Raw genomic sequence first — 205,178 nt, forward strand, 5'->3', positions numbered from 1 at the left:
AACAGATGGTGGAGGTAGAAGAGAGATTACACAGTCTGATGTTGTTGAACTGAATAAAATGAAACATACAGAGAGCTGCCTGAATCAACTGGAATTAGTCAATAGAGGTAAGTGAATGTCATACCCCTAGACCAACGAGCCCCGGGAACGTAACAGAAGCACGCTGTTATTGCCATCGAAAGTCGATCTAACATCTGCGGAAAATACTGGAACAACTCAGCGAGTCAGGCGGGATTTGTCGACAGGACAACAAAGCTCGTCTTTCACCATCACCTTTCATTAAAACCGGGGAAGGTTAGAAATGTCGGACGTTTTAACCAAGCCAAATCCTGGTGGGAGCAAACAGAACAACAGGAAAGCGGTCTGACAGGGTGCAAGTCAGGAGAGATTAAATGAGAAAAGGCCTAGGGTTCCCTGGCCACAGAGTGAGGTGAGCATCGAATGAGAGAATAATTACACCACAGTATGAGGCCATTCTAGCCGCTGTGTCTGTGCCAGCTCTCAACAACTACCGCCCGGATACAAAGAAGAAGTGGAAACAAGATTCAAACCAAATCTGCGATGGAAGTACACACAGAATGGGGGCAGCATTTACAGTGTGAGACTGTTGCACACACTATGAGTGTGCAAGCTGTATTGAGCCCAGTGGAAAGATGCGCTGCTGTTCCTCGAGTGTTTGTTGAGCTTCTTTGGAACATTTCAGGAGGCCGATGTCCGGGAGGTCAGCGTTAAGATGCAGCTCTCCAGTCAGTTCAATTCTCCACTTTGGCTCTGTGGATTAGATGGGTCACGTCCCTGTGAAGTTAACGCAGATCATGTTAAGTTCGATCTAATTTCTACATCTTGTGGTTTTATATGTTGAAACATCTGCTTTTGAAAGAAACAGCAGTCGTCTTGTAATAAGTGGCCTGGCCTCTCAGCCTCACCATGCGAATCTGCAGCAACACAGTGAGGTTGCACATTGTACACGTCCGTTGATTTCCAGCTGTTTCTATAGTGTAGTGGTTATCACATTCGCCTAACACGCGAAAAGTTCGAAACCGAGCAGAAACTTCTCGTACTTCCAGTTTAGTCTGTTGCTGACTATTGCCGCAATCTCGTAACTGGTCTTCATCAACGAGGAATAGCAAAATGCATGCACCCGTATGGTTGTGGTTATTTTCGAAAGCCCTGCCTTCTCAATTTAACTTCCACTTCAAGCATAACTTATCTTCAGGTCTGTAAAGTTCGATTCCTGATTGTTTTATAAGTTGAGACATCGGTTTTAAAGAAACGGCTGTCTTCTTGTAATAAGTGACATGGCCTCTCAGACGAACCATGAGAATCTGCAGCAACACAGTGAGGTTGAACACTGCACAAGTCCATTGATTACTGCACCGCCAGCGGTTTCTGTAGTGTAGTGCTGAGCACATTCCCCTAACATGCGAAAGGTCCCCGAGGCCATACCGGGTAGAAACATCAAGTGCTTCTCATGTTGTGTGAGGAATGTTTGCACAAAGTACTTTTGTTCCCCCATCTCGTATGTTCGAGGATTATGAGGTTTAGTCTCTCATGAGCCACTAAAATAAATTCCACATTAAGTCACAAGCACTGAATTTTCGACAGGCAATGAGAAGAAAAGGACCTTCTTATTTTGGATATTCGGAGCTAGTTCATCCACAACAGAATTTCATGCATTTACAAATGCAGATAAACATACTTATTCACCATCTCAAACATGTCTAAATGAACGACAAATGCAACTTACTGCGGATGCTTCATTCTGAAACAAAAACAGAACATACTGGACAATCTCAGCAGGACTGACAGCCTCTGTGGAGCGAGATGGCAGCGGTCGTTCCGGGCCTGGGTGACTCTTTGTCAAAGCTGGAGAACTGGAAATGGGGTCAGATTCAGACTAATGTGGATGGGGCGGGGTTGGCGTGCCCGATTGGGCCTCGATAGAGTGGTCAGCAATAGGTGGAAAATGACGAAAATGTCTCGGACAGAAAGAAAAAGGGAATGTAAATGAGGCTAATCAAGGCTAACAAAGGTGCTGATAGTGGCGCCTCAAGAGATCAGAATGTGTTAATAGCAGAACAAAGTAAGCAGTGTGTCAGCGAACAATTGGCCACAGGGATCAGATTGCTCAAGTAGGATGGTATGGGCTGGGGGGAGGGGGGCAATGCTGAGGGTAAAACATACCAATGGAAGGAATGAAAATAACTTGATGGAAATAAACAGATGATGGAGGGAGAAGAGAGATTACACAGTCTGATGTTGTTGAACTGAATAAAATGAAACATACAGAGAGCTGCCTGAATCTACTGGAATAAGTCAATAGAGGTAAGTGAATGTCCACACATAGACAAGCTTTTAGACAATGTCGCGATTGTCACGCGAACCTATTGGTTCCCTGCTGTGTGAGCTCAGCTTCTCAAAGCAAACCCAATGTGAATGAATCCCGCCGAATGAGCCGCATAGAAATGAAGAAAACATATCGCCTGACCAACAGAAAACGTTATCAAAGGGCTCGTCCGGGATTTGATCCCGGGACCTCCCGCAAGTTTCGCAATTGAGACACCCAAAGCGAGAATCATACTCCTAGACCAACGAGCCGCGAAACTGGCACAGAAGCACGCTGTTATAGCCATCGAAAGTTGATCCAACATCTGCGGAAGATACTGGAACAACTCAGCGAGTCAGGCGGGATTTGTCGACAGGACAACAAAGCTCGTCTTTCACCATCACCTTTCATTAAAACCGGGACGGGTTAGAAATGTCGGACGTTTTAACCAAGTCAAATCCCGGTGGGAGCAAACAGAACAACAGGAAAGCGCTCTGACAGGGTGCAAGTCAGGAGAGATTAAATGAGAAAAGGCAGTCGTCTTGTAATAAGTGGCCTAGCCTCTCAGCCTCACCATGCGAATCTGCAGCAGCACAGTGAGGTTGCACATTGTACACGTCCGTGGATTGCCAGCTGTTTCTGTAGTGTAGTGGTTATCACATTCGCCTCACACGCGAAAAGTCCCCGGTTCGAAACCGGGCAGAAACATCTCGTACTACCAGGTTAGTCTGTTGCTGACTATTGCCGCAATCTCATAACTGGTCTTCATCACCGAGGAATAGCAAAATGCATGCACCTGTATGGTTGTGGTTATTTTCGAAAGCCCTGCCTTCTCAATTTAACTTCCACTTCAAGCAAAACATAACTTATCTTCAGGTCTGTAAATTTCGATTCCTGATTGTTTTATAAGTTGAGACATCGGTTTTAAAGAAACGGCTGTCTTCTTGTCATAAGTGACATGGCCTCTCAGACGAACCATGAGAAGCTGCAGCAACACAGTGAGGTTGAACATTGCATAAGTCCATTGATTACTGCACCGCCAGCGGTTTCTGTAGTGTAGTGGTTAGCACATTCCCCTAACATGCGAAAGGTCCCCGGGGCCATACCGGGTAGAAACATCAAGTGCTTCTCATGTTGTGTGAGGAATGTTTGCACAAAGTACTTTTGTTCCCCCATCTCGTATGTTCGAGGATTATGAGGTTTAGTCTCTCATGAGCCACTAAAATAAATTCCACATTAAGTCACAAGCACTGAATTTTCGACAGGCAATGAGAAGCAAAGGACCTTCCTATTTTGGATATTCGGAGCTAGTTCATCCACAACAGAATTTCATGCATTTACAAATGCAGATAAACATACTTATTCACCATCTCAAACATGTCTAAATAAACGACAAATGCAACTTACTGCGGATGCGTCATTCTGAAACAAAAACAGAACATACTGGACAATCTCAGCAGGACTGACAGCCTCTGTGGAGCGAGATGGCAGCGGTCGTTCCGGGCCTGGGTGACTCTTTGTCAAAGCTGGAGAACTGGAAATGGGGTCAGATTCAGACTAATGTGGATGGGGCGGGGTTGGCGTGCCCTATTGGGCCTCGATAGAGTGGTCAGCAATAGGTGGAAAATGACGAAAATGTCTCGGACAGAAAGAAAAAGGGAATGTAAATGAGGCTAATCAAGGCTAACAAAGGTGCTGATAGTGGCGCCTCAAGAGATCAGAATGTGTTAATAGCAGAACAAAGTAAGCAGTGTGTCAGCGAACAATTGGCCACAGGGATCAGATTGCTCAAGTAGGATGGTATGGGCTGGGGGGAGGGGGGCAATGCTGAGGGTAAAACATACCAATGGAAGGAATGAAAATAACTTGATGGAAATAAACAGATGGTGGAGGGAGAAGAGAGATTACACAGTCTGATGTTGTTGAACTGAATAAAATGAAACATACAGAGAGCTGCCTGAATCTACTGGAATAAGTCAATAGAGGTAAGTGAATGTCCACACATAGACAAGCTTTTAGACAATGTCGCGATTGTCTCGCGAACCTATTGGTTCCCTGCTGTGTGAGCTCAGCTTCTCAAAGCAAACCCAATGTGAATGAATCTCGCCGAATGAGCCGCATAGAAATGAAGAAAACATATCGCCTGACCAACAGAAAACGTTATCAAAGGGCTCGTCCGGGATTTGAACCCGGGACCTCCCGCAAGTTTCGCAATCGAGACACCCAAAGCGAGAATCATACTCCTAGACCAACGAGCCGCGGAACTGGCACAGAAGCACGCTGTTATAGCCATCGAAAGATGATCCAACATCTGCGGAAGATACTGGAACAACTCAGCGAGTCAGGCGGGATTTGTCGACAGGACAACAAAGCTCGTCTTTCACCATCACCTTTCATTAAAACCGGGACGGGTTAGAAATGTCGGACGTTTTAACCAAGTCAAATCCCGGTGGGAGCAAACAGAACAACAGGAAAGCGCTCTGACAGGGTGCAACTCAGGAGTGATTAAATGAGAAAAGGCAGTCGTCTTGTAATAAGTGGCCTAGCCTCTCAGCCTCACCATGCGAATCTGCAGCAGCACAGTGAGGTTGCACATTGTACACGTCCGTGGATTGCCAGCTGTTTCTGTAGTGTAGTGGTTATCACATTCGCCTCACACGCGAAAGGTCCCCGGTTCGAAACCGGGCAGAAACATCACGGGCTACCAGGTTGTTCTGTTGCTGACTTTTGCCGCAATCTCATAACTGGTCTTCATCACCGAAAAATAGCAAAATGCATGCACCCGTATGGTTGTGGTTATTTTCGAAAGCCCTGCCTTCTCAATTTAACTTCCACTTCAAGCAAAACATAACTTATCTTCAGGTCTGTAAATTTCGATTCCTGATTGTTTTCTAAGTTGAGACATCGGTTTTAAAGAAACGGCTGTCTTCTTGTCATAAGTGACATGGCCTCTCAGACGAACCATGAGAAGCTGCAGCAACACAGTGAGGTTGAACATTGCATAAGTCCATTGATTACTGCACCGCCAGCGGTTTCTGTAGTGTAGTGGTTAGCACATTCCCCTAACATGCGAAAGGTCCCCGGGGCCATACCGGGTAGAAACATCAAGTGCTTCTCATGTTGTGTGAGGAATGTTTGCACAAAGTACTTTTGTTCCCCCATCTCGTATGTTCGAGGATTATGAGGTTTAGTCTCTCATGAGCCACTAAAATAAATTCCACATTAAGCCACAAGCACTGAATTTTCGACAGGCAATGAGAAGAAAAGGACCTTACTATTTTGGATATTCGGAGCTAGTTCATCCACAACAGAATTTCATGCATTTACAAATGCAGATAAACATACTTATTCACCATCTCAAACATGTCTAAATAAACGACAAATGCAACTTACTGCGGATGCTTCATTCTGAAACAAAAACAGAACATACTGGACAATCTCAGCAGGACTGACAGCCTCTGTGGAGCGAGATGGCAGCGGTCGTTCCGGGCCTGGGTGACTCTTTGTCAAAGCTGGAGAACTGGAAATGGGGTCAGATTCAGACTAATGTGGATGGGGCGGGGTTGGCGTGCCCTATTGGGCCTCGATAGAGTGGTCAGCAATAGGTGGAAAATGACGAAAATGTCTCGGACAGAAAGAAAAAGGGAATGTAAATGAGGCTAATCAAGGCTAACAAAGGTGCTGATAGTGGCGCCTCAAGAGATCAGAATGTGTTAATAGCAGAACAAAGTAAGCAGTGTGTCAGCGAACAATTGGCGACAGGGTTGCTCAAGTAGGATGGTATGGGCTGGGGGGAGGGGGGCAATGCTGAGGGTAAAACATACCAATGGAAGGAATGAAAATAACTTGATGGAAATAAACAGATGGTGGAGGTAGAAGAGAGATTACACAGTCTGATGTTGTTGAACTGAATAAAATGAAACATACAGAGAGCTGCCTGAATCAACTGGAATTAGTCAATAGAGGTAAGTGAATGTCATACCCCTAGACCAACGAGCCCCGGGAACGTAACAGAAGCACGCTGTTATTGCCATCGAAAGTCGATCTAACATCTGCGGAAAATACTGGAACAACTCAGCGAGTCAGGCGGGATTTGTCGACAGGACAACAAAGCTCGTCTTTCACCATCACCTTTCATTAAAACCGGGGAAGGTTAGAAATGTCGGACGTTTTAACCAAGCCAAATCCTGGTGGGAGCAAACAGAACAACAGGAAAGCGCTCTGACAGGGTGCAAGTCAGGAGAGATTAAATGAGAAAAGGCCTAGGGTTCCCTGGCCACAGAGTGAGGTGAGCATCGAATGAGAGAATAATTACACCACAGTATGAGGCCATTCTAGCCGCTGTGTCTGTGCCAGCTCTCAACAACTACCGCCCGGATACAAAGAAGAAGTGGAAACAAGATTCAAACCCAAATCTGCGATGGAAGTACACACAGAATGGGGGCTGCATTTACAGTGTGAGACTGTTGCACACACTATGAGTGTGCAAGCTGTATTGAGCCCAGTGGAAAGATGCGCTGCTGTTCCTCGAGTGTTTGTTGAGCTTCTTTGGAACATTTCAGGAGGCCGAGGTCCGGGAGGTCAGCGTTAAGATGCAGCTCTCCAGTCAGTTCAATTCTCCACTTTGGCTCTGTGGATTAGATGGGTCACGTCCCTGTGAAGTTAACGCAGATCATGTTAAGTTCGATCTAATTTCTACATCTTGTGGTTTTATATGTTGAAACATCTGCTTTGAAAGAAACAGCAGTCGTCTTGTAATAAGTGGCCTGGCCTCTCAGCCTCACCATGCGAATCTGCAGCAACACAGTGAGGTTGCACATTGTACACGTCCGTTGATTTCCATCTGTTTCTATAGTGTAGTGGTTATCACATTCGCCTAACACGCGAAAAGTTCGAAACCGAGCAGAAAGTTCTCTTACTTCCAGTTTAGTCTGTTGCTGACTATTGCCGCAATCTCGTAACTGGTCTTCATCAACGAGGAATAGCAAAATGCATGCACCCGTATGGTTGTGGTTATTTTCGAAAGCCCTGCCTTCTCAATTTAACTTCCACTTCAAGCATAACTTATCTTCAGGTCTGTAAAGTTCGATTCCTGATTGTTTTATAAGTTGAGACATCGGTTTTAAAGAAACGGCTGTCTTCTTGTCATAAGTGACATGGCCTCTCAGACGAACCATGAGAATCTGCAGCAACACAGTGAGGTTGAACATTGCACAAGTCCATTGATTACTGCACCGCCAGCGGTTTCTGTAGTGTAGTGGTTAGCACATTCCCCTAACATGGGAAAGGTCCCCGAGGCCATACCGGGTAGAAACATCAAGTGCTTCTCAGTTGTGTGAGGAATGTTTGCACAAAGTACTTTTGTTCCCCCATCTCGTATGTTCGAGGATTATGAGGTTTAGTCTCTTATGAGCCACTAAAATAAATTCCACATTAAGTCACAAGCACTGAATTATCGACAGGCAATGAGAAGAAAAGGACCTTCTTATTTTGGACATTCGGAGCTAGTTCATCCACAACAGAATTTCATGCATTTACAAATGCAGATTAACATACTTATTCACCATCTCAAACATGTCTAAATAAACGACAAATGCAACTTACTGCGGATGCTTCATTCTGAAACAAAAACAGAACATACTGGACAATCTCAGCAGGACTGACAGCCTCTGTGGAGCGAGATGGCAGCGGTCGTTCCGGGCCTGGGTGACTCTTTGTCAAAGCTGGAGAACTGGAAATGGGGTCAGATTCAGACTAATGTGGATGGGGCGGGGTTGGCGTGCCCTATTGGGCCTCGATAGAGTGGTCAGCAATAGGTGGAAAATGACGAAAATGTCTCGGACAGAAAGAAAAAGGGAATGTAAATGAGGCTAATCAAGGCTAACAAAGGTGCTGATAGTGGCGCCTCAAGAGATCAGAATGTGTTAATAGCAGAACAAAGTAAGCAGTGTGTCAGCGAACAATTGGCGACAGGGTTGCTCAAGTAGGATGGTATGGGCTGGGGGGCAATGCTGAGGGTAAAACATACCAATGAAAGGAATGAAAATAACTTGATGGAAATAAACAGATGGTGGAGGTAGAAGAGAGATTACACAGTCTGATGTTGTTGAACTGAATAAAATGAAACATACAGAGAGCTGCCTGAATCAACAGGAATTAGTCAATAGAGGTAAGTGAATGTCATATCCCTAGACCAACGAGCCCCGGGAACGTAACAGAAGCACGCTGTTATTGCCATCGAAAGTCGATCTAACATCTGCGGAAAATACTGGAACAACTCAGCGAGTCAGGCGGGATTTGTCGACAGGACAACAAAGCTCGTCTTTCACCATCACCTTTCATTTAAACCGGGGCGGGTTAGAAATGTCGGACGTTTTAACCAAGTCAAATCCTCGTGGGAGCAAACAGAACAACAGGAAAGCGCTCTGACAGGGTGCAAGTCAGGAGAGATTAAATGAGAAAAGGCCTAGGGTTCCCTGGCCACAGAGTGAGGTGAGCATCGAATGAGAGAATAATTACACCACAGTATGAGGCCATTCCAGCCGCTGTGTCTGTGCCAGCTCTCAACAACTACCGCCCGGATACAAAGAAGAAGTGGAAACAAGATTCAAACCCAAATCTGCGATGGAAGTACACACAGAGTGGGGCAGCATTTACAGTGTCAGACTGTTGCACACACTATGAGTGTGCAAGCTGTATTGAGCCCAGTGGAAAGATGCGCTGCTGTTCCTCGAGTGTTTGTTGAGCTTCTTTGGAACATTTCAGGAGGCCGAGGTCCGGGAGGTCAGCGTTAAGATGCAGCTCTCCAGTCAGTTCAATTCTCCACTTTGGCTCTGTGGATTAGATGGGTCACGTCCCTGTGAAGTTAACGCAGATCATGTTAAGTTCGATCTAATTTCTACATCTTGTGGTTTTATATGTTGAAACATCTGTTTTTGAAAGAAACAGCAGTCGTCTTGTAATAAGTGGCCTGGCCTCTCAGCCTCACCATGCGAATCTGCAGCAACACAGAGAGGTTGCACATTGTACACGTCCGTTGATTGCCAGCTGTTTCTGTAGTGTAGTGGTTATCACATTCGCCTAACACGCGCAAAGTTCGAAACCGAGCAGAAACTTCTCGTACTTCCAGTTTAGTCTGTTGCTGACTATTGCCGCAATCTCGTAACTGGTCTTCATCAACGAGGAATAGCAAAATGCATGCACCCGTATGGTTGTGGTTATTTTCGAAAGCCCTGCCTTCTCAATTTAACTTCCACTTCAAGCATAACCTATCTTCAGGTCTGTAAAGTTCGATTCCTGATTGTTTTATAAGTTGAGACATCGGTTTTAAAGAAACGGCTGTCTTCTTGTAATAAGTGACATGGCCTCTCAGACGAACCATGAGAATCTGCAGCAACACAGTGAGGTTGAACACTGCACAAGTCCATTGATTACTGCACCGCCAGCGGTTTCTGTAGTGTAGTGGTTAGCACATTCCCCTAACATGCGAAAGGTCCCCGAGGCCATACCGGGTAGAAACATCAAGTGCTTCTCATGTTGTGTGAGGAATGTTTGCACAAAGTACTTTTGTTCCCCCATCTCGTATGTTCGAGGATTATGAGGTTTAGTCTCTCATGAGCCACTAAAATAAATTCCACATTAAGTCACAAGCACTGAATTTTCGACAGGCAATGAGAAGAAAAGGACCTTCTTATTTTGGATATTCGGAGCTAGTTCATCCACAACAGAATTTCATGCATTTACAAATGCAGATAAACATACTTATTCACCATCTCAAACATGTCTAAATGAACGACAAATGCAACTTACTGCGGATGCTTCATTCTGAAACAAAAACAGAACATACTGGACAATCTCAGCAGGACTGACAGCCTCTGTGGAGCGAGATGGCAGCGGTCGTTCCGGGCCTGGGTGACTCTTTGTCAAAGCTGGAGAACTGGAAATGGGGTCAGATTCAGACTAATGTGGATGGGGCGGGGTTGGCGTGCCCGATTGGGCCTCGATAGAGTGGTCAGCAATAGGTGGAAAATGACGAAAATGTCTCGGACAGAAAGAAAAAGGGAATGTAAATGAGGCTAATCAAGGCTAACAAAGGTGCTGATAGTGGCGCCTCAAGAGATCAGAATGTGTTAATAGCAGAACAAAGTAAGCAGTGTGTCAGCGAACAATTGGCCACAGGGATCAGATTGCTCAAGTAGGATGGTATGGGCTGGGGGGAGGGGGGCAATGCTGAGGGTAAAACATACCAATGGAAGGAATGCAAATAACTTGATGGAAATAAACAGATGGTGGAGGGAGAAGAGAGATTACACAGTCTGATGTTGTTGAACTGAATAAAATGAAACATACAGAGAGCTGCCTGAATCTACTGGAATAAGTCAATAGAGGTAAGTGAATGTCCACACATAGACAAGCTTTTAGACAATGTCGCGATTGTCTCGCGAACCTATTGGTTCCCTGCTGTGTGAGCTCAGCTTCTCAAAGCAAACCCAATGTGAATGAATCCCGCCGAATGAGCCGCATAGAAATGAAGAAAACATATCGCCTGACCAACAGAAAACGTTATCAAAGGGCTCGTCCGGGATTTGAACCCGGGACCTCCCGCAAGTTTCGCAATCGAGACACCCAAAGCGAGAATCATACTCCTAGACCAACGAGCCGCGGAACTGGCACAGAAGCACGCTGTTATAGCCATCGAAAGTTGATCCAACATCTGCGGAAGATACTGGAACAACTCAGCGAGTCAGGCGGGATTTGTCGACAGGACAACAAAGCTCGTCTTTCACCATCACCTTTCATGAAAACCGGGACGGGTTAGAAATGTCGGACGTTTTAACCAAGTCAAATCCCGGTGGGAGCAAACAGAACAACAGGAAAGCGCTCTGACAGGGTGCAAGTCAGGAGAGATTAAATGAGAAAAGGCAGTCGTCTTGTAATAAGTGGCCTAGCCTCTCAGCCTCACCATGCGAATCTGCAGCAGCACAGTGAGGTTGCACATTGTACACGTCCGTGGCTTGCCAGCTGTTTCTGTAGTGTAGTGGTTATCACATTCGCCTCACACGCGAAAGGTCCCCGGTTCGAAACCGGGCAGAAACATCTCGTACTACCAGGTTAGTCTGTTGCTGACTACAGCCGCAATCTCATAACTGGTCTTCATCACCGAGGAATAGCAAAATGCATGCACCCGTATGGTTGTGGTTATTTTCGAAAGCCCTGCATTCTCAATTTAACTTCCACTTCAAGCAAAACATAACTTATCTTCAGGTCTGTAAATTTCGATTCCTGATTGTTTTCTAAGTTGAGACATCGGTTTTAAAGAAACGGCTGTCTTCTTGTCATAAGTGACATGGCCTCTCAGACGAACCATGAGAAGCTGCAGCAACACAGTGAGGTTGAACATTGCATAAGTCCACTGATTACTGCACCGCCAGCGGTTTCTGTAGTGTAGTGGTTAGCACATTCCCGTAACATGCGAAAGGTCCCCGGGGCCATACCGGGTAGAAACATCAAGTGCTTCTCATGTTGTGTGAGGAATGTTTGCACAAAGTACTTTTGTTCCCCCATCTCGTATGTTCGAGGATTATGAGGTTTAGTCTCTCATGAGCCACTAAAATAAATTCCACATTAAGTCACAAGCACTGAATTTTCGACAGGCAATGAGAAGCAAAGGACCTTCCTATTTTGGATATTCGGAGCTAGTTCATCCACAACAGAATTTCATGCATTTACAAATGCAGATAAACATACTTATTCACCATCTCAAACATGTCTAAATAAACGACAAATGCAACTTACTGCGGATGCTTCATTCTGAAACAAAAACAGAACATACTGGACAATCTCAGCAGGACTGACAGCCTCTGTGGAGCGAGATGGCAGCGGTCGTTCCGGGCCTGGGTGACTCTTTGTCAAAGCTGGAGAACTGGAAATGGGGTCAGATTCAGACTAATGTGGATGGGGCGGGGTTGGCGTGCCCTATTGGGCCTCGATAGAGTGGTCAGCAATAGGTGGAAAATGACGAAAATGTCTCGGACAGAAAGAAAAAGGGAATGTAAATGAGGCTAATCAAGGCTAACAAAGGTGCTGATAGTGGCGCCTCAAGAGATCAGAATGTGTTAATAGCAGAACAAAGTAAGCAGTGTGTCAGCGAACAATTGGCGACAGGGTTGCTCAAGTAGGATGGTATGGGCTGGGGGGAGGGGGGCAATGCTGAGGGTAAAACATACCAATGAAAGGAATGAAAATAACTTGATGGAAATAAACAGATGGTGGAGGGAGAAGAGAGATTACACAGTCTGATGTTGTTGAACTGAATAAAATGAAACATACAGAGAGCTGCCTGAATCAACTGGAATTAGTCAATAGAGGTAAGTGAATGTCATACCCCTAGACCAACGAGCCCCGGGAACGTAACAGAAGCACGCTGTTATTGCCATCGAAAGTCGATCTAACATCTGCGGAAAATACTGGAACAACTCAGCGAGTCAGGCGGGATTTGTCGACAGGACAACAAAGCTCGTCTTTCACCATCACCTTTCATTTAAACCGGGGCGGGTTAGAAATGTCGGACGTTTTAACCAAGTCAAATCCTGGTGGGAGCAAACAGAACAACAGGAAAGCGGTCTGACAGGGTGCAAGTCAGGAGAGATTAAATGAGAAAAGGCCTAGGGTTCCCTGGCCACAGAGTGAGGTGAGCATCGAATGAGAGGATAATTACACCACAGTATGAGGCCATTCTAGCCGCTGTGTCTGTGCCAGCTCTCAACAACTACCGCCCGGATACAAAGAAGAAGTGGAAACAAGATTCAAACCCAAATCTGCGATGGAAGTACACACAGAATGGGGGCAGCATTTGCAGTGTGAGACTGTTGCACACACTATGAGTGTGCAAGCTGTATTGAGCCCAGTGGAAAGATGCGCTGCTGTTCCTCGAGTGTTTGTTGAGCTTCTTTGGAACATTTCAGGAGGCCGAGGTCCGGGAGGTCAGCGTTAAGATGCAGCTCTCCAGTCAGTTCAATTCTCCACTTTGGCTCTGTGGATTAGATGGGTCACGTCCCTGTGAAGTTAACGCAGATCATGTTAAGTTCGATCTAATTTCTACATCTTGTGGTTTTATATGTTGAAACATCTGCTTTTGAAAGAAACAGCAGTCGTCTTGTAATAAGTGGCCTGGCCTCTCAGCCTCACCATGCGAATCTGCAGCAACACAGTGAGGTTGCACATTGTACACGTCCGTTGATTTCCATCTGTTTCTATAGTGTAGTGGTTATCACATTCGCCTAACACGCGAAAAGTTCGAAACCGAGCAGAAACTTCTCGTACTTCCAGTTTAGTCTGTTGCTGACTATTGCCGCAATCTCGTAACTGGTCTTCATCAACGAGGAATAGCAAAATGCATGCACCCGTATGGTTGTGGTTATTTTCGAAAGCCCTGCCTTCTCAATTTAACTTCCACTTCAAGCATAACTTATCTTCAGGTCTGTAAAGTTCGATTCCTGATTGTTTTATAAGTTGAGACATCGGTTTTAAAGAAACGGCTGTCTTCTTGTAATAAGTGACATGGCCTCTCAGACGAACCATGAGAATCTGCAGCAACACAGTGAGGTTGAACACTGCACAAGTCCATTGATTACTGCACCGCCAGCGGTTTCTGTAGTGTAGTGCTGAGCACATTCCCCTAACATGCGAAAGGTCCCCGAGGCCATACCGGGTAGAAACATCAAGTGCTTCTCATGTTGTGTGAGGAATGTTTGCACAAAGTACTTTGTTCCCCCATCTCGTATGTTCGAGGATTATGAGGTTTAGTCTCTCATGAGCCACTAAAATAAATTCCACATTAAGTCACAAGCACTGAATTTTCGACAGGCAATGAGAAGAAAAGGACCTTCTTATTTTGGATATTCGGAGCTAGTTCATCCACAACAGAATTTCATGCATTTACAAATGCAGATAAACATACTTATTCACCATCTCAAACATGTCTAAATGAACGACAAATGCAACTTACTGCGGATGCTTCATTCTGAAACAAAAACAGAACATACTGGACAATCTCAGCAGGACTGACAGCCTCTGTGGAGCGAGATGGCAGCGGTCGTTCCGGGCCTGGGTGACTCTTTGTCAAAGCTGGAGAACTGGAAATGGGGTCAGATTCAGACTAATGTGGATGGGGCGGTGTTGGCGTGCCCGATTGGGCCTCGATAGAGTGGTCAGCAATAGGTGGAAAATGACGAAAATGTCTCGGACAGAAAGAAAAAGGGAATGTAAATGAGGCTAATCAAGGCTAACAAAGGTGCTGATAGTGGCGCCTCAAGAGATCAGAATGTGTTAATAGCAGAACAAAGTAAGCAGTGTGTCAGCGAACAATTGGCCACAGGGATCAGATTGCTCAAGTAGGATGGTATGGGCTGGGGGCAGGGGGGCAATGCTGAGGGTAAAACATACCAATGGAAGGAATGAAAATAACTTGATGGAAATAAACAGATGGTGGAGGGAGAAGAGAGATTACACAGTCTGATGTTGTTGAACTGAATAAAATGAAACATACAGAGAGCTGCCTGAATCTACTGGAATAAGTCAATAGAGGTAAGTGAATGTCCACACATAGACAAGCTTTTAGACAATGTCGCGATTGTCACGCGAACCTATTGGTTCCCTGCTGTGTGAGCTCAGCTTCTCAAAGCAAACCCAATGTGAATGAATCCCGCCGAATGAGCCGCATAGAAATGAAGAAAACATATCGCCTGACCAACAGAAAACGTTATCAAAGGGCTCGTCCGGGATTTGAACCCGGGACCTCCCGCAAGTTTCGCAATTGAGACACCCAAAGAGAGAATCATACTCCTAGACCAACGAGCCGCGAAACTGGCACAGAAGCACGCTGTTATAGCCATCGAAAGTTGATCCAACATCTGCGGAAGATACTGGAACAACTCAGCGAGTCAGGCGGGATTTGTCGACAGGACAACAAAGCTCGTCTTTCACCATCACCTTTCATTAAAACCGGGACGGGTTAGAAATGTCGGACGTTTTAACCAAGTCAAATCCCGGTGGGAGCAAACAGAACAACAGGAAAGCGCTCTGACAGGGTGCAAGTCAGGAGAGATTAAATGAGAAAAGGCAGTCGTCTTGTAATAAGTGGCCTAGCCTCTCAGCCTCACCATGCGAATCTGCAGCAGCACAGTGAGGTTGCACATTGTACACGTCCGTGGATTGCCAGCTGTTTCTGTAGTGTAGTGGTTATCACATTCGCCTCACACGCGAAAAGTCCCCGGTTCGAAACCGGGCAGAAACATCTCGTACTACCAGGTTAGTCTGTTGCTGACTTTGCCGCAATCTCATAACTGGTCTTCATCACCGAGGAATAGCAAAATGCATGCACCTGTATGGTTGTGGTTATTTTCGAAAGCCCTGCCTTCTCAATTTAACTTCCACTTCAAGCAAAACATAACTTATCTTCAGGTCTGTAAATTTCGATTCCTGATTGTTTTATAAGTTGAGACATCGGTTTTAAAGAAACGGCTGTCTTCTTGTCATAAGTGACATGGCCTCTCAGACGAACCATGAGAAGCTGCAGCAACACAGTGAGGTTGAACATTGCATAAGTCCATTGATTACTGCACCGCCAGCGGTTTCTGTAGTGTAGTGGTTAGCACATTCCCCTAACATGCGAAAGGTCCCCGGGGCCATACCGGGTAGAAACATCAAGTGCTTCTCATGTTGTGTGAGGAATGTTTGCACAAAGTACTTTTGTTCCCCCATCTCGTATGTTCGAGGATTATGAGGTTTAGTCTCTCATGAGCCACTAAAATAAATTCCACATTAAGTCACAAGCACTGAATTTTCGACAGGCAATGAGAAGAAAAGGACCTTCCTGTTTTGGATATTCGGAGCTAGTTCATCCACAACAGAATTTCATGCATTTACAAATGCAGATAAACATACTTATTCACCATCTCAAACATGTCTAAATGAACGACAAATGCAACTTACTGCGGATGCTTCATTCTGAAACAAAAACAGAACATACTGGACAATCTCAGCAGGACTGACAGCCTCTGTGGAGCGAGATGGCAGCGGTCGTTCCGGGCCTGGGTGACTCTTTGTCAAAGCTGGAGAACTGGAAATGGGGTCAGATTCAGACTAATGTGGATGGGGCGGGGTTGGCGTGCCCTATTGGGCCTCGATAGAGTGGTCAGCAATAGGTGGAAAATGACGAAAATGTCTCGGACAGAAAGAAAAAGGGAATGTAAATGAGGCTAATCAAGGCTAACAAAGGTGCTGATAGTGGCGCCTCAAGAGATCAGAATGTGTTAATAGCAGAACAAAGTAAGCAGTGTGTCAGCGAACAATTGGCCACAGGGATCAGATTGCTCAAGTAGGATGGTATGGGCTGGGGGGAGGGGGGCAATGCTGAGGGTAAAACATACCAATGGAAGGAATGAAAATAACTTGATGGAAATAAACAGATGGTGGAGGGAGAAGAGAGATTACACAGTCTGATGTTGTTGAACTGAATAAAATGAAACATACAGAGAGCTGCCTGAATCTACTGGAATAAGTCAATAGAGGTAAGTGAATGTCCACACATAGACAAGCTTTTAGACAATGTCGCGATTGTCTCGCGAACCTATTGGTTCCCTGCTGTGTGAGCTCAGCTTCTCAAAGCAAACCCAATGTGAATGAATCTCGCCGAATGAGCCGCATAGAAATGAAGAAAACATATCGCCTGACCAACAGAAAACGTTATCAAAGGGCTCGTCCGGGATTTGAACCCGGGACCTCCCGCAAGTTTCGCAATCGAGACACCCAAAGCGAGAATCATACTCCTAGACCAACGAGCCGCGGAACTGGCACAGAAGCACGCTGTTATAGCCATCGAAAGTTGATCCAACATCTGCGGAAGATACTGGAACAACTCAGCGAGTCAGGCGGGATTTGTCGACAGGACAACAAAGCTCGTCTTTCACCATCACCTTTCATTAAAACCGGGACGGGTTAGAAATGTCGGACGTTTTAACCAAGTCAAATCCCGGTGGGAGCAAACAGAACAACAGGAAAGCGCTCTGACAGGGTGCAAGTCAGGAGTGATTAAATGAGAAAAGGCAGTCGTCTTGTAATAAGTGGCCTAGCCTCTCAGCCTCACCATGCGAATCTGCAGCAGCACAGTGAGGTTGCACATTGTACACGTCCGTGGATTGCCAGCTGTTTCTGTAGTGTAGTGGTTATCACATTCGCCTCACACGCGAAAGGTCCCCGGTTCGAAACCGGGCAGAAACATCTCGGGCTACCAGGTTGTTCTGTTGCTGACTTTTGCCGCAATCTCATAACTGGTCTTCATCACCGAAAAATAGCAAAATGCATGCACCCGTATGGTTGTGGTTATTTTCGAAAGCCCTGCCTTCTCAATTTAACTTCCACTTCAAGCAAAACATAACTTATCTTCAGGTCTGTAAATTTCGATTCCTGATTGTTTTCTAAGTTGAGACATCGGTTTTAAAGAAACGGCTGTCTTCTTGTCATAAGTGACATGGCCTCTCAGACGAACCATGAGAAGCTGCAGCAACACAGTGAGGTTGAACATTGCATAAGTCCATTGATTACTGCACCGCCAGCGGTTTCTGTAGTGTAGTGGTTAGCACATTCCCCTAACATGCGAAAGGTCCCCGGGGCCATACCGGGTAGAAACATCAAGTGCTTCTCATGTTGTGTGAGGAATGTTTGCACAAAGTACTTTTGTTCCCCCATCTCGTATGTTCGAGGATTATGAGGTTTAGTCTCTCATGAGCCACTAAAATAAATTCCACATTAAGTCACAAGCACTGAATTATCGACAGGCAAAGAGAAGGAAAGGACCTTCCTATTTTGGATATTCGGAGCTAGTTCATCCACAACAGAATTTCATGCATTTACAAATGCAGATAAACATACTTATTCACCATCTCAAACATGTCTAAATAAACGACAAAAGTAACTTACTGCGGATGCTTCATTCTGAAACAAAAACAGAACATACTGGACAATCTCAGCAGGACTGACAGCCTCTGTGGAGCGAGATGGCAGCGGTCGTTCCGGGCCTGGGTGACTCTTTGTCAAAGCTGGAGAACTGGAAATGGGGTCAGATTCAGACTAATGTGGATGGGGCGGGGTTGGCGTGCCCTATTGGGCCTCGATAGAGTGGTCAGCAATAGGTGGAAAATGACGAAAATGTCTCGGACAGAAAGAAAAAGGGAATGTAAATGAGGCTAATCAAGGCTAACAAAGGTGCTGATAGTGGCGCCTCAAGAGATCAGAATGTGTTAATAGCAGAACAAAGTAAGCAGTGTGTCAGCGAACAATTGGCCACAGGGATCAGATTGCTCAAGTAGGATGGTATGGGCTGGGGGGAGGGGGGCAATGCTGAGGGTAAAACATACCAATGGAAGGAATGAAAATAACTTGATGGAAATAAACAGATGGTGGAGGGAGAAGAGAGATTACACAGTCTGATGTTGTTGAACTGAATAAAATGAAACATACAGAGAGCTGCCTGAATCTACTGGAATAAGTCAATAGAGGTAAGTGAATGTCCACACATAGACAAGCTTTTAGACAATGTCGCGATTGTCTCGCGAACCTATTGGTTCCCTGCTGTATGAGCTCAGCTTCTCAAAGCAAACCCAATGTGAATGAATCCCGCCGAATGAGCCGCATAGAAATGAAGTAAACATATCGCCTGACCAACAGAAAACGTTATCAAAGGGCTCGCCCGGGATTTGAACCCGGGACCTCCCGCAAGTTTCGCAATCGAGACACCCAAAGCGAGAATCATACTCCTAGACCAACGAGCCGCGGAATTGGCACAGAAGCACGCTGTTATAGCCATCGAAAGTTGATCCAACATCTGCGGAAGATACTGGAACAACTCAGCGAGTCAGGCGGGATTTGTCGACAGGACAACAAAGCTCGTCTTTCACCATCACCTTTCATTAAAACCGGGACGGGTTAGAAATGTCGGACGTTTTAACCAAGTCAAATCCCGGTGGGAGCAAACAGAACAACAGGAAAGCGCTCTGACAGGGTGCAAGTCAGGAGAGATTAAATGAGAAAAGGCAGTCGTCTTGTAATAAGTGGCCTAGCCTCTCAGCCTCACCATGCGAATCTGCAGCAGCACAGTGAGGTTGCACATTGTACACGTCCGTGGATTGCCAGCTGTTTCTGTAGTGTAGTGGTTATCACATTCGCCTCACACGCGAAAGGTCCCCGGTTCGAAACCGGGCAGAAACATCTCGTAGTACCAGGTTAGTCTGTTGCTGACTACAGCCGCAATCTCATAACTGGTCTTCATCACCGAGGAATAGCAAAATGCATGCACCCGTATGGTTGTGGTTATTTGCGAAAGCCCTGCCTTCTCAATTTAACTTCCACTTCAAGCAAAACATAACTTATCTTCAGGTCTGTAAATTTCGATTCCTGATTGTTTTCTAAGTTGAGACATCGGTTTTAAAGAAACGGCTGTCTTCTTGTCATAAGTGACATGGCCTCTCAGACGAACCATGAGAAGCTGCAGCAACACAGTGAGGTTGAACATTGCATAAGTCCATTGATTACTGCACCGCCAGCGGTTTCTGTAGTGTAGTGGTTAGCACATTCCCCTAACATGCGAAAGGTCCCCGGGGCCATACCGGGTAGAAACATCAAGTGCTTCTCATGTTGTGTGAGGAATGTTTGCACAAAGTACTTTTGTTCCCCCATCTCGTATGTTCGAGGATTATGAGGTTTAGTCTCTCATGAGCCACTAAAATAAATTCCACATTAAGCCACAAGCACTGAATTTTCGACAGGCAATGAGAAGAAAAGGACCTTACTATTTTGGATATTCGGAGCTAGTTCATCCACAACAGAATTTCATGCATTTACAAATGCAGATAAACATACTTATTCACCATCTCAAACATGTCTAAATAAACGACAAATGCAACTTACTGCGGATGCTTCATTCTGAAACAAAAACAGAACATACTGGACAATCTCAGCAGGACTGACAGCCTCTGTGGAGCGAGATGGCAGCGGTCGTTCCGGGCCTGGGTGACTCTTTGTCAAAGCTGGAGAACTGGAAATGGGGTCAGATTCAGACTAATGTGGATGGGGCGGGGTTGGCGTGCCCTATTGGGCCTCGATAGAGTGGTCAGCAATAGGTGGAAAATGACGAAAATGTCTCGGACAGAAAGAAAAAGGGAATGTAAATGAGGCTAATCAAGGCTAACAAAGGTGCTGATAGTGGCGCCTCAAGAGATCAGAATGTGTTAATAGCAGAACAAAGTAAGCAGTGTGTCAGCGAACAATTGGCGACAGGGTTGCTCAAGTAGGATGGTATGGGCTGGGGGGAGGGGGGCAATGCTGAGGGTAAAACATACCAATGGAAGGAATGAAAATAACTTGATGGAAATAAACAGATGGTGGAGGTAGAAGAGAGATTTCACAGTCTGATGTTGTTGAACTGAATAAAATGAAACATACAGAGAGCTGCCTGAATCAACTGGAATTAGTCAATAGAGGTAAGTGAATGTCATACCCCTAGACCAACGAGCCCCGGGAACGTAACAGAAGCACGCTGTTATTGCCATCGAAAGTCGATCTAACATCTGCGGAAAATACTGGAACAACTCAGCGAGTCAGGCGGGATTTGTCGACAGGACAACAAAGCTCGTCTTTCACCATCACCTTTCATTAAAACCGGGGAAGGTTAGAAATGTCGGACGTTTTAACCAAGCCAAATCCTGGTGGGAGCAAACAGAACAACAGGAAAGCGCTCTGACAGGGTGCAAGTCAGGAGAGATTAAATGAGAAAAGGCCTAGGGTTCCCTGGCCACAGAGTGAGGTGAGCATCGAATGAGAGAATAATTACACCACAGTATGAGGCCATTCTAGCCGCTGTGTCTGTGCCAGCTCTCAACAACTACCGCCCGGATACAAAGAAGAAGTGGAAACAAGATTCAAACCCAAATCTGCGATGGAAGTACACACAGAATGGGGGCAGCATTTACAGTGTGAGACTGTTGCACACACTATGAGTGTGCAAGCTGTATTGAGCCCAGTGGAAAGATGCGCTGCTGTTCCTCGAGTGTTTGTTGAGCTTCTTTGGAACATTTCAGGAGGCCGAGGTCCGGGAGGTCAGCGTTAAGATGCAGCTCTCCAGTCAGTTCAATTCTCCACTTTGGCTCTGTGCATTAGATGGGTCACGTCCCTGTGAAGTTAACGCAGATCATGTTAAGTTCGATCTAATTTCTACATCTTGTGGTTTTATATGTTGAAACATCTGCTTTGAAAGAAACAGCAGTCGTCTTGTAATAAGTGGCCTGGCCTCTCAGCCTCACCATGCGAATCTGCAGCAACACAGTGAGGTTGCACATTGTACACGTCCGTTGATTTCCATCTGTTTCTATAGTGTAGTGGTTATCACATTCGCCTAACACGCGAAAAGTTCGAAACCGAGCAGAAAGTTCTCTTACTTCCAGTTTAGTCTGTTGCTGACTATTGCCGCAATCTCGTAACTGGTCTTCATCAACGAGGAATAGCAAAATGCATGCACCCGTATCGTTGTGGTTATTTTCGAAAGCCCTGCCTTCTCAATTTAACTTCCACTTCAAGCATAACTTATCTTCAGGTCTGTAAAGTTCGATTCCTGATTGTTTTATAAGTTGAGACATCGGTTTTAAAGAAACGGCTGTCTTCTTGTCATAAGTGACATGGCCTCTCAGACGAACCATGAGAATCTGCAGCAACACAGTGAGGTTGAACATTGCACAAGTCCATTGATTACTGCACCGCCAGCGGTTTCTGTAGTGTAGTGGTTAGCACATTCCCCTAACATGGGAAAGGTCCCCGAGGCCATACCGGGTAGAAACATCAAGTGCTTCTCATGTTGTGTGAGGAATGTTTGCACAAAGTACTTTTGTTCCCCCATCTCGTATGTTCGAGGATTATGAGGTTTAGTCTCTCATGAGCCACTAAAATAAATTCCACATTAAGTCACAAGCACTGAATTATCGACAGGCAATGAGAAGAAAAGGACCTTCTTATTTTGGACATTCGGAGCTAGTTCATCCACAACAGAATTGCATGCATTTACAAATGCAGATTAACATACTTATTCACCATCTCAAACATGTCTAAATAAACGACAAATGCAACTTACTGCGGATGCTTCATTCTGAAACAAAAACAGAACATACTGGACAATCTCAGCAGGACTGACAGCCTCTGTGGAGCGAGATGGCAGCGGTCGTTCCGGGCCTGGGTGACTCTTTGTCAAAGCTGGAGAACTGGAAATGGGGTCAGATTCAGACTAATGTGGATGGGGCGGGGTTGGCGTGCCCTATTGGGCCTCGATAGAGTGGTCAGCAATAGGTGGAAAATGACGAAAATGTCTCGGACAGAAAGAAAAAGGGAATGTAAATGAGGCTAATCAAGGCTAACAAAGGTGCTGATAGTGGCGCCTCAAGAGATCAGAATGTGTTAATAGCAGAACAAAGTAAGCAGTGTGTCAGCGAACAATTGGCGACAGGGTTGCTCAAGTAGGATGGTATGGGCTGGGGGGCAATGCTGAGGGTAAAACATACCAATGAAAGGAATGAAAATAACTTGATGGAAATAAACAGATGGTGGAGGTAGAAGAGAGATTACACAGTCTGATGTTGTTGAACTGAATAAAATGAAACATACAGAGAGCTGCCTGAATCAACTGGAATTAGTCAATAGAGGTAAGTGAATGTCATATCCCTAGACCAACGAGCCCCGGGAACGTAACAGAAGCACGCTGTTATTGCCATCGAAAGTCGATCTAACATCTGCGGAAAATACTGGAACAACTCAGCGAGTCAGGCGGGATTTGTCGACAGGACAACAAAGCTCGTCTTTCACCATCACCTTTCATTTAAACCGGGGCGGGTTAGAAATGTCGGACGTTTTAACCAAGTCAAATCCTGGTGGGAGCAAACAGAACAACAGGAAAGCGCTCTGACAGGGTGCAAGTCAGGAGAGATTAAATGAGAAAAGGCCTAGGGTTCCCTGGCCACAGAGTGAGGTGAGCATCGAATGAGAGAATAATTACACCACAGTATGAGGCCATTCCAGCCGCTGTGTCTGTGCCAGCTCTCAACAACTACCGCCCGGATACAAAGAAGAAGTGGAAACAAGATTCAAACCCAAATCTGCGATGGAAGTACACACAGAGTGGGGCAGCATTTACAGTGTCAGACTGTTGCACACACTATGAGTGTGCAAGCTGTATTGAGCCCAGTGGAAAGATGCGCTGCTGTTCCTCGAGTGTTTGTTGAGCTTCTTTGGAACATTTCAGGAGGCCGAGGTCCGGGAGGTCAGCGTTAAGATGCAGCTCACCAGTCAGTTCAATTCTCCACTTTTGCTCTGTGGATTAGATGGGTCACGTCCCTGTGAAGTTAACGCAGATCATGTTAAGTTCGATCTAATTTCTACATCTTGTGGTTTTATATGTTGAAACATCTGTTTTTGAAAGAAACAGCAGTCGTCTTGTAATAAGTGGCCTGGCCTCTCAGCCTCACCATGCGAATCTGCAGCAACACAGTGAGGTTGCACATTGTACACGTCCGTTGATTTCCATCTGTTTCTATAGTGTAGTGGTTATCACATTCGCCTAACACGCGAAAAGTTCGAAACCGAGCAGAAAGTTCTCGTACTTCCAGTTTAGTCTGTTGCTGACTATTGCCGCAATCTCGTAACTGGTCTTCATCAACGAGGAATAGCAAAATGCATGCACCCGTATGGTTGTGGTTATTTTCGAAAGCCCTGCCTTCTCAATTTAACTTCCACTTCAAGCAAAACATAACTTATCTTCAGGTCTGTAAATTTCGATTCCTGATTGTTTTCTAAGTTGAGACATCGGTTTTAAAGAAACGGATGTCTTCTTGTCATAAGTGACATGGCCTCTCAGACGAACCATGAGACGCTGCAGCAACACAGTGAGGTTGAACATTGCATAAGTCCATTGATTACTGCACCGCCAGCGGTTTCTGTAGTGTAGTGGTTAGCACATTCCCCTAACATGCGAAAGGTCCCCGGGGCCATACCGGGTAGAAACATCAAGTGCTTCTCATGTTGTGTGAGGAATGTTTGCACAAAGTACTTTTGTTCCCCCATCTCGTATGTTCGAGGATTATGAGGTTTAGTCTCTCATGAGCCACTAAAATAAATTCCACATTGAGTCACAAGCACTGAATTATCGACAGGCAAAGAGAAGGAAAGGACCTTCCTATTTTGGATATTCGGAGCTAGTTCATCCACAACAGAATTTCATGCATTTACAAATGCAGATAAACATACTTATTCACCATCTCAAACATGTCTAAATAAACGACAAATGCAACTTACTGCGGATGCTTCATTCTGAAACAAAAACAGAACATACTGGACAATCTCAGCAGGACTGACAGCCTCTGTGGAGCGAGATGGCAGCGGTCGTTCCGGGCCTGGGTGACTCTTTGTCAAAGCTGGAGAACTGGAAATGGGGTCAGATTCAGACTAATGTGGATGGGGCGGGGTTGGCGTGCCCTATTGGGCCTCGATAGAGTGGTCAGCAATAGGTGGAAAATGACGAAAATGTCTCGGACAGAAAGAAAAAGGGAATGTAAATGAGGCTAATCAAGGCTAACAAAGGTGCTGATAGTGGCGCCTCAAGAGATCAGAATGTGTTAATAGCAGAACAAAGTAAGCAGTGTGTCAGCGAACAATTGGCGACAGGGTTGCTCAAGTAGGATGGTATGGGCTGGGGGGCAATGCTGAGGGTAAAACATACCAATGAAAGGAATGAAAATAACTTGATGGAAATAAACAAATGGTGGAGGTAGAAGAGAGATTACACAGTCTGATGTTGTTGAACTGAATAAAATGAAACATACAGAGAGCTGCCTGAATCAACTGGAATTAGTCAATAGAGGTAAGTGAATGTCATATCCCTAGACCAACGAGCCCCGGGAACGTAACAGAAGCACGCTGTTATTGCCATCGAAAGTCGATCTAACATCTGCGGAAAATACTGGAACAACTCAGCGAGTCAGGCGGGATTTGTCGACAGGACAACAAAGCTCGTCTTTCACCATCACCTTTCATTTAAACCGGGGCGGGTTAGAAATGTCGGACGTTTTAACCAAGTCAAATCCTGGTGGGAGCAAACAGAACAACAGGAAAGCGCTCTGACAGGGTGCAAGTCAGGAGAGATTAAATGAGAAAAGGCCTAGGGTTCCCTGGCCACAGAGTGAGGTGAGCATCGAATGAGAGAATAATTACACCACAGTATGAGGCCATTCCAGCCGCTGTGTCTGTGCCAGCTCTCAACAACTACCGCCCGGATACAAAGAAGAAGTGGAAACAAGATTCAAACCCAAATCTGCGATGGAAGTACACACAGAGTGGGGCAGCATTTACAGTGTCAGACTGTTGCACACACTATGAGTGTGCAAGCTGTATTGAGCCCAGTGGAAAGATGCGCTGCTGTTCCTCGAGTGTTTGTTGAGCTTCTTTGGAACATTTCAGGAGGCCGAGGTCCGGGAGGTCAGCGTTAAGATGCAGCTCTCCAGTCAGTTCAATTCTCCACTTTGGCTCTGTGGATTAGATGGGTCACGTCCCTGTGAAGTTAACGCAGATCATGTTAAGTTCGATCTAATTTCTACATCTTGTGGTTTTATATGTTGAAACATCTGTTTTTGAAAGAAACAGCAGTCGTCTTGTAATAAGTGGCCTGGCCTCTCAGCCTCACCATGCGAATCTGCAGCAACACAGAGAGGTTGCACATTGTACACGTCCGTTGATTGCCAGCTGTTTCTGTAGTGTAGTGGTTATCACATTCGCCTAACACGCGCAAAGTTCGAAACCGAGCAGAAACTTCTCGTACTTCCAGTTTAGTCTGTTGCTGACTATTGCCGCAATCTCGTAACTGGTCTTCATCAACGAGGAATAGCAAAATGCATGCACCCGTATGGTTGTGGTTATTTTCGAAAGCCCTGCCTTCTCAATTTAACTTCCACTTCAAGCATAACCTATCTTCAGGTCTGTAAAGTTCGATTCCTGATTGTTTTATAAGTTGAGACATCGGTTTTAAAGAAACGGCTGTCTTCTTGTAATAAGTGACATGGCCTCTCAGACGAACCATGAGAATCTGCAGCAACACAGTGAGGTTGAACACTGCACAAGTCCATTGATTACTGCACCGCCAGCGGTTTCTGTAGTGTAGTGGTTAGCACATTCCCCTAACATGCGAAAGGTCCCCGAGGCCATACCGGGTAGAAACATCAAGTGCTTCTCATGTTGTGTGAGGAATGTTTGCACAAAGTACTTTTGTTCCCCCATCTCGTATGTTCGAGGATTATGAGGTTTAGTCTCTCATGAGCCACTAAAATAAATTCCACATTAAGTCACAAGCACTGAATTTTCGACAGGCAATGAGAAGAAAAGGACCTTCTTATTTTGGATATTCGGAGCTAGTTCATCCACAACAGAATTTCATGCATTTACAAATGCAGATAAACATACTTATTCACCATCTCAAACATGTCTAAATGAACGACAAATGCAACTTACTGCGGATGCCTCATTCTGAAACAAAAACAGAACATACTGGACAATCTCAGCAGGACTGACAGCCTCTGTGGAGCGAGATGGCAGCGGTCGTTCCGGGCCTGGGTGACTCTTTGTCAAAGCTGGAGAACTGGAAATGGGGTCAGATTCAGACTAATGTGGATGGGGCGGGGTTGGCGTGCCCGATTGGGCCTCGATAGAGTGGTCAGCAATAGGTGGAAAATGACGAAAATGTCTCGGACAGAAAGAAAAAGGGAATGTAAATGAGGCTAATCAAGGCTAACAAAGGTGCTGATAGTGGCGCCTCAAGAGATCAGAATGTGTTAATAGCAGAACAAAGTAAGCAGTGTGTCAGCGAACAATTGGCCACAGGGATCAGATTGCTCAAGTAGGATGGTATGGGCTGGGGGGAGGGGGGCAATGCTGAGGGTAAAACATACCAATGGAAGGAATGCAAATAACTTGATGGAAATAAACAGATGGTGGAGGGAGAAGAGAGATTACACAGTCTGATGTTGTTGAACTGAATAAAATGAAACATACAGAGAGCTGCCTGAATCTACTGGAATAAGTCAATAGAGGTAAGTGAATGTCCACACATAGACAAGCTTTTAGACAATGTCGCGATTGTCTCGCGAACCTATTGGTTCCCTGCTGTGTGAGCTCAGCTTCTCAAAGCAAACCCAATGTGAATGAATCCCGCCGAATGAGCCGCATAGAAATGAAGAAAACATATCGCCTGACCAACAGAAAACGTTATCAAAGGGCTCGTCCGGGATTTGAACCCGGGACCTCCCGCAAGTTTCGCAATCGAGACACCCAAAGCGAGAATCATACTTCTAGACCAACGAGCCGCGGAACTGGCACAGAAGCACGCTGTTATAGCCATCGAAAGTTGATCCAACATCTGCGGAAGATACTGGAACAACTCAGCGAGTCAGGCGGGATTTGTCGACAGGACAACAAAGCTCGTCTTTCACCATCACCTTTCATTAAAACCGGGACGGGTTAGAAATGTCGGACGTTTTAACCAAGTCAAATCCCGGTGGGAGCAAACAGAACAACAGGAAAGCGCTCTGACAGGGTGCAAGTCAGGAGAGATTAAATGAGAAAAGGCAGTCGTCTTGTAATAAGTGGCCTAGCCTCTCAGCCTCACCATGCGAATCTGCAGCAGCACAGTGAGGTTGCACATTGTACACGTCCGTGGATGGCCAGCTGTTTCTGTAGTGTAGTGGTTATCACATTCGCCTCACACGCGAAAGGTCCCCGGTTCGAAACCGGGCAGAAACATCTCGTACTACCAGGTTAGTCTGTTGCTGACTACAGCCGCAATCTCATAACTGGTCTTCATCACCGAGGAATAGCAAAATGCATGCACCCGTATGGTTGTGGTTATTTTCGAAAGCCCTGCCTTCTCAATTTAACTTCCACTTCAAGCAAAACATAACTTATCTTCAGGTCTGTAAATTTCGATTCCTGATTGTTTTCTAAGTTGAGACATCGGTTTTAAAGAAACGGCTGTCTTCTTGTCATAAGTGACATGGCCTCTCAGACGAACCATGAGAAGCTGCAGCAACACAGTGAGGTTGAACATTGCATAAGTCCATTGATTACTGCACCGCCAGCGGTTTCTGTAGTGTAGTGGTTAGCACATTCCCGTAACATGCGAAAGGTCCCCGGGGCCATACCGGGTAGAAACATCAAGTGCTTCTCATGTTGTGTGAGGAATGTTTGCACAAAGTACTTTTGTTCCCCCATCTCGTATGTTCGAGGATTATGAGGTTTAGTCTCTCATGAGCCACTAAAATAAATTCCACATTAAGTCACAAGCACTGAATTTTCGACAGGCAATGAGAAGAAAAGGACCTTCCTATTTTGGATATTCGGAGCTAGTTCATCCACAACAGAATTTCATGCATTTACAAATGCAGATAAACATACTTATTCACCATCTCAAACATGTCTAAATAAACGACAAATGCAACTTACTGCGGATGCTTCATTCTGAAACAAAAACAGAACATACTGGACAATCTCAGCAGGACTGACAGCCTCTGTGGAGCGAGATGGCAGCGGTCGTTCCGGGCCTGGGTGACTCTTTGTCAAAGCTGGAGAACTGGAAATGGGGTCAGATTCAGACTAATGTGGATGGGGCGGGGTTGGCGTGCCCTATTGGGCCTCGATAGAGTGGTCAGCAATAGGTGGAAAATGACGAAAATGTCTCGGACAGAAAGAAAAAGGGAATGTAAATGAGGCTAATCAAGGCTAACAAAGGTGCTGATAGTGGCGCCTCAAGAGATCAGAATGTGTTAATAGCAGAACAAAGTAAGCAGTGTGTCAGCGAACAATTGGCGACAGGGTTGCTCAAGTAGGATGGTATGGGCTGGGGGGAGGGGGGCAATGCTGAGGGTAAAACATACCAATGGAAGGAATGAAAATAACTTGATGGAAATAAAGAGATGGTGGAGGTAGAAGAGAGATTACACAGTCTTATGTTGTTGAACTGAATAAAATGAAACATACAGAGAGCTGCCTGAATCAACTGGAATTAGTCAATAGAGGTAAGTGAATGTCATACCCCTAGACCAACGAGCCCCGGGAACGTAACAGAAGCACGCTGTTATTGCCATCGAAAGTCGATCTAACATCTGCGGAAAATACTGGAACAACTCAGCGAGTCAGGCGGGATTTGTCGACAGGACAACAAAGCTCGTCTTTCACCATCACCTTTCATTAAAACCGGGGAAGGTTAGAAATGTCGGACGTTTTAACCAAGCCAAATCCTGGTGGGAGCAAACAGAACAACAGGAAAGCGGTCTGACAGGGTGCAAGTCAGGAGAGATTAAATGAGAAAAGGCCTAGGGTTCCCTGGCCACAGAGTGAGGTGAGCATCGAATGAGAGAATAATTACACCACAGTATGAGGCCATTCTAGCCGCTGTGTCTGTGCCAGCTCTCAACAACTACCGCCCGGATACAAAGAAGAAGTGGAAACAAGATTCAAACCCAAATCTGCGATGGAAGTACACACAGAATGGGGGCAGCATTTACAGTGTGAGACTGTTGCACACACTATGAGTGTGCAAGCTGTATTGAGCCCAGTGGAAAGATGCGCTGCTGTTCCTCGAGTGTTTGTTGAGCTTCTTTGGAACATTTCAGGAGGCCGAGGTCCGGGAGGTCAGCGTTAAGATGCAGCTCTCCAGTCAGTTCAATTCTCCACTTTGGCTCTGTGGATTAGATGGGTCACGTCCCTGTGAAGTTAACGCAGATCATGTTAAGTTCGATCTAATTTCTACATCTTGTGGTTTTATATGTTGAAACATCTGCTTTGAAAGAAACAGCAGTCGTCTTGTAATAAGTGGCCTGGCCTCTCAGCCTCACCATGCGAATCTGCAGCAACACAGTGAGGTTGCACATTGTACACGTCCGTTGATTTCCATCTGTTTCTATAGTGTAGTGGTTATCACATTCGCCTAACACGCGAAAAGTTCGAAACCGAGCAGAAAATTCTCGTACTTCCAGTTTAGTCTGTTGCTGACTATTGCCGCAATCTCGTAACTGGTCTTCATCAACGAGGAATAGCAAAATGCATGCACCCGTATGGTTGTGGTTATTTTCGAAAGCCCTGCCTTCTCAATTTAACTTCCACTTCAAGCAAAACATAACTTATCTTCAGGTCTGTAAATTTCGATTCCTGATTGTTTTCTAAGTTGAGACATCGGTTTTAAAGAAACGGATGTCTTCTTGTCATAAGTGACATGGCCTCTCAGACGAACCATGAGACGCTGCAGCAACACAGTGAGGTTGAACATTGCATAAGTCCATTGATTACTGCACCGCCAGCGGTTTCTGCAGTGTAGTGGTTAGCACATTCCCCTAACATGCGAAAGGTCCCCGGGGCCATACCGGGTAGAAACATCAAGTGCTTCTCATGTTGTGTGAGGAATGTTTGCACAAAGTACTTTTGTTCCCCCATCTCGTATGTTCGAGGATTATGAGGTTTAGTCTCTCATGAGCCACTAAAATAAATTCCACATTAAGTCACAAGCACTGAATTATCGACAGGCAAAGAGAAGGAAAGGACCTTCCTATTTTGGATATTCGGAGCTAGTTCATCCACAACAGAATTTCATGCATTTACAAATGCAGATAAACATACTTATTCACCATCTCAAACATGTCTAAATAAACGACAAATGCAACTTACTGCGGATGCTTCATTCTGAAACAAAAACAGAACATACTGGACAATCTCAGCAGGACTGACAGCCTCTGTGGAGCGAGATGGCAGCGGTCGTTCCGGGCCTGGGTGACTCTTTGTCAAAGCTGGAGAACTGGAAATGGGGTCAGATTCAGACTAATGTGGATGGGGCGGGGTTGGCGTGCCCTATTGGGCCTCGATAGAGTGGTCAGCAATAGGTGGAAAATGACGAAAATGTCTCGGACAGAAAGAAAAAGGGAATGTAAATGAGGCTAATCAAGGCTAACAAAGGTGCTGATAGTGGCGCCTCAAGAGATCAGAATGTGTTAATAGCAGAACAAAGTAAGCAGTGTGTCAGCGAACAATTGGCGACAGGGTTGCTCAAGTAGGATGGTATGGGCTGGGGGGAGGGGGGCAATGCTGAGGGTAAAACATACCAATGAAAGGAATGAAAATAACTTGATGGAAATAAACAGATGGTGGAGGGAGAAGAGAGATTACACAGTCTGATGTTGTTGAACTGAATAAAATGAAACATACAGAGAGCTGCCTGAATCAACTGGAATTAGTCAATAGAGGTAAGTGAATGTCATACCCCTAGACCAACGAGCCCCGGGAACGTAACAGAAGCACGCTGTTATTGCCATCGAAAGTCGATCTAACATCTGCGGAAAATACTGGAACAACTCAGCGAGTCAGGCGGGATTTGTCGACAGGACAACAAAGCTCGTCTTTCACCATCACCTTTCATTTAAACCGGGGCGGGTTAGAAATGTCGGACGTTTTAACCAAGTCAAATCCTGGTGGGAGCAAACAGAACAACAGGAAAGCGGTCTGACAGGGTGCAAGTCAGGAGAGATTAAATGAGAAAAGGCCTATGGTTCCCTGGCCACAGAGTGAGGTGAGCATCGAATGAGAGGATAATTACACCACAGTATGAGGCCATTCTAGCCGCTGTGTCTGTGCCAGCTCTCAACAACTACCGCCCGGATACAAAGAAGAAGTGGAAACAAGATTCAAACCCAAATCTGCGATGGAAGTACACACAGAATGGGGGCAGCATTTGCAGTGTGAGACTGTTGCACACACTATGAGTGTGCAAGCTGTATTGAGCCCAGTGGAAAGATGCGCTGCTGGTCCTCGAGTGTTTGTTGAGCTTCTTTGGAACATTTCAGGAGGCCGAGGTCCGGGAGGTCAGCGTTAAGATGCAGCTCTCCAGTCAGTTCAATTCTCCACTTTGGCTCTGTGGATTAGATGGGTCACGTCCCTGTGAAGTTAACGCAGATCATGTTAAGTTCGATCTAATTTCTACATCATGTGGTTTTATATGTTGAAACATCTGTTTTTGAAAGAAACAGCAGTCGTCTTGTAATAAGTGGCCTGGCCTCTCAGCCTCACCATGCGAATCTGCAGCAACACAGAGAGGTTGCACATTGTACACGTCCGTTGATTGCCAGCTGTTTCTGTAGTGTAGTGGTTATCACATTCGCCTAACACGCGAAAAGTTCGAAACCGAGCAGAAACTTCTCGTACTTCCAGTTTAGTCTGTTGCTGACTATTGCCGCAATCTCGTAACTGGTCTTCATCAACGAGGAATAGCAAAATGCATGCACCCGTATGGTTGTGGTTATTTTCGAAAGCCCTGCCTTCTCAATTTAACTTCCACTTCAAGCATAACTTATCTTCAGGCCTGTAAAGTTCGATTCCTGATTGTTTTATAAGTTGAGACATCGGTTTTAAAGAAACGGCTGTCTTCTTGTAATAAGTGACATGGCCTCTCAGACGAACCATGAGAATCTGCAGCAACACAGTGAGGTTGAACACTGCACAAGTCCATTGATTACTGCACCGCCAGCGGTTTCTGTAGTGTAGTGCTTAGCACATTCCCCTAACATGCGAAAGGTCCCCGAGGCCATACCGGGTAGAAACATCAAGTGCTTCTCATGTTGTGTGAGGAATGTTTGCACAAAGTACTTTTGTTCCCCCATCTCGTATGTTCGAGGATTATGAGGTTTAGTCTCTCATGAGCCACTAAAATAAATTCCACATTAAGTCACAAGCACTGAATTTTCGACAGGCAATGAGAAGAAAAGGACCTTCTTATTTTGGATATTCGGAGCTAGTTCATCCACAACAGAATTTCATGCATTTACAAATGCAGATAAACATACTTATTCACCATCTCAAACATGTCTAAATGAACGACAAATGCAACTTACTGCGGATGCTTCATTCTGAAACAAAAACAGAACATACTGGACAATCTCAGCAGGACTGACAGCCTCTGTGGAGCGAGATGGCAGCGGTCGTTCCGGGCCTGGGTGACTCTTTGTCAAAGCTGGAGAACTGGAAATGGGGTCAGATTCAGACTAATGTGGATGGGGCGGGGTTGGCGTGCCCGATTGGGCCTCGATAGAGTGGTCAGCAATAGGTGGAAAATGACGAAAATGTCTCGGACAGAAAGAAAAAGGGAATGTAAATGAGGCTAATCAAGGCTAACAAAGGTGCTGATAGTGGCGCCTCAAGAGATCAGAATGTGTTAATAGCAGAACAAAGTAAGCAGTGTGTCAGCGAACAATTGGCCACAGGGATCAGATTGCTCAAGTAGGATGGTATGGGCTGGGGGGAGGGGGGCAATGCTGAGGGTAAAACATACCAATGGAAGGAATGAAAATAACTTGATGGAAATAAACAGATGGTGGATGGAGAAGAGAGATTACACAGTCTGATGTTGTTGAACTGAATAAATTGAAACATACAGAGAGCTGCCTGAATCTACTGGAATAAGTCAATAGAGGTAAGTGAATGTCCACACATAGACAAGCTTTTAGACAATGTCGCGATTGTCTCGCGAACCTATTGGTTCCCTGCTGTGTGAGCTCAGCTTCTCAAAGCAAACTCAATGTGAATGAATCCCGCCGAATGAGCCGCATAGAAATGAAGAAAACATATCGCCTGACCAACAGAAAACGTTATCAAAGGGCTCGTCCGGGATTTGAACCCGGGACCTCCCGCAAGTTTCGCAATCGAGACACCCAAAGCGAGAATCATACTCCTAGACCAACGAGCCGCGGAACTGGCACAGAAGCACGCTGTTATAGCCATCGAAAGTTGATCCAACATCTGCGGAAGATACTGGAACAACTCAGCGAGTCAGGCGGGATTTGTCGACAGGACAACAAAGCTCGTCTTTCACCATCACCTTTCATTAAAACCGGGACGGGTTAGAAATGTCGGACGTTTTAACCAAGTCAAATCCCGGTGGGAGCAAACAGAACAACAGGAAAGCGCTCTGACAGGGTGCAAGTCAGGAGAGATTAAATGAGAAAAGGCAGTCGTCTTGTAATAAGTGGCCTAGCCTCTCAGCCTCACCATGCGAATCTGCAGCAGCACAGTGAGGTTGCACATTGTACACGTCTGTGGATTGCCAGCTGTTTCTGTAGTGTAGTGGTTATCACATTCGCCTCACACGCGAAAGGTCCCCGGTTCGAAACCGGGCAGAAACATCTCGTACTACCAGGTTATTCTGTTGCTGACTATTGCCGCAATCTCATAACTGGTCTTCATAACCGAGAAATAGCAAAATGCATGCACCTGTATGGTTGTGGTTATTTTCGAAAGCCCTCCCTTCTCAATTTAACTTCCACTTCAAGCAAAACATAACTTATCTTCAGGTCTGTAAATTTCGATTCCTGATTGTTTTCTAAGTTGAGACATCGGTTTTAAAGAAACGGCTGTCTTCTTGTCATAAGTGACATGGCCTCTCAGACGAACCATGAGAAGCTGCAGCAACACAGTGAGGTTGAACATTGCATAAGTCCATTGATTACTGCACCGCCAGCGGTTTCTGTAGTGTAGTGGTTAGCACATTCCCGTAACATGCGAAAGGTCCCCGGGGCCATACCGGGTAGAAACATCAAGTGCTTCTCATGTTGTGTGAGGAATGTTTGCGCGAAGTACTTTTGTTCCCCCATCTCGTATGTTCGAGGATTATGAGGTTTAGTCTCTCATGAGCCACTAAAATAAATTCCACATTAAGTCACAAGCACTGAATTTTCGACAGGCAATGAGAAGAAAAGGACCTTCCTATTTTGGATATTCGGAGCTAGTTCATCCACAACAGAATTTCATGCATTTACAAATGCAGATAAACATACTTATTCACCATCTCAAACATGTCTAAATAAACGACAAATGCAACTTACTGCGGATGCTTCATTCTGAAACAAAAACAGAACATACTGGACAATCTCAGCAGGACTGACAGCCTCTGTGGAGCGAGATGGCAGCGGTCGTTCCGGGCCTGGGTGACTCTTTGTCAAAGCTGGAGAACTGGAAATGGGGTCAGATTCAGACTAATGTGGATGGGGCGGGGTTGGCGTGCCCGATTGGGCCTCGATAGAGTGGTCAGCAATAGGTGGAAAATGACGAAAATGTCTCGGACAGAAAGAAAAAGGGAATGTAAATGAGGCTAATCAAGGCTAACAAAGGTGCTGATAGTGGCGCCTCAAGAGATCAGAATGTGTTAATAGCAGAACAAAGTAAGCAGTGTGTCAGCGAACAATTGGCGACAGGGTTGCTCAAGTAGGATGGTATGGGCTGGGGGGAGGGGGGCAATGCTGAGGGTAAAACATACCAATGGAAGGAATGAAAATAACTTGATGGAAATAAACAGATGGTGGAGGTAGAAGAGAGATTACACAGTCTGATGTTGTTGAACTGAATAAAATGAAACATACAGAGAGCTGCCTGAATCAACTGGAATTAGTCAATAGAGGTAAGTGAATGTCATACCCCTAGACCAACGAGCCCCGGGAACGTAACAGAAGCACGCTGTTATTGCCATCGAAAGTCGATCTAACATCTGCGGAAAATACTGGAACAACTCAGCGAGTCAGGCGGGATTTGTCGACAGGACAACAAAGCTCGTCTTTCACCATCACCTTTCATTAAAACCGGGGAAGGTTAGAAATGTCGGACGTTTTAACCAAGCCAAATCCTGGTGGGAGCAAACAGAACAACAGGAAAGCGCTCTGACAGGGTGCAAGTCAGGAGAGATTAAATGAGAAAAGGCCTAGGGTTCCCTGGCCACAGAGTGAGGTGAGCATCGAATGAGAGAATAATTACACCACAGTATGAGGCCATTCTAGCCGCTGTGTCTGTGCCAGCTCTCAACAACTACCGCCCGGATACAAAGAAGAAGTGGAAACAAGATTCAAACCCAAATCTGCGATGGAAGTACACACAGAATGGGGGCAGCATTAACAGTGTGAGACTGTTGCACACACTATGAGTGTGAAAGCTGTATTGAGCCCAGTGGAAAGATGCGCTGCTGTTCCTCGAGTGTTTGTTGAGCTTCTTTGGAACATTTCAGGAGGCCGAGGTCCGGGAAGTCAGCGTTAAGATGCAACTCTCCAGTCAGTTCAATTCTCCACTTTGGCTCTGTGGATTAGATGGGTCACGTCCCTGTGAAGTTAACGCAGATCATGTTAAGTTCGATCTAATTTCTACATCTTGTGGTTTTATATGTTGAAACATCTGCTTTGAAAGAAACAGCAGTCGTCTTGTAATAAGTGGCCTGGCCTCTCAGCCTCACCATGCGAATCTGCAGCAACACAGTGAGGTTGCACATTGTACACGTCCGTTGATTTCCAGCTGTTTCTATAGTGTAGTGGTTATCACATTCGCCTAACACGCGAAAAGTTCGAAACCGAGCAGAAACTTCTCGTACTTCCAGTTTAGTCTGTTGCTGACTATTGCCGCAATCTCGTAACTGGTCTTCATCAACGAGGAATAGCAAAATGCATGCACCCGTATGGTTGTGGTTATTTTCGAAAGCCCTGCCTTCTCAATTTAACTTCCACTTCAAGCATAACTTATCTTCAGGTCTGTAAAGTTCGATTCCTGATTGTTTTATAAGTTGAGACATCGGTTTTAAAGAAACGGCTGTCTTCTTGTCATAAGTGACATGGCCTCTCAGACGAACCATGAGAATCTGCAGCAACACAGTGAGGTTGAACATTGCACAAGTCCATTGATTACTGCACCGCCAGCGGTTTCTGTAGTGTAGTGGTTAGCACATTCCCCTAACATGGGAAAGGTCCCCGAGGCCATACCGGGTAGAAACATCAAGTGCTTCTCATGTTGTGTGAGGAATGTTTGCACAAAGTACTTTTGTTCCCCCATCTCGTATGTTCGAGGATTATGAGGTTTAGTCTCTCATGAGCCACTAAAATAAATTCCACATTAAGTCACAAGCACTGAATTATCGACAGGCAATGAGAAGAAAAGGACCTTCTTATTTTGGACATTCGGAGCTAGTTCATCCACAACAGAATTTCATGCATTTACAAATGCAGATTAACATACTTATTCACCATCTCAAACATGTCTAAATGAACGACAAATGCAACTTACTGCGGATGCTTCATTCTGAAACAAAAACAGAACATACTGGACAATCTCAGCAGGACTGACAGCCTCTGTGGAGCGAGATGGCAGCGGTCGTTCCGGGCCTGGGTGACTCTTTGTCAAAGCTGGAGAACTGGAAATGGGGTCAGATTCAGACTAATGTGGATGGGGCGGGGTTGGCGTGCCCTATTGGGCCTCGATAGAGTGGTCAGCAATAGGTGGAAAATGACGAAAATGTCTCGGACAGAAAGAAAAAGGGAATGTAAATGAGGCTAATCAAGGCTAACAAAGGTGCTGATAGTGGCGCCTCAAGAGATCAGAATGTGTTAATAGCAGAACAAAGTAAGCAGTGTGTCAGCGAACAATTGGCCACAGGGATCAGATTGCTCAAGTAGGATGGTATGGGCTGGGGGGAGGGGGGCAATGCTGAGGGTAAAACATACCAATGCAGGGAATGAAAATAACTTGATGGAAATAAACAGATGGTGGAGGGAGAAGAGAGATTACATAGTCTGATGTTGTTGAACTGAATAAAATGAAACATACAGAGAGCTGCCTGAATCTACTGGAATAAGTCAATAGAGGTAAGTGAATGTCCACACATAGACAAGCTTTTAGACAATGTCGCGATTGTCTCGCGAACCTATTGGTTCCCTGCTGTGTGAGCTCAGCTTCTCAAAGCAAACCCAATGTGAATAAATCCCGCCGAATGAGCCGCATAGAAATGAAGAAAACATATCGCCTGACCAACAGAAAACGTTATCAAAGGGCTCGTCCGGGATTTGAACCCGGGACCTCCCGCAAGTTTCGCAATCGAGACACCCAAAGCGAGAATCATACTCCTAGACCAACGAGCCGCGGAACTGGCACAGAAGCACGCTGTTATAGCCATCGAAAGTTGATCCAACATCTGCGGAAGATACTGGAACAACTCAGCGAGTCAGGCGGGATTTGTCGACAGGACAACAAAGCTCGTCTTTCACCATCACCTTTCATTAAAACCGGGACGGGTTAGAAATGTCGGACGTTTTAACCAAGTCAAATCCCGGTGGGAGCAAACAGAACAACAGGAAAGCGCTCTGACAGGGTGCAAGTCAGGAGAGATTAAATGAGAAAAGGCAGTCGTCTTGTAATAAGTGGCCTAGCCTCTCAGCCTCACCATGCGAATCTGCAGCAGCACAGTGAGGTTGCACATTGTACACGTCTGTGGATGGCCAGCTGTTTCTGTAGTGTAGTGGTTATCACATTCGCCTCACACGCGAAAGGTCCCCGGTTCGAAACCGGGCAGAAACATCTCGGGCTACCAGGTTGTTCGATTGCTGACTTTTGCCGCAATCTCATAACTGGTCTTCATCACCGAAAAATAGCAAACTGCATGCACCCGTATGGTTGTGGTTATTTTCGAAAGCCCTGCCTTCTCAATTTAACTTCCACTTCAAGCAAAACATAACTTATCTTCAGGTCTGTAAATTTCGATTCCTGATTGTTTTCTAAGTTGAGACATCGGTTTTAAAGAAACGGCTGTCTTCTTGTCATAAGTGACATGGCCTCTCAGACGAACCATGAGACGCTGCAGCAACACAGTGAGGTTGAACATTGCATAAGTCCATTGATTACTGCACCGCCAGCGGTTTCTGTAGCGTAGTGGTTAGCACATTCCCCTAACATGCGAAAGGTCCCCGGGGCCATACCGGGTAGAAACATCAAGTGCTTCTCATGTTGTGTGAGGAATGTTTGCACAAAGTACTTTTGTTCCCCCATCTCGTATGTTCGAGGATTATGAGGTTTAGTCTCTCATGAGCCACTAAAATAAATTCCACATTAAGTCACAAGCACTGAATTTTCGACAGGCAATGAGAAGAAAAGGACCTTCCTATTTTGGATATTCGGAGCGAATTCATCCACAACAGAATTTCATGCATTTACAAATGCAGATCAACATACTTATTCACCATCTCAAACATGTCTAAATAAACGACAAATGCAACTTACTGCGGATGCTTCATTCTGAAACAAAAACAGAACATACTGGACAATCTCAGCAGGACTGACAGCCTCTGTGGAGCGAGATGGCAGCGGTCGTTCCGGGCCTGGGTGACTCTTTGTCAAAGCTGGAGAACTGGAAATGGGGTCAGATTCAGACTAATGTGGATGGGGCGGGGTTGGCGTGCCCTATTGGACCTCGATAGAGTGGTCAGCAATAGGTGGAAAATGACGAAAATGTCTCGGACAGAAAGAAAAAGGGAATGTAAATGAGGCTAATCAAGGCTAACAAAGGTGCTGATAGTGGCGCCTCAAGAGATCAGAATGTGTTAATAGCAGAACAAAGTAAGCAGTGTGTCAGCGAACAATTGGCGACAGGGTTGCTCAAGTAGGATGGTATGGGCTGGGGGGAGGGGGGCAATGCTGAGGGTAAAACATACCAATGGAAGGAATGAAAATAACTTGATGGAAATAAACAGATGGTGGAGGTAGAAGAGAGATTACACAGTCTGATGTTGTTGAACTGAATAAAATGAAACATACAGAGAGCTGCCTGAATCAACTGGAATTCGTCAATAGAGGTAAGTGAATGTCATACCCCTAGACCAACGAGTCCCGGGAACGTAACAGAAGCACGCTGTTATTGCCATCGAATGTCGATCTAACATCTGCGGAAAATACTGGAACAACTCAGCGAGTCAGGCGGGATTTGTCGACAGGACAATAAAGCTCGTCTTTCACCATCACCTTTCATTAAAACCGTGGAAGGTTAGAAATGTCGGACGTTTTAACCAAGCCAAATCCTGGTGGGAGCAAACAGAACAACAGGAAAGCGGTCTGACAGGGTGCAAGTCAGGAGAGATTAAATGAGAAAAGGCCTAGGGTTCCCTGGCCACAGAGTGAGGTGAGCATCGAATGAGAGAATAATTACACCACAGTATGAGGCCATTCTAGCCGCTGTGTCTGTGCCAGCTCTCAACAACTACCGCCCGGATACAAAGAAGAAGTGGAAACAAGATTCAAACCCAAATCTGCGATGGAAGTACACACAGAATGGGGGCAGCATTTACAGTGTGAGACTGTTGCACACACTATGTGTGTGCAAGCTGTATTGAGCCCAGTGGAAAGATGCGCTGCTGTTCCTCGAGTGTTTGTTGAGCTTCTTTGGAACATTTCAGGAGGCCGAGGTCCGGGAGGTCAGCGTTAAGATGCAGCTCTCCAGTCAGTTCAATTCTCCACTTTGGCTCTGTGGATTAGATGGGTCACGTCCCTGTGAAGTTAACGCAGATCATGTTAAGTTCGATCTAATTTCTACATCTTGTGGTTTTATATGTTGAAACATCTGCTTTTGAAAGAAACAGCAGTCGTCTTGTAATAAGTGGCCTGGCCTCTCAGCCTCACCATGCGAATCTGCAGCAACACAGTGAGGTTGCACATTGTACACGTCCGTTGATTTCCAGCTGTTTCTATAGTGTAATGGTTATCACATTCGCCTAACACGCGAAAAGTTCGAAACCGAGCAGAAACTTCTCGTACTTCCAGTTTAGTCTGTTGCTGACTATTGCCGCAATCTCGTAACTGGTCTTCATCAACGAGGAATAGCAAAATGCATGCACCCGTATGGTTGTGGTTATTTTCGAAAGCCCTGCCTTCTCAATTTAACTTCCACTTCAAGCATAACTTATCTTCAGGTCTGTAAAGTTCGATTCCTGATTGTTTTATAAGTTGAGACATCGGTTTTAAAGAAACGGCTGTCTTCTTGTAATAAGTGACATGGCCTCTCAGACGAACCATGAGAATCTGCAGCAACACAGTGAGGTTGAACACTGCACAAGTCCATTGATTACTGCACCGCCAGCGGTTTCTGTAGTGTAGTGGTTAGCACATTCCCCTAACATGCGAAAGGTCCCCGAGGCCATACCGGGTAGAAACATCAAGTGCTTCTCATGTTGTGTGAGGAATGTTTGCACAAAGTACTTTTGTTCCCCCATCTCGTATGTTCGAGGATTATGAGGTTTAGTCTCTCATGAGCCACTAAAATAAATTCCACATTAAGTCACAAGCACTGAATTTTCGACAGGCAATGAGAAGAAAAGGACCTTCTTATTTTGGATATTCGGAGCTAGTTCATCCACAACAGAATTTCATGCATTTACAAATGCAGATAAACATACTTATTCACCATCTCAAACATGTCTAAATGAACGACAAATGCAACTTACTGCGGATGCTTCATTCTGAAACAAAAACAGAACATACTGGACAATCTCAGCAGGACTGACAGCCTCTGTGGAGCGAGATGGCAGCGGTCGTTCCGGGCCTGGGTGACTCTTTGTCAAAGCTGGAGAACTGGAAATGGGGTCAGATTCAGACTAATGTGGATGGGGCGGGGTTGGCGTGCCCGATTGGGCCTCGATAGAGTGGTCAGCAATAGGTGGAAAATGACGAAAATGTCTCGGACAGAAAGAAAAAGGGAATGTAAATGAGGCTAATCAAGGCTAACAAAGGTGCTGATAGTGGCGCCTCAAGAGATCAGAATGTGTTAATAGCAGAACAAAGTAAGCAGTGTGTCAGCGAACAATTGGCCACAGGGATCAGATTGCTCAAGTAGGATGGTATGGGCTGGGGGGAGGGGGGCAATGCTGAGGGTAAAACATACCAATGGAAGGAATGAAAATAACTTGATGGAAATAAACAGATGGTGGAGGGAGAAGAGAGATTACACAGTCTGATGTTGTTGAACTGAATAAAATGAAACATACAGAGAGCTGCCTGAATCTACTGGAATAAGTCAATAGAGGTAAGTGAATGTCCACACATAGACAAGCTTTTAGACAATGTCGCGATTGTCTCGCGAACCTATTGGTTCCCTGCTGTATGAGCTCAGCTTCTCAAAGCAAACCCAATGTGAATGAATCCCGCCGAATGAGCCGCATAGAAATGAAGTAAACATATCGCCTGACCTACAGAAAACGTTATCAAAGGGCTCGCCCAGGATTTGAACCCGGGACCTCCCGCAAGTTTCGCAATCGAGACACCCAAAGCGAGAATCATACTCCTAGACCAACGAGCCGCGGAATTGGCACAGAAGCACGCTGTTATAGCCATCGAAAGTTGATCCAACATCTGCGGAAGATACTGGAACAACTCAGCGAGTCAGGCGGGATTTGTCGACAGGACAACAAAGCTCGTCTTTCACCATCACCTTTCATTAAAACCGGGACGGGTTAGAAATGTCGGACGTTTTAACAAAGTCAAATCCCGGTGGGAGCAAACAGAACAACAGGAAAGCGCTCTGACAGGGTGCAAGTCAGGAGAGATTAAATGAGAAAAGGCAGTCGCCTTGTAATAAGTGGCCTAGCCTCTCAGCCTCACCATGCGAATCTGCAGCAGCACAGTGAGGTTGCACATTGTACACGTCCGTGGATTGCCAGCTGTTTCTGTAGTGTAGTGGTTATCACATTCGCCTCACACGCGAAAGGTCCCCGGTTCGAAACCGGGCAGAAACATCTCGTACTACCAGGTTAGTCTGTTGCTGACTACAGCCGCAATCTCATAACTGGTCTTCATCACCGAGGAATAGCAAAATGCATGCACCCGTATGGTTGTGGTTATTTTCGAAAGCCCTGCCTTCTCAATTTAACTTCCACTTCAAGCAAAACATAACTTATCTTCAGGTCTGTAAATTTCGATTCCTGATTGTTTTCTAAGTTGAGACATCGGTTTTAAAGAAACGGCTGTCTTCTTGTCATAAGTGACATGGCCTCTCAGACGAACCATGAGAAGCTGCAGCAACACAGTGAGGTTGAACATTGCACAAGTCCATTGATTACTGCACCGCCAGCGGTTTCTGTAGTGTAGTGGTTAGCACATTCCCCTAACATGCGAAAGGTCCCCGGGGCCATACCGGGTAGAAACATCAAGTGCTTCTCATGTTGTGTGAGGAATGTTTGCACAAAGTACTTTTGTTCCCCCATCTCGTATGTTCGAGGATTATGAGGTTTAGTCTCTCATGAGCCACTAAAATAAATTCCACATTAAGTCACAAGCACTGAATTTTCGACAGGCAATGAGAAGAAAAGGACCTTCCTATTTTGGATATTCGGAGCTAGTTCATCCACAACAGAATTTCATGCATTTACAAATGCAGATAAACATACTTATTCACCATCTCAAACATGTCTAAATAAACGACAAATGCAACTTACTGCGGATGCTTCATTCTGAAACAAAAACAGAACATACTGGACAATCTCAGCAGGACTGACAGCCTCTGTGGAGCGAGATGGCAGCGGTCGTTCCGGGCCTGGGTGACTCTTTGTCAAAGCTGGAGAACTGGAAATGGGGTCAGATTCAGACTAATGTGGATGGGGCGGGGTTGGCGTGCCCTATTGGGCCTCGATAGAGTGGTCAGCAATAGGTGGAAAATGACGAAAATGTCTCGGACAGAAAGAAAAAGGGAATGTAAATGAGGCTAATCAAGGCTAACAAAGGTGCTGATAGTGGCGCCTCAAGAGATCAGAATGTGTTAATAGCAGAACAAAGTAAGCAGTGTGTCAGCGAACAATTGGCGACAGGGTTGCTCAAGTAGGATGGTATGGGCTGGGGGGAGGGGGGCAATGCTGAGGGTAAAACATACCAATGGAAGGAATGAAAATAACTTGATGGAAATAAACAGATGGTGGAGGTAGAAGAGAGATTACACAGTCTGATGTTGTTGAACTGAATAAAATGAAACATACAGAGAGCTGCCTGAATCAACTGGAATTAGTCAATAGAGGTAAGTGAATGTCATACCCCTAGACCAACGAGCCCCGGGAACGTAACAGAAGCACGCTGTTATTGCCATCGAAAATCGATCTAACATCTGCGGAAAATACTGGAACAACTCAGCGAGTCAGGCGGGATTTGTCGACAGGACAACAAAGCTCGTCTTTCACCATCACCTTTCATTAAAACCGGGGAAGGTTAGAAATGTCGGACGTTTTAACCAAGCCAAATCCTGGTGGGAGCAAACAGAACAACAGGAAAGCGCTCTGACAGGGTTCAAGTCAGGAGAGATTAAATGAGAAAAGGCCTAGGGTTCCCTGGCCACAGAGTGAGGTGAGCATCGAATGAGAGAATAATTACACCACAGTATGAGGCCATTCTAGCCGCTGTGTCTGTGCCAGCTCTCAACAACTACCGCCCGGATACAAAGAAGAAGTGGAAACAAGATTCAAACCCAAATCTGCGATGGAAGTACACACAGAATGGGGGCAGCATTTACAGTGTGAGACTGTTGCACACACTATGAGTGTGCAAGCTGTATTGAGCCCAGTGGAAAGATGCGCTGCTGTTCCTCGAGTGTTTGTTGAGCTTCTTTGGAACATTTCAGGAGGCCGAGGTCCGGGAGGTCAGCGTTAAGATGCAGCTCTCCAGTCAGTTCAATTCTCCACTTTGGCTCTGTGGATTAGATGGGTCACGTCCCTGTGAAGTTAACGCAGATCATGTTAAGTTCGATCTAATTTCTACATCTTGTGGTTTTATATGTTGAAACATCTGCTTTGAAAGAAACAGCAGTCGTCTTGTAATAAGTGGCCTGGCCTCTCAGCCTCACCATGCGAATCTGCAGCAACACAGTGAGGTTGCACATTGTACACGTCCGTTGATTTCCATCTGTTTCTATAGTGTAGTGGTTATCACATTCGCCTAACACGCGAAAAGTTCGAAACCGAGCAGAAAGTTCTCTTACTTCCAGTTTAGTCTGTTGCTGACTATTGCCGCAATCTCGTAACTGGTCTTCATCAACGAGGAATAGCAAAATGCATGCACCCGTATGGTTGTGGTTATTTTCGAAAGCCCTGCCTTCTCAATTTAACTTCCACTTCAAGCATAACTTATCTTCAGGTCTGTAAAGTTCGATTCCTGATTGTTTTATAAGTTGAGACATCGGTTTTAAAGAAACGGCTGTCTTCTTGTCATAAGTGACATGGCCTCTCAGACGAACCATGAGAATCTGCAGCAACACAGTGAGGTTGAACATTGCACAAGTCCATTGATTACTGCACCGCCAGCGGTTTCTGTAGTGTAGTGGTTAGCACATTCCCCTAACATGGGAAAGGTCCCCGAGGCCATACCGGGTAGAAACATCAAGTGCTTCTAATGTTGTGTGAGGAATGTTTGCACAAAGTACTTTTGTTCCCCCATCTCGTATGTTCGAGGATTATGAGGTTTAGTCTCTCATGAGCCACTAAAATAAATTCCACATTAAGTCACAAGCACTGAATTTTCGACAGGCAATGAGAAGAAAAGGACCTTCTTATTTTGGATATTCGGAGCTAGTTCATCCACAACAGAATTTCATGCATTTACAAATGCAGATAAACATACTTATTCACCATCTCAAACATGTCTAAATGAACGACAAATGCAACTTACTGCGGATGCTTCATTCTGAAACAAAAACAGAACATACTGGACAATCTCAGCAGGACTGACAGCCTCTGTGGAGCGAGATGGCAGCGGTCGTTCCGGGCCTGGGTGACTCTTTGTCAAAGCTGGAGAACTGGAAATGGGGTCAGATTCAGACTAATGTGGATGGGGCGGGGTTGGCGTGCCCGATTGGGCCTCGATAGAGTGGTCAGCAATAGGTGGAAAATGACGAAAATGTCTCGGACAGAAAGAAAAAGGGAATGTAAATGAGGCTAATCAAGGCTAACAAAGGTGCTGATAGTGGCGCCTCAAGAGATCAGAATGTGTTAATAGCAGAACAAAGTAAGCAGTGTGTCAGCGAAGAATTGGCCACAGGGATCAGATTGCTCAAGTAGGATGGTATGGGCTGGGGGGAGGGGGGCAATGCTGAGGGTAAAACATACCAATGGAAGGAATGAAAATAACTTGATGGAAATAAACAGATGGTGGAGGGAGAAGAGAGATTACACAGTCTGATGTTGTTGAACTGAATAAAATGAAACATACAGAGAGCTGCCTGAACCTACTGGAATAAGTCAATAGAGGTAAGTGAATGTCCACACATAGACAAGCTTTTAGACAATGTCGCGATTGTCTCGCGAACCTATTGGTTCCCTGCTGTATGAGCTCAGCTTCTCAAAGCAAATCCAATGTGAATGAATCCCGCCCAATGAGCCGCATAGAAATGAAGTAAACATATCGCCTGACCAACAGAAAACGTTATCAAAGGGCTCGCCCGGGATTTGAACCCGGGACCTCCCGCAAGTTTCGCAATCGAGACACCCAAAGCGAGAATCACACTCCTAGACCAACGAGCCGCGGAATTGGTACAGAAGCACGCTGTTATAGCCATCGAAAGTTGATCCAACATCTGCGGAAGATACTGGAACAACTCAGCGAGTCAGGCGGGATTTGTCGACAGGACAACAAAGCTCGTCTTTCACCATCACCTTTCATTAAAACCTGGACGGGTTAGAAATGTCGGACGTTTTAACAAAGTCAAATCCCGGTGGGAGCAAACAGAACAACAGGAAAGCGCTCTGACAGGGTGCAAGTCAGGAGAGATTAAATGAGAAAAGGCAGTCGTCTTGTAATAAGTGGCCTAGCCTCTCAGCCTCACCATGCGAATCTGCAGCAGCACAGTGAGGTTGCACATTGTACACGTCCGTGGATTGCCAGCTGTTTCTGTAGTGTAGTGGTTATCACATTCGCCTCACACGCGAAAGGTCCCCGGTTCGAAACCGGGCAGAAACATCTCGTACTACCAGGTTGGTCTGTTGCTGACTACAGCCGCAATCTCATAACTGGTCTTCATCACCGAGGAATAGCAAAATGCATGCACCCGTATGGTTGTGGTTATTTTCGAAAGCCCTGCCTTCTCAATTTAACTTCCACTTCAAGCAAAACATAACTTATCTTCAGGTCTGTAAATTTCGATTCCTGATTGTTTTCTAAGTTGAGACATCGGTTTTAAAGAAACGGCTGTCTTCTTGTCATAAGTGACATGGCCTCTCAGACGAACCATGAGAAGCTGCAGCAACACAGTGAGGTTGAACATTGCATAAGTCCATTGATTACTGCACCGCCAGCGGTTTCTGTAGTGTAGTGGTTAGCACATTCCCCTAACATGCGAAAGGTCCCCGGGGCCATACCGGGTAGAAACATCAAGTGCTTCTCATGTTGTGTGAGGAATGTTTGCACAAAGTACTTTTGTTCCCCCATCTCGTATGTTCGAGGATTATGAGGTTTAGTCTCTCATGAGCCACTAAAATAAATTCCACATTAAGTCACAAGCACTGAATTTTCGACAGGCAATGAGAAGAAAAGGACCTTCCTATTTTGGATATTCGGAGCTAGTTCATCCACAACAGAATTTCATGCATTTGCAAATGCAGATAAACATACTTATTCACCATCTCAAACATGTCTAAATAAACGACAAATGCAACTTACTGCGGATGCTTCATTCTGAAACAAAAACAGAACATACTGGACAATCTCAGCAGGACTGACAGCCTCTGTGGAGCGAGATGGCAGCGGTCGTTCCGGGCCTGGGTGACTCTTTGACAAAGCTGGAGAACTGGAAATGGGGTCAGATTCAGACTAATGTGGATGGGGCGGGGTTGGCGTGCCCTATTGGGCCTCGATAGAGTGGTCAGCAATAGGTGGAAAATGACGAAAATGTCTCGGACAGAAAGAAAAAGGGAATGTAAATGAGGCTAATCAAGGCTAACAAAGGTGCTGATAGTGGCGCCTCAAGAGATCAGAATGTGTTAATAGCAGAACAAAGTAAGCAGTGTGTCAGCGAACAATTGGCGACAGGGTTGCTCAAGTAGGATGGTATGGGCTGGGGGGAGGGGGGCAATGCTGAGGGTAAAACATACCAATGGAAGGAATGAAAATAACTTGATGGAAATAAACAGATGGTGGAGGTAGAAGAGAGATTACACAGTCTGATGTTGTTGAACTGAATAAAATGAAACATACAGAGAGCTGCCTGAATCAACTGGAATTAGTCAATAGAGGTAAGTGAATGTCATACCCCTAGACCAACGAGCCCCGGGAACGTAACAGAAGCACGCTGTTATTGCCATCGAAAGTCGATCTAACATCTGCGGAAAATACTGGAACAACTCAGCGAGTCAGGCGGGATTTGTCGACAGGACAACAAAGCTCGTCTTTCACCATCACCTTTCATTAAAACCGGGGAAGGTTAGAAATGTCGGACGTTTTAACCAAGCCAAATCCTGGTGGGAGCAAACAGAACAACAGGAAAGCGCTCTGACAGGGTGCAAGTCAGGAGAGATTAAATGAGAAAAGGCCTAGGGTTCCCTGGCCACAGAGTGAGGTGAGCATCGAATGAGAGAATAATTACACCACAGTATGAGGCCATTCTAGCCGCTGTGTCTGTGCCAGCTCTCAACAACTACCGCCCGGATACAAAGAAGAAGTGGAAACAAGATTCAAACCCAAATCTGCGATGGAAGTACACACAGAATGGGGGCAGCATTTACAGTGTGAGACTGTTGCACACACTATGAGTGTGCAAGCTGTATTGAGCCCAGTGGAAAGATGCGCTGCTGTTCCTCGAGTGTTTGTTGAGCTTCTTTGGAACATTTCAGGAGGCCGAGGTCCGGGAGGTCAGCGTTAAGATGCAGCTCTCCAGTCAGTTCAATTCTCCACTTTGGCTCTGTGGATTAGATGGGTCACGTCCCTGTGAAGTTAACGCAGATCATGTTAAGTTCGATCTAATTTCTACATCTTGTGGTTTTATATGTTGAAACATCTGCTTTGAAAGAAACAGCAGTCGTCTTGTAATAAGTGGCCTGGCCTCTCAGCCTCACCATGCGAATCTGCAGCAACACAGTGAGGTTGCACATTGTACACGTCCGTTGATTTCCATCTGTTTCTATAGTGTAGTGGTTATCACATTCGCCTAACACGCGAAAAGTTCGAAACCGAGCAGAAAGTTCTCTTACTTCCAGTTTAGTCTGTTGCTGACTATTGCCGCAATCTCGTAACTGGTCTTCATCAACGAGGAATAGCAAAATGCATGCACCCGTATGGTTGTGGTTATTTTCGAAAGCCCTGCCTTCTCAATTTAACTTCCACTTCAAGCATAACTTATCTTCAGGTCTGTAAAGTTCGATTCCTGATTGTTTTATAAGTTGAGACATCGGTTTTAAAGAAACGGCTGTCTTCTTGTCATAAGTGACATGGCCTCTCAGACGAACCATGAGAATCTGCAGCAACACAGTGAGGTTGAACATTGCACAAGTCCATTGATTACTGCACCGCCAGCGGTTTCTGTAGTGTAGTGGTTAGCACATTCCCCTAACATGGGAAAGGTCCCCGAGGCCATACCGGGTAGAAACATCAAGTGCTTCTCATGTTGTGTGAGGAATGTTTGCACAAAGTACTTTTGTTCCCCCATCTCGTATGTTCGAGGATTATGAGGTTTAGTCTCTCATGAGCCACTAAAATAAATTCCACATTAAGTCACAAGCACTGAATTATCGACAGGCAATGAGAAGAAAAGGACCTTCTTATTTTGGACATTCGGAGCTAGTTCATCCACAACAGAATTTCATGCATTTACAAATGCAGATAAACATACTTATTCACCATCTCAAACATGTCTAAATAAACGACAAATGCAACTTACTGCGGATGCTTCATTCTGAAACAAAAACAGAACATACTGGACAATCTCAGCAGGACTGACAGCCTCTGTGGAGCGAGATGGCAGCGGTCGTTCCGGGCCTGGGTGACTCTTTGTCAAAGCTGGAGAACTGGAAATGGGGTCAGATTCAGACTAATGTGGATGGGGCGGGGATGGCGTGCCCTATTGGGCCTCGATAGAGTGGTCAGCAATAGGTGGAAAATGACGAAAATGTCTCGGACAGAAAGAAAAAGGGAATGTAAATGAGGCTAATCAAGGCTAACAAAGGTGCTGATAGTGGCGCCTCAAGAGATCAGAATGTGTTAATAGCAGAACAAAGTAAGCAGTGTGTCAGCGAACAATTGGCGACAGGGTTGCTCAAGTAGGATGGTATGGGCTGGGGGGCAATGCTGAGGGTAAAACATACCAATGAAAGGAATGAAAATAACTTGATGGAAATAAACAGATGGTGGAGGTAGAAGAGAGATTACACAGTCTGATGTTGTTGAACTGAATAAAATGAAACATACAGAGAGCTGCCTGAATCAACTGGAATTAGTCAATAGAGGTAAGTGAATGTCATACCCCTAGACCAACGAGCCCCGGGAACGTAACAGAAGCACGCTGTTATTGCCATCGAAAGTCGATCTAACATCTGCGGAAAATACTGGAACAACTCAGCGAGTCAGGCGGGATTTGTCGACAGGACAACAAAGCTCGTCTTTCACCATCACCTTTCATTTAAACCGGGGCGGGTTAGAAATGTCGGACGTTTTAACCAAGTCAAATCCTGGTGGGAGCAAACAGAACAACACGAAAGCGCTCTGACAGGGTGCAAGTCAGGAGAGATTAAATGAGAAAAGGCCTAGGGTTCCCTGGCCACAGAGTGAGGTGAGCATCGAATGAGAGAATAATTACACCACATTATGAGGCCATTCCAGCCGCTGTGTCTGTGCCAGCTCTCAACAACTACCGCCCGGATACAAAGAAGAAGTGGAAACAAGATTCAAACCCAAATCTGCGATGGAAGTACACACAGAGTGGGGCAGCATTTACAGTGTCAGACTGTTGCACACACTATGAGTGTGCAAGCTGTATTGAGCCCAGTGGAAAGATGCGCTGCTGTTCCTCGAGTGTTTGTTGAGCTTCTTTGGAACATTTCAGGAGGCCGAGGTCCGGGAGGTCAGCGTTAAGATGCAGCTCTCCAGTCAGTTCAATTCTCCACTTTGGCTCTGTGGATTAGATGGGTCACGTCCCTGTGAAGTTAACGCAGATCATGTTAAGTTCGATCTAATTTCTACATCTTGTGGTTTTATATGTTGAAACATCTGTTTTTGAAAGAAACAGCAGTCGTCTTGTAATAAGTGGCCTGGCCTCTCAGCCTCACCATGCGAATCTGCAGCAACACAGAGAGGTTGCACATTGTACACGTCCGTTGATTGCCAGCTGTTTCTGTAGTGTAGTGGTTATCACATTCGCCTAACACGCGAAAAGTTCGAAACCGAGCAGAAACTTCTCGTACTTCCAGTTTAGTCTGTTGCTGACTATTGCCGCAATCTCGTAACTGGTCTTCATCAACGAGGAATAGCAAAATGCATGCACCCGTATGGTTGTGGTTATTTTCGAAAGCCCTGCCTTCTCAATTTAACTTCCACTTCAAGCATAACCTATCTTCAGGTCTGTAAAGTTCGATTCCTGATTGTTTTATAAGTTGAGACATCGGTTTTAAAGAAACGGCTGTCTTCTTGTAATAAGTGACATGGCCTCTCAGACGAACCATGAGAATCTGCAGCAACACAGTGAGGTTGAACACTGCACAAGTCCATTGATTACTGCACCGCCAGCGGTTTCTGTAGTGTAGTGGTTAGCACATTCCCCTAACATGCGAAAGGTCCCCGAGGCCATACCGGGTAGAAACATCAAGTGCTTCTCATGTTGTGTGAGGAATGTTTGCACAAAGTACTTTTGTTCCCCCATCTCGTATGTTCGAGGATTATGAGGTTTAGTCTCTCATGAGCCACTAAAATAAATTCCACATTAAGTCACAAGCACTGAATTTTCGACAGGCAATGAGAAGAAAAGGACCTTCTTATTTTGGATATTCGGAGCTAGTTCATCCACAACAGAATTTCATGCATTTACAAATGCAGATAAACATACTTATTCACCATCTCAAACATGTCTAAATGAACGACAAATGCAACTTACTGCGGATGCTTCATTCTGAAACAAAAACAGAACATACTGGACAATCTTAGCAGGACTGACAGCCTCTGTGGAGCGAGATGGCAGCGGTCGTTCCGGGCCTGGGTGACTCTTTGTCAAAGCTGGAGAACTGGAAATGAGGTCAGATTCAGACTAATGTGGATGGGGCGGGGTTGGCGTGCCCGATTGGGCCTCGATAGAGTGGTCAGCAATAGGTGGAAAATGACGAAAATGTCTCGGACAGAAAGAAAAAGGGAATGTAAATGAGGCTAATCAAGGCTAACAAAGGTGCTGATAGTGGCGCCTCAAGAGATCAGAATGTGTTAATAGCAGAACAAAGTAAGCAGTGTGTCAGCGAACAATTGGCCACAGGGATCAGATTGCTCAAGTAGGATGGTATGGGCTGGGGGGAGGGGGGCAATGCTGAGGGTAAAACATACCAATGGAAGGAATGCAAATAACTTGATGGAAATAAACAGATGGTGGAGGGAGAAGAGAGATTACACAGTCTGATGTTGTTGAACTGAATAAAATGAAACATACAGAGAGCTGCCTGAATCTACTGGAATAAGTCAATAGAGGTAAGTGAATGTCCACACATAGACAAGCTTTTAGACAATGTCGCGATTGTCTCGCGAACCTATTGGTTCCCTGCTGTGTGAGCTCAGCTTCTCAAAGCAAACCCAATGTGAATGAATCCGGCCGAATGAGCCGCATAGAAATGAAGAAAACATATCGCCTGACCAACAGAAAACGTTATCAAAGGGCTCGTCCGGGATTTGAACCCGGGACCTCCCGCAAGTTTCGCAATCGAGACACCCAAAGCGAGAATCATACTCCTAGACCAACGTGCCGCGGAACTGGCACAGAAGCACGCTGTTATAGCCATCGAAAGTTGATCCAACATCTGCGGAAGATACTGGAACAACTCAGCGAGTCAGGCGGGATTTGTCGACAGGACAACAAAGCTCGTCTTTCACCATCACCTTTCATTAAAACCGGGACGGGTTAGAAATGTCGGACGTTTTAACCAAGTCAAATCCCGGTGGGAGCAAACAGAACAACAGGAAAGCGCTCTGACAGGGTGCAAGTCAGGAGAGATTAAATGAGAAAAGGCAGTCGTCTTGTAATAAGTGGCCTAGCCTCTCAGCCTCACCATGCGAATCTGCAGCAGCACAGTGAGGTTGCACATTGTACACGTCCCTGGATTGCCAGCTGTTTCTGTAGTGTAGTGGTTATCACATTCGCCTCACACGCGAAAGGTCCCCGGTTCGAAACCGGGCAGAAACATCTCGTACTACCAGGTTAGTCTGTTGCTGACTACAGCCGCAATCTCATAACTGGTCTTCATCACCGAGGAATAGCAAAATGCATGCACCCGTATGGTTGTGGTTATTTTCGAAAGCCCTGCCTTCTCAATTTAACTTCCACTTCAAGCAAAACATAACTTATCTTCAGGTCTGTAAATTTCGATTCCTGATTGTTTTCTAAGTTGAGACATCGGTTTTAAAGAAACGGCTGTCTTCTTGTCATAAGTGACATGGCCTCTCAGACGAACCTTGAGAAGCTGCAGCAACACAGTGAGGTTGAACATTGCATAAGTCCATTGATTACTGCACCGCCAGCGGTTTCTGTAGTGTAGTGGTTAGCACATTCCCGTAACATGCGAAAGGTCCCCGGGGCCATACCGGGTAGAAACATCAAGTGCTTCTCATGTTGTGTGAGGAATGTTTGCACAAAGTACTTTTGTTCCCCCATCTCGTATGTTCGAGGATTATGAGGTTTAGTCTCTCATGAGCCACTAAAATAAATTCCACATTAAGTCACAAGCACTGAATTTTCGACAGGCAATGAGAAGAAAAGGACCTTCCTATTTTGGATATTCGGAGCTAGTTCATCCACAACAGAATTTCATGCATTTACAAATGCAGATAAACATACTTATTCACCATCTCAAACATGTCTAAATAAACGACAAATGCAACTTACTGCGGATGCTTCATTCTGAAACAAAAACAGAACATACTGGACAATCTCAGCAGGACTGACAGCCTCTGTGGAGCGAGATGGCAGCGGTCGTTCCGGGCCTGGGTGACTCTTTGTCAAAGCTGGAGAACTGGAAATGGGGTCAGATTCAGACTAATGTGGATGGGGCGGGGTTGGCGTGCCCTATTGGGCCTCGATAGAGTGGTCAGCAATAGGTGGAAAATGACGAAAATGTCTCGGACAGAAAGAAAAAGGGAATGTAAATGAGGCTAATCAAGGCTAACAAAAGTGCTGATAGTGGCGCCTCAAGAGATCAGAATGTGTTAATAGCAGAACAAAGTAAGCAGTGTGTCAGCGAACAATTGGCGACAGGGTTGCTCAAGTAGGATGGTATGGGCTGGGGGGAGGGGGGCAATGCTGAGGGTAAAACATACCAATGGAAGGAATGAAAATAACTTGATGGAAATAAAGAGATGGTGGAGGTAGAAGAGAGATTACACAGTCTGATGTTGTTGAACTGAATAAAATGAAACATACAGAGAGCTGCCTGAATCAACTGGAATTAGTCAATAGAGGTAAGTGAATGTCATACCCCTAGACCAACGAGCCCCGGGAACGTAACAGAAGCACGCTGTTATTGCCATCGAAAGTCGATCTAACATCTGCGGAAAATACTGGAACAACTCAGCGAGTCAGGCGGGATTCGTCGACAGGACAACAAAGCTCGTCTTTCACCATCACCTTTCATTAAAACCGGGGAAGGTTAGAAATGTCGGACGTTTTAACCAAGCCAAATCCTGGTGGGAGCAAACAGAACAACAGGAAAGCGGTCTGACAGGGTGCAAGTCAGGAGAGATTAAATGAGAAAAGGCCTCGGGTTCCCTGGCCACAGAGTGAGGTGAGCATCGAATGAGAGAATGATTACACCACAGTATGAGGCCATTCCAGCCGCTGTGTCTGTGCCAGCTCTCAACAACTACCGCCCGGATACAAAGAAGAAGTGGAAACAAGATTCAAACCCAAATCTGCGATGGAAGGACACACAGAATGGGGGCAGCATTTACAGTGTGAGACTGTTGCACACACTATGAGTGTGAAAGCTGTATTGAGCCCAGTGGAAAGATGCGCTGCTGTTCCTCGAGTGTTTGTTGAGCTTCTTTGGAACATTTCAGGAGGGCGAGGTCCGGGAGGTCAGCGTTAAGATGCAGCTCTCCAGTCAGTTCAATTCTCCACTTTGGCTCTGTGGATTAGATGGGTCACGTCCCTGTGAAGTTAACGCAGATCATGTTAAGTTCGATCTAATTTCTACATCTCGTGGTTTTATATGTTGAAACATCTGTTTTTGAAAGAAACAGCAGTCGTCTTGTAATAAGTGGCCTGGCCTCTCAGCCTCACCATGCGAATCTGCAGCAACACAGTGAGGTTGCACATTGTACACGTCCGTTGATTGCCAGCTGTTTCTGTAGTGTAGTGGTTATCACATTCGCCTAACACGCGAAAAGTTCGAAACCGGGCAGAAACATCTCGTACTTCCAGTTTAGTCTGTTGCTGACTATTGCCGCAATCTCGTAACTGGTCTTCATCAACGAGGAATAGCAAAATGCATGCACCCGTATGGTTGTGGTTATTTTCGAAAGCCCTGCCTTCTCAATTTAACTTCCACTTCAAGCATAACTTATCTTCAGGTCTGTAAAGTTCGATTCCTGATTGTTTTATAAGTTGAGACATCGGTTTTAAAGAAACGGCTGTCTTCTTGTAATAAGTGACATGGCCTCTCAGACGAACCATGAGAATCTGCAGCAACACAGTGAGGTTGAACATTGCACAAGTCCACTGATTACTGCACCGCCAGCGGTTTCTGTCGTGTAGTGGTTAGCACATTCCCCTAACATGCGAAAGGTCCCCGGGGCCATACCGGGTAGAAACATCAAGTGCTTCTCATGTTGTGTGAGGAATGTTTGCACAAAGTACTTGTGTTACCCATCTCGTATGTTCTAGGATTATGAGGATTAGTCTCTCATGAGCCACTAAAATAAATTCCACATTAAGTCACAAGCACTGAATTTTCGACAGGCAATGAGAAGAAAAGGACCTTCTTATTTTGGATATGCGGAGCTAGTTCATCCACAACAGAATTTCATGCATTTACTAATGCAGATAAACCTACTTATTCACCATCTCAAACATGTCTAAATGAACGACAAATGCAACTTACTGCGGATGCTTCATTCTGAAACAAAAACAGAACATACTGGACAATCTCAGCAGGACTGACGGCCTCTGTGGAGCGAGATGGCAGCGGTCGTTCCGGGCCTGGGTGACTCTTTGTCAAAGCTGGAGAACTGGAAATGGGGTCAGATTCAGACAAATGTGGATGGGGCGGGGTTGGCGTGCCCTATTGGGCCTCGATAGAGTGGTCAGCAATAGGTGGAAAATGACGAAAATGTCTCGGACAGAAAGAAAAAGGGAATGTAAATGAGGCTAATCAAGGCTAACAAAGTTGCTGATAGTGGCGCCTCAAGAGATCAGAATGTGTTAATAGCAGAACAAAGTAAGCAGTGTGTCAGCGAACAATTGGCGACAGGGTTGCTCAAGTAGTATTGTTTAGGCTGGGGGGAGGGGGGCAATGCTGAGGGTAAAACATACCAATGGAAGGAATGAAAATAACTTGATGGAAATAAACAGATGGTGGAGGGAGAAGAGAGATTACACAGTCTGATGCTGTTGAACTGAATAAAATGAAACATACAGAGGGCTGCCTGAATCAACTGGAATTAGTCAATAGAGGTCAGTGAATGTCATACCCCTAGACCAACGAGCCCCGGGAAAGTAACAGAAGCACGCTGTTATTGCCATCGAAAGTCGATCTAACATCTGCGGAAAATACTGGAACAACTCAGCGAGTCAGGCGGAATTTGTCGACAGGACAACAAAGCTTGTCTTTCACCATCACCTTTCATTAAAACCGGGACGGGTTAGAAATGTCGGACGTTTTAACCAAGTCAAATCCTGGTGGGAGCAAACAGAACAACAGGAAAGCGCTCTGACAGGGTGCAAGTCAGGAGAGATTAAATGAGAAAAGGCCTAGGGTTCCCTGGCCACAGAGTGAGGTGAGCATCGAATGAGAGAATAATTACACCACAGTATGAGGCCATTCCAGCCGCTGTGTCTGTGCCAGCTCTCAACAACTACCGCCCGGATACAAAGAAGAAGTGGAAACAAGATTCAAACCCAAATCTGCGATGGAAGGACACACAGAATGGGGGCAGCATTTACAGTGTGAGACTGTTGCACACACTATGAGTGTGAAAGCTGTATTGAGCCCAGTGGAAAGATGCGCTGCTGTTCCTCGAGTGTTTGTTGAGCTTCTTTGGAACATTTCAGGAGGGCGAGGTCCGGGAGGTCAGCGTTAAGATGCAGCTCTCCAGTCAGTTCAATTCTCCACTTTGGCTCTGTGGATTAGATGGGTCACGTCCCTGTGAAGTTAACGCAGATCATGTTAAGTTCGATCTAATTTCTACATCTCGTGGTTTTATATGTTGAAACATCTGTTTTTGAAAGAAACAGCAGTCGTCTTGTAATAAGTGGCCTGGCCTCTCAGCCTCACCATGCGAATCTGCAGCAACACAGTGAGGTTGCACATTGTACACGTCCGTTGATTGCCAGCTGTTTCTGTAGTGTAGTGGTTATCACATTCGCCTAACACGCGAAAAGTTCGAAACCGGGCAGAAACATCTCGTACTTCCAGTTTAGTCTGTTGCTGACTATTGCCGCAATCTCGTAACTGGTCTTCATCAACGAGGAATAGCAAAATGCATGCACCCGTATGGTGGTGGTTATTTTCGAAAGCCCTGCCTTCTCAATTTAACTTCCACTTCAAGCATAACTTATCTTCAGGTCTGTAAAGTTCGATTCCTGATTGTTTTATAAGTTGAGACATCGGTTTTAAAGAAACGGCTGTCTTCTTGTAATAAGTGACATGGCCTCTCAGACGAACCATGAGAATCTGCAGCAACACAGTGAGGTTGAACATTGCACAAGTCCATTGATTACTGCACCGCCAGCGGTTTCTGTCGTGTAGTGGTTAGCACATTCCCCTAACATGCGAAAGGTCCCCGAGGCCATACCGGGTAGATACATCAAGTGTTTCTCATGTTGTGTGAGTAATGTTTGCACAAAGTACTTTTGTTCCCCCATCTCGTATGTTCGAGGATCATGAGGATTAGTCTCTCATGAGCCACTAAAATAAATTCCACATTAAGTCACAAGCACTGAATTTTCGACAGGCAATGAGAAGAAAAGGACCTTCTTATTTTGGATATTCGGAGCTAGTTCATCCACAACAGAATTTCATGCATTTACAAATGCAGATAAACATACTTATTCACCATCTCAAACATGTCTAAATGAACGACAAATGCAACTTACTGCGGATGCTTCATTCTGAAACAAAAACAGAACATACTGGACAATCTCAGCAGGACTGACAGCCTCTGTGGAGCGAGATGGCAGCGGTCGTTCCGGGCCTGGGTGACTCTTTGTCAAAGCTGGAGAACTGGAAATGGGGTCAGATTCAGACTAATGTGGATGGGGCGGGGTTGGCGTGCCCTATTGGGCCTCGATAGAGTGGTCAGCAATAGGTGGAAAATGACGAAAATGTCTCGGACAGAAAGAAAAAGGGAATGTAAATGAGGCTAATCAAGGTGCTGATAGTGGCGCCTCAAGAGATCAGAATGTGTTAATCGCAGAAAGTAAGCAGTGTGTCAGCGAACAATTGGCGACAGGGATCAGATTGCTCAAGTAGGATGGTATGGGCTGGGGGAGGGGGGCAATGCTGAGGGTAAAACATATCAATGCAAGGAATTAAAATAAGATGATGGATACAGATGGTGGAGGGGGAAGAAGCAGATGGTGGAGGGGGAAGAGAGGTTACGCAGTCTGATGTTGTTGAACTGAATAAAATGAAACATACAGAGAGCTGCCTGAATCTACTGGAATAAGTCAATATAAGTAAGTGAATATCCACACATAGACAAGCTTTTAGAAAATGTCTTGATTGTCTCGGGAACGTATTGGTTCCCTGCTGTGTGAGCTCAGCTTCTCAAAGGAAACCCAATGTGAATGAATCCCGCCGAATGCGCCACAGAGGCTCAACAAGGAATAGCAAAATGCATGTACCCGGCTGGGCCAGTGGCGCAATGGATAACGCGTCTGACTACGAATCAGGAGATTCCAGATTCGACTCCTGGCTGGCTCGGAATTCGAACTTTTGGCGTGCGCTTTAACTCACTGGGTGGGACAGCTGATTCTTGATGCAGAGCAAAGTGAGCAGAACGTCTTCAATTCTCGTATCGAAAGTTGATCCGACATCTGCGGAAGATACTGGAACAACTCAGCGAGTCAGGCGGGATTTGTCGACAGGACAACACAGCTCGTCTTTCACCATCACTTTTCATTAAAACCGGGACGGGTTAGAAATGTCGGACGTTTTAACCAAGTCAAATCCCGGTGGGAGCAAACAGAATAACCGGAAAGCGCTCTGACAGGGTGCAAGTCAGGAGAGATTAAATGAGAAAAGGCCTAGGGTTCCCTGGCCACAGAGTGAGGTGAGCATCGAATGAGAGAATGATTACACCACAGTATGAGGCCATTCCAGCCGCTGTGTCTGTGCCAGCTCTCAGCAACTACCGCCCGGATACAAAGACGAAGTGGAAACAAGATTCAAACCCAAATCTGCGATGGTAGTACACACAGAATGGGGGCAGCATTTACAGTGTGAGACGGTTGCACACACTATGAGTGTGAAAGCTGTATTGAGCCCAGTGGAAAGATGCGCTGCTGTTCCTCGAGTGTTTGTTGAGCTTCTTTGGAACATTTCAGGAGGCCGAGGTCCGGGAGGTCAGCGTTAAGATGCAGCTCTCCAGTCAGTTCAATTCTCCACTTTGGCTCTGTGGATTAGATGGGTCACGTCCCTGTGAAGTTAACGCAGATCATGTTAAGTTCGATCTAATTTCTACATCTCGTGGTTTTATATGTTGAAACATCTGTTTTTGAAAGAAACAGCAGTCGTCTTGTAATAAGTGGCCTGGCCTCTCAGCCTCACCATGCGAATCTGCAGCAACACAGTGAGGTTGCACATTGTACACGTCCGTTGATTGCCAGCTGTTTCTGTAGTGTAGTGGTTATCACATTCGCTTTACACGCGAAAGGTCACCGGTTCGAAACCGGGCAGAAACATCTCGTACTTCCAGTTGAGTCTGTTGCTGACTATTGCCGCAATATCGTAACTGGTCTTCATCACCGAGGAATAGCAAAATGCATGCACCCGTATGGTTGTTGTTATTTTCGAAAGCCCTGCCTTCTCAATTTAACTTCCCCTTGAAGCAAAACATAACTTTTCTTCAGGTCTGTAAAGTTCGATTCCTGATTGTTTTATAAGTTGAGACATCGGTTTTAAAGAAACGGCTGTCTTCTTGTAATAAGTGACATGGCCTCTCAGACGAACCATGAGAATCTGCAGCAACACAGTGAGGTTTAACATTGCACAAGTCCATTGATTACTGCACCGCCAGCGGTTTCTGTCGTGTAGTGGTTAGCAAATTCCCCTAACATGCGAAAGGTCCCCGAGGCCATGCCGGGTAGAAACATCAAGTGCTTCTCATGTTGTGTGAGTAATGTTTGCACAAAGTACTTTTGTTCCCCCATCTCGTATGTTCGAGGATTATGAGGATAAGTCTCTCATGAGCCACTAAAATAAATTCCACATTAAGTCACAAGCACTGAATTTTCGACAGGCAATGAGAAGAAAATGACCTTCTTATTTTGGATATTCGGAGCTAGTTCATCCACAACAGAATTTCATGCATTTACAAATGCAGATAAACATACTTATTCACCATCTCAAACATGTCTAAATGAACGACAAATGCAACTTACTGCGGATGCTTCATTCTGAAACAAAAACAGAACATACTGGACAATCTCAGCAGGACTGACAGCCTCTGTGGAGCGAGATGGCAGCGGTCGTTCCGGGCCTGGGTGATTCTTTGTCAAAGCTGGAGAACTGGAAATGGGGTCAGATTCAGACTAATGTGGATGGGGCGGGGTTGGCGTGCCCTATTGGGCCTCGATAGAGTGGTCAGCAATAGGTGGGAAATGACGGAAATGTCTCGGACAGAAAGAAAAAGGGAATGTAAATGAGGCTAATCAAGGTGCTGATAGTGGCGCCTCAAGAGATCAGAATGTGTTAATCGCAGAAAGTAAGCAGTGTGTCAGCGAACAATTGGCGACAGGGATCGGATTGCTCAAGTAGGATGGTATGGGCTGGGGGAGGGGGGCAATGCTGAGGGTAAAACATATCAATGCAAGGAATTAAAATAAGATGATGGACACAGATGGTGGAGGGGGAAGAAGCAGATGGTGGAGGGGGAAGACAGGTTACACAGTCTGATGTTGTTGAACTGTATAAAATGAAACATACAGAGAGCTGCCTGAATCTACTGGAATAAGTCAATAGAAGTAAGTGAATATCCACACATAGACAAGCTTTTAGAAAATGTCTTGATTGTCTCGGGAACGTATTGGTTCCCTGCTGTGTGAGCTCAGCTTCTCAAAGGAAACCCAATGTGAATGAATCCCGCCGAATGCGCCACAGAGGCTCAACAAGGAATAGCAAAATGCATGCACCCAGCTGTGGCAGTGGCGCAATGGATAACGCGTCTGACTACGAATCAGGAGATTTCAGGTTCGACTCCTGGCTGGCTCGGAATTCGAACTTTTGGCGTGCGCTTTAACTCACTGGGTGGGACAGCTGATTCTTGATGCAGAGCAAAGTGAGCAGAACGTCTTCAATTCTCGTATCGAAAGTTGATCCGACATCTGCGGAAAATACTGGAACAACTCAGCGAGTCAGGCGGAATTTGTCGACAGGACAACAAAGCTTGTGTTTCACCATCACCTTTCATTAAAACCGGGACGGGTTAGAAATGTCGGACGTTTTAACCAAGTCAAATCCTGGTGGGAGCAAACAGAACAACAGGAAAGCGCTCTGACAGGGTGCAAGTCAGGAGAGATTAAATGAGAAAAGGCCTAGGGTTCCCTGGCCACAGAGTGAGGTGAGCATCGAATGAGAGAATAATTACACCACAGTATGAGGCCATTCCAGCCGCTGTGTCTGTGCCAGCTCTCAACAACTACCGCCCGGATACAAAGAAGAAGTGGAAACAAGATTCAAACCCAAATCTGCGATGGAAGGACACACAGAATGGGGGCAGCATTTACAGTGTGAGACTGTTGCACACACTATGAGTGTGAAAGCTGTATTGAGCCCAGTGGAAAGATGCGCTGCTGTTCCTCGAGTGTTTGTTGAGCTTCTTTGGAACATTTCAGGAGGGCGAGGTCCGGGAGGTCAGCGTTAAGATGCAGCTCTCCAGTCAGTTCAATTCTCCACTTTGGCTCTGTGGATTAGATGGGTCACGTCCCTGTGAAGTTAACGCAGATCATGTTAAGTTCGATCTAATTTCTACATCTCGTGGTTTTATATGTTGAGACATCTGTTTTTGAAAGAAACAGCAGTCGTCTTGTAATAAGTGGCCTGGCCTCTCAGCTTCACCATGCGAATCTGCAGCAACACAGTGAGGTTGCACATTGTACACGTCTGTTGATTGCCAGCTGTTTCTGTAGTGTAGTGGGTATCACATTCGCCTAACACGCGAAAAGTTCGAAACCGGGCAGAAACATCTCGTACTTCCAGTTTAGTCTGTTGCTGACTATTGCCGCAATCTCGTAACTGGTCTTCATCAACGAGGAATAGCAAAATGCATGCACCCGTCTGGTTGTGGTTATTTACGAAAGCCCTGCTTTCTCAATTTAACTTCCACTTCAAGCAATACATAACTTATCTTCAGGTCTGTAAAGTTCGATTCCTGATTGTTTTATAAGTTGAGACATCGGTTTTAAAGAAACGGCTGTCTTCTTGTAATAAGTGACATGGCCTCTCAGACGAACCATGAGAATCTGCAGCAACACAGTGAGGTTGAACATTGCACAAGTCCATTGATTACTGCACCGCCAGCGGTTTCTGTCGTGTAGTGGTTAGCACATTCCCCTAACATGCGAAAGGTCCCCGAGGCCATACCGGGTAGATACATCAAGTGTTTCTCATGTTGTGTGAGTAATGTTTGCACAAAGTACTTTTGTTCCCCCATCTCGTATGTTCGAGGATCATGAGGATTAGTCTCTCATGAGCCACTAAAATAAATTCCACATTAAGTCACAAGCACTGAATTTTCGACAGGCAATGAGAAGAAAAGGACCTTCTTATTTTGGATATTCGGAGCTAGTTCATCCACAACAGAATTTCATGCATTTACAAATGCAGATCAACATACTTATTCACCATCTCAAACATGTCTAAATGAACGACAAATGCAACTTACTGCGGATGCTTCATTCTGAAACAAAAACAGAACATACTGGACAATCTCAGCAGGACTGACAGCCTCTGTGGAGCGAGATGGCAGCGGTCGTTCCGGGCCTGGGTGACTCTTTGTCAAAGCTGGAGAACTGGAAATGGGGTCAGATTCAGACTAATGTGGATGGGGCGGGGTTGGCGTGCCCTATTGGGCCTCGATAGAGTGGTCAGCAATAGGTGGAAAATGACGAAAATGTCTCGGACAGAAAGAAAAAGGGAATGTAAATGAGGCTAATCAAGGTGCTGATAGTGGCGCCTCAAGAGATCAGAATGTGTTAATCGCAGAAAGTAAGCAGTGTGTCAGCGAACAATTGGCGACAGGGATCAGATTGCTCAAGTAGGATGGTATGGGCTGGGGGAGGGGGGCAATGCTGAGGGTAAAACATATCAATGCAAGGAATTAAAATAAGATGATGGATACAGATGGTGGAGGGGGAAGAAGCAGATGGTGGAGGGGGAAGAGAGGTTACGCAGTCTGATGTTGTTGAACTGAATAAAATGAAACATACAGAGAGCTGCCTGTATCTACTGGAATAAGTCAATATAAGTAAGTGAATATCCACACATAGACAAGCTTTTAGAAAATGTCTTGATTGTCTCGGGAACGTATTGGTTCCCTGCTGTGTGAGCTCAGCTTCTCAAAGGAAACCCAATGTGAATGAATCCCGCCGAATGCGCCACAGAGGCTCAACAAGGAATAGCAAAATGCATGTACCCGGCTGGGCTAGTGGCGCAATGGATAACGCGTCTGACTACGAATCAGGAGATTCCAGGTTCGACTCCTGGCTGGCTCGGAATTCGAACTTTTGGCGTGCGCTTTAACTCACTGGGTGGGACAGCTGATTCTTGATGCAGAGCAAAGTGAGCAGAACGTCTTCAATTCTCGTATCGAAAGTTGATCCGACATCTGCGGAAGATACTGGAACAACTCAGCGAGTCAGGCGGGATTTGTCGACAGGACAACACAGCTCGTCTTTCACCATCACTTTTCATTAAAACCGGGACGGGTTAGAAATGTCGGACGTTTTAACCAAGTCAAATCCCAGTGGGAGCAAACAGAATAACAGGAAAGCGCTCTGACAGGGTGCAAGTCAGGAGAGATGAAATGAGAAAAGGCCTAGGGTTCCCTGGCCACAGAGTGAGGTGAGCATCGAATGAGAGAATGATTACACCACAGTATGAGGCCATTCCAGCCGCTGTGTCTGTGCCAGCTCTCAGCAACTACCGCCCGGATACAAAGACGAAGTGGAAACAAGATTCAAACCCAAATCTGCGATGGTAGTACACACAGAATGGGGGCAGCATTTACAGTGTGAGACGGTTGCACACACTATGAGTGTGAAAGCTGTATTGAGCCCAGTGGAAAGATGCGCTGCTGTTCCTCGAGTGTTTGTTGAGCTTCTTTGGAACATTTCAGGAGGCCGAGGTCCGGGAGGTCAGCGTTAAGATGCAGCTCTCCAGTCAGTTCAATTCTCCACTTTGTCTCTGTGGATTAGATGGGTCACGTCCCTGTGAAGTTAACGCAGATCATGTTAAGTTCGATCTAATTTCTACATCTCGTGGTTTTATATGTTGAAACATCTGTTTTTGAAAGAAACAGCAGTCGTCTTGTAATAAGTGGCCTGGCCTCTCAGCCTCACCAGGCGAATCTGCAGCAACACAGTGAGGTTGCACATTGTACACGTCAGTTGATTGCCAGCTGTTTCTGTAGTGTAGTGGTTATCACATTCGCTTTACACGCGAAAGGTCACCGGTTCGAAACCGGGCAGAAACATCTCGTACTTCCAGTTTAGTCTGTTGCTGACTATTGCCGCAATCTCGTAACTGGTCTTCATCACCGAGGAATAGCAAAATGCATGCACCCGTATGGTTTTGGTTATTTACCAAAGCCCTGCATTCTCAATTTAACTTCCACTTCAAGCAAAACATAACTTATCTTCAGGTCTGTAAAGTTCGATTCCTGATTGCTTTATAAGTTGAGACATCGGTTTTAAAGAAACGGCTGTCTTCTTGTAATAAGTGACATGGCCTCTCAGACGAACCATGAGAATCTGCAGCAACACAGTGAGGTTGAACATTGCACAAGTCCATTGCTTACTGCACCGCCAGCGGTTTCTGTAGTGTAGTGGTTAGCGCATTCCCCTAACATGCGAAAGGTCCCCGGGGCCATACCGGGTAGAAACATCAAGTGCTTCTCATGTTGTGTGAGGAATGTTTGCACAAAGTACTTTTGTTCCCCCGTCTCGTATGTTCGAGGATTATGAGGATTAGTTTCTCATGAGCCACTAAAATAAATTCCACATTAAGTCACAAGCAATGAATTTTCGACAGGCAATGAGAAGAAAAGGACCTTCTTATTTTGGATATGCGGAGCTAGTTCATCCACAACAGAATTTCATGCATTTACTAATGCAGATAAACCTACTTATTCACCATGTCAAACATGTCTAAATGATCGACAAATGCAACTTACTGCGGATGCTTCATTCTGAAACAAAAACAGAACATACTGGACAATCTCAGCAGGACTGACGGCCTCTGTGGAGCGAGATGGCAGCGGTCGTTCCGGGCCTGGGTGACTCTTTGTCAAAGCTGGAGAACTGGAAATGGGGTCAGATTCAGACAAATGTGGATGGGGCGGGGTTGGCGTGCCCTATTGGGCCTCGATAGAGTGGTCAGCAATAGGTGGAAAATGACGAAAATGTCTCGGACAGAAAGAAAAAGGGAATGTAAATGAGGCTAATCAAGGCTAACAAAGTTGCTGATAGTGGCGCCTCAAGAGATCAGAATGTGTTAATAGCAGAACAAAGTAAGCAGTGTGTCAGCGAACAATTGGCGACAGGGTTGCTCAAGTAGGATGGTATGGGCTGGGTGGAGGGGCGCAATGCTGAGGGTAAAACATACCAATGGAAGGAATGAAAATAACTTGATGGAAATAAACAGATGGTGGAGGGAGAAGAGAGATTACACAGTCTGATGCTGTTGAACTGAATAAAATGAAACATACAGAGGGCTGCCTGAATCAACTGGAATTAGTCAATAGAGGTAAGTGAATGTCATACCCCTCGACCAACGAGCCCCGGGAAAGTAACAGAAGCACGCTGTTATTGCCATCGAAAGTCGATCTAACATCTGCGGAAAATACTGGAACAACTCAGCGAGTCAGGCGGAATTTGTCGACAGGACAACAAAGCTTGTCTTTCACCATCACCTTTCATTAAAACCGGGACGGGTTAGAAATGTCGGACGTTTTAACCAAGTCAAATCCTGGTGGGAGCAAACAGAACAACAGGAAAGCGCTCTGACAGGGTGCAAGTCAGGAGAGATTAAATGAGAAAAGGCCTAGGGTTCCCTGGCCACAGAGTGAGGTGAGCATCGAATCAGAGAATAATTACACCACAGTATGAGGCCATTCCAGCCGCTGTGTCTGTGCCAGCTCTCAACAACTACCGCCCGGATACAAAGAAGAAGTGGAAACAAGATTCAAACCCAAATCTGCGATGGAAGGACACACAGAATGGGGGCAGCATTTACAGTGTGAGACTGTTGCACACACTATGAGTGTGAAAGCTGTATTGAGCCCAGTGGAAAGATGCGCTGCTGTTCCTCGAGTGTTTGTTGAGCTTCTTTGGAACATTTCAGGAGGGCGAGGTCCGGGAGGTCAGCGTTAAGATGCAGCTCTCCAGTCAGTTCAATTCTCCACTTTGGCTCTGTGGATTAGATGGGTCACGTCCCTGTGAAGTTAACGCAGATCATGTTAAGTTCGATCTAATTTCTACATCTCGTGGTTTTATATGTTGAAACATCTGTTTTTGAAAGAAACAGCAGTCGTCTTGTAATAAGTGGCCTGGCCTCTCAGCCTCACCATGCGAATCTGCAGCAACACAGTGAGGTTGCACATTGTACACGTCCGTTGATTGCCAGCTGTTTCTGTAGTGTAGTGGTTATCACATTCGCCTAACACGCGAAAAGTTCGAAACCGGGCAGAAACATCTCGTACTTCCAGTTTAGTCTGTTGCTGACTATTGCCGCAATCTCGTAACTGGTCTTCATCAACGAGGAATAGCAAAATGCATGTACCCGTATGGTTGTGGTTATTTTCGAAAGCCCTGCCTTCTCAATTGAACTTCCACTTCAAGCATAACTTATCTTCAGGTCTGTAAAGTTCGATTCCTGATTGTTTTATAAGTTGAGACATCGGTTTTAAAGAAACGGCTGTCTTCTTGTAATAAGTGACATGGCCTCTCAGACGAACCATGACAATCTGCAGCCACACAGTGAGGTTGAACATTGCACAAGTCCATTGATTACTGCACCGCCAGCGGTTTCTGTCGTGTAGTGGTTAGCACATTCCCCTAACATGCGAAAGGTCCCCGAGGCCATACCGGGTAGAAACATCAAGTGCTTCTCATGTTGTGTGAGTAATGTTTGCACAAAGTACTTTTGTTCCCCCATCTCGTATGTTCGAGGATTATGAGGATTAGTCTCTCATGAGCCACTAAAATAAATTCCACATTAAGTCATAAGCACTGAATTTTCGACAGGCAATGAGAAGAAAATGACCTTCTTATTTTGGATATTCGGAGCTAGTTCATCCACAACAGAATTTCATGCATTTACAAATGCAGATAAACATACTTATTCACCATCTCAAACATGTCTAAATGAACGACAAATGCAACTTACTGCGGATGCTTCATTCTGAAACAAAACCAGAACATACTGGACAATCTCAGCAGGACTGACAGCCTCTGTGGAGCGAGATGGCAGCGGTCGTTCCGGGCCTGGGTGACTCTTTGTCAAAGCTGGAGAACTGGAAATGGGGTCAGGTTCAGACTAATGTGGATGGGGCGGGGTTGGCGTGCCCTATTGGGCCTCGATAGAGTGGTCAGCAATAGGTGGAAAATGACGAAAATGTCTCGGACAGAAAGAAAAAGGGAATGTAAATGAGGCTAATCAAGGTGCTGATAGTGGCGCCTCAAGAGATCAGAATGTGTTAATCGCAGAAAGTAAGCAGTGTGTCAGCGAACAATTGGCGACAGGGATCGGATTGCTCAAGTAGGATGGTATGGGCTGGGGGAGGGGGGCAATGCTGAGGGTAAAACATATCAATGCAAGGAATTAAAATAAGATGATGGATACAGATGGTGGAGGGGGAAGAAGCAGATGGTGGAGGGGGAAGAGAGGTTACACAGTCTGATGTTGTTGAACTGAATAAAATGAAACATACAGAGAGCTGCCTGAATCTACTGGAATAAGTCAATAGAAGTAAGTGAATATCCACACATAGACAAGCTTTTAGAAAATGTCTTGATTGTCTCGGGAACGTATTGGTTCCCTGCTGTGTGAGCTCAGCTTCTCAAAGGAAACCCAATGTGAATGAATCCCGCCGAATGCGCCACAGAGGCTCAACAAGGAATAGCAAAATGCATGCACCCGGCTGGGCCAGTGGCGCAATGGATAACGCGTCTGACTACGAATCAGGAGATTCCAGGTTCGATTCCTGGCTGGCTCGGAATTCGAACTTTTGGCGTGCGCTTTAACTCACTGGGTGGGACAGCTGATTCTTGATGCAGAGCAAAGTGAGCAGAACGTCTTCAATTCTCGTATCGAAAGTTGATCCGACATCTGCGGAACATACTGGAACAACTCAGCGAGTCAGGCGGGATTTGTCGACAGGACAACAAAGCTCGTCTTTCACCATCACTTTTCATTAAAACCGGGACGGGTTAGAAATGTCGGACGTTTTAACCAAGTCAAATCCCGGTGGGAGCAAACAGAATAACAGGAAAGCGCTCTGACAGGGTGCAAGTCAGGAGAGATGAAATGAGAAAAGGCCTAGGGTTCCCTGGCCACAGAGTGAGGTGAGCATCGAATGAGAGAATAATTACACCACAGTATGAGGCCATTCCAGCCGCTGTGTCTGTACCAGCTCTCAGCAACTACCGCCCGGATACAAAGACGAAGTGGAAACAAGATTCAAACCCAAATCTGCGATGGTAGTACACAGAATGGGGGCAGCATTTACAGTGTGAGACGGTTGCACACACTATGAGTGTGAAAGCTGTATTGAGCCCAGTGGAAAGATGCGCTGCTGTTCCTCGAGTGTTTGTTGAGCTTCTTTGGAACATTTCAGGAGGCCGAGGTCCGGAAGGTCAGCGTTAAGATGCAGCTCTCCAGTCAGTTCAAATCTCCACTTTGGCTCTGTGGATTAGATGGGTCACGTCCCTGTGAAGTTAACGCAGATCATGTTAAGTTCGATCTAATTTCTACATCTCGTGGTTTTATATGTTGAAACATCTGTTTTTGAAAGAAACAGCAGTCGTCTTGTAATAAGTGGCCTAGCCTCTCAGCCTCACCATGCGAATCTGCAGCAACACAGTGAGGTTGCACATTGTACACGTCCGTTGATTGCCAGCTGTTTCTGTAGTGTAGTGGTTATCACATTCGCCTAACACGCGAAAGGTCCCCGGTTCGAAACCTGGCAGAAACATCTCGTATTTCCAGTTTAGTCTGTTGCTGACTATTGCCGCAATCTCGTAACTGGTCTTCATCAACGAGGAATAGCAAAATGCATGCACCCGTCTGGTTGTGGTTATTTACGAAAGCCCTGCATTCTCATTTTAACTTCCACTTCAAGCAAAACATAACTTATCTTCAGGTCTGTAAAGTTCGATTCCTGATTGTTTTATAAGTTGAGACATCGGTTTTAAAGAAACGGCTGTCTTCTTGTAATAAGTGACATGGCCTCTCAGACGAACCATGAGAATCTGCAGCAACACAGTGAGGTTGAACATTGCACAAGTCCATTGATTACTGCACCGCCAGCGGTTTCTGTAGTGTAGTGGTGAGCACATTCCCCTAACATGCGAAAGGTCCCCGGGGCCATACCGGGTAGAAACATCAAGTGCTTCTCATGTTGTGTGAGGAATGTTTGCACAAAGTACTTGTGTTCCCCATCTCGTATGTTCGAGGATTATGAGGATTAGTCTCTCATGAGCCACTAAAATAAATTCCACATTAAGTCACAAGCACTGAATTTTCGACAGGCAATGAGAAGAAAAGGACCTTCTTATTTTGGATATGCGGAGCTAGTTCATCCACAACAGAATTTCATGCATTTACTAATGCAGATAAACCTACTTATTCACCATCTCAAACATGTCTAAATGAACGACAAATGCAACTTACTGCGGATGCTTCATTCTGAAACAAAAACAGAACATACTGGACAATCTCAGCAGGACTGACGGCCTCTGTGGAGCGAGATGGCAGCGGTCGTTCCGGGCCTGGGTGACTCTTTGTCAAAGCTGGAGAACTGGAAATGGGGTCAGATTCAGACAAATGTGGATGGGGCGGGGTTGGCGTGCCCTATTGGGCCTCGATAGAGTGGTCAGCAATAGGTGGAAAATGACGAAAATGTCTCGGACAGAAAGAAAAAGGGAATGTAAATGAGGCTAATCAAGGCTACCAAAGTTGCTGATAGTGGCGCCTCAAGAGATCAGAATGTGTTAATAGCAGAACAAAGTAAGCAGTGTGTCAGCGAACAATTGGCGACAGGGTTGCTCAAGTAGGATGGTATGGCTGGGGGGAGGGGGGCAATGCTGAGGGTAAAACATACCAATGGAAGGAATGAAAATAAGTTGATGGAAATAAACAGATGGTGGAGGGAGAAGAGAGATTACACAGTCTGATGTTGTTGAACTGAATAAAATGAAACATACAGAGGGCTGCCTGAATCAACTGGAATTAGTCAATAGAGGTAAGTGAATGTCATACCCCTAGACCAACGAGCCCCGGGAAAGTAACAGAAGCACGCTGTTATTGCCATCGAAAGTCGATCTAACATCTGCGGAAAATACTGGAACAACTCAGCGAGTCAGGCGGAATTTGTCGACAGGACAACAAAGCTTGTCTTTCACCATCACCTTTCATTAAAACCGGGACGGGTTAGAAATGTCGGACGTTTTAACCAAGTCAAATCCTGGTGGGAGCAAACAGAACAACAGGAAAGCGCTCTGACAGGGTGCAAGTCAGGAGAGATTAAATGAGACAAGGCCTAGGGTTCCCTGGCCACAGAGTGAGGTGAGCATCGAATGAGAGAATAATTACACCACAGTATGAGGCCATTCCAGCCGCTGTGTCTGTGCCAGCTCTCAACAACTACCGCCCGGATACAAAGAAGAAGTGGAAACAAGATTCAAACCCAAATCTGCGATGGAAGGACACACAGAATGGGGGCAGCATTTACAGTGTGAGACTGTTGCACACACTATGAGTGTGAAAGCTGTATTGAGCCCAGTGGAAAGATGCGCTGCTGTCCCTCGAGTGTTTGTTGAGCTTCTTTGGAACATTTCAGGAGGGCGAGGTCCGGGAGGTCAGCGTTAAGATGCAGCTCTCCAGTCAGTTCAATTCTCCACTTTGGCTCTGTGGATTAGATGGGTCACGTCCCTGTGAAGTTAACGCAGATCATGTTAAGTTCGATCTAATTTCTACATCTCGTGGTTTTATATGTTGAAACATCTGTTTTTGAAAGAAACAGCAGTCGTCTTGTAATAAGTGGCCTGGCCTCTCAGCCTCACCATGCGAATCTGCAGCAACACAGTGAGGTTGCACATTGTACACGTCCGTTGATTGCCAGCTGTTTCTGTAGTGTAGTGGTTATCACATTCGCCTAACACGCGAAAAGTTCGAAACCGGGCAGAAACATCTCGTACTTCCAGTTTAGTCTGTTGTTGACTATTGCCGCAATCTCGTAGCTGGTCTTCATCAACGAGGAATAGCAAAATGCATGCACCCGTATGGTTGTGGTTATTTTCGAAAGCCCTGCCTTCTCAATTTAACTTCCACTTCAAGCATAACTTATCTTCAGGTCTGTAAAGTTCGATTCCTGATTGTTTTATAAGTTGAGACATCGGTTTTAAAGAAACGGCTGTCTTCTTGTAATAAGTGACATGGCCTCTCAGACGAACCATGAGAATCTGCAGCAACACAGTGAGGTTGAACATTGCACAAGTCCATTGATTACTGCACCGCCAGCGGTTTCTGTAGTGTAGTGGTTAGCACATTCCCCTAACATGCGAAAGGTCCCCGGGGCCATACCGGGTAGAAACATCAAGTGCTTCTCATGTTGTGTGAGGAATGTTTGCACAAAGTACTTGTGTTCCCCATCTCGTATGTTCTAGGATTATGAGGATTAGTCTCTCATGAGCCACTAAAATAAATTCCACATTAAGTCACAAGCACTGAATTTTCGACAGGCAATGAGAAGAAAAGGACCTTCTTATTTTGGATATGCGGAGCTAGTTCATCCACAACAGAATTTCATGCATTTACTAATGCTGATAAACCTACTTATTCACCATGTCAAACATGTCTAAATGAACGACAAATGCAACTTACTGCGGATGCTTCATTCTGAAACAAAAACAGAACATACTTGACAATCTCAGCAGGACTGACGGCCTCTGTGGAGCGAGATGGCAGCGGTCGTTCCGGGCCTGGGTGACTCTTTGTCAAAGCTGGAGAACTGGAAATGGGGTCAGATTCAGACAAATGTGGATGGGGCGGGGTTGGCGTGCCCTATTGGGCCTCGATAGAGTGGTCAGCAATAGGTGGAAAATGACGAAAAAGTCTCGGACAGAAAGAAAAAGGGAATGTAAATGAGGCTAATCAAGGCTAACAACGTTGCTGATAGTGGCGCCTCAAGAGATCAGAATGTGTTAATAGCAGAACAAAGTAAGCAGTGTGTCAGCGAACAATTGGCGACAGGGTTGCTCAAGTAGGATGGTATGGGCTGGGGGGAGGGGCGCAATGCTGAGGGTAAAACATACCAATGGAAGGAATGAAAATAACTTGATGGAAATAAACAGATGGTGGAGGGAGAAGAGAGATTACACAGTCTGATGCTGTTGAACTGAATAAAATGAAACATACAGAGGGCTGCCTGAATCAACTGGAATTAGTTAATAGAGGTAAGTGAATGTCATACCCCTAGACCAACGAGCCCCGGGAAAGTAACAGAAGCACGCTGTTATTGCCATCGAAAGTCGATCTAACATCTGCGGAAAACACTGGAACAACTCAGCGAGTCAGGCGGAATTTGTCGACAGGACAACAAAGCTTGTCTTTCACCATCACCTTTCATTAAAACCGGGACGGGTTAGAAATGTCGGACGTTTTAACCAAGTCAAATCCTGGTGGGAGCAAACAGAACAACAGGAAAGCTCTCTGACAGGGTGCAAGTCAGGAGAGATTAAATGAGAAAAGGCCTAGGGTTCCCTGGCCACAGAGTAAGGTGAGCATCGAATGAGAGAATAATTACACCACAGTATGAGGCCATTCCAGCCGCTGTGTCTGTGCCAGCTCACAACAACTACCGCCTGGATACAAAGAAGAAGTGGAAACAAGATTCAAACCCAAATCTGCGATGGAAGGACACACAGAATGGGGGCAGCATTTACAGTGTGAGACTGTTGCACACACTATGAGTGTGAAAGCTGTATTGAGCCCAGTGGAAAGATGCGCTGCTGTTCCTCGAGTGTTTGTTGAGCTTCTTTGGAACATTTCAGGAGGGCGAGGTCCGGGAGGTCAGCGTTAAGATGCAGCTCTCCAGTCAGTTCAATTCTCCACTTTGGCTCTGTGGATTAGATGGGTCACGTCCCTGTGAAGTTAACGCAGATCATGTTAAGTTCGATCTAATTTCTACATCTCGTGGTTTTATATGTTGAAACATCTGTTTTTGAAAGAAACAGCAGTCGTCTTGTAATAAGTGGCCTAGCCTCTCAGCCTCACCATGCGAATCTGCAGCAACACAGTGAGGTTGCACATTGTACACGTCCGTTGATTGCCAGCTGTTTCTGTAGTGTAGTGGGTATCACATTCGCCTAACACGCGAAAAGTTCGAAACCGGGCAGAAACATCTCGTACTTCCAGTTTACTCTGTTGCTGACTATTGCCGCAATCTCGTAACTGGTCTTCTTCAACGAGGAATAGCAAAATGCATGCACCCGTATGGTTGTGGTTATTTTCGAAAGCCCTGCCTTCTCAATTTAACTTCCACTTCAAGCATAACTTATCTTCAGGTCTGTAAAGTTCGATTCCTGATTGTTTTATAAGTTGAGACATCGGTTTTAAAGAAACGGCTGTCTTCTTGTAATAAGTGACATGGCCTCTCAGACGAACCATGAGAATCTGCAGCAACACAGTGAGGTTGAACATTGCACAAGTGCATTGTTTACTGCACCGCCAGCGGTTTCTGTCGTGTAGTGGTTAGCACATTCCCCTAACATGCGAAAGGTCCCCGAGGCCATACCGGGTAGAAACATCAAGTGCTTCTCATGTTGTGTGAGTAATGTTTGCACAAAGTACTTTTGTTCCCCCATCTCGTATGTTCGAGGATTATGAGGATTAGTCTCTCATGAGCCACTAAAATAAATTCCACATTAAGTCACAAGCACTGAACTTTCGACAGGCAATGAGAAGAAAATGACCTTCTTATTTTGGATATTCGGAGCTAGTTCATCCACAACAGAATTTCATGCATTTACAAATGCAGATAAACATACTTATTCACCATCTCAAACATGTCTAAATGAACGACAAACGCAACTTACTGCGGATGCTTCATTCTGAAACAAAAAAAGAACATACTGGACAATCTCAGCAGGACTGACAGCCTCTGTGGAGCGAGATGGCAGCGGTCGTTCCGGGCCTGGGTGACTCTTTGTCAAAGCTGGAGAACTGGAAATGGGGTCAGATTCAGACTAATGTGGATGGGGCGGGGTTGGCGTGCCCTATTGGGCCTCGATAGAGTGGTCAGCAATAGGTGGAAAATGACGAAAATGTCTCGGACAGAAAGAAAAAGGGAATGTAAATGAGGCTAATCAAGGTGCTGATAGTGGCGCCTCAAGAGATCAGAATGTGTTAATCGCAGAAAGTAAGCAGTGTGTCAGCGAACAATTGGCGACAGGGATCAGATTGCTCAAGTAGGATGGTATGGGCTGGGGGTAAAACATATCAATGCAAGGAATTAAAATAAGATGATGGATACAGATGGTGGAGGGGGAAGAAGCAGATGGTGGAGGGGGAAGAGAGGTTACACAGTCTGATGTTGTTGAACTGAATAAAATGAAACATACAGAGAGCTGCCTGAATCTACTGGAATAAGTCAATAGAAGTAAGTGAATATCCACACATAGACAAGCTTTTAGAAAATGTCTTGATTGTCTCGGGAACGTATTGGTTCCCTGCTGTGTGAGCTCAGCTTCTCAAAGGAAACCCAATGTGAATGAATCCCGCCGAATGCGCCACAGAGGCTCAATAAGGAATAGCAAAATGCATGCACCCGGCTGGGCCAGTGGCGCAATGGATAACGCGTCTGACTACGAATCAGGAGATTCCAGGTTCGACTCCTGGCTGGCTCGGAATTCGAACTTTTGGCGTGCGCTTTAACTCACTGGGTGGGACAGCTGATTCTTGATGCAGAGCAAAGTGAGCAGAACGTCTTCAATTCTCGTATCGAAAGTTGATCCGACATCTGCGGAAGATACTGGAACAACTCAGCGAGTCAGGCGGGATTTGTCGACAGGACAACACAGCTCGTCTTTCACCATCACTTTTCATTAAAACCGGGACGGGTTAGAAATGTCGGACGTTTTAACCAAGTCAAATCCCGGTGGGAGCAAACAGAATAACAGGAAAGCGCTCTGAAAGGGTGCAAGTCAGGAGAGATGAAATGAGAAAAGGCCGAGGGTTCCCTGGCCACAGAGTGAGGTGAGCATCGAATGAGAGAATAATTACACCACAGTATGAGGCCATTCCAGCCGCTGTGTCTGTGCCAGCTCTCAGCAACTACCGCCCGGATACAAAGACGAAGTGGAAACAAGATTCATACCCAAATCTGCGATGGCAGTACACACAGAATGGGGGCAGCATTTACAGTGTGAGACGGTTGCACACACTATGAGTGTGAAAGCTGTATTGAGCCCAGTGGAAAGATGCGCTGCTGTTCCTCGAGTGTTTGTTGAGCTTCTTTGGAACATTTCAGGAGGCCGAGGTCCGGAAGGTCAGCGTTAAGATGCAGCTCTCCAGTCAGTTCAATTCTCCACTTTGGCTCTGTGGATTAGATGGGTCACGTCCCTGTGAAGTTAACGCAGATCATGTTAAGTTCGATCTAATTTCTACATCTCGTGGTTTTATATGTTGAAACATCTGTTTTTGAAAGAAACAGCAGTCGTCTTGTAATAAGTGGCCTAGCCTCTCAGCCTCACCATGCGAATCTGCAGCAACACAGTGAGGTTGCACATTGTACACGTCCGTTGATTGCCAGCTGTTTCTGTAGTGTAGTGGTTATCACATTCGCCTAACACGCGAAAGGTCCCCGGTTCGAAAACGGGCAGAAACATCTCGTATTTCCAGTTTAGTCTGTTGCTGACTATTGCCGCAATCTCGTAACTGGTCTTCATCAACGAGGAATAGCAAAATGCATGCACCCGTCTGGTTGTGGTTATTTACGAAAGCCCTGCATTCTCAATTTAACTTCCACTTCAAGCAAAACATAACTTATCTTCAGGTCTGTAAAGTTCGATTCCTGATTGTTTTATAAGTTGAGACATCGGTTTTAAAGAAACGGCTGTCTTCTTGTAATAAGTGACATGGCCTCTCAGACGAACCATGAGAATCTGCAGCAACACAGTGAGGTTGAACATTGCACAAGTCCATTGATTACTGCACCGCCAGCGGTTTCTGTAGTGTAGTGGTTAGCACATTCCCCTAACATGCGAAAGGTCCCCGGGGCCATACCGGGTAGAAACATCAAGTGCTTCTCATGTTGTGTGAGGAATGTTTGCACAAAGTACTTGTGTTCCCCATCTCGTATGTTCTAGGATTATGAGGATTAGTCTCTCATGAGCCACTAAAATAAATTCCACATTAAGTCACAAGCACTGAATTTTCGACAGGCAATGAGAAGAAAAGGACCTTCTTATTTTGGATATGCGGAGCTAGTTCATCCACAACAGAATTTCATGCATTTACTAATGCAGATAAACCTACTTATTCACCATGTCAAACATGTCTAAATGAACGACAAATGCAACTTACTGCGGATGCTTCATTCTGAAACAAAAACAGAACATACTGGACAATCTCAGCAGGACTGACGGCCTCTGTGGAGCGAGATGGCAGCGGTCGTTCCGGGCCTGGGTGACTCTTTGTCAAAGCTGGAGAACTGGAAATGGGGTCAGATTCAGACAAATGTGGATGGGGCGGGGTTGGCGTGCCCTATTGGGCCTCGATAGAGTGGTCAGCAATAGGTGGAAAATGACGAAAAAGTCTCGGACAGAAAGAAAAAGGGAATGTAAATGAAGCTAATCAAGGCTAACAAAGTTGCTGATAGTGGCGCCTCAAGAGATCAGAATGTGTTAATAGCAGAACAAAGTAAGCAGTGTGTCAGCGAACAATTGGCGACAGGGTTGCTCAAGTAGGATGGTATGGGCTGGGGGGAGGGGCGCAATGCTGAGGGTAAAACATACCAATGGAAGGAATGAAAATAACTTGATGGAAATAAACAGATGGTGGAGGGAGAAGAGAGATTACACAGTCTGATGCTGTTGAACTGAATAAAATGAAACATACAGAGGGCTGCCTGAATCAACTGGAATTAGTCAATAGAGGTAAGTGAATGTCATACCCCTGGACCAACGAGCCCCGGGAAAGTAACAGAAGCACGCTGTTATTGCCATCGAAAGTCGATCTAACATCTGCGGAAAACACTGGAACAACTCAGCGAGTCAGGCGGAATTTGTCGACAGGACAACAAAGCTTGTCTTTCACCATCACCTTTCATTAAAACCGGGACGGGTTAGAAATGGCGGACGTTTTAACCAAGTCAAATCCTGGTGGGAGCAAACAGAACAACAGGAAAGCGCTCTGACAGGGTGCAAGTCAGGAGAGATTAAATGAGAAAAGGCCTAGGGTTCCCTGGCCACAGAGTGAGGTGAGCATCGAATGAGAGAATAATTACACCACAGTATGAGGCCATTCCAGCCGCTGTGTCTGTGCCAGCTCTCAACAACTACCGCCCGGATACAAAGAAGAAGTGGAAACAAGATTCAAACCCAAATCTGCGATGGAAGGACACACAGAATGGGGGCAGCATTTACAGTGTGAGACTGTTGCACACACTATGAGTGTGAAAGCTGTATTGAGCCCAGTGGAAAGATGCGCTGCTGTTCCTCGAGTGTTTGTTGAGCTTCTTTGGAACATTTCAGGAGGGCGAGGTCCGGGAGGTCAGCGTTAAGATGCAGCTCTCCAGTCAGTTCAATTCTCCACTTTGGCTCTGTGGATTAGATGGGTCACGTCCCTGTGAAGTTAACGCAGATCATGTTAAGTTCGATCTAATTTCTACATCTCGTGGTTTTATATGTTGAAACATCTGTTTTTGAAAGAAACAGCAGTCGTCTTGTAATAAGTGGCCTAGCCTCTCAGCCTCACCATGCGAATCTGCAGCAACACAGTGAGGTTGCACATTGTACACGTCCGTTGATTGCCAGCTGTTTCTGTAGTGTAGTGGGTATCACATTCGCCTAACACGCGAAAAGTTCGAAACCGGGCAGAAACATCTCGTACTTCCAGTTTACTCTGTTGCTGACTATTGCCGCAATCTCGTAACTGGTCTTCATCAACGAGGAATAGCAAAATGCATGCACCCGTATGGTTGTGGTTATTTTCGAAAGCCCTGCCTTCTCAATTTAACTTCCACTTCAAGCATAACTTATCTTCAGGTCTGTAAAGTTCGATTCCTGATTGTTTTATAAGTTGAGACATCGGTTTTAAAGAAACGGCTGTCTTCTTGTAATAAGTGACATGGCCTCTCAGACGAACCATGAGAATCTGCAGCAACACAGTGAGGTTGAACATTGCACAAGTGCATTTATTACTGCACCGCCAGCGGTTTCTGTCATGTAGTGGTTAGCACATTCCCCTAACATGCGAAAGGTCCCCGAGGCCATACCGGGTAGAAACATCAAGTGCTTCTCATGTTGTGTGAGTAATGTTTGCAGAAAGTACTTTTGTTCCCCCATCTCGTATGTTCGAGGATTATGAGGATTAGTCTCTCATGAGCCACTAAAATAAATTCCACATTAAGTCACAAGCACTGAACTTTCGACAGGCAATGAGAAGAAAATGACCTTCTTATTTTGGATATTCGGAGCTAGTTCATCCACAACAGAATTTCATGCATTTACAAATGCAGATAAACATAGTTATTCACCATCTCAAACATGTCTAAATGAACGACAAACGCAACTTACTGCGGATGCTTCATTCTGAAACAAAAACAGAACATACTGGACAATCTCAGCAGGACTGACAGCCTCTGTGGAGCGAGATGGCAGCGGTCGTTCGGGCCTGGGTGACTCTTTGTCAAAGCTGGAGAACTGGAAATGGGGTCAGATTCAGACTAATGTGGATGGGGCGGGGTTGGCGTGCCCTATTGGGCCTCGATAGAGTGGTCAGCAATAGGTGGAAAATGACGAAAATGTCTCGGACAGAAAGAAAAAGGGAATGTAAATGAGGCTAATCAAGGTGCTGATAGTGGCGCCTCAAGAGATCAGAATGTGTTAATCGCAGAAAGTAAGCAGTGTGTCAGCGAACAATTGGCGACAGGGATCAGATTGCTCAAGTAGGATGGTATGGGCTGGGGGAGGGGGGCAATGCTGAGGGTAAAACATATCAATGCAAGGAATTAAAATAAGATGATGGATACAGATGGTGGAGGGGGAAGAAGCAGATGGTGGAGGGGGAAGAGAGGTTACACAGTCTGATGTTGTTGAACTGAATAAAATGAAACATACAGAGAGCTGCCTGAATCTACTGGAATAAGTCAATAGAAGTAAGTGAATATCCACACATAGACAAGCTTTTAGAAAATGTCTTGATTGTCTCGGGAACGTATTGGTTCCCTGCTGTGTGAGCTCAGCTTCTCAAAGGAAACCCAATGTGAATGAATCCCGCCGAATGCGCCACAGAGGCTCAATAAGGAATAGCAAAATGCATGCACCCGGCTGGGCCAGTGGCGCAATGGATAACGCGTCTGACTACGAATCAGGAGATTCCAGGTTCGACTACTGGCTGGCTCGGAATTCGAACTTTTGGCGTGCGCTTTAACTCACTGGGTGGGACAGCTGATTCTTGATGCAGAGCAAAGTGAGCAGAACGTCTTCAATTCTCGTATCGAAAGTTGATCCGACATCTGCGGAAGATACTGGAACAACTCAGCGAGTCAGGCGGCATTTGTCGACAGGACAACACAGCTCGTCTTTCACCATCACTTTTCATTAAAACCGGGACGGGTTAGAAATGTCGGACGTTTTAACCAAGTCAAATCCCGGTGGGAGCAAACAGAATAACAGGAAAGCGCTCTGACAGGGTGCAAGTCAGGAGAGATGAAATGAGAAAAGGCCTAGGGTTCCCTGGCCACAGAGTGAGGTGAGCATCGAATGAGAGAATAATTACACCACAGTATGAGGCCATTCCAGCCGCTGTGTCTGTGCCAGCTCTCAGCAACTACCGCCCGGATACAAAGACGAAGTGGAAACAAGATTCAAACCCAAATCTGCGATGGTAGTACACACAGAATGGGGGCAGCATTTACAGTGTGAGACGGTTGCACACACTATGAGTCTGAAAGCTGTATTGAGCCCAGTGGAAAGATGCGCTGCTGTTCCTCGAGTGTTTGTTGAGCTTCTTTGGAACATTTCAGGAGGCCGAGGTCCGGAAGGTCAGCGTTAAGATGCAGCTCTCCAGTCAGTTCAATTCTCCATTTTGGCTCTGTGGATTAGATGGGTCACGTCCCTGTGAAGTTAACGCAGATCATGTTAAGTTCGATCTAATTTCTACATCTCGTGGTTTTATATGTTGAAACATCTGTTTTTGAAAGAAACAGCAGTCGTCTTGTAATAAGTGGCTTAGCCTCTCAGCCTCACCATGCGAATCTGCAGCAACACAGTGAGGTTGCACATTGTACACGTCCGTTGATTGCCAGCTGTTTCTGTAGTGTAGTGGTTATCACATTCGCCTAACATGCGAAAGGTCCCCCGGTTCGAAACCGGGCAGAAACATCTCGTATTTCCAGTTTAGTCTGTTGCTGACTATTGCCGCAATCTCGTAACTGGTCTTCATCAACGAGGAATAGCAAAATGCATGCACCCGTTTGGTTGTGGTTATTTACGAAAGCCCTGCATTCTCAATTTAACTTCCACTTCAAGCAAAACATAACTTATCTTCAGGTCTGTTATGTTCGATTCCTGATTGTTTTATAAGTTGAGACATCGGTTTTAAAGAAACGGCTGTCTTCTTGTAATAAGTGACATGGCCTCTCAGACGAACCATGAGAATTTGCAGAAACACAGTGAGGTTGAACATTGCACAAGTCCATTGATTACTGCACCGCCAGCGGTTTCTGTAGTGTAGTGGTTAGCACATTCCCCTAACATGCGAAAGGTCCCCGGGGCCATACCGGGTAGAAACATCAAGTGCTTCTCATGTTGTGTGAGGAATGTTTGCACAAAGTACTTGTGTTCCCCATCTCGTATGTTCTAGGATTATGAGGATTAGTCTCTCATGAGCCACTAAAATAAATTCCACATTCAGTCACAAGCACTGAATTTTCGACAGGCAATGTGAAGAAAATGACCTTCTTATTTTGGATATGCGGAGCTAGTTCATCCACAACAGAATTTCATGCATTTACTAATGCAGATAAACCTACTTATTCACCATGTCAAACATGTCTAAATGAACGACAAATGCAACTTACTGCGGATGCTTCATTCTGAAACAAAAACAGAACATACTGGACAATCTCAGCAGGACTGACGGCCTCTGTGGAGCGAGATGGCAGCGGTCGTTCCGGGCCTGGGTGACTCTTTGTCAAAGCTGGAGAACTGGAAATGGGGTCAGATTCAGACAAATGTGGATGGGGCGGGGTTGGCGTGCCCTATTGGGCCTCGATAGAGTGGTCAGCAATAGGTGGAAAATGACGAAAAAGTCTCGGACAGAAAGAAAAAGGGAATGTAAATGAGGCTAATCAAGGCTAACAAAGTTGCTGATAGTGGCGCCTCAAGAGATCAGAATGTGTTAATAGCAGAACAAAGTAAGCAGTGTGTCAGCGAACAATTGGCGACAGGGTTGCTCAAGTAGGATGGTATGGGCTGGGGGGAGGGGCGCAATGCTGAGGGTAAAACATACCAATGGAAGGAATGAAAATAACTTGATGGAAATAAACAGATGGTGGAGGGAGAAGGGAGATTACACAGTCTGATGCTGTTGAACTGAATAAAATGAAACATACAGAGGGCTGCCTGAATCAACTGGAATTAGTCAATAGAGGTAAGTGAATGTCATACCCCTAGACCAACGAGCCCCGGGAAAGTAACAGAAGCACGCTGTTATTGCCATCGAAAGTCGATCTAACATCTGCGGAAAACACTGGAACAACTCAGCGAGTCAGGCGGAATTTGTCGACAGGACAACAAAGCTTGTCTTTCACCATCACCTTTCATTAAAACCGGGACGGGTTAGAAATGTCGGACGTTTTAACCAAGTCAAATCCTGGTGGGAGCAAACAGAACAACAGGAAAGCGCTCTGACAGGGTGCAAGTCAGGAGAGATTAAATGAGAAAAGGCCTAGGGTTCCCTGGCCACAGAGTGAGGTGAGCATCGAATGAGAGAATAATTACACCACAGTATGAGGCCATTCCAGCCGCTGTGTCTGTGCCAGCTCTCAACAACTACCGCCCGGATACAAAGAAGAAGTGGAAACAAGATTCAAACCCAAATCTGCGACGGAAGGACACACAGAATGAGGGCAGCATTTACAGTGTGAGACTGTTGCACACACTATGAATGTGACAGCTGTATTGAGCCCAGTGGAAAGATGCGCTGCTGTTCCTCGAGTGTTTGTTGAGCTTCTTTGGAACATTTCAGGAGGGCGAGGTCCGGGAGGTCAGCGTTAAGATGCAGCTCTCCAGTCAGTTCAATTCTCCACTTTGGCTTTGTGGATTAGATGGGTCACGTCCCTGTGAAGTTAACGCAGATCATGTTAAGTTCCATCTAATTTCTACATCTCGTGGTTTTATATGTTGAAACATCTGTTTTTGAAAGAAACAGCAGTCGTCTTGTAATAAGTGGCCTAGCCTCTCAGCCTCACCATGCGAATCTGCAGCAACACAGTGAGGTTGCACATTGTACACGTCCGTTGATTGCCAGCTGTTTCTGTAGTGTAGTGGGTATCACATTCGCCTAACACGCGAAAAGTTCGAAACCGGGCAGAAACATCTCGTACTTCCAGTTTAGTCTGTTGCTGACTATTGCCGCAATCTCGTAACTGGTCTTCATCAACGAGGAATAGCAAAATGCATGCACCCGTATGGTTGTGGTTATTTTCGAAAGCCCTGCCTTCTCAATTTCACTTCCACTTCAAGCATAACTTATCTTCAGGTCTGTAAAGTTCGATTCCTGATTGTTTTATAAGTTGAGACATCGGTTTTAAAGAAACGGCTGTCTTCTTGTAATAAGTGACATGGCCTCTCAGACGAACCATGAGAATCTGCAGCAACACAGTGAGGTTGAACATTGCACAAGTGCATTGATTACTGCATCGCCAGCGGTTTCTGTCGTGTAGTGGTTAGCACATTCCCCTAACATGCGAAAGGTCCCCGAGGCCATACCGGGTAGAAACATCAAGTGCTTCTCATGTTGTGTGAGTAATGTTTGCACAAAGTACTTTTGTTCCCCCATCTCGTATGTTCGAGGATTATGAGGATTAGTCTCTCATGAGCCACTAAAATAAATTCCACATTAAGTCACAAGCACTGAACTTTCGACAGGCAATGAGAAGAAAATGACCTTCTTATTTTGGATATTCGGAGCTAGTTCATCCACAACAGAATTTCATGCATTTACAAATGCAGATAAACATACTTATTCACCATCTCAAACATGTCTAAATGAACGACAAACGCAACTTACTGCGATGCTTCATTCTGAAACAAAAACAGAACATACTGGACAATCTCAGCAGGACTGACAGCCTCTGTGGAGCGAGATGGCAGCGGTCGTTCCGGGCCTGGGTGACTCCTTGTCAAAGCTGGAGAACTGGAAATGGGGTCAGATTCAGACTAATGTGGATGGGGCGGGGTTGGCGTGCCCTATTGGGCCTCGATAGAGTGGTCAGCAATAGGTGGAAAATGACGAAAATGTCTCGGACAGAAAGAAAAAGGGAATGTAAATGAGGCTAATCAAGGTGCTGATAGTGGCGCCTCAAGAGATCAGAATGTGTTAATCGCAGAAAGTAAGCAGTGTGTCAGCGAACAATTGGCGACAGGGATCAGATTGCTCAAGTAGGATGGTATGGGCTGGGGGAGGGGGGCAATGCTGAGGGTAAAACATATCAATGCAAGGAATTAAAATAAGATGATGGATACAGATGGTGGAGGGGGAAGAAGCAGATGGTGGAGGGGGAAGAGAGGTTACACAGTCTGATGTTGTTGAACTGAATAAAATGAAACATACAGAGAGCTGCCTGAATCTACTGGAATAATTCAATAGAAGTAAGTGAATATCCACACATAGACAAGCTTTTAGAAAATGTCTTGATTGTCTCGGGAACGTATTGGTTCCCTGCTGTGTGAGCTCAGCTTCTCAAAGGAAACCCAATGTGAATGAATCCCGCCGAATGCGCCACAGAGGCTCAATAAGGAATAGCAAAATGCATGCACCCGGCTGGGCCAGTGGCGCAATGGATAACGCGTCTGACTACGAATCAGGAGATTCCAGGTTCGACTCCTGGCTGGCTCGGAATTCGAACTTTTGGCGTGCGCTTTAACTTACTGTGTGGGACAGCTGATTCTTGCTGCAGAGCAAAGTGAGCAGAACGTCTTCAATTCTCGTATCGAAAGTTGATCCGACATCTGCGGAAGATACTGGAACAACTCAGCGAGTCAGGCGGGATTTGTCGACAGGACAACACAGCTCGTCTTTCACCATCACTTTTCATTAAAACCGGGACGGGTTAGAAATGTCGGACGTTTTAACCAAGTCAAATCCCGGTGGGAGCAAACAGAATAACAGGAAAGCGCTCTGACAGGGTGCAAGTCAGGAGAGATGAAATGAGAAAAGGCCTAGGGTTCCCTGGCCACAGAGTGAGGTGAGCATCGAATGAGAGAATAATTACACCACAGTATGAGGCCATTCCAGCCGCTGTGTCTGTGCCAGCTCTCAGCAACTACCGCCCGGATACAAAGACGAAGTGGAAACAAGATTCAAACCCAAATCTGCGATGGTACTACACACAGAATGGGGGCAGCATTTACAGTGTGAGACGGTTGCACACACTATGAGTGTGAAAGCTGTATTGAGCCAAGTGGAAAGATGCGCTGCTGTTCCTCGAGTGTTTGTTGAGCTTCTTTGGAACATTTCAGGAGGCCGAGGTCCGGAAGGTCAGCGTTAAGATGCAGCTCTCCAGTCAGTTCAATTCTCCACTTTGGCTCTGTGGATTAGATGGGTCACGTCCCTGTGAAGTTAACGCAGATCATGTTAAGTTCGATCTAATTTCTACATCTCGTGGTTTTATATGTTGAAACATCTGTTTTTGAAAGAAACAGCAGTCGTCTTGTAATAAGTGGCCTAGCCTCTCAGCCTCACCATGCGAATCTGCAGCAACACAGTGAGGTTGCACATTGTACACGTCCGTTGATTGCCAGCTGTTTCTGTAGTGTAGTGGTTATCACATTCGCCTAACGCGCGAAAAGTCCCCGGTTCGAAACCGGTCAGAAACATCTCGTATTTCCAGTTTAGTCTGTTGCTGACTATTGCCGCAATCTCGTAACTGGTCTTCATCAACGAGGAATAGCAAAATCCATGCACCCGTCTGGTTGTGGTTATTTACGAAAGCCCTGCGTTCTCAATTTAACTTCCACTTCAAGCAAAACATAACTTATCTTCAGGTCTGTAAAGTTCGATTCCTGATTGTTTTATAAGTTGAGACATCGGTTTTAAAGAAACGGCTGTCTTCTTGTAATAAGTGACATGGCCTCTCAGACGAACCATGAGAATCTGCAGCAACACAGTGAGGTTGAACATTGCACAAGTCCATTGATTACTGCACCGCCAGCGGTTTCTGTCGTGTAGTGGTTAGCACATTCCCCTAACATGCGAAAGGTCCCCGGGGCCATACCGGGTAGAAACATCAAGTGCTTCTCATGTTGTGTGAGGAATGTTTGCACAAAGTACTTGTGTTCCCCATCTCGTATGTTCTAGGATTATGAGGATTAGTCTCTCATGAGCCACTAAAATAAATTCCACATTAAGTCACAAGCACTGAATTTTCGACAGGCAATGAGAAGAAAAGGACCTTCTTATTTTGGATATGCGGAGCTAGTTCATCCACAACAGAATTTCATGCATTTACTAATGCAGATAAACCTACTTATTCACCATGTCAAACATGTCTAAATGAACGACAAATGCAACTTACTGCGGATGCTTCATTCTGAAACAAAAACAGAACATACTGGACAATCTCAGCAGGACTGACGGCCTCTGTGGAGCGAGATGGCAGCGGTCGTTCCGGGCCTGGGTGACTCTTTGTCAAAGCTGGAGAACTGGAAATGGGGTCAGATTCAGACAAATGTGGATGGGGCGGGGTTGGCGTGCCCTATTGGGCCTCGATAGAGTGGTCAGCAATAGGTGGAAAATGACGAAAAAGTCTCGGACAGAAAGAAAAAGGGAATGTAAATGAGGCTAATCAAGGCTAACAAAGTTGCTGATAGTGGCGCCTCAAGAGATCAGAATGTGTTAATAGCAGAACAAAGTAAGCAGTGTGTCAGCGAACAATTGGCGACAGGGTTGCTCAAGTAGGATGGTATGGGCTGGGGGGAGGGGCGCAATGCTGAGGGTAAAACATACCAATGGAAGGAATGAAAATAACTTGATGGAAATAAACAGATGGTGGAGGGAGAAGAGAGATTACACAGTCTGATGCTGTTGAACTGAATAAAATGAAACATACAGAGGGCTGCCTGAATCAACTGGAATTAGTCAATAGAGGTAAGTGAATGTCATACCCCTAGACCAACGAGCCCCGGGAAAGTAACAGAAGCACGCTGTTATTGCCATCGAAAGTCGATCTAACATCTGCGGAAAACACTGGAACAACTCAGCGAGTCAGGCGGAATTTGTCGACAGGACAACAAAGCTTGTCTTTCACCATCACCTTTCATTAAAACCGGGACGGGTTAGAAATGTCGGACGTTTTAACCAAGTCAAATCCTGGTGGGAGCAAACAGAACAACAGGAAAGCGCTCTGACAGGGTGCAAGTCAGGAGAGATTAAATGAGAAAAGGCCTAGGGTTCCCTGGCCACAGAGTGAGGTGAGCATCGAATGAGAGAATAATTACACCACAGTATGAGGCCATTCCAGCCGCTGTGTCTGTGCCAGCTCTCAACAACTACCGCCCGGATACAAAGAAGAAGTGGAAACAAGATTCAAACCCAAATCTGCGATGGAAGGACACACAGAATGGGGGCAGCATTTACAGTGTGAGACTGTTGCACACACTATGAGTGTGAAAGCTGTATTGAGCCCAGTGGAAAGATGCGCTGCTGTTCCTCGAGTGTTTGTTGAGCTTCTTTGGAACATTTCAGGAGGGCGAGGTCCGGGAGGTCAGCGTTATGATGGAGCTCTCCAGTCAGTTCAATTCTCCACTTTGGCTCTGTGGATTAGATGGGTCACGTCCCTGTGAAGTTAACGCAGATCATGTTAAGTTCGATCTAATTTCTACATCTCGTGGTTTTATATGTTGAAACATCTGTTTTTGAAAGAAACAGCAGTCGTCTTGTAATAAGTGGCCTGGCCTCTCAGCCTCACCATGCGAATCTGCAGCAACACAGTGAGGTTGCACATTGTACACGTCCGTTGATTGCCAGCTGTTTCTGTAGTGTAGTGGTTATCACATTCGCCTAACACGCGAAAAGTTCGAAACCGAGCAGAAACATCTCGTACTTCCAGTTTAGTCTGTTGCTGACTATTGCCGCAATCTCGTAACTGGTCTTCATCAACGAGGAATAGCAAAAATGCATGCACCCGTATGGTTGTGGTTATTTTCGAAAGCCCTGCCTTCTCAATTTAACTTCCACTTCAAGCATAACTTATCTTCAGGTCTGTAAAGTTCGATTCCTGATTGTTTTATAAGTTGAGACATCGGTTTTAAAGAAACGGCTGTCTTCTTGTAATAAGTGACATGGCCTCTCAGACGAACCATGAGAATCTGCAGCAACACAGTGAGGTTGAACATTGCACAAGTCCATTGATTACTGCACCGCCAGCGGTTTCTGTCGTGTAGTGGTTAGCACATTCCCCTAACATACGAAAGGTCCCCGAGGCCATACCGGGTAGAAACATCAAGTGCTTCTCATGTTGTGTGAGTAATGTTTGCACAAAGTACTTTTGTTCCCCCATCTCGTATGTTCGAGGATTATGAGGATTAGTCTCTCATGAGCCACTAAAATAAATTCCACATTAAGTCACAAGCACTGAACTTTCGACAGGCAATGAGAAGAAAATGACCTTCTTATTTTGGATATTCGGAGCTAGTTCATCCACAACAGAATTTCATGCATTTACAAATGCAGATAAACATACTTATTCACCATCTCAAACATGTCTAAATGAACGACAAACGCAACTTACTGCGGATGCTTCATTCTGAAACAAAAACAGAACATACTGGACAATCTCAGCAGGCCTGACAGCCTCTGTGGAGCGAGATGGCAGCGGTCGTTCCGGGCCTGGGTGACTCTTTGTCAAAGCTGGAGAACTGGAAATGGGGTCAGATTCAGACTAATGTGGATGGGGCGGGGTTGGCGTGCCCTATTGGGCCTCGATAGAGTGGTCAGCAATAGGTGGAAAATGACGAAAATGTCTCGGACAGAAAGAAAAAGGGAATGTAAATGAGGCTAATCAAGGTGCTGATAGTGGCGCCTCAAGAGATCAGAATGTGTTAATCGCAGAAAGTAAGCAGTGTGTCAGCGAACAATTGGCGACAGGGATCAGATTGCTCAAGTAGGATGGTATGGGCTGGGGGAGGGGGGCAATGCTGAGGGTAAAACATATCAATGCAAGGAATTAAAATAAGATGATGGATACAGATGATGGAGGGGGAAGAAGCAGATGGTGGAGGGGGAAGAGAGGTTACACAGTCTGATGTTGTTGAACTGAATAAAATGAAACATACAGAGAGCTGCCTGAATCTACTGGAATAAGTCAATAGAAGTAAGTGAATATCCACACATAGACAAGCTTTTAGAAAATGTCTTGATTGTCTCGGGAACGTATTGGTTCCCTGCTGTGTGAGCTCAGCTTCTCAAAGGAAACCCAATGTGAATGAATCCCGCCGAATGCGCCACAGAGGCTCAATAAGGAATAGCAAAATGCATGCACCCGGCTGGGCCAGTGGCGCAATGGATGACGCGTCTGACTACGAATCAGGAGATTCCAGGTTCGACTCCTGGCTGGCTCGGAATTCGAATTTTTGGCGTGCGCTTTAACTCACTGGGTGGGACGGCTGATTCTTGATGCAGAGCAAAGTGAGCAGAACGTCTTCAATTCTCGTATCGAAAGTTGATCCGACATCTGCGGAAGATACTGGAACAACTCAGCGAGTCAGGCGGGATTTGTCGACAGGACAACACAGCTCGTCTTTCACCATCGCTTTTCATTAAAACCGGGACGGGTTAGAAATGTCGGACGTTTTAACCAAGTCAAATCCCGGTGGGAGCAAACAGAATAACAGGAAAGCGCGCTGACAGGGTGCAAGTCAGGAGAGATGAAATGAGAAAAGGCCTTGGGTTCCCTGGCCACAGAGTGAGGTGAGCATCGAATGAGAGAATAATTACACCACAGAATGAAGCCATTCCAGCCGCTGTGTCTGTGCCAGCTCTCAGCAACTACCGCCCGGATACAAAGACGAAGTGGAAACAAGATTCAAACCCAAATCTGCGATGGTACTACACACAGAATGGGGGCAGCATTTACAGTGTGAGACGGTTGCACACACTATGAGTGTGAAAGCTGTATTGAGCCCAGTGGAAAGATGCGCTGCTGTTCCTCGAGTGTTTGTTGAGCTTCTTTGGAACATTTCAGGAGGCCGAGGTCCGGAAGGTCAGCGTTAAGATGCAGCTCTCCAGTCAGTTCAATTCTCCACTTTGGCTCTGTGGATTAGATGGGTCACGTTCCTGTGAAGTTAACGCAGATCATGTTAAGTTCGATCTAATTTCTACATCTCGTGGTTTTATATGTTGAAACATCTGTTTTTGAAAGAAACAGCAGTCGTCTTGTAATAAGTGGCCGAGCCTCTCAGCCTCACCATGCGAATCTGCAGCAACACAGTGAGGTTGCACATTGTACACGTCCGTTGATTGCCAGCTGTTTCTGTAGTGTAGTGGTTATCACATTCGCCTAACACGCGAAAGGTCCCCGGTTCGAAACCGGGCAGAAACATCTCGTATTTCCAGTTTAGTCTGTTGCTGACTATTGCCGCAATCTCGTAACTGGTCTTCATCAACGAGGAATAGCAAAATGCATGCACCCGTATGGTTGTGGTTATTTACGAAAGCCCTGCATTCTCAATTTAACTTCCACTTCAAGCAAAACATAACTTATCTTCAGGTCTGTAAAGTTCGATTCCTGATTGTTTTATAAGTTGAGACATCGGTTTTAAAGAAACGGCTGTCTTCTTGTAATAAGTGACATGGCCTCTCAGACGAACCATGAGAATCTGCAGCAACACAGTGAGGTTGAACATTGCACAAGTCCATTGATTACTGCACCGCCAGCGGTTTCTGTAGTGTAGTGGTTAGCACATTCCCCTAACATGCGAAAGGTCCCCGGGGCCATACCGGGTAGAAACATCAAGTGCTTCTCATGTTGTGTGAGGAATGTTTGCACAAAGTACTTGTGTTCCCCATCTCGTATGTTCTAGGATTATGAGGATTAGTCTCTCATGAGCCACTAAAATAAATTCCACATTAAGTCACAAGCACTGAATTTTCGACAGGCAATGAGAAGAAAAGGACCTTCTTATTTTGGATATGCGGAGCTAGTTCATCCACAACAGAATTTCATGCATTTACTAATGCAGATAAACCTACTTATTCACCATCTCAAACATGTCTAAATGAACGACAAATGCAACTTACTGCGGATGCTTCATTCTGAAACAAAAACAGAACATACTGGACAATCTCAGCAGGACTGACGGCCTCTGTGGAGCGAGATGGCAGCGGTCGTTCCGGGCCTGGGTGACTCTTTGTCAAAGCTGGAGAACTGGAAATGGGGTCAGATTCAGACAAATGTGGATGGGGCGGGGTTGGCGTGCCCTATTGGGCCTCGATAGACTGGTCAGCAATAGGTGGAAAATGACGAAAAAGTCTCGGACAGAAAGAAAAAGGGAATGTAAATGAGGCTAATCAAGGCGAACAAAGGTGCTGATAGTGGCGCCGCAATAGATCAGAATGTGTTAATAGCAGAACAAAGTAAGCAGTGTGTCAGCGAACAATTGGCGACAGGGTTGCTCAAGTAGGATGGTATGGGCTGGGGGAGGGGCGCAATGCTGAGGGTAAAACATACCAATGGAAGGAATGAAAATAACTTGATGGAAATAAACAGATGGTGGAGGGAGAAGAGAGATTACACAGTCTGATGCTGTTGAACTGAATAAAATGAAACATACAGAGGGCTGCCTGAATCAACTGGAATTAGTCAATAGAGGTAAGTGAATGTCATACCCCTAGACCAACGAGCCCCGGGAAAGTAACAGAAGCACGCTGTTATTGCCATCGAAAGTCGATCTAACATCTGCGGAAAACACTGGAACAACTCAGCGAGTCAGGCGGAATTTGTCGACAGGACAACAAAGCTTGTCTTTCACCATCACCTTTCATTAAAACCGGGACGGGTTAGAAATGTCGGACGTTTTAACCAAGTCAAATCCTGGTGGGAGCAAACAGAACAACAGGAAAGCTCTCTGACAGGGTGCAAGTCAGGAGAGATTAAATGAGAAAAGGCCTAGGGTTCCCTGGCCACAGAGTGAGGTGAGCATCGAATGAGAGAATAATTACACCACAGTATGAGGCCATTCCAGCCGCTGTGTCTGTGCCAGCTCTCAACAACTACCGCCCGGATACAAAGAAGAAGTGGAAACAAGATTCAAACCCAAATCTGCGATGGAAGGACACACAGAATGGGGGCAGCATTTACAGTGTGAGACTGTTGCACACACTATGAGTGTGAAAGCTGTATTGAGCCCAGTGGAAAGATGCGCTGCTGTTCCTCGAGTGTTTGTTGAGCTTCTTTGGAACATTTCAGGAGGGCGAGGTCCGGGAGGTCAGCGTTAAGATGCAGCTCTCCAGTCAGTTCAATTCTCCACTTTGTTCTGTGGATTAGATGGGTCACGTCCCTATGAAGTTAACGCAGATCATGTTAAGTTCGATCTAATTTCTACATCTCGTGGTTTTATATGTTGAAACATCTGTTTTTGAAAGAAACAGCAGTCGTCTTGTAATAAGTGGCCTAGCCTCTCAGCCTCACCATGCGAATCTGCAGCAACACAGTGAGGTTGCACATTGTACACGTCCGTTGATTGCCAGCTGTTTCTGTCGTGTAGTGGGTATCACATTCGCCTAACACGCGAAAAGTTCGAAACCGGGCAGAAACATCTCGTACTTCCAGTTTAGTCTGTTGCTGACTATTGCCGCAATCTCGTAACTGGTCTTCATCAACGAGGAATAGCAAAATGCATGCACCCGTATGGTTGTGGTTATTTTCGAAAGCCCTGCCTTCTCAATTTAACTTCCACTTCAAGCATAACTTATCTTCCGGTCTGTAAAGTTCGATTCCTGATTGTTTTATAAGTTGAGACATCGGTTTTAAAGAAACGGCTGTCTTCTTGTAATAAGTGACATGGCCTCTCAGACGAACCATGAGAATCTGCAGCAACACAGTGAGGTTGAACATTGCACAAGTGCATTGATTACTGCACCGCCAGCGGTTTCTGTCGTGTAGTGGTTAGCACATTCCCCTAACATGCGAAAGGTCCCCGAGGCCATACCGGGTAGAAACATCAAGTGCTTCTCATGTTGTGTGAGTAATGTTTGCACAAAGTACTTTTGTTCCCCCATCTCGTATGTTCGAGGATTATGAGGATTAGTCTCCCATGAGCCACTAAAATAAATTCCACATTAAGTCACAAGCACTGAACTTTCGACAGGCAATGAGAAGAAAATGACCTTCTTATTTTGGATATTCGGAGCTAGTTCATCCACAACAGAATTTCATGCATTTACAAATGCAGATAAACATACTTATTCACCATCTCAAACATGTCTAAATGAACGACAAACGCAACTTACTGCGGATGCTTCATTCTGAAACAAAAACAGAACATACTGGACAATCTCAGCAGGACTGACAGCCTCTGTGGAGCGAGATGGCAGCGGTCGTTCCGGGCCTGGGTGACTCTTTGTCAAAGCTGGAGAACTGGAAATGGGGTCAGATTCAGACTAATGTGGATGGGGCGGGGTTGGCGTGCCCTATTGGGCCTCGATAGAGTGGTCAGCAATAGGTGGAAAATGACGAAAATGTCTCGGACAGAAAGAAAAAGGGAATGAAAATGAGGCTAATCAAGGTGCTGATAGTGGCGCCTCAAGAGATCAGAATGTGTTAATCGCAGAAAGTAAGCAGTGTGTCAGCGAACAATTGGCGACAGGGATCAGATTGCTCAAGTAGGATGGTATGGGCTGGGGGAGGGGGGCAATGCTGAGGGTAAAACATATCAATGCAAGGAATTAAAATAAGATGATGGATACAGATGGTGGAGGGGGAAGAAGCAGATGGTGGAGGGGGAAGAGAGGTTACACAGTCTGATGTTGTTGAACTGAATAAAATGAAACATACAGAGAGCTGCCTGAATCTACTGGAATAAGTCAATAGAAGTAAGTGAATATCCACACATAGACAAGCTTTTAGAAAATGTCTTGATTGTCTCGGGAACGTATTGGTTCCCTGCTGTGTGAGCTCAGCTTCTCAAAGGAAACCCAATGTGAATGAATCCCGCCGAATGCGCCACAGAGGCTCAATAAGGAATAGCAAAATGCATCCACCCGGCTGGGCCAGTGGCGCAATGGATAACGCGTCTGACTACGAATCAGGAGATTCCAGGTTCGACTCCTGGCTGGCTCGGAATTCGAACTTTTGGCGTGCACTTTAACTCACTGGGTGGGACAGCTGATTCTTGATGCAGAGCAAAGTGAGCAGAACGTCTTCAATTCTCGTATCGAAAGTTGATCCGACATCTGCGGAAGATACTGGAACAACTCAGCGAGTCAGGCGGGATTTGTCGACAGGACAACACAGCTCGTCTTTCACCATCACTTTTCGTTAAAACCGGGACGGGTTAGAAATGTCGGACGTTTTAACCAAGTCAAATCCCGGTGGGAGCAAACAGAATAACAGGAAAGCGCTCTGACAGGGTGCAAGTCAGGAGAGATGAAATGAGAAAAGGCCTAGGGTTCCCTGGCCACAGAGTGAGGTGAGCATCGAATGAGAGAATAATTACACCACAGTATGAGGCCATTCCAGCCGCTGTGTCTGTGCCAGCTCTCAGCAACTACCGCCCGGATACAAAGACGAAGTGGAAACAAGATTCAAACCCAAATCTGCGATGGCAGTACACACAGAATGGGGGCAGCATTTACAGTGTGAGACGGTTGCACACACTATGAGTGTGAAAGCTGTATTGAGCCCAGTGGAAAGATACGCTGCTGTTCCTCGAGTGTTTGTTGAGCTTCTTTGGAACATTTCAGGAGGCCGAGGTCCGGAAGGTCAGCGTTAAGATGCAGCTCTCCAGTCAGTTCAATTCTCCACTTTGGCTCTGTGGATTAGATGGGTCACGTCCCTGTGAAGTTAACGCAGATCATGTTAAGTTCGATCTAATTTCTACATCTCGTGGTTTTATATGTTGAAACATCTGTTTTTGAAAGAAACAGCAGTCGTCTTGTAATAAGTGGCCTAGCCTCTCAGCCTCACCATGCGAATCTGCAGCAACACAGTGAGGTTGCACATTGTACACGTCCGTTGATTGCTAGCTGTTTCTGTAGTGTAGTGGTTATCACATTCGCCTAACACGCGAAAGGTCCCCGGTTCGAAACCGGGCAGAAACGTCTCGTATTTCCAGTTTAGTCTGTTGCTGACTATTGCCGCAATCTCGTAACTAGTCTTCATCAACGAGGAATAGCAAAATGCATGCACCCGTCTGGTTGTGGTTATTTACGAAAGCCCTGCATTCTCAATTTAACTTCCACTTCAAGCAAAACATAACTTATCTTCAGGTCTGTAAAGTTCGATTCCTGATTGTTTTATAAGTTGAGACATCGGGTTTAAAGAAACGGCTGTCTTCTTGTAATAAGTGACATGGCCTCTCAGACGAACCATGAGAATCTGCAGCAACACAGTGAGGTTGAACATTGCACAAGTCCATTGATTACTGCACCGCCAGCGGTTTCTGTAGTGTAGTGGTTAGCACATTCCCCTAACATGCGAAAGGTCCCCGGGGCCATACCGGGTAGAAACATCAAGTGCTTCTCATGTTGTGTGAGGAATGTTTGCACAAAGTACTTGTGTTCCCCATCTCGTATGTTCTAGGATTATGAGGATTAGTCTCTCATGAGCCACTAAAATAAATTCCACATTAAGTCACAAGCACTGAATTTTCGACAGGCAATGAGAAGAAAAGGACCTTCTTATTTTGGATATGCGGAGCTAGTTCATCCACAACAGAATTTCATGCATTTACTAATGCAGATACACCTACTTATTCACCATGTCAAACATGTCTAAATGAACGACAAATGCAACTTACTGCGGATGCTTCATTCTGAAACAAAAACAGAACATACTGGACAATCTCAGCAGGACTGACGGCCTCTGTGGAGCGAGATGGCAGCGGTCGTTCCGGGCCTGGGTGACTCTTTGTCAAAGCTGGAGAACTGGAAATGGGGTCAGATTCAGACAAATGTGGATGGGGCGGGGTTGGCGTGCCCTATTGGGCCTCGATAGAGTGGTCAGCAATAGGTGGAAAATGACGAAAAAGTCTCGGACAGAAAGAAAAAGGGAATGTAAATGAGGCTAATCAAGGCTAACAAAGTTGCTGATAGTGGCGCCTCAAGAGATCAGAATGTGTTAATAGCAGAACAAAGTAAGCAGTGTGTCAGCGAACAATTGGCGACAGGGTTGCTCAAGTAGGATGGTATGGGCTGGGGGGAGGGGCGCAATGCTGAGGGTAAAACATACCAATGGAAGGAATGAAAATAACTTGATGGAAATAAACAGATGGTGGAGGGAGAAGAGAGATTACACAGTCTGATGCTGTTGAACTGAATAAAATGAAACATACAGAGGGCTGCCTGAATCAACTGGAATTAGTCAATAGAGGTAAGTGAATATCATACCCCTAGACCAACGAGCCCCGGGAAAGTAACAGAAGCACGCTGTTATTGCCATCGAAAGTCGATCTAACATCTGCGGAAAACACTGGAACAACTCAGCGAGTCAGGCGGAATTTGTCGACAGGACAACAAAGCTTGTCTTTCACCATCACCTTTCATTAAAACCGGGACGGGTTAGAAATGTCGGACGTTTTAACCAAGTCAAATCCTGGTGGGAGCAAACAGAACAACAGGAAAGCGCTCTGACAGGGTGCAAGTCAGGAGAGATTAAATGAGAAAAGGCCTAGGGTTCCCTGGCCACAGAGTAAGGTGAGCATCGAATGAGAGAATAATTACACCACAGTATGAGGCCATTCCAGCCGCTGTGTCTGTGCCAGCTCTCAACAACTACCGCCCGGATACAAAGAAGAAGTGGAAACAAGATTCAAACCCAAATCTGCGATGGAAGGACACACAGAATGGGGGCAGCATTTACAGTGTGAGACTGTTGCACACACTATGAGTGTGAAAGCTGTATTGAGCCCAGTGGAAAGATGCGCTGCTGTTCCTCGAGTGTTTGTTGAGCTTCTTTGGAACATTTCAGGAGGGCGAGGTCCGGGAGGTCAGCGTTAAGATGCAGCTCTCCAGTCAGTTCAATTCTCCACTTTGGCTCTGTGGATTAGATGGGTCACGTCCCTGTGAAGTTAACGCAGATCATGTTAAGTTCGATCTAATTTCTACATCTCGTGGTTTTATATGTTGAAACATCTGTTTTTGAAAGAAACAGCAGTCGTCTTGTAATAAGTGGCCTAGCCTCTCAGCCTCACCATGCGAATCTGCAGCAACACAGTGAGGTTGCACATTGTACACGTCCGTTGATTGCCAGCTGTTTCTGTAGTGTAGTGGTTATCACATTCGCCTAACACGCGAAAAGTTCGAAACCGGGCAGAAACATCTCGTACTTCCAGTTTAGTCTGTTGCTGACTATTGCCGCAATCTCGTAACTGGTCTTCATCAACGAGGAATAGCAAAATGCATGCACCCGTATGGTTGTGGTTATTTTCGAAAGCCCTGCCTTCTCAATTTAACTTCCACTTCAAGCATAACTTATCTTCAGGTCTGTAAAGTTCGATTCCTGATTGTTTTATAAGTTGAGACATCGGTTTTAAAGAAACGGCTGTCTTCTTGTAATAAGTGACATGGCCTCTCAGACGAACCATGAGAATCTGCAGCAACACAGTGAGGTTGAACATTGCACAAGTGCATTGTTTACTGCACCGCCAGCGGTTTCTGTCGTGTAGTGGTTAGCACATTCCCCTAACATGCGAAAGGTCCCCGAGGCCATACCGGGTAGAAACATCAAGTGCTTCTCATGTTGTGTGAGTAATGTTTGCACAAAGTACTTTTGTTCCCCCATCTCGTATGTTCGAGGATTATGAGGATTCGTCTCTCATGAGCCACTAAAATAAATTCCACATTAAGTCACAAGCACTGAACTTTCGACAGGCAATGAGAAGAAAATGACCTTCTTATTTTGGATATTCGGAGCTAGTTCATCCACAACAGAATTTCATGCATTTACAAATGCAGATAAACATACTTATTCACCATCTCAAACATGTCTAAATGAACGACAAACGCAACTTACTGCGGATGCTTCATTCTGAAACAAAAACAGAACATACTGGACAATCTCAGCAGGACTGACAGCCTCTGTGGAGCGAGATGGCAGCGGTCGTTCCGGGCCTGGGTGACTCTTTGTCAAAGCTGGAGAACTGGAAATGGGGTCAGATTCAGACTAATGTGGATGGGGCGGGGTTGGCGTGCCCTATTGGGCCTCGATAGAGTGGTCAGCAATAGGTGGAAAATGACGAAAATGTCTCGGACAGAAAGAAAAAGGGAATGTAAATGAGGCTAATCAAGGTGCTGATAGTGGCGCCTCAAGAGATCAGAATGTGTTAATCGCAGAAAGTAAGCAGTGTGTCAGCGAACAATTGGCGACAGGGATCAGATTGCTCAAGTAGGATGGTATGGGCTGGGGGAGGGGGGCAATGCTGAGGGTAAAACATATCAATGCAAGGAATTAAAATAAGATGATGGATACAGATGGTGGAGGGGGAAGAAGCAGATGGTGGAGGGGGAAGAGAGGTTACACAGTCTGATGTTGTTGAACTGAATAAAATGAAACATACAGAGAGATGCCTGAATCTACTGGAATAAGTCAATAGAAGTAAGTGAATATCCACACATAGACAAGCTTTTAGAAAATGTCTTGATTGTCTCGGGAACGTATTGGTTCCCTGCTGTGTGAGCTCAGCTTCTCAAAGGAAACCCAATGTGAATGAATCCCGCCGAATGCGCCACAGAGGCTCAATAAGGAATAGCAAAATGCATGCACCCGGCTGGGCCAGTGGCGCAATGGATAACGCGTCTGACTACGAATCAGGAGATTCCAGGTTCGACTCCTGGCTGGCTCGGAATTCGAACTTTTGGCGTGCGCTTTAACTCACTGGGTGGGACAGCTGATTCTTGATGCAGAGCAAAGTGAGCAGAACGTCTTCAATTCTCGTATCGAAAGTTGATCCGACATCTGTGGAAGATACTGGAACAACTCAGCGAGTCAGGCGGGATTTGTCGACAGGACAACACAGCTCGTCTTTCACCATCACTTTTCATTAAAACCGGGACGGGTTAAAAATGTCGGACGTTTTAACCAAGTCAAATCCCGGTGGGAGCAAACAGAATAACAGGAAAGCGCTCTGACAGGGTGCAAGTCAGGAGAGATGAAATGAGAAAAGGCCGAGGGTTCCCTGGCCACAGAGTGAGGTGAGCATCGAATGAGAGAATAATTACACCACAGTATGAGGCCATTCCAGCCGCTGTGTCTGTGCCAGCTCTCAGCAACTACCGCCCGGATACAAAGACGAAGTGGAAACAAGATTCAAACCCAAATCTGCGATGGCAGTACACACAGAATGGGGGCAGCATTTACAGTGTGAGACGGTTGCACACACTATGAGTGTGAAAGCTGTATTGAGCCCAGTGGAAAGATGCGCTGCTGTTCCTCGAGTGTTTGTTGAGCTTCTTTGGAACATTTCAGGAGGCCGAGGTCCGGAAGGTCAGCGTTAAGATGCAGCTCTCCAGTCAGTTCAATTCTCCACTTTGGCTCTGTGGATTAGATGGGTCACGTCCCTGTGAAGTTAACGCAGATCATGTTAAGTTCGATCTAATTTCTACATCTCGTGGTTTTATATGTTGAAACATCTGTTTTTGAAAGAAACAGCAGTCGTCTTGTAATAAGTGGCCTAGCCTCTCAGCCTCACCATGCGAATCTGCAGCAACACAGTGAGGTTGCACATTGTACACGCCCGTTGATTGCCAGCTGTTTCTGTAGTGTAGTGGTTATCACATTCGCCTAACACGCGAAAGGTCCCCGGTTCGAAACCGGGCAGAAACATCTCGTATTTCCAGTTTAGTCTGTTGCTGACTATTGCCGCAATCTCGTAACTGGTCTTCATCAACGAGGAATAGCAAAATGCATGCACCCGTCTGGTTGTGGTTATTTACGAAAGCCCTGCATTCTCAATTTAACTTCCACTTCAAGCAAAACATAACTTATCTTCAGGTCTGTAAAGTTCGATTCCTGATTGTTTTATAAGTTGAGACATCGGGTTTAAAGAAACGGCTGTCTTCTTGTAATAAGTGACATGGCCTCTCAGACGAACCATGAGAATCTGCAGCAACACAGTGAGGTTGAACATTGCACAAGTCCATTGATTACTGCACCGCCAGCGGTTTCTGTAGTGTAGTGGTTAGCACATTCCCCTAACATGCGAAAGGTCCCCGGGGCCATACCGGGTAGAAACATCAAGTGCTTCTCATGTTGTGTGAGGAATGTTTGCACAAAGTACTTGTGTTCCCCATCTCGTATGTTCTAGGATTATGAGGATTAGTCTCTCATTAGCCACTAAAATAAATTCCACATTAAGTCACAAGCACTGAATTTTCGACAGGCAATGAGAAGAAAAGGACCTTCTTATTTTGGATATGCGGAGCTAGTTCATCCACAACAGAATTTCATGCATTTACTAATGCAGATAAACCTACTTATTCACCATGTCAAACATGTCTAAATGAACGACAAATGCAACTTACTGCGGATGCTTCATTCTGAAACAAAAACAGAACATACTGGACAATCTCAGCAGGACTGACGGCCTCTGTGGAGCGAGATGGCAGCGGTCGTTCCGGGCCTGGGTGACTCTTTGTCAAAGCTGGAGAACTGGAAATGGGGTCAGATTCAGACAAATGTGGATGGGGCGGGGTTGGCGTGCCCTATTGGGCCTCGATAGAGTGGTCAGCAATAGGTGGAAAATGACGAAAAAGTCTCGGACAGAAAGAAAAAGGGAATGTAAATGAGGCTAATCAAGGCTAACAAAGTTGCTGAGAGTGGCGCCTCAAGAGATCAGAATGTGTTAATAGCAGAACAAAGTAAGCAGTGTGTCAGCGAACAATTGGCGACAGGGTTGCTCAAGTAGGATGGTATGGGCTGGGGGGAGGGGCGCAATGCTGAGGGTAAAACATACCAATGGAAGGAATGAAAATAACTTGATGGAAATAAACAGATGGTGGAGGGAGAAGAGAGATTACACAGTCTGATGCTGTTGAACTGAATAAAATGAAACATACAGAGGGCTGCCTGAATCAACTGGAATTAGTCAATAGAGGTAAGTGAATGTCATACCCCTAGACCAACGAGCCCCGGGAAAGTAACAGAAGCACGCTGTTATTGCCATCGAAAGTCGATCTAACATCTGCGGAAAACACTGGAACAACTCAGCGAGTCAGGCGGAATTTGTCGACAGGACAACAAAGCTTGTCTTTCACCATCACCTTTCATTAAAACCGGGACGGGTTAGAAATGGCGGACGTTTTAACCAAGTCAAATCCTGGTGGGAGCAAACAGAACAACAGGAAAGCGCTCTGACAGGGTGCAAGTCAGGAGAGATTAAATGAGAAAAGGCCTAGGGTTCCCTGGCCACAGAGTGAGGTGAGCATCGAATGAGAGAATAATTACACCACAGTATGAGGCCATTCCAGCCGCTGTGTCTGTGCCAGCTCTCAACAACTACCGCCCGGATACAAAGAAGAAGTGGAAACAAGATTCAAACCCAAATCTGCGATGGAAGGACACACAGAATGGGGGCAGCATTTACAGTGTGAGACTGTTGCACACACTATGAGTGTGAAAGCTGTATTGAGCCCAGTGGAAAGATGCGCTGCTGTTCCTCGAGTGTTTGTTGAGCTTCTTTGGAACATTTCAGGAGGGCGAGGTCCGGGAGGTCAGCGTTAAGATGCAGCTCTCCAGTCAGTTCAATTCTCCACTTTGGCTCTGTGGATTAGATGGGTCACGTCCCTGTGAAGTTAACGCAGATCATGTTAAGTTCGATCTAATTTCTACATCTCGTGGTTTTATATGTTGAAACATCTGTTTTTGAAAGAAACAGCAGTCGTCTTGTAATAAGTGGCCTAGCCTCTCAGCCTCACCATGCGAATCTGCAGCAACACAGTGAGGTTGCACATTGTACACGTCCGTTGATTGCCAGCTGTTTCTGTAGTGTAGTGGGTATCACATTCGCCTAACACGCGAAAAGTTCGAAACCGGGCAGAAACATCTCGTACTTCCAGTTTAGTCTGTTGCTGACTATTGCCGCAATCTCGTAACTGGTCTTCATCAACGAGGAATAGCAAAATGCATGCACCCGTATGGTTGTGGTTATTTTCGAAAGCCCTGCCTTCTCAATTTAACTTCCACTTCAAGCATAACTTATCTTCAGGTCTGTAAAGTTCGATTCCTGATTGTTTTATAAGTTGAGACATCGGTTTTAAAGAAACGGCTGTCTTCTTGTAATAAGTGACATGGCCTCTCAGACGAACCATGAGAATCTGCAGCAACACAGTGAGGTTGCACATTGTACACGTCCGTTGATTGCCAGCTGTTTCTGTAGTGTAGTGGGTATCACATTCGCCTAACACACGAAAAGTCCCCGGTTCGAAACCGGGCAGAAACATCTCGTATTTCCAGTTTAGTCTGTTGCTGACTATTGCCGCAATCTCAAAGAACAAAGAACAACAAAGAAATGTACAGCACAGGAACAGGCCCTTCGGCCCTCCAAGCCCGCGCCGACCATACTGCCCGACTAAACTACAATCTTCTACACTTCCTGGGTCCGTATCCTTCTATTCCCATCCTATTCATATATTTGTCAAGATGCCCCTTAAATGTCCCTATCGTCCCTGCCTCCACTACCTCCTCCGGTAGTGAGTTCCAGGCACCCACTACCCTCTGCGTAAAAAACTTGCCTCGTACATCTACTCTAAACTTTGCCCCTCTCACCTTAAACCTATGCCCCCTAGTAATTGACCCCTCTACCCTGGGGAAAAGCCTCTGACTATCCACTCTGTCTATGCCCCTCATAATTTTGTATACCTCTATCAGGTCGCCCCTCAACCTCCTTCGTTCCAGTGAGAACAAACCGAGTTTATTCAATCGCTCCTCATAGCTTATGCCCTCCATACCAGGCAACATTCTGGTAAATCTCTTCTGCACCCTCTCTAAAGCCTCCACATCCTTCTGGTAGTGTGGCGACCAGAATTGAACACTATACTCCAAGTGTGGCCTAACTAAGGTTCTATACAGCTGCAACATGACTTGCCAATTCTTATACTCAATGCCCCGGCCAATGAAGGCAAGCATGCCGTATGCCTTCTTGACTACCTTCTCCACCTGTGTAGCCCCTTTCAGTGATCTGTGGACCTGTACTCCTAGATCTCTTTGACTTTCAATACTCTTGAGGGTTCTACCATTCACCGTATATTCCCTACCTGCATTAGCCCTTCCAAAATGCATTACCTCACATTTGTCCAGGTTAAACTCCATCTGCCATCTCTCCGCCCAAGTCTCCAGACAATCTAAATCCTGCTGTATCCTCAGACAGTCCTCATCGCTATCCGCAATTCCACCAACCTTTGTGTCGTCTGCAAACTTACTAATCAGACCAGTTACATTTTCCTCCAAATCATTTATATATACTACAAAGAGCAAAGGTCCCAGCACTGATCCCTGTGGAACACCACTGGTCACAGCCCTCCAATTAGAAAAGCATCCCTCCATTGCTACCCTCTACCTTCTATGGCCTAGCCAGTTCTGTATCCACCTTGCCAGTTCACCCCTGATCCCGTGTGACTCCACCTTTTGTACTAGTCTACCATGAGGGACCTTGTCAAAGGCCTTACTGAAGTCCATATAGACAACATCTACTGCCCTACCTGCATCAATCATCTTAGTGACCTCCTCGAAAAACTCTATCAAGTTAGTGAGACACGACCTCCCCTTCACAAAACCGTGCTGCCTCTCACTAATACGTCCATTTGCTTCCAAATGGGAGTAGATCCTGTCTCGAAGAATTCTCTCCAGTAATTTCCCTACCACTGAAGTAAGGCTCACCGGCCTGTAGTTCCCGGGATTATCCCTGCCACCCTTCTTAAACAGAGGAACAACATTGGCTATTCTCCAGTCCTCCGGGACATCCCCTGAAGACAGCGAGGATCCAAAGATTTCTGTCAAGGCCTCAGCAATTTCCTCTCCAGCCTCCTTCAGTATTCTGGGGTAGATCCCATCCGACCTTGGGGACTTATCTACCTTAATATTTTTTAAGACACCCAACACCTCGTCTTTTTGGATCACAATGTGACCCAGGCTATCTACACCCCCTTCTCCAGACTCAACATCTACCAATTCCTTCTCTTTGGTGAATACTGATGCAAAGTATTCATTTAGTACCTCGCCCATTTCCTCTGGCTCCACACATAGATTCCCTTGCCTATCCTTCAGTGGGCCAACCCTTTCCCTGGCTACCCTCTTGCTTTTTATGTAAGTGTAAAAAGCCTTGGGATTTTCCTTAACCCTATTTGCCAATGACTTTTCATGACCCCTTCTAGCCCTCCTGAGTCCCTGCTTAAGTTCCTTCCTACTTTCCTTATATGCCACACAGGCTTCGTCTGTTCCCAGCCTTTTAGCCCTGACAAATGCCTCCTTTTTCTTTTTGACGAGGCCTACAATATCATTCGTCATCCAAGGTTCCCGAAAATTGCCGTATTTGTCTTTCTTCCTCACAGGAACATGCCTGTCCTGTATTCCTATCAACTGACACTTGAAAGCCTCCCACATGTCAGATGTTGATTTGCCCTCAAACATCCGCCCCCAATCTATGCTCTTCAGTTCCCGCCTAATATTGTTATAATTAGCCTTCCCCCAATTTAGCACATTCATCCTCGGACCACTCTTATCCTTGTCCACTAGTACTTTAAAACTTACTGAATTGTGGTCACTGTTACCGAAATGCTCCCCTACTGAAACATCTACCACCTGGCCGGGCTCATTCCCCAATACCAGGTCCAGTACCGCCTCTTCCCTAGTTGCACTGTTTACATATTGTTTTAAGAAGCCCTCCTGGATGCTCCTTACAAACTCTGCCCCGTCTAAGCCCCTGGCACTAAGTGAGTCCCAGTCAATATTGGGGAAGTTGAAGTCTCCCATCACCACAACCCTGTTGTTTTTACTCTTTTCCAAAATCTGTCTACCTATCTGCTCCTCTATCTCCCGCTGGCTGTTGGGAGGCCTGTAGTATACCCCCAACATTGTGACTGCACCCTTCTTATTCCTGATCTCTACCCATATAGCCTCACTGCCCTCTGAGGTGTCCTCTCGCTGTATAGCTGTGATACTCTCCTGAACAAGTAGCGCAACTCCGCCTCCCCTTTTACATCCCCCTCTATCCCGCCTGAAACATCTAAAACCTGGAACGTTTAGCTGCCAATCCTGCCCTTCCCTCAACCAGGTCTCTGTAATGGCAACAACATCATAGTTCCAAGTAGTAATCCAAGCTCTAAGTTCATCTGCCTTACCCGTAATGCTCCTTGCATTAAAACATATGCACTTCAGGCCACCAGACCCGCTGTGTTCAGCAACTTCTCCCCGTCTGCTCTGCCTCAGAGCCACACTGTCCATATTCCCTAGTTCTCCCTCAACGCTCTCACCTTCTGACCTATTGCTCCCGTGCCCACCCCCCTGCCATACTAGTTTAAACCCTCCCGTGTGACACTAGCAAATCTCGTAACTGGTCTTCATCAACGAGGAATAGCAAAATGCATGCACCCATCTGGTTGTGGTTATTTACGAAAGCCCTGCATTCTCAATTTAAATTCCACTTCAAGCAAAACATAACTTATCTTCAGGTCTGTAAAGTTCGATTCCTGATTGTTTTATAAGTTGAGACATCGGTTTTAAAGAAACGGCTGTCTTCTTGTAATAAGTGACATGGCCTCTCAGACGAACCATGAGAATCTGCAGCAACACAGTGAGGTTGAACATTGCACAAGTCCATTGATTACTGCACCGCCAGCGGTTTCTGTAGTGTAGTGGTTAGCACATTCCCCTAACATGCGAAAGGTCCCCGGGGCCATACCGGGTAGAAACATCAAGTGCTTCTCATGTTGTGTGAGGAATGTTTGCACAAAGTACTTGTGTTCCCCATCTCGTATGTTCTAGGATTATGAGGATTAGTCTCTCATGAGCCACTAAAATAAATTCCACATTAAGTCACAAGCACTGAATTTTCGACAGGCAATGAGAAGAAAAGGACCTTCTTATTTTGGATATGCGGAGCTAGTTCATCCACAACAGAATTTCATGCATTTACTAATGCAGATAAACCTACTTATTCACCATGTCAAACATGTCTAAATGAACGACAAATGCAACTTACTGCGGATGCTTCATTCTGAAACAAAAACAGAACATACTGGACAATCTCAGCAGGACTGACGGCCTCTGTGGAGCGAGATGGCAGCGGTCGTTCCGGGCCTGGGTGACTCTTTGTCAAAGCTGGAGAACTGGAAATGGGGTCAGATTCAGACAAATGTGGATGGGGCGGGGTTGGAGTGCCCTATTGGGCCTCGATAGAGTGGTCAGCAATAGGTGGAAAATGACGAAAAAGTCTCGGACAGAAAGAAAAAGGGAATGTAAATGAGGCTAATCAAGGCTAACAAAGTTGCTGATAGTGGCGCCTCAAGAGATCAGAATGTGTTAATAGCAGAACAAAGTAAGCGGTGTGTCAGCGAACAATTGGCGACAGGGTTGCTCAAGTAGGATGGTATGGGCTGGGGGGAGGGGCGCAATGCTGAGGGTAAAACATACCAATGGAAGGAATGAAAATAACTTGATGGAAATAAACAGATGGTGGAGGGAGAAGAGAGATTACACAGTCTGATGCTGTTGAACTGAATAAAATGAAACATACAGAGGGCTGCCTGAATCAACTGGAATTAGTCAATAGAGGTAAGTGAATGTCATACCCCTAGACCAACGAGCCCCGGGAAAGTAACAGAAGCACGCTGTTATTGCCATCGAAAGTCGATCTAACATCTGCGGAAAACACTGGAACAACTCAGCGAGTCAGGCGGAATTTGTCGACAGGACAACAAAGCTTGTCTTTCACCATCACCTTTCATTAAAACCGGGACGGGTTAGAAATGTCGGACGTTTTAACCAAGTCAAATCCTGGTGGGAGCAAACAGAACAACAGGAAAGCGCTCTGACAGGGTGCAAGTCAGGAGAGATTAAATGAGAAAAGGCCTAGGGTTCCCTGGCCACAGAGTAAGGTGAGCATCGAATGAGAGAATAATTACACCACAGTATGAGGCCATTCCAGCCGCTGTGTCTGTGCCAGCTCTCAACAACTACCGCCCGGATACAAAGAAGAAGTGGAAACAAGATTCAAACCCAAATCTGCGATGGAAGGACACTCAGAATGGGGGCAGCATTTACAGTGTGAGACTGTTGCACACACTATGAGTGTGAAAGCTGTATTGAGCCCAGTGGAAAGATGCGCTGCTGTTCCTCGAGTGTTTGTTGAGCTTCTTTGGAACATTTCAGGAGGGCGAGGTCCGGGAGGTCAGCGTTAAGATGCAGCTCTCCAGTCAGTTCAATTCTCCACTTTGGCTCTGTGGATTAGATGGGTCACGTCCCTGTGAAGTTAACGCAGATCATGTTAAGTTCGATCTAATTTCTACATCTCGTGGTTTTATATGTTGAAACATCTGTTTTTGAAAGAAACAGCAGTCGTCTTGTAATAAGTGGCCTAGCCTCTCAGCCTCACCATGCGAATCTGCAGCAACACAGTGAGGTTGCACATTGTACACGTCCGTTGATTGCCAGCTGTTTCTGTAGTGTAGTGGGTATCACATTCGCCTAACACGCGAAAAGTTCGAAACCGGGCAGAAACATCTCGTACTTCCAGTTTAGTCTGTTGCTGACTATTGCCGCAATCTCGCAACTGGTCTTCATCAACGAGGAATAGCAAAATGCATGCACCCGTATGGTTGTGGTTATTTTCGAAAGCCCTGCCTTCTCAATTTAACTTCCACTTCAAGCATAACTTATCTTCAGGTCTGTAAAGTTCGATTCCTGATTGTTTTATAAGTTGAGACATCGGTTTTAAAGAAACGGCTGTCTTCTTGTAATAAGTGACATGGCCTCTCAGACGAACCATGAGAATCTGCAGCAACACAGTGAGGTTGAACATTGCACAAGTGCATTGTTTACTGCACCGCCAGCGGTTTCTGTCGTGTAGTGGTTAGCACATTCCCCTAACATGCGAAAGGTCCCCGAGGCCATACCGGGTAGAAACATCAAGTGCTTCTCATGTTGTGTGAGTAATGTTTGCACAAAGTACTTTTGTTCCCCCATCTCGTATGTTCGAGGATTATGAGGATTAGTCTCTCATGAGCCACTAAAATAAATTCCACATTAAGTCACAAGCACTGAACTTTCGACAGGCAATGAGAAGAAAATGACCTTCTTATTTTGGATATTCGGAGCTAGTTCATCCACAACAGAATTTCATGCATTTACAAATGCAGATAAACATACTTATTCACCATCTCAAACATGTCTAAATGAACGACAAACGCAACTTACTGCGGATGCTTCATTCTGAAACAAAAACAGAACATACTGGACAATCTCAGCAGGACTGACAGCCTCTGTGGAGCGAGATGGCAGCGGTCGTTCCGGGCCTGGGTGACTCTTTGTCAAAGCTGGAGAACTGGAAATGGGGTCAGATTCAGACTAATGTGGATGGGGCGGGGTTGGCGTGCCCTATTGGGCCTCGATAGAGTGGTCAGCAATAGGTGGAAAATGACGAAAATGTCTCGGACAGAAAGAAAAAGGGAATGTAAATGAGGCTAATCAAGGTGCTGATAGTGGCGCCTCAAGAGATCAGAATGTGTTAATCGCAGAAAGTAAGCAGTGTGTCAGCGAACAATTGGCGACAGGGATCAGATTGCTCAAGTAGGATGGTATGGGCTGGGGGAGGGGGGCAATGCTGAGGGTAAAACATATCAATGCAAGGAATTAAAATAAGATGATGGATACAGATGGTGGAGGGGGAAGAAGCAGATGGTCGAGGGGGAAGAGAGGTTACACAGTCTGATGTTGTTGAACTGAATAAAATGAAACATACAGAGAGCTGCCTGAATCTACTGGAATAAGTCAATAGAAGTAAGTGAATATCCACACATAGACAAGCTTTTAGAAAATGTCTTGATTGTCTCGGGAACGTATTGCTTCCCTGCTGTGTGAGCTCAGCTTCTCAAAGGAAACCCAATGTGAATGAATCCCGCCGAATGCGCCACAGAGGCTCAATAAGGAATAGCAAAATGCATGCACCCGGCTGGGCCAGTGGCGCAATGGATAACGCGTCTGACTACGAATCAGGAGATTCCAGGTTCGACTCCTGGCTGGCTCGGAATTCCAAATTTTGGCGTGCGCTTTAATTCACTGGGTGGGACAGCTGATTCTTGATGCAGAGCAAAGTGAGCAGAACGTCTTCAATTCTCGTATCGAAAGTTGATCCGACATCTGCGGAAGATACTGGAACAACTCAGCGAGTCAGGCGGGATTTGTCGACAGGACAACACAGCTCGTCTTTCACCATCACTTTTCGTTAAAACCGGGACGGGTTAGAAATGTCGGACGTTTTAACCAAGTCAAATCCCGGTGGGAGCAAACAGAATAACAGGAAAGCGCTCTGACAGTGCAAGTCAGGAGAGATGAAATGAGAAAAGGCCTAGGGTTCCCTGGCCACAGAGTGAGGTGAGCATCGAATGAGAGAATAATTACACCACAGTATGAGGCCACTCCAGCCGCTGTGTCTGTGCCAGCTCTCAGCAACTACCGCCCGGATACAAAGACGAAGTGGAAACAAGATTCAAACCCAAATCTGCGATGGCAGTACACACAGAATGGGGGCAGCATTTACAGTGTGAGACGGTTGCACACACTATGAGTGTGAAAGCTGTATTGAGCCCAGTGGAAAGATACGCTGCTGTTCCTCGAGTGTTTGTTGAGCTTCTTTGGAACATTTCAGGAGGCCGAGGTCCGGAAGGTCAGCGTTAAGATGCAGCTCTCCAGTCAGTTCAATTCTCCACTTTGGCTCTGTGGATTAGATGGGTCACGTCCCTGTGAAGTTAACGCAGATCATGTTAAGTTCGATCTAATTTCTACATCTCGTGGTTTTATATGTTGAAACATCTGTTTTTGAAAGAAACAGCAGTCGTCTTGTAATAAGTGGCCTAGCCTCTCAGCCTCACCATGCGAATCTGCAGCAACACAGTGAGGTTGCACATTGTACACGTCCGTTGATTGCCAGCTGTTTCTGTAGTGTAGTGGTTATCACATTCGCCTAACACACGAAAGGTCCCCGGTTCGAAACCGGGCAGAAACGTCTCGTATTTCCAGTTTAGTCTGTTGCTGACTATTGCCGCAATCTCGTAACTAGTCTTCATCAACGAGGAATAGCAAAATGCATGCACCCGTCTGGTTGTGGTTATTTACGAAAGCCCTGCATTCTCAATTTAACTTCCACTTCAAGCAAAACATAACTTATCTTCAGGTCTGTAAAGTTCGATTCCTGATTGTTTTATAAGTTGAGACATCGGGTTTAAAGAAACGGCTGTCTTCTTGTAATAAGTGACATGGCCTCTCAGACGAACCATGAGAATCTGCAGCAACACAGTGAGGTTGAACATTGCACAAGTCCATTGATTACTGCACCGCCAGCGGTTTCTGTAGTGTAGTGGTTAGCACATTCCCCTAACATGCGAAAGGTCCCCGGGGCCATACCGGGTAGAAACATCAAGTGCTTCTCATGTTGTGTGAGGAATGTTTGCACAAAGTACTTGTGTTCCCCATCTCGTATGTTCTAGGATTATGAGGATTAGTCTCTCATGAGCCACTAAAATAAATTCCACATTAAGTCACAAGCACTGAATTTTCGACAGGCAATGAGAAGAAAAGGACCTTCTTATTTTGGATATGCGGAGCTAGTTCATCCACAACAGAATTTCATGCATTTACTAATGCAGATAAACCTACTTATTCACCATGTCAAACATGTCTAAATGAACGACAAATGCAACTTACTGCGGATGCTTCATTCTGAAACAAAAACAGAACATACTGGACAATCTCAGCAGGACTGACGGCCTCTGTGGAGCGAGATGGCAGCGGTCGTTCCGGGCCTGGGTGACTCTTTGTCAAAGCTGGAGAACTGGAAATGGGGTCAGTTTCAGACAAATGTGGATGGGGCGGGGTTGGCGTGCCCTATTGGGCCTCGATAGAGTGGTCAGCAATAGGTGGAAAATGACGAAAAAGTCTCGGACAGAAAGAAAAAGGGAATGTAAATGAGGCTAATCAAGGCTAACAAAGTTGCTGATAGTGGCGCCTCAAGAGATCAGAATGTGTTAATAGCAGAACAAAGTAAGCAGTGTGTCAGCGAACAATTGGCGACAGGGTTGCTCAAGTAGGATGGTATGGGCTGGGGGGAGGGGCGCAATGCTGAGGGTAAAACATACCAATGGAAGGAATGAAAATAACTTGATGGAAATAAACAGATGGTGGAGGGAGAAGAGAGATTACACAGTCTGATGCTGTTGAACTGAATAAAATGAAACATACAGAGGGCTGCCTGAATCAACTGGAATTAGTCAATAGAGGTAAGTGAATGTCATACCCCTAGACCAACGAGCCCCGGGAAAGTAACAGAAGCACGCTGTTATTGCCATCGAAAGTCGATCTAACATCTGCGGAAAACACTGGAACAACTCAGCGAGTCAGGCGGAATTTGTCGACAGGACAACAAAGCTTGTCTTTCACCATCACCTTTCATTAAAACCGGGACGGGTTAGAAATGTCGGACGTTTTAACCAAGTCAAATCCTGGTGGGAGCAAACAGAACAACAGGAAAGCGCTCTGACAGGGTGCAAGTCAGGAGAGATTAAATGAGAAAAGGCCTAGGGTTCCCTGGCCACAGAGTAAGGTGAGCATCGAATGAGAGAATAATTACACCACAGTATGAGGCCATTCCAGCCGCTGTGTCTGTGCCAGCTCTCAACAACTACCGCCCGGATACAAAGAAGAAGTGGAAACAAGATTCAAACCCAAATCTGCGATGGAAGGACACACAGAATGGGGGCAGCATTTACAGTGTGAGACTGTTGCACACACTATGAGTGTGAAAGCTGTATTGAGCCCAGTGGAAAGATGCGCTGCTGTTCCTCGAGTGTTTGTTGAGCTTCTTTGGAACATTTCAGGAGGGCGAGGTCCGGGAGGTCAGCGTTAAGATGCAGCTCTCCAGTCAGTTCAATTCTCCACTTTGGCTCTGTGGATTAGATGGGTCACGTCCCTGTGAAGTTAACGCAGATCATGTTAAGTTCGATCTAATTTCTACATCTCGTGGTTTTATATGTTGAAACATCTGTTTTTGAAAGAAACAGCAGTCGTCTTGTAATAAGTGGCCTAGCCTCTCAGCCTCACCATGCGAATCTGCAGCAACACAGTGAGGTTGCACATTGTACACGTCCGTTGATTGCCAGCTGTTTCTGTAGTGTAGTGGTTATCACATTCGCCTAACACGCGAAAAGTTCGAAACCGGGCAGAAACATCTCGTACTTCCAGTTTAGTCTGTTGCTGACTATTGCCGCAATCTCGTAACTGGTCTTCATCAACGAGGAATAGCAAAATGCATGCACCCGTATGGTTGTGGTTATTTTCGAAAGCCCTGCCTTCTCAATTTAACTTCCACTTCAAGCATAACTTATCTTCAGGTCTGTAAAGTTCGATTCCTGATTGTTTTATAAGTTGAGACATCGGTTTTAAAGAAACGGCTGTCTTCTTGTAATAAGTGACATGGCCTCTCAGACGAACCATGAGAATCTGCAGCAACACAGTGAGGTTGAACATTGCACAAGTGCATTGTTTACTGCACCGCCAGCGGTTTCTGTCGTGTAGTGGTTAGCACATTCCCCTAACATGCGAAAGGTCCCCGAGGCCATACCGGGTAGAAACATCAAGTGCTTCTCATGTTGTGTGAGTAATGTTTGCACAAAGTACTTTTGTTCCCCCATCTCGTATGTTCGAGGATTATGAGGATTAGTCTCTCATGAGCCACTAAAATAAATTCCACATTAAGTCACAAGCACTGAACTTTCGACAGGCAATGAGAAGAAAATGACCTTCTTATTTTGGATATTCGGAGCTAGTTCATCCACAACAGAATTTCATGCATTTACAAATGCAGATAAACATACTTATTCACCATCTCAAACATGTCTAAATGAACGACAAACGCAACTTACTGCGGATGCTTCATTCTGAAACAAAAACAGAACATACTGGACAATCTCAGCAGGACTGACAGCCTCTGTGGAGCGAGATGGCAGCGGTCGTTCCGGGCCTGGGTGACTCTTTGTCAAAGCTGGAGAACTGGAAATGGGGTCAGATTCAGACTAATGTGGATGGGGCGGGGTTGGCGTGCCCTATTGGGCCTCGATAGAGTGGTCAGCAATAGGTGGAAAATGACGAAAATGTCTCGGACAGAAAGAAAAAGGGAATGTAAATGAGGCTAATCAAGGTGCTGATAGTGGCGCCTCAAGAGATCAGAATGTGTTAATCGCAGAAAGTAAGCAGTGTGTCAGCGAACAATTGGCGACAGGGATCAGATTGCTCAAGTAGGATGGTATGGGCTGGGGGAGGGGGGCAATGCTGAGGGTAAAACATATCAATGCAAGGAATTAAAATAAGATGATGGATACAGATGGTGGAGGGGGAAGAAGCAGATGGTGGAGGGGGAAGAGAGGTTACACAGTCTGATGTTGTTGAACTGAATAAAATGAAACATACAGAGAGCTGCCTGAATCTACTGGAATAAGTCAATAGAAGTAAGTGAATAACCACACATAGACAAGCTTTTAGAAAATGTCTTGATTGTCTCAGGAACGTATTGCTTCCCTGCTGTGTGAGCTCAGCTTCTCAAAGGAAACCCAATGTGAATGAATCCCGCCGAATGCGCCACAGAGGCTCAATAAGGAATAGCAAAATGCATGCACCCGGCTGGGCCAGTGGCGCAATGGATAACGCGTCTGACTACGAATCAGGAGATTCCAGGTTCGACTCCTGGCTGGCTCGGAATTCGAACTTTTGGCGTGCGCTTTAACTCACTGGGTGGGACAGCTGATTCTTGATGCAGAGCAAAGTGAGCAGAACGTCTTCAATTCTCGTATCGAAAGTTGATCCGACATCTGCGGAAGATACTGGAACAACTCAGCGAGTCAGGCGGGATTTGTCGACAGGACAACACAGCTCGTCTTTCACCATCACTTTTCATTAAAACCGGGACGGGTTAGAAATGTCGGACGTTTTAACCAAGTCAAATCCCGGTGGGAGCAAACAGAATAACAGGAAAGCGCTCTGACAGGGTGCAAGTCAGGAGAGATGAAATGAGAAAAGGCCGAGGGTTCCCTGGCCACAGAGTGAGGTGAGCATCGAATGAGAGAATAATTACACCACAGTATGAGGCCATTCCAGCCGCTGTGTCTGTGCCAGCTCTCAGCAACTACCGCCCGGATACAAAGACGAAGTGGAAACAAGATTCAAACCCAAATCTGCGATGGCAGTACACACAGAATGGGGGCAGCATTTACAGTGTGAGACGGTTGCACACACTATGAGTGTGAAAGCTGTATTGAGCCCAGTGGAAAGATGCGCTGCTGTTCCTCGAGTGTTTGTTGAGCTTCTTTGGAACATTTCAGGAGGCCGAGGTCCGGAAGGTCAGCGTTAAGATGCAGCTCTCCAGTCAGTTCAATTCTCCACTTTGGCTCTGTGGATTAGATGGGTCACGTCCCTGTGAAGTTAACGCAGATCATGTTAAGTTCGATCTAATTTCTACATCTCGTGGTTTTATATGTTGAAACATCTGTTTTTGAAAGAAACAGCAGTCGTCTTGTAATAAGTGGCTTAGCCTCTCAGCCTCACCATGCGAATCTGCAGCAACACAGTGAGGTTGCACATTGTACACGTCCGTTGATTGCCAGCTGTTTCTGTAGTGTAGTGGTTATCACATTCGCCTAACATGCGAAAAGTCCCCGGTTCGAAACCGGGCAGAAACATCTCGTATTTCCAGTTTAGTCTGTTGCTGTCTATTGCCGCAATCTCGTAACTGGTCTTCATCAACGAGGAATAGCAAAATCCATGCACCCGTCTGGTTGTGGTTATTTACGAAAGCCCTGCATTCTCAATTTAACTTCCACTTCAAGCAAAACATAACTTATCTTCAGGTCTGTAAAGTTCGATTCCTGATTGTTTTATAAGTTGAGACATCGGTTTTAAAGAAACGGCTGTCTTCTTGTAATAAGTGACATGGCCTCTCAGACGAACCATGAGAATTTGCAGCAACACAGTGAGGTTGAACATTGCACAAGTCCATTGATTACTGCACCGCCAGCGGTTTCTGTAGTGTAGTGGTTAGCACATTCCCCTAACATGCGAAAGGTCCCCGGGGCCATACCGGGTAGAAACATCAAGTGCTTCTCATGTTGTGTGAGGAATGTTTGCACAAAGTACTTGTGTTCCCCATCTCGTATGTTCTAGGATTATGAGGATTAGTCTCTCATGAGCCACTAAAATAAATTCCACATTAAGTCACAAGCACTGAATTTTCGACAGGCAATGAGAAGAAAAGGACCTTCTTATTTTGGATATGCGGAGCTAGTTCATCCACAACAGAATTTCATGCATTTACTAATGCAGATAAACCTACTTATTCACCATGTCAAACATGTCTAAATGAACGACAAATGCAACTTACTGCGGATGCTTCATTCTGAAACAAAAACAGAACATACTGGACAATCTCAGCAGGACTGACGGCCTCTGTGGAGCGAGATGGCAGCGGTCGTTCCGGGCCTGGGTGACTCTTTGTCAAAGCTGGAGAACTGGAAATGGGGTCAGATTCAGACTAATGTGGATGGGGCGGGGTTGGCGTGCCCTATTGGGCCTCGATAGAGTGGTCAGCAATAGGTGGAAAATGACGAAAAAGTCTCGGACAGAAAGAAAAAGGGAATGTAAATGAGGCTAATCAAGGTGCTGATAGTGGCGCCTCAAGAGATCAGAATGTGTTAATCGCAGAAAGTAAGCAGTGTGTCAGCGAACAATTGGCGACAGGGATCAGATTGCTCAAGTAGGATGGTATGGGCTGGGGGAGGGGGGCAATGCTGAGGGTAAAACATATCAATGCAAGGAATTAAAATAAGATGATGGATACAGATGGTGGAGGGGGAAGAAGCAGATGGTCGAGGGGGAAGAGAGGTTACACAGTCTGATGTTGTTGAACTGAATAAAATGAAACTTACAGAGAGCTGCCTGAATCTACTGGAATAAGTCAATAGAAGTAAGTGAATATCCACACATAGACAAGCTTTTAGAAAATGTCTTGATTGTCTCGGGAACGTATTGCTTCCCTGCTGTGTGAGCTCAGCTTCTCAAAGGAAACCCAATGTGAATGAATCCCGCCGAATGCGCCACAGAGGCTCAATAAGGAATAGCAAAATGCATGCACCCGGCTGGGCCAGTGGCGCAATGGATAACGCGTCTGACTACGAATCAGGAGATTCCAGGTTCGACTCCTGGCTGGCTCGGAATTCCAAATTTTGGCGTGCGCTTTAATTCACTGGGTGGGACAGCTGATTCTTGATGCAGAGCAAAGTGAGCAGAACGTCTTCAATTCTCGTATCGAAAGTTGATCCGACATCTGCGGAAGATACTGGAACAACTCAGCGAGTCAGGCGGGATTTGTCGACAGGACAACACAGCTCGTCTTTCACCATCACTTTTCGTTAAAACCGGGACGGGTTAGAAATGTCGGACGTTTTAACCAAGTCAAATCCCGGTGGGAGCAAACAGAATAACAGGAAAGCGCTCTGACAGTGCAAGTCAGGAGAGATGAAATGAGAAAAGGCCTAGGGTTCCCTGGCCACAGAGTGAGGTGAGCATCGAATGAGAGAATAATTACACCACAGTATGAGGCCACTCCAGCCGCTGTGTCTGTGCCAGCTCTCAGCAACTACCGCCCGGATACAAAGACGAAGTGGAAACAAGATTCAAACCCAAATCTGCGATGGCAGTACACACAGAATGGGGGCAGCATTTACAGTGTGAGACGGTTGCACACACTATGAGTGTGAAAGCTGTATTGAGCCCAGTGGAAAGATACGCTGCTGTTCCTCGAGTGTTTGTTGAGCTTCTTTGGAACATTTCAGGAGGCCGAGGTCCGGAAGGTCAGCGTTAAGATGCAGCTCTCCAGTCAGTTCAATTCTCCACTTTGGCTCTGTGGATTAGATGGGTCACGTCCCTGTGAAGTTAACGCAGATCATGTTAAGTTCGATCTAATTTCTACATCTCGTGGTTTTATATGTTGAAACATCTGTTTTTGAAAGAAACAGCAGTCGTCTTGTAATAAGTGGCCTAGCCTCTCAGCCTCACCATGCGAATCTGCAGCAACACAGTGAGGTTGCACATTGTACACGTCCGTTGATTGCCAGCTGTTTCTGTAGTGTAGTGCTTATCACATTCGCCTAACACACGAAAGGTCCCCGGTTCGAAACCGGGCAGAAACGTCTCGTATTTCCAGTTTAGTCTGTTGCTGACTATTGCCGCAATCTCGTAACTAGTCTTCATCAACGAGGAATAGCAAAATGCATGCACCCGTCTGGTTGTGGTTATTTACGAAAGCCCTGCATTCTCAATTTAACTTCCACTTCAAGCAAAACATAACTTATCTTCAGGTCTGTAAAGTTCGATTCCTGATTGTTTTATAAGTTGAGACATCGGGTTTAAAGAAACGGCTGTCTTCTTGTAATAAGTGACATGGCCTCTCAGACGAACCATGAGAATCTGCAGCAACACAGTGAGGTTGAACATTGCACAAGTCCATTGATTACTGCACCGCCAGCGGTTTCTGTAGTGTAGTGGTTAGCACATTCCCCTAACATGCGAAAGGTCCCCGGGGCCATACCGGGTAGAAACATCAAGTGCTTCTCATGTTGTGTGAGGAATGTTTGCACAAAGTACTTGTGTTCCCCATCTCGTATGTTCTAGGATTATGAGGATTAGTCTCTCATGAGCCACTAAAATAAATTCCACATTAAGTCACAAGCACTGAATTTTCGACAGGCAATGAGAAGAAAAGGACCTTCTTATTTTGGATATGCGGAGCTAGTTCATCCACAACAGAATTTCATGCATTTACTAATGCAGATAAACCTACTTATTCACCATGTCAAACATGTCTAAATGAACGACAAATGCAACTTACTGCGGATGCTTCATTCTGAAACAAAAACAGAACATACTGGACAATCTCAGCAGGACTGACGGCCTCTGTGGAGCGAGATGGCAGCGGTCGTTCCGGGCCTGGGTGACTCTTTGTCAAAGCTGGAGAACTGGAAATGGGGTCAGTTTCAGACAAATGTGGATGGGGCGGGGTTGGCGTGCCCTATTGGGCCTCGATAGAGTGGTCAGCAATAGGTGGAAAATGACGAAAAAGTCTCGGACAGAAAGAAAAAGGGAATGTAAATGAGGCTAATCAAGGCTAACAAAGTTGCTGATAGTGGCGCCTCAAGAGATCAGAATGTGTTAATAGCAGAACAAAGTAAGCAGTGTGTCAGCGAACAATTGGCGACAGGGTTGCTCAAGTAGGATGGTATGGGCTGGGGGGAGGGGCGCAATGCTGAGGGTAAAACATACCAATGGAAGGAATGAAAATAACTTGATGGAAATAAACAGATGGTGGAGGGAGAAGAGAGATTACACAGTCTGATGCTGTTGAACTGAATAAAATGAAACATACAGAGGGCTGCCTGAATCAACTGGAATTAGTCAATAGAGGTAAGTGAATGTCATACCCCTAGACCAACGAGCCCCGGGAAAGTAACAGAAGCACGCTGTTATTGCCATCGAAAGTCGATCTAACATCTGCGGAAAACACTGGAACAACTCAGCGAGTCAGGCGGAATTTGTCGACAGGACAACAAAGCTTGTCTTTCACCATCACCTTTCATTAAAACCGGGACGGGTTAGAAATGTCGGACGTTTTAACCAAGTCAAATCCTGGTGGGAGCAAACAGAACAACAGGAAAGCGCTCTGACAGGGTGCAAGTCAGGAGAGATTAAATGAGAAAAGGCCTAGGGTTCCCTGGCCACAGAGTAAGGTGAGCATCGAATGAGAGAATAATTACACCACAGTATGAGGCCATTCCAGCCGCTGTGTCTGTGCCAGCTCTCAACAACTACCGCCCGGATACAAAGAAGAAGTGGAAACAAGATTCAAACCCAAATCTGCGATGGAAGGACACACAGAATGGGGGCAGCATTTACAGTGTGAGACTGTTGCACACACTATGAGTGTGAAAGCTGTATTGAGCCCAGTGGAAAGATGCGCTGCTGTTCCTCGAGTGTTTGTTGAGCTTCTTTGGAACATTTCAGGAGGGCGAGGTCCGGGAGGTCAGCGTTAAGATGCAGCTCTCCAGTCAGTTCAATTCTCCACTTTGGCTCTGTGGATTAGATGGGTCACGTCCCTGTGAAGTTAACGCAGATCATGTTAAGTTCGATCTAATTTCTACATCTCGTGGTTTTATATGTTGAAACATCTGTTTTTGAAAGAAACAGCAGTCGTCTTGTAATAAGTGGCCTAGCCTCTCAGCCTCACCATGCGAATCTGCAGCAACACAGTGAGGTTGCACATTGTACACGTCCGTTGATTGCCAGCTGTTTCTGTAGTGTAGTGGTTATCACATTCGCCTAACACGCGAAAAGTTCGAAACCGGGCAGAAACATCTCGTACTTCCAGTTTAGTCTGTTGCTGACTATTGCCGCAATCTCGTAACTGGTCTTCATCAACGAGGAATAGCAAAATGCATGCACCCGTATGGTTGTGGTTATTTTCGAAAGCCCTGCCTTCTCAATTTAACTTCCACTTCAAGCATAACTTATCTTCAGGTCTGTAAAGTTCGATTCCTGATTGTTTTATAAGTTGAGACATCGGTTTTAAAGAAACGGCTGTCTTCTTGTAATAAGTGACATGGCCTCTCAGACGAACCATGAGAATCTGCAGCAACACAGTGAGGTTGAACATTGCACAAGTGCATTGTTTACTGCACCGCCAGCGGTTTCTGTCGTGTAGTGGTTAGCACATTCCCCTAACATGCGAAAGGTCCCCGAGGCCATACCGGGTAGAAACATCAAGTGCTTCTCATGTTGTGTGAGTAATGTTTGCACAAAGTACTTTTGTTCCCCCATCTCGTATGTTCGAGGATTATGAGGATTAGTCTCTCATGAGCCACTAAAATAAATTCCACATTAAGTCACAAGCACTGAACTTTCGACAGGCAATGAGAAGAAAATGACCTTCTTATTTTGGATATTCGGAGCTAGTTCATCCACAACAGAATTTCATGCATTTACAAATGCAGATAAACATACTTATTCACCATCTCAAACATGTCTAAATGAACGACAAACGCAACTTACTGCGGATGCTTCATTCTGAAACAAAAACAGAACATACTGGACAATCTCAGCAGGACTGACAGCCTCTGTGGAGCGAGATGGCAGCGGTCGTTCCGGGCCTGGGTGACTCTTTGTCAAAGCTGGAGAACTGGAAATGGGGTCAGATTCAGACTAATGTGGATGGGGCGGGGTTGGCGTGCCCTATTGGGCCTCGATAGAGTGGTCAGCAATAGGTGGAAAATGACGAAAATGTCTCGGACAGAAAGAAAAAGGGAATGTAAATGAGGCTAATCAAGGTGCTGATAGTGGCGCCTCAAGAGATCAGAATGTGTTAATCGCAGAAAGTAAGCAGTGTGTCAGCGAACAATTGGCGACAGGGATCAGATTGCTCAAGTAGGATGGTATGGGCTGGGGGAGGGGGGCAATGCTGAGGGTAAAACATATCAATGCAAGGAATTAAAATAAGATGATGGATACAGATGGTGGAGGGGGAAGAAGCAGATGGTGGAGGGGGAAGAGAGGTTACACAGTCTGATGTTATTGAACTGAATAAAATGAAACATACAGAGAGCTGCCTGAATCTACTGGAATAAGTCAATAGAAGTAAGTGAATAACCACACATAGACAAGCTTTTAGAAAATGTCTTGATTGTCTCAGGAACGTATTGCTTCCCTGCTGTGTGAGCTCAGCTTCTCAAAGGAAACCCAATGTGAATGAATCCCGCCGAATGCGCCACAGAGGCTCAATAAGGAATAGCAAAATGCATGCACCCGGCTGGGCCAGTGGCGCAATGGATAACGCGTCTGACTACGAATCAGGAGATTCCAGGTTCGACTCCTGGCTGGCTCGGAATTCGAACTTTTGGCGTGCGCTTTAACTCACTGGGTGGGACAGCTGATTCTTGATGCAGAGCAAAGTGAGCAGAACGTCTTCAATTCTCGTATCGAAAGTTGATCCGACATCTGCGGAAGATACTGGAACAACTCAGCGAGTCAGGCGGGATTTGTCGACAGGACAACACAGCTCGTCTTTCACCATCACTTTTCATTAAAACCGGGACGGGTTAGAAATGTCGGACGTTTTAACCAAGTCAAATCCCGGTGGGAGCAAACAGAATAACAGGAAAGCGCTCTGACAGGGTGCAAGTCAGGAGAGATGAAATGAGAAAAGGCCGAGGGTTCCCTGGCCACAGAGTGAGGTGAGCATCGAATGAGAGAATAATTACACCACAGTATGAGGCCATTCCAGCCGCTGTGTCTGTGCCAGCTCTCAGCAACTACCGCCCGGATACAAAGACGAAGTGGAAACAAGATTCAAACCCAAATCTGCGATGGCAGTACACACAGAATGGGGGCAGCATTTACAGTGTGAGACGGTTGCACACACTATGAGTGTGAAAGCTGTATTGAGCCCAGTGGAAAGATGCGCTGCTGTTCCTCGAGTGTTTGTTGAGCTTCTTTGGAACATTTCAGGAGGCCGAGGTCCGGAAGGTCAGCGTTAAGATGCAGCTCTCCAGTCAGTTCAATTCTCCACTTTGGCTCTGTGGATTAGATGGGTCACGTCCCTGTGAAGTTAACGCAGATCATGTTAAGTTCGATCTAATTTCTACATCTCGTGGTTTTATATGTTGAAACATCTGTTTTTGAAAGAAACAGCAGTCGTCTTGTAATAAGTGGCTTAGCCTCTCAGCCTCACCATGCGAATCTGCAGCAACACAGTGAGGTTGCACATTGTACACGTCCGTTGATTGCCAGCTGTTTCTGTAGTGTAGTGGTTATCACATTCGCCTAACATGCGAAAAGTCCCCGGTTCGAAACCGGGCAGAAACATCTCGTATTTCCAGTTTAGTCTGTTGCTGTCGATTGCCGCAATCTCGTAACTGGTCTTCATCAACGAGGAATAGCAAAATCCATGCACCCGTCTGGTTGTGGTTATTTACGAAAGCCCTGCATTCTCAATTTAACTTCCACTTCAAGCAAAACATAACTTATCTTCAGGTCTGTAAAGTTCGATTCCTGATTGTTTTATAAGTTGAGACATCGGTTTTAAAGAAACGGCTGTCTTCTTGTAATAAGTGACATGGCCTCTCAGACGAACCATGAGAATTTGCAGCAACACAGTGAGGTTGAACATTGCACAAGTCCATTGATTACTGCACCGCCAGCGGTTTCTGTAGTGTAGTGGTTAGCACATTCCCCTAACATGCGAAAGGTCCCCGGGGCCATACCGGGTAGAAACATCAAGTGCTTCTCATGTTGTGTGAGGAATGTTTGCACAAAGTACTTGTGTTCCCCATCTCGTATGTTCTAGGATTATGAGGATTAGTCTCTCATGAGCCACTAAAATAAATTCCACATTAAGTCACAAGCACTGAATTTTCGACAGGCAATGAGAAGAAAAGGACCTTCTTATTTTGGATATGCGGAGCTAGTTCATCCACAACAGAATTTCATGCATTTACTAATGCAGATAAACCTACTTATTCACCATGTCAAACATGTCTAAATGAACGACAAATGCAACTTACTGCGGATGCTTCATTCTGAAACAAAAACAGAACATACTGGACAATCTCAGCAGGACTGACGGCCTCTGTGGAGCGAGATGGCAGCGGTCGTTCCGGGCCTGGGTGACTCTTTGTCAAAGCTGGAGAACTGGAAATGGGGTCAGATTCAGACTAATGTGGATGGGGCGGGGTTGGCGTGCCCTATTGGGCCTCGATAGAGTGGTCAGCAATAGGTGGAAAATGACGAAAAAGTCTCGGACAGAAAGAAAAAGGGAATGTAAATGAGGCTAATCAAGGCTAACAAAGTTGCTGATAGTGGCGCCTCAAGAGATCAGAATGTGTTAATAGCAGAACAAAGTAAGCAGTGTGTCAGCGAACAATTGGCGACAGGGTTGCTCAAGTAGGATGGTATGGGCTGGGGGGAGGGGCGCAATGCTGAGGGTAAAACATACCAATGGAAGGAATGAAAATAACTTGATGGAAATAAACAGATGGTGGAGGGAGAAGAGAGATTACACAGTCTGATGCTGTTGAACTGAATAAAATGAAACATACAGAGGGCTGCCTGAATCAACTGGAATTAGTCAATAGAGGTAAGTGAATGTCATACCCCTAGACCAACGAGCTCCGGGAAAGTAACAGAAGCACGCTGTTATTGCCATCGAAAGTCGATCTAACATCTGCGGAAAACACTGGAACAACTCAGCGAGTCAGGCGGAATTTGTCGACAGGACAACAAAGCTTGTCTTTCACCATCACCTTTCATTAAAACCGGGACGGGTTAGAAATGTCGGACGTTTTAACCAAGTCAAATCCTGGTGGGAGCAAACAGAACAACAGGAAAGCGCTCTGACAGGGTGCAAGTCAGGAGAGATTAAATGAGAAAAGGCCTAGGGTTCCCTGGCCACAGAGTGAGGTGAGCATCGAATGAGAGAATAATTACACCACAGTATGAGGCCATTCCAGCCGCTGTGTCTGTGCCAGCTCTCAACAACTACCGCCCGGATACAAAGAAGAAGTGGAAACAAGATTCAAACCCAAATCTGCGATGGAAGGACACACAGAATGAGGGCAGCATTTACAGTGTGAGACTGTTGCACACACTATGAATGTGAAAGCTGTATTGAGCCCAGTGGAAAGATGCGCTGCTGTTCCTCGAGTGTTTGTTGAGCTTCTTAGGAACATTTCAGGAGGGCGAGGCCCGGGAGGTCAGCGTTAAGATGCAGCTCTCCAGTCAGTTCAATTCTCCACTTTGGCTCTGTGGATTAGATGGGTCACGTCCCTGTGAAGTTAACGCAGATCATGTTAAGTTCGATCTAATTTCTACATCTCGTGGTTTTATATGTTGAAACATCTGTTTTTGAAAGAAACAGCAGTCGTCTTGTAATAAGTGGCCGTGCCTCTCAGCCTCACCATGCGAATCTGCAGCAACACAGTGAGGTTGCACATTGTACACGTCCGTTGATTGCCAGCTGTTTCTGTAGTGTAGTGGGTATCACATTCGCCTAACACGCGAAAAGTTCGAAACCGGGCAGAAACATCTCGTACTTCCAGTTTAGTCTGTTGCTGACTATTGCCGCAATCTCGTAACTGGTCTTCATCAACGAGGAATAGCAAAATGCATGCACCCGTATGGTTGTGGTTATTTTCGAAAGCCCTGCCTTCTCAATTTAACTTCCACTTCAAGCATAACTTATCTTCAGGTCTGTAAAGTTCGATTCCTGATTGTTTTATAAGTTGAGACATCGGTTTTAAAGAAACGGCTGTCTTCTTGTAATAAGTGACATGGCCTCTCAGACGAACCATGAGAATCTGCAGCAACACAGTGAGGTTGAACATTGCACAAGTGCATTGATTACTGCACCGCCAGCGGTTTCTGTCGTGTAGTGGTTAGCACATTCCCCTAACATGCGAAAGGTCCCCGAGGCCATACCGGGTAGAAACATCAAGTGCTTCTCATGTTGTGTGAGTAATGTTTGCACAAAGTACTTTTGTTCCCCCATCTCGTATGTTCGAGGATTATGAGGATTAGTCTCTCATGAGCCACTAAAATAAATTCCACATTAAGTCACAAGCACTGAACTTTCGACAGGCAATGAGAAGAAAATGACCTTCTTATTTTGGATATTCGGAGCTAGTTCATCCACAACAGAATTTCATGCATTTACAAATGCAGATAAACATACTTATTCACCATCTCAAACATGTCTAAATGAACGACAAACGCAACTTACTGCGGATGCTTCATTCTGAAACAAAAACAGAACATACTGGACAATCTCAGCAGGACTGACAGCCTCTGTGGAGCGAGATGGCAGCGGTCGTTCCGGGCCTGGGTGACTCTTTGTCAAAGCTGGAGAACTGGAAATGGGGTCAGATTCAGACTAATGTGGATGGGGCGGGGTTGGCGTGCCCTATTGGGCCTCGATAGAGTGGTCAGCAATAGGTGGAAAATGACGAAAATGTCTCGGACAGAAAGAAAAAGGGAATGTAAATGAGGCTAATCAAGGTGCTGATAGTGGCGCCTCAAGAGATCAGAATGTGTTAATCGCAGAAAGTAAGCAGTGTGTCAGCGAACAATTGGCGACAGGGATCAGATTGCTCAAGTAGGATGGTATGGGCTGGGGGAGGGGGGCAATGCTGAGGGTAAAACATATCAATGCAAGGAATTAAAATAAGATGATGGATACAGATGGTGGAGGGGGAAGAAGCAGATGGTGGAGGGGGAAGAGAGGTTACACAGTCTGATGTTGTTGAACTGAATAAAATGAAACATACAGAGAGCTGCCTGAATCTACTGGAATAAGTCAATAGAAGTAAGTGAATATCCACACATAGACAAGCTTTTAGAAAATGTCTTGATTGTCTCGGGAACGTATTGGTTCCCTGCTGTGTGAGCTCAGCTTCTCAAAGGAAACCCAATGTGAATGAATCCCGCCGAATGCGCCACAGAGGCTCAATAATGAATAGCAAAATGCATGCACCCGGCTGGGCCAGTGGCGCAATGGATAACGCGTCTGACTACGAATCAGGAGATTCCAGGTTCGACTCCTGGCTGGCTCGGAATTCGAACTTTTGGCGTGCGCTTTAACTCACTGGGTGGGACAGCTGATTCTTGATGCAGAGCAAAGTGAGCAGAACGTCTTCAATTCTCGTATCGAAAGTTGATCCGACATCTGCGGAAGATACTGGAACAACTCAGCGAGTCAGGCGGGATTTGTCGACAGGACAACACAGCTCGTCTTTCACCATCACTTTTCATTAAAACCGGGACGGGTTAGAAATGTCGGACGTTTTAACCAAGTCAAATCCCGGTGGGAGCAAACAGAATAACAGGAAAGCGCTCTGACAGGGTGCAAGTCAGGAGAGATGAAATGAGAAAAGGCCTAGGGTTCACTGGCCACAGAGTGAGGTGAGCATCGAATGAGAGAATAATTACACCACAGTATGAGGCCATTCCAGCCGCTGTGTCTGTGCCAGCTCTCAGCAACTACCGCCCGGATACAAAGACGAAGTGGAAACAAGATTCAAACCCAAATCTGCGATGGTACTACACACAGAATGGGGGCAGCATTTACAGTGTGAGACGGTTGCACACACTATGAGTGTGAAAGCTGTATTGAGCCCAGTGGAAAGATGCGCTGCTGTTCCTCGAGTGTTTGTTGAGCTTCTTTGGAACATTTCAGGAGGCCGAGGTCCGGAAGGTCAGCGTTAAGATGCAGCTCTCCAGTCAGTTCAATTCTCCACTTTGGCTCTGTGGATTAGATGGGTCACGTCCCTGTGAAGTTAACGTAGATCATGTTAAGTTCGATCTAATTTCTACATCTCGTGGTTTTATATGTTGAAACATCTGTTTTTGAAAGAAACAGCAGTCGTCTTGTAATAAGTGGCCTAGCCTCTCAGCCTCACCATGCGAATCTGCAGCAACACAGTGAGGTTGCACATTGTACACGTCCGTTGATTGCCAGCTGTTTCTGTAGTGTAGTGGTTATCACATTCGCCTAACGCGCGAAAAGTCCCCGGTTCGAAACCGGTCAGAAACATCTCGTATTTCCAGTTTAGTCTGTTGCAGACTATTGCAGCAATCTCGTAACTGGTCTTCATCAACGAGGAATAGCAAAATCCATGGACCCGTCTGGTTGTGGTTATTTACGAAAGCCCTGCGTTCTCAATTTAACTTCCACTTCAAGCAAAACATAACTTATCTTCAGGTCTGTAAATTTCGATTCTTGATTGTTTTATAAGTTGAGACATCGGTTTTAAAGAAACGGCTGTCTTCTTGTAATAAGTGACATGGCCTCTCAGACGAACCATGAGAATCTGCAGCAACACAGTGAGGTTGAACATTGCACAAGTCCATTGATTACTGCACCGCCAGCGGTTTCTGTAGTGTAGTGGTTAGCACATTCCCCTAACATGCGAAAGGTCCCCGGGGCCATACCGGGTAGAAACATCAAGTGCTTCTCATGTTGTGTGAGGGATGTTTGCACAAAGTACTTGTGTTCCCCATCTCGTATGTTCTAGGATTATGAGGATTAGTCTCTCATGAGCCACTAAAATAAATTCCACATTAAGTCACAAGCACTGAATTTTCGACAGGCAATGAGAAGAAAAGGACCTTCTTATTTTGGATATGCGGAGCTAGTTCATCCACAACAGAATTTCATGCATTTACTAATGCAGATAAACCTACTTATTCACCATGTCAAACATGTCTAAATGAACGACAAATGCAACTTACTGCGGATGCTTCATTCTGAAACAAAAACAGAACATACTGGACAATCTCAGCAGGACTGACGGCCTCTGTGGAGCGAGATGGCAGCGGTCGTTCCGGGCCTGGGTGACTCTTTGTCAAAGCTGCAGAACTGGAAATGGGGTCAGATTCAGACAAATGTGGATGGGGCGGGGTTGGCGTGCCCTATTGGGCCTCGATAGAGTGGTCAGCAATAGGTGGAAAATGACGAAAAAGTCTCGGACAGAAAGAAAAAGGGAATGTAAATGAGGCTAATCAAGGCTAACAAAGTTGCTGATAGTGGCGCCTCAAGAGATCAGAATGTGTTAATAGCAGAACAAAGTAAGCAGTGTGTCAGCGAACAATTGGCGACAGGGTTGCTCAAGTAGGATGGTATGGGCTGGGGGGAGGGGCGCAATGCTGAGGGTAAAACATACCAATGGAAGGAATGAAAATAACTTGATGGAAATAAACAGATGGTGGAGGGAGAAGAGAGATTACACAGTCTGATGCTGTTGAACTGAATAAAATGAAACATACAGAGGGCTGCCTGAATCAACTGGAATTAGTCAATAGAGGTAAGTGAATGTCATACCCCGAGACCAACGAGCCCCGGGAAAGTAACAGAAGCACGCTGTTATTGCCATCGAAAGTCGATCTAACATCTGCGGAAAACACTGGAACAACTCAGCGAGTCAGGCGGAATTTGTCGACAGGACAACAAAGCTTGTCTTTCACCATCACCTTTCATTAAAACCGGGACGGGTTAGAAATGTCGGACGTTTTAACCAAGTCAAATCCTGGTGGGAGCAAACAGAACAACAGGAAAGCGCTCTGACAGGGTGCAAGTCAGGAGAGATTAAATGAGAAAAGGCCTAGGGTTCCCTGGCCACAGAGTGAGGTGAGCATCGAATGAGAGAATAATTACACCACAGTATGAGGCCATTCCAGCCGCTGTGTCTGTGCCAGCTCTCAACAACTACCGCCCGGATACAAAGAAGAAGTGGAAACAAGATTCAAACCCAAATCTGCGATGGAAGGACACACAGAATGGGGGCAGCATTTACAGTGTGAGACTGTTGCACACACTATGAGTGTGAAAGCTGTATTGAGCCCAGTGGAAAGATGCGCTGCTGTTCCTCGAGTGTTTGTTGAGCTTCTTTGGAACATTTCAGGAGGGCGAGGTCCGGGAGGTCAGCGTTAAGATGCAGCTCTCCAGTCAGTTCAATTCTCCACTTTGGCTCTGTGGATTAGATGGGTCACGTCCCAGTGAAGTTAACGCAGATCATGTTAAGTTCGATCTAATTTCTACATCTCGTGGTTTTATATGTTGAAACATCTGTTTTTGAAAGAAACAGCAGTCGTCTTGTAATAAGTGGCCTAGCCTCTCAGCCTCACCATGCGAATCTGCAGCAACACAGTGAGGTTGCACATTGTACACGTCCGTTGATTGCCAGCTGTTTCTGTAGTGTAGTGGTTATCACATTCGCCTAACACGCGAAAAGTTCGAAACCGGGCAGAAACATCTCGTACTTCCAGTTTAGTCTGTTGCTGACTATTGCCGCAATCTCGTAACTGGTCTTCATCAACGAGGAATAGCAAAAATGCATGCACCCGTATGGTTGTGGTTATTTTCGAAAGCCCTGCCTTCTCAATTTAACTTCCACTTCAAGCATAACTTATCTTCAGGTCTGTAAAGTTCGATTCCTGATTGTTTTATAAGTTGAGACATCGGTTTTAAAGAAACGGCTGTCTTCTTGTAATAAGTGACATGGCCTCTCAGACGAACCATGAGAATCTGCAGCAACACAGTGAGGTTGAACATTGCACAAGTGCATTGATTACTGCACCGCCAGCGGTTTCTGTCGTGTAGTGGTTAGCACATTCCCCTAACATGCGAAAGGTCCCCGAGGCCATACCGGGTAGAAACATCAAGTGCTTCTCATGTTGTGTGAGTAATGTTTGCACAAAGTACTTTTGTTCCCCCATCTCGTATGTTCGAGGATTATGAGGATTAGTCTCTCATGAGCCACTAAAATAAATTCCACATTAAGTCACAAGCACTGAACTTTCGACAGGCAATGAGAAGAAAATGACCTTCTTATTTTGGATATTCGGAGCTAGTTCATCCACAACAGAATTTCATGCATTTTGAAATGCAGATAAACATACTTATTCACCATCTCAAACATGTCTAAATGAACGACAAACGCAACTTACTGCGGATGCTTCATTCTGAAACAAAAACAGAACATACTGGACAATCTCAGCAGGCCTGACAGCCTCTGTGGAGCGAGATGGCAGCGGTCGTTCCGGGCCTGGGTGACTCTTTGTCAAAGCTGGAGAACTGGAAATGGGGTCAGATTCAGACTAATGTGGATGGGGCGGGGTTGGCGTGCCCTATTGGGCCTCGATAGAGTGGTCAGCAATAGGTGGAAAGTGACGAAAATGTCTCGGACAGAAAGAAAAAGGGAATGTAAATGAGGCTAATCAAGGTGCTGATAGTGGCGCCTCAAGAGATCAGAATGTGTTAATCGCAGAAAGTAAGCAGTGTGTCAGCGAACAATTGGCGACAGGGATCAGATTGCTCAAGTAGGATGGTATGGGCTGGGGGAGGGGGGCAATGCTGAGGGTAAAACATATCAATGCAAGGAATTAAAATAAGATGATGGATACAGATGATGGAGGGGGAAGAAGCAGATGGTGGAGGGGGAAGAGAGGTTACACAGTCTGATGTTGTTGAACTGAATAAAATGAAACATACAGAGAGCTGCCTGAATCTACTGGAATAAGTCAATAGAAGTAAGTGAATATCCACACATAGACAAGCTTTTAGAAAATGTCTTGATTGTCTCGGGAACGTATTGCTTCCCTGCTGTGTGAGCTCAGCTTCTCAAAGGAAACCCAATGTGAATGAATCCCGCCGAATGCGCCACAGAGGCTCAATAAGGAATAGCAAAATGCATGCACCCGGCTTGGCCAGTGGCGCAATGGATAACGCGTCTGACTACGAATCAGGAGATTCCAGGTTCGACTCCTGGCTGGCTCGGAATTCGAATTTTTGGCGTGCGCTTTAACTCACTGGGTGGGACGGCTGATTCTTGATGCAGCGCAAAGTGAGCAGAACGTCTTCAATTCTCGTATCGAAAGTTGATCCGACATCTGCGGAAGATACTGGAACAACTCAGCGAGTCAGGCGGGATTTGTCGACAGGACAACACAGCTCGTCTTTCACCATCGCTTTTCATTAAAACCGGGACGGGTTAGAAATGTCGGACGTTTTAACCAAGTCAAATCCCGGTGGGAGCAAACAGAATAACAGGAAAGCGCTCTGACAGGGTGCAAGTCAGGAGAGATTAAATGAGAAAAGGCCTAGGGTTCCCTGGCCACAGAGTGAGGTGAGCATCGAATGAGAGAATAATTACACCACAGAATGAGGCCATTCCAGCCGCTGTGTCTGTGCCAGCTCTCAGCAACTACCGCCCGGATACAAAGACGAAGTGGAAACAAGATTCAAACCCAAATCTGCGATGGTACTACACACAGAATGGGGGCAGCATTTACAGTGTGAGACGGTTGCACACACTATGAGTGTGAAAGCTGTATTGAGCCCAGTGGAAAGATGCGCTGCTGTTCCTCGAGTGTTTGTTGAGCTTCTTTGGAACATTTCAGGAGGCCGAGGTCCGGAAGGTCAGCGTTAAGATGCAGCTCTCCAGTCAGTTCAATTCTCCACTTTGGCTCTGTGGATTAGATGGGTCACGTCCCTGTGAAGTTAACGCAGATCATGTTAAGTTCGATCTAATTTCTACATCTCGTGGTTTTATATGTTGAAACATCTGTTTTTGAAAGAAACAGCAGTCGTCTTGTAATAAGTGGCCGAGCCTCTCAGCCTCACCATGCGAATCTGCAGCAACACAGTGAGGTTGCACATTGTACACGTCCGTTGATTGCCAGCTGTTTCTGTAGTGTAGTGGTTATCACATTCGCCTTACACGCGAAAGGTCCCCGGTTCGAAACCGGGCAGAAACATCTCGTATTTCCAGTTTAGTCTGTTGCTGACTATTGCCGCAATCTCGTAACTGGTCTTCATCAACGAGGAATAGCAAAATGCATGCACCCGTATGGTTGTGGTTATTTACGAAAGCCCTGCATTCTCAATTTAACTTCCACTTCAAGCAAAACATAACTTATCTTCAGGTCTGTAAAGTTCGATTCCTGATTGTTTTATAAGTTGAGACATCGGTTTTAAAGAAACGGCTGTCTTCTTGTAATAAGTGACATGGCCTCTCAGACGAACCATGAGAATCTGCAGCAACACAGTGAGGTTGAACATTGCACAAGTCCATTGATTACTGCACCGCCAGCGGTTTCTGTAGTGTAGTGGTTAGCACATTCCCCTAACATGCGAAAGGTCCCCGGGGCCATACCGGGTAGAAACATCAAGTGCTTCTCATGTTGTGTGAGGAATGTTTGCACAAAGTACTTGTGTTCCCCATCTCGTATGTTCTAGGATTATGAGGATTAGTCTCTCATGAGCCACTAAAATAAATTCCACATTAAGTCACAAGCACTGAATTTTCGACAGGCAATGAGAAGAAAAGGACCTTCTTATTTTGGATATGCGGAGCTAGTTCATCCACAACAGAATTTCATGCATTTACTAATGCAGATAAACCTACTTATTCACCATCTCAAACATGTCTAAATGAACGGCAAATGCAACTTACTGCGGATGCTTCATTCTGAAACAAAAACAGAACATACTGGACAATCTCAGCAGGACTGACGGCCTCTGTGGAGCGAGATGGCAGCGGTCGTTCCGGGCCTGGGTGACTCTTTGTCAAAGCTGGAGAACTGGAAATGGGGTCAGATTCAGACAAATGTGGATGGGGCGGGGTTGGCGTGCCCTATTGGGCCTCGATAGAGTGGTCAGCAATAGGTGGAAAATGACGAAAAAGTCTCGGACAGAAAGAAAAAGGGAATGTAAATGAGGCTAATCAAGGCGAACAAAGGTGCTGATAGTGGCGCCTCAAGAGATCAGAATGTGTTAATAGCAGAACAAAGTAAGCAGTGTGTCAGCGAACAATTGGCGACAGGGTTGCTCAAGTAGGATGGTATGGGCTGGGGGGAGGGGCGCAATGCTGAGGGTAAAACATACCAATGGAAGGAATGAAAATAACTTGATGGAAATAAACAGATGGTGGAGGGAGAAGAGAGATTACACAGTCTGATGCTGTTGAACTGAATAAAATGAAACATACAGAGGGCTGCCTGAATCAACTGGAATTAGTCAATAGAGGTAAGTGAATGTCATACCCCTAGACCAACGAGCCCCGGGAAAGTAACAGAAGCACGCTGTTATTGCCATCGAAAGTCGATCTAACATCTGCGGAAAACACTGGAACAACTCAGCGAGTCAGGCGGAATTTGTCGACAGGACAACAAAGCTTGTCTTTCACCATCACCTTTCATTAAAACCGGGACGGGTTAGAAATGTCGGACGTTTTAACCAAGTCAAATCCTGGTGGGAGCAAACAGAACAACAGGAAAGCTCTCTGACAGGGTGCAAGTCAGGAGAGATTAAATGAGAAAAGGCCTAGGGATCCCTGGCCACAGAGTGAGGTGAGCATCGAATGAGAGAATAATTACACCACAGTATGAGGCCATTCCAGCCGCTGTGTCTGTGCCAGCTCTCAACAACTACCGCCCGGATACAAAGAAGAAGTGGAAACAAGATTCAAACCCAAATCTGCGATGGAAGGACACACAGAATGGGGGCAGCATTTACAGTGTGAGACTGTTGCACACACTATGAGTGTGAAAGCTGTATTGAGCCCAGTGGAAAGATGCGCTGCTGTTCCTCGAGTGTTTGTTGAGCTTCTTTGGAACATTTCAGGAGGGCGAGGTCCGGGAGGTCAGCGTTAAGATGCAGCTCTCCAGTCAGTTCAATTCTCCACTTTGTTCTGTGGATTAGATGGGTCACGTCCCTATGAAGTTAACGCAGATCATGTTAAGTTCGATCTAATTTCTACATCTCGTGGTTTTATATGTTGAAACATCTGTTTTTGAAAGAAACAGCAGTCGTCTTGTAATAAGTGGCCTAGCCTCTCAGCCTCACCATGCGAATCTGCAGCAACACAGTGAGGTTGCACATTGTACACGTCCGTTGATTGCCAGCTGTTTCTGTCGTGTAGTGGGTATCACATTCGCCTAACACGCGAAAAGTTCGAAACCGGGCAGAAACATCTCGTACTTCCAGTTTAGTCTGTTGCTGACTATTGCCGCAATCTCGTAACTGGTCTTCATCAACGAGGAATAGCAAAATGCATGCACCCGTATGGTTGTGGTTATTTTCGAAAGCCCTGCCTTCTCAATTTAACTTCCACTTCAAGCATAACTTATCTTCCGGTCTGTAAAGTTCGATTCCTGATTGTTTTATAAGTTGAGACATCGGTTTTAAAGAAACGGCTGTCTTCTTGTAATAAGTGACATGGCCTCTCAGACGAACCATGAGAATCTGCAGCAACACAGTGAGGTTGAACATTGCACAAGTGCATTGATTACTGCACCGCCAGCGGTTTCTGTCGTGTAGTGGTTAGCACATTCCCCTAACATGCGAAAGGTCCCCGAGGCCATACCGGGTAGAAACATCAAGTGCTTCTCATGTTGTGTGAGTAATGTTTGCACAAAGTACTTTTGTTCCCCCATCTCGTATGTTCGAGGATTATGAGGATTAGTCTCTCATGAGCCACTAAAATAAATTCCACATTAAGTCACAAGCACTGAACTTTCGACAGGCAATGAGAAGAAAATGACCTTCTTATTTTGGATATTCGGAGCTAGTTCATCCACAACAGAATTTCATGCATTTACAAATGCAGATAAACATACTTATTCACCATCTCAAACATGTCTAAATGAACGACAAACGCAACTTACTGCGGATGCTTCATTCTGAAACAAAAACAGAACATACTGGACAATCTCAGCAGGACTGACAGCCTCTGTGGAGCGAGATGGCAGCGGTCGTTCCGGGCCTGGGTGACTCTTTGTCAAAGCTGGAGAACTGGAAATGGGGTCAGATTCAGACTAATGTGGATGGGGCGGGGTTGGCGTGCCCTATTGGGCCTCGATAGAGTGGTCAGCAATAGGTGGAAAATGACGAAAATGTCTCGGACAGAAAGAAAAAGGGAATGTAAATGAGGCTAATCAAGGTGCTGATAGTGGTGTCTCAAGAGATCAGAATGTGTTAATCGCAGAAAGTAAGCAGTGTGTCAGCGAACAATTGGCGACAGGGATCAGATTGCTCAAGTAGGATGGTATGGGCTGGGGGAGGGGGGCAATGCTGAGGGTAAAACATACCAATGCAAGTTATTAAAATAAGATGATGGATACAGATGGTGGAGGGGGAAGAAGCAGATGGTGGAGGGGGAAGAGAGGTTACACAGTCTGATGTTGTTGAACTGAATAAAATGAAACATACAGAGAGCTGCCTGAATCTACTGGAATAAGTCAATAGAAGTAAGTGAATATCCACACATAGACAAGCTTTTAGAAAATGTCTTGATTGTCTCGGGAACGTATTGGTTCCCTGCTGTGTGAGCTCAGCTTCTCAAAGGAAACCCAATGTGAATGAATCCCGCCGAATGCGCCACAGAGGCTCAATAAGGAATAGCAAAATGCATGCACCCGGCTGGGCCAGTGGCGCAATGGATAACGCGTCTGACTACGAATCAGGAGATTCCAGGTTCGACTCCTGGCTGGCTCGGAATTCGAACTTTTGGCGTGCGCTTTAACTCACTGGGTGGGACAGCTCATTCTTGATGCAGAGCAAAGTGAGCAGAACGTCTTCAATTCTCGTATCGAAAGTTGATCCGACATCTGCGGAAGATACTGGAACAACTCAGCGAGTCAGGCGGGATTTGTCGACAGGACAACACAGCTCGTCTTTCACCATCACTTTTCATTAAAACCGGGACGGGTTAGAAATGTCGGACGTTTTAACCAAGTCAAATCCCGGTGGGAGCAAACAGAATAACAGGAAAGCGCTCTGACAGGGTGCAAGTCAGGAGAGATGAAATGAGAAAAGGCCTAGGGTTCCCTGGCCACAGAGTGAGGTGAGCATCGAATGAGAGAATAATTACACCACAGTATGAAGCCATTCCAGCCGCTGTGTCTGTGCCAGCTCTCAGCAACTACCGCCCGGATACAAAGACGAAGAGGAAACAAGATTCAAACCCAAATCTGCGATGGTAGTACACACAGAATGGGGGCAGCATTTACAGTGTGAGACGGTTGCACACACTATGAGTGTGAAAGCTGTATTGAGCCCAGTGGAAAGATGCGCTGCTGTTCCTCGAGTGTTTGTTGAGCTTCTTTGGAACATTTCAGGAGGCCGAGGTCCGGAAGGTCAGCGTTAAGATGCAGCTCTCCAGTCAGTTCAATTCTCCACTTTGGCTCTGTGGATTAGATGGGTCACGTCCCTGTGAAGTTAACGCAGATCATGTTAAGTTCGATCTAATTTCTACATCTCGTGGTTTTATATGTTGAAACATCTGTTTTTGAAAGAAACAGCAGTCGTCTTGTAATAAGTGGCCTAGCCTCTCAGCCTCACCATGCGACTCTGCAGCAACACAGTGAGGTTGCACATTGTACACGTCCGTTAATTGCCAGTTGTTTCTGTAGTGTAGTGGTTATCACATTCGCCTAACCCGCGAAAAGTCCCCGGTTCGAAACCGGGCAGAAACATCTCGTATTTCCAGTTTAGTCTGTTGCTGACTATTGCCGCAATCTCGTAACTGGTCTTCATCAACGAGGAATAGCAAAATGCATGCACCCGTCTGGTTGTGGTTATTTACGAAAGATCTGCATTCTCAATTTAACTTCCACTTCAAGCAAAACATAACTTATCTTCAGGTCTGTAAAGTTCGATTCCTGATTGTTTAATAAGTTGAGACATCGGTTTTAAAGAAACGGCTGTCTTCTTGTAATAAGTGACATGGCCTCTCAGACGAACCATGAGAATCTGCAGCAACACAGTGAGGTTGAACATTGCACAAGTCCATTGATTACTGCACCGCCAGCGGTTTCTGTAGTGTAGTGGTTAGCACATTCCCCTAACATGCGAAAGGTCCCCGGGGCCATACCGGGTAGAAACATCAAGTGCTTCTCATGTTGTGTGAGGAATGTTTGCACAAAGTACTTGTGTTCCCCATCTCGTATGTTCTAGGATTATGAGGATTAGTCTCTCATTAGCCACTAAAATAAATTCCACATTAAGTCACAAGCACTGAATTTTCGACAGGCAATGAGAAGAAAAGGACCTTCTTATTTTGGATATGCGGAGCTAGTTCATCCACAACAGAATTTCATGCATTTACTAATGCAGATAAACCTACTTATTCACCATGTCAAACATGTCTAAATGAACGACAAATGCAACTTACTGCGGATGCTTCATTCTGAAACAAAAACAGAACATACTGGACAATCTCAGCAGGACTGACGGCCTCTGTGGAGCGAGATGGCAGCGGTCGTTCCGGGCCTGGGTGACTCTTTGTCAAAGCTGGAGAACTGGAAATGGGGTCAGATTCAGACAAATGTGGATGGGGCGGGGTTGGCGTGCCCTATTGGGCCTCGATAGAGTGGTCAGCAATAGGTGGAAAATGACGAAAAAGTCTCGGACAGAAAGAAAAAGGTAATGTAAATGAGGCTAATCAAGGCTAACAAAGTTGCTGATCGTGGCGCCTCAAGAGATCAGAATGTGTTAATAGCAGAACAAAGTAAGCAGTGTGTCAGCGAACAATTGGCGACAGCGTTGCTCAAGTAGGATGGTATGGGCTGGGGGGAGGGGCGCAATGCTGAGGGTAAAACATACCAATGGAAGGAATGAAAATAACTTGATGGAAATAAACAGATGGTGGAGGGAGAAGAGAGATTACACAGTCTGATGCTGTTGAACTGAATAAAATGAAACATACAGAGGGCTGCCTGAATCAACTGGAATTAGTCAATAGAGGTAAGTGAATGTCATACCCCTAGACCAACGAGCCCCGGGAAAGTAACAGAAGCACGCTGTTATTGCCATCGAAAGTCGATCTAACATCTGCGGAAAACACTGGAACAACTCAGCGAGTCAGGCGGAATTTGTCGACAGGACAACAAAGCTTGTCTTTCACCATCACCTTTCATTAAAACCGGGACGGGTTAGAAATGTCGGACGTTTTAACCAAGTCAAATCCTGGTGGGAGCAAACAGAACAACAGGAAAGCGCTCTGACAGGGTGCAAGTCAGGAGAGATTAAATGAGAAAAGGCCTAGGGTTCCCTGGCCACAGAGTGAGGTGAGCATCGAATGAGAGAATAATTACACCACAGTATGAGGCCATTCCAGCCGCTGTGTCTGTGCCAGCTCTCAACAACTACCGCCCGGATACAAAGAAGAAGTGGAAACAAGATTCAAACCCAAATCTGCGATGGAAGGACACACAGAATGGGGGCAGCATTTACAGTGTGAGACTGTTGCACACACTATGAGTGTGAAAGCTGTATTGAGCCCAGTGGAAAGATGCGCTGCTGTTCCTCGAGTGTTTGTTGAGCTTCTTTGGAACATTTCAGGAGGGCGAGGTCCGGGAGGTCAGCGTTAAGATGCAGCTCTCCAGTCAGTTCAATTCTGCACTTTGGCTCTGTGGATTAGATGGGTCACGTCCCTGTGAAGTTAACGCAGATCATGTTAAGTTCGATCTAATTTCTACATCTCGTGGTTTTATATGTTGAAACATCTGTTTTTGAAAGAAACAGCAGTCGTCTTGTAATAAGTGGCCTAGCCTCTCAGCCTCACCATGCGAATCTACAGCAACACAGTGAGGTTGCACATTGTACACGTCCGTTGATTGCCAGCTGTTTCTGTAGTGTAGTGGGTATCACATTCGCCTAACACGCGAAAAGTTCGAAACCGGGCAGAAACATCTCGTACTTCCAGTTTAGTCTGTTGCTGACTATTGCCGCAATCTCGTAACTGGTCTTCATCAACGAGGAATAGCAAAATGCATGCACCCGTATGGTTGTGGTTATTTTCGAAAGCCCTGCCTTCTCAATTTAACTTCCACTTCAAGCATAACTTATCTTCAGGTCTGTAAAGTTCGATTCCTGATTGTTTTATAAGTTGAGACATCGGTTTTAAAGAAACGGCTGTCTTCTTGTAATAAGTGACATGGCCTCTCAGACGAACCATGAGAATCTGCAGCAACACAGTGAGGTTGAACATTGCACAAGTCCATTGATTACTGCACCGCCAGCGGTTTCTGTCGTGTAGTGGTTAGCACATTCCCCTAACATGCGAAAGGTCCCCGAGGCCATACCGGGTAGAAACATCAAGTGCTTCTCATGTTGTGTGAGTAATGTTTGCACAAAGTACTTTTGTTCCCCCATCTCGTATGTTCGAGGATTATGAGGATTAGTCTCTCATGAGCCACTAAAATAAATTCCACATTAAGTCACAAGCACTGAACTTTCGACAGGCAATGAGAAGAAAATGACCTTCTTATTTTGGATATTCGGAGCTAGTTCATCCACAACAGAATTTCATGCATTTACAAATGCAGATAAACATACTTATTCACCATCTCAAACATGTCTAAATGAACGACAAACGCAACTTACTGCGGATGCTTCATTCTGAAACAAAAACAGAACATACTGGACAATCTCAGCAGGATTGACAGCCTCTGTGGAGCGAGATGGCAGCGGTCGTTCCGGGCCTGGGTGACTCTTTGTCAAAGCTGGAGAACTGGAAATGGGGTCAGATTCAGACTAACGTGGATGGGGCGGGGTTGGCGTGCCCTATTGGGCCTCGATAGAGTGGTCAGCAATAGGTGGAAAATGACGAAAATGTCTCGGACAGAAAGAAAAAGGGAATGTAAATGAGGCTAATCAAGGTGCTGATAGTGGCGCCTCAAGAGATCAGAATGTGTTAATCGCAGAAAGTAAGCAGTGTGTCAGCGAACAATTGGCGACAGGGATCAGATTGCTCAAGTAGGATGGTATGGGCTGGGGGAGGGGGGCAATGCTGAGGGTAAAACATATCAATGCAAGGAATTAAAATAAGATGATGGATACAGATGGTGGAGGGGGAAGAAGCAGATGGTGGAGGGGGAAGAGAGGTTACACAGTCTGATGTTGTTGAACTGAATAAAATGAAACATACAGAGAGCTGCCTGAATCTACTGGAATAAGTCAATAGAAGTAAGTGAATATCCACACATAGACAAGCTTTTAGAAAATGTCTTGATTGTCTCGGGAACGTATTGGTTCCCTGCTGTGTGAGCTCAGCTTCTCAAAGGAAACACAATGGGAATGAATCCCGCCGAATGCGCCACAGAGGCTCAATAAGGAATAGCAAAATGCATGCTTCCGGCTGGGCCAGTGGCGCAATGGATAACGCGTCTGACTACGAATCAGGAGATTCCAGGTTCGACTCCTGGCTGGCTCGGAATTCGAACTTTTGGCGTGCGCTTTAACTCACTGGGTGGGACGGCTGATTCTTGATGCAGAGCAAAGTGAGCAGAACGTCTTCAATTCTCGTATCGAAAGTTGATCCGACATCTGCGGAAGATACTGGAACAACTCAGCGAGTCAGGCGGGATTTGTCGACAGGACAACACAGCTCGTCTTTCACCATCACTTTTCATTAAAACCGGGACGGGTTAGAAATGTCGGACGTTTTAACCAAGTCAAATCCCGGTGGGAGCAAACAGAATAACAGGAAAGCGCTCTGACAGGGTGCAAGTCAGGAGAGATTAAATGAGAAAAGGCCTTGGGTTCCCTGGCCACAGAGTGAGGTGAGCATCGAATGAGAGAATAATTACACCACAGTATGAGGCCATTCCAGCCGCTGTGTCTGTGCCAGCTCTCAGCAACTACCGCCCGGATACAAAGACGAAGTGGAAACAAGATTCAAACCCAAATCTGCGATGGTAATACACACAGAATGGGGGCAGCATTTACAGTGTGAGACGGTTGCACACACTATGAGTGTGAAAGCTGTATTGAGCCCAGTGGAAAGATGCGCTGCTGTTCCTCGAGTGTTTGTTGAGCTTCTTTGGAACATTTCAGGAGGCCGAGGTCCGGAAGGTCAGCGTTAAGATGCAGCTCTCCAGTCAGTTCAATTCTCCACTTTGGCTCTGTGGATTAGATGGGTCACGTCCCTGTGAAGTTAACGCAGATCAGGTTAAGTTCGATCTAATTTCTACATCTCGTGGTTTTATATGTTGAAACATCTGTTTTTGAAAGAAACAGCAGTCGTCTTGTAATAAGTGGCCTAGCCTCTCAGCCTCACCATGCGAATCTGCAGCAACACAGTGAGGTTGCACATTGTACACGTCCGTTGATTGCCAGCTGTTTCTGTAGTGTAGTGGTTATCACATTCGCCTAACACGCGAAAGGTCCCCGGTTCGAAACCGGGCAGAAACATCTCGTATTTCCAGTTTAGTCTGTTGCTGACTATTGCCGCAATCTCGTAACTGGTCTTCATCAACGAGGAATAGCAAAATGCATGCACCCGTCTGGTTGTGGTTATTTACGAAAGCCCTGCATTCTCAATTTAACTTCCACTTCAAGCAAAACATAACTTATCTTCAGGTCTGTAAAGTTCGATTCCTGATTGTTTTATAAGTTGAGACATCGGTTTTAAAGAAACGGCTGTCTTCTTGTAATAAGTGACATGGCCTCTCAGACGAACCATGAGAATCTGCAGCAACACAGTGAGGTTGAACATTGCACAAGTCCATTGATTACTGCACCGCCAGCGGTTTCTGTAGTGTAGTGGTTAGCACATTCCCCTAACATGCGAAAGGTCCCCGGGGCCATACCGGGTAGAAACATCAAGTGCTTCTCATGTTGTGTGAGGAATGTTTGCACAAAGTACTTGTGTTCCCCATCTCGTATGTTCTAGGATTATGAGGATTAGTCTCTCATGAGCCACTAAAATAAATTCCACATTAAGTCACAAGCACTGAATTTTCGACAGGCAATGAGAAGAAAAGGACCTTCTTATTTTGGATATGCGGAGCTAGTTCATCCACAACAGAATTGCATGCATTTACTAATGCAGATAAACCTACTTATTCACCATGTCAAACATGTCTAAATGAACGACAAATGCAACTTACTGCGGATGCTTCATTCTGAAACAAAAACAGAACATACTGGACAATCTCAGCAGGACTGACGGCCTCTGTGGAGCGAGATGGCAGCGGTCGTTCCGGGCCTGGGTGACTCTTTGTCAAAGCTGGAGAACTGGAAATGGGGTCAGATTCAGACAAATGTGGATGGGGCGGGGTTGGCGTGCCCTATTGGGCCTCGATAGAGTGGTCAGCAATAGGTGGAAAATGACGAAAAAGTCTCGGACAGAAAGAAAAAGGGAATGTAAATGAGGCTAATCAAGGCTAACAAAGTTGCTGATAGTGGCGCCTCAAGAGATCAGAATGTGTTAATAGCAGAACAAAGTAAGCAGTGTATCAGCGAACAATTGGCGACAGGGTTGCTCAAGTAGGATGGTATGGGCTGGGGGGAGGGGCGCAATGCTGAGGGTAAAACATACCAATGGAAGGAATGAAAATAACTTGATGGAAATAAACAGATGGTGGAGGGAGAAGAGAGATTACACAGTCTGATGCTGTTGAACTGAATAAAATGAAACATACAGAGGGCTGCCTGAATCAACTGGAATTAGTCAATAGAGGTAAGTGAATGTCATACCCCTAGACCAACGAGCCCCGGGAAAGTAACAGAAGCACGCTGTTATTGCCATCGAAAGTCGATCTAACATCTGCGGAAAACACTGGAACAACTCAGCGAGTCAGGCGGAATTTGTCGACAGGACAACAAAGCTTGTCTTTCACCATCACCTTTCATTAAAACCGGGACGGGTTAGAAATGGCGGACGTTTTAACCAAGTCAAATCCTGGTGGGAGCAAACAGAACAACAGGAAAGCGCTCTGACAGGGTGCAAGTCAGGAGAGATTAAATGAGAAAAGGCCTAGGGTTCCCTGGCCACAGAGTGAGGTGAGCATCGAATGAGAGAATAATTACACCACAGTATGAGGCCATTCCAGCCGCTGTGTCTGTGCCAGCTCTCAACAACTACCGCCCGGATACAAAGAAGAAGTGGAAACAAGATTCAAACCCAAATCTGCGATGGAAGGACACACAGAATGGGGGCAGCATTTACAGTGTGAGACTGTTGCACACACTATGAGTGTGAAAGCTGTATTGAGCCCAGTGGAAAGATGCGCTGCTGTTCCTCGAGTGTTTGTTGAGCTTCTTTGGAACATTTCAGGAGGGCGAGGTCCGGGAGGTCAGCGTTAAGATGCAGCTCTCCAGTCAGTTCAATTCTCCACTTTGGCTCTGTGGATTAGATGGGTCACGTCCCTGTGAAGTTAACGCAGATCATGTTAAGTTCGATCTAATTTCTACATCTCGTGGTTTTATATGTTGAAACATCTGTTTTTGAAAGAAACAGCAGTCGTCTTGCAATAAGTGGCCTAGCCTCTCAGCCTCACCATGCGAATCTGCAGCAACACAGTGAGGTTGCACATTGTACACGTCCGTTGATTGCCAGCTGTTTCTGTAGTGTAGTGGTTATCACATTCGCCTAACACGCGAAAGGTCCCCGGTTCGAAACCGGGCAGAAACATCTCGTATTTCCAGTTTAGTCTGTTGCTGACTATTGCCGCAATCTCGTAACTGGTCTTCATCAACGAGGAATAGCAAAATGCATGCACCCGTCTGGTTGTGGTTATTTACGAAAGCCCTGCATTCTCAATTTAACTTCCACTTCAAGCAAAACATAACTTATCTTCAGGTCTGTAAAGTTCGATTCCTGATTGTTTTATAAGTTGAGACATCGGTTTTAAAGAAACGGCTGTCTTCTTGTAATAAGTGACATGGCCTCTCAGACGAACCATGAGAATCTGCAGCAACACAGTGAGGTTGAACATTGCACAAGTCCATTGATTACTGCACCGCCAGCGGTTTCTGTCGTGTAGTGGTTAGCACATTCCCCTAACATGCGAAAGGTCCCCGAGGCCATACCGGGTAGAAACATCAAGTGCTTCTCATGTTGTGTGAGTAATGTTTGCACAAAGTACTTTTGTTCCCCCATCTCGTATGTTCGAGGATTATGAGGATTAGTCTCTCATGAGCCACTAAAATAAATTCCACATTAAGTCACAAGCACTGAACTTTCGACAGGCAATGAGAAGAAAATGACCTTCTTATTTTGGATATTCGGAGCTAGTTCATCCACAACAGAATTTCATGCATTTACAAATGCAGATAAACATACTTATTCACCATCTCAAACATGTCTAAATGAACGACAAACGCAACTTACTGCGGATGCTTCATTCTGAAACAAAAACAGAACATACTGGACAATCTCAGCAGGACTGACAGCCTCTGTGGAGCGAGATGGCAGCGGTCGTTCCGGGCCTGGGTGACTCTTTGTCAAAGCTGGAGAACTGGAAATGGGGTCAGATTCAGACTAATGTGGATGGGGCGGGGTTGGCGTGCCCTATTGGGCCTCGATAGAGTGGTCAGCAATAGGTGGAAAATGACGAAAATGTCTCGGACAGAAAGAAAAAGGGAATGTAAATGAGGCTAATCAAGGTGCTGATAGTGGCGCCTCAAGAGATCAGAACGTGTTAATCGCAGAAAGTAAGCAGTGTGTCAGCGAACAATTGGCGACAGGGATCAGATTGCTCAAGTAGGATGGTATGGGCTGGGGGAGGGGGGCAATGCTGAGGGTAAAACATATCAATGCAAGGAATTAAAATAAGATGATGGATACAGATGGTGGAGGGGGAAGAAGCAGATGGTGGAGGGGGAAGAGAGGTTACACAGTCTGATGTTGTTGAACTGAATAAAATGAAACATACAGAGAGCTGCCTGAATCTACTGGAATAAGTCAATAGAAGTAAGTGAATATCCACACATAGACAAGCTTTTAGAAAATGTCTTGATTGTCTCGGGAACGTATTGGTTCCCTGCTGTGTGAGCTCAGCTTCTCAAAGGAAACACAATGTGAATGAATCCCGCCGAATGCGCCACAGAGGCTCAATAAGGAATAGCAAAATGCATGCACCCGGCTGGGCCAGTGGCGCAATGGATAACGCGTCTGACTACGAATCAGGAGATTCCAGGTTCGACTCCTGGCTGGCTCGGAATTCGAACTTTTGGCGTGCGCTTTAACTCACTGGGTGGGACAGCTGATTCTTGATGCAGAGCAAAGTGAGCAGAACGTCTTCAATTCTCGTATCGAAAGTTGATCCGACATCTGCGGAAGATACTGGAACAACTCAGCGAGTCAGGCGGGATTTGTCGACAGGACAACACAGCTCGTCTTTCACCATCACTTTTCATTAAAACCGGGACGGGTTAGAAATGTCGGACGTTTTAACCAAGTCAAATCCCGGTGGGAGCAAACAGAATAACAGGAAAGCGCTCTGACAGGGTGCAAGTCAGGAGAGATGAAATGAGAAAAGGCCGAGGGTTCCTGGCCACAGAGTGAGGTGAGCATCGAATGAGAGAATAATTACACCACAGTATGAGGCCATTCCAGCCGCTGTGTCTGTGCCAGCTCTCAGCAACTACCGCCCGGATACAAAGACGAAGTGGAAACAAGATTCAAACCCAAATCTGCGATGGTAGTACACACAGAATGGGGGCAGCATTTACAGTGTGAGACGGTTGCACACTCTATGAGTGTGAAAGCTGTATTGAGCCCAGTGGAAAGATGCGCTGCTGTTCCTCGAGTGTTTGTTGAGCTTCTTTGGAACATTTCAGGAGGCCGAGGTCCGGAAGGTCAGCGTTAAGATGCAGCTCTCCAGTCAGTTCAATTCTCCACTTTGGCTCTGTGGATTAGATGGGGCACGTCCCTGTGAAGTTAATGCAGATCATGTTAAGTTCGATCTAATTTCTACATCTCGTGGTTTTATATGTTGAAACATCTGTTTTTGAAAGAAACAGCAATCGTCTTGTAATAAGTGGCCTAGCCTCTCAGCCTCACCATGCGAATCTGCAGCAACACAGTGAGGTTGCACATTGTACACGTCCGTTGATTGCCAGCTGTTTCTGTAGTGTAGTGGTTATCACATTCGCCTAACACGCGAAAGGTCCCCGGTTCGAAACCGGGCAGAAACATCTCGTATTTCCAGTTTAGTCTGTTGCTGACTATTGCCGCAATCTCGTAACTGGTCTTTATCAACGAGGAATAGCAAAATGCATGCACCCGTCTGGTTGTGGTTATTTACGAAAGCCCTGCATTCTCAATTTAACTTCCACTTCAAGCAAAACATAACTTATCTTCAGGTCTGTAAAGTTCGATTCCTGATTGTTTTATAAGTTCAGACATCGGGTTTAAAGAAACGGCTGTCTTCTTGTAATAAGTGACATGGCCTCTCAGACGAACCATGAGAATCTGCAGCAACACAGTGAGGTTGAACATTGCACAAGTCCATTGATTACTGCACCGCCAGCGGTTTCTGTAGTGTAGTGGTTAGCACATTCCCCTAACATGCGAAAGGTCCCCGGGGCCATACCGGGTAGAAACATCAAGTGCTTCTCATGTTGTGTGAGGAATGTTTGCACAAAGTACTTGTCTTCCCCATCTCGTATGTTCTAGGATTATGAGGATTAGTCTCTCATGAGCCACTAAAATAAATTCCACATTAAGTCACAAGCACTGAATTTTCGACAGGCAATGAGAAGAAAAGGACCTTCTTATTTTGGATATGCGGAGCTAGTTCATCCACAACAGAATTTCATGCATTTACAAATGCAGATAAACATACTTATTCACCATCTCAAACATGTCTAAATGAACGACAAACGCAACTTACTGCGGATGCTTCATTCTGAAACAAAAACAGAACATACTGGACAATCTCAGCAGGACTGACAGCCTCTGTGGAGCGAGATGGCAGCGGTCGTTCCGGGCCTGGGTGACTCTTTGTCAAAGCTGGAGAACTGGAAATGGGGTCAGATTCAGACTAATGTGGATGGGGCGGGGTTGGCGTGCCCTATTGGGCCTCGATAGAGTGGTCAGCAATAGGTGGAAAATGACGAAAATGTCTCGGACAGAAAGAAAAAGGGAATGTAAATGAGGCTAATCAAGGTACTGATAGTGGCGCCTCAAGAGATCAGAATGTGTTAATCGCAGAAAGTAAGCAGTGTGTCAGCGAACAATTGGCGACAGGGATCAGATTGCTCAAGTAGGATGGTATGGGCTGGGGGAGGGGGGCAATGCTGAGGGTAAAACATATCAATGCAAGGAATTAAAATAAGATGATGGATACAGATGGTGGAGGGGGAAGAAGCAGATGGTGGAGGGGGAAGAGAGGTTACACAGTCTGATGTTGTTGAACTGAATAAAATGAAACATACAGAGAGCTGCCTGAATCTACTGGAATAAGTCAATAGAAGTAAGTGAATATCCACACATAGACAAGCTTTTAGAAAATGTCTTGATTGTCTCGGGAACGTATTGGTTCCCTGCTGTGTGAGCTCAGCTTCTCAAAGGAAACACAATGTGAATGAATCCCGCCGAATGCGCCACAGAGGCTCAATAAGGAATAGCAAAATGCATGCTCCGGGCTGGGCCAGTGGCGCAATGAATAACGCGTCTGACTACGAACCAGGAGATTCCAGGTTCGACTCCTTGCTGGCTCGGAATTCGAACTTTTGGCGTGCGCTTTAACTCACTGGGTGGGACGGCTGATTCTTGATGCAGAGCAAAGTGAGCAGAACGTCTTCAATTCTCGTATCGAAAGTTGATCCGACATCTGCGGAAGATACTGGAACAACTCAGCGAGTCAGGCGGGATTTGTCGACAGGACAACACAGCTCGTCTTTCACCATCACTTTTCATTAAAACCGGGACGGGTTAGAAATGTCGGACGTTTTAACCAAGTCAAATCCCGGTGGGAGCAAACAGAATAACAGGAAAGCGCTCTGACAGGGTGCAAGTCAGGAGAGATTAAATGAGAAAAGGCCTTGGGTTCCCTGGCCACAGAGTGAGGTGAGCATCGAATGAGAGAATAATTACACCACAGTATGAGGCCATTCCAGCCGCTGTGTCTGTGCCAGCTCTCAGCAACTACCGCCCGGATACAAAGACGAAGTGGAAACAAGATTCAAACCCAAATCTGCGATGGTAATACACACAGAATGGGGGCAGCATTTACAGTGTGAGACGGTTGCACACACTATGAGTGTGAAAGCTGTATTGAGCCCAGTGGAAAGATGCGCTGCTGTTCCTCGAGTGTTTGTTGAGCTTCTTTGGAACATTTCAGGAGGCCGAGGTCCGGGAGGTCAGCGTTAAGATGCAGCTCTCCAGTCAGTTCAATTCTCCACTTTGGCTCTGTGGATTAGATGGGTCACGTCCCTGTGAAGTTAACGCAGATCATGTTAAGTTCGATCTAATTTCTACATCTCGTGGTTTTATATGTTGAAACATCTGTTTTTGAAAGAAACAGCAGTCGTCTTGTAATAAGTGGCCTAGCCTCTCAGCCTCACCATGCGAATCTGCAGCAACACAGTGAGGTTGCACATTGTACACGTCCGTTGATTGCCAGCTGTTTCTGTAGTGTAGTGGTTATCACATTTGCCTAACACGCGAAAGGTCCCCGGTTCGAAACCGGGCAGAAACATCTCGTATTTCCAGTTTAGTCTGTTGCTGACTATTGCCGCAATCTCGTAACTGGTCTTTATCAACGAGGAATAGCAAAATGCATGCACCCGTCTGGTTGTGGTTATTTACGAAAGCCCTGCATTCTCAATTTAACTTCCACTTCAAGCAAAACATAACTTATCTTCAGGTCTGTAAAGTTCGATTCCTGATTGTTTTATAAGTTCAGACATCGGGTTTAAAGAAACGGCTGTCTTCTTGTAATAAGTGACATGGCCTCTCAGACGAACCATGAGAATCTGCAGCAACACAGTGAGGTTGAACATTGCACAAGTCCATTGATTACTGCACCGCCAGCGGTTTCTGTAGTGTAGTGGTTAGCACATTCCCCTAACATGCGAAAGGTCCCCGGGGCCATACCGGGTAGAAACATCAAGTGCTTCTCATGTTGTGTGAGGAATGTTTGCACAAAGTACTTGTCTTCCCCATCTCGTATGTTCTAGGATTATGAGGATTAGTCTCTCATGAGCCACTAAAATAAATTCCACATTAAGTCACAAGCACTGAATTTTCGACAGGCAATGAGAAGAAAAGGACCTTCTTATTTTGGATATGCGGAGCTAGTTCATCCACAACAGAATTTCATGCATTTACAAATGCAGATAAACATACTTATTCACCATCTCAAACATGTCTAAATGAACGACAAACGCAACTTACTGCGGATGCTTCATTCTGAAACAAAAACAGAACATACTGGACAATCTCAGCAGGACTGACAGCCTCTGTGGAGCGAGATGGCAGCGGTCGTTCCGGGCCTGGGTGACTCTTTGTCAAAGCTGGAGAACTGGAAATGGGGTCAGATTCAGACTAATGTGGATGGGGCGGGGTTGGCGTGCCCTATTGGGCCTCGATAGAGTGGTCAGCAATAGGTGGAAAATGACGAAAATGTCTCGGACAGAAAGAAAAAGGGAATGTAAATGAGGCTAATCAAGGTACTGATAGTGGCGCCTCAAGAGATCAGAATGTGTTAATCGCAGAAAGTAAGCAGTGTGTCAGCGAACAATTGGCGACAGGGATCAGATTGCTCAAGTAGGATGGTATGGGCTGGGGGAGGGGGGCAATGCTGAGGGTAAAACATATCAATGCAAGGAATTAAAATAAGATGATGGATACAGATGGTGGAGGGGGAAGAAGCAGATGGTGGAGGGGGAAGAGAGGTTACACAGTCTGATGTTGTTGAACTGAATAAAATGAAACATACAGAGAGCTGCCTGAATCTACTGGAATAAGTCAATAGAAGTAAGTGAATATCCACACATAGACAAGCTTTTAGAAAATGTCTTGATTGTCTCGGGAACGTATTGGTTCCCTGCTGTGTGAGCTCAGCTTCTCAAAGGAAACACAATGTGAATGAATCCCGCCGAATGCGCCACAGAGGCTCAATAAGGAATAGCAAAATGCATGCTCCGGGCTGGGCCAGTGGCGCAATGAATAACGCGTCTGACTACGAACCAGGAGATTCCAGGTTCGACTCCTTGCTGGCTCGGAATTCGAACTTTTGGCGTGCGCTTTAACTCACTGGGTGGGACGGCTGATTCTTGATGCAGAGCAAAGTGAGCAGAACGTCTTCAATTCTCGTATCGAAAGTTGATCCGACATCTGCGGAAGATACTGGAACAACTCAGCGAGTCAGGCGGGATTTGTCGACAGGACAACACAGCTCGTCTTTCACCATCACTTTTCATTAAAACCGGGACGGGTTAGAAATGTCGGACGTTTTAACCAAGTCAAATCCCGGTGGGAGCAAACAGAATAACAGGAAAGCGCTCTGACAGGGTGCAAGTCAGGAGAGATTAAATGAGAAAAGGCCTTGGGTTCCCTGGCCACAGAGTGAGGTGAGCATCGAATGAGAGAATAATTACACCACAGTATGAGGCCATTCCAGCCGCTGTGTCTGTGCCAGCTCTCAGCAACTACCGCCCGGATACAAAGACGAAGTGGAAACAAGATTCAAACCCAAATCTGCGATGGTAATACACACAGAATGGGGGCAGCATTTACAGTGTGAGACGGTTGCACACACTATGAGTGTGAAAGCTGTATTGAGCCCAGTGGAAAGATGCGCTGCTGTTCCTCGAGTGTTTGTTGAGCTTCTTTGGAACATTTCAGGAGGCCGAGGTCCGGGAGGTCAGCGTTAAGATGCAGCTCTCCAGTCAGTTCAATTCTCCACTTTGGCTCTGTGGATTAGATGGGTCACGTCCCTGTGAAGTTAACGCAGATCATGTTAAGTTCGATCTAATTTCTACATCTCGTGGTTTTATATGTTGAAACATCTGTTTTTGAAAGAAACAGCAGTCGTCTTGTAATAAGTGGCCTAGCCTCTCAGCCTCACCATGCGAATCTGCAGCAACACAGTGAGGTTGCACATTGTACACGTCCGTTGATTGCCAGCTGTTTCTGTAGTGTAGTGGTTATCACATTCGCCTAACACGCGAAAGGTCCCCGGTTCGAAACCGGGCAGAAACATCTCGTATTTCCAGTTTAGTCTGTTGCTGACTATTGCCGCAATCTCGTAACTGGTCTTCATCAACGAGGAATAGCAAAATGCATGCACCCGTCTGGTTGTGGTTATTTACGAAAGCCCTGCATTCTCAATTTAACTTGCACTTCAAGCAAAACATAACTTATCTTCAGGTCTGTAAAGTTCGATTCCTGATTGTTTTATAAATTGAGACATCGATTCAGACAAATGTGGATGGGGCGGGGTTGGCGTGCCCTATTGGGCCTCGATAGAGTGGTCAGCAATAGGTGGAAAATGACGAAAAAGTCTCGGACAGAAAGAAAAAGGGAATGTAAATGTGGCTAATCAAGGCTAACAAAGTTGCTGATAGTGGCGCCTCAAGAGATCAGAATGTGTTAATAGCAGAACAAAGTAAGCAGTGTGTCAGCGAACAATTGGCGACAGGGTTGCTCAGGTAGGATGGTATGGGCTGGGGGGAGGGGCGCAATGCTGAGCGTAAAACATACCAATGGAAGGAATGAAAATAACTTGATGGAAATAAACAGATGGTGGAGGGAGAAGAGAGATTACACAGTCTGATGCTGTTGAACTGAATAAAATGAAACATACAGAGGGCTGCCTGAATCAACTGGAATTAGTCAATAGAGGTAAGTGAATGTCATACCCCTAGACCAACGAGCCCCGGGAAAGTAACAGAAGCACGCTGTTATTGCCATCGAAAGTCGATCTAACATCTGCGGAAAACACTGGAACAACTCAGCGAGTCAGGCGGAATTTGTCGACAGGACAACAAAGCTTGTCTTTCACCATCACCTTTCATTAAAACCGGGACGGGTTAGAAATGTCGGACGTTTTAACCAAGTCAAATCCTGGTGGGAGCAAACAGAACAACAGGAAAGCGCTCTGACAGGGTGCAAGTCAGGAGAGATTAAATGAGAAAAGGCCTAGGGTTCCCTGGCCACAGAGTGAGGTGAGCATCGAATGAGAGAATAATTACACCACAGTATGAGGCCATTCCAGCCGCTGTGTCTGTGCCAGCTCTCAACAACTACCGCCCGGATACAAAGAAGAAGTGGAAACAAGATTCAAACCCAAATCTGCGATGGAAGGACACACAGAATTGGGGCAGCATTTACAGTGTGAGACGGTTGCACACACTATGAGTGTGAAAGCTGTATTGAGCCCAGTGGAAAGATGCGCTGCTGTTCCTCGAGTGTTTGTTGAGCTTCTTTGGAACATTTCAGGAGGCCGAGGTCCGGGAGGTCAGCGTTAAGATGCAGCTCTCCAGTCAGTTCAATTCTCCACTTTGGCTCTGTGGATTAGATGGGTCACGTCCCTGTGAAGTTAACGCAGATCATGTTAAGTTCGATCTAATTTCTACATCTCGTGGTTTTATATGTTGAAACATCTGTTTTTGAAAGAAACAGCAGTCGTCTTGTAATAAGTGGCCTAGCCTCTCAGCCTCACCATGCGAATCTGCAGCAACACAGTGAGGTTGCACATTGTACACGTCCGTTGATTGCCAGCTGTTTCTGTAGTGTAGTGGGTATCACATTCGCCTAACACGCGAAAAGTTCGAAACCGGGCAGAAACATCTCGTACTTCCAGTTTAGTCTGTTGCTGACTATTGCCGCAATCTCGTAACTGGTCTTCATCAACGAGGAATAGCAAAATGCATGCACCCGTATGGTTGTGGTTATTTTCGAAAGCCCTGCCTTCTCAATTTAACTTCCACTTCAAGCATAACTTATCTTCAGGTCTGTAAAGTTCGATTCCTGATTGTTTTATAAGTTGAGACATCGGTTTTAAAGAAACGGCTGTCTTCTTGTAATAAGTGACATGGCCTCTCAGACGAACCATGAGAATCTGCAGCAACACAGTGAGGTTGAACATTGCACAAGTCCATTGATTACTGCACCGCCAGCGGTTTCTGTCGTGTAGTGGTTAGCACATTCCCCTAACATGCGAAAGGTCCCCGAGGCCATACCGGGTAGAAACATCAAGTGCTTCTCATGTTGTGTGAGTAATGTTTGCACAAAGTACTTTTGTTCCCCCATCTCGTATGTTCGAGGATTATGAGGATTAGTCTCTCATGAGCCACTAAAATAAATTCCACATTAAGTCACAAGCACTGAACTTTCGACAGGCAATGAGAAGAAAATGACCTTCTTATTTTGGATATTCGGAGCTAGTTCATCCACAACAGAATTTCATGCATTTACAAATGCAGATAAACATACTTATTCACCATCTCAAACATGTCTAAATGAACGACAAACGCAACTTACTGCGGATGCTTCATTCTGAAACAAAAACAGAACATACTGGACAATCTCAGCAGGACTGACAGCCTCTGTGGAGCGAGATGGCAGCGGTCGTTCCGGGCCTGGGTGACTCTTTGTCAAAGCTGGAGAACTGGAAATGAGGTCAGATTCAGACTAACGTGGATGGGGCGGGGTTGGCGTGCCCTATTGGGCCTCGATAGAGTGGTCAGCAATAGGTGGAAAATGACGAAAATGTCTCGGACAGAAAGAAAAAGGGAATGTAAATGAGGCTAATCAAGGTACTGATAGTGGCGCCTCAAGAGATCAGAATGTGTTAATCGCAGAAAGTAAGCAGTGTGTCAGCGAACAATTGGCGACAGGGATCAGATTGCTCAAGTAGGATGGTATGGGCTGGGGGAGGGGGGCAATGCTGAGGGTAAAACATATCAATGCAAGGAATTAAAATAAGATGATGGATACAGATGGTGGAGGGGGAAGAAGCAGATGGTGGAGGGGGAAGAGAGGTTACACAGTCTGATGTTGTTGAACTGAATAAAATGAAACATACAGAGAGCTGCCTGAATCTACTGGAATAAGTCAATAGAAGTAAGTGAATATCCACACATAGACAAGCTTTTAGAAAATGTCTTGATTGTCTCGGGAACGTATTGGTTCCCTGCTGTGTGAGCTCAGCTTCTCAAAGGAAACACAATGTGAATGAATTCCGCCGAATGCGCCACAGAGGCTCAATAAGGAATAGCAAAATGCATGCTCCCGGCTGGGCCAGTGGCGCAATGGATAACGCGTCTGACTACGAATCAGGAGATTCCAGGTTCGACTCCTTGCTGGCTCGGAATTCGAACTTTTGGCGTGCGCTTTAACTCACTGGGTGGGACGGCTGATTCTTGATGCAGAGCAAAGTGAGCAGAACGTCTTCAATTCTCGTATCGAAAGTTGATCCGACATCTGCGGAAGATGCTGGAACAACTCAGCGAGTCAGGCGGGATTTGTCGACAGGACAACACAGCTCGTCTTTCACCATCACTTTTCATTAAAACCGGGACGGGTTAGAAATGTCGGACGTTTTAACCAAGTCAAATCCCGGTGGGAGCAAACAGAATAACAGGAAAGCGCTCTGACAGGGTGCAAGTCAGGAGAGATTAAATGAGAAAAGGCCTTGGGTTCCCTGGCCACAGAGTGAGGTGAGCATCGAATGAGAGAATAATTACACCACAGTATGAGGCCATTCCAGCCGCTGTGTCTGTGCCAGCTCTCAGCAACTACCGCCCGGATACAAAGACGAAGTGGAAACAAGATTCAAACCCAAATCTGCGATGGTAATACACACAGAATGGGGGCAGCATTTGCAGTGTGAGACTGTTGCACACACTATGAGTGTGCAAGCTGTATTGAGCCCAGTGGAAAGATGCGCTGCTGTTCCTCGAGTGTTTGTTGAGCTTCTTTGGAACATTTCAGGAGGCCGAGGTCCGGGAGGTCAGCGTTAAGATGCAGCTCTCCAGTCAGTTCAATTCTCCACTTTGGCTCTGTGGATTAGATGGGTCACGTCCCTGTGAAGTTAACGCAGATCATGTTAAGTTCGATCTAATTTCTACATCTCGTGGTTTTATATGTTGAAACATCTGTTTTTGAAAGAAACAGCAGTCGTCTTGTAATAAGTGGCCTAGCCTCTCAGCCTCACCATGCGAATCTGCAGCAACACAGTGAGGTTGCACATTGTACACGTCCGTTGATTGCCAGCTGTTTCTGTAGTGTAGTGGTTATCACATTCGCCTAACACGCGAAAGGTCCCCGGTTCGAAACCGGGCAGAAACATCTCGTATTTCCAGTTTAGTCTGTTGCTGACTATTGCCGCAATCTCGTAACTGGTCTTCATCAACGAGGAATAGCAAAATGCATGCACCCGTCTGGTTGTGGTTATTTACGAAAGCCCTGCATTCTCAATTTAACTTCCACTTCAAGCAAAACATAACTTATCTTCAGGTCTGTAAAGTTCGATTCCTGATTGTTTTATAAGTTGAGACATCGGTTTTAAAGAAACGGCTGTCTTCTTGTAATAAGTGACATGGCCTCTCAGACGAACCATGAGAATCTGCAGCAACACAGTGAGGTTGAACATTGCACAAGTCCATTGATTCCTGCACCGCCAGTGGTTTCTGTAGTGTAGTGGTTAGCACATTCCCCTAACATGCGAAAGGTCCCCGGGGCCATACCGGGTAGAAACATCAAGTGCTTCTCATGTTGTGTGAGGAATGTTTGCACAAAGTACTTGTGTTCCCCATCTCGTATGTTCTAGGATTATGAGGATTAGTCTCTCATGAGCCACTAAAATAAATTCCACATTAAGTCACAAGCACTGAATTTTCGACAGGCAATGAGAAGAAAATGACCTTCTTATTTTGGATATGCGGAGCTAGTTCATCCACAACAGAATTTCATGCATTTACTAATGCAGATAAACCTACTTATTCACCATGTCAAACATGTCTAAATGAACGACAAATGCAACTTACTGCGGATGCTTCATTCTGAAACAAAAACAGAACATACTGGACAATCTCAGCAGGACTGACGGCCTCTGTGGAGCGAGATGGCAGCGGTCGTTCCGGGCCTGGGTGACTCTTTGTCAAAGCTGGAGAACTGGAAATGGGGTCAGATTCAGACAAATGTGGATGGGGCGGGGTTGGCGTGCCCGATTGGGCCTCGATAGAGTGGTCAGCAATAGGTGGAAATTGACGAAAATGTCTCGGACAGAAAGAAAAAGGGAATGTAAATGAGGCTAATCAAGGCTAACAAAGTTGCTGATAGTGGCGCCTCAAGAAATCAGAATGTGTTAATAGCAGAACAAAGTAAGCAGTGTGTCAGCGAACAATTGGCGACAGGGTTGCTCAGGTAGGATGGTATGGGCTGGGGGGAGGGGCGCAATGCTGAGCGTAAAACATACCAATGGAAGGAATGAAAATAACTTGATGGAAATAAACAGATGGTGGAGGGAGAAGAGAGATTACACAGTCTGATGCTGTTGAACTGAATAAAATGAAACATACAGAGGGCTGCCTGAATCAACTGGAATTAGTCAATAGAGGTAAGTGAATGTCATACCCCTAGACCAACGAGCCCCGGGAAAGTAACAGAAGCACGCTGTTATTGCCATCGAAAGTCGATCTAACATCTGCGGAAAACACTGGAACAACTCAGCGAGTCAGGCGGAATTTGTCGACAGGACAACAAAGCTTGTCTTTCACCATCACCTTTCATTAAAACCGGGACGGGTTAGAAATGTCGGACGTTTTAACCAAGTGAAATCCTGGTGGGAGCAAACAGAACAACAGGAAAGCGCTCTGACAGGGTGCAAGTCAGGAGAGATTAAATGAGAAAAGGCCTAGGGTTCCCTGGCCACAGAGTAAGGTGAGCATCGAATGAGAGAATAATTACACCACAGTATGAGGCCATTCCAGCCGCTGTGTCTGTGCCAGCTCTCAACAACTACCGCCCGGATACAAAGAAGAAGTGGAAACAAGATTCAAACCCAAATCTGCGATGGAAGGACACACAGAATGGGGGCAGCATTTACAGTGTGAGACTGTTGCACACACTATGAGTGTGAAAGCTGTATTGAGCCCAGTGGAAAGATGCGCTGCTGTTCCTCGAGTGTTTGTTGAGCTTCTTTGGAACATTTCAGGAGGGCGAGGTCCGGGAGGTCAGCGTTAAGATGCAGCTCTCCAGTCAGTTCAATTCTCCACTTTGGCTCTGTGGATTAGATGGGTCACGTCCCTGTGAAGTTAACGCAGATCATGTTAAGTTCGATCTAATTTCTACATCTCGTGGTTTTATATGTTGAAACATCTGTTTTTGAAAGAAACAGCAGTCGTCTTGTAATAAGTGGCCTAGCCTCTCAGCCTCACCATGCGAATCTGCAGCAACACAGTGAGGTTGCACATTGTACACGTCCGTTGATTGCCAGCTGTTTCTGTAGTGTAGTGGGTATCACATTCGCCTAACACGCGAAAAGTTCGAAACCGGGCAGAAACATCTCGTACTTCCAGTTTAGTCTGTTGCTGACTATTGCCGCAATCTCGTAACTGGTCTTCATCAACGAGGAATAGCAAAATGCATGCACCCGTATGGTTGTGGTTATTTTCGAAAGCCCTGCCTTCTCAATTTAACTTCCACTTCAAGCATAACTTATCTTCAGGTCTGTAAAGTTCGATTCCTGATTGTTTTATAAGTTGAGACATCGGTTTTAAAGAAACGGCTGTCTTCTTGTAATAAGTGACATGGCCTCTCAGACGAACCATGAGAATCTGCAGCAACACAGTGAGGTTGAACATTGCACAAGTGCATTGTTTACTGCACCGCCAGCGGTTTCTGTCGTGTAGTGGTTAGCACATTCCCCTAACATGCGAAAGGTCCCCGAGGCCATACCGGGTAGAAACATCAAGTGCTTCTCATGTTGTGTGAGTAATGTTTGCACAAAGTACTTTTGTTCCCCCATCTCGTATGTTCGAGGATTATGAGGATTAGTCTCTCATGAGCCACTAAAATAAATTCCACATTAAGTCACAAGCACTGAACTTTCGACAGGCAATGAGAAGAAAATGACCTTCTTATTTTGGATATTCGGAGCTAGTTCATCCACAACAGAATTTCATGCATTTACAAATGCAGATAAACATACTTATTCACCATCTCAAACATGTCTAAATGAACGACAAACGCAACTTACTGCGGATGCTTCATTCTGAAACAAAAACAGAACATACTGGACAATCTCAGCAGGACTGACAGCCTCTGTGGAGCGAGATGGCAGCGGTCGTTCCGGGCCTGGGTGACTCTTTGTCAAAGCTGGAGAACTGGAAATGGGGTCAGATTCAGACTAATGTGGATGGGGCGGGGTTGGCGTGCCCTATTGGGCCTCGATAGAGTGGTCAGCAATAGGTGGAAAATGACGAAAATGTCTCGGACAGAAAGAAAAAGGGAATGTAAATGAGGCTAATCAAGGTGCTGATAGTGGCGCCTCAAGAGATCAGAATGTGTTAATCGCAGAAAGTAAGCAGTGTGTCAGCGAACAATTGGCGACAGGGATCAGATTGCTCAAGTAGGATGGTATGGGCTGGGGGAGGGGGGCAATGCTGAGGGTAAAACATATCAATGCAAGGAATTAAAATAAGATGATGGATACAGATGGTGGAGGGGGAAGAAGCAGATGGTGGAGGGGGAAGAGAGGTTACACAGTCTGATGTTGTTGAACTGAATAAAATGAAACATACAGAGAGCTGCCTGAATCTACTGGAATAAGTCAATAGAAGTAAGTGAATATCCACACATAGACAAGCTTTTAGAAAATGTCTTGATTGTCTCGGGAACGTATTGCTTCCCTGCTGTGTGAGCTCAGCTTCTCAAAGGAAACCCAATGTGAATGAATCCCGCCGAATGCGCCACAGAGGCTCAATAAGGAATAGCAAAATGCATGCACCCGGCTGGGCCAGTGGCGCAATGGATAACGCGTCTGACTACGAATCAGGAGATTTCAGGTTCGACTCCTGGCTGGCTCGGAATTCGAACTTTTGGCGTGCGCTTTAACTCACTGGGTGGGACAGCTGATTCTTGATGCAGAGCAAAGTGAGCAGAACGTCTTCAATTCTCGTATCGAAAGTTGATCCGACATCTGCGGAAGATACCGGAACAACTCAGCGAGTCAGGCGGCATTTGTCGACAGGACAACACAGCTCGTCTTTCACCATCACTTTTCATTAAAACCGGGACGGGTTAGAAATGTCGGACTTTTTAACCAAGTCAAATCCCGGTGGGAGCAAACAGAATAACAGGAAAGCGCTCTGACAGGGTGCAAGTCAGGAGAGATGAAATGAGAAAAGGCCTAGGGTTCCCTGGCCACAGAGTGAGGTGAGCATCGAATGAGAGAATAATTACACCACAGTATGAGGCCATTCCAGCCGCTGTGTCTGTGCCAGCTCTCAGCAACTACCGCCCGGATACAAAGACGAAGTGGAAACAAGATTCAAACCCAAATCTGCGATGGTAGTACACACAGAATGGGGGCAGCATTTACAGTGTGAGACGGTTGCACACACTATGAGTGTGAAAGCTGTATTGAGCCCAGTGGAAAGATGCGCTGCTGTTCCTCGAGTGTTTGTTGAGCTTCTTTGGAACATTTCAGGAGGCCGAGGTCCGGAAGGTCAGCGTTAAGATGCAGCTCTCCAGTCAGTTCAATTCTCCACTTTGGCTCTGTGGATTAGATGGGTCACGTCCCTGTGAAGTTAACGCAGATCATGTTAAGTTCGATCTAATTTCTACATCTCGTGGTTTTATATGTTGAAACATCTGTTTTTGAAAGAAACAGCAGTCGTCTTGTAATAAGTGGCTTAGCCTCTCAGCCTCACCATGCGAATCTGCAGCAACACAGTGAGGTTGCACATTGTACACGTCCGTTGATTGCCAGCTGTTTCTGTAGTGTAGTGGTTATCACATTCGCCTAACATGCGAAAGGTCCCCGGTTCGGAACCGGGGAGAAACATCTCGTATTTCCAGTTTAGTCTGTTGCTGACTATTGCCGCAATCTCGTAACTGGTCTTCATCAACGAGGAATAGCAAAATGCATGCACCCGTCTGGTTGTGGTTATTTACGAAAGCCCTGCATTCTCAATTTAACTTCCACTTCAAGCAAAACATAACTTATCTTCAGGTCTGTAAAGTTCGATTCCTGATTGTTTTATAAGTTGAGACATCGGTTTTAAAGAAACGGCTGTCTTCTTGTAATAAGTGACATGGCCTCTCAGACGAACCATGAGAATCTGCAGCAACACAGTGAGGTTGAACATTGCACAAGTCCATTGATTACTGCACCGCCAGCGGTTTCTGTAGTGTAGTGGTTAGCACATTCCCCTAACATGCGAAAGGTCCCCGGGGCCATACCGGGTGGAAACATCAAGTGCTTCTCATGTTGTGTGAGGAATGTTTGCACAAAGTACTTGTGTTCCCCATCTCGTATGTTCTAGGATTATGAGGATTAGTCTCTCATGAGCCACTAAAATAAATTCCACATTAAGTCACAAGCACTGAATTTTCGACAGGCAATGAGAAGAAAAGGACCTTCTTATTTTGGATATGCGGAGCTAGTTCATCCACAACAGAATTTCATGCATTTACTAATGCAGATAAACCTACTTATTCACCATGTCAAACATGTCTAAATGAACGACAAATGCAACTTACTGCGGATGCTTCATTCTGAAACAAAAACAGAACATACTGGACAATCTCAGCAGGACTGACGGCCTCTGTGGAGCGAGATGGCAGCGGTCGTTCCGGGCCTGGGTGACTCTTTGTCAAAGCTGGAGAACTGGAAATGGGGTCAGATTCAGACAAATGTGGATGGGGCGGGGTTGGCGTGCCCTATTGGGCCTCGATAGAGTGGTCAGCAATAGGTGGAAAATGACGAAAAAGTCTCGGACAGAAAGAAAAAGGGAATGTAAATGAGGCTAATCAAGGCTAACAAAGTTGCTGATAGTGGCGCCTCAAGAGATCAGAATGTGTTAATAGCAGAACAAAGTAAGCAGTGTGTCAGCGAACAATTGGCGACAGGGTTGCTCAAGTAGGATGGTATGGGCTGGGGGGAGGGGCGCAATGCTGAGGGTAAAACATACCAATGGAAGGAATGAAAATAACTTGATGGAAATAAACAGATGGTGGAGGGAGAAGAGAGATTACACAGTCTGATGCTGTTGAACTGAATAAAATGAAACATACAGAGGGCTGCCTGAATCAACTGGAATTAGTCAATAGAGGTAAGTGAATGTCATACCCCTAGACCAACGAGCCCCGGGAAAGTAACAGAAGCACGCTGTTATTGCCATCGAAAGTCGATCTAACATCTGCGGAAAACACTGGAACAACTCAGCGAGTCAGGCGGAATTTGTCGACAGGACAACAAAGCTTGTCTTTCACCATCACCTTTCATTAAAACCGGGACGGGTTAGAAATGTCGGACGTTTTAACCAAGTCAAATCCTGGTGGGAGCAAACAGAACAACAGGAAAGCGCTCTGACAGGGTGCAAGTCAGGAGAGATTAAATGAGAAAAGGCCTAGGGTTCCCTGGCCACAGAGTGAGGTGAGCATCGAATGAGAGAATAATTACACCACAGTATGAGGCCATTCCAGCCGCTGTGTCTGTGCCAGCTCTCAACAACTACCGCCCGGATACAAAGAAGAAGTGGAAACAAGATTCAAACCCAAATCTGCGATGGAAGGACACACAGAATGAGGGCAGCATTCACAGTGTGAGACTGTTGCACACACTATGAATGTGAAAGCTGTATTGAGCCCAGTGGAAAGATGCGCTGCTGTTCCTCGAGTGTTTGTTGAGCTTCTTTGGAACATTTCAGGAGGGCGAGGTCCGGGAGGTCAGCGTTAAGATGCAGCTCTCCAGTCAGTTCAAATCTCCACTTTGGCTCTGTGGATTAGATGGGTCACGTCCCTGTGAAGTTAACGCAGATCATGTTAAGTTCGATCTAATTTCTACATCTCGTGGTTTTATATGTTGAAACATCTGTTTTTGAAAGAAACAGCAGTCGTCTTGTAATAAGTGGCCTCGCCTCTCAGCCTCACCATGCGAATCTGCAGCAACACAGTGAGGTTGCACATTGTACACGTCCGTTGATTGCCAGCTGTTTCTGTAGTGTAGTGGGTATCACATTCGCCTAACACGCGAAAAGTTCGAAACCGGGCAGAAACATCTCGTACTTCCAGTTTAGTCTGTTGCTGACTATTGCCGCAATCTCGTAACTGGTCTTCATCAACGAGGAATAGCAAAATGCATGCACCCGTATGGTTGTGGTTATTTTCGAAAGCCCTGCCTTCTCAATTTAACTTCCACTTCAAGCATAACTTATCTTCAGGTCTGTAAAGTTCGATTCCTGATTGTTTTATAAGTTGAGACATCGGTTTTAAAGAAACGGCTGTCTTCTTGTAATAAGTGACATGGCCTCTCAGACGAACCATGAGAATCTGCAGCAACACAGTGAGGTTGAACATTGCACAAGTGCATTGATTACTGCACCGCCAGCGGTTTCTGTCGTGTAGTGGTTAGCACATTCCCCTAACATGCGAAAGGTCCCCGAGGCCATACCGGGTAGAAACATCAAGTGCTTCTCATGTTGTGTGAGTAATGTTTGCACAAAGTACTTTTGTTCCCCCATCTCGTATGTTCGAGGATTATGAGGATTAGTCTCTCATGAGCCACTAAAATAAATTCCACATTAAGTCACAAGCACTGAACTTTCGACAGGCAATGAGAAGAAAATGACCTTCTTATTTTGGATATTCGGAGCTAGTTCATCCACAACAGAATTTCATGCATTTACAAATGCAGATAAACATACTTATTCACCATCTCAAACATGTCTAAATGAACGACAAACGCAACTTACTGCGGATGCTTCATTCTGAAACAAAAACAGAACATACTGGACAATCTCAGCAGGACTGACAGCCTCTGTGGAGCGAGATGGCAGCGGTCGTTCCGGGCCTGGGTGACTCTTTGTCAAAGCTGGAGAACTGGAAATGGGGTCAGATTCAGACTAATGTGGATGGGGCGGGGTTGGCGTGCCCTATTGGGCCTCGATAGAGTGGTCAGCAATAGGTGGAAAATGACGAAAATGTCTCGGACAGAAAGAAAAAGGGAATGTAAATGAGGCTAATCAAGGTGCTGATAGTGGCGCCTCAAGAGATCAGAATGTGTTAATCGCAGAAAGTAAGCAGTGTGTCAGCGAACAATTGGCGACAGGGATCAGATTGCTCAAGTAGGATGGTATGGGCTGGGGGAGGGGGGCAATGCTGAGGGTAAAACATATCAATGCAAGGAATTAAAATAAGATGATGGATACAGATGGTGGAGGGGGAAGAAGCAGATGGTGGAGGGGGAAGAGAGGTTACACAGTCTGATGTTGTTGAACTGAATAAAATGAAACATACAGAGAGCTGCCTGAATCTACTGGAATAAGTCAATAGAAGTAAGTGAATATCCACACATAGACAAGCTTTTAGAAAATGTCTTGATTGTCTCGGGAACGTATTGGTTCCCTGCTGTGTGAGCTCAGCTTCTCAAAGGAAACCCAATGTGAATGAATCCCGCCGAATGCGCCACAGAGGCTCAATAAGGAATAGCAAAACGCATGCACCCGGCTGGGCCAGTGGCGCAATGGATAACGCGTCTGACTACGAATCAGGAGATTCCAGGTTCGACTCCTGGCTGGCTCGGAATTCGAACTTTTGGCGTGCGCTTTAACTCACTGGGTGGGACAGCTGATTCTTGATGCAGAGCAAAGTGAGCAGAACGTCTTCAATTCTCGTATCGAAAATTGATCCGACATCTGCGGAAGATACTGGAACAACTCAGCGAGTCAGGCGGGATTTGTCGACAGGACAACACAGCTCGTCTTTCACCGTCACTTTTCATTAAAACCGGGACGGGTTAGAAATGTCGGACGTTTTAACCAAGTCAAATCCCGGTGGGAGCAAACAGAATAACAGGAAAGCGCTCTGACAGGGTGCAAGTCAGGAGAGATGAAATGAGAAAAGGCCGAGGGTTCCCTGGCCACAGAGTGAGGTGAGCATCGAATGAGAGAATAAGTACACCACAGTATGAGGCCATTCCAGCCGCTGTGTCTGTGCCAGCTCTCAGCAACTACCGCCCGGATACAAAGACGAAGTGGAAACAAGATTCAAACCCAAATCTGCGATGGTACTACACACAGAATGGGGGCAGCATTTACAGTGTGAGACGGTTGCACACACTATGAGTGTGAAAGCTGTATTGAGCCCAGTGGAAAGATGCGCTGCTGTTCCTCGAGTGTTTGTTGAGCTTCTTTGGAACATTTCAGGAGGCCGAGGTCCGGAAGGTCAGCGTTAAGATGCAGCTCTCCAGTCAGTTCAATTCTCCACTTTGGCTCTGTGGATTAGATGGGTCACGTCCCTGTGAAGTTAACGCAGATCATGTTAAGTTCGATCTAATTTCTACATCTCGTGGTTTTATATGTTGAAACATCTGTTTTTGAAAGAAACAGCAGTCGTCTTGTAATAAGTGGCCTAGCCTCTCAGCCTCACCATGCGAATCTGCAGCAACACAGTGAGGTTGCACATTGTACACGTCCGTTGATTGCCAGCTGTTTCTGTAGTGTAGTGGTTATCACATTCGCCTAACGCGCGAAAAGTCCCCGGTTCGAAACCGGTCAGAAACATCTCGTATTTCCAGTTTAGTCTGTTGCTGACTATTGCCGCAATCTCGTAACTGGTCTTCATCAACGAGGAATAGCAAAATCCATGCACCCGTCTGGTTGTGGTTATTTACGAAAGCCCTGCGTTCTCAATTTAACTTCCACTTCAAGCAAAACATAACTTATCTTCAGGTCTGTAAATTTCGATTCCTGATTGTTTTATAAGTTGAGACATCGGTTTTAAAGAAACGGCTGTCTTCTTGTAATAAGTGACATGGCCTCTCAGACGAACCATGAGAATCTGCAGCAACACAGTGAGGTTGAACATTGCACAAGTCCATTGATTACTGCACCGCCAGCGGTTTCTGTAGTGTAGTGGTTAGCACATTCCCCTAACATGCGAAAGGTCCCCGGGGCCATACCGGGTAGAAACATCAAGTGCTTCTCATGTTGTGTGAGGAATGTTTGCACAAAGTACTTGTGTTCCCCATCTCGTATGTTCTAGGATTATGAGGATTAGTCTCTCATGAGCCACTAAAATAAATTCCACATTAAGTCACAAGCACTGAATTTTCGACAGGCAATGAGAAGAAAAGGACCTTCTTATTTTGGATATGCGGAGCTAGTTCATCCACAACAGAATTTCATGCATTTACTAATGCAGATAAACATACTTATTCACCATCTCAAACATGTCTAAATGAACGACAAATGCAACTTACTGCGGATGCTTCATTCTGAAACAAAAACAGAACATACTGGACAATCTCAGCAGGACTGACGGCCTCTGTGGAGCGAGATGGCAGCGGTCGTTCCGGGCCTGGGTGACTCTTTGTCAAAGCTGGAGAACTGGAAATGGGGTCAGATTCAGACAAATGTGGATGGGGCGGGGTTGGCGTGCCCTATTGGGCCTCGATAGAGTGGTCAGCAATAGGTGGAAAATGACGAAAAAGTCTCGGACAGAAAGAAAAAGGGAATGTAAATGAGGCTAATCAAGGCTAACAAAGTTGCTGATAGTGGCGCCTCAAGAGATCAGAATGTGTTAATAGCAGAACAAAGTAAGCAGTGTGTCAGCGAACAATTGGCGACAGGGTTGCTCAAGTAGGATGGTATGGGCTGGGGGGAGGGGCGCAATGCTGAGGGTAAAACATACCAATGGAAGGAATGAAAATAACTTGATGGAAATAAACAGATGGTGGAGGGAGAAGAGAGATTACACAGTCTGATGCTGTTGAACTGAATAAAATGAAACATACAGAGGGCTGCCTGAATCAACTGGAATTAGTCAATAGAGGTAAGTGAATGTCATACCCCTAGACCAACGAGCCCCGGGAAAGTAACAGAAGCACGCTGTTATTGCCATCGAAAGTCGATCTAACATCTGTGGAAAACACTGGAACAACTCAGCGAGTCAGGCGGAATTTGTCGACAGGACAACAAAGCTTGTCTTTCACCATCACCTTTCATTAAAACCGGGACGGGTTAGAAATGTCGGACGTTTTAACCAAGTCAAATCCTGGTGGGAGCAAACAGAACAACAGGAAAGCGCTCTGACAGGGTGCAAGTCAGGAGAGATTAAATGAGAAAAGGCCTAGGGTTCCCTGGCCACAGAGTGAGGTGAGCATCGAATGAGAGAATAATTACACCACAGTATGAGGCCATTCCAGCCGCTGTGTCTGTGCCAGCTCTCAACAACTACCGCCCGGATACAAAGAAGAAGTGGAAACAAGATTCAAACCCAAATCTGCGATGGAAGGACACACAGAATGGGGGCAGCATTTACAGTGTGAGACGGTTGCACACACTATGAGTGTGAAAGCTGTATTGAGCCCAGTGGAAAGATGCGCTGCTGTTCCTCGAGTGTTTGTTGAGCTTCTTTGGAACATTTCAGGAGGCCGAGGTCCGGAAGGTCAGCGTTAAGATGCAGCTCTCCAGTCAGTTCAATTCTCCACTTTGGCTCTGTGGATTAGATGGGTCACGTCCCTGTGAAGTTAACGCAGATCATGTTAAGTTCGATCTAATTTCTACATCTCGTGGTTTTATATGTTGAAACATCTGTTTTTGAAAGAAACAGCAGTCGTCTTGTAATAAGTGGCCTAGCCTCTCAGCCTCACCATGCGAATCTGCAGCAACACAGTGAGGTTGCACATTGTACACGTCCGTTGATTGCCAGCTGTTTCTGTAGTGTAGTGGGTATCACATTCGCCTAACACGCGAAAAGTTCGAAACCGGGCAGAAACATCTCGTACTTCCAGTTTAGTCTGTTGCTGACTATTGCCGCAATCTCGTAACTGGTCTTCATCAACGAGGAATAGCAAAAATGCATGCACCCGTATGGTTGTGGTTATTTTCGAAAGCCCTGCCTTCTCAATTTAACTTCCACTTCAAGCATAACTTATCTTCAGGTCTGTAAAGTTCGATTCCTGATTGTTTTATAAGTTGAGACATCGGTTTTAAAGAAACGGCTGTCTTCTTGTAATAAGTGACATGGCCTCTCAGACGAACCATGAGAATCTGCAGCAACACAGTGAGGTTGAACATTGCACAAGTGCATTGATTACTGCACCGCCAGCGGTTTCTGTCGTGTAGTGGTTAGCACATTCCCCTAACATGCGAAAGGTCCCCGAGGCCATACCGGGTAGAAACATCAAGTGCTTCTCTTGTTGTGTGAGAAATGTTTGCACAAAGTACTTTTGTTCCCCCATCTCGTATGTTCGAGGATTATGAGGATTAGTCTCTCATGAGCCACTAAAATAAATTCCACATTAAGTCACAAGCACTGAACTTTCGACAGGCAATGAGAAGAAAATGACCTTCTTATTTTGGATATTCGGAGCTAGTTCATCCACAACAGAATTTCATGCATTTACAAATGCAGATAAACATACTTATTCACCATCTCAAACATGTCTAAATGAACGACAAACGCAACTTACTGCGGATGCTTCATTCTGAAACAAAAACAGAACATACTGGACAATCTCAGCAGGACTGACAGCCTCTGTGGAGCGAGATGGCAGCGGTCGTTCCGCGCCTGGGTGACTCTTTGTCAAAGCTGGAGAACTGGAAATGGGGTCAGATTCAGACTAATGTGGATGGGGCGGGGTTGGCGTGCCCTATTGGGCCTCGATAGAGTGGTCAGCAATAGGTGGAAAATGACGAAAATGTCTCGGACAGAAAGAAAAAGGGAATGTAAATGAGGCTAATCAAGGTGCTGATAGTGGCGCCTCAAGAGATCAGAATGTGTTAATCGCAGAAAGTAAGCAGTGTGTCAGCGAACAATTGGCGACAGGGATCAGATTGCTCAAGTAGGATGGTATGGGCTGGGGAGGGGGGCAATGCTGAGGGTAAAACATATCAATGCAAGGAATTAAAATAAGATGATGGATACAGATGGTGGAGGGGGAAGAAGCAGATGGTGGAGGGGGAAGAGAGGTTACACAGTCTGATGTTGTTGAACTGAATAAAATGAAACATACAGAGAGCTGCCTGAATCTACTGGCATAAGTCAATAGAAGTAAGTGAATATCCACACATAGACAAGCTTTTAGAAAATGTCTTGATTGTCTCGGGAACGTATTGGTTCCCTGCTGTGTGAGCTCAGCTTCTCAAAGGAAACACAATGTGAATGAATCCCGCCGAATGCGCCACAGAGGCTCAATAAGGAATAGCAAAATGCATGCTCCCGGCTGGGCCAGTGGCGCAATGAATAACGCGTCTGAGTACGAATCAGGAGATTCCAGGTTCGACTCCTTGCTGGCTCGGAATTCGAACTTTTGGCGTGCGCTTTAACTCACTGGGTGGGACGGCTGATTCTTGATGCAGAGCAAAGTGAGCAGAACGTCTTCAATTCTCGTATCGAAAGTTGATCCGACATCTGCGGAAGATACTGGAACAACTCAGCGAGTCAGGCGGGATTTGTCGACAGGACAACACAGCTCGTCTTTCACCATCACTTTTCATTAAAACCGGGACGGGTTAGAAATGTCGGACGTTTTAACCAAGTCAAATCCCGGTGGGAGCAAACAGAATAACAGGAAAGCGCTCTGACAGGGTGCAAGTCAGGAGAGATTAAATGAGAAAAGGCCTTGGGTTCCCTGGCCACAGAGTGAGGTGAGCATCGAATGAGAGAATAATTACACCACAGTATGAGGCCATTCCAGCCGCTGTGTCTGTGCCAGCTCTCAGCAACTACCGCCCGGATACAAAGACGAAGTGGAAACAAGATTCAAACCCAAATCTGCGATGGTAATACACACAGAATGGGGGCAGCATTTACAGTGTGAGACGGTTGCACACACTATGAGTGTGAAAGCTGTATTGAGCCCAGTGGAAAGATGCGCTGCTGTTCCTCGAGTGTTTGTTGAGCTTCTTTGGAACATTTCAGGAGGCCGAGGTCCGGGAGGTCAGCGTTAAGATGCAGCTCTCCAGTCAGTTCAATTCTCCACTTTGGCTCTGTGGATTAGATGGGTCACGTCCCTGTGAAGTTAACGCAGATCATGTTAAGTTCGATCTAATTTCTACATCTCGTGGTTTTATATGTTGAAACATCTGTTTTTGAAAGAAACAGCAGTCGTCTTGTAATAAGTGGCCTAGCCTCTCAGCCTCACCATGCGAATCTGCAGCAACACAGTGAGGTTGCACATTGTACACGTCCGTTGATTGCCAGCTGTTTCTGTAGTGTAGTGGTTATAACATTCGCCTAACACGCGAAAGGTCCCCGGTTCGAAACCGGGCAGAAACATCTCGTATTTCCAGTTTAGTCTGTTGCTGACTATTGCCGCAATCTCGTAACTGGTCTTCATCAACGAGGAATAGCAAAATGCATGCACCCGTCTGGTTGTGGTTATTTACGAAAGCCCTGCATTCTCAATTTAACGAACACTTCAAGCAAAACATAACTTATCTTCAGGTCTGTAAAGTTCGATTCCTGATTGTTTTATAAGTTGAGACATCGATTCAAACAAATGTGGATGGGGCGGGGTTGGCGTGCCCTATTGGGCCTCGATAGAGTGGTCAGCAATAGGTGGAAAATGACGAAAAAGTCTCGGACAGAAAGAAAAAGGGAATGTAAATGAGGCTAATCAAGGCTAACAAAGTTGCTGATAGTGGCGCCTCAAGAGATCAGAATGTGTTAATAGCAGAACAAAGTAAGCAGTGTGTCAGCGAACAATTGGCGACAGGGTTGCTCAGGTAGGATGGTATGGGCTGGGGGGAGGGGCGCAATGCTGAGCGTAAAACATACCAATGGAAGGAATGAAAATAACTTGATGGAAATAAACAGATGGTGGAGGGAGAAGAGAGATTACACAGTCTGATGCTGTTGAACTGAATAAAATGAAACATACAGAGGGCTGCCTGAATCAACTGGAATTAGTCAATAGAGGTAAGTGAATGTCATACCCCTAGACCAACGAGCCCCGGGAAAGTAACAGAAGCACGCTGTTATTGCCATCGAAAGTCGATCTAACATCTGCGGAAAACACTGGAACAACTCAGCGAGTCAGGCGGAATTTGTCGACAGGACAACAAAGCTTGTCTTTCACCATCACCTTTCATTAAAACCGGGACGGGTTAGAAATGTCGGACGTTTTAACCAAGTCAAATCCTGGTGGGAGCAAACAGAACAACAGGAAAGCGCTCTGACAGGGTGCAAGTCAGGAGAGATTAAATGAGAAAAGGCCTAGGGTTCCCTGGCCACAGAGTGAGGTGAGCATCGAATGAGAGAATAATTACACCACAGTATGAGGCCATTCCAGCCGCTGTGTCTGTGCCAGCTCTCAACAACTACCGCCCGGATACAAAGAAGAAGTGGAAACAAGATTCAAACCCAAATCTGCGATGGAAGGACACACAGAATGGGGGCAGCATTTACAGTGTGAGACGGTTGCACACACTATGAGTGTGAAAGCTGTATAGAGCCCAGTGGAAAGATGCGCTGCTGTTCCTCGAGTGTTTGTTGAGCTTCTTTGGAACATTTCAGGAGGCCGAGGTCCGGGAGGTCAGCGTTAAGATGCAGCTCTCCAGTCAGTTCAATTCTCCACTTTGGCTCTGTGGATTAGATGGGTCACGTCCCTGTGAAGTTAACGCAGATCATGTTAAGTTCGATCTAATTTCTACATCTCGTGGTTTTATATGTTGAAACATCTGTTTTTGAAAGAAACAGCAGTCGTCTTGTAATAAGTGGCCTAGCCTCTCAGCCTCACCATGCGAATCTGCAGCAACACAGTGAGGTTGCACATTGTACACGTCCGTTGATTGCCAGCTGTTTCTGTAGTGTAGTGGGTATCACATTCGCCTAACACGCGAAAAGTTCGAAACCGGGCAGAAACATCTCGTACTTCCAGTTTAGTCTGTTGCTGACTATTGCCGCAATCTCGTAACTGGTCTTCATCAACGAGGAATAGCAAAATGCATGCACCCGTATGGTTGTGGTTATTTTCGAAAGCCCTGCCTTCTCAATTTAACTTCCACTTCAAGCATAACTTATCTTCAGGTCTGTAAAGTTCGATTCCTGATTGTTTTATAAGTTGAGACATCGGTTTTAAAGAAACGGCTGTCTTCTTGTAATAAGTGACATGGCCTCTCAGACGAACCATGAGAATCTGCAGCAACACAGTGAGGTTGAACATTGCACAAGTCCATTGATTACTGCACCGCCAGCGGTTTCTGTCGTGTAGTGGTTAGCACATTCCCCTAACATGCGAAAGGTCCCCGAGGCCATACCGGGTAGAAACATCAAGTGCTTCTCATGTTGTGTGAGTAATGTTTGCACAAAGTACTTTTGTTCCCCCATCTCGTATGTTCGAGGATTATGAGGATTAGTCTCTCATGAGCCACTAAAATAAATTCCACATTAAGTCACAAGCACTGAACTTTCGACAGGCAATGAGAAGAAAATGACCTTCTTATTTTGGATATTCGGAGCTAGTTCATCCACAACAGAATTTCATGCATTTACAAATGCAGATAAACATACTTATTCACCATCTCAAACATGTCTAAATGAACGACAAACGCAACTTACTGCGGATGCTTCATTCTGAAACAAAAACAGAACATACTGGACAATCTCAGCAGGACTGACAGCCTCTGTGGAGCGAGATGGCAGCGGTCGTTCCGGGCCTGGGTGACTCTTTGTCAAAGCTGGAGAACTGGAAATGAGGTCAGATTCAGACTAACGTGGATGGGGCGGGGTTGGCGTGCCCTATTGGGCCTCGATAGAGTGGTCAGCAATAGGTGGAAAATGACGAAAATGTCTCGGACAGAAAGAAAAAGGGAATGTAAATGAGGCTAATCAAGGTACTGATAGTGGCGCCTCAAGAGATCAGAATGTGTTAATCGCAGAAAGTAAGCAGTGTGTCAGCGAACAATTGGCGACAGGGATCAGATTGCTCAAGTAGGATGGTATGGGCTGGGGGAGGGGGGCAATGCTGAGGGTAAAACATATCAATGCAAGGAATTAAAATAAGATGATGGATACAGATGGTGGAGGGGGAAGAAGCAGATGGTGGAGGGGGAAGAGAGGTTACACAGTCTGATGTTGTTGAACTGAATAAAATGAAACATACAGAGAGCTGCCTGAATCTACTGGAATAAGTCAATAGAAGTAAGTGAATATCCACACATAGACAAGCTTTTAGAAAATGTCTTGATTGTCTCGGGAACGTATTGGTTCCCTGCTGTGTGAGCTCAGCTTCTCAAAGGAAACACAATGTGAATGAATCCCGCCGAATGCGCCACAGAGGCTCAATAAGGAATAGCAAAATGCATGCTCCCGGCTGGGCCAGTGGCGCAATGGATAACGCGTCTGACTACGAATCAGGAGATTCCAGGTTCGACTCTCCTTGCTGGCTCGGAGTTCGAACTTTTGGCGTGCGCTTTAACTCACTGGGTGGGACGGCTGATTCTTGATGCAGAGCAAAGTGAGCAGAACGTCTTCAATTCTCGTATCGAAAGTTGATCCGGCATCTGCGGAAGATGCTGGAACAACTCAGCGAGTCAGGCGGGATTTGTCGACAGGACAACACAGCTCGTCTTTCACCATCACTTTTCATTAAAACCGGGACGGGTTAGAAATGTCGGACGTTTTAACCAAGTCAAATCCCGGTGGGAGCAAACAGAATAACAGGAAAGCGCTCTGACAGGGTGCAAGTCAGGAGAGATTAAATGAGAAAAGGCCTTGGGTTCCCTGGCCACAGAGTGAGGTGAGCATCGAATGAGAGAATAATTACACCACAGTATGAGGCCATTCCAGCCGCTGTGTCTGTGCCAGCTCTCAGCAACTACCGCCCGGATACAAAGACGAAGTGGAAACAAGATTCAAACCCAAATCTGCGATGGTAATACACAGAATGGGGGCAGCATTTGCAGTGTGAGACTGTGGCACACACTATGAGTGTGCAAGCTGTATTGAGCCCAGTGGAAAGATGCGCTGCTGTTCCTCGAGTGTTTGTTGAGCTTCTTTGGAACATTTCAGGAGGCCGAGGTCCGGGAGGTCAGCGTTAAGATGCAGCTCTCCAGTCAGTTCAATTCTCCACTTTGGCTCTGTGGATTAGATGGGTCACGTCCCTGTGAAGTTAACGCAGATCATGTTAAGTTCGATCTAATTTCTACATCTCGTGGTTTTATATGTTGAAACATCTGTTTTTGAAAGAAACAGCAGTCGTCTTGTAATAAGTGGCCTAGCCTCTCAGCCTCACCATGCGAATCTGCAGCAACACAGTGAGGTTGCACATTGTACACGTCCGTTGATTGCCAGCTGTTTCTGTAGTGTAGTGGTTATCACATTCGCCTAACATGCGAAAGGTCCCCGGTTCGAAACCGGGCAGAAACATCTCGTATTTCCAGTTTAGTCTGTTGCTGACTATTGCCGCAATCTCGTAACTGGTCTTCATCAACGAGGAATAGCAAAATGCATGCACCCGTCTGGTTGTGGTTATTTACGAAAGCCCTGCATTCTCAATTTAACTTCCACTTCAAGCAAAACATAACTTATCTTCAGGTCTGTAAAGTTCGATTCCTGATTGTTTTATAAGTTGAGACATCGGTTTTAAAGAAACGGCTGTCTTCTTGTAATTAGTGACATGGCCTCTCAGACGAACCATGAGAATCTGCAGCAACACAGTGAGGTTGCACATTGTACACGTCCGTTGATTGCCAGCTGTTTCTGTAGTGTAGTGGTTGTCACATTCGCCTAACATGCGAAAGGTCCCCGGTTCGAAACCGGGCAGAAACATCTCGTATTTCCAGTTTAGTCTGTTGCTGACTATTGCCGCAATCTCGTAACTGGTCTTCATCAACGAGGAATAGCAAAATGCATGCACCCGTCTGGTTGTGGTTATTTACGAAAGCCCTGCATTCTCAATTTAACTTCCACTTCAAGCAAAACATAACTTATCTTCAGGTCTGTAAAGTTCGATTCCTGATTGTTTTATAAGTTGAGACATCGGTTTTAAAGAAACGGCTGTCTTCTTGTAATAAGTGACATGGCCTCTCAGACGAACCATGAGAATCTGCAGCAACACAGTGAGGTTGAACATTGCACAAGTCCATTGATTCCTGCACCGCCAGTGGTTTCTGTAGTGTAGTGGTTAGCACATTCCCCTAACATGCGAAAGGTCCCCGGGGCCATACCGGGTAGAAACATCAAGTGCTTCTCATGTTGTGTGAGGAATGTTTGCACAAAGTACTTGTGTTCCCCATCTCGTATGTTCTAGGATTATGAGGATTAGTCTCTCATGAGCCACTAAAATAAATTCCACATTAAGTCACAAGCACTGAATTTTCGACAGGCAATGAGAAGAAAAGGACCTTCTTATTTTGGATATGCGGAGCTAGTTCATCCACAACAGAATTTCATGCATTTACTAATGCAGATAAACCTACTTATTCACCATGTCAAACATGTCTAAATGAACGACAAATGCAACTTACTGCGGATGCTTCATTCTGAAACAAAAACAGAACATACTGGACAATCTCAGCAGGACTGACGGCCTCTGTGGAGCGAGATGGCAGCGGTCGTTCCGGGCCTGGGTGACTCTTTGTCAAAGCTGGAGAACTGGAAATGGGGTCAGATTCAGACAAATGTGGATGGGGCGGGGTTGGCGTGCCCTATTGGGCCTCGATAGAGTGGTCAGCAATAGGTGGAAAATGACGAAAATGTCTCGGACAGAAAGAAAAAGGGAATGTAAATGAGGCTAATCAAGGCTAACAAAGTTGCTGATAGTGGCGCCTCAAGAAATCAGAATGTGTTAATAGCAGAACAAAGTAAGCAGTGTGTCAGCGAACAATTGGCGACAGGGTTGCTCAGGTAGGATGGTATGGGCTGGGGGGAGGGGCGCAATGCTGAGCGTAAAACATACCAATGGAAGGAATGAAAATAACTTGATGGAAATAAACAGATGGTGGAGGGAGAAGAGAGATTACACAGTCTGATGCTGTTGAACTGAATAAAATGAAACATACAGAGGGCTGCCTGAATCAACTGGAATTAGTCAATAGAGGTAAGTGAATGTCATACCCCTAGACCAACGAGCCCCGGGAAAGTAACAGAAGCACGCTGTTATTGCCATCGAAAGTCGATCTAACATCTGCGGAAAACACTGGAACAACTCAGCGAGTCAGGCGGAATTTGTCGACAGGACAACAAAGCTTGTCTTTCACCATCACCTTTCATTAAAACCGGGACGGGTTAGAAATGTCGGACGTTTTAACCAAGTCAAATCCTGGTGGGAGCAAACAGAACAACAGGAAAGCGCTCTGACAGGGTGCAAGTCAGGAGAGATTAAATGAGAAAAGGCCTAGGGTTCCCTGGCCACAGAGTAAGGTGAGCATCGAATGAGAGAATAATTACACCACAGTATGAGGCCATTCCAGCCGCTGTGTCTGTGCCAGCTCTCAACAACTACCGCCCGGATACAAAGAAGAAGTGGAAACAAGATTCAAACCCAAATCTGCGATGGAAGGACACACAGAATGGGGGCAGCATTTACAGTGTGAGACTGTTGCACACACTATGAGTGTGAAAGCTGTATTGAGCCCAGTGGAAAGATGCGCTGCTGTTCCTCGAGTGTTTGTTGAGCTTCTTTGGAACATTTCAGGAGGGCGAGGTCCGGGAGGTCAGCGTTAAGATGCAGCTCTCCAGTCAGTTCAATTCTCCACTTTGGCTCTGTGGATTAGATGGGTCACGTCCCTGTGAAGTTAACGCAGATCATGTTAAGTTCGATCTAATTTCTACATCTCGTGGTTTTATATGTTGAAACATCTGTTTTTGAAAGAAACAGCAGTCGTCTTGTAATAAGTGGCCTAGCCTCTCAGCCTCACCATGCGAATCTGCAGCAACACAGTGAGGTTGCACATTGTACACGTCCGTTGATTGCCAGCTGTTTCTGTAGTGTAGTGGGTATCACATTCGCCTAACACGCGAAAAGTTCGAAACCGGGCAGAAACATCTCGTACTTCCAGTTTAGTCTGTTGCTGACTATTGCCGCAATCTCGTAACTGGTCTTCATCAACGAGGAATAGCAAAATGCATGCACCCGTATGGTTGTGGTTATTTTCGAAAGCCCTGCCTTCTCAATTTAACTTCCACTTCAAGCATAACTTATCTTCAGGTCTGTAAAGTTCGATTCCTGATTGTTTTATAAGTTGAGACATCGGTTTTAAAGAAACGGCTGTCTTCTTGTAATAAGTGACATGGCCTCTCAGACGAACCATGAGAATCTGCAGCAACACAGTGAGGTTGAACATTGCATAAGTGCATTGTTTACTGCACCGCCAGCGGTTTCTGTCGTGTAGTGGTTAGCACATTCCCCTAACATGCGAAAGGTCCCCGAGGCCATACCGGGTAGAAACATCAAGTGCTTCTCATGTTGTGTGAGGAATGTTTGCACAAAGTACTTGTGTTCCCCATCTCGTATGTTCTAGGATTATGAGGATTAGTCTCTCATGAGCCACTAAAATAAGTTCCACATTAAGTCACAAGCACTGAACTTTCGACAGGCAATGAGAAGAAAATGACCTTCTTATTTTGGATATTCGGAGCTAGTTCATCCACAACAGAATTTCATGCATTTACAAATGCAGATAAACATACTTATTCACCATCTCAAACATGTCTAAATGAACGACAAACGCAACTTACTGCGGATGCTTCATTCTGAAACAAAAACAGAACATACTGGACAATCTCAGCAGGACTGACAGCCTCTGTGGAGCGAGATGGCAGCGGTCGTTCCGGGCCTGGGTGACTCTTTGTCAAAGCTGGAGAACTGGAAATGAGGTCAGATTCAGACTAACGTGGATGGGGCGGGGTTGGCGTGCCCTATTGGGCCTCGATAGAGTGGTCAGCAATAGGTGGAAAATGACGAAAATGTCTCGGACAGAAAGAAAAAGGGAATGTAAATGAGGCTAATCAAAGTACTGATAGTGGCGCCTCAAGAGATCAGAATGTGTTAATCGCAGAAAGTAAGCAGTGTGTCAGCGAACAATTGGCGACAGGGATCAGATTGCTCAAGTAGGATGGTATGGGCTGGGGGAGGGGGGCAATGCTGAGGGTAAAACATATCAATGCAAGGAATTAAAATAAGATGATGGATACAGATGGTGGAGGGGGAAGAAGCAGATGGTGGAGGGGGAAGAGAGGTTACACAGTCTGATGTTGTTGAACTGAATAAAATGAAACATACAGAGAGCTGCCTGAATCTACTGGAATAAGTCAATATAAGTAAGTGAATATCCACACATAGACAAGCTTTTAGAAAATGTCTTGATTGTCTCGGGAACGTATTGGTTCCCTGCTGTGTGAGCTCAGCTTCTCAAAGGAAACACAATGTGAATGAATCCCGCCGAATGCGCCACAGAGGCTCAATAAGGAATAGCAAAATGCATGCACCCGGCTGGGCCAGTGGCGCAATGGATAACGCGTCTGACTACGAATCAGGAGATTCCAGGTTCGACTCCTTGCTGGCTCGGAATTCGAACTTTTGGCGTGCGCTTTAACTCACTGGGTGGGACGGCTGATTCTTGATGCAGAGCAAAGTGAGCAGAACGTCTTCAATTCTCGTATCGAAAGTTGATCCGACATCTGCGGAAGATACTGGAACAACTCAGCGAGTCAGGCGGGATTTGTCGACAGGACAACACAGCTCGTCTTTCACCATCACTTTTCATTAAAACCGGGACGGGTTAGAAATGTCGGACGTTTTAACCAAGTCAAATCCCGGTGGGAGCAAACAGAATAACAGGAAAGCGCTCTGACAGGGTGCAAGTCAGGAGAGATTAAATGAGAAAAGGCCTTGGGTTCCCTGGCCACAGAGTGAGGTGAGCATCGAATGAGAGAATAATTACACCACAGTATGAGGCCATTCCAGCCGCTGTGTCTGTGCCAGCTCTCAGCAACTACCGCCCGGATACAAAGACGAAGTGGAAACAAGATTCAAACCCAAATCTGCGATGGTAATACACACAGAATGGGGGCAGCATTTACAGTGTGAGACGGTTGCACACACTATGAGTGTGAAAGCTGTATTGAGCCCAGTGGAAAGATGCGCTGCTGTTCCTCGAGTGTTTGTTGAGCTTCTTTGGAACATTTCAGGAGGCCGAGGTCCGGGAGGTCAGCGTTAAGATGCAGCTCTCCAGTCAGTTCAATTCTCCACTTTGGCTCTGTGGATTAGATGGGTCACGTCCCTGTGAAGTTAACGCCGATCATGTTAAGTTCGATCTAATTTCTACATCTCGTGGTTTTATATGTTGAAACATCTGTTTTTGAAAGAAACAGCAGTCGTCTTGTAATAAGTGGCCTAGCCTCTCAGCCTCACCATGCGAATCTGCAGCAACACAGTGAGGTTGCACATTGTACACGTCCGTTGATTGCCAGCTGTTTCTGTAGTGTAGTGGTTATCACATTCGCCTAACATGCGAAAGGTCCCCGGTTCGAAACCGGGCAGAAACATCTCGTATTTCCAGTTTAGTCTGTTGCTGACTATTGCCGCAATCTCGTAACTGGTCTTCATCAACGAGGAATAGCAAAATGCATGCACCCGTCTGGTTTTGGTTATTTACGAAAGCCCTGCATTCTCAATTTAACTTCCACTTCAAGCAAAACATAACTTATCTTCAGGTCTGTAAAGTTCGATTCCTGATTGTTTTATAAGTTGAGACATCGGTTTTAAAGAAACGGCTGTCTTCTTGTAATAAGTGACATGGCCTCTCAGACGAACCATGAGAATCTGCAGCAACACAGTGAGGTTGAACATTGCACAAGTCCATTGATTACTGCACCGCCAGCGGTTTCTGTAGTGTAGTGGTTAGCACATTCCCCTAACATGCGAAAGGTCCCCGGGGCCATACCGGGTAGAAACATCAAGTGCTTCTCATGTTGTGTGAGGAATGTTTGCACAAAGTACTTGTGTTCCCCATCTCGTATGTTCTATGATTATGAGGATTAGTCTCTCATGAGCCACTAAAATAAATTCCACATTAAGTCACAAGCACTGAATTTTCGACAGGCAATGAGAAGAAAAGGACCTTCTTATTTTGGATATGCGGAGCTAGTTCATCCACAACAGAATTTCATGCATTTACTAATGCAGATAAACCTACTTATTCACCATGTCAAACATGTCTAAATGAACGACAAATGCAACTTACTGCGGATGCTTCATTCTGAAACAAAAACAGAACATACTGGACAATCTCAGCAGGACTGACGGCCTCTGTGGAGCGAGATGGCAGCGGTCGTTCCGGGCCTGGGTGACTCTTTGTCAAAGCTGGAGAACTGGAAATGGGGTCAGATTCAGACAAATGTGGATGGGGCGGGGTTGGCGTGCCCTATTGGGCCTCGATAGAGTGGTCAGCAATAGGTGGAAAATGACGAAAAAGTCTCGGACAGAAAGAAAAAGGGAATGTAAATGAGGCTAATCAAGGCTAACAAAGTTGCTGATAGTGGCGCCTCAAGAGATCAGAATGTGTTAATAGCAGAACAAAGTAAGCAGTGTGTCAGCGAACAATTGGCGACAGGGTTGCTCAAGTAGGATGGTATGGGCTGGGGGGAGGGGCGCAATGCTGAGGGTAAAACATACCAATGGAAGGAATGAAAATAACTTGATGGAAATAAACAGATGGTGGAGGGAGAAGAGAGATTACACAGTCTGATGCTGTTGAACTGAATAAAATGAAACATACAGAGGGCTGCCTGAATCAACTGGAATTAGTCAATAGAGGTAAGTGAATGTCATACCCCTAGACCAACGAGCCCCGGGAAAGTAACAGAAGCACGCTGTTATTGCCATCGAAAGTCGATCTAACATCTGCGGAAAACACTGGAACAACTCAGCGAGTCAGGCGGAATTTGTCGACAGGACAACAAAGCTTGTCTTTCACCATCACCTTTCATTAAAACCGGGACGGGTTAGAAATGTCGGACGTTTTAACCAAGTCAAATCCTGGTGGGAGCAAACAGAACAACAGGAAAGCGCTCTGACAGGGTGCAAGTCAGGAGAGATTAAATGAGAAAAGGCCTAGGGTTCCCTGGCCACAGAGTGAGGTGAGCATCGAATGAGAGAATAATTACACCACAGTATGAGGCCATTCCAGCCGCTGTGTCTGTGCCAGCTCTCAACAACTACCGCCCGGATACAAAGAAGAAGTGGAAACAAGATTCAAACCCAAATCTGCGATGGAAGGACACACAGAATGGGGGCAGCATTTACAGTGTGAGACTGTTGCACACACTATGAGTGTGAAAGCTGTATTGAGCGCAGTGGAAAGATGCGCTGCTGTTCCTCGAGTGTTTGTTGAGCTTCTTTGGAACATTTCAGGAGGGCGAGGTCCGGGAGGTCAGCGTTAAGATGCAGCTCTCCCGTCAGTTCAATTCTCCACTCTGGCTCTGTGGATTAGATGGGTCACGTCCCTGTGAAGTTAACGCAGATCATGTTAAGTTCGATCTAATTTCTACATCTCGTGGTTTTATATGTTGAAACATCTGTTTTTGAAAGAAACAGCAGTCGTCTTGTAATAAGTGGCCTGGCCTCTCAGCCTCACCATGCGAATCTGCAGCAACACAGTGAGGTTGCACATTGTACACGTCCGTTGATTGCCAGCTGTTTCTGTAGTGTAGTGGTTATCACATTCGCCTAACACGCGAAAAGTTCGAAACCGGGCAGAAACATCTCGTACTTCCAGTTTAGTCTGTTGCTGACTATTGCCGCAATCTCGTAACTGGTCTTCATCAACGAGGAATAGCAAAATGCATGCACCCGTATGGTTGTGGTTATTTTCGAAAGCCCTGCCTTCTCAATTTAACTTCCACTTCAAGCATAACTTATCTTCAGGTCTGTAAATTTCGATTCCTGATTGTTTTATAAGTTGAGACATCGGTTTTAAAGAAACGGCTTTCTTCTTGTAATAAGTGACATGGCCTCTCAGACGAACCATGAGAATCTGCAGCAACACAGTGAGGTTGAACATTGCACAAGTCCATTGATTACTGCACCGCCAGCGGTTTCTGTCGTGTAGTGGTTAGCGCATTCCCCTAACATGCGAAAGGTCCCCGGGGCCATACCGGGTAGAAACATCAAGTGCTTCTCATGTTGTGTGAGGAATGTTTGCACAAAGTACTTGTGTTCCCCATCTCGTATGTTCGAGGATTATGAGGATTAGTCTCTCATGAGCCACTAAAATAAATTCCACATTAAGTCACAAGCACTGAATTTTCGGCAGGCAATGAGAAGAAAAGGACCTTCTTATTTTGGATATTCGGAGCTAGTTCATCCACAACAGAATTTCATGCATTTACAAATGCAGATAAACATACTTATTCACCATCTCAAACATGTCTAAATGAACGACAAATGCAACTTACTGCGGATGCTTCATTCTGAAACAAAAACAGAACATACTGGACAATCTCAGCAGGACTGACAGCCTCTGTGGAGCGAGATGGCAGCGGTCGTTCCGGGCTTGGGTGACTCTTTGTCAAAGCTGGAGAACTGGAAATGGGGTCAGATTCAGACTAATGTGGATGGGGCGGGGTTGGCGTGCCCTATTGGGCCTCGATAGAGTGGTCAGCAATCGGTGGAAAATGACGAAAATGTCTCGGACAGAAAGAAAAAGGGAATGTAAATGAGGCTAATCAAGGTGCTGATAGTGGCGCCTCAAGAGATCAGAATGTGTTAATCGCAGAAAGTAAGCAGTGTGTCAGCGAACAATTGGCGACAGGGATCAGATTGCTCAAGTAGGATGGTATGGGCTGGGGGAGGGGGGCAATGCTGAGGGTAAAACATATCAATGCAAGGAATTAAAATAAGATGATGGATACAGATGGTGGAGGGGGAAGAAGCAGATGGTGGAGGGGGAAGAGAGGTTACACAGTCTGATGTTGTTGAACTGAATAAAATGAAACATACAGAGAGCTGCCTGAATCTACTGGAATAAGTCAATAGAAGTAAGTGAATATCCACACATAGACAAGCTTTTAGAAAATGTCTTGATTGTCTCGGGAACGTATTGGTTCCCTGCTGTGTGAGCTCAGCTTCTCAAAGGAAACCCAATGTGAATGAATCCCGCCGAATGCGCCACAGAGGCTCAACAAGGAATAGCAAAATGAATGCACCCGGCTGGGCCAGTGGCGCAATGGATAACGCGTCTGACTACGAATCAGGAGATTCCAGGTTCGACTCCTGGCTGGCTCGGTAATCGAACTTTTGGCGTGCGCTTTAACTCACTGGGTGGGACAGCTGATTCTTGATGCAGAGCAAAGTGAGCAGAACGTCTTCAATTCTCGTATCGAAAGTTGATCCGACATCTGCGGAAGATACTGGAACAACTCAGCGAGTCAGGCGGGATTTGTCGACAGGACAACACAGCTCGTCTTTCACCATCACTTTTCATTAAAACCGGGACGGGTTAGAAATGTCGGACGTTTTAACCAAGTCAAATCCCGGTGGGAGCAAACAGAATGACAGGAAAGCGCTCTGACAGGGTGCAAGTCAGGAGAGATTAAATGAGAAAAGGCCTTGGGTTCCCTGGCCACAGAGTGAGGTGAGCATCGAATGAGAGAATAATTACACCACAGTATGAGGCCATTCCAGCCGCTGTGTCTGTGCCAGCTCTCAGCAACTACCGCCCGGATACAAAGACGAAGTGGAAACAAGATTCAAACCCAAATCTGCGATGCTAGTACACACAGAATGGGGGCAGCATTTACAGTGTGAGACGGTTGCACACACTATGAGTGTGAAAGCTGTATTGAGCCCAGTGGAAAGATGCGCTGCTGTTCCTCGAGTGTTTGTTGAGCTTCTTTGGAACATTTCAGGAGGCCGAGGTCCGGAAGGTCAGCGTTAAGATGCAGCTCTCCAGTCAGTTCAATTCTCCACTTTGGCTCTGTGGATTAGATGGGTCACGTCCCTGTGAAGTTAATGCAGATCATGTTAAGTTCGATCTAATTTCTACATCTCGTGGTTTTATATGTTGAAACATCTGTTTTTGAAAGAAACAGCAGTCGTCTTGTAATAAGTGGCCTAGCCTCTCAGCCTCACCATGCGAATCTGCAGCAACACAGTGAGGTTGCACATTGTACACGTCCGTTGGTTGCCAGCTGTTTCTGTAGTGTAGTGGTTATCACATTCGCCTAACACGCGAAAGGTCCCCGGTTCGAAACCGGGCCGAAACATCTCGTATTTCCAGTTTAGTCTGTTGCTGACTATTGCCGCAATCTCGTAACTGGTCTTTATCAACGAGGAATAGCAAAATGCATGCACCCGTCTGGTTGTGGTTATTTACGAAAGCCCTGCATTCTCAATTTAACTTCCACTTCAAGCAAAACATAACTTATCTTCAGGTCTGTAAAGTTCGATTCCTGATTGTTTTATAAGTTGAGACATCCGGTTTAAAGAAACGGCTGTCTTCTTGTAATAAGTGACATGGCCTCTCAGACGAACCATGAGAATCTGCAGCAACACAGTGAGGTTGAACATTGCACAAGTCCATTGATTACTGCACCGCCAGCGGTTTCTGTAGTGTAGTGGTTAGCACATTCCCCTAACATGCGAAAGGTCCCCGGGGCCATACCGGGTAGAAACATCAAGTGCTTCTCATGTTGTGTGAGGAATGTTTGCACAAAGTACTTGTGTTCCCCATCTCGTATGTTCTAGGATTATGAGGATTAGTCTCTCATGAGCCACTAAAATAAATTCCACATTAAGTCACAAGCACTGAATTTTCGACAGGCAATGAGAAGAAAAGGACCTTCTTATTTTGGATATGCGGAGCTAGTTCATCCACAACAGAATTTCATGCATTTACTAATGCAGATAAACCTACTTATTCACCATGTCAAACATGTCTAAATGAACGACAAATGCAACTTACTGCGGATGCTTCATTCTGAAACAAAAACAGAACATACTGGACAATCTCAGCAGGACTGACGGCCTCTGTGGAGCGAGATGGCAGCGGTCGTTCCGGGCCTGGGTGACTCTTTGTCAAAGCTGGAGAACTGGAAATGGGGTCAGATTCAGACAAATGTGGATGGGGCGGGGTTGGCGTGCCCTATTGGGCCTCGATAGAGTGGTCAGCAATAGGTGGAAAATGACGAAAAAGTCTCGGACAGAAAGAAAAAGGGAATGTAAATGAGGCTAATCAAGGCTAACAAAGTTGCTGATAGTGGCGCCTCAAGAGATCAGAATGTGTTAATAGCAGATCAAAGTAAGCAGTGTGTCAGCGAACAATTGGCGACAGGGTTGCTCAAGTAGGATGGTATGGGCTGGGGGGAGGGGCGCAATGCTGAGGGTAAAACATACCAATGGAAGGAATGAAAATAACTTGATTGAAATAAACAGATGGTGGAAGGAGAAGAGAGATTACACAGTCTGATGCTGTTGAACTGAATAAAATGAAACATACAGAGGGCTGCCTGAATCAACTGGAATTAGTCAATAGAGGTAAGTGAATGTCATACCCCTAGACCAACGAGCCCCGGGAAAGTAACAGAAGCACGCTGTTATTGCCATCGAAAGTCGATCTAACATCTGCGGAAAACACTGGAACAACTCAGCGAGTCAGGCGGAATTTGTCGACAGGACAACAAAGCTTGTCTTTCACCATCACCTTTCATTAAAACCGGGACGGGTTAGAAATGTCGGACGTTTTAACCAAGTCAAATCCTGGTGGGAGCAAACAGAACAACAGGAAAGCGCTCTGACAGGGTGCAAGTCAGGAGAGATTAAATGAGAAAAGGCCTAGGGTTCCCTGGCCACAGAGTGAGGTGAGCATCGAATGAGAGAATAATTACACCACAGTATGAGGCCATTCCAGCCGCTGTGTCTGTGCCAGCTCTCAACAACTACCGCCCGGATACAAAGAAGAAGTGGAAACAAGATTCAAACCCAAATCTGCGATGGAAGGACACACAGAATGGGGGCAGCATTTACAGTGTGAGACTGTTGCACACACTATGAGTGTGAAAGCTGTATTGAGCGCAGTGGAAAGATGCGCTGCTGTTCCTCGAGTGTTTGTTGAGCTTCTTTGGAACATTTCAGGAGGGCGAGGTCCGGGAGGTCAGCGTTAAGATGCAGCTCTCCCGTCAGTTCAATTCTCCACTTTGGCTCTGTGGATTAGATGGGTCACGTCCCTGTGAAGTTAACGCCGATCATGTTAAGTTCGATCTAATTTCTACATCTTGTGGTTTTATATGTTGAAACATCTGCTTTGAAAGAAACAGCAGTCGTCTTGTAATAAGTGGCCTAGCCTCTCAGCCTCACCATGCGAATCTGCAGCAACACAGTGAGGTTGCACATTGTACACGTCCGTTGATTGCCAGCTGTTTCTGTAGTGTAGTGGTTATCACATTCGCCTAACACGCGAAAAGTTCGAAACCGGGCAGAAACATCTCGTACTTCCAGTTTAGTCTGTTGCTGACTATTGCCGCAATCTCGTAACTGGTCTTCATCAACGAGGAATAGCAAAATGCATGCACCCGTATGGTTGTGGTTATTTTCGAAAGCCCTGCCTTCTCAATTTAACTTCCACTTCAAGCATAACTTATCTTCAGGTCTGTAAAGTTCGATTCCTGATTGTTTTATAAGTTGAGACATCGGTTTTAAAGAAACGGCTGTCTTCTTGTAATAAGTGACATGGCCTCTCAGACGAACCATGAGAATCTGCAGCAACACAGTGAGGTTGAACATTGCACAAGTGCATTGTTTACTGCACCGCCAGCGGTTTCTGTCGTGTAGTGGTTAGCACATTCCCCTAACATGCGAAAGGTCCCCGAGGCCATACCGGGTAGAAACATCAAGTGCTTCTCATGTTGTGTGAGTAATGTTTGCACAAAGTACTTTTGTTCCCCCATCTCGTATGTTCGAGGATTATGAGGATTAGTCTCTCATGAGCCACTAAAATAAATTCCACATTAAGTCACAAGCACTGAACTTTCGACAGGCAATGAGAAGAAAATGACCTTCTTATTTTGGATATTCGGAGCTAGTTCATCCACAACAGAATTTCATGCATTTACAAATGCAGATAAACATACTTATTCACCATCTCAAACATGTCTAAATGAACGACAAACGCAACTTACTGCGGATGCTTCATTCTGAAACAAAAACAGAACATACTGGACAATCTCAGCAGGACTGACAGCCTCTGTGGAGCGAGATGGCAGCGGTCGTTCCGGGCCTGGGTGACTCTTTGTCAAAGCTGGAGAACTGGAAATGGGGTCAGATTCAGACTAATGTGGATGGGGCGGGGTTGGCGTGCCCTATTGGGCCTCGATAGAGTGGTCAGCAATAGGTGGAAAATGACGAAAATGTCTCGGACAGAAAGAAAAAGGGAATGTAAATGAGGCTAATCAAGGTGCTGATAGTGGCGCCTCAAGAGATCAGAATGTGTTAATCGCAGAAAGTAAGCAGTGTGTCAGCGAACAATTGGCGACAGGGATCAGATTGCTCAAGTAGGATGGTATGGGCTGGGGGAGGGGGGCAATGCTGAGGGTAAAACATATCAATGCAAGGAATTAAAATAAGATGATGGATACAGATGGTGGAGGGGGAAGAAGCAGATGGTGGAGGGGGAAGAGAGGTTACACAGTCTGATGTTGTTGAACTGAATAAAATGAAACATACAGAGAGCTGCCTGAATCTACTGGAATAAGTCAATAGAAGTAAGTGAATAACCACACATAGACAAGCTTTTAGAAAATGTCTTGATTGTCTCAGGAACGTATTGCTTCCCTGCTGTGTGAGCTCAGCTTCTCAAAGGAAACCCAATGTGAATGAATCCCGCCGAATGCGCCACAGAGGCTCAATAAGGAATAGCAAAATGCATGCACCCGGCTGGGCCAGTGGCGCAATGGATAACGCGTCTGACTACGAATCAGGAGATTCCAGGTTCGACTCCTGGCTGGCTCGGAATTCGAACTTTTGGCGTGCGCTTTAACTCACTGGGTGGGACAGCTGATTCTTGATGCAGAGCAAAGTGAGCAGTACGTCTTCAATTCTCGTATCGAAAGTTGATCCGACATCTGCGGAAGATACTGGAACAACTCAGCGAGTCAGGCGGGATTTGTCGACAGAACAACACAGCTCGTCTTTCACCATCACTTTTCATTAAAACCGGGACGGGTTAGAAATGTCGGACGTTTTAACCAAGTCAAATCCCGGTGGGAGCAAACAGAATAACAGGAAAGCGCTCTGACAGGGTGCAAGTCAGGAGAGATGAAATGAGAAAAGGCCGAGGGTTCCCTGGCCACAGAGTGAGGTGAGCATCGAATGAGAGAATAATTACACCACAGTATGAGGCCATTCCAGCCGCTGTGTCTGTGCCAGCTCTCAGCAACTACCGCCCGGATACAAAGACGAAGTGGAAACAAGATTCAAACCCAAATCTGCGATGGCAGTACACACAGAATGGGGGCAGCATTTACAGTGTGAGACGGTTGCACACACTATGAGTGTGAAAGCTGTATTGAGCCCAGTGGAAAGATGCGCTGCTGTTCCTCGAGTGTTTGTTGAGCTTCTTTGGAACATTTCAGGAGGCCGAGGTCCGGAAGGTCAGCGTTAAGATGTAGCTCTCCAGTCAGTTCAATTCTCCACTTTGGCTCTGTGGATTAGATGGGTCACGTCCCTGTGAAGTTAACGCAGATCATGTTAAGTTCGATCTAATTTCTACATCTTGTGGTTTTATATGTTGAAACATCTGCTTTTGAAAGAAACAGCAGTCGTCTTGTAATAAGTGGCCTGGCCTCTCAGCCTCACCATGCGAATCTGCAGCAACACAGTGAGGTTGCACATTGTACACGTCCGTTGATTTCCAGCTGTTTCTATAGTGTAGTGGTTATCACATTCGCCTAACACGCGAAAAGTTCGAAACCGAGCAGAAACATCTCGTACTTCCAGTTTAGTCTGTTGCTGACTATTGCCGCAATCTCGTAACTGGTCTTCATCAACGAGGAATAGCAAAATGCATACACCCGTATGGTTGTGGTTATTTTCGAAAGCCCTGCCTTCTCAATTTAATTTCCACTTCAAGCATAACTTATCTTCAGGTCTGTAAAGTTCGATTCCTGATTGTTTTATAAGTTGAGACATCGGTTTTAAAGAAACGGCTGTCTTCTTGTAATAAGTGACATGGCCTCTCAGACGAACCATGAGAATCTGCAGCAACACAGTGAGGTTGAACATTGCACAAGTCCATTGATTACTGCACCGCCAGCGGTTTCTGTAGTGTAGTGGTTAGCACATTCCCCTAACATGGGACAGGTCCCCGAGGCCATACCGGGTAGAAACATCAAGTGCTTCTCATGTTGTGTGAGGAATGTTTGCACAAAGTACTTTTGTTCCCCCATCTCGTATGTTCGAGGATTATGAGGTTCAGTCTCTCATGAGCCACTAAAATAAATTCCACATTAAGTCACAAGCACTGAATTTTCGACAGGCAATGAGAAGAAAAGGACCTTCTTATTTTGGACATTCGGAGCTAGTTCATCCACAACAGAATTTCATGCATTTACAAATGCAGATAAACATACTTATTCACCATCTCAAACATGTCTAAATGAACGACAAATGCAACTTATGCGGATGCTTCATTCTGAAACAAAAACAGAACATACTGGACAATCTCAGCAGGACTGACAGCCTCTGTGGAGCGAGATGGCAGCGGTCGTTCCGGGCCTGGGTGATTCTTTGTCAAAGCTGGAGAACTGGAAATGGGGTCAGATTCAGACTAATGTGGATGGGGCGGGGTTGGCGTGCCCTATTGGGCCTCGATAGAGTGGTCAGCAATAGGTGGAAAATGACGAAAATGTCTCGGACAGAAAGAAAAAGGGAATGTAAATGAGGCTAATCAAGGCTAACAAAGGTGCTGATAGTGGCGCCTCAAGAGATCAGAATGTGTTAATAGCAGAACAAAGTAAGCAGTGTGTCAGCGAACAATTGGCCACAGCGATCAGATTGCTCAAGTAGGATGGTATGGGCTGGGGGGAGGGGGGCAATGCTGAGGGTAAAACATACCAATGGAAGGAATGAAAATAACTTGATGGAAATAAACAGATGGTGGAGGGAGAAGAGAGATTACACAGTCTGATGTTGTTGAACTGAATAAAATGAAACATACAGAGAGCTGCCTGAATCTACTGGAATAAGTCAATAGAGGTAAGTGAATGTCCACACATAGACAAGCTTTTAGACAATGTCGCGATTGTCTCGCGAACCTATTGGTTCCCTGCTGTGTGAGCTCAGCTTCTCAAAGCAAACCCAATGTGAATGAATCCCGCCGAATGAGCCGCATAGAAATGAAGAAAACATATCGCCTGACCAACAGAAAACGTTATCAAAGGACTCGTCCGGGATTTGAACCCGGGACCTCCCGCAGGTTTCGCAATCGAGACACCCAAAGCGAGAATCATACTCCTAGACCAACGAGCCGCGGAACTGGCACAGAAGCACGCTGTTATAGCCATCGAAAGTTGATCCAACATCTGCGGAAGATACTGGAACAACTCAGCGAGTCAGGCGGGATTTGTCGACAGGACAACAAAGCTCGTCTTTCACCATCACCTTTCATTAAAACCGGGACGGGTTAGAAATGTCGGACGTTTTAACCAAGTCAAATCCCGGTGGGAGCAAACAGAACAACAGGAAAGCGCTCTGACAGGGTGCAAGTCAGGAGAGATTAAATGAGAAAAGGCAGTCATTACATTGATTACATAGAACATACAGTGCAGAAGGAGGCCATTCGGCCCATCGAGTCTGCACCGACCCACATTAATCCCTCACTTCCACCTTATCCCCGCAACCCAATAACCCCTCCCAACCCTTATGGACACTACGGGTAATTTAGCATGGACAATCCACCTAACCTGCACGTCTTTGGACTGTGGGAGGAAACCGGAGCACCCGGAGGAAACCCACGCAGACACGGGGAGAACGTGCAAACTCCGCACAGACAGTGACCCAGCGGGGAATCGAACCTGGGACCCTGGCGCTGTGAAGCCACAGTGCTAATCACTTGTGCTACCGTGCTGCCCACAAATCACAGTCGTCTTGTAATAAGTGGCCTAGCCTCTCAGCCTCACCATGCGAATCTGCAGCAGCACAGTGAGGTTGCACATTGTACACGTCCGTGGATTGCCAGTTGTTTCTGTAGTGTAGTGGTTATCACATTCGCCTCACACGCGAAAAGTCCCCGGTTCGAAACCGGGCAGAAACATCTCGTACTATCAGGTTAGTCTGTTGCTGACTATTGCCGCAATCTCATAACTGGTCTTCATCACCGAGGAATAGCAAAATGCATGCACCCGTATGGTTGTGGTTATTTTCGAAAGCCCTGCCTTCTCAATTTAACTTCCACTTCAAGCAAAACATAACTTATCTTCAGGTCTGTAAATTTCGATTCCTGATTGTTTTCTAAGTTGAGACATCGGTTTTAAAGAAACGGCTGTCTTCTTGTCATAAGTGACATGGCCTCTCAGACGAACCATGAGAAGCTGCAGCAACACAGTGAGGTTGAACATTGCATAAGTCCATTGATTACTGCACCGCCAGCGGTTTCTGTAGTGTAGTGGTTAGCACATTCCCCTAACATGCGAAAGGTCCCCGGGGCCATACCGGGTAGAAACATCAAGTGCTTCTCATGTTGTGTGAGGAATGTTTGCACAAAGTACTTTTGTTCCCCCATCTCGTATGTTCGAGGATTATGAGGTTTAGTCTCTCATGAGCCACTAAAATAAATTCCACATTAAGTCACAAGCACTGAATTTTCGACAGGCAATGAGAAGAAAAGGACCTTCTTATTTTGGATATTCGGAGCTAGTTCATCCACAACAGAATTTCATGCATTTACAAATGCAGATAAACATACTTATTCACCATCTCAAACATGTCTAAATAAACGACAAATGCAACTTACTGCGGATGCTTCATTCTGAAACAAAAACAGAACATACTGGACAATCTCAGCAGGACTGACAGCCTCTGTGGAGCGAGATGGCAGCGGTCGTTCCGGGCCTGGGTGACTCTTTGTCAAAGCTGGAGAACTGGAAATGGGGTCAGATTCAGACTAATGTGGATGGGGCGGGGTTGGCGTGCCCTATTGGGCCTCGATAGAGTGGTCAGCAATAGGTGGAAAATGACGAAAATGTCTCGGACAGAAAGAAAAAGGGAATGTAAATGAGGCTAATCAAGGCTAACAAAGGTGCTGATAGTGGCGCCTCAAGAGATCAGAATGTGTTAATAGCAGAACAAAGTAAGCAGTGTGTCAGCGAACAATTGGCGACAGGGTTGCTCAAGTAGGATGGTATGGGCTGGGGGGAGGGGGGCAATGCTGAGGGTAAAACATACCAATGGAAGGAATGAAAATAACTTGATGGAAATAAACAGATGGTGGAGGTAGAAGAGAGATTACACAGTCTGATGTTGTTGAACTGAATAAAATGAAACATACAGAGAGCTGCCTGAATCAACTGGAATTAGTCAATAGAGGTAAGTGAATGTCATACCCCTAGACCAACGAGCCCCGGGAACGTAACAGAAGGACGCTGTTATTGCCATCGAAAGTCGATCTGCGGAAAATACTGGAACAACTCAGCGAGTCAGGCGGGATTTGTCGACAGGACAACAAAGCTCGTCTTTCACCATCACCTTTCATTAAAACCGGGGAAGGTTAGAAATGTCGGACGTTTTAACCAAGCCAAATCCTGGTGGGAGCAAACAGAACAACAGGAAAGCGGTCTGACAGGGTGCAAGTCAGGAGAGATTAAATGAGAAAAGGCCTAGGGTTCCCTGGCCACAGAGTGAGGTGAGCATCGAATGAGAGGATAATTACACCACAGTATGAGGCCATTCTAGCCGCTGTGTCTGTGCCAGCTCTCAACAACTACCGCCCGGATACAAAGAAGAAGTGGAAACAAGATTCAAACCCAAATCTGCGATGGAAGTACACACAGAATGGGGGCAGCATTTACAGTGTGAGACTGTTGCACACACTATGAGTGTGCAAGCTGTATTGAGCCCAGTGGAAAGATGCGCTGCTGTTCCTCGAGTGTTTGTTGAGCTTCTTTGGAACATTTCAGGAGGCCGAGGTCCGGGAGGTCAGCGTTAAGATGCAGCTCTCCAGTCAGTTCAATTCTCCACTTTGGCTCTGTGGATTAGATGGGTCACGTCCCTGTGAAGTTAACGCAGATCATGTTAAGTTCGATCTAATTTCTACATCTTGTGGTTTTATATGTTGAAACATCTGCTTTTGAAAGAAACAGCAGTCGTCTTGTAATAAGTGGCCTGGCCTCTCAGCCTCACCATGCGAATCTGCAGCAACACAGTGAGGTTGCACATTGTACACGTCCGTTGATTTCCAGCTGTTTCTATAGTGTAGTGGTTATCACATTCGCCTAACACGCGAAAAGTTCGAAACCGAGCAGAAACTTCTCGTACTTCCAGTTTAGTCTGTTGCTGACTATTGCCGCAAACTCGTAACTGGTCATCATCAACGAGGAATAGCAAAATGCATGCACCCGTATGGTTGTGGTTATTTTCGAAAGCCCTGCCTTCTCAATTTAACTTCCACTTCAAGCATAACTTATCTTCAGGTCTGTAAAGTTCGATTCCTGATTGTTTTATAAGTTGGGACATCGGTTTTAAAGAAACGGCTGTCTTCTTGTAATAAGTGACATGGCCTCTCAGACGAACCATGAGATTCTGCAGCAACACAGTGAGGTTGAACATTGCACAAGTCCATTGATTACTGCACCGCCAGCGGTTTCTGTAGTGTAGTGGTTAGCACATTCCCCTAACATGGGAAAGGTCCCCGAGGCCATACCGGGTAGAAACATCAAGTGCTTCTCATGTTGTGTGAGGAATGTTTGCACAAAGTACTTTTGTTCCCCCATCTCGTATGTTCGAGGATTATGAGGTTTAGTCTCTCATGAGCCACTAAAATAAATTCCACATTAAGTCACAAGCACTGAATTTTCGACAGGCAATGAGAAGAAAAGGACCTTCTTATTTTGGATATTCGGAGCTAGTTCATCCACAACAGAATTTCATGCATTTACAAATGCAGATAAACATACTTATTCACCATCTCAAACATGTCTAAATGAACGACAAATGCAACTTACTGCGGATGCTTCATTCTGAAACAAAAACAGAACATACTGGACAATCTCAGCAGGACTGACAGCCTCTGTGGAGCGAGATGGCAGCGGTCGTTCCGGGCCTGGGTGACTCTTTGTCAAAGCTGGAGAACTGGAAATGGGGTCAGATTCAGACTAATGTGGATGGGGCGGGGTTGGCGTGCCCGATTGGGCCTCGATAGAGTGGTCAGCAATAGGTGGAAAATGACGAAAATGTCTCGGACAGAAAGAAAAAGGGAATGTAAATGAGGCTAATCAAGGCTAACAAAGGTGCTGATAGTGGCGCCTCAAGAGATCAGAATGTGTTAATAGCAGAACAAAGTAAGCAGTGTGTCAGCGAACAATTGGCGACAGGGTTGCTCAAGTAGGATGGTATGGGCTGGGGGGAGGGGGGCAATGCTGAGGGTAAAACATACCAATGGAAGGAATGAAAGTAACTTGATGGAAATAAACAGATGGTGGAGGTAGAAGAGAGATTACACAGTCTGATTTTGTTGAACTGAATAAAATGAAACATACAGAGAGCTGCCTGAATCTACTGGAATAAGTCAATAGAGGTAAGTGAATGTCCACACATAGACAAGCTTTTAGACAATGTCGCGATTGTCTCGCGAACCTATTGGTTCCCTGCTGTGTGAGCTCAGCTTCTCAAAGCAAACCCAATGTGAATGAATCCCGCCGAATGAACCGCAGAGAAATGAAGAAAACATATCGCCTGACCAACAGAAAACGTTATCAAAGGGCTCGTCCGGGATTTGAACCCGGGACCGCCCGCAAGTTTAGCAATCGAGACACCCAAAGCGAGAATCATACTCCTAGACCAACGAGCCGCGGAGCTAGCACAGAAGCACGCTGTTATAGCCATCGAAAGTTGATCCAACATCTGCGGAAGATACTGGAACAACTCAGCGAGTCAGGCGGGATTTGTCGACAGGACAACAAAGCTCGTCTTTCACCATCACCTTTCATTAAAACCGGGACGGGTTAGAAATGTCGGACGTTTTAACCAAGTCAAATCCCGGTGGGAGCAAACAGAACAACAGGAAAGCGCTCTGACAGGGTGCAAGTCAGGAGACATTAAATGAGAAAAGGCAGTCGTCTTGTAATAAGTGTCCTAGCCTCTCAGCCTCACCATGCGAATCTGCAGCAGCACAGTGAGGTTGCACATTGTACACGTCCGTGGATTGCCAGCTGTTTCTGTAGTGTAGTGGTTATCACATTCGCCTCACACGCGAAAGGTCCCCGTTTCGAAACCGGGCAGAAACATCTCGTACTACCAGGTTAGTCTGTTGCTGACTATTGCCGCAATCTCATAACTGGTCTTCATCACCGAGGATTAGCAAAATGCATGCACCCGTATGGTTGTGGTTATTTTCGAAAGCCCTGCCTTCTCAATTTAACTTCCACTTCAAGCAAAACATAACTTATCTTCAGGTCTGTAAATTTCGATTCCTGATTGTTTTCTAAGTTGAGACATCGGTTTTAAAGAAACGGCTGTCTTCTTGTCATAAGTGACATGGCCTCTCAGACGAACCATGAGAAGCTGCAGCAACACAGTGAGGTTGAACATTGCATAAGTCCATTGATTACTGCACCGCCAGCGGTTTCTGTAGTGTAGTGGTTAGCACATTCCCCTAACATGCGAAAGGTCCCCGGGGCCATACCGGGTAGAAACATCAAGTGCTTCTCATGTTGTGTGAGGAATGTTTGCACAAAGTACTTTTGTTCCCCCATCTCGTATGTTCGAGGATTATGAGGTTTAGTCTCTCATGAGCCACTAAAATAAATTCCACATTAAGTCACAAGCACTGAATTTTCGACAGGCAATGAGAAGAAAAGGACCTTCCTATTTTGGATATTCGGAGCTAGTTCATCCACAACAGAATTTCATGCATTTACAAATGCAGATAAACATACTTATTCACCATCTCAAACATGTCTAAATAAACGACAAATGCAACTTACTGCGGATGCTTCATTCTGAAACAAAAACAGAACATACTGGACAATCTCAGCAGGACTGACAGCCTCTGTGGAGCGAGATGGCAGCGGTCGTTCCGGGCCTGGGTGACTCTTTGTCAAAGCTGGAGAACTGGAAATGGGGTCAGATTCAGACTAATGTGGATGGGGCGGGGTTGGCGTGCCCTATTGGGCCTCGATAGAGTGGTCAGCAATAGGTGGAAAATGACGAAAATGTCTCGGACAGAAAGAAAAAGGGAATGTAAATGAGGCTAATCAAGGCTAACAAAGGTGCTGATAGTGGCGCCTCAAGAGATCAGAATGTGTTAATAGCAGAACAAAGTAAGCAGTGTGTCAGCGAACAATTGGCGACAGGGTTGCTCAAGTAGGATGGTATGGGCTGGGGGGAGGGGGGCAATGCTGAGGGTAAAACATACCAATGGAAGGAATGAAAATAACTTGATGGAAATAAACAGATGGTGGAGGTAGAAGAGAGATTACACAGTCTGATGTTGTTGAACTGAATAAAATGAAACATACAGAGAGCTGCCTGAATCAACTGGAATTAGTCAATAGAGGTAAGTGAATGTCATACCCCTAGACCAACGAGCCCCGGGAACGTAACAGAAGCACGCTGTTATTGCCATCGAAAGTCGATCTAACATCTGCGGAAAATACTGGAACAACTCAGCGAGTCAGGCGGGATTTGTCGACAGGACAACAAATCTCGTCTTTCACCATCACCTTTCATTTAAACCGGGGCGGGTTAGAAATGTCGGACGTTTTAACCAAGTCAAATCCTGGTGGGAGCAAACAGAACAACAGGAAAGCGGTCTGACAGGGTGCAAGTCAGGAGAGATTAAATGAGAAAAGGCCTAGGGTTCCCTGGCCACAGAGTGAGGTGAGCATCGAATGAGAGGATAATTACACCACAGTATGAGGCCATTCTAGCCGCTGTGTCTGTGCCAGCTCTCAACAACTACCGCCCGGATACAAAGAAGAAGTGGAAACAAGATTCAAACCCAAATCTGCGATGGAAGTACACACAGAATGGGGGCAGCATTTGCAGTGTGAGACTGTTGCACACACTATGAGTGTGCAAGCTGTATTGAGCCCAGTGGAAAGATGCGCTGCTGTTCCTCGAGTGTTTGTTGAGCTTCTTTGGAACATTTCAGGAGGCCGAGGTCTGGGAGGTCAGCGTTAAGATGCAGCTCTCCAGTCAGTTCAATTCTCCACTTTGGCTCTGTGGATTAGATGGGTCACGTCCCTGTGAAGTTAACGCAGATCATGTTAAGTTCGATCTAATTTCTACATCTTGTGGTTTTATATGTTGAAACATCTGTTTTTGAAAGAAACAGCAGTCGTCTTGTAATAAGTGGCCTGGCCTCTCAGCCTCACCATGCGAATCTGCAGCAACACAGTGAGGTTGCACATTGTACACGTCCGTTGATTGCCAGCTGTTTCTGTAGTGTAGTGGTTATCACATTCAGCTAACACGCGAAAAGTTCGAAACCGAGCAGAAACTTCTCGTACTTCCAGTTTAGTCTGTTGCTGACTATTGCCGCAATCTCGTAACTGGTCTTCATCAACGAGGAATAGCAAAATGCATGCACCCGTATGGTTGTGGTTATTTTCGAAAGCCCTGCCTTCTCAATTTAACTTCCACTTCAAGCAAAACTTAACTTCAGGTCTGTAAAGTTCGATTCCTGATTGTTTTATAAGTTGAGACATCGGTTTTAAAGAAACGGCTGTCTTCTTGTAATAAGTGACATGGCCTCTCAGACGAACCATGAGAATCTGCAGCAACACAGTGAGGTTGAACACTGCACAAGTCCATTGATTACTGCACCGCCAGCGGTTTCTGTAGTGTAGTGGTTAGCACATTCCCCTAACATGCGAAAGGTCCCCGAGGCCATACCGGGTAGAAACATCAAGTGCTTCTCATGTTGTGTGAGGAATGTTTGCACAAAGTACTTTTGTTCCCCCATCTCGTATGTTCGAGGATTATGAGGTTTAGTCTCTCATGAGCCACTAAAATAAATTCCACATTAAGTCACAAGCACTGAATTTTCGACAGGCAATGAGAAGAAAAGGACCTTCTTATTTTGGATATTCGGAGCTAGTTCATCCACAACAGAATTTCATGCATTTACAAATGCAGATAAACATACTTATTCACCATCTCAAACATGTCTAAATGAACGACAAATGCAACTTACTGCGGATGCTTCATTCTGAAACAAAAACAGAACATACTGGACAATCTCAGCAGGACTGACAGCCTCTGTGGAGCGAGATGGCAGCGGTCGTTCCGGGCTTGGGTGACTCTTTGTCAAAGCTGGAGAACTGGAAATGGGGTCAGATTCAGACTAATGTGGATGGGGCGGGGTTGGCGTTCCCGATTGGGCCTCGATAGAGTGGTCAGCAATAGGTGGAAAATGACGAAAATGTCTCGGACAGAAAGAAAAAGGGAATGTAAATGAGGCTAATCAAGGCTAACAAAGGTGCTGATAGTGGCGCCTCAAGAGATCAGAATGTGTTAATAGCAGAACAAAGTAAGCAGTGTGTCAGCGAACAATTGGCCACAGGGATCAGATTGCTCAAGTAGGATGGTATGGGCTGGGGGGAGGGGGGCAATGCTGAGGGTAAAACATACCAATGGAAGGAATGAAAATAACTTGATGGAAATAAACAGATGGTGGAGGGAGAAGAGAGATTACACAGTCTGATGTTGTTGAACTGAATAAAATGAAACATACAGAGAGCTGCCTGAATCTACTGGAATAAGTCAATAGAGGTAAGTGAATGTCCACACATAGACAAGCTTTTAGACAATGTCGCGATTGTCTCGCGAACCGATTGGTTCCCTGCTGTGTGAGCTCAGCTTCTCAAAGCAAACCCAATGTGAATGAATCCCGCCGAATGAGCCGCATAGAAATGAAGAAAACATATCGCCTGACCATCAGAAAACGTTATCAAAGTGCTCGTCCGGGATTTGAACCCGGGACCTCCCGCAAGTTTCGCAATCGAGACACCCAAAGCGAGAATCATACTCCTAGACCAACGAGCCGCGGAACTGGCACAGAAGCACGCTGTTATAGCCATCGAAAGTTGATCCAACATCTGCGGAAGATACTGGAACAACTCAGCGAGTCAGGCGGGATTTGTCGACAGGACAACAAAGCTCGTCTTTCACCATCACCTTTCATTAAAACCGGGACGGGTTAGAAATATCGGACGTTTTAACCAAGTCAAATCCCGGTGGGAGCAAACAGAACAACAGGAAAGCGCTCTGACAGGGTGCAAGTCAGGAGAGATTAAATGAGAAAAGGCAGTCGTCTTGTAATAAGTGGCCTAGCCTCTCAGCCTCACCATGCGAATCTGCAGCAGCACAGTGAGGTTGCACATTGTACACATCCGTGGATTGCCAGCTGTTTCTGTAGTGTAGTGGTTATCACATTCGCCTCACACGCGAAAGGTACCCGGTTCGAAACCGGGCAGAAACATCTCGTGCGACCAGGTTAGTCTGTTGCTGACTATTGCCGCAATCTCATAACTGGTCTTCATCACCGTGGAATAGCAAAATGCATGCACCCGTATGGTTGTGGTTATTTTCGAAAGCCCTGCCTTCTCAATTTAACTTCCACTTCAAGCAAAACATAACTTATCTTCAGGTCTGTAAATTTCGATTCCTGATTGTTTTCTAAGTTGAGACATCGGTTTTAAAGAAACGGCTGTCTTCTTGTCCTAAGTGACATGGCCTCTCAGACGAACCATGAGAAGCTGCAGCAACACAGTGAGGTTGAACATTGCATAAGTCCATTGATTACTGCACCGCCAGCAGTTTCTGTAGTGTAGTGGTTAGCACATTCCCCTAACATGCGAAAGGTCCCCGGGGCCATACCGGGTAGAAACATCAAGTGCTTCTCATGTTGTGTGAGGAATGTTTGCACAAAGTACTTTTGTTCCCCCATCTCGTATGTTCGAGGATTATGAGGTTTAGTCTCTCATGAGCCACGAAAATAAATTCCACATTAAGTCACAAGCACTGAATTATCGACAGGCAAAGAGAAGAAAAGGACCTTCCTATTTTGGATATTCGGAGCTAGTTCATCCACAACAGAATTTCATGCATTTACAAATGCAGATAAACATACTTATTCACCATCTCAAACATGTCTAAATAAACGACAAATGCAACTTACTGCGGATGCTTCATTCTGAAACAAAAACAGAACATACTGGACACTCTCAGCAGGACTGACAGCCTCTGTGGAGCGAGATGGCAGCGGTCGTTCCGGGCCTGGGTGACTCTTTGTCAAAGCTGGAGAACTGGAAATGGGGTCAGATTCAGACTAATGTGGATGGGGCGGGGTTGGCGTGCCCTATTGGGCCTCGATAGAGTGGTCAGCAATAGGTGGAAAATGACGAAAATGTCTCGGACAGAAAGAAAAAGGGAATGTAAATGAGGCTAATCAAGGCTAACAAAGGTGCTGATAGTGGCGCCTCAAGAGATCAGAATGTGTTAATAGCAGAACAAAGTAAGCAGTGTGTCAGCGAACAATTGGCGACAGGGTTGCTCAAGTAGGATGGTATGGGCTGGGGGGAGGGGGGCAATGCTGAGGGTAAAACATACCAATGGAAGGAATGAAAATAACTTGATGGAAATAAACAGATGGTGGAGGTAGAAGAGAGATTACACAGTCTGATGTTGTTGAACTGAATAAAATGAAACATACAGAGAGCTGCCTGAATCAACTGGAATTAGTCAATAGAGGTAAGTGAATGTCATACCCCTAGACCAACGAGCCCCGGGAACGTAACAGAAGCACGCTGTTATTGCCATCGAAAGTCGATCTAACATCTGCGGAAAATACTGGAACAACTCAGCGAGTCAGGCGGGATTTGTCGACAGGACAACAAAGCTCGTCTTTCACCATCACCTTTCATTTAAACCGGGGCGGGTTAGAAATGTCGGACGTTTTAACCAAGTCAAATCCTGGTGGGAGCAAACAGAACAACAGGAAAGCGGTCTGACAGGGTGCAAGTCAGGAGAGATTAAATGAGAAAAGGCCTAGGGTTCCCAGGCCACAGAGTGAGGTGAGCATCGAATGAGAGAATAATTACACCACAGTATGAGGCCATTCTAGCCGCTGTGTCTGTGCCAGCTCTCAACAACTACCGCCCGGATACAAAGAAGTGGAAACAAGATTCAAACCCAAATCTGCGCTGGAAGTACACACAGAATGGGGGCAGCATTTGCAGTGTGAGACTGTTGCACACACTATGAGTGTGCAAGCTGTATTGAGCCCAGTGGAAAGATGCGCTGCTGTTCCTCGAGTGTTTGTTGAGCTTCTTTGGAACATTTCAGGAGGCCGAGGTCCGGGAGGTCAGCGTTAAGATGCAGCTCTCCAGTCAGTTCAATTCTCCACTTTGGCTCTGTGGATTAGATGGGTCACGTCCCTGTGAAGTTAACGCAGATCATGTTAAGTTCGATCTAATTTCTACATCTTGTGGTTTTATATGTTGAAACATCTGTTTTTGAAAGAAACAGCAGTCGTCTTGTAATAAGTGGCCTGGCCTCTCAGCCTCACCATGCGAATCTGCAGCAACACAGTGAGGTTGCACATTGTACACGTCCGTTGATTGCCAGCTGTTTCTGTAGTGTAGTGGTTATCACATTCGCCTAACACGCGAAAAGTTCGAAACCGAGCAGAAACTTCTCGTACTTCCAGTTTAGTCTGTTGCTGACTATTGCCGCAATCTCATAACTGGTCTTTATCACCGAAGAATAGCAAAATGCAGGCACCCGTATGGTTGTGGTTATTTTCGAAAGCCCTGCCTTCTCAATTTAACTTCCACTTCAAGCAAAACATAACTTATCTTCAAGTCTGTAAATTTCGATTCCTGATTGTTTTCTAAGTTGAGACATCGGTTTTAAAGAAACGGCTGTCTTCTTGTCATAAGTGACATGGCCTCTCAGACGAACCATGAGAAGCTGCAGCAACACAGTGAGGTTGAACATTGCACAAGTGCATTGTTTACTGCACCGCCAGCGGTTTCTGTCGTGTAGTGGTTAGCACATTTCCCTAACATGCGAAAGGTCCCCGGAGCCATACCGGGTAGAAACATCAAGTGCTTCTCATGTTGTGTGAGGAATGTTTGCTCAAAGTACTTTTGTTCCCCCATCTCGTATGTTCGAGGATTATGAGGATTAGTCTCTCATGAGCCACTAAAATAAATTCCACATTAAGTCACAAGCACTGAATTTTCGACATGCAATGAGAAGAAAAGGACCTTCTTATTTTGGATATTCGGAGCTAGTTCATCCACAACAGAATTTCATGCATTTACAAATGCAGATAAACATACTTATTCACCATCTCAAACATGTCTAAATGAACGACAAATGCAACTTACTGCGGATGCTTCATTCTGAAACAAAAACAGAACATACTGGACAATCTCAGCAGGACTGACAGCCTCTGTGGAGCGAGATGGCAGCGGTCGTTCCGGGCCTGGGTGACTCTTTGTCAAAGCTGGAGAACTGGAAATGGGGTCAGATTCAGACTAATGTGGATGGGGCGGGGTTGGCGTGCCCGATTGGGCCTCGATAGAGTGGTCAGCAATAGGTGGAAAATGACGAAAATGTCTCGGACAGAAAGAAAAAGGGAATGTAAATGAGGCTAATCAAGGCTAACAAAGGTGCTGATAGTGGCGCCTCAAGAGATCAGAATGTGTTAATAGCAGAACAAAGTAAGCAGTGTGTCAGCGAACAATTGGCGACAGGGTTGCTCAAGTAGGATGGTATGGGCTGGGGGGAGGGGGGCAATGCTGAGGGTAAAACATACCAATGGAAGGAATGAAAATAACTTGATGGAAATAAACAGATGGTGGAGGTAGAAGAGAGATTACACAGTCTGATGTTGTTGAACTGAATAAAATGAAACATACAGAGAGCTGCCTGAATCAACTGGAATTAGTCAATAGAGGTAAGTGAATGTCATACCCCTAGACCAACGAGCCCCGGGAACGTAACAGAAGCACGCTGTTATTGCCATCGAAAGTCGATCTAACATCTGCGGAAAATACTGGAACAACTCAGCGAGTCAGGCGGGATTTGTCGACAGGACAACAAAGCTCGTCTTTCACCATCACCTTTCATTTAAACCGGGGCGGGTTAGAAATGTCGGACGTTTTAACCAAGTCAAATCCTGGTGGGAGCAAACAGAACAACAGGAAAGCGGTCTGACAGGGTGCAAGTCAGGAGAGATTAAATGAGAAAAGGCCTAGGGTTCCCAGGCCACAGAGTGAGGTGAGCATCGAATGAGAGAATAATTACACCACAGTATGAGGCCATTCTAGCCGCTGTGTCTGTGCCAGCTCTCAACAACTACCGCCCGGATACAAAGAAGTGGAAACAAGATTCAAACCCAAATCTGCGCTGGAAGTACACACAGAATGGGGGCAGCATTTGCAGTGTGAGACTGTTGCACACACTATGAGTGTGCAAGCTGTATTGAGCCCAGTGGAAAGATGCGCTGCTGTTCCTCGAGTGTTTGTTGAGCTTCTTTGGAACATTTCAGGAGGCCGAGGTCCGGGAGGTCAGCGTTAAGATGCAGCTCTCCAGTCAGTTCAATTCTCCACTTTGGCTCTGTGGATTAGATGGGTCACGTCCCTGTGAAGTTAACGCAGATCATGTTAAGTTCGATCTAATTTCTACATCTTGTGGTTTTATATGTTGAAACATCTGTTTTTGAAAGAAACAGCAGTCGTCTTGTAATAAGTGGCCTGGCCTCTCAGCCTCACCATGCGAATCTGCAGCAACACAGTGAGGTTGCACATTGTACACGTCCGTTGATTGCCAGCTGTTTCTGTAGTGTAGTGGTTATCACATTCGCCTAACACGCGAAAAGTTCGAAACCGAGCAGAAACTTCTCGTACTTCCAGTTTAGTCTGTTGCTGACTATTGCCGCAATCTCATAACTGGTCTTTATCACCGAAGAATAGCAAAATGCAGGCACCCGTATGGTTGTGGTTATTTTCGAAAGCCCTGCCTTCTCAATTTAACTTCCACTTCAAGCAAAACATAACTTATCTTCAAGTCTGTAAATTTCGATTCCTGATTGTTTTCTAAGTTGAGACATCGGTTTTAAAGAAACGGCTGTCTTCTTGTCATAAGTGACATGGCCTCTCAGACGAACCATGAGAAGCTGCAGCAACACAGTGAGGTTGAACATTGCACAAGTGCATTGTTTACTGCACCGCCAGCGGTTTCTGTCGTGTAGTGGTTAGCACATTTCCCTAACATGCGAAAGGTCCCCGGAGCCATACCGGGTAGAAACATCAAGTGCTTCTCATGTTGTGTGAGGAATGTTTGCTCAAAGTACTTTTGTTCCCCCATCTCGTATGTTCGAGGATTATGAGGATTAGTCTCTCATGAGCCACTAAAATAAATTCCACATTAAGTCACAAGCACTGAATTTTCGACATGCAATGAGAAGAAAAGGACCTTCTTATTTTGGATATTCGGAGCTAGTTCATCCACAACAGAATTTCATGCATTTACAAATGCAGATAAACATACTTATTCACCATCTCAAACATGTCTAAATGAACGACAAATGCAACTTACTGCGGATGCTTCATTCTGAAACAAAAACAGAACATACTGGACAATCTCAGCAGGACTGACAGCCTCTGTGGAGCGAGATGGCAGCGGTCGTTCCGGGCCTGGGTGACTCTTTGTCAAAGCTGGAGAACTGGAAATGGGGTCAGATTCAGACTAATGTGGATGGGGCGGGGTTGGCGTGCCCGATTGGGCCTCGATAGAGTGGTCAGCAATAGGTGGAAAATGACGAAAATGTCTCGGACAGAAAGAAAAAGGGAATGTAAATGAGGCTAATCAAGGCTAACAAAGGTGCTGATAGTGGCGCCTCAAGAGATCAGAATGTGTTAATAGCAGAACAAAGTAAGCAGTGTGTCAGCGAACAATTGGCGACAGGGTTGCTCAAGTAGGATGGTATGGGCTGGGGGGAGGGGGGCAATGCTGAGGGTAAAACATACCAATGGAAGGAATGAAAATAACTTGATGGAAATAAACAGATGGTGGAGGTAGAAGAGAGATTACACAGTCTGATGTTGTTGAAGTGAATAAAATGAAACATACAGAGAGCTGCCTGAATCAACTGGAATTAGTCAATAGAGGTCAGTGAATGTCATACCCCTAGACCAACGAGCCCCGGGAACGTAACAGAAGCACGCTGTTATTGCCATCGAAAGTCGATCTGCGGAAAATACTGGAACAACTCAGCGAGTCAGGCGGG

The 205,178-nt window shown here is 45.7% G+C and overlaps 69 non-coding genes across 69 annotated transcripts; all 69 read left to right on the top strand.

Annotated features, from left to right (window-relative positions):
- Positions 1-2,961: 2,961 nt before the first annotated feature.
- Positions 2,962-3,034, top strand: trnav-cac (transfer RNA valine (anticodon CAC)). The gene has a single exon. It is a non-coding gene; the product is annotated as a tRNA-Val (tRNA).
- A 1,913-nt stretch (positions 3,035-4,947) lies between these two features.
- Positions 4,948-5,020, top strand: trnav-cac (transfer RNA valine (anticodon CAC)). The gene has a single exon. It is a non-coding gene; the product is annotated as a tRNA-Val (tRNA).
- A 6,329-nt stretch (positions 5,021-11,349) lies between these two features.
- trnav-cac (transfer RNA valine (anticodon CAC)) lies at positions 11,350-11,422 on the top strand. Its single transcript has one exon. It is a non-coding gene; the product is annotated as a tRNA-Val (tRNA).
- A 4,125-nt stretch (positions 11,423-15,547) lies between these two features.
- Positions 15,548-15,620, top strand: trnav-cac (transfer RNA valine (anticodon CAC)). Its single transcript has one exon. It is a non-coding gene; the product is annotated as a tRNA-Val (tRNA).
- Positions 15,621-17,532: 1,912 nt separating this feature from the next.
- Positions 17,533-17,605, top strand: trnav-cac (transfer RNA valine (anticodon CAC)). The gene has a single exon. It is a non-coding gene; the product is annotated as a tRNA-Val (tRNA).
- A 1,913-nt stretch (positions 17,606-19,518) lies between these two features.
- trnav-cac (transfer RNA valine (anticodon CAC)) lies at positions 19,519-19,591 on the top strand. The gene has a single exon. It is a non-coding gene; the product is annotated as a tRNA-Val (tRNA).
- An 8,540-nt stretch (positions 19,592-28,131) lies between these two features.
- Positions 28,132-28,204, top strand: trnav-cac (transfer RNA valine (anticodon CAC)). Its single transcript has one exon. It is a non-coding gene; the product is annotated as a tRNA-Val (tRNA).
- A 6,343-nt stretch (positions 28,205-34,547) lies between these two features.
- trnav-cac (transfer RNA valine (anticodon CAC)) lies at positions 34,548-34,620 on the top strand. Its single transcript has one exon. It is a non-coding gene; the product is annotated as a tRNA-Val (tRNA).
- A 4,125-nt stretch (positions 34,621-38,745) lies between these two features.
- On the top strand, positions 38,746-38,818 carry trnav-cac (transfer RNA valine (anticodon CAC)). Its single transcript has one exon. It is a non-coding gene; the product is annotated as a tRNA-Val (tRNA).
- Positions 38,819-42,944: 4,126 nt separating this feature from the next.
- Positions 42,945-43,017, top strand: trnav-cac (transfer RNA valine (anticodon CAC)). The gene has a single exon. It is a non-coding gene; the product is annotated as a tRNA-Val (tRNA).
- A 4,125-nt stretch (positions 43,018-47,142) lies between these two features.
- On the top strand, positions 47,143-47,215 carry trnav-cac (transfer RNA valine (anticodon CAC)). Its single transcript has one exon. It is a non-coding gene; the product is annotated as a tRNA-Val (tRNA).
- Positions 47,216-53,545: 6,330 nt separating this feature from the next.
- Positions 53,546-53,618, top strand: trnav-cac (transfer RNA valine (anticodon CAC)). Its single transcript has one exon. It is a non-coding gene; the product is annotated as a tRNA-Val (tRNA).
- A 5,880-nt stretch (positions 53,619-59,498) lies between these two features.
- Positions 59,499-59,571, top strand: trnar-acg (transfer RNA arginine (anticodon ACG)). The gene has a single exon. It is a non-coding gene; the product is annotated as a tRNA-Arg (tRNA).
- Positions 59,572-60,478: 907 nt separating this feature from the next.
- On the top strand, positions 60,479-60,551 carry trnav-uac (transfer RNA valine (anticodon UAC)). The gene has a single exon. It is a non-coding gene; the product is annotated as a tRNA-Val (tRNA).
- A 3,956-nt stretch (positions 60,552-64,507) lies between these two features.
- On the top strand, positions 64,508-64,580 carry trnar-acg (transfer RNA arginine (anticodon ACG)). Its single transcript has one exon. It is a non-coding gene; the product is annotated as a tRNA-Arg (tRNA).
- Positions 64,581-65,487: 907 nt separating this feature from the next.
- On the top strand, positions 65,488-65,560 carry trnav-uac (transfer RNA valine (anticodon UAC)). Its single transcript has one exon. It is a non-coding gene; the product is annotated as a tRNA-Val (tRNA).
- Positions 65,561-69,228: 3,668 nt separating this feature from the next.
- Positions 69,229-69,301, top strand: trnar-acg (transfer RNA arginine (anticodon ACG)). The gene has a single exon. It is a non-coding gene; the product is annotated as a tRNA-Arg (tRNA).
- Positions 69,302-70,206: 905 nt separating this feature from the next.
- Positions 70,207-70,279, top strand: trnav-aac (transfer RNA valine (anticodon AAC)). Its single transcript has one exon. It is a non-coding gene; the product is annotated as a tRNA-Val (tRNA).
- Positions 70,280-76,138: 5,859 nt separating this feature from the next.
- trnar-acg (transfer RNA arginine (anticodon ACG)) lies at positions 76,139-76,211 on the top strand. The gene has a single exon. It is a non-coding gene; the product is annotated as a tRNA-Arg (tRNA).
- Positions 76,212-77,118: 907 nt separating this feature from the next.
- Positions 77,119-77,191, top strand: trnav-aac (transfer RNA valine (anticodon AAC)). Its single transcript has one exon. It is a non-coding gene; the product is annotated as a tRNA-Val (tRNA).
- Positions 77,192-80,857: 3,666 nt separating this feature from the next.
- Positions 80,858-80,930, top strand: trnar-acg (transfer RNA arginine (anticodon ACG)). Its single transcript has one exon. It is a non-coding gene; the product is annotated as a tRNA-Arg (tRNA).
- Positions 80,931-81,837: 907 nt separating this feature from the next.
- Positions 81,838-81,911, top strand: trnav-aac (transfer RNA valine (anticodon AAC)). Its single transcript has one exon. It is a non-coding gene; the product is annotated as a tRNA-Val (tRNA).
- Positions 81,912-85,577: 3,666 nt separating this feature from the next.
- trnar-acg (transfer RNA arginine (anticodon ACG)) lies at positions 85,578-85,650 on the top strand. The gene has a single exon. It is a non-coding gene; the product is annotated as a tRNA-Arg (tRNA).
- A 907-nt stretch (positions 85,651-86,557) lies between these two features.
- Positions 86,558-86,630, top strand: trnav-aac (transfer RNA valine (anticodon AAC)). The gene has a single exon. It is a non-coding gene; the product is annotated as a tRNA-Val (tRNA).
- A 3,668-nt stretch (positions 86,631-90,298) lies between these two features.
- trnar-acg (transfer RNA arginine (anticodon ACG)) lies at positions 90,299-90,371 on the top strand. The gene has a single exon. It is a non-coding gene; the product is annotated as a tRNA-Arg (tRNA).
- A 907-nt stretch (positions 90,372-91,278) lies between these two features.
- Positions 91,279-91,351, top strand: trnav-aac (transfer RNA valine (anticodon AAC)). The gene has a single exon. It is a non-coding gene; the product is annotated as a tRNA-Val (tRNA).
- Positions 91,352-95,016: 3,665 nt separating this feature from the next.
- trnar-acg (transfer RNA arginine (anticodon ACG)) lies at positions 95,017-95,089 on the top strand. The gene has a single exon. It is a non-coding gene; the product is annotated as a tRNA-Arg (tRNA).
- Positions 95,090-95,996: 907 nt separating this feature from the next.
- trnav-aac (transfer RNA valine (anticodon AAC)) lies at positions 95,997-96,069 on the top strand. The gene has a single exon. It is a non-coding gene; the product is annotated as a tRNA-Val (tRNA).
- Positions 96,070-99,736: 3,667 nt separating this feature from the next.
- Positions 99,737-99,809, top strand: trnar-acg (transfer RNA arginine (anticodon ACG)). The gene has a single exon. It is a non-coding gene; the product is annotated as a tRNA-Arg (tRNA).
- Positions 99,810-100,716: 907 nt separating this feature from the next.
- Positions 100,717-100,789, top strand: trnav-aac (transfer RNA valine (anticodon AAC)). Its single transcript has one exon. It is a non-coding gene; the product is annotated as a tRNA-Val (tRNA).
- A 2,541-nt stretch (positions 100,790-103,330) lies between these two features.
- Positions 103,331-103,403, top strand: trnav-aac (transfer RNA valine (anticodon AAC)). The gene has a single exon. It is a non-coding gene; the product is annotated as a tRNA-Val (tRNA).
- A 6,725-nt stretch (positions 103,404-110,128) lies between these two features.
- trnar-acg (transfer RNA arginine (anticodon ACG)) lies at positions 110,129-110,201 on the top strand. The gene has a single exon. It is a non-coding gene; the product is annotated as a tRNA-Arg (tRNA).
- Positions 110,202-111,106: 905 nt separating this feature from the next.
- Positions 111,107-111,179, top strand: trnav-aac (transfer RNA valine (anticodon AAC)). The gene has a single exon. It is a non-coding gene; the product is annotated as a tRNA-Val (tRNA).
- Positions 111,180-114,846: 3,667 nt separating this feature from the next.
- On the top strand, positions 114,847-114,919 carry trnar-acg (transfer RNA arginine (anticodon ACG)). The gene has a single exon. It is a non-coding gene; the product is annotated as a tRNA-Arg (tRNA).
- A 907-nt stretch (positions 114,920-115,826) lies between these two features.
- On the top strand, positions 115,827-115,899 carry trnav-aac (transfer RNA valine (anticodon AAC)). The gene has a single exon. It is a non-coding gene; the product is annotated as a tRNA-Val (tRNA).
- Positions 115,900-117,353: 1,454 nt separating this feature from the next.
- Positions 117,354-117,426, top strand: trnar-acg (transfer RNA arginine (anticodon ACG)). Its single transcript has one exon. It is a non-coding gene; the product is annotated as a tRNA-Arg (tRNA).
- A 905-nt stretch (positions 117,427-118,331) lies between these two features.
- On the top strand, positions 118,332-118,404 carry trnav-aac (transfer RNA valine (anticodon AAC)). Its single transcript has one exon. It is a non-coding gene; the product is annotated as a tRNA-Val (tRNA).
- A 3,667-nt stretch (positions 118,405-122,071) lies between these two features.
- trnar-acg (transfer RNA arginine (anticodon ACG)) lies at positions 122,072-122,144 on the top strand. The gene has a single exon. It is a non-coding gene; the product is annotated as a tRNA-Arg (tRNA).
- Positions 122,145-123,051: 907 nt separating this feature from the next.
- On the top strand, positions 123,052-123,124 carry trnav-aac (transfer RNA valine (anticodon AAC)). Its single transcript has one exon. It is a non-coding gene; the product is annotated as a tRNA-Val (tRNA).
- Positions 123,125-126,791: 3,667 nt separating this feature from the next.
- On the top strand, positions 126,792-126,864 carry trnar-acg (transfer RNA arginine (anticodon ACG)). The gene has a single exon. It is a non-coding gene; the product is annotated as a tRNA-Arg (tRNA).
- A 907-nt stretch (positions 126,865-127,771) lies between these two features.
- On the top strand, positions 127,772-127,844 carry trnav-aac (transfer RNA valine (anticodon AAC)). Its single transcript has one exon. It is a non-coding gene; the product is annotated as a tRNA-Val (tRNA).
- Positions 127,845-131,512: 3,668 nt separating this feature from the next.
- Positions 131,513-131,585, top strand: trnar-acg (transfer RNA arginine (anticodon ACG)). Its single transcript has one exon. It is a non-coding gene; the product is annotated as a tRNA-Arg (tRNA).
- A 907-nt stretch (positions 131,586-132,492) lies between these two features.
- On the top strand, positions 132,493-132,565 carry trnav-uac (transfer RNA valine (anticodon UAC)). The gene has a single exon. It is a non-coding gene; the product is annotated as a tRNA-Val (tRNA).
- A 3,666-nt stretch (positions 132,566-136,231) lies between these two features.
- trnar-acg (transfer RNA arginine (anticodon ACG)) lies at positions 136,232-136,304 on the top strand. Its single transcript has one exon. It is a non-coding gene; the product is annotated as a tRNA-Arg (tRNA).
- Positions 136,305-137,211: 907 nt separating this feature from the next.
- Positions 137,212-137,284, top strand: trnav-aac (transfer RNA valine (anticodon AAC)). Its single transcript has one exon. It is a non-coding gene; the product is annotated as a tRNA-Val (tRNA).
- Positions 137,285-140,951: 3,667 nt separating this feature from the next.
- trnar-acg (transfer RNA arginine (anticodon ACG)) lies at positions 140,952-141,024 on the top strand. The gene has a single exon. It is a non-coding gene; the product is annotated as a tRNA-Arg (tRNA).
- A 907-nt stretch (positions 141,025-141,931) lies between these two features.
- Positions 141,932-142,004, top strand: trnav-aac (transfer RNA valine (anticodon AAC)). The gene has a single exon. It is a non-coding gene; the product is annotated as a tRNA-Val (tRNA).
- A 2,151-nt stretch (positions 142,005-144,155) lies between these two features.
- On the top strand, positions 144,156-144,228 carry trnav-aac (transfer RNA valine (anticodon AAC)). The gene has a single exon. It is a non-coding gene; the product is annotated as a tRNA-Val (tRNA).
- Positions 144,229-145,683: 1,455 nt separating this feature from the next.
- trnar-acg (transfer RNA arginine (anticodon ACG)) lies at positions 145,684-145,756 on the top strand. The gene has a single exon. It is a non-coding gene; the product is annotated as a tRNA-Arg (tRNA).
- A 906-nt stretch (positions 145,757-146,662) lies between these two features.
- On the top strand, positions 146,663-146,735 carry trnav-aac (transfer RNA valine (anticodon AAC)). Its single transcript has one exon. It is a non-coding gene; the product is annotated as a tRNA-Val (tRNA).
- Positions 146,736-149,169: 2,434 nt separating this feature from the next.
- trnav-aac (transfer RNA valine (anticodon AAC)) lies at positions 149,170-149,242 on the top strand. Its single transcript has one exon. It is a non-coding gene; the product is annotated as a tRNA-Val (tRNA).
- A 2,434-nt stretch (positions 149,243-151,676) lies between these two features.
- Positions 151,677-151,749, top strand: trnav-aac (transfer RNA valine (anticodon AAC)). The gene has a single exon. It is a non-coding gene; the product is annotated as a tRNA-Val (tRNA).
- A 3,039-nt stretch (positions 151,750-154,788) lies between these two features.
- trnar-acg (transfer RNA arginine (anticodon ACG)) lies at positions 154,789-154,861 on the top strand. Its single transcript has one exon. It is a non-coding gene; the product is annotated as a tRNA-Arg (tRNA).
- A 907-nt stretch (positions 154,862-155,768) lies between these two features.
- trnav-aac (transfer RNA valine (anticodon AAC)) lies at positions 155,769-155,841 on the top strand. Its single transcript has one exon. It is a non-coding gene; the product is annotated as a tRNA-Val (tRNA).
- A 3,667-nt stretch (positions 155,842-159,508) lies between these two features.
- On the top strand, positions 159,509-159,581 carry trnar-acg (transfer RNA arginine (anticodon ACG)). The gene has a single exon. It is a non-coding gene; the product is annotated as a tRNA-Arg (tRNA).
- A 907-nt stretch (positions 159,582-160,488) lies between these two features.
- On the top strand, positions 160,489-160,561 carry trnav-aac (transfer RNA valine (anticodon AAC)). Its single transcript has one exon. It is a non-coding gene; the product is annotated as a tRNA-Val (tRNA).
- A 3,667-nt stretch (positions 160,562-164,228) lies between these two features.
- On the top strand, positions 164,229-164,301 carry trnar-acg (transfer RNA arginine (anticodon ACG)). Its single transcript has one exon. It is a non-coding gene; the product is annotated as a tRNA-Arg (tRNA).
- Positions 164,302-165,208: 907 nt separating this feature from the next.
- Positions 165,209-165,281, top strand: trnav-aac (transfer RNA valine (anticodon AAC)). Its single transcript has one exon. It is a non-coding gene; the product is annotated as a tRNA-Val (tRNA).
- Positions 165,282-169,928: 4,647 nt separating this feature from the next.
- On the top strand, positions 169,929-170,001 carry trnav-aac (transfer RNA valine (anticodon AAC)). The gene has a single exon. It is a non-coding gene; the product is annotated as a tRNA-Val (tRNA).
- Positions 170,002-174,020: 4,019 nt separating this feature from the next.
- Positions 174,021-174,093, top strand: trnav-aac (transfer RNA valine (anticodon AAC)). Its single transcript has one exon. It is a non-coding gene; the product is annotated as a tRNA-Val (tRNA).
- A 329-nt stretch (positions 174,094-174,422) lies between these two features.
- On the top strand, positions 174,423-174,495 carry trnav-aac (transfer RNA valine (anticodon AAC)). Its single transcript has one exon. It is a non-coding gene; the product is annotated as a tRNA-Val (tRNA).
- Positions 174,496-178,161: 3,666 nt separating this feature from the next.
- On the top strand, positions 178,162-178,234 carry trnar-acg (transfer RNA arginine (anticodon ACG)). The gene has a single exon. It is a non-coding gene; the product is annotated as a tRNA-Arg (tRNA).
- A 907-nt stretch (positions 178,235-179,141) lies between these two features.
- trnav-aac (transfer RNA valine (anticodon AAC)) lies at positions 179,142-179,214 on the top strand. The gene has a single exon. It is a non-coding gene; the product is annotated as a tRNA-Val (tRNA).
- A 3,666-nt stretch (positions 179,215-182,880) lies between these two features.
- Positions 182,881-182,953, top strand: trnar-acg (transfer RNA arginine (anticodon ACG)). Its single transcript has one exon. It is a non-coding gene; the product is annotated as a tRNA-Arg (tRNA).
- Positions 182,954-183,860: 907 nt separating this feature from the next.
- trnav-aac (transfer RNA valine (anticodon AAC)) lies at positions 183,861-183,933 on the top strand. Its single transcript has one exon. It is a non-coding gene; the product is annotated as a tRNA-Val (tRNA).
- Positions 183,934-187,599: 3,666 nt separating this feature from the next.
- Positions 187,600-187,672, top strand: trnar-acg (transfer RNA arginine (anticodon ACG)). Its single transcript has one exon. It is a non-coding gene; the product is annotated as a tRNA-Arg (tRNA).
- Positions 187,673-190,900: 3,228 nt separating this feature from the next.
- Positions 190,901-190,973, top strand: trnav-cac (transfer RNA valine (anticodon CAC)). Its single transcript has one exon. It is a non-coding gene; the product is annotated as a tRNA-Val (tRNA).
- Positions 190,974-195,086: 4,113 nt separating this feature from the next.
- On the top strand, positions 195,087-195,159 carry trnav-cac (transfer RNA valine (anticodon CAC)). Its single transcript has one exon. It is a non-coding gene; the product is annotated as a tRNA-Val (tRNA).
- A 4,126-nt stretch (positions 195,160-199,285) lies between these two features.
- trnav-cac (transfer RNA valine (anticodon CAC)) lies at positions 199,286-199,358 on the top strand. Its single transcript has one exon. It is a non-coding gene; the product is annotated as a tRNA-Val (tRNA).
- The last annotated feature ends 5,820 nt before the right edge of the window (positions 199,359-205,178 follow it).

Source organism: Scyliorhinus torazame, chromosome 5 (genome assembly GCF_047496885.1).
Source record: "Scyliorhinus torazame isolate Kashiwa2021f chromosome 5, sScyTor2.1, whole genome shotgun sequence".
Classification (NCBI taxonomy): domain Eukaryota; kingdom Metazoa; phylum Chordata; class Chondrichthyes; order Carcharhiniformes; family Scyliorhinidae; genus Scyliorhinus; species Scyliorhinus torazame.